The sequence below is a fragment of the Pithys albifrons genome, chromosome 4 (genome assembly GCF_047495875.1).
Source record: "Pithys albifrons albifrons isolate INPA30051 chromosome 4, PitAlb_v1, whole genome shotgun sequence".
Classification (NCBI taxonomy): Eukaryota; Metazoa; Chordata; class Aves; order Passeriformes; family Thamnophilidae; genus Pithys; species Pithys albifrons.
In genome coordinates, this window is record NC_092461.1 from 73,623,573 (window position 1) to 73,911,930 (window position 288,358).

Below are 288,358 nucleotides of genomic sequence, written 5' to 3' on the forward strand. Positions count from 1 at the left end.
GAAGGTCTTCTAAGCAAACATTTCATTTTGTTATTACTGTCATTTATTTGCATCACTACCTCACTGATTAACCAATCATTTTGTATTTCTACCTCTGATGTTAACATGTCAATGGACTTGAGCTTTTTATCTTTGATACAAAAATACTGATATGGAAGCCTACAGAGTGTTCAGTTTGCTTGTGCCTGAAGTGAAGGAAGTGATAAGGTTGTCCCCTCAGCCTAAATGATGAATCTTAAATGACCATGAGCTGTGCTGGGTGAACAAAATAATTTGTCTGTTATTACTGAAACAAGATGAGGAGCATGTAGTGATGGGACAAGGGGGAATGGCTTCAAACTGAAAGGGACAAGGTTTAAATCAGGTCAGAAAGAAATGTTTAATGTGAAGGTGGTGAGGCACCAGAATAGGTTGCCAGAGAAGCTGTGGATTCCTTGTTCCTGGCAGTGTTCAAGGTCAGGTTGGATGGGGCTCTGAGCAACCTGGTCTAGTGGAAGGTGCTTTTGCCCGTGGCAGGGGGGATGAACCTAGATGATATTTTAAGTCCCTTGCAAATCAAACCATTCCATGATTCTATGATGATTATTGAAACAAGATGAAGGTATTAGTAATATCTATTGCATAAAAACCATAATGCAAGTATAGTGACTGAGACAAAATTGTATTGGAGGGAGGGGGAAAATTCTGTATCTCCATTCTCTTTACCTTTTATCTGACTACTCCACAGAGATGAACAACACAGACCTGGATTCTTACACAACTGGATCCTGCTGCCATCTCAAGTGTACTCAGGCATGCCCTGGTCTGCTGCCAACCCCTTGGCACACGTCTTCCTATCTATGACAGCATTCTGGGAAGGAATGGAGCAATTACTGACTTGACCCTATCACCCAGCAACTTGTGGCAGCCAAGCTAGTTGCTGAAGCAAGAAAATGAGTTGTATATTGCCAACTTTTGTACGTGGAGTGTTTCTTATCTTTTTTGAGCAACGGGCTTAGGAGAGAACTGGTAATGGAGTGTGTAGATCATCATATTTGAATTCAGCAAGTCTGGAAGCACAAGTGTAAGCAAAAATTGAGGCAAAGCTTCCTAATCTGCTCTATGGAGAACTGTTGGGTCACGACATCACAGAATTGTTAGGGTTGGAAGGCACCTCTGGAGATCAACCAGTCCAAGTCCCCTGTCAAGGCAGGGTCACCTGGAGCAGGTTAAACAGGATCATGTCTAGCTGGGTTTTGAATGTCTCTGGAGAGAGACTCCACGACCTCTCTGGGCAGCTGTTCCAGTGCTCTGCCACCCTCCACGTAAAGATCTTCCTCATCCTGAGGTGCAACTACTTGTGTTTTAGTTTACGGCCAGTGCTGCTCGTCCTGTCGCTGGGCACCACTGAAGAGAGGCTGGCACCGTCCTCTTGGCATCCGCCCTTGAGATATTTAAATGCATTAATGAGACTCCCTTTCAGTCTTCTCCTCTAGACAGGCCCAGCTGCCTCACAAGAGGGATACTCTCAGCCCCGACTCCCCTTTCCAGAGCTCTGCACTAAATCCAGCTGCAAGTACGCCGAGAACGGCCCGTTCCCGCTGCCGGTACAGGAGCAGTGGCGGCTGGGAGGGGAGAGGAAAGGCAAGGCAAGGCAAGGCGGGCAGCAGCGCTGGGACCCGAGTACGGGCGGGCTATCCCGCGGCTGTGCGGAGCAGGGCCAGGGCCGGGGCCGGGGCCGGGGCCGGGGCCGGGGCAGGGGCAGGGGCAGGGGCACGCGCAGCGCGCGCACGGACCCGCGCCCGGCGGGGTCGCCTCGCCCCGCTCCCCCCACAACCCGCCCACACCGACGCTCGCGCGCGCCCCGGCCAATCGGCGGCCGCGGGCTCGCTTCGCCCCGGCCTCCCATTGGTGCGCGGCGGCGGCCCGGGCGCGCGCCCGCGGCCGCCGCAGTCCCGCAGTGCCGCCGCCGCCGCCGCGCTGGGGCTCGCGCGCGCGCGCCACAACCGCCGCAGCGGGCGCGGGGCTCGGCGGGGCGGCTCCGGCCGGGGCCGCGCCGGACGCAGGGGAGACGCTGCTCGCCCACAGCGGGGATGCTGCTGCTGCCGCCGCCGCCGCCGCTACAGCCGCCGCCGCCGCTAATAAGGGGACAGCAGGCGGGAGAGCGGGCGGCCGTGGCGCCCGGCGGTATGTGAGCAGCGGCAGCTCCCGAGCCCCGCGGCAGCGCTAGGGGGGCCCGTCCCCGCGGCGGCGGTTCCGCCTGCCCGGAGGCGCAGCGCGGGCATCGCCGCTCCCGCCGCCCGCCCGCGAGGGGACCGAGGAGCTGCCACAAAGCGCCGCCGCCCGCCCGCCTCCGCCCGCCGCGGCGCTGCCCCCGCCGGCGCTCCCGCTCCCAGCAGGGAGGGAGGGGGCGAGCGGAGCCCCCTTGTCACCTTCTCGGCACTTACCCATGGGAGGAGCGGGTCGCCTCCCTCGGGGAAGCGCCGCCGCGGCTCGCCGGGACTGAGCGGAGCGGCCGGCGGCCGGCGCGGCGGGAGGATGCCACTGCTGCGGAAGGCGCTTCGCGTCTCCAATCGTTCCATGCTCGCCTTCATCTTCTTCTTCTCCTTTTCCTCATCCTGCCTCTACTTCATCTATGTGGCCCCCGGGATCGGTGAGTCGGGGCCCGCCCCCCGGGGAGCGGGGGCGAGGGCAGCGGTGGGGTTGTCACCGGGGCCGGGAGGGCACGGGCGGCGCCGCGCCAGGGGCGGCTCGGGCGTCGGAGCGCGATCCCGCCCGCCCGGGGACCGGCGGGGCGGCGGCGGGAACGCGCGCTGATCCCGCATCTTTGTTCTGCTGGTTTCAAATGCTCTAGAAGGTTCATCTGCCTTCGCGAGGTAGGTGGATGCTGCACTTGCTTCACAGGCTGGAACAGTGAAGCACAAAAGCAGCTCACCGCTTCACCGTGTTATAATAGTAGGAACGAAGAAATAACTGCAGAACTGCTGGAATCACTGGAATGTATTCATCTGTCAGATTGTTAGTAACTGCATTAATAATAAAGCAAGTGTGAACAAAAATTAAGGACGAGTTTGAATATTTGTTGTTTACTTCTGTCAGTGGGATCTCCACAGGTTTTACAGTTTGTTAACTTCCACTTAGATAGGAGACAAACAGTTGATTTAGGCGAGGCTTCATAAAATAATTGTGCAAGTTTGTGTCAGACAAAAAATGTGCTGTTTTCCTTAGTTCACTCTGTTACTGGGAGACTGTCAGACTTGTTCTCGCTGGATCATCCTTTCAGAACTGGTTAGCGTTACCCCAGAGCTGAGATCAGTTGTATCCTGTATGATGCTCTGTGGGTTTTCAGTGTTGGGTGTCGTGACAAGACAATGTTTTCCATTTTTTTCCAGGGAACGTTGCCACATGTCCACTTTCTTCTGCATGTTTTTAGGCTTATCAGGTGCTACATAAATACCTGTAAAACCACCTCTCTCTTTGTCCTCACTGCTTGAAGCTCCTCTCTGCAGTCATTGGTTTGAAATGCCCACCTTCATTTGACCACTGAATCTCCAGGAATTGTTTCCTGTTGACGGTTGTCTCTGCTGTTTGGCTCCCTCCTGTTCACTATCTTCTGTTTAGCTTGTAAACACTTTCAAAGTGCACTTGCTTCTCCTATACTTCTGCAGTTTTATATAGTTCTGTAGTTCTATAGTTTTTCTATACTTCATGAAATATTGACAAGTCTGTCAATTACTATTCCAGTTCAAATAAATACAAAAAAGTCAGGGAATATATTATGGGTTGGAGTTCTGAACTTACTTGTCTGAAAGAGATGTGATGCAAGTGAAAATGATGCTGCTAGAGTTCATTTAGACTTCTTAGGTCTTTGACACACTAGTGAAGGATATATATATATATATATGGGTATATGTCAAGTAGACTTTAATTGGAAGTAGTTAATGTATTACTTAAATAGCAGAGTACAGTTTCCACATCTTTACAAGTGAAACTATTAACACCTTACATAATGTACGCAGCAGCAGTTCTACTTCATTATTTAAATGGTTCTTAATGGGTGTCTTCTTAGAAGGAGCATCTTACTCAACACAGGCTTGTGCAGTATCTTGTTCAGAATCAGAGCCTTTAGTGGTGACACTTTTCATTCCTGACTTCATCTTCCTGTTCAGCTGTTGGGAATTATGTGTTTCCTTTGTATCAGGAATGAAATTAAGTTAACAGTATGTACCATGTTCTTGGGGTAGGTTAATTAGGTCTGATTAACCTTGAGGAAAAAAAGTCATACCCAAACTGGTCTTCTATCTCAGACATATATGCTGTAGTTGGCCCTTTCAAGCTGTGGTTTAACAGTACAAAAATCTTGGGTAGTTCCATGAGTTTGTGAGATTACATCTTGTTCCAGCTACTCATAAATGCTGTGCTGCCCTAACTATGCTGTTGTGTTGTGAACTCATGCAGCTTAAATCAAACCCCTTCGATATTGAAGTTTTTGTTTGTGGCACTTCTTGAATCCAGCTTGAAATGCTGCCAAGGCTATGCTGGTTTGGGGAGCCCTGGGGGAAGGAATACAGCAAATGGTAAAGGAAAGGGCAGTAAGAAAGTTTTACAATGGTACATCTCAGCCTATCAGCTTACAAATGTGATGCTGATTTCCCAGGAATTTGGTCTTGAAAATGTTTCTGTGTGGAACAGAGAGAAAGAAGGTCAGATGTTACCTAAAACCCGACAAGCATCCTGGCAGTAGTCACGGGGAAAATGTAAGTTGCAAGAATGGAAGTTTTTCAAAAAACCTGGGAACACCTGAGTTTACAGGCAGATGATTCATCTAATAATCCTATGCTGTGTGCTCATGCCATTTGCATTATTGAGATGGAATAGAATATTTCACTATCGTTGCTGCTTTTCTCACTGAGTGTAGTGAAATAGACGTATCTAAGTCAAGACTGATTTTGAGTGTGTGGAAAGGAAAGCTATAAGATTGCTTATGGAAGCTCAGCCACCTTACCTGTGAGCAGCTTTTCATGAAATAATATTCTGCAACTAAGCCATAAATGGTTGGGATCTGCCATAATTTATGTGTACAGATATCTTTTACTGAGGATATTTTAGTTCATCAGCACACTACTCTTCAACAAGCTACAAGGCACAGTGTCAGTGAGGAAGAAAATTCTAATGGTGTTGCAGGGAACTGGAGCTGCTCCCTGACTGGCTTCCCTTGCTGGTGGTCAAAGGAACTGAAAAGAGAGGGAGAAGCTGGACTCACAAATGTTTTATGGACCAGCAGTGTACTGGAAGGTGGGAGGGGAAAAATGACCGGGTTATGTAGCAGAATGGTTTCTTGAGATGTCAAAGTGGGTTGAAAATTTGAATTCTTATGGGCTCATAGAGTGGGATACCCTCTTAGCAAGCAATCCATGGTGTATCAAGGGGAAGTCTGCACAAGTGATCCCTTAGCACTGGGAGAATTCTCAAAGAGGTCACTATTGCATTTCCCTCTGTCCTTCACTCTATTTAGAAAAAAGAGTTACTGCATTTTTATTTTAGCAAAACTGCAGATTTTGTGACAAATACAGTTTGGGTCAACTTGAAATACGGACAATTTGTTTAAAATCTTAATTACTTATAGAGTATTTAACTATTTCTGTCTAGTATTTCACCATTTTGATTTGCACAATAATTACAGATATTACAGTAACATCACTCCATCTTTTTTTTTTAAAGACCTTTCAGAATGGTAGTTCTCTGGGAAATAGAAGCTTTTATTATGTCATGTATTTCAGAATATGAGGGGAGGAAAGCATTTACATTGCATCTTTTCAGACACGGTTCTGTGTTTTGAGGCTAAGACATACAATATTCCAGATAATATGAAAAATACGGGGTTTAAATTATTGAGAAGAATTCATACATTGTGTTGGGATTGGTCATGTGCCTCCTTTCCCCTTTTCTGTAAACACAGACGACTGGATGAGGTAGAGATGGCTGCAACCCACCTCAGCACCCTGATGGTCTTTTGATGGTTAGAGGAGCTCAAACATGAGAGCAGATTGATTTCTAACTGCTAATTAGAGAATTGTTCTAATTTTCATTTTTCCTATTCAATTGACTGGATGTTTGGAGGCAAAACCTTGAGGGTGGGATGGCAAGATGGAATGGCTGAAAACAGTTCAAATGTTTAAAATCTAAAAACGTCACGTAAACATTTAATGATACTTTTATGTGATAGTCGCAAGTATTCGATGAAAGCAAACAGGCACTGCTTCTCCAGAAAGACCACTTTTCTGGCCAAACTTCATCTGATGCTCTTTCTCTGGATCATGAAATGAAAAGATAGAAGTTTCTGATTTTGAATTAGTCAATAAAGATAGCCTGTGATTCTGAAACTTCGCTGGAAGTTACAAGTATCCATATATTAGTTAAAGACTGAAGAAGTTAGCTGAAAGCAAGAATCTTTGGCACTCATACATTCTCCTTCAGTAGGTAACAGTAGTGATAAAAGGGACTCAGCTGTCAGGACCAAACATAAGAGTATCCATAATACATATATGTATATTCAAGTTGACATCTTGGAAAGGATCCAAAGATGAGGAGAGTAAGACAAATTAACAAGGCGATGGTGACCAAGACGGCATTTGCTGATCTTATTTCACTGCCAAGCCAGTCTGAGTATTGCAAGAGATACTGTTTCTTTTTTTTCCTGCTTTTCCCGTTTGCTAACAATGTCATACATGGAATGACATTGGACAGCATAACTGACCTCAGAAAATGATCTTTTACTTGTCTCTGGGTTATTCCTTTCTGTCCAATTCCAGCAGAGAACCTTTACCAGACTGGTGAAAGAGTACCTTAGAGCTCTCAATAGTGTAGCCAATTGCAGTCTAGTGTTTCACTTAGAGAGTGTTTGAGTACTGGAACAGGCTCCCCAAGGAAGTGTTCACAGCTCCAAGCCTGCTGAGTCCAGGAAGCATTTGGACAACACTCTCAGGCACATGGTGTGATTCTTGGGGTGTCCTGTGTAGAGGCAGGAGTTGGACTCAATGGTCCTGATGAGTCCCTTCCTACTCAGCATATTTGATGATTCTAACTTGTCCACCTTGGACATGATGACCTTTGTAGTTCTCATAAGAGCTGGTTATGAAACAATGTGAAGATCAAAGAAGATGCAGTCTGCTTTGGCATCAGTAACTTGAAATCCTGAATGGTGAAATAACACTGGGGAATTAAAAACAGCCACTGTTTTCTTTCCTGTGGTGGTCTGCTTCTTCTATTCAACCTTTGCTACTTCTCTGGCAATCCTAACTGAAGGGCAGCTGCGCAAGCTAATTGAAACTTTGAAACATCTCCACTGGTTTTAGCTTACAACGTTATAAAAATCCATTTTTTGTTCTGTTACTATGATGCCTATGGGGTTTTTGATTTTTCGTTTTTATAGATTTGAGAAGTATTTATAACTGTAGTAAAATGTAGTTTTAGTGTGTTAATACTTCTGGCAGCTTAAGTTCATTGTTTATGTATCTGAACCCCTACCACATATCAGTAGCTCAAATTCTTTTAGCTGTTTAAATGTCTTTTCAAGGTAGAAGGCTGAAAAATATCAGAATGCCTGCAGAACAAGACATAAACATAGGCCAACAACCTTGGGTCTAAGAACACTGAAAAACCTCCAAGAGCCCTATGTGTGCTGAGGAAGAAGAGAATGATGAAGAACAGAGGGTTCCACTGACCCCAGACTCAAATCCTGAGGGGGTAGAACATGGGTGGGACCAGGGGCAGGACGGGGCTGAACTGAGAGATGTGTAAACTGGGGATTGGGTGAACATTATTATAAAATCCATGGAAATCAGTGTTCACGTGGGCATGTCATCATGTATTCCTAGAAGCCCTAAGCCTAGACATTAAAGAATCTACTTTTTATCTTATTGCACACTACCTTGGTTCAGAGTACATTTTTTGGGGTCTCTCACGGCATCCCTAGGAAGTAGTTTCCCTAATAGGAGAGGATGATACTATTCCTTTTTGAACTTGTGCAGAAATGGAGGAGAGTGCTGAAAGTGCTATCAGCAAGATGTTTGTCAATGCTTCCATTGCTGAGCCCTTAAATGTGGGCACAGCCTTTGTGCTGATATTCTTTGTTGTCATGGGTCTCTTCCAAGTTTCTTGAGTGACTGAAACTTGTCTGTCCCATTGTTTCATGATTTCTGCAGGGAAGTGTCTGTACTACAGACCTGTTTAGGAGTTATTTTCAGCTACATTCCATTATTAAAGTTCACCTGTTACTGAAGGCTTCATTTGGAGGAAAGCGTACTTTCATTAGCTGCAGAGGTCATCTTGCTTGCATTGCAGTTTTTCACTTCAGTTTTATAAATTATAATCAAATCCATTAACTGAGAAATTTTAGTCACTTTTCTGATTAATTGGGTCTTTCCTCTTTCTCTTGCGCAAAGAGGAGAATGAGGTTTAAACATTGTCTGCTTGATGTCTGATGTCCAGTGATCAAATGTTCTCCAGCATTCTGACTAACAGCTTGAGCTCATTATGAATTCAGACAGGTAAGTTTTCTGCCTTATTCTGGGAGATGCAAAGATTTTTCCATTATGTTGGCTCTGTGCAGTCATTCCTAGCACCTGACACTGAATAAATTATTGTAGTTTGGTCATTCTTGACGTTTTTCACTTTTGCCAACTGATTAGCTTTGACTAAACATGCATGTTTCTTTCTGAGTCAGTTGTTTCGCATCTTTATCTGGTAGTTTTCCTAAAGTCCTTAGGTGTTATTAGTTATTAGTCAGGGAACTTGCCTGCATAAGATTTCAATGAGTACTCATATTGTGATGTTGCTCTTAGAAAAGGGAAAAAACTGAGGCACTTACTGTGTGCAGCTGATTTCACAAGGACAAAGTAATTAAGAGAGCTCATGTGAAATGAGTTTTCACTTAAGCCAGCCAGTTATTTGAATGTGTTCTTTTCATGAGTTGAGAAGGAGAGATTGTATTCCCTGGCAACATTTATTTGAACTGTGATGCTTTACAGACATGGCCAAAACTTTAACCGTTTCCACATTTGTGCAGGGTGAAAGGAAGCTTATCTACTTTTTCATTACTAAGGCTGTTTCTACAAGTGACTATCTCTGCTTGCTTTTCTACAGCTCTTAGTCTCTTTTAGGAAATCTTTTGTATTCAAATTATGCAATGATATTATGGGAAGCAGCATGCAATGATTTTGCATTGTGTGGGATCCAATGGTAGATTCTTGTGAACACAGTGTAGAGATTGGTTTCAGGACTGTAAGATAGAAAAGATGCTTTTTTTGCAAGGTATCAGTTCACTTTCTTAGATTTGCAGTTGTCCTTTCCTTCAGTTCTTTGAGCATTTATTGAACTATTTTCTGGATTGCAGTATAATCAACTAGTATCCTGAGAGGGCAGAATGGTATCAAATGTGTTAGAAATTATATTGAACATTGTATCTTTTATCATGCTTAAAAATACTGCCACGGAAAAAAAATTGATTTAATATTATTTTCACCCATAAATGGAGACTTGATCAATGAGATTCCCTCTTCCACTGTCTCCAGTGAAAGTGAACTGACATTTATTCAATTCCTCAGACTTGCAGTCAGAAGACTCATCCATTTGGCAGATATCCTTTGTGGCAGTGAGTATATGGAGATTGTCTGAAGTATTAAAAAAACAATTTGGAAGCCTCTGCGTTGCATCTGATACAGATTTGTCCATCTGCACCACATGAATGATCACTATTAGCCTCCAGAAATACTGGTAGCTTTTGGTTTTTTCAGTAGGTTGCGGTGATTGGTATCTTTCTAATATATTTTCTTATGAAGAGGTTTACACATGCAGATTCAAATGCAGTCTCACCATCCTTTTGAAATAACTTGGAATTTATTGTTAATTTACAAATAGTGCAAAACTGCTATTAAATATTCAACAACAAAACAAGTAAATATATTTCAAGGCATATGTTTTTTTGCTTTTTTTCTGAATGTTGCATCTGCTTTAAAAACAAATTCTGATGAACAACAAATGTGCAAAAATAAACAAAATCCTAAGGAAGTTTTATTTATTGATGTTCATTGTAAATTTTAGTTTGTGAATAGGAACCAGTTAACAACAGTCTTACAGTACTTTGGGGATCATCCTTAACTGCTGAATTGTTTAATGAATCAATTTTACAGACTAAAGTCACTATCTGGTAGTGGAAAATACTTCTAGATCCTACATGTTTTATAAGCAAAGCTTTTGCTGAGCTCTATTTACTGTAAATTTAGATTAATTGTAGAATTTAATCTTTAACACTTTTGTGATAATTTGCCATGCATGAACTCTGCCAATAGTGTATTTATATCTCTAGCATTGCTGAGAATAATATCACATAACCTTGAGATGAGAAGATATCCATGTGGGACATGGTCTAGAAATGTCCCCCTGAGATGATTCCCCATTTACAATTACTAGTGGAGAATTTTCTATTAACTCATTTGAATCCAATTTTTATGCATTATGTTGAATGTGCTTTTCACAAGTGCTGTGAAAACGGGTGTTGACTGTACATAAATAACTGTAGGGTAATGGTCATTTGGCAAGACCTATTTTCTGTATAGCTGTGTTTATTGCATTTGAATTTTGCAGCGTCCATGGATTCTGTGTGGTATCTCCTATCTGAGCTTTTCAGCAATTTTTTCCCTGGAAAGATCAGTGTATAATGTTGCTACAATTGCTCAGATGATCGATCATCTCCTTACTTTTTAAGGTTGTGTGGTGTTAACTTTTTGCTAATTGCATTGAAAGCATTCTTGAGATAAGGTTTTTCCATGTTTTTGTTTGGGTTTGTTTTAGTTTATTTGGTTGTTTTTTGTTTCTATGTTTTGGTTTTGGGTTTTTTTTCAGGATGAAAGCAACAAAATTTGTGATCTCCAACTTTGTTCATATTTTGTTTAGCATTTAAAAAATCATCCCTTGCAATCTAATTAATGCTTTTCTATATTGCTGAAGTAATGAGAGTTCTAACTTCCTGCTGTTGTTCAGAACTTCAGTCACTGATCCAGTTTCAGCTTCACTTGTTCTGTTGTATACGTTACTATGTTGGTTGCTTCTAAGTGTGTGGCATATTTTTTTGGCTTTGCTTTGGTGCATGTGTACAGCATGACAAGAAGTTTCTGTGTAAAACTGAGTCTTGTGCTTTTTCTGTGAAGCTGAGGGATGACAAACGAATGCAGTGTTGTGAGAAACACTTTAATATTTGGTGTACTGCTTGGAAGGAACTTGATTCCCGAAGAGAGAGTGATCTATGAATGAGTCCTTTTTCTTTAAAAAAGGTGTGAATATTCTTTGGGTGAATATTTAAATAACAGAAAGCTGCCTGATGTAAAACATTGAGCTATTTTAACAGATCTTTCTATACTTCAGGAATTAATACATTGCTGTGACACTACCTGCTCCAATGGTCTTGTTTTCACTCTTAACACTTAAAACTATTAATAACTAGTGAGCTATAAAAAAAATCAAGACAAAAAATGAGCCATCTGATATTTTCAATATGTCCTCTAAAATACAGGATGATCCCTTTAATGCCCTAGTGTGCTTTATCAGAGTAAGTTTTAAATCATGCCCTAAACCCAGGACTTCTTATGACTGATGTGTGGCTGTGTGTTCTGATTGCTGGTACACATCTGAATCAATTGATAGTAAAATTTCATATGAAGTATAAGCTCATGCTCACATTTCAGGTCCTTTAGGTGGAACATTGAGTGTATTATTGATTCCAAGGTGTCCTCTATGGGTGTGTTGTTTATTTCTCACTGCACTTCCCATTTGATTACCTTGTAAACTGTATGACAGTCTGTATTCTGTGTTTCTGGAGTCAGAAATTCTTATTTACTGTGGACCATGTGCAGTGAAATAAGGGGAATATGAATAAAACTGATTCTAAGTGGTTACATTGGTAGATGTTTTCCTGGGTTACATGTGAAATTTTGCTTTTCTGGTTTGTGCATTGCCTTGCACTGTGGCAGTGATGGTTGGTACAAATGCAGGAAGACAATAGTAGAAGAAAAATCACAGAATAATTGAATTGGAAGGGACCTCTGGAGGCCCTCTGATCCAACCTCCCTGCTCAGGCAGTGCCACCTGGAACCAGTTCCCCAGGACTGTGTCCAGAAGGCTTTAGAATATTTCTGAGGGTATTCTCTACAACCAATATGAGCAACCTGTGCCAGTGCTCTGTCCCCCTCATGTACAGAACTGTTTCCTGGTGTTCAAGTGGAACCTCCCTTCCTGTGTTTCAGTCTGTGTCCATTGCCTCTGGAATGTCACTGGGCACGACAGAAAAGAGCTTGGCTCTGTCTCTCTGCGCATTCCCGTCATATACATTGTGCATGTACACCTGTCCTGTGTATATATTAATGTGATCCCCCTGAGGCTTCAAGCTGACCAGTCCCAGTTCTTTGTCTTCTTCTTGGCCCATTGTTGGATGCTCTCCAGTTCTCTATTCAGCTGTGGAGCTCAGCATTGGACACAGGTCCTCCCCGTGTGGCTTCACCACTGCTGAGTGGAGGCTGGGAAGGATCACCTTGACCTGCTGGTAACATTCTTCCTAATGCTTCCCAGGATGCTGTTGGCCTTCTTTGCAGCACATTGCTAGATCAAGTTCCACTTGGTGTCCACAAGGTCTCTTCTGTCAAGCAACTTTCCAGCTGGGTGTCGCTGAGCATATATTGGTGCATGGCATTGTTCCTCCCTAGATGGAGAAATGAGAAATCTGCACTGCTTTGTGTGGAACCTCATGAAGTTTCTGTCAGAACATTTCTTCAGCCTACTGAGGGCACTCTGGATGGCAGCATGGCTCTCTATATCAGCTACTTTGTGTCATAAATAAACTTTCTGAAGGTATGCTCTGCCTGTCATCCAGATCCCTAATGAAAATATTTACATAGAATTGAACTAAGTATTGACCCCTGGGGTAACCACTGGTCACTGATGTTTTGGTCACAACCCTTTGGGCTTGGTCAGTCAGTCAACTTCTGATCTACTTCACTGTTTGCTTGACCAGTCTGTACATCAACTGTTTGTCTATGAGGATCTTATGGAATACACTGTGAAAGGCATTACTGAGGTCCTGGTAGGCAATGTCCACTGCCCTTTCCTTATCTGCCAGGCCAGTAATTTCATCTTAGAAGATTATCAGGTTGGTTGAGCATGACTTCCCCATGGTGAGGCCATGCTGACTATTCCTTATGATTTTCTTGTTCATGTACATGAAAAATGGTTTCCAGGATTAGCTGCTCCATCACCTTCCCAGGGATCAAGTTGAAGCCGATCATACTTCCCTGCGTCCTCCTTCTTGCCCTTTTTGAAAATAGGCGTAACATTTGCTTTCCTCAAAGGTTGTCAAGTGTGGCTGTGAAATGACACCTGCCAGCTCCCTCAGCACTTGGTACCTCCCATCAGGGCCCATGGACTTACCTGTGTCTGGTTTGCTTAAGTATTCCTTTATCTGATTGTCTTCCATGAAGGGCAAGGGCACAATTTCCTTGCTCCAACCTTTTCTCCTAGTCTCTGGGACTTGGGATTCCTGAAGACTGATTTTACTAGTAAAAACTAAGACAAAGGTGACATTCAGTATTGCAGACTTATCTATGCTTCTGTCTTGAGCAGTGGATTGACGTTGTCCTTAGTTTTCTACTTGTCACCTCTGTGACAAAAACCCTCCTTGTTGTCTTTTAACACTCCTGGCCAGATTCAGTTCCATTGGGCTTTAGCTTTCCTAACTGCATCCCTGGTGGATGGTAAGATATTTTTTCTGTATTCCTCCTGCATTTCCCGTCCTTGCTTGTACTCTTATTATTCTTGTGTTTAATTTTTTTTCCTTGTTCATCCATGCAGGCCTCCTGGCATTTTCACCTGTCTTCATATTTATTAAGATTAAGCTCTCTTTAAGTTTGGAGGAGAATATCCTTGAATATTACCCAACTTTCTTGCCCCTCTTTTCATTTGAGTGCCTTATCCCATGGGACTCTACTTGGTGAGTATGAGGTGTCTTGCAGGGCACCTTCCTCACTGACATCTCTATCACTTTGGTTGCCATCAGTGCATTCCAGGAACATCCTGGAGTTTTATCTGTCTTGTGCCTCCAGTAGATACTGGATTGTTGAAGACCCTAAGACTACTGGGGCCAGTGAGTGTGAGACTGTTTTTGTATCTGTCTGTAGAGGGCATGATACACTTACCATTTCCTGGCCAAGTGAACTATAGCACACACCCACTATAATGTCACTTTTAATCCTAACCTATAAACTCTTATTGGCTTCTCTTCCATCCCCAGGCAGGGCTCCATGCATACCAGCTGTTTTTTTCACATAAAGGGTGACTCCCCTTCCTCATCTTCCTTTCCTGTCCTCCCCTTGTATCTCTGTGTTGCAACACTGCAGTCATGGGAGCCATCCCACTCTGTCTCTGTGATTCCTGGTAAGAGTGTAGGCCTGGTACTGCACGGAGATCTCTTAAGTTAATTGCATGCAGTAGTATACAGACACTTGAGGGGCACTCCAGCTTGTTAAGGGTCATCTTCACATAGGCACAGTATCATCAAGGTTGGAAGAGACCTTCAAGATCAGCTAGCCCAGCCATCAACCTAGCATCACCATAATCACCCCTAAACCATATCCCCAAGTGCCAGATCTACACATCTTTTGAACACTACCAGGGACTCCACCACCTCCATGTGCAACTTACTCCAATGCCTAACCACTCTAATATCCAAGCTGAAACTCACCTTGTGCAACTTAAGGTCTTTTCCTCTCATCCTTTCACTTCAGACATGGCAGAAGAGACTGACTTGCACATCACTACAACCTTGTTTCAGGTAATTGTAGGGGGCAGTGAGTTCCCCCTGAGCCTTCTTCAGGCTAAGCAATCTCACTTCCCTCAGCTTCTGCTTGTAAGATATATTTTCTGGACTCTTCACCAGCTTTGTTGCCTGTCTTTGGACACTCTCCAGCACCAAAATGTTCCTTTTTATGTGAGTGGCCCAGAACTGGCTAAAATATTTGAGCTGTGGCCTAACCAGTGCTGAGTACAGGAGGACAGTCACTCCCTGATCCCGCTTGCCACACCTTTTTTGATACAGGCCAAGATGCCATTGGCCTTCTTTGCCACCTGAGCACACTGCTGGCTCATGTCCAGCCAGCTGTCAACCAGCACCCCCAAGTCCCTTTCTGCTGAGCAGCTCTCAGGCCACTCTTCCACCAGCCTGTAGTGCCATACAAGATTGTTTTGACCCAAGTGCACACACAACCCGGCACTTGGCCCTATTGAACCTCATGCAGTTGTCCTCAGAAACATGGCATGACAGCATACGTAAGGTTTGTGGAAACCTGGGCCAAGCTCAGCAAGTTGATGAGTTTTAAAGTACCAGATTGCTGTGGAAGTCATCAAACTCCAGCCCTTGGTATTCTGCTGTCAGTCTTCCCCCACCACACTAGCAGAAAAGATGTATTTCTCTGTTATGCTTCTGACCTGTGTGGATTAACTTGAATGCTTTGTTGCTGTTGTTGCTGGCTGATGTGACATTTGAACTGTGCTCTTTTTCATGGTCTTTGCCAAAAAACCTATGCCAATAGATGAGATTTATTTGTAGAACTAAATTATTATCTTTGATTTTTGCTTAATGCTTTTAGCTTCTGATGTAATTAATTGGCTGCTCAAGCATCTGCTGCTACCTAAGCAGCTGTTGAATGATAGTGGAATAAACTGATCAGATCTGTGCTCCTTGTAACCATGGTCATGCTGGAGACCAGGGAGCTGGGACAAAGACTGCACAGGAAGGAGGAGAATGTTTCATTGTGTATATGTATTTGGGTGGAGCTGGATAGTGAATTGACAAGCAGAAAGGAGGTCTTAGATTGGGGTAGACTACAAGAGTAACTTGGTAAAAACATGGCAAGGTTAGATCTTCCTGCTAGCAAGAACAACTTTTGAATACTTAAGGTGGCAGCAGACTTTACCTATTTTATTTTTCTTTTGCTTTATGTCTTTTCATGATGCCTACTTTTGAAATAAATGTCTTTTCTAGCTTTCTCTCTCACAAAGGTCTTGCATGTTCAACTTTTTGTCCTCGCTCAGCATTTGTCCTCCAGCAAAGGGGACATACAGATTCTCTTGCAGAAAATATGTTTTATCAGGGTTTATGTCCCATAAAAGACATCACATTTCCCATAAAAGCTGAGAACACTTACATGGTCCTCTTGACTTTGTTGTGAACTTGTTTGAAAGGCTTACTCTGAGTTCTGTGGTATATCAGGTTCCTAAGACCTTTGCCCTTCTGATTGTTTCCCCCATCTCACTGCAGGGGAGGGAGCAAGCAAGTAGATGAGGACTGAGCTGTTTACCAGATCAACTCGCCACACCTGGTATATGTGAATTAAGATTCTGTTTCTATAAACCTGCTGTTCTGCAGAGATAAAAACTCAAGTGACTTTGGCTTTGGTATCACATTAAAATGGAGAATATAGCACACAGTTTCCCGAGGTTATCTCTGAAGTCAGTATTTGTTAACTGATTTATATTAAAAATAACATTATTTTAGTGTTGGAATAGGAAGATACCAAAGAGGAGAGCTGTGGTTACGGGGAAAAAAAACATATATGGGGAGAAGAGAGGGGATGATACCCATTTGAAATGTGTTAAAGTTTGAAGAAAGTAATCCTTTGTTAATTGGGAAATTTTTGTTCTACTTGAAAGGCAAAAATCCATTTAGTTTTACTTTCAGGGAAACCTTGAATGTTGAAATAGTTTGTTTGAAGGTAAATAATTATTCGAGGATCAGATCAAGTTGCTTTTATGTTGATTCCTCGAGGAGAAGGTTTCTTGAGTAGGTAATTTGATATATGAACTCAAGAATCATACAGATTCCCTGAAATGCTTAGTACAGACATCCTAAAAAATCCCAGTATTTGAATGGAAAACTACCAATGTAACTGAATAGTTGGAACCCCAAAGTGTTACTTTACAATTAATTGGGTGAAAACATTGAGAATTTTGTGTGCACTAAAACAGAAACAAAACAAAAAAACTACAACCTTGGCCTGATGAGGGGGGTGTGGAGACAACTTCAGGATCTTAGTAGCTGAGTAACTTTTATACACATGTAAACTCTTGTTAACCAAAATACGTAGTAATGCTGGCCGAGGGTTTGTGAATTACATGCCATCCATAGCACCTGGGCTGTTGGGAGTATCTAATACTCCTTGTTTTAATAAGTTCTTTGAAATCCAGGAGAACCTCTCCATTCTTTAAAACCTCATTATTGTAGGGCTTGCAAGCAATATTCCTTGACAGATGATGTTGCTGTTTGTATCTCCATAGGTGTCAGAAGTATTGTTTGCTAATGTGGTGGAATTAATCAATGTATTTTCCTTTGGAAATGCCCCAGTCTTTTATATACAGTTGATCTCTTTGTGTTGGGCTGTGAGAAGTTATCAGTGTCATGCCACTGGTGCTGGGTCATCTGACAAAGTGGAGTTCCTGAGATAATTTTCTAACTTTTTTCTTCCCCCCTTCCCCACCTCAGTATGTTTAGTTCTTTCCTCCAAAGATTCTGAGCCAAATAACCCTCAGACAACTGGCTGCTTAACATGGTGAAGTGACAGATGGTTCATTTGACCCTCTTTGCTACCCAGTGTAAAAACTGTCCTGTGAAGGAAATTTGTCCTTCCCTTTGCAGTATTTTCTGGAACTCCGTGAGTCCCGGATAAACTTTTCTTACTCAGACACAAAGGCAACCTCCTTTCTACCTTACCCCTTTCTATTTAATACAAGAAATGTCTTGAGATTTGGGGCATTGGGTGCGTGGCTTACACAGAGGAATATTTCATACCACTGTTAGTGAGTCACTTAATTACTCAGAATGTTGATTTACTCACCCTTGATGCCTATAATAAATATTTAATGTATAATTTCTAGCATTAGTGCTTTGAGATTGGCAGTGATTTGTAGCAGTTGTGTAACAAAACAGCTGTTGAGAGTGAATGAATAGCAGTACATTTTGACTGAAAGTTGTGTTAACTAATGAGTAAAAAGGGGGACCATTACGTGGGAGTAAAAGATTTTCTAGTCTTTTTTTTGTCCTATATTTCATTCCTGTATATGAAGATGTATATATGAGGGATGTATCTACGTATGAAAACTTTTTTATTGGTAAATTAAATTGTTTCTTGTCACTTTTAGTTGGTTTTTGTAAGGTAAAAAGAAATGAAAGTGTCATATCAAGTGTCTATTGACATTTTGTAGTTTTGGGCTTTATATAGAGCTGTGGTTATGAATACATCTTACTCTTTCCTGTTGTTGCTGTTAAGTTTCACTCTATGAACCTTCGCCTTGAAGAATTAATGTTCAGCAACCATGGACTCAGACACAGTAACAATTGTTGAACCCATTATAAATGTATCTTAGAATATTTTGGAAATACTGTATTTTAATTCAAATTCCAAATCGCTTTTTGTTTTATCAGCAAACACGTATCTCTTTATGGTGCAAGCTCGTGGTATAATGTTGAGAGAAAATGTAAAAACAATAGGACACATGATCAGATTGTACACTAACAAAAATACTACACTGAATGGGACAGGTAAGAAGATCTTATTTAATTTCATTTTTAAAAGAGCTTTTTCTTAAAAAATCAAACAGTAATGGCATAGCTTGTTTATGAAAACTTGGACCTTATCAGTTCACTTTAGTCAGAAATATTTGTCACAGGTGTAGTAAAGGTACTGTCATTAATTATTTTCCTTTAGTGCAGTAATATGCTCTTTAATGCTGGTGTGAATTTGTTGCGTACAAAGTTAGTGCTCTCACCTGCTTGATGATATGTTACAAAGTCAGTGGATAACATAGATTTTTGCAAAAATCAACTCTTGTTTTTTTAGATTATCCTGAAGGAAACAATTCTAGTGACTGTGTTGCTCAAACAACGATGTATCTTCCAGAGAACTTCACCTACTCTCCTTACCAGCCTTGTCCAGAGAAGCTGCCTTATATGAGTAAGTTTTAAACTAGCCTTTATGTTTATATAGTAAATTGAATTGTACTTCAAACAAAATACAGTTATTTTAATATAAAATATAATTGCAAGGAGTCCAAATATATAACAGAAAAAAAATGAATAAAAAACATCCGATAATGGACAAATGATGCTTATCAGAGGTTTGCCTGTAACTAATCACAGAATGACCTGAGCTGGAAGGGAACCACAATGATCATTGAGTCCAGCTCAGTCCTGCACAGAACCATCCCCAAGAGTCACAACATGTGCTTTGTGTGACAGCTAGCATGTTTTAAATTTTATTTACAAGTCATTTTAGTTTCTACAAATTAAATAATAAATGTTTTTATTAATTCGTAAGAATACAGTAACTTCATAAAAAGTACTCATGCAGATTTGCATATTTTGAGAGATAGTTAAAAATTTCCTTTTTTGAAATGGTATTACTAACAGAGAGATTCATGACTCAGAAACCAATTCTCAAGTCTTTATCAGCTTATCAAAGCTACATGAATATGGAGGAAACTGAACAGGATGGTCTAGTGAAATGAGAATTAAGGGAGGTAAGAGTGCACCAAAGGCCTGCCAGAATGAGGAATAAGTACTTACATAACAAGTGAGAAGTTGTGATGCTCAGGAAATTTTAAAATAAGATTTTGAAATGCAGTTGTTTGAGATCCCAGGCTATTAAATAGGTGTAGTGGGTTGATCCTGGCTGGATGCCTGGTACCCACTGTAGCTACTTTGTCTGTCCCCTCTCCAGCTGGACAGAGGAGAGAAAATACAAGGAAGGATTCATAAGTTGAGATAAGGACTGGGAGAGATCACTTACTGATCACTCTCATGGGCAAAACAAACTTGAAATGAGGATATTAATTAAATTATTAGTAACAAAATTGGAGCAGGATAGTGAGAAGTAAAGGAAATCTGAAAAACTCCTCCCCCCCGCCCCTCCCTCCTTCCCAAGTTCTAACTTGTCCTCCCTGCAGTGGTGCAGGGAGACAGGGAATGTGGGTTATGGTCACTTCACCACAGGTTGTTTCTGATGCTGCTCAGAGAGAGGAGTCTTTCCCTGCTGTAATCAAAGAGTATCTTCGTTTGGGAATATCATGAAGAATTTGTGTTAAAAACTGTGAATTACCATGTGAATTCCTCTTTTCTGCAAACTTGGCGTTGTTCAGATTCAGACAAAATTCTGGGCATTGTTTGCTCTCCCTCAGCTTGTAGAGAAAGACGTCCTTAAAAAACAGGAAGGATTAGGTTGGAGACTTAACACCTATGAAATACTGACCTGTTTTGAACACTAAAAAGAAAGAGTCAAATCCATCCTGGTGGTGATTGCTTTACACTGACCTTCGCCACTGATTATTCTGATATTTCATCTCAATAAAATTGCAGTCCCTTGATTGAAACAAACTTCCTTCAAAGGAACAACTATTGAATTTTCATCTTTTTTCTCTGTTAGGAATTGTGAGATTATCAGAGTTGCTTGCTGTAGGAAGCAAAAGATGATTAATTTTTTTAGTGCTCTACATTTGGAAAAAATCAGAACTTGGGTCAGTAATTCATTGAATTACTTCACTTCAGCAAATGTTTTGTAGACAAGACAGTATTTTTGAGTGAAGAACTAATGGTAACATTAGTATGTATTTCTAAGATAATTACTTGAATGAAACTGTCTCATTTGATGTCAAAAAGGATCAACAACTCTCTGTAAATAAGTGTAACTATGTTACTAGAAGTGACTTTGTTAGTAACTGGCAGTATCTGTTACAATAATGTGTTTATTTTACTTGCAATATTTAAAATCAAATAATTACCTATTTGTAAGAGAGAAAAATTTAAATAGTTTCTGAAGTTATTTGTGATGCATTCCAAAATTCCAAACTCTTGTCTTTTAGACTAACAGATGACTTAATCTGTGAGCTGTCATTCACCATGAGCAAGTAATTATTTAATATAGGAGTTCAGATCCATATTGTACCAACAACACTGCTGACAGCCAAACTGAATTCTGATAAATTTTTCTTCAGAGAAAAATAGTGGATGTTATTAGGATATCTGGATTCCATTATAAGTTTTTTAAAAATCTCAACGGAGAAGTTTATCTCTTGAAGAATACAGAAACAGTGTGTTGTCTGTGTTTCTTTTGAATGCTGCCAGATTTTAAACTTTGTCCCCCAACACTGTAAATATACCAACATGCAGCCAAAAGTCTAGATCAGTTGTATAGAAGACTGTCTTAAGCCACATAATAACTAGCCCTATGATGTGATAATATCCTTATTTCAGCCTCTTTCCCTCCAGACAGAGGGTTTGACTTTCAAAATCACATTTTTATATAGTATTTCACATATAAAAAAATAAAACTAAATTATTTCAATAGTAAATACGCTACTTTGGGAAACAGATAAAAACTTCTGAAAATGTCAAATCTGGATAATCTGAGAAGCAAGAACAATGGTTATGGTGATGGAAAAATCCATATAAATTAGTATTTTTAATGGTACTTTCAAGGCATTGGGCAGTTGGAATTATGTCAGATTAGTTCAAAACTGTATTGGCTTTTGCTGCTTGTTCTATTTGTGTGTTAGTCTGCTGTCCAGGAGTGGAAGAATCAGACTAGTCAGAAGTCACTATGGTACCTTATAGGTCAGATTACTTATAGTGTGTTATCTTAAATCTTTGGTGCAAATTTGTTTGATTTGCCAGGTATTCAGAATTGCCAGAGTAGGGGTGCATTCTGCTCTGCCATCCTTGCTATGAACCATGTTTGCTATATGTAATTCTTCCAGAATTTCTCTATAGGTCTCCTTGTCACTGCCCTCTCTTTGCCATATTTTTTTTGTTAGTAATTGCTTTGCACTTATACTGCCCTGCTTAATGTAATAGAGAAATAGTAACTTTAATAGAAAATAATTCACTGGATAAGTTTCTGTCTAACAGAGGGCTATGTGTTTCACCCTTTGGTTTTCATGTATACCTTTTTAATCATCATCTCTGTTTTAATTATAATCTGCCTGAAGCTTCTATGAAGACCATGTAATGCAATGAAATCATAGAATCATAGAATCAATTGGGTTGGAAAAGACCTCCAAGATCATTGAGTCCAACCCTTGGTCCAACTCCAGTCCATTTACTAGATCATGGCACTCAGTGCCACGTCCAATCTGCGTTTAAAAATCTCTTGGGATGGTGAATCCACCGCCTCTCTGGGCAGCCCATTCCAATGCCTGATTACTCTCTCTGTAAAGAATTTTTTTCTGATATCCAACTTGAATTTCCCCTGGCAGAGCTTAAGCCCGTGCCCCCTTGTCCTATTGCTGAGTGCCTGGGAGAAGAGACCAGCCCCCACCTGGCTATAACTTCCCTTCAGGTAGTTATAGTCAGTGATGAGGTCACCTCTGAGCCTCCTCTTCTCCAGGCTAAACAACTCCAGCTCCCTCAGCCACTCCCCATAGGTCTTGTGCTCCACTCCCTTCACCAGCCTTGTTGCTCTTCTCTGGACTCGCTCCAGCACCTCAATATCCTTTCTGAACTGAGGGGCCCAGAACTGAACACAGTACTCAAGGTGTGGCCTCACCAACGCAGAGTACAGGGGAAGGATCACTGCCCTGGTCCTGCTGGCCACGCTATTTTTGATACAGGCGAGGATCCCATTGGCCTTCTTGGCCACCTGGGCACACTGTTGGCTCATGTTGAGCTTCCTGTCAATTAGTACTCCAAGGTCCCTTTCTGCCTGGCTGCTCTCCAGCCACTCTGTGCCCAGCCTGTAGTGCTGCAGGGGGTTGTTGTGGCCAAAGTGCAGGACCCGGCACCTGGCCTTATTGAACTTCATCCCATTGGAATCAGCCCATCTCTCAAGTCTATCCAGATCCCTCTGCAGAGCCCTCCTGCCTTCCAGCAGGTTGACACTTCCTCCCAACTTGGCGTCATCAGCAAATTTGAGTGGACTCAATCCCCTCATCTAAATCATCAATAAAGGTGTTAAACAGGACTGACCCAACACAGACCCCTGGGGAACACCACTAGTGACCGGCCGCCAGCTGAATGCAGCTCCGTTCACCAGCACTCTCTGGGCCCGACCCTCCAGCCAGCTCCTAATCCATGAGAGGGTACTGAGATAGCCAGGGAAGAAGGATTCTTGAATCATATATATTTTGACATGCTTAATAGTCTAAGTTTATTATAGAAGTCAAGTTCTCTTCTTCACATCAACATACCAGATTTGTATCATTAAAAGAGTATGCTAAAATCATGTTTTTTTCCCAAGTACATGTGCACTTAAAATAGGAACAGCTGTTGCCTTTTGTACGTGACTGAGTCTTTCAGGTTACACCCCACTGGTTGAGCATTGCTTTTGTAATTCATAAGCAAGACACCTCTACTGCAAGAAAGAAGCTGTATAAGAGTCAGTCTGTCTGTCTTTTCCTTTGCAGATAAACTGATAATTTAAATCTTTCTAAACTATGTAGTTTCTAAAGCTCTTGCCATTCTTGATATTTTTGTAGTGTAGACTACATGTAGTTGAATTTCTGTTTAAAGCATTGTAACTGACTAAAACACTGGTTACAAAAGAAACTGGTAATTACCTTCTCTGTCTTTCATATAATGCAGTTCACATATTCTAGGATGAGATTTGCTCTTTTTGTGCAGTTGCATCTCATTGCATTAGATCATATTAATAGGAAATCTATTATAAACCGTAAAAATATCTTTCTACATACTGCAGCATAGCCAGGTATTTCCTGTTTTTCTGTGTATCCTTCATTTCTCCTTCAGTGACAAGCCATACTTTTTAAAAATTAGTTTTACTCTATTGATTTCTGTATCCCTTTTGTTGTAATCATTTCGTTTTCTGATTCTCTTCTTCAAAATGCTTTTTGCTTCCTCAGCTTTCTTTTCATGTGGGTTGTATAGATATGTTTTATTGCAGCATACTGGACACTAATGGAAGTAGAGTATACTAAGCCCAGCAATTTTCAGAGATGCCTTCCCCTGACCCCCACCACTGACAGGAAAAGTGCTGATTTCTATTCACCCATTTCCCTTGTACTTCTGATAGTTAGTACCAATACTTCAGGTTTTACTAAAGCTTTTAAACAGTCTGGAAGGAATTCCATCATGTCACATGAAGTTAGATGTACCTGCCGTATCTAAATGCTGTTTTACCATTTGGTGTTGGTTTCTTTCTTTACTTTAAACTCTGTAAGCAGCTGATCACCTCCAACCTTTTCTTGGGAGACGAACACATCTGAGGTACATCATATTGTGTGTCATTTGCTTCCTTTTCTGGTGTAGTAATTGACCTTTATTTATCTTTATTTTCCTATTAGATTCTGTAAATAAACTGAAGGGCTCTTTTTGCCTCTCTGTATCTTGGCAGTTGAAATTAATTTATTGATTTTTAATTTTTTTATGTACTTTGTACGTCTTCATATGGTGGTCCTTCGTTGATTGAGCTTGATTTTTCATTTTGTAAGATTTCTTTTTTAGATTATTGAAGAGTTTCAGGCATGATCATCTAAGCTTCTTTTTTTTAATGATTATTTTTACTTTTACTTATTTTAAATTTCTATTTAAATTTCTTGAGGATTAGCTTGTTCTAGTGTATATTTATACAGGCTTTTTAATAACTGCCAGGTTTTCATTTTCTTCTAAAATAATTAAATACATGTAGGTTTTTTAAATCTGCTCTTGAAAGATCTCCATATTGAACTGTTTTTGATACTTTCCCCCTATAATTGTACTTAAAAAAATTACCTTTTTAATTTACAAATAGTACTATATTTAATCAAACCCAAAACCAAAACAGCTCATGCAGTATCTTCTGCCTTCTTCTAAAAACAATAGCTATTCCTAGTATGTTCCAAATTTACAAAATATATAGATAGCTAGTCAATTCAGTGACATGAAGCAGTCTTTTGGCACAAATAGGATCGTTTGGGTATAGTACAGGGGAGAAAATGGGACTCATTTCTTTGACTAACTTTAAACTTGACTAACCCTTACAAAAATATTTAAATTTTTAGACAGAAATAAGTAGAATACTTTTTAGTGCTTGTTGGATGGTTTTTGCAAGATTTTTCTTTGATGATCTAGAGCATAGTAGTTGCTGAAGAACACCCTGAGCTTCTGGTTAATGAGTGTTACACTACTCTCCCCAGATTTTCACGATTCCTTCTGCTTTGAGGGTATTTACTACAAATTATTTTTCCCAGTTTTGAAATTTTTGCACATACATAAACTAATGACTGACAACTTCAAGCTGTCAACTAAGTATGGTTTTTTTAAACCATATTGTGGTCTTTATTCAATAAGTTACTGAATGCCACTCTCATCAATAGCCTTTTGTGAATGCTTTTCCCATTGGGCTCATTAGTTCTACCCATGGTAATTTTCAAATCCAGCTGCCTGCTATGAATTAGTTTGAAGAAGACAGTGGGGAGTTGCTGGAAAAAGCCTGTACGTGAAATGTGCATAATAATCTAGAATTTAAATTGAGGAAGTTTGCTGAGTGTAGTGATGATGCATTTTCTTTTAATGTGGAAGTACAGTAGGAAGGCACACAGAATTTGACTAAAGGTTCAGTAGTGCAGACGATGTAGAATTGTTAATTGTGGTACTTGAAAGGCAACCCTAATTTTCTGTAATAGATACAGAATTCTAATTACTTTGCTTATTCTGTGTCCTCTGATGTGAGTATTTTGTTTATAGGTGTCGCGGAAGGAATGTTTAGATGGGAAACACTGAAATTTTTTCTGTAAAAAAGGAATTTTAAGAGGATACTATAACTTGCTTCATTTTTACTCAGTAGGCAGTGTAACTACAAATTTCTGATGCTATTTGTCTATGGTATAACATGTAGTGTCAGGCAGTTAAATGCCACCCTGACACCCGATCCTGTCAGATCTCAGAAGCTCAGCAGGGTCAGGCCTGGTTAGTACTTGGATAGGAGACCAGGGGTTGTAGGTTCTAGTCCTGAGAACTTCACTGTCACTGTCCAAGCTCACTTGGCCATGGCAGATGAACCTCAGGAGTTAAAGGGTGGGGCCAGTTCTGCACACGCTATACCTCACCTAAAGAAAAATCCACTGCACAGGCTGGAAGGGCACACCCACGTGGGGAGAGCCCTTCCCAAATCTGCGTTGGCGAAGCCTCGCCATACACACATACAACATGTAGTGCTACATCAGTTGTCTTACTTGAAATTAATAAATAATGGGGTTTTTTTCCCTTTCTTTAGGAGGCCTTATTGATGTCAATATGAGTGAAATTAGTTTTGATGAAATTCAGCAACTGTTTTCAAAAGATTTAGACATTGAACCAGGAGGACACTGGAAACCAAAAGACTGCAAGCCACGGTGGAAGGTGAGATGCTGATTTATGGTTTTGCTTTGTTTTTTTCTTCTTGGTACATAAGAATAGTTTACCATTGCAAGCACTCAGTCTTTTGCTGAGATATACATATTTATATAAAATATGTACTGTGTTAAAGTATTTGTATTATGTCATCTGTGCTCTAGAAGAAACTAAAGCTTGGAGAAAACCCTGACATGGATAATCAGGAACTTTTAAAGGTTTGTTAACTCTGATTACTAAACAATTCATCATATGGATGGATACCTTTCCTTTGTGTCTGTTGCTTGATGTATAACTGGAAGCAAGCAAACATAAAAGGAAAATCTTACTTATATTTTGCTTAAGTTTTTTTCTTAGTTGTTCGAGAAAATTTCTAACACATTTTGCTAGTTGGAACCGACAGGTAAAACACCAAGCCAATTTAAATGTAAAAGCTGAAAAGCTTGTCTAAGCCATGGGAAATTTGATCTGTATTGAAATATTAAAATTTTAAAATGCTGATATAATAGCTTAATTTTTTTTTGAAGGTGGCAATCCTTATTCCTTTTCGGAATCGCCATGAGCATCTTCCAATTTTTTTCCGTCATCTGATACCTATGTTGCAGAAGCAACGGCTGGAATTTGCCTTCTATGTTGTTGAACAGGTAACAGCATTTACTTGAAAGGTGACTTCTTGAGATTTTTCTTGCCAAGATTTGGATGAATCCAGAATTGAAATGAATTTAAATGAAAAAGGAAAGTTCAAGCAGTGGCCAGATACGTGTTGCTTTTCTTCCAATATGGGCTGATAGTTTATAGGTGATAACATGACCTCTTAGAATGTATTGTCATTGCAAGTTTTCAAGAGCCAAAAAGTAGGTCACCATCAGCATTCCTCAGGGCTCAATTCTGGGGACAGTTCTGTTCAGTGGATGCAGGAGCTGAATTTACCATTAGCAAGTTTGGTGATGATACGAAACTGGGGGGTGCTGTTGAATTTTGGGAGATGAGATGCCTTGCAGAGGGATGTAGATAAATTAGAGGATTGGGCAGTGATTAATGGGATGAACTTAAAAGGTAAAAATGCTGGATTCTTCAGCTATGGTGGAGTAAAGCCAGGCACAAGTTTAAGCTGGGGGAGGAGTGACTGGAGGGCAGACCTTCAGAAAGGGTAGGGGGGTGTGGTTTGACAGGAGACTCAACATAAGCCCAGCAGTGTGTGCCCTGGCAGCCAGGATGGCAAACCCCATCCTGGGGTGCATCAAACCCAGCACCACCAGCTGGTCAAAAGAGGCATATTTGTCAATACTTTTTTTTTGTGTCTGTGTGTATGTGGTAGATTATGTATTTCTCACAGTATTGAAATTTTGTATCTTCTTGATTTTTAGAGTGTCTCCTTTGTTTTCTGTTTGAAGACAGGTACACAACCTTTTAATCGTGCAATGCTCTTCAATGTTGGCTTCAAAGAGGCTATGAAGGATGCTGTCTGGGACTGCATAATATTTCATGATGTGGATCACTTACCTGAAAATGACAGAAATTATTATGGCTGTGGAGAAATGCCACGCCATTTTGCAGCAAAGCTGGACAAATACATGTATATGTGAGTAGTGTTTTATTCATGTTGTTTCTTAAATACTCAGAAATATTTCTAAAACGTGTGAATTTTTTGACAGTATATACAGTAGGTGAAAACAATAAAACGGCATCCTACCATGCTATTTACAGAATTTAGTTATTAAAAGAATGATTTAAGTTGAGCATCTCTATTTGATATCTTACTAATTAGAAGATACTGTTTATAATTTCGGGTGTTGAACTTTTAGCAGTGAGGTTGATCTTTAACAAAAACATAAAAGGCTTTGTGTGTCAATGGGGAAAAGCTTACCTAGCTTACTAAAACCTTTTCTGGCTACATAAGCCCTTGTGCCGGCTGTTACAAAAGATAAGCAGTTAATCTGCAGCAAAATACCACAGGAAAAATGCCTTTCTTAATTTTCTCATAAATGTGCTATTTATTTCTGCTTATACTGCCTTTTAAACAGAAGATTTTTTTACTGCTAGACCATTTTGTTTATTGTATTCCGTTTCTGTTGACATTTGATGAATGTAGGGGGACCTGCAGTTTTGTCAGCTCCTTTTCTTCTGCCGTTTTACATTATTGATGTATCGCTTGTTTTTTAACACTTTGCTATCTCATGGCATTCTTTGAATCACTTTGCATAAAGCTGTAGCTTATTGCTTGCTACTTGCAAGTATTTGCTATCCTGAACTTTATTTGTGAAGTTAATCAACTTGACAACCTGGTCAACTACACATCAAAAGCAGTGCTTTGAAAACATGTCTCTGTGCCTGGATTTCAGGTTGTCAGCCAATCAGCAGTCAAATGTTTAAAGATTTCATATGTGTTTAAAAATATATAAATGAGCACATATAAACATGATGAGATTTCATCTAGCTTCATAAGTATTTACAAAACACTTTATATATTTATATATGCATTTATAAAATGTCTAATAGGTAAGTATTTACAAAATTGATAAATGTATAAATAAATCCAGATTTATAAAATGCAAAAATAAATACATGTTTATGTATATATACAAAAATGTGCACATGTACTGCACACACATACATATGTATGAATAAAAACTTAAAACAGTCCCATTAACTGTCATACTCCAGTTAGTTTTGGATTTGGTCTGGTTTTGGGTTGGTGGTGCTTTCTTGTTGGTTGTTTTAGAGGTATATATAGGGTTTTTTTTCTGAGTGGTGGCTTAGAACACGTCTTTCTCTTTTCCCTTGTGTTCTGGAGTTATTTGTCCTTCAGTGTGGCAATTGTGTCCTAAGCAATGGTAAATCTTTTTGTGAAGGTCTTAACTCCTTGAAGGTTCCAGATTTGGAAGAGTCTCCTGAGAGACTTATTTTATGAAGTGGTGTGCTCCTTATGAAAGAGGAACACACTTTCCTGTAACAGCTTCTGAGTTAAGGATGCAAGTCAATATTGATGGAAGTAAATATAGATACTTAAATATTCTGTGGATTTTTAGATTGACAAAGTGTTTTGAAAACTGGAAATCACATTGCCTGAGGCATAGTATGTTGTATAGATACAGTGACTGTTCATGTTGGCCAATTGCTTATTACTTAACAATATATGCCAGCAATTACTCTTGCTTACTGACAGAAAAGCCTGTAGATTGCATTGATTCAAAAGTTTATCTTCTAAAAACTGGAAAATATTTTTAAATAAGTAGGTCATTCACAGTTTCTCTTAAGTTTTAGCAGTTCTGTCGCATATAACAGTGAATTAAAATTATCAAATTGTTACATTACTGACATGTAATTTTTCAGTTGATTAAAAAGGTTTTTTTTTCATTTGAATAATGTCAAAATGCAGTAGTTTGAGAGCTTCACGGTCTAAGCCATCTGAAATACGGATCGATTTGTTTTCATATGGTGATACTAATTTGAGCTCCAGTTTAAGAGCACCTTTTATGCAAATCAAACATTACTGCAAACCTTTTGTACAACTTGGTGTATGTGACTTTGAGCTGGCAATCTGTGAACCAGTTTCCCATAGTGAATACATTCAGCATCTGTTCATGTCCTTAGTTTGGGATTCTTGTTTTTTTGGAAAGGTATTGTTCAAAGACTGGGCTACCTATCAAAGTTCAGCCAATAACATAGAATTTGTCTTTTGTTTTTAGCCTTCCATACAATGAGTTCTTCGGTGGTGTAAGTGGCCTGACGGTGGAACAATTCAAGAAGATCAATGGTTTTCCAAATGCCTTTTGGGGATGGGGTGGAGAAGATGATGATCTTTGGAACAGGTGAGTGTTCAGGGCTTAGGTCTTTCTCTGGTATCCACCCTTTGAGAGTAATTATGTGCTTTTTTTTCTGTCATTTGTTACCCTTTTGTAATTTATTTAAATGAACAAATTTTAATTCCAAAGAGTTTGCTTCAGAAATATCAGAATATATCATTTGAAGGACTAAGTATGATGTTCTTTTTTCTTGGCTTGGGAGCAGGTATCAAGTTTTTAAGAGGTAGGTCTTGTAACAACACATATAACAACAGGTAACAATACTAAGCATATTAATCCCATTCCTTCTAGTGTTCTGTGTTTTGCCTTTAATGTACACCTCTCTGACTGCTAGTATTATGGAATACTATCCCACAGACATTAAGAGTAAGCATGAGTTTCATGTCTTCTCTTAAGAGCAGTGTTTGAGAGAGGTTAGTTTGTGAATATATTGGTAGTCCCAGATTGGACAATGGACAGCAATGCTCACGGCATCACTAACTGCTCACAGTGAGTAAGTCTAAAATGTTCCAACTGAGCTTTTGAAATGAACTGTCTGCATCAGTTTATATATAAGGAGGTACCTTTTAAAGGAAGAGTCTGCTTTTATTCTTTTTTCTTGCTATTTTCATGTTTTTATGCTGTTGAGTTTTAAGAACAAGCAGGAAATACTAAATATTGAATTACTATTATTTCACATTTTGTTTTATAGCATTTTAGTTATTGGGTTAGGAATGTTATGGTTTTTTGGGAAGAGAGTGTAACTGAACATGAAGACTTGACTCAAATATTTTGCACTTTTACTGTAACTTGTATGAAGAGTTTTAAAAAGATGTTTTTACAAATGTTTATGTATTATACTGCAGGGTTCACTATGCTGGATACAATGTTACAAGACCAGAGGGAGATTTAGGGAAGTACAAATCCATTCCTCATCATCACAGAGGTGAAGTTCAGTTTTTAGGACGGTAAGTAAAACAGAGAAATATTCAAATACTACAGGGAAATATTCAAACACTAAAGATGTGAATTTTTTTTCTTACATTCACACATATGAATAAGTAATCAGTGCTTATCAATATTATTTCCTCTTTGGTGCTAAACTGTATGCTTTTTTAAACACATTGTGTTTGCTGTTCAGATATTTTTTATTTAACCATGAGACTGAGTTTGTGTGTCAGAAGACATTGCCATCATAATTTTTGATGCTGAATGTTATTGTTCCATAATAGTTTGGTCATTAGTGCTGGCATGGCTCCATTAGTTGATTAATTTGGATATTTTGCAAAAGGAAAGAGTACAGCTGGGACAAATGACTCCTGCATGAAAACAGACTTTAAAACTCCTCAAGGATTGGTTTCTTCCATCATCTTTCATTATTTTCTAAGATATGGCTCTTCTCATTTCCTGCATATATTGACATAAACTTTTCCTTTTGGGATTCCTTTATTTTGCCACAAAAATGCAAAATACTTTAAGTGGTCAGTAGGTTTTGGCTGTCCTGGACTGGAATAGCAACCAGAATGCAGCCAAGAAGCTAAATGGAAAAATTAGAAGGTGAAACACAAAATATAGGGTTTATGATGTGTGTTTTCAGGTAATTAGAAGTATTGCTCAATTCTGTAATCAGTGGGAACATCTTTTTTCTGTTTTATTTATAATTTTTTAATGGATATGTACAGTAAACATGAGTAAATCTGTTACAGGAAACCAAAATGTATAAATTGGTAATCTGAAGGAGGGGAACTGGTTTTTTTAATCACTTCTAATTTAGTTGTTTGCAAATGCAGGAGTCTCAAGAATGAAATGAAAAACAGTTCAGACGTTTAAGTGCATAATGATGAACAGTGAAGGTTTCTAAATATTTCCCTGAGCTCCCCAGTTGAGTTTTATAGGAAAACAACTTGAAGAAATTGAAAAAATCTTTAAAAATGTGCTTAGTTTGGGACCATAAAAAGTGTACATATTAAATGCCTCCTTTGTTATTTAGTCTTAATATTAACTTATATATGTGACCATAAAATCTAACTTTATTAGAAATCTTTAAAAGCTTGCTTTTAAAGCTCAGGCAGGTAATTTGGTAATTTCAAGGGGCTGAAAGGCAGTTTCAGATTTTAAGATGTATTTCAAAATAAAATGACTGTCACAGTATCATGCCTAACATCAATTGAATTGTTTCTTGCAAATCTTTCTCATGTTTTCTTCCTCCAACTCCCTCTGCAGATACAAACTTCTGCGGTATTCCAGAGAACGTCAGTATGTTGATGGATTGAACAATTTAGTATATACTCCTAAAATACTTGTCAGTAGATTGTATAAAAATATAACTGTTAATCTCATACCAGAACTTGCTCCTGTAAGAGACTATTGATGGAAGTGGAATGACAAGCTACCTTACCTGAAAAAACTTTTATCACTGGAAGCTACTGATGGACACTGAAAACCAAACCAACCCAACAAACAGCAGCTTAGAATTAGAATTTTTTGACCATTTGATGATTCATATTTGGGATGAGAATTGAAGTGACTGTACATACCATACATTTTGTTCTGAAAGAAAAGCCAGCAGCTACCACTCAGATGTTTACAGCATGAGACTACTGTTCAAGCCTTCATTCTTCATATTCTCTATCTTAACCATTCAACTAAATACACTGCAGAAAACAGACTTGTAGCTTCTCTGGAAGTAAGGACAGAGGCCTCTTCCAGGAATTTTTATACTAAACTGTCTCTGTCTTGTATTTAAATTAATGCTTTTGTTTCTTTTTAAACTGTGTTTTGTAAATATGTGATGTAAATTAATGTGTGTATATTGCTTTTCAATTGTTTAATATTTTATGCTGCAGTATGTATTTGAATGTTCTCTTGTTTGAATTCTATAGGAATGTTTTCATTAGCATGAAAGAACAAGTGTAAAATGTAAGTATGCTTATAAAAAGGTTATACCTTATGTAAAATGAAGGAAATATTAATTGTTGGCCAGCTATGACTGTAAACTGTTATACTAGTTTTGAGCTCTAGGCCTTCTGCATATCTATATAGAAAAATCAATTTCATATATCAACTTGCTAGAAAAAAGGCTTTTAATTTTATTTATTGCCAGCAAAATTATATGATACCCTGCCTGCCATCTAAATCCTATTTATATGCATATTGCATGTGTATTACAGAAAATCTTGCGGTTATTGCATATTATGATCTACAGGAACTGTTTCCAAGTGTGCCAGTAAGTGTCAGTGTCAGGGATTTTAATGCCTAAAACAATGTGTCTGGGTGCGTACAGTATTTTGGTATTTTTCTTTGAAAAAAAAAATCCTAGTAAATAGCACTTTTATTCCTCCAAAATCAGAAGAGCCAAAAATGTGTCTTCATTGGAAGAATATTAAAGTTAGATTTTTAAGAGAATAATAAAACATAGTTCTAATAGTTTTGATGGTTGCAGTGTGGGATTTTCAGAACCATGGTGTTGGTCTCACTGTTCCGCTGATGAGGATGATGATGCCAAAAGCAGAACTGAAAGCAGGCCAATCCCAAGTGCTTTTTAAAATTCCACTCATAATATATTATTCAATATAGCTATTTGAGGGCCGATTCTGGTAGAGTGCTGAGTGCTTCTATGATGCACTAAGTATCCTCAAGTCAATGACTGTCAATGAGATTGAGGTTCCACAGTCCTGCTAAGGATTGGTCCTGCCTGTTTCTCTATTTTTGTGGTGTTATATGTATGAGTAACTAGCCTCTTTCTTAGTTTATAATGCAAATCATATCTTGTTATTTTCTCTTTGCTTGTAATGTTAGGCTACCTAAAAGTATCCCACTGCTAAGCATTATCCTTTCCTAATATTTTTTTACATCCCTTATTAAAGGAGCAGGTCATTTATTTTCTGTGTTAAGGCAAAGATATTGACCCAGATCCACTAAACTGTTTTGTTTGTTATAGTTATTTAACTCTTTAGGAACCAAAGACTGACTTCTGCTCCCAGGAAGAATGGAAAGCAGTATATATAGTAAGGATTATTTATCCACAGAGTGTTCTTCAAGAGTGTTGACAAAGAATACTAACTTTAAGTCATTACTATGTGTTGGTTTCCTGAATTGCTGCCACAGGTGTTGTGGTGCTTTGTGTCTTTTAAGTTTGCTGTAAACACTTTTTATTTCTTTGACTTCTCAGCTGCAAATTTTACCATACCCATTCTTCAGTAAAGGTATGAGCTTGGTTGTAGACATCCCAATTATTTAGTAGAAATGTAATTATTTAATTTAAGTAGTTGATAACAATTGTAAGAGATATTTTATACCGTATTGGAATGACCTTAAAATCTACCAGTTAATCTAATATGCTTTGGGAATGATGTAATACAGCAAAAATGTCTAAAAGCATGAAGTGAAGAAAACACCCTTTGAAAGCATGCTTAAGTGGTCCAATCACCTCCTAAGAGATTTTTTAATAACAGAGTATATAGAATATTCTGAAGCATATGGAGAAAGGGGAGATATACACTGTATGAACAATTATATCTTCAATATAAAATTAGTCTTATTTCATAACAGACTAATACAATTTCTTCAGAACAGTTGAATAATTTTTTAAATCCCTAATGTAATTTCAAAGTGATTTCTAGTTTTCGGTATAATCTCACCTTCAGTTTCACACCTGTGATTATGAAACATCCTTCTGTAATGTAGGTCTGTACTGTTTTCTGAAGCATGCTTTTGTACCCATTTGTTAGGCATTCTGTGAAATTTATGTGCAATTAAAAAAAAATCTAATGCATATATATGTATATATACTTACATATATACATACTATATTACACATATGCTATGTCTGAACTAATACAACTTTACAGCTTTAAGTGATTGATCATGTATGGTCCTAGAAAAATGTGATTTAAACCAATATGTGAATGAATTGTGACATATAGCTGAGTTCTTAAAAAGTTTACCTTTTGGTGCCCCAAAGTGATGGATGTTAAATTATGAATTGTTGACCAACACTTTAAACACCTTTTATCACTTTGTTGGGAAGTTTTAGAAGCTGCAATCTGAAATTACATCAAAATAGTGTTTGTATACTACCTGCTTGAACTCAGTACTCTTCTGTAGTGAATTTTAACATAGACAGTGCCTTCAAACAAAATAAATATAATGCAGAACTAAGAGTTGTGCACATTCCTTTTGATATTTTTATGATTCTTGTAAAATGTAGAAAGAAGCCAATCACATTGGCTTTTGTATTGCTGACTGCAAATTAAGGACTTCAAGGAGTGAACATGGAGAGAGAAGAAAAAGGGTGTATTTTACAAGATTCTGAAGGTCTTGCAAATTAACAATTGAAACCATTACAGAAGTATTATCAGTGGAATCTGGTTGATATGCTAAGATACTCTCAAGCCCATTTTCTGTATTTCAGATTTAAGTAGGAGAATATAAAACATAAAGTCCATTTTGCAATAGACAGTATATTGAAAAGCAAGTACAAAATGTCCTTTTCTTGCATCTTGACAGTCTATTTTTCTATCATTGTGTTTACTAATGACTGTGTTGTGGTGGGTTACTAATGAGCCAGTTATTTAAAAAAACTACAAAGATCCATTGCATATCAGCAAGAAGAAGTGTACTTAAGATTATTTTATTTGTAGAGATGTATAAGATAGGCTTAATGAAAAATGCACTGAAACAAATGCTGGGAATTTCCTGTGTGCTATCATAGTTTTGGTTTGGTTTTTTTTATTTTTTTTCTTTGTTGTTCATGAAAATGTTTGTACTTTTTTATCATTGTCTTTTATGAAATATAATGTTCTAAAAGTTGTGTTGGTTTGTTTATTCTGAAGTTCTGTGGAAAACATACCATCTTTATGTTTTGTTTGTAGATAAAAGTGCTCAGAATCCCAAAGTAACAGCAAAAGGAAGGGACACACCTGTCCAAAGACATCAAAGTTGGGCTGTGATGGGATCAAGCTTTAGGCTAACAAAGTGTTTTCCCTTTTTTTTGGGTATTCATATCCTTTCAGCTTTTGATTTTATTAGGCTAAATGACTCAACATTTTTGCATACTTTTCCAAGACAGGGTGGCTATTCTGTTAAGTGTCCTAATGTTTCTTCCTTGTATATGGATTACTAAAATGGGATAGAAGGATTCATTCATATTTCTCCTGACATTAAATAGGAAGCTGGTTTTCTCAGGAATCATCAGTTATCAGTTATCCTTATTTTTATTTGTATCTTACAGCTATTTATTAAAGTGTCTGATGGTTAGAGGTATGCAGGTAATTTTGGGGAGTACTTCAGCTGGGGACAAATACACTTGCAGAATTATCTGAAAATGCATGAATAAAATTCTTCAGGTATGTTTGATTGATATACTTTTCTGAAACACTGGCTATGGACTTTCCTTGAAAGTGTCACCAGCTGTGATATATTGAAAAACAGGAAAGAGGACGTTTTAGGTATGTGTAGCATGCTCAGCATCCTTAAATGCTATTCTACCTTGCTGTCACTTTTAAGCTGCTTTTACTTCTCCATCTCCGAAATCAGAATTGAGAGGTGAGTTTATCTGACAACAGTGTGGGGCCCTGAGTAAGTAATCTGGTGTGACTTCATTGTTTCAGGCTTCAGTAATAAAGTATAGGAGATGGTAGCAGTGGATTGTATTTTCTATGTGCTTACTTTTCATAAGACACCTTTCAGATGTGTTTTGTTCACTTCCTTTGCAAAAAGAAATGTAGTTTATGAACTTTATGAAAATCTTTGGTTTGTTCTCAGAGTCCCAGTAATGGAATTTCAATACATTTTTTCCTAAGCTTAATGTGTTTTTTCAGACCCTAAGCTTTTTTTCAGAAGGGCGTTACTGACAGAATACAGAAATACAGAATACTTTTATTCAGAAGAGTATTTAAAAACAAAGTCAATACACATTCTTCCTAAAGTTAACAAAGAGAATAAACAGCTTGACTTACTGTTAGTGATTTACTATGAAATCTAAAGGTGTTGATACAATCAGATACTAAGTTCTTATCATTTATGGAAATTTTAATTCACATATCTGAATTCTCATGCTTCAGCTTCTATTCCACTGGCTCACTAACTACTGCTGTAGTTGAGTAAGAAAAGGGACTAAGGACAACAGCAATGGAATAATGTCGATGACCAGCATCATTAGCTGGGAACACCACCTGGAAAATGAAAAAAACAAACACAAGACAAATGAGAAGTGATTTCTAGATACAAGACTAGATGGAGCCATTGTGATAATTTTATGTAACTTCACATGAAACCTAGATATAGTCTCACTCTGAAATACGACAATCTGTAACGCATAGTTTTCCCTCTGGTTAAATATTCTTTGTTAAAAATATAACCACCACATTATTTAAAATACATTTATGTATGTTAAAATCTATTATCCAAATTGTCTTTATTAAAAAAAACCCAAACCAAACTATAATGCCCATTCTTGCAAGTGTTTGAATATTTGTGTTGCTCTTATGAGGTCCTGAACTTTGAGAAACAGAATTAAACAGTGCAACAGTGACTATCATTAGACCAAAGTATGAAACAATGAGTTTCTTTAGTTCTACATCCAAATCTAGTAGTTAGAGAAGGACTGCATTAGTTCTTTGGCCACAGCATGAGAATAGCCTTACATATGAATGATTTACTACAGCACTATTAACATCTCCCCCATCAGCATATGCCCTGTCCTTTGATTTCTCTCTCTACATAGTACATTATTTTGTGTTGTGAGATGAGAGGTGTCAACTTTTAAAATAGACACAGTTTGATACAGTCTGTTACGCACAACTTGTGGTCCTTTCAACATTAATAGAAAAGATGCACATCAAAAAACCAGTGAATTGAACAAAACGTGATCCCTACTAAGGCTTATTTTTAAGAAAGAAGGCTCTTGGAGTCTAGATTAAATTAATTTCTAGTCTCACATATAGACTTAAACATCTAATATATATCAATTTACTTGCATGCTGTAAATCTTTCATCTTCCCTCTTTTATTTCAGTTATCACAGTAAGCAAGACTATTCTACATCAAGCTTCAATATTGCCTAGTATAAGAATGTCATCTTTCATCTGTTTCAGGAAGGCAGAAACAAAATTTAACCCAGGTGTTTGCCACCTTTTCTTCAAGGAGGTGAGGAATGGCTGAGCAGATCTGTTACAGTCCGTCAAACAACTAATTCAGAACTATTACTGAAAGGTGTGGTGGAGGGGAAGTGGACAGTCCCCAAGGAATCTCAAATCCTGCAGCAGGCCTTGCTACCTGGTTTGGACCACGTTCCTCTATCCAGTTTATTTTTCCCATGCAAATTAAAAAGGGCATTTTATACTTCTTTTTTTTCTGTTGTAAACTGAGGATCCAAACAGAACACAGTACATACTTCCATTATCTTTAAAAATCTAAATTATAAACTTTGTAGCTGTATAAATACCGGATCTAAAAGACAGAGAAATCCTTTTCCCAGGAGACTTTACAGAGTACTCTACCTGTTGTTCTCCGTCAAGTGTTTAGAATAGTCACAGGAAGAATCACAGGCTTATGTAGAAGTAGAAGCATGGGAAAGCATCTTTGTAAGTAATGCATCTAAGAGCTTTTTGAGAATAACAAAGTTCTGTCATGAGTATATTGTTACAAAACTTTGAGACTGTGGATTTAAAGAGTCAACATGAAAATATTTTAGAATGAAAATAAAGTTCAACGTGTGCACTTAGTAATTAAAGCATAGACATTTCAAGTATCTTTATTCTTTGCAACTGAAGTACGTGAGAAAATGGATACTCACATCAGCATGGTGATGGAAGGGATTCAAACCCAGACTCTTCCAATAAGAGGCTGTGTCTAACTCAAGCTTGTATATACCTGCTCCAAATTGTTCTTTAGTTGTAAGCTCAGGGAGACCTCCTTTGTCATTGGTTTGTCTGTGTGGTGGTAGAAAAGCACACTTTTATATTTTGGTTGAAAGCCTGAGAAAGATGCAGTTTTTAGCAACTGAGTGATGTGTAGCCTAAGTAATATGATGGATACTTCTATTGATCTGGAATGGCTTACATCCATCTGTATTATAGATGCTTCAGAGCATTTGCAATTTCCACAGTGACCACAGCAGGTGGCTGCCTGCCATGTCACTACTCTGCATGGTTTGGGGGTGAGCCAAAATCTGACGTTATTATTCAGAGACTCTTGGAAGAGTCTTGGAGTTAATGAAATGAACCCACTCAGAGGGAAAACTTTGCCACTGCTGTAAGCAGTGTGGCAGCTCTATGATGCCCTTAGTGTGCAACCAAGTAGGGTCAACTCTCCAGTGTTATCCGTAGTTTTCCTCCTTATCTAAATGTGTTGTTTTATAAATATTTCTTACAGCTGGCTATTAGGAATTGAGATCTGCTGTTTGAAATGACCATAGGCCAGCTAACAGTGTAGCCTTACGGAATGTGGTTTGTATTGGCCAGTTAGTTTTCCATCCTCAACAAACATGGCTTTGTTTTGTTTGAAGATGGTATTAGTGCTACCCAAAGCCCTAGTACTGGCTTGAAACTCTACATCTTCGAACACCAACCCATTTAGGACTCCAGAAGACAATACTGAATGCTGTCTCTCATTCATGTCTTGTGTTTGAAACCTATTTCTGTGAAACAAGTTTCATAATACTCGGGTAGGCTATCCACAAATAACAGAACTGCTAGCATCTGATTTTAGTAGCTACAGTCCCTGTTCTAGCTGCTAGATCTTTTTCTGAACAAATTTTATTCAAATTGCATGCAGAGCAAAAAAAAAGTAATTGTCCAGAGCATTACTTACCATTTGTTCTTTAATATATTTTATAACTGTGAAGTGATAGAACACCATTTGTATCTTCCAAGATGCTCTGTAGTCAGTTATCAGAACTTTTTTATCCATTCAGCTGTCACTATTTGTCATAGATCGATCATTGCTATATAACCAGTTACTTTTCTAATAAGCCTTCTCAGATAATACCAAACAAATCTTTAATCAAGAGCATTTATTTCAGAATCTTTTGCTAGCATTCAATTATTTACAAATTGTCAAGGCTGTAGAGGTTGATGTAGTGTTACCATGACTTACCTTACCTTGAGGTTAATTTGCACTTTATTTCAAACATTGTTTTTAAGGCTTCAGTCAACATCCAGCTGTTTTCATATGAAGTCTCAGCTCAGATTTGAAGATAAGTAAACTGAACAGTTTCTTACTGGAAAAATTCAAGCATTTCCAGTGACAGAATATGTGTGAAGTTGTCTTGTTATGTTAGGGGTGTGAGGCAATTTATGTAGGACAACGGGAATAGATTGTTTTACCCACCTTGTACAATTATGTGTGGCCTTCACTGTAGCTATATTTTTCAAGGATGCATATAAGAGCAATGTTGCTTCTGCCAGTCCACTGCTCCATGACACCACAGAACCACTTATGTACAGTTTCTTATGGAATTTCTAAAAATGCATCTGAGTCTGGGATCCTACTGTTAAAATTCCTGTTCTATGCCAGTTTTAGCCCTTAAGAGCCCTTTCTCTTTTTTAATTATCTTTTTTTTTCTTCTATCAAATAGACTGCAACTATCTTCAGGAGGTATTGCTTGTTGAATAAAGAATCCTCATTCTGTGTATCCCCTAAGAATTTTTCCACTTTCATTTCAGATTATACTTGAAATAAAAATTGCTTTTGAGTTTTTAAAGTGTTAATATACTTAAATTTGCAATTTAAAAAAATCTTTTGAAATTCTACAGGTTTTTTTTAAAGACACTGTTTAAATATGTGGAGATTCTTTTTGTTATTTGAGATGTGATTGCTTCCCTGTGGGGAAGGAGGTGAGAAAGCTTTATCCTAAAATTTTCTCCATTTGCCTGAAGTAAAGAAGACTATCAAATAATATGGGGAATATTCAAAACAGTTTCTTTTTAAAGCTGTGGTGTTGTATGAAGTGAAAATCGATTCAGAAAGAAGGAAAATAGCCAATAAAGGCAGGATTCTCAACAAGAATCGTGGTTGCAAACTGTAAAGAGTCTGTCTGATTTTTCTGGTAACAAAGCAGTTGTTCACTGCTGCGTACTAAAAAGTAATATAAACCTTTGTAATGAAATTGAAGAAGCTATGATTGAATTAAAGAATATTTTAAAATGCTTGTGATCATAGGAATTATAAAGCATTACAAAAACATTTTGGTAGTTGCAACTGTAGTACATTTAAAAGTCAGTCTGCAGCAAATTAATTCAAAAGTATGTTACCTTTCCTCTGAGCAAAAAAGACATCTCACTTTAGAGAATATGGAACAGGTCTTTCAACTATTTGTCCTGCTCCCAATGCCTTTCCCATCTTTCATTATTTTAGTATGACTTACTTTGAATTTAACAGTTCCCAAGATCCATCTGCAGCTTCTTTATATAACTTAACTGGAACATTTGGAGCTGGACTTCCTCGGACTGAATCCAGAACTCTTACGTAAAGGGGATGGTTGGAGTCAGGAGAGGCCTTCAATAGGAAGAGAGAATTTTTATGTTGCAAGAAAGGTATGTGATGGTGAATCATAAAATAGTATTATTCTTCAGATTTACAGTATAGACCATATTTTCCACAACAAGATCACTGTAAACTGTGGAAATGTAACCTGAATGTTCCTGAATAAGGTGCAGCCGGGGAGGAAGACATCAGCTGTGGGTCATGTAGCCGTGTACACCAGGGAGGCACTGCAGCTGGGAAACTCAGTTCTGGCTACACATCATCTCTAGCATGAAGTTGTAACTAAACTGTGAACTCAACAGGAAATCATAAAACCATCAAAGCTAATAGGAATGTTTAAAAATCTGCCAACTCTTCCTCTTATTTTGTAGTGGCAACTTGAGTACAGCTTTCTGGATTTGAGATATCTCTGATAACTTGTTGCCATAGAGTTATCTTAATTCTGCTGTAAACTTGATAAGCAACATATACAGACTCTTCCCTTACAGCATGTTGAATCAGATTTATTAGCCCTGGCAGCTACACAGGGATAGGAGGTGAAAACCTACTTTCAAAGATGGGATGGCTGTATTTTCACTCCCAACATGTTTATCACAAGTAGTGATTGCACCCTTATGTTTTACCTTTTCAAAGATAGAGTTGAATCAGGGCTTTGACCTTCCATTACCTGATTATGCAGATGAAAAGTGAGAAAATAGAGCTTTGTAGAAGGTGCTAATCAGGGATGATCTCAAAATAGCAGTCACTGATATCCATTTAATCATTGCAAAATGAATCACAATGTAGATGGTTAAAAACGAAGAGTCTTCTCTTTCATTCCCTCTTACAGTGTGGGATATACTGAACACCCCATGGGCCAGGAACCCTGCCCTGTATCCTATTAATGTATCAACATATATCTGTAATGCCTGTATGCCCAGATTCCTCACATTCCCTTTCTGGAATGCTGGGCTCATTAGTGTTTCTTGTGAGACTTTGGCAAGGAAGGCTGCACTACCACCACTGCTTTTCCTGACTTTTACACCCTGTGAGCTCAGTGAAAGTCTTAATTCCTCAACAAGGTTGGTCAGTCAGGTATTCATTTTCCCAAAGATCAGAGCTTAAGAGGAAAAACAAGTAGCTGATGAGAGAGACAGACAAGGCTGTTGTAAGAGAATTTCAGGCTGAGGCATCTGTGTTGTTAGCTTGGTTTGCTGGAGTAAATGAGCCCTCTGAAAGAAGGATCCTGACTTTGGCTCTGTTCTTTCCTTCCATCAGTGAGTGTTGCGATCCCTTCTTGCTTACTTGAGATTGAGCTGTAGTGGGTAAAGCAGTAAGGCAGAAGTCTAGAGAAGGCCTTTCTCCATCAAGAATATCACAAGAAATTAAATCCCTCGTGACACAGCTTGTTCATGATGAAGGCTATTAGTTACTTTTCAACATGATCAAGGTTTTTTGTGTAGTGAATATGATAGCTTTTCCTTTCTTACACTGTTTTTCATGTAGTTGCTGTGTCTTATGACAAGTGCTAGTTCTCTAACCATAAAGTCCTCATAATAATCACTAGAGAAGGGGAAAGAAGAGCCAGATAAAGCAGTCAACTACAGTCAATACATACTATGAAATAAAAATAATTGCAATAAAATAGATTTTTTTTGTTACACTAATTAAAATATATTGAAAGAAATAAAAAAGCTGGGACTGCATTAGTAGAAGGACCTCAGTGCTGAGACACTTACCAATGGTGTAGCTTCAGAGTAAAATGCCAGGCCAGTTAAGAAAACAAGAAATACAGAATAAAAAGCCATTTTGCTTGCCACTAGAAAGTCTCAGTGCCAGGAAGCAGACACTAGTGGGATCTGTGATTTTTATATCAAGGCCTCTAAAATGAAGCTACTTATCAGAAAAACCATATGACTTTCAACATGCAGATTCATACTGTTTACTTAGTAAACAATGAGAAAATAAGTAACCCATACAAACATGAACCTTGTCTCCAAAAATAAGTCTCTTCTACCCTTGCCTGTGGAAATACTGTGAATATTGCCTAGTTCAACTACAGTGATCAATTTTTTTGGAAACCATGACTGTTCTGTTATATTTATCTTTTTTTATTGAGGAATAGTGCTGTATTGATCTCATATAGTTGAGGGAAATGCAAATTTTCTGTCAACTTAGCCATTTCACAGAATCACCGAATATGCTGAGTTGGAAGGAACTCAAAAGCATCCTCAAGTCCAGCCCTTAGCTCTGCACAGGACCATCCCCAGGAGTTGCAGCATGTACCTGAGAGTATCATCCAAATGCTTCTTGTACTCTCAGGTTTGGTGCTGTAACCACTTCTCTGGGGAACCTGATCCAGCACACAACCACCCTTTGAGTGAAGAATCTTTTCCTGATATCCAACCTAAACCTCCCCTGACACAACTTCAGACTGTTCCCTCATATACTCTCCCTGGTCACCACAGAGAAAAGATCAGTGCCTGCCCCTCCTCTTCCCTCATGAGGAAGTTGTAACTGCCATGAGGTTTCCCCTCAGTCTCCTCCAGGCTGAACAGACCAAGTGACCTCAGCCATTCCTCATTCGGTTTCACCTCAAGGCCTTTCAGCATCCTTGTTGTCCTCCTTTGAACACTCTCTAATATCTTAATATCTTTCTTATATTGCAGAGCCCAAAACTGCACACAATATTCCAGGTGCAACTGCCCCAGTGCAGAGCAGAGCAGGAAAATCCCCTCCCTTGACCACCTGTTAATGCTTTGCCTGATGCTCCCCAGGACATAGTTGTCCCTCCTGGCTGCCAGGGCACTGCTGACTCATATTCAACTTGCCATCAACCAGGACCCCCAGGTCCCTTTTCATGGCACTGCTTTCCAGCATCTCATTCCCCAGTCTGTACGTACATCCAGGATTGCCCCATCCCAGGTGCAGAATCTGGCACTTGCCTCTCTTGAACTTCATAAGGTTGTTGATTGCCCAATCCTCCAGTATGTCAAGGTCTCTCTGTAGGGCATTCCTTCCTTTGAGAGGGTCAACAGCTCCTCCAAGTTTTGTGTCATCTGTAAACTTGCAGAGTATCCCTTCCAGTCCTGTGTCCAAGTAATTTGTGAAGATGCTGAAGAGCACAGGGCCTGACATGGAGGCCTGTGGAACACCAGTAGTGACAGGTCTCCAGTCTGATGTAACCCCATTCACTATTGCCCTCTGTTTCAGTGAGAAATTCTCTGTGGTTATGGCTTGGTTTAACTGAATCTCCCATGTTTGCCTATTAAGAGATTTCTTTCTGTAGTGGCCTTCTTCCCCCTCTAATAAAAGATAAGTAGATAATATCTGGGCTATCTTGTTATCTTATTCATCCCTGTGAAGGAAAAATGTGTTGGTTGGTTTCCAGTATGATGACCAGATACCCACACACCCATTTCTGAAGCGCAGTTAAACAATGTTTTAAGTCCCATCACTTGTTCCTTAGATCACTACAAGTTCAGGACTTTCACTGTACAACTGAAAGTCAGCTCCTAACCAGAAGTATCTGCTTCATTTTAAGGAAACATTACCTCTTGAAATTAAACTTTCTTTTTCTTTGATCTTTGGTTAGACACATGTACATACACTCTTTTACTAGGTTATCTTTTCATCAGATGGGATGGCTACACACAGAGTATTTTGTTTGTTTTGTTTTTTGATGACCACACCTATATGAACATATTTAGGTTTTATTTTGAGGGCTTGTCATAGCCCACTGCAATTCAAACCTACTGGTTTTCAAGCTCCAGGAACAGCAGGATCACATGAAATTTCCATGCTTTAAGATGTGTGCTGTTTTGAAACTATTTGAACTGTTTTACAAGAGTTGTGTAATTATAGTAGTGTCCAGAAGTCCAGGGAAAAAGTAACCAAATAGTGAAATGTTAAAGGCAAGCTTTTGTAACTTGTGAATTCACTTGGTATGCCAACATTCTAGCAAGCTCTGAGTGTAGAGATAAACTCCAAGGTCAGTTACAAATGAGTGATGACTGTGATTTCAGTATCTTTATAATTTTTGTAATGTAGTTAAACCCCAATTCCTCTGCTTCAGGATGTTTTAAATACAATAGGCCATGAGTCTACAGAAATCACTGCTAAAGCCCTCAAAGACTTTGTTCAGTTTATCGGCAACATTATTTGAATCACAGTCACTCTACAGCTTAACTCTTCCCATTTCTAAAAATATGAGGAGAATATTAAAATTATGCTTCTGTTTTAGGACTTCTGTTTAATGTTGGCTAGAGATTTGACTTATTAGAGATTTAATTGGAGTACACTGGAGTAGGGTAGCCAGCTGGGTTATATAAAATAATAATTTTAATATAAAAGTTGTTAGAAACAGTGCTAACTGAAATTACTTCAGAACTTCCTAGGTTGATTGAGCAGCAAAGTTCCTTTTGAAACATCAAAATGTTGAGGTTTACCTGAAGTTTTAATAAAAGTACATAGATTTTAACTCTTTCAGTTCTCTGGACATACATATTTAAACAGTTTCTGCATTGTTTTTTCTGCTGCTAGGTATTCAGAATTTCACCTACTTACCCTGTGACCTAGTAGAGAATGGGACCATCTCTTCCATGTGTAAACTAGGAGTAGCATGAATGACTTTCTTTTCTTGAGAACATGTATTTAGTAATATTTTTGTAAGGTAACACTACTCCCTAAGTTTCTTATTTTGAGCCAGTGCAATTGGTGAGACTTTTTAAGATGGTGGAGGAAGGTAACAACTAAAATCAGATGCCATCTTGTGTGTGTTTTTCAGAAGTCCTTTACACTTCAATGCAAATAAAAAAAAGTCATGATACCTTAGAACACAATAAAACTTCACCAACAGAGTCAAAACTGTTTTAAAGAAGTAATATTTTATTGACTTGTCTGAAGTTTGCAAGGTTAAAAAAAGGAAAAAACCCACAATCTAATGTAGCAAAAAAGTTATGTATTAGCAGTAGGAAAAACCTTCCTCCTAAAAGCCTATGATAGTTAGAGTGGAGGAGAGTTTTTGTGTAAGGACAGTACATGTTTATTCCTGGGGATCAGTGACAACAGCAGTGGTTGAATAGGAGAAAGGACTGAGGAGAGCGGCAATGGTGTAGTGGCGGTGACCAGAATCATTAGCAGTGAACACCACCTGGAAAAGAGAAAACTTGTGATCATGATCAACAACATATGTTCAAAACTACCATATTAAGAACTAAGAAGTACATGTCATTTTATCTGCAGAGTACTTAAGGGTAATGCTCCCCATAACTTTGTGATGCTTGCTGAGGACTGAGAAATTTGAGAGATTTGGACTGAGGTCCACAAAGAGCCTTAGTGCAGTGAAGCTAGGTGGAGCTAACTACACCTGAGCTGGGCAACTACTTTGTGATATGGAATGGGAGGATGAGGGGGAGGTATCTCAAATGACCAATAAGAAAGACAAGAGTGAAATTCCACCTAGTAAATTTAAATACCACTTCCATTTGAAGTGTTCAGACAAAGTACAAGTTGGAGCCCAAAGCTGCTTTCTGTACTTCAGTGCCCCCTCCTGTTTTTAACACCACTGGAGATGAGTCAGTTCTTGCATTAAGAACTGAGTGGTTGGACTTACCAGAATGAGGAGAAAACCCTTGCCCTAAGACAATTCTAATTTGCTGCTCTCCAAATCAGTCCCTTGGAGCTTGGAACACCCAGTTGCCAGAAAATGTTGTTAGCTGGGTTAAGCTCCAGCTTTCTTTGGCTCTTGTTAGCCTATTACTTGATTTATTTTTCTAAACTATAACATACTTTCTACAAGAGGACTAGAGAGTTCTCTCCTGCTTTCCAGTTCTGTCAAAGTCTAAGCTCTTGGGATGTGAGGACTTCAGTTACCTTTTACACAGACAGAGAGTCATTGAACTCTACTTACTTCCCAGGCTAGTTTGTTGGCCTGTAGGCTGTTACATCCAGGAAAAGCTTATTCAACAGCCTAGCTGGAACAGTCTCAACCAGGCACTTTTAAGCACCTTATGAGTTGAAGCCCTTACAACTTTCAGACACCCAAATGATTAGAGATTACTTTTGAGGTTTGTTTATTTGACCTAAATCACCCAAACTGCACCTCAGACTTTTATGGACTTGGGCTTCACTCATTTGTTTTAGTCTTCCACAGACCTTCATAAACTTGTGGTTTAAAATGTGCGAGAACACTACCAGAAGGCATTCCAGACTACTTAAACTGGGGACCCTCAAATTTAATGACTCATTAAGCCTGAAGAATTTAAACAGATTTTTGAAAGTGCTAAGTACATGTAGTAGAATAGAACACAAAATAGATCAGTATAGGCCTGAAAGCAAAAGGAGGGAGAGCACATGACTATATGGCTGGCCTACTCATGAAATATGAGTATCAATGAAATAGCCAATTTTTCCTTTCCCACTATGGTTATTTCTTGATATTTTTCTGCCTTCTTGTTTTAATTGCATATTTTAGTACTGAACACCATTTAAAAAAAGGCACACCAGAAAGTATTGGTTTTTCCTATAATTACAGATTTGCACCTTTTTCTTGTCTACTTTTGAAGAATGTAGCTCTTTTTGAACAAATATCCCTGCTGGTATGAATTGGTGAACGAGCACAGCTCCACTTTGGAAGAGCTGTGTCAGTATTTGCAGGGAAGTTGGCTACTTCCTTTGGCTTAGTTGGCTATTTACTGCCTTTATTTGCCCAATGTTATGTGGCAGTGAACCATTTCACTGAGTGATGCTGCTCCTTCAGTATTAAAGGACTGTAGTTGTTCTTTTCAGCTGATGCTACTACACAGGCAGTGTATAGAGATTATTAAGTATCTTTGCAACTACTTACATCAGCATATTCATGGAATGGAGAAAGCCCAAGCCCCTTCCAGTAAGAGCTGGTGTCAAACTTAACCATGTAGATTCCTTCTACAAACTGTTCTTCTGTTGTGAGCTCATGGATCTCCCCATACTCTGTGGTTTTCCTGTAACGATAAAATATCTGCATAAATATTTTATATGTTTATTTAGATGCTAATCAGAAACAGTCAGTGTGGCATATTAAATAGCAGAGGTGCCAAATTCTACATTGAGCAGTTTCGAATAATCTGAAATTATTCCCTCCTTCTGTGTAGTGTATGTTTCCAGATTGCAGAATCTGCTATTGCTACCAACTCACCCATATACATCACAAATCAAAAGTGGCTGGATTAAGGTCCCTCTTAGTATCATGTTTAAATTGTACCAAGTGCCCAGTAGAACCAAATGTTAGTGTCTTAGGGAAAGGACTGTCGTGATGAAAGGCAAGATGCCAAATCTCAAAATAAAATTAAGGAGACAAAAAAAATTTTAGTGGAAAATTATTTTGTTCTCTAGATATTGGCATTGAGACTATAGATTGTATGCCTATTCACTAATATGATTTTATGTGATCCTGAGTGGTAGTGTCTTGAAAGAGCAATTTAGCGTCATAAGATTTTATTAATGTGAATTACAATGCTTTGGTCAGAGATCAAAAGCCTCTTCCGCTGGGTACCATATAAATGAGGAACAGGAATTCCCAGCTCAGAGATTACGTACTTGTCTTGTAACTGTGATGGTTTTGCCCCCCCTTGGGGGAGGTTGGCAGTTAGCTAACTCAGACCAATTCAGTAACAAAACATTGTGGGTGAAGGAAGTCCAGAAGCAATGGGAAAGTATAGCTGACATTGCACCTTATTTGTTTGAAAAGGGAGATTTTCAAGCTTTGTATGACAGCTGTTTAAATATTTATATACTTAGCTCCTAAACACTGTGTATCTCTTTTCCCTCTTTCTGATTTTTTAACCTTTGTTTGTTGGTTTGTTTTGTTGTTGTATGTAGAAAATAAAAAAGCTTGAGGAGGAAGAGAGGAAGGGAAGAAAGCATTGCTTATCTGAGACAGAATCAGTTGTGCTATCAGTGCTTTTTTCCCAGTCACTGTCAGTTTATTTGTTATCTTTGGTTAATGGCGGTGAATGAAAAAGACTGAACGACAGGCCTTTTGCTTAAATTAACAGGTAGCAGAATTGAAAATGTCATGCTAATTTTCATGTTTTCTTATGTCAACACTGACAAAAGTCTCACTGGTCCAATACAAGTGTAATCAACTGTATCCAGAGCAGACTAAACCTGCAGAGAATCCAAGCCCTATTTGAAACATGTCTCACAGGTAATTTGTGAAGTGAACGCATCTGATTTCTTTTGGTATAATTGGTAATTCCTGGATTAATTGATATTGTTTTACTAAAAGGAGGAAGGACTCATTGGCAAGTGTCCATGAAACTGTGAAACAGAAGTGTTGAGATACTGCAGAAGTGTTCAGAGAACAAGTTAGCAGTCCACATACTTCTGCCTACAAGTTGGATAGTCTAGACACAAACCAATTAAACAGAAAAATGGTGTCTGTCTCGAAATCTTTATCCAGACAAAAAAGTTTTAATTTGAAAAAAATTTGAATGCAGCTAGAATGGTGCTTTCCCTAATGGGTGCTGACCCAGAGCTGCAGACATTAACCATCCAGAACAGCTGGGAAACTGGAAACAAGAGTTCATTTGAAAAGGCATGCCCACTACCAGCAGTTAATGGCACTTTCTTTATTTTTGTCATTAAGTGGTAGCCATTCAAGACAAGTGGTCTCACAAGGAAAGCCTTCAGCGTTACTGCTGCCTTGACTGCCAACAGGACAGTGTGTGATTCAGAGCCTGGAGGGGCTTAGCACAAGGCAAAGGATGCTCTACATTCAGTGGTGGTAGAAAAATGCTGCAAGTGATTCCTTCTGAACAGCACTTGTATTTCTGTCTGAGTGGGGTAATAAATACAATATGATTGCTTATTCTTAATAGGATGTGGACTGCCAGCATCAGTTGTAAGATGGACAGTTAAGTTAAAAAATCTGTGCTTTTCCAGCTTAGTTACTACAGCACCAGCCTAGACTGCAACCCTTATCCTCTTTTTCACTATCTGGACCTTAGTTATATATTGTGGCCAGGTTAAATCAACATTGTCTGTACAATGATGTTTATGAAATCCTAGGATACACACTGGACTGAGATAAACTATACTCTCAGATGCAGACTTTTGAGGAAATATCTTAGGAACATGAACTATTATTTTGGAGTTAAAAAAAAAGAGTGTTGGAAAACCACTTCAAATATGCTGCAGTCTTTTTTTTCATGATTTGCAACCTAGGCTGCATGAAAGCTGTGTTTGGTGACTGCAGCTCTTGAACTACATGATAAGACCTAAATTTCTAAAAACTTGTGAGGAGTGAAAAGGTCAAAGCTAGTCATGGGAGCAGCTCACATGGAATCCAAATCACATGCTTCCCAGGTCTCTGTGCCCTAAAGCCTTCCTCAATATGAATCCTTTCTTGCATATTTTTACCTAGTATCTCTTCTTGCATATTTTTAGCCAAAGTAATTTTTAAACAAGCCTCTTAATAAAGGTGGCTGTTGCTATGTGAACTCCCCCCACCCCTTAAATACCACTATTCCAAATTCAACAGTTGTTAGGTGTATTTGCTGAATTCCATAAAGAGGATGAGCAAAGTAAAAGCAAGCAAACAAAAAGGTAAAAAAACTCTTCTATAGATATTTGTACAAAGTGTAACTTTTCCATATGTATTTGATAGGTACTGTAACTTCAAAATATTATTCATCTGACAGGAGTATTCACAGATTGTGTTCCTGGACTGCATTCATATTTTCACCTGGTCTAACAGAGGGAAATGTGGCTTCCCCAAAGGAAGAAAATTGCAATCATAAATGAAAACCTGGTTCAGAGAAGTGTCATCAGCAAAAGTCAAGAGTATCACTGAAAGCAGCCTTGTTTAAGATGCAAGGCAAGGGAAAGGTCAAAATTTTTCTCAATTGCTTACCCTTGAAAATGGCTCCATAAGACCACACAACTTACCCAGTAGCAAAGTCCTGCCAGCTTCCATCCTCAGCCTGTTTAAAAACTTTAACAGCTACATTAGATGCAGGACTTCCTCTGACTGCATCCAGCACTTTCACCATAAGAGGGCATTTGGAATCAACAGAGCCATGGGAGACCTTGGGGAAAGGAGAAGTTGTATAGAAATTATTCACCAGCCCTTCAAAAACCTTTCAAAGAAAAGATGGATTCTAATTGCAGAATAACCACTCAATTAAAACGAATAACCACTCAATTAAAACAGAATTCTTTGCCAATTGCCATTCAAAGCTAGTTCCCAAACATCTATTTCTTAAGCCAAGTATCTTAGAGCTTTATACTGATAACCTTATTACATGTAGGCACACACAAAGTGCTTGATGAATATTTAGAGTTGCATATGGCCCTAGGAAAATTTTATAAAGTATACCTTTATAATGAGATCACAAATAAGAAAATAGAAAATTCTTACAAGTGTAGACAGAGTATGTTAGCCAGGGAAACCAAAAAAGAAATACTTATGACATCCTAAGGTTGAAAGAACATCCCTTTCTTAATATTCATTATACTATAACGAATCTTTAGTCATACTTCAAAAATATTTTTTAATGTTTTATAGCACTTGTTTGGTAAAGAAAGTAAAGCTGCCTCTTTGTTGAAGATGTGGGAGGTGAGTCATGAACAGACAAAAACAGCCAGAAAAAAGGTCACATCTGCTAGTTCCCCTACCCTTCCATAATAAATTAAAACAGATGGGCAAATGGCAAAAATAGTTGTAAGAATTCTGATGATGCTACTTAAAAAGACCCAAACAGTAGTAAAATAATATTGCAGCAAAGCCTGTTGGTTACAGAACTTCATGGATGAGGAGGATGCTAGTCATCTAGAAAATCTAGATTATCATTCTTGTAATGATTGGGTTTGAATACAAAAAAACTCACCAGTGGTGCAGCTTCAGAGAAAAATACCAGTCCAGCTAAGAAAACACAGAGCACAGAGTGAAAGGCCATTCTGTTTGCTGTTAGTGAGTCTTGGTGCCAGCAGCTAGGAGCTGAGGGGATTTGGGATTTTATAGCCAATCTGACAACAAAACAGGCTGCTTATTGGGTGCCCATATGACTCCAAAACTGCTGATTCTGATTATTTGCTTAGTAAATAGCCCAATCCTAGAGTCAGTCCATGAATAGCACTGCCATTGAAGTCAATGAAAGGACTGCAGGATCACTAGAGCAAAGAAAATAAGTAATGGACACAAACATGACCCTTGCCTGGGGAGATTAGACTCGTAGAAAGCCCTCCACAAAATAACGCAAATGACCTTTGTTTACCCAGAAATCCAACCAGTTCTAGGACATCTTCTTTACCTTGCCCTCAGATTGTGCATAATATCCCAATGGCTTCTCTGTGCCTGCCCCTTGTTTCTTCTCAATGTATTCAGTGCTTTCTGAAGATCAGATCTGATACACGAATGCAGACTCAGTATATGGGTGATGGAGACTGTTTGTTGTTTGGGTCAAGCAGTGCTAAGGGTCCTTGGTGGGAGACACATTCCCTAGCAGTTCCCCTGCTTGTTGGAAAGGAGCAATGTTTTTTTTTGAGACCTAATTTACAAAGGACCTGACAAAATCTGCCACTCACCAGAAGTTCCTAATGATTCATCTTGCCCAATCTTTAGGTAGACATTGACGTCTCCTCTTGGTCACTGGAATCTGTCCCCTTGGGAAGCTAAAGATATCAGAAAAGTGCCATGAGTCCTCTCATGCCTGAGGTACCCGAGAAGGAGCCAAGGCAGCTATCATAGGCTGGTAACTTATGTTAACATCTGGCTAACATTCTAGTTTTCAAACTCTTATTATGCTGGGAATGTTATTGTTATGCTCTGAAATGTACATTTCAGAGGTTTTTCAGTGGTGAACTTAAGCCACAGCCTAAGTTGGGAGAAGTCAGCTGGGGGAGTTGGCATGGTATACCTGGGTTTCTTCAGCTGCATCACATAAAAATTTCCATACTGTAGCTTGTGGTAGTTGAAAAACAATGAAACAGCCCTGTTTGACATTTCCTTCTCCCTGTGTCCTAAACAACCGTAGTCTATACTTCTCAGTAGCTGGCACACTTATTTTTTATTGATTTCATGGTATTCTAAGAAAAAGCACTTTTGCCCCCTAACTTGGATAAGACTATGATGAAGGTCTTAAAGAGAAATCATGGTAGGCATTGTCCAGTGACTTTCATGCCTTCAGGCTGCTTTATGCAGTTCTTCTTTCCAAATAAAGTTGGCTTTTGAAAAAAAAAATCTATAATACTCTGAGCTCCTGAACTGGGATCAAAATGCCCTTTGTCCTTACAGCAAAGCAGGCTGATACATAGGTAGCATTCTACACACACTTTGCCTGCATGGAAAAGTCAATGCAAGGTCTCCAAAATAACAAATCATGCTGCAATCTAACACTTGTGCATTGTATTCAGATCTTAGAAAATTAAATTCTGCTCTTAGATATGTGTACCAACTGTTTTGTCTGTTATTTTTCTCTTATTTGTAAATATTTCTTTGAAGCAATACAGCTTTGTATGTCTAGAAGAGAAGTTATCTGTATTCTAGTGCAAGTAGGCTATCTTGTGTTTTGCTATCAACTGTTCAGCAAAGAAATAATACCAAGGAGTTAATTATATTGGCAATTGTCCACATGAGAAATTGCTCTGCTATGGGAGAATTACTTTAAAACAAAATTATTTTCCCCTAGGTTTTCCTTCCAAGTAGCAGCTTCTGAAAAATTGGGTCTACAGGGATAGTACATTTCAGCTGTCCATATCTACTTTGCTTCCCTCTTTTATAATATTGACTTTTTGACAACTCTATTTTAAAGTGCATAAGGAACATGAAAAATTCTCACTCCAAAATGAATTTTTTTTCTTGTCCTTCATTTGCTGTTTTTTTCCAGCTCTCACCATTCCATACATCACCCAGACAGGGATAATATGACTATTAACAGCGGCACCAGTCTGAGTAGACATTATTATTTGTGTATGAGTGAATTGCCATGCATGCATTTTGCATGCAACTAGATTATTTCTGTAAGTTCTAAGACACAGGTGAACTCAGTGAGAAGGTAAAAAAAGTGTCTTTTATATCTCTGATCATGAAGAGTCTAGAATTTATACAGAATTCTATTAAAATCCCGTGTGGACCTAATGAAAGCAATGCTAGGTAGATTTTCCTTCTTCCATTGTTATCCTCAACTTAGTATCACAATATGGTAATATCTTCCATAAATTATATGAGAGGGCTCAGGAATTTGGAACAACTGGCTGAAAAAGATGATTCTCCCTCAATGGAAAATCAAAACATGATTGTGGGAGGGAAGAGAAGAAAGGGATAGGTAACTGCTGAGCATCCAACAAGTGCTGATTGACTGTTGTCTGTTGCTGTTAAACCTTTTCTCTGCAATGGGATTCTGAAGATTGTAAACTAAATAATTTATCCCAGATTAAAAAATATAAGAAGGTGAAATGAAAAGGGGCTGAGCCCTGAGATGTAAGTGGGGCTGAGAAACTAGGCCTTCGGAAGGGAGTAGGGAAGGTGCCATGAAGAGCAGGAAACAGGGCAGCTCCCAGACATTAACAGGATACTTGTTGCAAGGAAAGTGGTGCAACACAGAGTCTTAGCACAGAGCAGTAGCATAAAAGCCCTTTTGTATGAAAAGAATAAACAGAGTCAACTGACTGAAAACTCATCAGAAAGAGATATTTAGGAATTCTGGTGTGAAAGAAGCAGGAGGGTTACATAGCTAATACAGAGATAGCATAAGGCTATCTGGGGTCTAGGGTATATACAAAACCCAGGAGAAGGGTGCTCACCCAGAATACAGGGTGATTAAGGGACTGGAGAAGAGAATGGTAAAGAGTCCCTGGTGTGCACAGTAACCTCAGCTTTATGAAAGCCAAGAAGTATGAGACCCCCAGTTATGGAAAAAATTAGATAATCCTCAAATATGTGAATGCTTTAAGGCTTATCTGAATTCCAAATCAGTTGAAGTTCATCTCTGAAGAATTAGGATTAATGCCTATTTCTAATGAAAGCATGTTCCCTGTTTGGAAGCATTACAGTGTTCAGGTCAAGAGCAAACATGTCCCGCTAATACTCTTGTTTTTGTCAAGGATTTTCCCAGTGTGCTACAGTATTTTTCTCTCTCTTCCATGTAGTCTTACACACTTAGGCTTGTTTTACATAGATAAGCTCCTTATTCTCTGCTGAATTCCCTTCTATTTGACTTTATTTAGAAAGCCAACTGCTTCTAGATGACAAAATGCTCAGACAGGCTGGAATACCCAACTTTGACCATAAAATCTGTAAGCTTCTCCTGTGACATTGGAATGAAAGGGGCTGATAGATGGTAAGCCATTCAGTAATCTGGATAGAATTCCCTAGTACTGTTCAAAGAATTAATGAATGCCTGGGCTCTGAAAAAATCCTTTCTATAGTATAAAGATCTGAATGTGACACCTTCCTTTCACTTCTCTGGAGTAACATTCCATAGGGGCTTACAGGAAAAGACCTGAGATTTACATCTCAAAGAAGTTTGCCTGAATTTTCTGAACTAGAGTCAAGAATTCTTCGAGTTTTACTTCATGTGTCTGCCAGCTGAGTTGCTGTGGCAGAGCTCTGGCAGGTCAGTAGAGTGCTCAATGCGGTAACTGCTTGAAGCCAGTGAGAAATTTTCTGTTGCTTTCACTATTTGCTAATTATATAACATTTCCCCTCTCTGCAAAGCCAGGGATAATGCTTTTCTAATTAATAAATGTGCCCAAGGAGGTTCAAGTTTGAGCATGAACTTCAATTTGTAAAGAATGGCATTAAAAAATGGTGGCATTTCAGGTATGTGTGGTGTTTATATGTTTGTCAGCCTCCTGCTGCCATTTCATTTTCTCTGAGGAGTATGTCTGTATTTAGAGTTTTAATGATCATTCTCAGACTTCTTTTTTCACAGGACTAACAGTGTCTATTTTAATGGAAAGTAAGGATACACTACTGATCTTAAACAGAAAAGTAAGAATATCATCTTTATTTTTTATCCTAAATCAAAGCCAGTTAACTAAAAATTGAGGAATTGTATACTGTTAGGATATAAAAAATCACAGGTTTATCATTTCAAGGTTATGTCCAGGGAGCATCCTGGGACATAGCCCAGCGTAAAAGAAAACAAACCCATCTAAATAGATGACTGTTGCTTTAGGGCATTTGTAGTGTGTGAATTCACGTGGCAGCTGCTCATCTCAACAGGCGTTTGCTCTGAAGTGTTTAAACTCCAAGGTCACTGGGCACCGATCATTACTACTTCATTAGCTACCCGTACAGTCCCTGTGATCCCTCGGAAACAAACTTCTGTTATTCATCTTTAATATGTATTCATGTCTACATCCTAATTTATTAGTCTAGAAAAGTTATTGCAAAAAAAACCCCAAAAAACCCAAAACCCCACAACAATTCAGTTTACCCACAAAACTAACTGAATAGCCTCTTGCAAGCCCTGATGCCTTAACATTTCCTGTGGCTGAAAGATGCTTGAATCTTCCACGAGACCAATGTTTTTAAAGGTCAATCTATTCATTAGTAAAATGATTATGTGGTTTATATTATAAATTTCTTTTTTGAGCCCTTCTGTCAGTGAGACGTACGCAGTAAATCTACAACATGATGCAAATGTTTCTGATGGCAAAGAAAACATTAACAGAAGTCACTATTTTCATATTGTCTTGGCTAGACTCTTTTGGGAATGTATGACATTAATAAAGTGAATTCCCATAAATTGTCAATTTATTCTCAGTGGACTGCAGATGTCAAAAGATTAATTAGATCAGGTAAGAAAAATCTTCCTCTAGTTATAATGACCAAAAAAGGTTCTGTAGGGTTAAATTATAATCTTTTCTTAGATTATATATATTTGCTAAGCTATTGCAGCTCTGTACTTTGCTCAGCATCTTGCTGCTTAAGATTGCAAAATGGTGAGTCTAAGGCACTTCATTTTGGTACCTGAATAGAAATAAGTATGATGAAATGCCTGTTTTTCCATCATGCAGAGCCACCTGGGTAGTCTTCTCGAAAGCTTCTTCAAATTTGCACAAGGCCAAATTAGCAATTGTTTGATGGCTAATCATCCTATAATGTCATTTGGATTACTCCAATCTTTCTTTAGTGGAGATCAGTATAGATAGTAGATCACCACACAGACTCATCTGGATGCAGCTTCAGTGTGAATTGTTGCTGGTGTGTCCATAAGTGCCATTGTACTCTATCATGTCCTGGGCTAACCAGACCGTATTAATCTGCCCCAGCTTGGAATAAGATCCTCATCTGCCCTAGAATAAAATACCCTGGGCATGACGTTGAGCAGGAAGCTACCAAGTTACAGTGACAGTGACACGCTTATGCCTTTCTTTTTATTAATTGAACTGGTGACTGCTTCCTGCCAAAAGCTCAGAGGAAATGCTGTACTAATCATTTTATCTCATAAACAGCGTTCCTGTATCTACCACAGTCTTCACTGAACTTTTGTATCAGCTTCCAAGTACATTTACCAATGTCACTGGTCTGACAAAAACAAATGTCTACTGCATGAAAATGGATCTGACAGGAAATAATCTTGTATCTTTTCAGGGATAAAAAGAAATAGATATTTCAAAAGGGCAGGAACAGAGCAGATCATAACACTCATGTGTAGTACATTAATAACATCTGGATTTTCTTGTGGGTTTTGTTTCCTTTTTCTTTTTTGTCTTTTTGCTCTTCCTCAACTTTTATGAACAAGAATAAAATATACTGCAACATTTCAAGGACAAAACTTGAAGAAGGGCTAAACACTTCTATTCTGCAGAACCAGCAGTGTGATGCACAAGCAGAAGAGGAGTTAATAGCTCTTGTAGAACAACCATTGCTTTTACACTAGCTTCCCTGGGCTAAAAGATCTTGTTAGTTATCCATGTAGTAGATGTGAGAGCTAGCTTTGTGACCATGATAGGAAATACTTGGTGGAGGCATCCTATAAAGAATATGAGTATCTTAGAGATTCTTAGTGCTTCTCATCATATTGCACATAAATTGGGCTAGTTTTGTACTATGTGGGACAAAAATAATTTGTACACTTTGAAATTCAGTGGAATACATGAATCAACAGGAGATAACTGGCAGTAAGGAAAAATCTATCTTCTCTATGCTTTCATATATATAAATATACAAACTCTCCAACATGCTTTCTGCATGAACTGCTGCCAGCCTTACATAATTGCAAACACAGATTTTTGCTTTAAATGGTTGAACAAAGGCAACGTGTATACTTCTCGACGATTAACCTCTGTGGTTATATCCCCCTTTACCTATTGCCAGCCGAACTGAGGACTGAGTCTAATCATACAAAAGATACATGCTCAGTTTATAGAGTGCAAACTTGTGAATAGCTGAATGCAACACTTGCTGCAGAAAAAAATAGAAGTCTTTGCTCCCAGTCTCTGAACTAGGTTCAAAACACCTCCTGTAGCACAAAAATAAAATAAATATCAGCTGATCCTACAACTTAGCTGCATCTATGACTGTTGTGCGACTGTTTTAGATCTACAGTTGCAGCTATTACAAAGTCTTCTTTTGAATTTGAGGTGTGCATTCTATCTCTGCTCTGTGTCCACGTATGTTTTTTTCTGGGAAGCATAGAGCTTGTCTTTCTTGGTCTGCATAGTCCACTGGCCCACCACATACCATGCAGACTTTTTCTGCATCCAGGTATGCTTTATCAATAATGGTAAGAAAGCAGAGACCAGTTGTGTTTTTAGGACAAACTCAAGCAGAACGACAACCACCTTATCCAACAGACCCTCTATGTGTCATGCAGTATGTAGTGTCCAGGGGGTGAAAGAGCAGCTGGCTTACAGCAGCCAGTCAGGTCTCTGCTAGAGTTAGGAAAAATAACTAGTACCTGTATTCATGTCAAACAGGTAGGAAGTTGGACTTCCTGACGCCCAACAGCTTGTGTTACAAACCTGCAGTCCACATAGTGATTTGAAATATTTTATAAATATATTCCAAGTGGAGTGATCCACAGTGCTGGATGAGAATGGAGCCATTGAGGAATTTTTCTCACTGCTTATGAAAAAGAAATGTGGAAGTCAAGCAACTTTTCATGATAAATCATTATCCTTGCTTACACCAATTCCAGCTGGTAGCAGAGCTGTCCTAAGAATCCCTTGATGCTGGATGTTTGTCCACTGAATGCTACATATCAATGGCTTAGCTTCAATAGAAGTCCTTCATATTCATGCTATGAGTCCAAACTCTTCTTGCTTCACTCTAAAATCTATAAATTCTATAATGCAGATTATGCTGTAGAATGTCACAGTAAAACATTCCTAGGATGTATTTTACTTTTGGGACATTTTTCTCCCCACGGTTTGAGTTTGCGTTTTTCAAATCTCTGAGGAATTCATTGTTCTTTGACTAAAGTGATCCAAGAAAATCTGGAGTTCTTATAGTATGAACTACCATTGCTGTACTGGCCCTTCTAGCAGCAGTTCCCAGCTCAGAGTTCATGGACTTCTCCTGCTCCTCATCACCTCAGTGTTCATGCAAAGTTGATGTGGGGGTTGCATGAGGCCTTCTGCCCTAAAGGAGGCCAGGTGATGCCTTCCCTGTTTGTAGGACAGCACTATGGTCCCTTCACTACTACATGATGCAGTGCACAGCATCCCTGAAAGTGCATCACAGCCCATGATATTGGAGTTACTGGAAACCAGCTTAGGGAAATATGTACTGGTAAACTAAATTCATTTAATCCCCTTCATCTCTGTGATTTTCTCATCTAAGCATGATTCAAAAGAATTTTAATCCCTTTCATGTAGCCAGAAAAGGCATCGAGGCCAGCAGCTTGTCCACACCTAGCAGAACAGTTGCCAAATTTATGTTCATATTCTGTCTTAACAAACTCTCAAGTGTGGCCAAACAGACAAGTCCTTAGAAATTCTTGAATGCCTCAAAAGGCATCCTTTGAAATGTCAGATCAAAATCCTTACCCAGCCTTGCTAACTAGCATTCTCCCACAATAGAGAACAACATATTTATGCACTTGCAATGACTTTCTTTATTTTGCTTTCCTTCACACAATTTAAAAGATTCCTTCTGTCCTCAGTATTAGACTTCATTATTGGCTATTTCTTTGTCCTGATGATTTTCAGTGAGCTTGACATCATTAGTTATTGGACTCCTGGTGACAGGAAAAAGCAAATTTTATCTTTTTCTTTAAAGGTGATACTCAGCAAGTAGCTGCTTTAGTCTTTGAAAAATGGTGAAAGAAGCATAGCCTAAGGTCAGAAAAACCAGCAAATAACTCCAGCCTGCAACTATTATCTGGGAAATATTTGACTATAGACAGAATTGCAGATCTTTTATTGGTATCAGCTTGATGAGTCTATTGAAGTTCATCCACAAAGTACAAAAAGTCACATAAAAAGAGAAACACATATTAATTTTGCTCCTTCTTTGTACCATTATGTGAGGAAGGCTGTAAATAGCAGAAGTGTGTAACTGTTAGTCACACTCCTTTCTGTTGAGCAATTTGTCTTTTTTTTGCACTCAGAGCTGGCATGCAGAAGTTGGGAAAATCTCAGTGCATGAAAACACTGATCTATACGTAGCATAAGAGACTTTTTCCCCCCACTCTGGCTTCAGTGCTTGCACAACTGCACGCTGCATACACCCAACTGACTTGTGGATGGTGGGCCTATTTCCTTCAGAGTTCCATAAGTACTCTAGTAAAATCTACCAACACTGGTGTAATTCCTTTGTAAGTGCTTTGAGAAACCATCCCCTAGGGTCTTTTGAAAGCCAGAATTCCTCATCTGTTTCTTTCACCCAGCCACCCAAAATAGTAGAGAAGAGGTAGCCAAGTGCCCTATTTTGCCATTCCTCTTAGGCTGCCTATCAACACTTTCCTGAGGGGACCCTGTTCTGTGGCCCATAGCAGGGCACCCAGCAGTCCTGGAGTTCTGCAGCCCCCTTGGACAGACCCATGACACCATGGTTGGTTTGACCTTGGAATAAAGAGCTCCAACAATCTGGAGCAAAGTCATGTTGTGGTACAAACGGACTCTTAAACAGGGTTCACGTGTCTGGCATAGACAGGTCTTGGCTGCTCAGTTTCAGAGCAAAACATTACTGTAAAAACAAAACAAAACAAAAAGGTCACGTCCTTGGCTGAAGATAAACCCAGCAAAGCAAAGTTAATCCTTTTAAAATGTAAATATTAATTCAAACTCTCATTTTAACAGCACGCTTGGGTCTGTTGCCCTTTGGCTGGAATGCCTCCCCTCTCTCTGCTACTGGGCAGCACTACTGGGATGGGAGCCCATCCTTTCCACAGTACAGGCAACAAATTCCTCAAGGTGGGAGGAAGCTGTCATTGTTGGAGTCCTGTCTCTACAGATCATGACACATGCGAAGGAAAAGGCATCTGAATTGGACTGTGGGGAAGAATCTGCTGAATGTCAAGCAGGGCATGCAGTCTCATCAGCCATTCCAAGACATGGCTGAGCCTGACAGTTAAGCAGCTTATAGCATTTCTTTTAGCTGCCTCTGCCCCCAGACTCATAGCAACATTGCGAAAGATGGTATCTTATCTGACTGCTCAACTCTGTAGTCAAAAAAGCACAGGAAAAGAAAAAAGGTAAGAAGACATGGAAAAAAAAAAAGGTAAGAAGGTGATGGAAAGAAGAGAGGCACCTAAATCTAACACTTTATGTGATGTTTATGAAAATAGCTGAATCTAGGAGAAGGCTGAGGTAGGCTGGCATTCTGTTGGGTGTAGAGTGTCTCTTAAGGATGGAACAATGAGGGTCAATGACTCTGGGCAGGGACCACTGCAGTAGGATAGCAGCTTCCTGCACCACTCTTTGAACATCTCTGTGACACTGTGGATCCCCCAAAATTATGACTGCTGTTTGACCCAGTAGTAAAGAGTAATTTCCAGTGCAGCAGCTTTGGCCCATTTCAGTCCTTTCTTCCACATTCCCCCTTCTTATGATGTATGATTTTAATGGAGACTGTGGATGTGTGTGCTTGGATTAATCCTGAGTTTCTGTGAGTAAAATTTGCTATTTCTTATAAACAATTCTATTTCTCTACCTGAGCTGGACTTTGGGCAACTTGAAGTTCAGGTCTCTGCATAATAGTGCTGAAAGGCACAATATGACCAATACCTGGAAAACTTGCTGTGCCTGCCTGGATAAGGATCTTTTTTCATCTCTGCCCATCAAAGAGAGGAATTTTAAGTAAACCTGGCTTTCCATCCTCAGTTTGTAATTCTGTTGCTAAGTGGCAATGAAAGAAGATTATCGGATCACAGATTAACAGAAACATCTATTCAGTACTCTTGTGTAATTATACATTTCAGTTACTTATTGAGAACTGAGTTTTAGCTGCTGTTCTACCCCAGTCTCACCCCTCTATAGAGTTTTATCTTCAGGGGCTTGCCACTATCCTGATAAACTGGTCCTTCCTTTCCATGCTCAGCCTCTGCACCCTGGAATGGCTCTGCCTACTAGGGTACCCCAAGGGTCTCTGCTCTTAGGGGGTCTCAGAAGTGAAAGTCTACCCTAGTCCTTCTGAGCAATTTATTTTTGTGAGAAAGCAGGAAGAGTATATGAAGAGTTCAGATCTTTCAGAAGTCATACATTTGCTTTCTTCATTGATAGATTCCCTATTTCTTCTTCTATTTTCTCAGCTAATGTGTTCCACTCTCTCAGACAAAACTGCTCAAACAGCTTCTGAAAGTGGAGGAAGACACAAGCCTGAGTGGCCAAGATAATTATTAAATGTTGAGGATGAACCTCTGGGAGAAATGGCTTAGAGCGGGGTTGCAAAGGAACGCTGGAAAGGGCACAAAAATGAGGAAACAGCATAGCTGGCTGGTGTTGGGAATGCCTACAGAAAGGGAAGGAGAAGTCTGGGAAGGAGATGTAGTTAGCTGGGAGGAGAGAGGGTGGTAGTTCACGGCACGTACATTCACAGAAGCATGAGGAACAAAGGCCTCTTTATGTAGGGGAAAACAGTTTAGATTATTTTAAGTAGAAAAGCTGTACCAAGGAGAACCATGTAAGGAAGAGGAGACATAAAGAAGGGCACAGCTCTGTGGGGACCTATCCCTGGGATTTAGGGGAAGAAATGAACATGAGATGAGCATTTAACAGGAGATGGGAAGCCAGTGGGGAGAGGAATTGCCTGGCTAAAATGGAAGTAAAAGGGAGGACTGGCATGGAGGAAGGGGGAGAAACAAGAGCTGCAAAAGCAACAGAAGGGAAGGCTGAGTGGAGGCAGAGAGGATACACTTTCAGGAGGTGATAGACAGGAAACCAGTGTATAGAAAACCACATCTGTGTGGAGTTCAATATATCTGCTTTCTGGGGGACTGGTATTTTCAATGTGTTATGCTTAAAACTCCCAAGGTAGCAATAACTCCATTAAAAATAAGGCTGAAATAACATTTTCTGGGGCAGTCTCTGTTTTAAACTGTAGCTGACATTAAACATATGCTGCCCCTGTGCCTGCTCAAGGCTTTGCCTTTGCTGGACATCCTGCTTTACAGAGCACTTTGCAAAGGAGATATTGGGATTTTTTTTATTTTAAATTTCGGAAGGAATGGATACACATTATACTATTTTTTTTTCTGAAGAGCTTTGTTAATGCTTCTGTCACCCTTCTCTGCTGTAGCTTTGCATGTAATTTGCCTTTGGAAGTAACTGTGCTGTTTTCAAACTGGACACTGTGCTTGCCAAGATCGGTTTTAGCTCAGTGGCCACATCAGGGTAGCTAGTGCCCAGAACAGTGGATCCAAAAATGGAACTTCTCTTGCTGGGATGAATCAGCTCTTCAAATGTAAGGTAAACATTTACTTTGCAGTTCCTATCCCAGAACAAATTTTTCCCATGTATGTTATAGATCTCCTTCAGACTCAGAAAAGAGAATTGGCAAGCTGCAGGAGGTGTTTGCTGCCCTTGCTCTGTTCTCACACAGCACCATTGAGGAGGGCAGGATATTACTCCCTTTCTTTTCTCCTCATCTGAATCCATTAGGATCTGAGGCACAGTTTTCTTTGGGTTTCAGTCTGAACACATAGCATTGACTTCATCATGGCAGTGCCTAGGGAGCACTCCAGAAGCAAGGGCCTGGGAGAGCTTGCCATGTGGAGATGGTGGAAATCAGAGAAGTGAGCAGGCAGAGGGACCAGCATGTACTTCTGAGCAGTGATACACTCAGCCTCTACTTTTGATTGTTGACCTCACAAGCAGCCAGCTTTTAGAAAAACAAAGGTTTTGCCTAGATCGGGTAGGGCCTCTTCTTCTGTAGTCATTCTGGAAGGAATAAAAAATACTTTTCAAAAATAGAGAACATTTTCTTTTCAATTACATAGACATCCTACTGTTTTTGCAGTCTAAATTCCATCTTGGACCAGAATTCTGAGAAAATAAATTGCTTGCACCCATGAAAACTAAATTACTAGGACTATGGCAGCCTTGCTATTTGTCAGAATATTTAGTTATGATGTTCTGACTAATTTATCCCTTACATTGTAATTATGTACATTACCCTATATGACAGCTGTAATTCACAGAAGCTCCTGTTAAAACTACACTTGCCTCTTATCCCAGGCTGAGATCTGCTCAGAAGAAAAAGAAATTTTGGGACCCTCCTGTGGTGACCTTGCCTACATGCTGAGGAAACTACCAAGACAACCCTGATGAAGCAAACACAATAACTGCTTTCATGGTAAATAGGGTCTAGTGTTGACCTTAGGCCAGGTTTAATCTCCTCTTACAAATCTTCCAGAATAGTAAGATGGAAAGAGAAAGAAGCACTGATAAAAGAAAAATTGCTTTCTGTAGAAAACCTCTGAAGAAGAGAGAAAGAAAAAGGGTGGAAAACCATACTGTATTGCATGGCACATAGCCAGACTGTTCTCTTTCTGAGGGGATATCCTGTGTGGGTTTTTTGCAATACTTTTTTTCCCATCCCTTCTTAATTTTTGCCATTAAAAAAGTCAACATCCATAACAGGTCCCTTTCTAAAAGTGTCACTGATAGGTTGTTCCATTTGATTTATGGTAACAGCCATACAGAAACCACCACCCAGTGAACTGTGATGCTGGGATGACTTTTTTTCACTCCTCCTGTAGCTTGACTCATCACCTGTATAAACACAGTACGTGGGCAGAGCTGTCTCAGGTTAAAACTGCAAAGTTGAAAGGAAGGAAAGTGAAGAAAATGGGAATGGAGACATGCTGCTTTGCTCTGGTATTACTTGATAACAGCGATAAGGAAACATACTGCGCCCTCAGGGCACCTTTTGTTAGCTGTAGTTCTAGTAATCAGGTTTAGTATTGTTTCTCTTTCCATTACAGAATGTGTCAAACGTTCTAAAAGAAACATGCTGTAAGTGCTTCCTAAGGGATTCATATTTTGAGAGAAGGAAAGTGTTGGTATGTTCTGAGAACACCTCATTTAAGGGATCAATGACAAAACCTGAAAAATCTTTATTATTTGGAAAGGATTTATTACCTACAGAAAACAGAGCACTAGAAAACAGAGGCTCTATCGCAGTCCAGGACCTTGTCCTGTACTGCCATGGGCTCTTCTGAGCACTGGTTACGTTTTAATCCCACTAATGATGTCTTTCTAACCAAACCAAAAACCTTTCAGACGCAACGAGACTGGAAAGGCCTCATCGAGTGCTGCGTGGCTCTGCGAGGGGTCAGGGCGATTTTTTCACCCGCTCCGCTGCCCGTCCCTCGGAGAGGCGTCTGTGACACCGCGTTTCGGGTGTCTCCGTGTCGCCCTCCCGCACCGGCTCGGCTGCGCCTCTCGCATCCCTACGCCGATGGCAGCCAGCGGAGAGGAGCTGTCCCGGGCTGCCACCTGGTGGCCTTAGGCACCGCTCTCCTCCTTCTCCTCCCACCACTTGGGCGGTTTTGTCCAATTCTGGGAAAAATACCGGGTTTGTTCTTTTTTTAATTTTTTTTTCTGGTACATCTGGTCTGGTTTGGTTTCCGAGACTTTCCTACACAGAAGGAGGGCCCGTGGTATCCTGCGGTGCATCAGGGAGAGAGGGACCAGCAGGTCGAGGGAGGTGCTTCTTCCCCTCTATTTGGCTCTGGTGAGGTCACAGCTGGAGTATTGTGTCCAGTTCTTGGTTCCTCAGTACAAGAAAGGCAAGGCGCTACTTGAGAGGATCCAGTGGAGGTCCACAATGATAATCAAGGATCTAGAGCATTTCTCTCATTAGGAGAGACTAAAGGAGCTGGGTGCATTCAGTCTAGAGAAGACTGAGAAGGGATCTCATTCGTGCATTTAAATATCTCAAAGGCAGATGCCAAGACGATGGTGCCAGACTCTTTTCTGTGGTGCCCAGTGACAGGGTAGGCGGCAATGGCCAAAAACTAAAACATAAGAAGTTTCACCTCAATATGAAGAAGAACTTTACACTGAGGGTGGCAGAGCACTGGAACAGCTGCCCAGTGAGGTCGTGTATTCTCCCTCTCTGTAGACATTCAAAACTCATCTGTTTGTGATCCTGTATAACCTGCTTTAGGTGACCTGGCCCTGGTAGGGGGGTTGGACTGGATGATCTCAAGGTGTGCCTTTCAATCCTAACAATTCTGTGGTTCTTTGAAGGAAATATTTAATGGTTCTGCTTTGTGAAATGCATTACATCTTTGGTGCCTCCTGGGAAGCAGCTGGTTATCTGTTGGTAATAAAGATAACAAACCAATTCTCTTAGTCTCTTTCCAACAACATCAGGAAAAATGTCAGCCATTCTCTGTTGCTGTGATTCAGAAGCTTATCTGTGGTGGCAGACAGAGTCAGACATAAAAAAGAAACCCTTAAAAAATCCTTCTGTCACCAAAGTAAACAAACAAACAAAAATGCTGGAGGCAGATTTCCCTTCCCTTTGAACGCCTGGATTTCTTTTCTAATGCTTCACAGACAAACTTAATGCACTCAGATACATACTGTCAAACTCCAACTCCTCTAAACAAAAACCCACCCAGTTGCTGGATGAGTAGGTGGCACTGTGGAGTATTTCAATTCCTGTTGATCCTTTAATCTGGCTGTAGAGCACAGCAGGAAAAGGTAATGTGGGAGAGAAACAAAGAGGGGTTATCTGAGGGGCAGGGCTTTTCAAAGGAGGCTCTCTTTAAAATGAACTCCAGTGGTCCTAACTGCTAATTTACTTGTGGTACAAATTCCTTCCAGTGCAGAAAACATTCCTCACAGAGTATTTCTGCCTAACACACAGCAGATAATTTTGTAAACTCAGACTGAGTAATATGTTCAGCACATTCTCTTCCAGAAACAATTTTAAAAATAACAGCTACTCTCCTTCTTCCACACCATCACAGTTTCACATTGTCCTTGTCTGCTAATTCCAAGCTTCAGCTGATGCAATAAGAAAGCCTAAAATCATGTCTACAGCAGAACCTCACTACTTGGAAGCTTTCTGCCTTTATTTTCTTGCTTCTCATAGCCCATCAAGAATGTTTCTGTTCCATTCATGTTCTTCAAAAGCATTAATTTTTTTTCTTTTGTCATAGGACAGAATACTCTTCTCAGTGAAAAACCTGAATAGGCTATCTGAGAAATAAGTAAAGAGAATCTGGGACAGCACCATGTTCTGCCCTTCCCTTTGGATTTTGCACTGTGGATGTAGTGTCCCAGCACTGTCCTCTTGCAACTCCTTGCCCACCCCTACCCTACTTGCTGACAGAGCAATGTGAGAAGCAGAAAAGGCCTGAACACTTTGCAAGCACTGTTCAGCAATAACCACCTCATCCCTGTGTTAGCAATACTGCTCAGGTTGCAAAGGAAAAACGTAGCACCATGGGAGCTACTATGAAGAAAATTAACTCTATCCCAGCCAAAATTACTACAATGGAATGCCAGACTGCATTAGAAGTTATCAGTGGGCTTTGTAGGAAGGGGATCACAGTAAAATGGTGACATCTTTGGGAAATGATACACTGAAATACCTCTTATAAGTGGCTTAGTGGGTGTCTTGTAAGTTTAAGATTTTTTAGCAGAATGTTTGTTTAAATATCTCCTTCAAAAGACTTCCTTAACCTCTGAACATCTAACTATACTTTTATATTGACCTGGATTAATTTACAAGTCCAGTTTTACTGTAGTTACTTTCCTAGATCCTATTACTGTGCTATGCTCCACAAGTGGAAGGTACTTGTATCTTCTCTTAAACTGCTTTGCTGGAATTTTCTTGGATTTGAAAGGAGGAGAACACAATGGGAAGGAGTGAAGGTTTAAAGGCAGATAAGTTTTTCTTCTTTCAACTCTACCTTTTGAAAAAAAAAAATCTGTGTCTCATGAGTATTTTGAATTAATCTTATGAAGTAATATGAGCAGAGTAAGCCAGGAAATACAGAAGAATTTATAATGATGGTTGACTATTCAAGTTGTAAGGAAAATTTTCATGTGAGAGAAGACTTGTATTCAGACCCCTTTCTTTGATAAGAGCATCCTAACTAACATCTTCAAGGCTGCTCTAAGGTCACTCTGCTTGGACTTGCTTCACATGATATCAAATATTCAAATGCTCATCAATTCAAAGAACCAGGGTGTGAGAATGATCCTCCAATCCTTGTTCAATACATGTCCTTGAGATCTGTTGCAGCTTTTTTACCTGCTGTAGCCTGGGCTACAGCCATTTATCCCAAATGCAGTAAACTCAAGTACTAGCCAATTCCACTAACATCCCCTGGAAAAGAGTATTTGGGGCTTTTAGGAGACATCAACTCTTTTACCCATCTGACACTGAGTTTAATTTGCTAGTTGCTTCAAGAGATGCCTGAACAACCTCAGACAGAACTTTGACTGATACAGTTTGGTTTGGTTTGTTTGTGTTAGGGAAAAATATTTTATTCCAGTAAAGGCAGAGTGTAGGGAGTTCCAAGTTACCAGGATTATGAAAAATTAAAGATTTATATAGATCTGTTTTTCATATTTCCCACAAAACAAAGGTAGGATGGATGACAAGGAAGATTTTCTTTAACATATATTTTGACAGTACATCTCTGGGGTTCTGATTCAAAAAGAGTGTGAGAAGATTTCTGTCTTTCCTGCTTTTGCAGAAGCCAACCTTGCTGGTTACGGAGGTGTTAGGTGTAAAAGAGGATGATAAATGGCAAAATGGTGAGCCACCCTGCACACAGAGCAAATATGCCCCTGTCAGTACCAGCTGTGTGTTGTTGGGTGTGCATTTTATCAGGTGCAATGCATCATTCGGGAGATTGAATTTGGCTCCATCTAAAAGCTGATGCTGTAAGTACATAATTCCTTCTATTTGGAAGTTCTGCTTTTAGTTTTCTTTTCAAGAAAGGATGAAATAAGTAATTGGTAATACTTACAGATTAAAAAAAAAGAAAAATCTGCCTTACATTAGAGAGACAGTGCTGGGAGGTTTTCATGGGGGAAAGAAATCAAGGGAAGCAATGAAGACATCAGCTTAACCATAGTGGGTGGCAAGAGAATGTGGTGAAAGCACCCAGCTAGGCTGGAGGATGCCCATGGCTATTGCAGCCCTGCCCTTGGTATTCAGCCCAGGGCTTGTGCCCTCCTACTGGCCAGTGCCATGGCACTGCCGCTCAGCTGCTCTCAGCAGCTCAGTGTCTGCCACCATCCTGTGTACCACAGCTGCTCCCAGATGCCCCATCCTCAGCAGAAGGGTAGCTGGCTGATTCCAGAGGTTGGCTGATTCTAGAGGCTGGCATCAAGACCCATCAGCTGTTTTAGTGGTACCAGCACTGTCTGCTCAAACTCCTGCTCTCCCCCAGGGTTTAAACTTTAGCCACACTCCAGAGATCTTGGATAATAATTAGCCAGGGAATCAACGCGGTTTGTTGCTTAATCACTGTGAGGTGATATCTCTGAGTTCTGTTTGCTAGAGATAACAGATCTAAGAGAAATATTCTGATGAAACGTGGATCCTAGGTCAGAAACCAGCTGGGAGCTGAGGTGGGAGGGCTAGAAAACCTCCCACCCCACAGCACCCAGCAGAACAAACTGTCTGCTATTTAGTTTTTCCCCAGCACGTCCATAGCACCTTCTGGATGCATTCCCACCATGTGGCTGAAGACACTTTCTGTTGTGTATCTCAAGGAAATGACTTTCAGGGCAATCTTAAAACCAGTGCCACCACTTTGTACATGTGTCAGTATGCAATAGAAACTAACGAAGTAGAGCAAACATCTGCAAAGTGTGAATCCCTCTCTCCATGGGCTTTCCTAGCTAACACAAGGTAATGTTGGGACTTTCAGCATTTGGCATGTAAAAAATTTTGCTTAAAATTACACAAAAATGCCATTTTGAGCTGTGACTCTGACCCTCGTGCTTCCTTTCATTACAGCCTCAGTGGCTTCACGCATGGGGAACTGTAAAAATGACAGTAATTTCCCCACATGCCACTCCCACACAATACAGAACAGGTACTCATCTCTGCTTTGTCTAAAAATTCGAAGGCTTTTCCTACTTTGGTGTTTTTTCAGGCTGTGGAAATAAAGACGTGGTACAGTGAGGAGAATGGCATGGACCACTGATACCAAATACTGGTACAACTTGTTTTTTCCGTATCCTCTTGGCCTGCAAAACCCAAGACCCTCCAGCACTCGGTACTGCCCAGGGAATTGTCCTTCATGGCAGGCAGACAGCCAGGCCATGGTGATGCTCTATGTGGCAAATAAAGCACCCATTTTGGGTGCAGCATTCAGCATCTGTTCTGCATAGATGATACTGTCTCTCTCTTGAGATGATGGTCCTGAGTTTGATTTTCGGCTGATAGGGTGCTAAGCAGTATGATGTGCCAGGGAGCCTGAGGTGAGGCCTCTTGGAGAAACTGGGAGCTGGAGACTGAAACTGCTTTGTGTGGCTCAGGTGTCATAATGGCTACATTTGTGCTGTTGTTTCCTAGCAGTGACTCTCACTAGAGGGTTGGGGCACTGGACATGGCTTACTGGGCAATCAGGGCTCTGCCCTACATTGTTTTTTTATTCTCTGATGGCTCTCTCTGTAGGGAAAGCAAATACTCTGTTTCTACTCATTCAGTCACACTCCTAATCTGTCCTTTTGCCTCAGGTGAATGCTGCCCTGTTATCCCTTGACAGCAAGACTCTTTGGTCCTGCCAAGAGTTCTTGTTATCCAGTATCCCATCAGCAGCAGCCACCAAAGGAGGATGCCTATGGAAGAGGGTTTTCACACCAGGGCTCTGAGCTATCAGCTTTTCTCATGGCTGGAAGCCACTTCTCTGTGTTCAGTAACCCCCAATGCCCTTCTTTTCCATGCACTTGTGCCTTGAAACTGTGTAAACTCTATCATTTGCAGCTTTTCTCATGGAGTGTGAGCTTCAGCTGCAGGTGTGGTCTGTGGAGCAGGAGACGTGATGATCATTCTCACATGAAGCATCCTGGGCTGGGGGAGCAGTAGGTTCAAATTCCATCAGGAAAAGGCAAAACCCCCAAGTCCTTGGCTATGCTCTGATCCCCCTGAGCCCCAGCTATGGCACAGTGCACAGTGCTGTGTCCTGCACCAGGCCACAGTCCACGTTGGTCCCTCAGTTAGCTCCATGGACAGTCCCTGAGCCAGCGCCTCCATGAGCCCAGGTGGACAGAAGTCATTCTGCTTGTAATGCCAACAAAACCAGGTACTCCTGAGGGTCCGCCCTGCAGCTCAGGGCATGATGGCAAATTCTGCACAGGGTGCTGAGCACTGACAGAACCTCACACATCTTGGGGCTGACCTTCCTGGCTTGTGTGCTACAAGATGGGGTCAAAAACCACACACAGGTTGCACTCTGAGCCCCTGGCCAGCCTTGTGCACTCACATGCAAAAAGTTTGATTCCGCTCCCATCCTGATTTTCACCTAAGTTAGCTTGGCAGGAGGAATGCATATGAAAGCCTGCACTACCAGCAGACAGAGGCCATTCTTCCTGCCCATAAGGCAGGAAGAACACATGGCTGTCACTACTACTGCCCTTTTTGCTCATGGGAAGCTCAAAGGCCACCAGGAGGGAGAAGTGGCCAGCAGAGGAGAGAGCCAGTACCACTAGCTCTGCTACTGCAGCGCACGCTGAGGGAGTGATACATTTTTGAGATACCTCAAGGCCATAAATATTTACCATCACTCTCCAAGGGACAGCAGCTGATTTATTTATCTTTTTTGAAACTGATTTACTGCTGATAACCCTGACAAGCTTTAAGCCTTTCATGGGGCACTATGGTCAAATTCCTAGGAAAGAATGGAGCCTGGAAGAGATCACCTTGTCTTGTGAAGTCTAGCCTGGCTGCAAGTATACACTGAGGGATGACACAGGAAATACTTCCTTGTTGGGTATGCAGGACACATGCTGCGTCCTCGTTGTAGCAAGTAGTTCATACTCATGGAGTCTGACATGCTTAGCAACGATTTGCAGTTAACATAAATCACAGAACACCAGTGGATATAATGCCAATCATGCTGACAATAACTGTGCTCTATTATTCTTAGAAAATTATGGACCTTGTTTTTCCCTTTGAAGTCCCAACAAGACATCTTCAAAAAGGTAAGTTTTTACAGCTAGTCCCCCTCTAAGGGTTATCTGGTAGTCAGATGCTAACCAGGCACTTAGATTAATTTGGGTCTCCAGGTTCCTCCCACCAGTCACTATCATTTACAAAGTTCAGCTCCATTAGAAGTGATTTATTTAATGTGATGGATGTTCTGCCAGCATTAGCACATGCTGATAGTATCTGAAGCCTTGGTACATAACTTAGTCAAATAATGGAGACTCGGTCTTAATGAATCTGTTCAAAGAGACTCTTCACAGCACAAGCAGATCTGTGATAAAAGTTTATATATAAACAATACACAGGGAAGTCAGGATTTCTGTGACACAGTCCTGACTCTTACATCTTCCCCTGGATGTTAACAACTGCATGTTTTAACAACTATAAAACTGAGACAGTATTTTATGCCATGCTGTCTGGAAGCATAAACTGATCAGAAGAGTTTAATTCAGAGCCCAGTAATCTGTGCCTGCAATGCTGTTGTCTTGCATCAAGTTATTACAGAATTTAGTGCACTTAACCAGAAGGCAGAATTCACAGTTTTTTCCAGAATCTCTATGTTAGCAGGACACCAACTTGTTTTACATCTGCATCTTTCAGATATTCCTTCAGGCTGTTTGAGAAATCCCAGTCCTCATTCTATCTTTAAACTCTTTATTTGCAGTAGTAAAGTCAGTGTTTTCACTGGGGTAGCTGCCTGAATGAAGAACTGAAAAACACAGTAGAGTTCTTAATTTTAAGATTGCATAAACCCACAGAGAGACTCCATTAGAAAGTCAGAAAAGTGGTGACCACTTAGAACCGCAGACTTGCTTAAAAGTATATATACATATTTTTAAAATGAAGTGTATAATGTTAAATAAGCAACAGGTCCAGGCAAGCAAGTAGTTTGATTTGTTTGGAAATACTACTCCACTTAACATGATGGTCCATCTGTCATGTTGACTATAGCCATGGTTCTTAGTTTATATGTTTATATTTTTTAACGTACTTTTACATCATTATTAATAAAATCAAACACACTGAAAACAATTCTAGTCAAAGGCATAGCATATCAGTGGAAACATAACACTGCAGCTGCAGGAAAACTCCAGGAGACATGGAAACAACCTTAAAGCTCTACAGGTCCATGGGCTTTGCAGTACCATATGAGCAGCTTGCTGATTTCACAGGTATGAGATAAACACGGTACTAATACCTGATTGAAAATACTTCTACTCTGAGAAAACATGAGGAGTGTACGACAGTTTTTTCTTTAAAAAATTGACTATAAAATGTTCCAAATGGTCTATAAATATTTACATGTGCATATATACATACTGCCAAACAGTGAAGTACTGTCTTCTGCTTTTACCACATAAACTTCAAGGACAGAAAAGTAATCTCAAGTGTTGCAGACCTACAGGGAGCTTTCCCCTGTCTTGTCAGAGCCAAGGAAAGCTGCCATTACACAGCACTATTCAAGCCACCCCAGCTGTGTTAATGACCCAGTGGAACCTAACAAACACATGGCTGTGTTTCTGTATCTGTGAGTTCACAGAGTGACTGAATCCCTGATTCTAAAGCTAAGATAAACTTTGGCAGTTTCTCATATGTTAAATAAAGGACCAATTAGGAACCAGTGAAAAATGCACATGATGCAAATGCTTACTTGTCCATGCCAGTGTGGACCCACACCAAATAATGGAACTTTTACACTGAGGTGACAAAAAAATTGCAGTTCTAAGCTTTTTTGCTACTTGTTGTCTCTAACCCCTGTACTAATGTGCCAGTATTGATTGCTTAAGTTAAAAATGCTGATAACCTGAAGTTGTGACATCTGCTCAGGAGATCAACATGCCATTGTCCTGAAGATGTACTTGCTTCGGTGGCCTGGGTTTCTCAGGGACCAGAGATTTCTTAGCAAGTGACCGGAGAGCAGAGGGCTGCAGCTGCAGCTCAGGAGGAGCTGCCCTGGCCTGCAAGGTAGTCGACGGCAAACACAAAATGAGAAATTGTTTCCCCTCAGCGGAGGACTTCAGCAGATACACCCAAGAGTAGTTCAGAAACCTACCTCATACTTTGCCTGCTACTGTTCATTACTAGATTTGAGACTTTTTTCCCTGTAATTATGCAGCTCTGGTAATGTGGTATTATTACACTAACTGAATAATAAAAAGCAATTACAAAAATAACAAACAAACAAAAACAAAGTATTTCCCACATCTTTCCACTTCAAAAGCATCACTGTCAATGTTACATAACAGTAACAAGCAGATTTCCTTACTTGCTTCCTGGTCATATAATCCATATTTATGCAAACTAGTGCAAGTGAGTACATATCATTCTGAAAGATCCAGCAAATTCAGACCTCATGGAAAAGCCCAAGGCAAGCTGCATGTGGACACAAGGGTGCCAGACACTGTACCCCTGTAAGTAGCCAAGCTATGAACGAGTGTACTGCACCGTGCTGTACTTGGTGACCCTGGAAGACTTGCTCAGTGTGGCAGTGGCAGGAGGTGGCCCTTCTAAGTCAGAGCCCATCATATTAAGTGAAGAGTCTGTAATCAACACATGCTCTTGCCTTCCTGAGCTGGCACCTGCTGCCTGTTCAGCTCTGCTCTGCAGCCCCGAGGCTGCCATCACCCTTTCATTCACCACCATGCTGCGTTCCTCTGCCAGAGTGGGGAAGTTGAGCGAGCCCTGCTCTGCAGTGGGCACAAGCACTCTCTCTCGCTCCCTCACGACGATGTACTGGGAGTCGGGAAGATCCTGAACTGTCAGGGTTCCTGGCCCTGCACCCACCGACTTCACCATCCTCTCTGTAACCACTACATTACTTCCCTGTGGCAAATCAGGGATTTTCACCATACCCTGAATGCTTGATGCAGGTGCCAGCACTCTCTCTGTCACCACTACATTCTCCTTAAACTGGGGGTCTAGAAAGACAGCGGCTGAGTGGGCAGGAGCACCCACAGAATAGGATGTTTCTGTCACAGTGACATTGCTTTCCTTGTGGGCTGTGGGAAGTGGATGGGCATTGTGCTGCCCAGAATGAGATGAAAAGGTTGTTTCTGTGACCACTTCCTTGGACAGGGCTTCTTCTCCTGTGCCACTGCTTGCGTGCATTGCTGAAGTGGGTTGGAAATGATTACCCAAGGCCAAGGCTTGTTCAGAGCTGGAAGCATTTTGCTGACCTAAGAACTGTGACTTGGAGTCATTAAGACTGAAACCTGATTCATTCTTGGCACCACTATCTTTCATATTGATCTGTCTCCCTATGCATATTTCTGCTAGAGTCTTAAATTTGTCTCCTAAATCATCAAGGAAATGGTCATCAAGATCCCCCTCAATAAAGCTGCAGCAGCCGATGGAGCCATGAGGGGAGCCTGATTCTCCTTGGGAGTAAACCAGGAGACAATCTTTTGCAGCTTGTGCTTCATCTTCATCCGCAAAGGAGACAGCTTTCTACAGATAGAAAACAAAAGAAAGCAAAAGTTCGTTAATGCCAGCTCTAGACATAGCATTTTTGAAAAATCATGAATGCTTGCTTGAAAAGGTTGAAATAAAAATATAACTGAACCCATAGAAACTGTCAACCAAGTGAGGTCGTAACTTAAAGGGTTTTCTGCTTTTTAGAAGTTAGTCTGAATTTGACAGTACACTTGATGAGAAGAAAAATCTAAGATTAAACTGAAACCCTTGAATACTATCACCACCTGCGGCTGTTCCTTCCAGTAGTTGTGACATTTGTGATGCTACTCCATATTCACAAAGATTTTTTAAATTTTAGTTTGGTGAATGAACTTCACCACTTATTTATTAGGTGTTTGTGGAAGAATGCCAAAACCATACCTGAGAGTATCCTAACATTTGAACAAACATCTAATGAGTACATGCTGACATGTTATCACCTGCCATGGCCCTTTTCATTAGCACAGCCTGCAGGATTACACCTAAGATGTCCAACAGCAAACAAATCAATAAGTTAAATGGATTGGTGAGTATGGACACACGGTCCATCACATAAATTCTTAGACTCTTTGCAGGCCACTTGACAATGTGTTGGGCTCATGGGTTCTGACTACAGTACTTACAGGGTCAGCTCAATCTGAAAGCAGTGTCTGCAGTGGAGCTGCTGTGGTGCTAGCACAAATATCTGTGTATGTGCTTGCATCAGCAACAAATCCAGAACTGAAGACAGCCAAATCCTCTGAGCCTGTTGAACCAGCTATACCCAATATGGTTTTTGGTTTGTGCAGAACCACCTTTTTGCCACATTTTATGTTCTAGAGTGTATATTAGCTCAGGCATTTAGTGCATATTAGCTCAGGTATCTGTGTAATGTGGTATATATCCAGACCCAAATTGACTCTTTATCTGCATTTGATCCTGGAAGTAGGCACATCATCAAAGATTCTGCTACAAAGATCAGCACACATCTGAAACTATTTAGTTTGGTTACTTGTGTGTTTCCCCACCCCTATAATCTGAAACATTTTAGCATTACAGAAGTTGTATTGAGTATGATTTCCCTCTTGCAGGACTTCATCAGGCAGCTATGCTTAAAGTGTGTCTTAATATTAGGAAGCACAAAGAGTGGAAGGAAAGCATATTGCTGCTGTTGCATCTGTTCAGCCAGAAGACCAGTAGCTAGAGCAGTCTAAAACATACAAGTATCTAAAGCTCAAATCCTTCACTGGCCTGAGGTGGTGATTCAAATCTGAACAGCTACTCCCCTGCGAAACCACATCTGCAGCCAGCTGGAGGTGTTTGTACAGGTATGGGAGTGAAACTTTCAGTATAAGGAGCTCACCAGCCAAAATACTAATGATGTGCATTACACAAAGAGAAATAGTTGCAATGAGTAGGAATAGCCTATTGGCCAATGGCTAGGTCAGTAAATAAATTAAAAAAAGATAGAAAAGAGATTGCAACATGTGCCTCATAGGCTTTTGATGAGTGGCACTTTACCCAGGCTGTTGGGCAAACAGGCAAGTCAGCACCACTTACTTCATCAGGTGCTTTGAAAATGCAGACCCACCCTCTGGCGTATGACAACTTTAGCTTATCTTTTAAAAACCTGCTTCATGGTAAAGGTTGCAGATGTGACTCATGATGAGTCACAGGTGCCTCCCTACAGGCCAGCTTAACATGCTTAAGTCCCTGAGATTTAGATCACATAGTCTTTCTCATGGCTTTTTTCTGGACAAGGGGCTCCTTGGCCATTGCTGAATATTCTGGATCCTATTCCCAGGTACCTTCCTTGAGAGAAAAGTCTATTTGTGGGACACTTTGTAAGCACTCAGTGCTACAAGACTGAGTATTGCCATGCTGTAAGTCCTGCACCTGAAGCTAATCCAAAAATTCTTAATGCCCCCAAGTGCATATGCACACAACACTGGGCACTGTATCAGGACTGTTTACACATACATATCTACTCATCTGTGTTTGTAGTAACATGAACAAAATTTCACAATGCTAAGTGTAAATATCAAAATACTGTTATTTGCAGGTCATATGCTTACATCATTGAAGTAGTCTCTTAAAAATTCTTCGTTCATGGTTCCTGCTGTTCCCACTGCAAGTCCTCCTCCAGACACCACTGTCTTGCCTTCTATACCTGCCATGCCTTCAGCCGCTCCAGCTGCCATGGCTCCATACTCGGCACTAGAAAGAAGACGCCTTTGCTCTTCCCATCTTTCCTTGAGAGTAGTGTTGTGATGCTCTCCTAGGTGAGAGGCAGAGCTGCCTGCTCCTGTTACAGTTTCGCCTCCACTCATTCCTCCTGCTGCTGCTGTTGTTGCTCCTCCTGAGTTCCCCAGCGCAGTGGGTGGAATGAAGCTTAGCACTGGCTACATAAATAAGACAAATTACGATGTGACATGAAAGCTTCACTGTCTAGCACATGGAACTCACCAAACCAGAGTGGGGCTGGGTGGGACCTGGGAGGGTGCCGTCTTACGACTTGTTTGAATTTGCACTTCTACATGTTGTTGCAAAGACTAGAAGGGCTCCTGAAACAAAATGCAGCTTCCACAAATGTATTCCTAAGGAGGATCATGGATAGATCACCATTTTCTTGAAATTTAGAGAATCGAAAGTGCAAAAAAACCCTACACCAAAAACCAAAATCAAAACACAAAAAAAAAGCTTGAAAAACTCTTAAGGCACTCAGCTGTTCCAAGAAAAACTCTGCCCAGTTTTCCTTAGACACAAAGTGGGAAAGTCTGCATTGACTGCCACCTCTGTGGTGTTGCCTGGCCCTTTCATTTTTCCTAGCAGTTTGATTTCCCTGTTAGTTATTTTTTAACAAGAATTTGAAGTGAGCGTTGTGCCTAATCAGTTTTTTGCCTTTTGCTTCTTTGTTATTGTGCAAAAGTGTGTCATTGTCATGCCCCTTTTTGGAAAACTTAGTTTTGTAGCATAACAAAAGAGGGCAAACTTCTCTTGGCATTCACTGTTCATTCTGCAGATTTGCATTTTTTCTGCCTTTCCATTTTTTAATGAAGAATTTAATTAAGAATCTCCTCTGTTTAGAATAGAAAATACACAGGGAAGTAACTTTAAACTTTAAGCCAATGAAGAGAAGCTAAGCTTTATAACTCATACTTTTGCTGCTCTACCATGCTCCCAAAGGGGTGCAGAACATTCCAGACTTGCAAATGCAAATGTTTCACTCTCTATAGATTCAGTGCTTTTCCCACAGCCCTATCTTCTGCTCAGATACCATCAACATTTGCTTGGTTGCTTTTCCTATAATTTGGGATTGAAGTGCTACTGTTGCTTTTTCTACAGCTGCTGGTGGAATTGATCTTCCACACATCCTTTGCTGAGCCTCACAGGATTAATTTAAATTAGTGTTCATGTGTTGCTAAAATCTGCTGTAGAACTTTAAAACATCCACCTGTGATGTGGAAGAGCCATCAAGTGCCAAACTGAACACTGGGCTAGAAATCAAAGAGAAATGCTATCAGGGATACATGCCTTCTCCTCAGGAGCTGCTCCTTCACTGTTCCACTGACGCAACATCGCTTCACTGCAGTCCGGTATCGCAGCAAATGTCTTTGCTCCACCAACTCCCTTTGCTCCCAAGCCACAAGGGCACAACAGCAGTAACAGTGGAATAACTACAGTGAAACAAAAGGTTGCCATTAATCATGTGATTGTTAGGGCTTAAGCATACTAACAGCCAGTATGTCTGGCCAGTTCCCATATCACATTGTATCTTCAGTGAGTTACTGATCAGTATGAAGGCTGACAAGGGCTGAAGCCAGGTTCACAAATATTCAAGGCATTAACTAAAAACATATGCCAAGCCAGTTTCCTAGACAGTAAACCGACAACTTATACATCAGGGCCTGAATCCAGCAGATGACCACACATATATGCAGGTATACCTCTATCAAAGATCTCATATACCAAACCCAAGCCCTGAATATTAAAGTACAACATCAGCATTTCTAACTCCTCCTGTTCTTTTACTACTGCACAACAACATGGCATCATGTAAATTCCATCTCAACACTCCTTTAACATGCCTAGAACATTGCCTAGGGAACTCAAAATAAACCAGTTTCAGAAGCATATTATTCCTATGGCATGAACTTTATCACAGTTAGATTGTCACCAGCACAAGCAATAAACTGTTTCGAGTTTAAATGCAGCACTGCTACATATGGCCATACCCTGACTACAAGTATTCTCTTATCTGGAGCTTCTGTTTTGCCTCGCCAAAGAACAATGTCACATGCTGATCTGAGCAAGGCAGCCAACATGCAGTGACAGAGAAGAGAGTGGAGAATGCACTGTGGTTTGAGTAGGAAGAGTCAGGGCTCACCTGGGGACATGTGGGAACACCAAAAGGATTCCTCACTGTTTCCCCACCTGTTATTTACACTACCATAAACAAATATTAAAGTTGTTCTTATTAATTTTAAAATGCACAGCTTGAAATCCCTTGAGGCTGAAATGCTGATATTACCAAAATTTAGCTGGGGATCTGCCATGACTTCCGACAAGACTAGGAGTTTACACAGAATATATCAAGATGATAAAACCTGGGAGCTGGACTGTTTCTTTCCTGATGCTTTGCAGACCATATTTAGAGCGCTTCTGAGATAATATGAAACAATTACTTACGCAGCAAAAGTAAAAATGCCAAGATGATTAGTGCAACCGCTGCTGGTCCCAGACCCACTGACTTGGTGCCAATATACTTCTCTTGGCATACGCCGTCATCTGTACACTCACAAACAGTCAACTGCAGAGATTGTGGCACAGCACAGCTGAGCCCTTGGAAATCCTTTATTAGGATGGGAACTTCAGTTCTGCCTGGCTTCAGGTTTTGTGGTGCCAGCTGTATGCTAGTGCCTGAGGCAGAAGTGGCCGGGGCAGGGTGGTTAAAGAAAAAGACAAGAAACAGTGAAGAGAAAATTTAGTCCTGTAAACTAAGTAAAATAAAACCTTCACAGTCTCCCAGAAACCCCCCTCCAACCAATGCAATGGAATTAAGTTTAATTAGCTACTGACATAGTGTATGTGCTTTTTTTTTAATCCAGTAATTCATGCTGGCAACAAAGTAGCCATGCTCGCTTGCACCCTCACATAATTTTGAAGTTTCACACACTTGAGACTATGAGACCTATATAGCATCAACAATGTCATATGAACTGATAAAGGTTGAACTCGAAAAAAACCAGCTTCAATCTTTAGAAGATTAATCTGTTATAGGCCACAGGCAGAGAGCAGGGAGCCAACACAACACCTGGTCCTGTGGCTGTGTCATGTCAAGGCCCAACTAGGCAGGAGATGACAGAACCACAGAATAGTTCAGGTTCAAAGGGACCACAGCAGGTCGTGTGGTCCAACCTCCCTGCTCACACAGGGTCATCCCAGAGCACATTGCACAGAATTGTGTTCAGACAGTTCTTGACTACCTCCAGAGAGGGAGACTCCACAACCTCTCTGGGCAATCTGTTCCAGTGTTCGATCACCCAGACAGTAAAGAAGTTCTTCCTCATATTCAGGTGGAACTTCCTGTGCATCAGTTTCTGTCCATTGCCTCTTGTCCTAGTAGTTGGCACCACTGAGAAGATTCTGGCTCCACCCTCCTGACACCCTCCCTTCAAATACTTATGGACATTGATGAGGTCTCCTCTTGGTCATCTCTTCTTGGGGCTGAACAGGCCCAGCTTCCTTAGTCTTTCCTCCTAAGAGAGATGCTCCAGCAACCTTAATCAACTTTGTTGCTCTTTGTTGGACCAGAACTCTCCAGGAGCTATATGTCTCTCTTGCATTGAGCCCAGAACTGGACACAGCACTCCAGATGTGGCCTCACCAGGGCTGAGCAGAGGGGCAGGATCACCTCCCTGCTGGTAATGCACTTCCTAATGCACCCCCCTTCCTTCAAGGCCAATACAACTGGCCTTCTTGGCCACAAGGGCACACTGCTGGCTCACAGACAGCTTGTTGTCTATGCCCAGATGATGTTCCCAGCTGCCAATGCTACCCTAATTGGAAAAGCTGTGATCCCTACAATTACTGCTAGTCTGGCTGCAGGAAGGATGACCAAAACTGAGATTCTTTCTTGGTCCTAAATCTGGCCATTGGGATGGCTCTGCTGATTGCTCTGCAGTGTTGTGCTGTAGGATTACAGAAGGCAGAATAATGAGTTTGAGAAGAAGAAAAGTGTTTTCTGTAGCCTTCAATCTACCTGAAGCATTTCCTTTGAGCATTTTTCAGACTGATATGAATGGAAATACAAGAAAATACTCATATAATTTTGAAATACTCAAAATTATTTATGCTTTCTGACTTGCTTTTTGTTCCTACCATGCTGGACAATCTTTAGGCAGGTTACACTGTATTCTCCTTTTCAAGGCCCACTGTGCAGACAAAATTATGTATTTGTAAGTTAGAGCAACTGCAGCCACTAACACATCTCCAAGCTCAGTTTTAACAAAAAGCAGCCTCCATCACTGCATGCTTTCCATGAGTAGATGGAGATAGCTTGATCCCTGCATTACCCATGAAATCCTGGTTACTGCACATGAGGCATCAAGCCAGGCAAAGATGGTCCAGCTGAGGGAAGGCAACGCAACCCAGAGACCATGACGGTGCTTTTACAACCTTTAGAGAGAAAGGTGCAGAATGCGAGTGCCTGACTCCACACATAGTGGGGGTTTTTTTCGGTCTGAATTAGCCAAACTGTCAGTTTGACTGGAATTAAATTACAACACTAGGACTCTAAAGAACTGAAAGTAATGAACAATACATTTTCTTACCATTTCTGGATGCAATTATCCATTTTTTTGATGTCCCTTCTGGCTCATCAATGACAGTAAAGCTGAAGGGATCACTGTTTGGGTAACCATCCAAATCATTAGCTGTAACATCAACTAGTTTTGCATCTGAACACACAGTCTGCACGCGGTTCACAATAACTGGGCAGTTATCATTCTCATCTTGAACTTGAATGACAACTGTGCCAGTGGCTGTTTTCCTAGGAAAATCTGTCATTTGAAAACAAGAAAAATTGATTTGTGCAAAAAATTTAATCTTAAAATAAAAGCTTAATATTTTCCAAAACACCAATGTTGCTGAAGTAAGTTGAAAGAGCTCTCCATGGAGCTTATGAGAGCAGTATTTCATTCCCAATGTTAATAAACATATTGATAAAGTTCTTCTGAAGTGAAGCTGTTTTATTATTTTAGCTTTAAAAAATTTCATGTCTGATTACACAGTTAACATGCAGATTATAAATGGAGAATTCCAACTAGATATACAAGAAGTTCAGGGAGTCCTTCTTGCTTAGGATTCACGAAAACTTGAGATTATGAAGTCTACTGATTGGCATCCTGAGATATGGGCAATTTCCACCTCAAGAAGGGATGTTTCTATCAGAATTACCTTTGTAAAACTTACAAAATATTCACATTCATCTACTCGAAGAGGAGAAATAGGCACCTTGGGAACCCATTCCATGGTAATGAGTCGCCCATGTCTCCTCTGAGTATAGAGCCTATGGGAAACTGCACTCAGTGCCTAACTAAAGATAGGGAGGCTAAACCAACTATTGCTATACAAAGGCAAACAAACCAATTAATGTGAAAACAAAACCCTCTCAACTTACCAGTAGTTACACCCAACATGGTGATAGTGTAAGTGCCATTTACTACATAAGGTGATTCATAATCAAGTTTTTTAGCAAGTCGGATTTCACCTGTGATTGGGTCTATGGTGATCCAGTTTGCTGGATCTCTTTCTTTCATGTATCTGATCAAAATCACATATAAAAATATACACAGTTATAATGAGGAAAACAAACATCAGCAAAAAAAGCAGCTTCATAGCATATTTACTCTTCATTTAAAGCAGACATTAAATCCCTAGGTGTGAGGTCTGACACTCCTGTAACTGTAATTGGTTTCAGCTATAAACCTATGCTGAATGTTGACACCTGGTTTTCCCTCTAAAGCCAAGATTTAGGTGTAGAGACATCATAGAAAGTACACTCAGGGAGCAAGACTGGAAAAGGAGAGGGAGCTTCACTTCTGCTCACCATCTTCTTCTCCATCTCTGCTCTCAGCAAAAGCTGAACATCAGCCTCTCAACAGGCATGATGTACTATAGGCATGGGGGAGAGGGCTCCATCCCTGGCTATGCAACTCTGCTGTATACCATTTGTAAAAGCCATGATGGTGGTTCAATAACATTCCAGCTGAAGAGCTATGATTCAAATACAAGCATACACATGCAGACATATCTATGCCACACCCTTTCTGTCCAACTGATAGATGCTTCTGCATATTTTTCCCTAATGTTTCTGGAGACAATGAAATCAGATGGGTAAATACACCCTCAAAAGTAGGCAGGTATGACAAACACTGTGCAAGCATGTACAACTTCAGCCCAAACACTCATGTCTCGCCATGGACAAGAAAAGAAGTAGGATTTTCACATCATCTATTTTCCACATAATAGATGATAATGATGTTGCCTAAAGTGTGAATTATGCTTAGTAGAAAATCATCACCTTTGAAATTATTTTGGTTCAGCATGCACATTTTTACAATAAAATGCGACTTCTAACATACTCAGTTATGATGGCTATAAAAAAATTCTTACGTAATACGCTCTGCTATTTTTCCAGTGTCTTCATCATGGGCTTGGTACTGTCCAATAACCTGTTTCACCTGCAGTTTCTCACTTGCTCCAATAATTTTTGTGCCACCAGGGAACACAGGGCCTTCCTGCACATTAATCACCTTAATTTTGATTGGAATTGTTTGTGCTTTGTAACTGGGTTTAATTGACTTGTGGAACTCTGCTTTGTTTGTAACAACAATGCCCAAGTTTACGCTTTGCATTTTTTCATAATCCAACTCCTAGAGCAATAAAGAAAACAAACAAACAAAAAAAATCCCCAAAACTTGAAATTTATCAGAATATATTTAGACAACATGCATACATGTAATATTTAAATAATAATGCATCATCCTTATTTAAGTAATAAGGATGAAAGTATTGAAATAATATTTAAGCAATAAGCATCCTACACTGCAAAGAAGTTTTTAACTGGTTATTCTCACTCTTCTTATTTTTAATGGATGACATCATAAATATGGCTTTATATTATTGAATTAAAACTAATTTAAGGTACATGCAAGGACTCCTACCCATATGTTCTGCCTGTACTTTCAGTGAATCAGTGCTCAATTACTTGGCTCTTGCAATGCCATGGGGTTATTTTTTGAATGAATTAATTTACTTAACAATGTTCATCAATTTTCCTTTCACAATTACTAGTTTTTGGATACGGAAATCAAAGCAAAAAAGAAAAAAAGAGAAAGAAATTAGGGCACTATGCCTCTTCAATACTTGTGGACTAAGGAACAGTGAAATTTGTAAAATAGAGATTTCCATTTATGGAAAATATTTTCATCATTTCAACTTAAAAAAATTCATAAAACAATCTCTAGTCCATGGCTGATGGTACAGGTGTTGCCTGCAACATTATCTGTGGCCAGAGGACATAAAAAAACTGAGATCAGGAAGCAAAAATAAATGAAAGTTTACAGCATGTTAGCACTGTTGCCCAAAGGACAAGGGAGGTCTGGGAACTTCTGCCCTACTAGATATATTTGAGATAATACAGAATGAAAATGGAAAAGCTAGACAATGTTATTATTTTGCATAAAATTACTGAATACATAACAAAGAATATGACAAAGGAGGGTTGTTTACTATGAAAATGTACATTTTATATACTGATTGAATATATATAATTTGTTTGTCAACTCAGATGAACTAAATTATTCTAATATTTAAAGAAGAATGTCTAAAATCTATACTAACCTTCACAACAGTCAAAATTCCTTCATTTGTTTGGGTGTCTGTTACTATACGGAAAAACCCATCTTCGTTGCCAGAAACAAATGTAAAGTTTGCCAGCCAGTTATCAGAAAATTCTTCATCTTTGTCAAATACTTTTATTCGCATAATTTCCACATTTGCTCTGTTTTCTTCAATGCTTCCTTCAAACTGCAATCAAACAAACACTCTTGAAAAAGATGTCATTTATCCCATTTCACCAGTGCAAGACATTTTGCACAATGTCACATTAAGCAATGGGATACTGGCGGGTGTAGGAACATGCCAAAAATTGTGATAAATGTACTTACTGTATGACTTTCAACGACAGGTAGATTGTCATTGACATCCAAAATCTTGATTTCTAAAGAACATGTTGCAGCATTCCCACCTAATGCACCACCACGATCTTTTGCTTCCACCACCAAAGAATAGCTACTTTGTGCCTGTCATGGTAAGAAAAAGGGTTTACTCAAGGCTATCGCATTTTGGTAGTGTATCTCATGGTCAATTACAACCCCTCTCTAGCTAGACAAGTACTTTGACAGACTTTGCTGGAGTAGAAGTGAGGCTTTGAAAAGGATATGGGACTTTTGCATCTTCCCCACAAAGAGTTAGCCTGTACTTATGTGGCAAAAGGAAAAAAATTCAGTGGCCATAAACAGGGACAAGACCAGTGACATCTGCATGTGAGGACAGGGCTAGAGGCAGAGCTATGACCCTCAGCTACACAGCCAACACCCCCATCACCCTCTGCTGGCCAGGGAAAACATGTGCAAGCACAGGTGATGTCACTGGCAGTATGTGGCATTCAACGCTGTTTCACAGTAGCACCTGTCCTAACTCTTTGCACCTCGGTTTGCACAGCAGACTACAAAAATCCTGGTGCAATCAGCAGCTTTTCAGGTGATGGTCTGCCATATGGTCTCCAGCAGAAAGAAATGACCCTTTGCTTTGTGTAAGTGCTGCCCTGGCAGCACAGGAGGGACAGAAAGCAACAACCATCGGGCTGGTGCTGTGCTAGGTAGGTGATGGGGGGAATACAACCTTGATCCCATCAGCTCCTCCCCCAGTCCCTGAAAAACAAGTATCAGCCAGATAAGGCTTTAATCACAAGGGAGGTGGAGAATGAGAAGAGAACTGGCTCTTCACACTGCAGGCAGGGCTGAGGTGACACAAAGGGCACCAGAAGACCACTGCTCATAACATAAGAATAGGAGGGGATTTTTTACCTCTCTGTCAAGGTTTATTTTTGCTACTCGAACCTCGCCAGTATTCTTATCCATACTGAATGCAGCACTAGGGCTTTGGGAAACAATCCTGAAAGCAATTCTGGAATTTAGGTTATTTGGTTCATCTGCATCTGTTGCATTTATCCTCATTACAATTGTACCTGGAAAAAGCAGACAAAATATGGTACTTGTTTATACCACCATGCACTAGCAAATATCTTTATTGCAATGTCAAAAATACACAATTTTGTTAGATGCAGTGCACAATTGTCTGATGCTCTTGACTTTATTTAATGAATACAGCTGAAGAAGTGTTCCCAAAACCACAAGGCACATGTGTATCCTCTAGCCAAGAAAAAGATTGTATCCACACATCCGTAACTCATAGAATTCAATGCACCAATTAAACAACAGGTTGAATTTTCTCAATAACCCTGACAGCAAAATGTAGACACCACACAAAGCAGAAAGTGTAAGTTTTTGAACAATGAGCTACATCTCTCTTGTCCATTATTCTGTAGAGAGCACTAATAACTCCTTTACCTGAACATTATTAAAACAATTCCCCTGTATTGACACCCTCTAACAGCTTCACTTAAAACACATGGTGGTCCCCATGGAGCAATCCCCTTGTAACTCAGAGCACAGGGTTTTGCCTTTCAGAGAAGGGTGCATCCAACACCCAAGTTTTAACACTAGCTGGAACTCATTCAAAAAGCCACTATATATGGCTGCTACTGACTTGAAAAATTGCTGATGTTACTCAATATCTCACCCAAGTGGATGGTCAAGAATTTGTTTCTTCAGATTATCATGGCATTGAAATGGACACAATGTCAGGTATTTATTAGGTTGTTTTATTCCAGCTTTTCTTATCTTGGAAATAATCCATTGTTCTTATGTCTACTGTTGTCAATAGGAAAATGGGCACTAACTTGTTCTTTGATGGTTATGGCACAGCCATATGTGCTTAACAGCAAAGTACCTCACCAGCCCATGGATAAAGCAGGGCTTTGAATGAGCCGGGCAGAGTGAAGTCCCTCCCAAACAGGCCGTGACTGCTAAGCCAAAAGGCAGATTTTATTTCCTGTGCAATTCTTGCTGAAGGACTCTGGCTCCTGGATTTGTGGTAACTCTGACACAAAACCAAAGGTTCCCTGTTGCCTTTAGGTGGAAACTCTCTCTCAATCACACCACACAGTTTAGCCTTGAATAAAAACTCGATTTCAGACATGGATAACCTGGTTTATGGCAGCAAGAGAATGTACCTTATTACTGCAGATATACTACTGTGAAGTGCATATTCACTTGTGCCCTTGCATGTGTTGGGAAGAGCGAAGTGAAAAAAAAAATGAAGTTACCTGTTTCACTTAATTCTTCAATTGAACCAACAAAAACTTCATGTGAAAACACTGGAAAATTGTCATTTATATCCACAACTTTAATTGGGAGGTCTATTGGCTCTTCCAGTTTTGCCCCATTCTTATCTAGTGCATGGCCTCTGAGCTGATAAAAATACAGATAGAAACAGTAAGTGAACCCAATGAGTGACTGTAATATATATGAATACATACACAAAATAGAAATACATATGTCACACATAACAAAATCTAGACATGATATGAACATATTATACATGCTTAGAAATATAAACATGTATACACACACAAATACCCAGAAATATTAAAAATACTTCAAGCAAACACATTTGAAGAAAATAAAAAAACTGAACAGGGGGGCACCTATAAGGAAAAAACTAATTTTCAACTTACAAGTAGCATTGGAGTCTTTTCTCTGTCCACCCTTCCTGTTATGTTCAGGTCTCCAGTTTTTCCATTGATAACAAACAATCCATAAGGGGGTTCTGTTACTCCTTGACCAGATATAGTATAAGTTACCACTATCCCCGTATCTTCAAGATCTGAATGTATCTAGTGGAAATACAACAGATTAAATAGCACTCAGTAAATAAAAGCTTGTGTAAAAGTGCAACAAAAATATTTTTTGCTATTTCCTAATGAAAAACAAAAATAAATATTAAACATCATATATTAAATATTTCACTGCACTCCCTTGACTGCGGAGATGTTGAAATGAATGCAGAAAGAGCTGCATGTTCTGTTTGAGGATCTGGTGCGGGGAGATGACCTAGGAAATCAGACCTAAGCAAGCGAATATGACCAGAAGTGGAGAAGTGATAGGGTGGAGGAAGAAAGGTCAGACCTGGAGATGAACAGGTAGAAAAGGCTGCATGGACTAGAGATTACACACTTTCTCTGCTGTCAGCAAACACCCAAAACATCTGGAAAAGCACATGTGTATTGTGCCAGCATCACCATCAAGGGGCAGCCCAAGTAGCGGGTAACAGCCAGTTACTGCCTCCAGCCACTTTACATGCTGAAGTGACAGATGCAGTGAACCAAAATGCATATCACTCTTGCACAAAAGATGGCATCTTGGGTATTTTTACCTCTGTTTCCTAAAAGACTAGGCATACATAATCATGCTCTATGTGCACCCTTCTGCCCAATCGCCACCAGCAGATTTGGGATCCACTTGGCAAGTTCAGCCACAACTGAGCAGGGGTGGTGGAGTGAAAAAACTAAAAGACATTGCATTCCCAAAAGTTTAATGGAAACTGGGACTGGGAAAAGATGAGAGACTGAGCCAAAGTGACTCATCTGCTGAAAGAAAGAAAACTGAAGGAAATATGGCAATCTTCAACTGACATTAAAGAAATACTTGTGCATGTGTTTAGGACAGCCACACCCTTATTTTACATTTTCATCTGTATTTTTATGTGTACTCTGTATTTAACTCTTTTCTGGGCTTACTCTAGCAATTGGATTCTTATAGGAATTGTCCTCCTCCTCCCGTATGAAGGCTGGAGGGACTGTCCATTCTCGCTTCTGTCTGACTAGGCTGTTGGGATGAGACAACATGCCACTTCTCTCATTTCGATTATAAACCTGTGAAAAACAAGATTGAATGTCAGCATACATTTAGCCATTTCCGATAAGTTTTATTGCTACCGTAGCCCAGACTTCTGAATAGTTTTTGCTCTTTCAATAGCTACTAAGTTCAAAATCATGGTGCAGTATCAGCCTTTTGACTCATGATGTAAGAGCTATATGCTCCTCAAGTTATTTGAAGAAGAAAACTACATTAGTCTTTGCATCAAGACAGAATTAGGTAAGACAGCCTTTAAATATATAAGCAAGTTCCCATGACTGTGGGTTGGTGAAAATACATCTGTTCTGGAAGATTTAAACACTCATCATCAGATGTGGGAAAAAGTTTGGCACTAAGGCTATTCCGAACCACTATCTTTCCTTATCACTGTGTTTACCATCCCATCAATACTGCCTTGTACACAACCTTCTCTCTGAAACAGCATATGAGAAACAGCAGGCTTCAGTTCAATCCACCCAATGTATCTCATATCCTTGCCCACCTACCTCTCATTCTCACTCTGCATGACACCCTTCATCCTTCTGTCCAGCTTAGTCTCTACTGTCTCTGTTGACCTCCAGATTAACATCTGAAAATGTTTTAATTTACAGAGTTCATAGTAGTTATCTACAAACTTAGTATTTTAGGGTAAGTTTTCTCAAAGTTCAATGCTACTCAGTGTGATGGACGTAGGAATCTGTTCACTTAATGTTGGCTTCCTTTTCTTCATCTATTATGAAGCTTTCACATTTCAGAAAATGTAAAAATAGTAAAATTCAAAGTATTTATCAACTCAAGTAAGGCATCGCTTTGACACTGCTCAGAGAATCCTTCTTTAGGCAGTGATAAATAAGAAGTTTTCCATTGTATCTTACCTTCACGTAGAGTCCATTTCCAAAATTAAAACAGATCTGCAATGGAAATTATGATAACCATTAGTAATTCTGTATCACTTTAGCAGTACTACAACTTAACTGACATGACCTCCCTCACAGGAGCTGCAAAGCCATACGAAAAAGGCTTCTGACCTCTATAAATTAATATTTATTATTTACCCATAAGAGCTTCTGAAAAATTCCGCCTTAACCATTGACATTAAAAACATATACTATAATTATATTTATTGATTTTGTACTTTTCTTCCAGCACAGAACAGATTATAAGTAATAATATTTTTTCTGATAAATGCAAACTTTATAGTAATTTTTAAACATTCATTTTTTAATGCTAAATAATGCTGCATTATTCCAAACTGATGAGAATTTGCCACTGATTGAAGCAAGGGCTGGTTTACAGCAGCATTCTGGAGAAGCTCCCTCTTCTGGACAAACCATTGATTTGTGGCTGTGATGGGTTACCAATCACATTAGAGAACAAAATGGGATAAATAACATTTTAAGGAGAAGACTAACCAAAACAACTGCTCAGGTGTACATGACTTAGCACCTTGCTGGGAGGATAACTGGCATACACACATTGCTTATTTAAACAAGGCAGAGGCATGTGCATGCTAGTAAGAAAACCACGCCTGCTTTGACAAAACCTTACATGCCAACTTCCAGTATTGCAACTGCCCATCTCTTCAAGCATCAGGATAGCCCAGGAGAGCTATGCCATGCCCTTAAACACCTCAGTTCAGTATCAAAACCTAGCTGGAAGGAACTGGAGCCTCAGCCAAATTACCAGAGACCCCATGTTTATGTTCACTCCCCTGGCACCAAAGGCTCTGCCAGTAATAACACCCCTCAAACTGAAAAAAAAATGTAGACATTGGGAAATAATAAGTAGCCTATTACAGCATGTGAAACCTACAAATTGAGCTTTTGTCCTTTTTATAGGCAGAGAATACTGTTACCATTCTCAAAACTATTGCTACCTACATTTTGCAACTTAGGTGATTATTTTTTTACACACAGTACTGCCTAAGGAAAAGCAGGCTCAGAAAAGGTGATTTTCTACTCAAAGAAGTCAGGGAGTATTTCTTTATATTATCTTTGACTGATTTTGAGTCCTCTCTCTGACTCAGCCTTGATTACTGAATTGATGACAGATTTTTATTTTTTTTTTAAGATGTTATCTCTTTTCCACACAATGCAGTGGACTGCAATTCAGCAACGTAGCAGAATTCTGTTTCAACTGGCACAACAAAACTCTTTTTCAAATGGTAATTTTGTCAATGTATATATTCTGAAGACAAAAATTAGCAAGCAGCAGGTTCCCTAATGGATATGCATCATGAAGGCTACAGGATCTTACACCTTAGACTAAGCTGTTTTCATGAATATCCTTAGTCTTACTCGGTTTTATTAATTGTATGGATTTTCAAAATATATTTTTATGATGAGTGAAATTATACCAGCAAGAGTGACAGAATAATTTTGCTTTATAGTCAAAGTTTTCCAACACAAGCTGCAACTTTTCAGAAGCTCTGGTTGGATGCTGAAACCAGATCCCCAGAGAAATGGTAACAGCACCAAGCCTCACAGAGTTCAAGAAGCATTTGGACAATGCTCTCAAGCACATGGTGTGACTCTTAAGGATAGTGCTTTGCAGGACTAGGAGTTGGATTCAATGACCCCTGTGGGTCCCTTCCAACTCGGCATATTCTGTGAATCTGTGAATAATTTTCAAGATGTCACTGGAAACATCCTTGGTTGTTCTTACTGGTAAACTGAAGGAAAAAGTGTTCCTGTCTCAAAAATGAATGTAGATACGAGGGATGTGGTGAGAAGTTTGCTTGTATTGAAAATCTGATAATCCAGTATGAACAAAAGTGTCTGAAACTGAGATGCATATCAAGAAAGTGTAGAAAATTCCATTAGTCATTATAAATAGAAAATCTTTCATTCAGATAACTGAAAATCAATTTGCTTTTGTAGTAGCGAATGTGCCTCAAAACATGATAGTTTAATGCTAAGATAGTAAAAAATACTCCTGCTCTTGCATTTTTCAAGTACACCTTAGCCTTCTAGGGGACTTAGAAGACACCTACAAATAATGTTTAAAAACGGCAATTTTATTTATAAGATGCATAAATACATGTGGAACAAATTTATAAAGGGATACCACATTTTTATTGAAAACTTTTAACGGTTGCGACAATTTTAAAAAGAGGAAAAGTACTTTTCAGTAATATTTTCTTCAAGGACAAGTGAAATGTAATATATTCAACAGGTGTTAAATTCCAAAATTTCCCTCCCTTTTTTTTTAATATCCTACAGCTGCCTTCTGTTAAATGGCTTAGTAAGAGTAGGAAAGCTCTGTCATTTTTTGTGAATCACAGCCTTGGCACAAATCCCAGACATCTACTGATGACACCTGTTGATGACAGCTGAGAATGCATTGTCAGAAGAAAACTGGATGGTTACAAAAACCAAGGTGGAAAACCTGAGGCCTGAAGTAACAAAATTGGAATGAAATACTACAGGAAAGCAGCACTCATAGGCAAGAGGGCATGGGAAAGAAGGGAGTGACTGCTGTGTATAGGGAGTGCCAGGCTGCTCTTGCCCAAATCCCTGTTCATGTGTAGTCAAGGAAGTGACTAAAGGACAGATTTTCAACATACAGCTTAAACTGTAAAGATAAAAAGACTGAGTAACCAAGAAGGTATGTGTCTGTATATGCTATACCATGAAACAATAATTCCTAGAAATGTGGTCTTTGCCGTATGCTGGGTTGGGAGATTTAGAGTTTGCATCTCCTGAGAGTCAGTTTGGTGTTGAAGACGATGGGCAAGGGAAGATCCTAGAGAAGCAGCCAGGGGGAACCATCCAAAATTATCTACTGGTGTATCTCCTGGCCCTGTAGCAGGACAAACTTCACCCAAGTGCTTCCTGACAATTGTTTACCCTGTTCTTAAAAAAAGAGTGATGAAGGTCCCTCAGTCTCACTAACCTAAGGTGGTGCCTATATAGTCTTCCAGATGGAAAGCCTTCATTAATTTATCATCTTCATTTTATTTTCCTAATTTTTAGCTCTTTGCAAGTTGACCATATTGCTCTCAGTTTCAGAGCAAGGCACACAAATTTACATGTATAAATAAAAGCTAAGTGTCTACACTTCTGTTATAAGCAGCAGAAATACAGCTAATACTGACAAAGAGATCACAGCGTGGTTCAACTTGTCCCAAAACCAGCCCATATCTATTTCTCTCTGGGCTCTACTGATTGTATGTCTAATTTGTAAGCCCAATATGGGAGGATTTGTAGAGCAAAGTAGTTGATGCTGAGAACTCAACATTACACAACCCATTTTTTGACGGTTTTCCTTCAGACTACAATTAGCCTGGTCTCACAGACCAAACACGCATGAGCAGAATGATGTATCTTACAACATGGTTTCACCCAGAGGAGATACGATTCACACTCTGCAGATGAGCTTTGAAAGCACAATTTGATCCAACCAAACAGGTGCACTCAGCATCCACTGCATCTCCATTTACCATAACTGAAACTCAAACACACCTATACCGAGATGTTGACAATGCTCTCACCGTACAGTGCAATTCCCTTTTTCTTCACAATTACCCTTCATGTATCTGCAAACTTATCATCTTACTGTCTTTTCTCAGTTCCCAGTTCTTTAATTTCCCTTCAAAAATCATAAAACAGGATTTTGTGATTTCAGATTGCATTTTTTTGTTTTCCTCTTGTCCCTCCTGGACAGATTTACTTTATTCCAAAGTCTGGTATCAAAAATAACATACCACTTTAGTTCAATAGGACAGATATACTAGATCTTAGGTATTTCTCAGCTGCTTTCAGACCTCACCATAGCTGGTTTCCCTTTCTTTTGGAAATAATATTAAAATATTGAATCAAGGCACAGATGCTTGTAAATAGCTTTTTCCATGTTTCAACATGTTACTGGCAATAGAAGCTGGGCTGCTTTGAATTATCTCACCTTTGCTCCTTGTAAAACTATGCATTATGTTGTGGTATTTTTTATTTGTTTCCATGACTTCTGAAAATTAACTGCTACTGGGTCTGACATTACAGTACTGATCTAATGTGATCAGGCTTGAATTTCATCATTCTCAGCCTAAGTGCAATATCCCAAATATCAGTGAAGTACAATCTGAGGAAGATGTGCAGAGAAAAAGTAAATTTTGTCACTCCCATAGTAAGATTCATGTATCTCTGTCAACTCTTCTTTCACTCAAATGCAGGAAGTGTTTTAAGATTTTTCTCTTGAAGACATGATGTCCACACTCTTCAGAAATGATCAAGAAACTACCCAGTCCAATAATCCCTGATATCTGTGCCCGCCCAGGATGGCTCATGGCTCTGGGTGTGTGCCCTGGACATGCACCAAGTCATGCCCAACCCTATGGGTGCACTACCCGTTGGCACACCCCAATATCCCTGGAAAAGGGTCAGAGGCAGGGACCTGGGGAAATCTGCTGTGCCCTCTGTGAGGTACCCAGGGATGATGACACAGGGATGCAGCCTGCAGGCAGGGAGGAAACACTGAGAGATACTTTCAGGAAAAACTGTGAGAGGAAGAACTTAACCATTCTTGATGTGTCTAAGGTAGAAGATGCTTTGAGAACACCCTACTTTTAGACTAGCTTTGTTTTTCAGTATTTTTTAAGGTTCTTAAGAAATAAATGACAATAAACTGATATTCTCAAATAAGCAACTTGACTTTCTGCCACATGAATGGCTCTGCACAGATTAGGGGGAAAAAAGGCAAACCAAGAAACAAAACTACCAAACCCAGCAATGCCCCTCTCTTCTGACACCAACCAACTAAGGCAGCCTTATTTGCTCTGATCATCTATCTGATACTAAGGTTTTTTAGGCACCAAACTGAGCTGACTCTCAGTATACTATACCTGGCCCCAGCTTTATCTGAAACTGCGGATGATGAGGATTGAGAAAAATACTTTCCTTCAGGCAAAACTAACAGCAGCGTGAGCCAGTGCAATCTTATGACAAAGAATAGATGAAAACTTGTACAAGTAGCACGCTACATGTTTTCCATTGTCCTTCTGGACAAAATGAGGATAAACTCCCCGTCTGTTGCAAAAAACAGGGTTAACTGTTGCCAGCTGACTTGTGGGCAACCATATGTCTGTATCAACGTTATCAGGCAACAGGTCTCCAGATAACAAATCTGATTTTGCAGGATCTCAAGCTCAGGGAGCAGGGTCCCAATCCTCCACACCTTCCATCCTGACCATGCAATAAACCATTACTGATGCCTGCACAGCTGCTCGGCAGCTCCTGGCACAGCCCTGGGAACGGCTTCCACCCGCACCTTGGTCTGAGTAGTGGCGGCTCGACTTCCGCAGGCATTCTGCCAGGCTGGAAAGGTGAAAAGCAAAAGAGAAGGCCGCAAATAAGATAGAGAGCCTGACAGAAACCAGCTAGAAACACCTAGAAAGCAGAAGTCCAAGTCCAACAAACCAGGTATTTTGGTCTCCGTTTGTTATGAGACTGTCGTTGTTTTCAGCCTACAAAAGTATTTCACAGAATGGAAGGTCAAAAGGCTGATGGTTGAACAGCGAGGGCAAGGGAGGAGAAAGTGTCCTGGATTTTTAAGAATTTGATGTAATTTCTCTAAGGCAATACAGACTTCCATACTTTTTGATTCATATTCCCTCCTGGCACTATTCCCTGCGAAGAATACTACAATTTATTAGTATAGATAACATGTTGAAGACGGCAACGTGAACTCTCACTGCGTTCCTGTTCCTCCCGGCGCCTCGGCAACCCCACCCATTCCAGATACCGTGCCTGCTGGGATTTTCTACCTCCGCCTGCTTTCGAACAGTCAAACGGCGATGGCTTTAATATAATTCCCAAAGAAAGGGATAAAACGCGTTCCCAGCCGCAGGCAGCTGGTGGTGGGAAGGTTACCAAACCCCGACGGGATCACTTCTCCCCGGCGGCCGTAGACAAGCCCCCCGCGGCGGTCCGAGCCCCCGTGCCTCTCGTCCCGCCCCGGTACGGAGGGACCCCCCGCGCCAGCCCCGGACTCACCAGCAGCGCCAGCAGCCGCCCCAGGGCGGCGGGACCCCGCGACATCGGCACCGCGCTCTGCCCGGGACACGCGGGGTCACCTCCTCCAGCCGCCCACCACGGAAATGCCGGCGGCCCGTCGAGGGGCGCACAAGTATCCGCGGCTGGGCGGAGTGTGCCGGGCGGGAACCAGGCCGGGAGAGAGGACAAGTGGCGCCCGGCCCCGAACCCCGCCCGGCCTGTCCCGTCCCGCCCTCGGGGCGCCCGACTCGCGGCGGCGAGTCCCGTCCGCCGCCCCGCCGAGCTCCGCCCGCGAAGGCGGTGGAGGGACGCGGGGGTGCTGCCAGCGTAGCCCTCGGGAACCTGCGCCTGGGCGCCCCAAGCGCTTCCAAAGTTCGGGTTTTATTCCCCCGCTTCCGCCACGGGAAGCGAGCCGGAGCGTGCAGGGCAGCTGCGACAACAAACTGATACATTAACGAGCAACTGAGAGGGGGGAGCGCAGTCTCCTGGGAAAATAAAATTGTGAGCGTTTTTAGTTCTACCATTCCTGTAATCCTCATTTTTATGCGCTCCGAGCTATGTCGTTCCTATTCTTATCTGGCACAGATATTTCCTGGATACACCTGATTAACTGATGCTTACGAAGGCATAGCTGATTCTTCATGATGGCGAAACAATTAAATGTGCTTCCCGTTCATCCTCTCTTCTTGGAGCCAGTTACGTACTTAATCTTTCCAGCATCACAGTTGTGGTAAGTAATTTCCGAAGGTTGTGATACTCTGGGTGATACTGGTAGGGCTCGGAGAGAGGAACCAGCCATATGGCAGTCTTTCCAATCACGTTATGACCCTTTATTACATGTTGTAGCAGTGCACAATAAATAATTTCACATTGTATGTGATGTCAGTTGCAACAATTTCCATGAGCATCGTGAGGGCAACAGCTTTACAGCACAAGTTATTCTGAAGGTTATGTGTGTGTTTTTGTGTTATTTACTTAGAATATCACAACTTACAGAGTCAGCTGATGCCCCTTCATAAAAATAATTTTCTTAATTTGAAGAAAACAAAAGGCATGAACAAGCCTGTGACATTCACAGTATTGAGGGCCCTTCTATTCTTTCTTCGTTCAGTGACTAAATCATTGCACTGGACCAATCACTTAGTAACCAAACAGCACTGTGTACATTCACACAACTGTACACCTGAGATCCTCTGAGGATCTTATTCAGTGTGTCGAGGGCAGGTTTGTAGTTTGGTACAGGTTTAACAGCCAATGTAGCTACACAGCTAATGTTAGTAGTACTGTGAAGTTCTCTTTCAGTTATTCCTGTTTGAGATAAACGAGGCAGAGCAGGTCTCGAGAGTGTTCGTCTTACACCCCTTTTAATTTGGTGGTTTAGACTTGGATTCTGTTTTAGATGTATATTACATTTCCTAGAGTGATGGTTAAGTATTTCTTAACATCAAAAGGCTGTAAGAGATGAATCTTGATTTGGAACTTTCTCCTTAGTCTGCAAGTTGCTTAGTGAAATTCTGAAACAGATTTTCGTTGCCAATCCAGCACAGTGTTAATAAGGTGATAGCATATATATATATATATATTTACAACTATCTGACAACTTTTAATGTTGATATGATGGAGTAAGAAGTAAATTTAATTTCTTTTGAGAAATCTTAACATTGATTTTCCTTTGAAGTTGTCCATGTGTTTACAGGAGTGAATAGAATCATCTCTTCTTCCCAGACCTCAATGGCTACAGGAGACAAAAGCTCTTTTGCAAATTGTTTTGACAGAGCTTAGACGTCTGTTCCTATGTTGCTTATAAATTTAATGTGGGTCAGCTACGTCTTGCACATCGTACAAGAACATCAGTCATCATAAAAAGTTTAGGGCTCTTCTTTTTTATTTTTTTACTTAGTTGTCATGTATGAAAATCTTCTATTATTTATATTTTACAGAAATAATTTGCCAACTGTTATGAAATGAATGTCAAACATTATCGATTTGTTTTTAAAATAGTTAATAAGAGTATCAGCAGCCACTGAAGCTGAATTTAATTCTGTCTTTCCTTCACTTTAACCAGGCAGCAGCTAAATACTTCTCCTCCCACAACCAGGCCGCATTTCTGCCCCTACAATCAGTTTGCACGGGAGGATCCATTGAACATTAGATCTTTGTTTTCCCTCTGGAAACAGCAGCAGTTCAGAGTTCACTGACGCTGCAGAACAAAGAGACAGTTCATCTTTGCTTTTCAAACCATAAAAGCAGCTGAGCCATTCCTTGGTGCCTAATGAGGAGAGGGGTTTTCCAAGGTGTGAGGCATGCATCAGGTTACTCTTGTCTCAAAGTACAAACATCTGTCTAAATTCTCTTGATAAACTTTTACCAGCAAATATGTTATTGTATAAAACAACCTAACTTTTCTCAGGAGGAAGAGTGTTTGCTTTCAGGAATAATAGTTGTCAGCACAAGTATTCTAGTGAGTTATGATTGCACCCTGGTGTAGGAGGCAGTGGCTGGATCTTGGTGACTCCCCTGAAACCTTGCCTTGCCCCCAGCTCTGCCTGCCACTCCCTCTTCGTGCTGACTAATACTGCCTTACAGCAGTGCCAGGATACTGCTGGCTTCCCTGGGTTGGAGGACAAGGACATGCTTAGATCAGACCAGCAAACTCCACCTCTGTTTCTTACAAAAGCAACGGTAACTTTACTGCAGCTGTGTTTTTTGTTGGATTTTTTTTTGTTGTTGTTTCTAGAAAAGTGCAGTTTCTTCTTTTAGACAAGTGATTCAACCAAATGAGATAAGTGCATACCTAGCAAATGGTGTTAAGGTGGAAAATTACATGCATATTCTTAGTAATGAAATGTTGAAATTCATTTATGATTCACATGAAACTGTTATACAAATATTTTGCATTGTTTGAAATTATGTCTTTAATCTTTTCTGCATTGTTTAAAGATTCTTTACTGTACCGTGGCCCCAGATGCCAGTCATTTTTTTGGGAAAAGGTCCCAGTAGAAAGAAGTGTATCGGGAATGTGCATAAATATATCAAAATTGCATTTCATTATTCAAAATAGATAATGCATATTCTGTCAAAAATTATACACATCACAGAGAAGGTTTCTAACACCCAGACAGCTCTTGAGACTGGAGCTGTTGTATTAGGTGCAGTTACCAGCTTCAAAGTGCTTGCAGGAAGGACCATCTGTATTTTTTCAGAGGGGAGGAAGTGTACAGACTGAGGAAAGATGTACATTAGAAACAGGGTTTGATACTTAAAGCAAAGATGTGGCATTCTCAGAATGGAGTTATTGTTTTTTCTCTGTGCGTTGGCTATGTTTTTGATTCCTCATGCCTTTTGTCATGTTCCTTAAACAAATTTAAGCAGTTTAGTCCCTTATAACCACCAACAATAAGACCCACCTTTCTTTTGCTTTACCTCCTCTCTCACTCAGCTCTCTGCTTGTCTTTCTCTATTCAGTTCTTACCCCTATATCCACTCTCCTGTTTGCTGCCTGCCTGTTTTTATTTTCTGATGGGGCGGGGTTGTTCAGCTTGCCAGGTGCAGCAGTGGATATGAGTAAGACTGCTGAGCTGTGAGCTGTGGGATAGGTGGAGCCATAAAATAGCAAGACCAAATCCTTGCCCTGAACACAGGTCTTTTGTTACTGTCTGACAGGATGAAATATTGTCTTTTATGTGTATGAAACAAGGAGTGGCAGAGCAACCCTGTTGTTGCTTTCCTCTGCATAGCAACTGAGACTGTTCTTAAGTTGCCTGTAGACTTTTTTCAGGGTATTGTCACTCTCTTTCTGGGACACTTTACATGCCACAGAGCATTTAGGTGCATACAAATAAACCATTGCTCTCTCTGTGCAGCTGACAGAATAAAATAGAATGGTTCAGCTGGAAGGGTTCTACAAGGTCAGTCCAACTGCCTGACACCTTCTGGGCTGACCAAAAGTTACAGTGTGCTATTAAGGACATTGTTCAAGTGCCTCTTTGACAGATTTGGGGCAGCAACCACCTCTCTAGAAAGCCTGTTCCAGTGTTTGAGAACCCTCTCAGTGAAGAGATGTCCAGTCTGAAACTCCTCCGGTGCAGCTTCGAGGTGTTCTCATATGTTTATTGCTGGATACTAGGGAGTATCACAGCACCTCCCTCTCCACTTCCCCTTCTCAGACAGCTGTAGGGAGCAAGGAGGTCACCTCTCAGCCTCCTTTGCTCCAAACTAGAGTAACCCAAAGTCCTCAGCCACTCCTCACAGGACACCCCTTCCAGTCCTTTCACCAGCTTTGTTGCCCTTCTCTGGACACATTCAATGACCTGGAGTTTAGAACTGCACACAGCACTCCAGATGAGGCCACACCAACACAGAATACAGCGGGATAATTGCCTCATTTGACTGATTGGTCATGCTGTGTTTGATGTATTCCTGAATGGGGTTTGTCCTCTGGGCTGCCAGGATGCACACACTGCTGGCTCATGCTGAGCCTGCTGCCCACCAGAACCCCCAGATCTCTTTCTGCAGGGCTGCCCTCCAGCCACTCTTCTCTCAGTTTATACTTGTGTTTTGAATAAGTAGACATATTAACCCTTTTTTGATATTTGAATTTTAATCAGTGCTGGACAACTGAACTGTGTTCAATAGAAAGATAATTTTGAAAAGTTGTACCTTGGAAGCAATCTCTGCTGATTTTATTTATTCTGTCAAATCCAGTATTAGCTGTGATGGTACAATGTAAGGGTAAGTGTAAGTGTCAGTGTAAGTGTATCAGAGATTGTATATTTAGGAATGTAGCATTCCCAGTACCAGAAGAAGAGTATTCTGTTTTGGGTTTTTTTGTCACAATTGAGGTACAAGATACAATATACATACGGCTACTGTGTGTGCCTCTGCACTGTGTCAATAGGTAACCTTAGAAGGGGTTGGCTTAGCATAAAAAGAGGGCCCATTTTAATACTGAAGAACAACAAGTTATCAAATGATCTGAAGTTGAGGCTGGAAATTAGAAAAATGGTGAACTCTCAGTTGCGGGGGTTGGAGTATCTTGATTGGAAAATGCAGGGACAAGAATTCAGCTGGTTTTCTGGCAGACTTCAGTCAGCTCACAAAAGAGATTCTATAATGTGATTGTCAGTTATCTATGGACTGGTAGTCATAACAGAGAAAGTTCCTTCAGATTTTTATAGAATCACAGAATTGTTTGGGTTGGAAAGGACATCTAAAAGTCATCTAGTCCAATGCAATGGACAGGAACATCTTCAACTAGATCATAACGAGGGAGGTCATAATGAAACAGTAATATATTAATAAACATAGTTCTAAGTCAACTGAAAAAACCTCAAGACACAATCTGTATAAATATTCTTAAATTTTTTAAGTCTTTGTTTTATAAAGTGAGAAGGGCACACTCAGGAAGAGTCACATGATTCAAGCTAATAAAGTGGCCAATCTGAAGATAAAAGGAAAACCTTGGTTCCCATGTCCTCACATAGTCCGACAAACTTCAGTAAGGCAGGATGAAACACAAGCCCAGAGGGTTTAACTAGATAATCTTTGAAGAGCCCTTCCAAACCAACTCATTCTATGATTCCATGATTTTTAAAAGATACATTAAAAAGGACTTGCGTGCTATCTGCATTTAAAGAGGATGACAAACTGCAAAAATGAAGATTTAAGTTGGGGCTGTTTAAGTTGAGGCTGTTGAACCCTCTTTACTGGAAATTCTTAGGGTTAGGATGGCCATTTGTCAGGAAAGATAGCAGTAAAACTGATATTCTGTTGGGTCCATTATGTTTCTATTTGCATTAGGCAAATTTGAATAAAACACAAACAAGTTAGATGGGGCTGTGAATGCCAATCCTTTAAACCACTGGGCTTTTCTATTCAGTGTCTCCTGGTGAACTGAGAAGGACTGCTAATGAAGGGCTGTTCATTAGTGATCAGGGATGTAGAATGCTAGAATCTTATGATCTTAAGGGTCATCTAGTTTTGACCTCCCTGGATGGGATACCTTGCAGAGAGATGTAGATAGATTCGAGCATTTGGCAGTGATTAATGGGGTGAAATTTAACAGGTTGAAATGATGGATTCTGCACCTAGGACGGAGTAAGGCCCGACACAAGTATAAACTGGTAGAGAAATTACTGGAGGGCAGCCCTACAAATAGAGTCAGGGACACCTTCCACTAGACCAGGTTACTCAAAGCCCCATCCAGCCTGGCCTTGAACACTTCCAGGGCGGGGACACCTATCCAGAACTAACTTCTCTGGGCAACCTGTTGTAGCATCTCGCAGTGTACCCCTGCTGAATTTTTAGATTAATCTCTGAACTTAGGTGTAATACAATTTAAAGCACCCTCTGCATGACAGTGGAGCAAAACTGGTATGACAGAATACAAATGGGTGTATTTCTTTTCATTCTGTCTCTGAGATTGGCAATAGGATGTGCCATTTAGGAAACATGTTCCATCCTGGCCATTGTTTGCAGTCCATCTCCTAGTCCTCACTCAGCTGAGTCTATTTAGTTTGTATTTATCGACCTGTTACACATAAATTTCTCCTGTCCCTTTCTAAGGCTCTTGATGGTGCACTTACAGCCCAGCATGGTCATTTTATTCAGTAATATATTAGCTAAGAAAGTCAAGGAGATAAAAGTTAGATATATGTACATACAAAGAAGTAACACAAGAAAAGCATTACTTTCCTACTAGTATTAATACATTTTGCATATCCAGTAGCTGTTGCTTTCTATTTGTATATGAACATTTGATCTAGGGTGGATTTTACAGTCAAATGGCCTTCATTTTAATAGACATTCAACATCAAAGACTTGAGAAGTGTCCTCCGCATATGTACTACAGGGACATGTCTGGCAATGTATCCATAGGTATTACCAAGACACCATAAAACCTGAGCATCTTACAAACATTGATGTATTTATAATCATATTCCTAAGGGGAAAAGATTAAGTTGCCATTCTCCATTTAAAAAACAATTTAGTGAAAATTCAGAAAAAGTAAACAACTTACCAAGGTTCTGGGGATACTTTGTATCTTGAGTCCTGGTCTGGTGGCACAATTGACCTCCCTGACAACCTGAGCCTGCAGTGACTGGCACAGAGACAGACTCTCACCTTAGATCTTTGCTACTGGATCACTGTAAAAGCAAAGCCTTCAAGTACAAAGTTACTATTTATTTTACCTAGATTTTGCCTGGCTTGAAACATACCTTTATTGAAGGAGACGGAAAAAAAGCCTATAAGTAATGGGGGTTTTTTTTAGAGAATTAAACAAATAGATATGTAAATTTGCAGGTGGCCCCGCAGTGCATCATGAACATCAAAAGCAGAGTAAGCGATGGATATAAATTAAGCAGCTTTTGTTTCATAAACAGACATTTTGTGACTGTTCCATTTCATAACTTACTGTACTGCATCCACTGAATTACAAAATTTCAGTGCACTTGGAATATGAGATAACTTTGTCTATTGACCCATTTTTGACTTGTACATGTGCTCCCATAGATTTGAACTAAGGTTGCTTGAGCACAACAGCTGATGTTTTTTCACAGAATTTTCTTTACTTTCACTTAAGCAGGTTGCAAATACACCGAAGTCAAATGATAAATTATTTCTGCTGCATCGCAACTGGAGTATCATCAGACGAATAGCAATGTCATTGCCATTGAAGATGGACAAACCTTTTTCTGACTTAACTTCCTAAAAAGATACTTAAATCATTATCTGAAATACGTGTGAGTGCCAAAAATAATTTTGTATGAAACAATGAAGAAAAAAAGATGTCAAAATGTTAAGGCAAAATAAAATGTAGATTAGATGACCTTTACTTAATACATGATTCTTTTAAAAAAAGTATTAATTTACTGAGTTCAGATAACCCTTTCTTAAAAATCTCTGTGCAAAAATATTTATTATCATAAGCACTGCTCCTGGAACATTAGAAAGAAATTTGATTCAGAAAAATCAGAATGTTCAGTTTTTACTCTTAGAACTGATGCGCTTCTGCTCCATTCAACTCGTTTTGACCACTACTCACTGAATTGAATGTACCTGTGATGCCTGTGCTGACCAAATACTGTGTTTCTAGTGCCTTCTGCTCTCTTTCTTCTCTGTGGCTTGTGCTCTGGAATTAATCTATAGCTCCTCTGAAGCACAGTTTCAGTTGCAGAAAAGGCCACCTAAAGAAAGAGAACGACTCAGAGAATGGTGTGCCGAGGAAATAAAACTGTAATTCTTGTGAGACCTGACACAAATTTCTGCTTGACAACCTAAAACAAAGTATCTTAGTCAATTTGACACCTGAAATAGTTTTGTCTTGGGATCCCTGACTTGCTAAATCAACACTTATTGTGTTGGATGAGAATGAGATTTTTTTCTGAACAAACCATTAGTTTTAAGGAAACTACATTTCCTGCCAATAAATGGAAATAAATATCCTGAGCCACTCTACTTAAAACATAATGTTCCAAATGATCATTTATTGTATTTTTTCAGTGTCATTCAGAAATTATTACAAACAAATATCTAATATTTTTATTTATGATAACACAAAACCACTGTAATATTAATTATATTTAAAATAAAATTAAAATTATGCATTTGGTGACTCAATAGTGAGAATAATTTGAATTATGCAGTTATTTTAATTCAAGCAAAAGAGGAGACTTTTTTTATTGCTGCTTAAATTGTGTGGTCTTTTCATATTGCACATAGTGGGTGCTACTCACAACAGTTTAAAAGCGTTACTTATTACCACAAAATTAGGACAGAGTGAAAAGTATTGAAACTTGCAGTTCAAATTCAGACAGTATGCCCAAGATAGACATCTAATGAAACCCTCAGCTTTTGGCTCTGTTTCCTTCTATGGCAGTATATTTTTCATCATGCCAAGATGTCACTTACCCTGTTTAAAACTGTAGGATCCTGCTCCCAAGTAAACCCAAGTTAAAAAAATAAGAAAGTCATAGACTTGGTGTTGCAAGCTGCTTACACTTCACTAAGTTTTTTGCTTGACTGATTTAGAGCAGGACTGATATCAGTACTGTCTTTCTTTCCTTCAAACCATTTTTAAACAATATGATTAAAAGTAAGACAGCAAGCAGATTTCTAATTTACAACTAGAATAAAAGAAACGAAACTAATGTCTACTAGTCAGGATTAAACAATATGCTATTTTTTTAATAAAGGCAAAAATAGAATTTGCAAAGAATATTTAATGAACCGAGGATTTGTTCACATCTTTAGATAAATATTTTCTTCCACAACTTGTAGTAGCCTAAAACTATCCTCATTTCACTAAGAAAATAATTTTAAGAAAGTTTGTAAAAATTACACAGCAGTAGGAATTAACATTCAGAAGTGCAGTGGAAATGCACTGAGGGATAATGCATTTGCTGTTTGATGTGAGAAACCAATATTAAAAAATGCTAGAAATATTTCAAGAAATTGTCTTAAGAGTTGATAATTAAGAAGTTGGTAAAAAATAGTACTAGAAGTAGACAATCACTACATAACCAAGATCTGTCCTGTGAAACAATAATTTTTCTCTATTAATTCTTCCCCTTTCTATTTCTAGGCATGCAAGAGACTGCAGTTCAGACACTCATACTTCACACAACGTTGTTGTTCAAGGAATTCAGCTTGTGCTCCCAAAGACAGTTTCATTACTTTGAACACAATTAGGAAAAATATTTCTATTTGCATAAGGTGATTATGGAAATATTTACACTATTTTTTTTTTACATTAAGAAGTTTCTCTACTGGGCTTTGGCTATATTGCATGGGCTTTCGAAATATCCAGAAGGTAACATATTCAAATATTTGGGGTTTTTATGTAAACAGGTGGTTACTAAAATGAAAAGGAGCTTGTCAGCATTTTAGTGTATTTGCACACAAGTTCTCCAGATATGAAAGGATATAGCTTTATATATTAGTACCTATTTTTCTTCTCTAAAGAATGGTTCCAGGAACCATAACTACAATTGGTACTTAACTTGTAGGAGAGACTAATCCCTCTGAAGTCAATGCAATTTTGGTGATACTTGAGATAAGCAAGGCTACAGAAAGAAGCAAGACCAGCAATACTACAGATATGGGAAGAGCATTTAACATGCTCAGTTGCTTTACAAGATAACTTGAAGCTATGGAAGGAACCTTTCCTCAAGGTAGCCTTGGATTTGGTCATAATTTCTGGGTATTACTGGTGTTAATGCCAATGGCATTGACTTGAAGGGCACTGGAGGTTGTTGTTGACAGCAGATCTAGTCACATTTCAAAAAACATCTTTTAAAAAAACCCTTTCTTGATATCAGACTCAGAAACTTGTCATTCATTTCTTCTGAGATAAGTTAGTCTGGATACACAACTGAAAATTTCTTTTCCATTTTATAGACTGGGAGGTTCACACACAAACTTTTCACTAACCTGCCTGTCAGAGCTTAAAGAAGTAAAATTTGTGGGTAAACTACTGATTTGGTGGTCTAGCAATAAAAGCTATTCTCTCTGTATAACTATTTTATTTACACTGAAGTGATGTTGCATACACTATAGTTACTATACATATAATACAGAAGTAAAATGAGATAGAAACTGTATTTCAGTATTTTGCTCCTTCAGATTCTAAGCCATATTAATATATCACTAGAATAACAGAGTCCAGTAGAGCTATTTTTGTGGGAAAATAAAAGCCAGATTTAATTAAGATTATAGAATCATAAAGACTTTTTCAATTAATACATTCAAATAAACTTTCAAAATATCAATGTAAAATACATTGACATATGAAATAAAAATTCTCCACATTGCTTATTAGCAAATTTATGTTGCTTCCAAGTGTTTTTTTCTTTTCAAGAAGACTTCAGCTACCAGTGTCAGCGATGCAATACTTGCTATTGCCTCCTCACATCATAGAGCTTCTAAGGCTTTCTTTTCTTGTCAGTATTAGAAAGAGAACTGGCACAGTGTATTACAGCCCTCTTAATATAACCTGACATTGGAGATTTGAATGGTAGTCAAAGTCTGGCACAAAAATCTGACTAAGAGTTCCTGATTGTCGCTGAAGGCCTTTTATATTTAAGCAAAACCGTAATGGTAATAGAGAAAAGATGAAGCCAACATCTTCCTGCGTAACAGTGTCAATGGCAGCACGAGCTGTGACGAATTGTTGGTCACGCTTCTCACCATGAGAGTAACCGCATGGCAGGCTGTGGCAGAGTGTTTGTTATACTGAGAACTTCAGAAAGCAGTGAAAATGTATTATGTTCATATAATTATTATTTATAACTATTGCTGGTGATGGGAGAAATGGTTGAAAGTGCAGTTTTGTAGCGCTTCTTGAATTACATGCAAAATAAAATGATGCATTTGAAAGTGCTTATTTAGTCTTGAGTTGACTAATTATTAATTACATTCTTTTCCTTTCTTGCCAGTGAGGGGCTGTTAGCCCAAATCTGCTTATTGTGGGAGGTCACTCAGCAGCATATATTTTAACACTCTGTTGTATGATATCAATTCATGCTAGTACTGTGTGCACACAAGGATCCTCTCTCACTGCTCCACTTTGTAATCAGATCTCTCTCCGAAAAAATTAATGTCTGTTTGTACACTAGTAGTGCTAGGTGGAGAGAAAGAAATAAATTTAAGCTAACTTTTGCTTTCCCTTCACTGACAAAGTCTTGCATTTGACCTTGAAATGGGGCACCCTTCAGAGATCCTCACACAAGTAGGAATCCCTGAAATTTTAGCGCTATTTCTTAGTTATAAATAATAACAATATTCTTGTGGCAGCTAACGAGTGTCAGTGCAAACAGCAATTTCAGCAGGAAAGGATGCCAACAGAGGTCTTACTGACTGGAGTACTGTACGGTGCTGTACTTTGTCACTCGTCTCCGGGAGGTTCCTGGAGATGCTGTGCCCATTGCCTGGCTAAGGTGACTGTCGGCACTGAGCATCTGACCCGTGCTGCTCAGGCCCCCCAGATTTGCACCCCCAAGGCTTGTTCCTCCCAGGCTGCTCATACCGGACCCTGACACTACTCTCTCCGTGACCACCACATTGTGGGCATTTGATAACTCTGAGGGAATGTTTATCAGGCTGCCTGGCATGCCTGAGGCGGGCCTGAACACTCTTTCTGTCACTACCACATTTGACCCATCTACCAAATCGGGAATGCTCAGAGATGCTGGGAGCCGGGAGTTAGGCGCAATTACTCTTTCTGTGACGATAACATTGGACCCCTCCGTGAGATCAGGGATATCTAGCATGCTGCGCAAATCAGAGGCAGATGCAGGACCGACAACCCTTTCTGTTACGACGACGTTGGATGCACGCAGAGGGTCAACAGAAAGAGAGGGGGAGCCGGAGGTGTAGGTCTCTGTCACCATCATGTTGCCATGGAGCAAAGGATCCGGCATCGGCCTTGGGGGCTGTATGGTTGATCCAGATGTGTAGGTGTTTTCAGTAACAACCGTTGTAGTGCCAGCTGGAGGAGGCATAGGTGCACTTCCATTGACAACGATAGTTGTTCCAGGTGGTGGGAGGTTTAGATCACTTTCAGGATTGGGAAAGGTGACATTGATGCCTGGCCAGGGTGGGTTGACATCAGGGAAAGGTTCGATCTCTTTGCCCAGACAGATCTCTGCCAGGGTCCTAAATTTTGGTCCTAATGTATCCAAATAAGTTTCATCTGTATCTTCTCCAATAAAGCTGCAGCAACCCACAGAGCCAACAGGAGTACCGACTCCTTCATGATCATAGATTAATAGGCAGTCATTTGCTGGCCGACCTTCATCTTCATCTGCATACACGAATGCTTTCTGTAGTTTGCAAAAACAGAAAAGTGAAAGAAAACAAACCCAAAGAACAGAGTGACTTTTCATCAGACTTTTAACTGTGAATACTCAAACCTCAGTTTCGCTGACCACAGTAAGGCCCAGCTGACTAAAAAACAGGACATCAACAGGACAAATTATACCATTAATCTTTTTTAACCTTGAAATAAGTTTTATTCAAACATTACTGTGTTTTATTCTTATTTCTGCAAACATTTAGCATCTCAAATTTGATCTGCTGTCAGTTGGTCTGACTGTGGGCAAAAGGGATGGGTAGATGAATGTGCACTTTGGGCAGCAGTATGTGAACAAAGTGGTAGGAAGGGGAGTCAAGCAGGGTGTTGAGAGGAGCAGTGGAGAGGCCAGGATAGAAGAGATGGGATGGAGGACTGGCCGCAGTGGGAAAGACTTGGTGAGCGCAGGATGTTCATTTTGAACTGGAAGGAGATCACTGATTTAGGATGGTGTTGGGGATCCAGGAGTAGTTGCAGAAAGATTGATCAGGAAAGAGGAGAATTTAAAGTGATTGCATGGCGAGGTTGGAGGAAGCAGAAAACTATGGAAGGGGAGGTCTGGGAGGGAGAGTCAGGGGATTTTGGGATTGAGACGGTCAGTAGGAGGAGTAATCCATGGAGGCCCATAGCTGGCAGACAATTAATACTTAGTGCTCCCAGGCAAGACAGGGAGACTGTGATCTGGGAGAACTCCATGCTCAGGACATCAGGACTGCTCTGTCATCTTCTCCAGTGAACCTTGTTTGGATTTTGAAATGCAGGAATCGTTATATGTTCTTTGATATTTTGGTGACATACGGAATTATAACATTTATGCCTCACAGTTCATACCTATTCTGAAAATATATCCCATGAAGCCATGTGAATTCCATACTTTTTTTTTAATACAGTATGTAAAGGCTCATTCATGTGTTGCCAATTGCAAAACTGCATATTGGTGCCCCTGGCAGTTCATAAGCCTTTTAGGGAACAGAAATGGCAATAGAAATTTGGAAAAAAGTTTTTAAGGTTTTTTTTTTTTAAGGGTTACAGTTTTTCAAGAGTTAAAGTGACTTCAAGCTGTAAAGGAAGTAGGAGGGAACAACAAAGTTATTATCTATTTATACACTGAAAAAAGTGAAAAGTATATGAATTTTGTGGGGGGTTATGAAACTGAAATAATTTAGTTGCTTTCTACCCATACCTGCAGTGTGTCCATCAGTTTTACGAAAAACCTGTTGAGCAATCAAATTCACTCAAGCATCAGCTCAAAGCCAGCACTGTTATTAGTGTTGTAATTTTTCCTACCATCTGGTCAGCTTTGCTTTTACATCAGTCTTAAATGATAGAAATTTCAAATTAAGTGAAGTTAATTTGAATTCCTACCATGTAACCTGGGGAGAAGAATCTAACAATAAGTAGGCTCTCAAATGTAACTCAAACAATATCAAATAATTACCTCAGAGAAATAGTTGTCTAGGAAGGCCATGTTCACTCCTCCTTCTCGATACTCTTTTATTGTTCCTCCAATTGACCCTTTTACTTCCCCTGTTCCAGAAATTCCTCCAGCTGTTCCATAACCAGTACCAGTGCCATAGCCAACGCCTGTGGTTTCTTCAACACCAGAAGCTACTACTCCTCCTCCTCCATATGTGTTATTATATATCTCTGAAAACGGAAAAAGTTATCCTTCCCGTGCTCTATGAAAATTTACACAGAATTTGCCAGTTGTTTTTATAAATATTATAATGACACTCCTGAGTTTCTAAACACATTTTAGACCACTTTCAGTCACAGATACATACAATCCTTAAAACTGCAATAATAATTAAGTACATAGTAACAGACATCTAAGACCTTGATTTTATTCCTGAGGCTAGGCAGCATGTGCATATGCACTTTAGAAAATCAATTATTTACTTGCTTATTGACTGGAGAGATTCTTCTGCTGATGCACATATATGCTGTCATGGGGTTTGCATTAGGAAATCAGATAATGCTTATGGATGTTTATGCAAATTCATAAATGTATATTTATGATCACATCAGGGTTAAAATTATTTTGCCTGGTGCTCTTAGAAAAAAAAGAGCTTTGTTACTCCTGTTACATTTTCTAGTGGTCACATTTCTAGGGGGGATTAGAGAGAACAGTAATGGATCATAATCACTGATTTATAGTGCAGAATGAAAATTGTCTTTGCAGGATTTTATCTTCTCCATTTTTTTCACATATGATAACAAGGAAAGAGTGGTCTTAATGAGTTGCATTCAGTAGTCTCGACTGTGGTTACATTAAGAATCATAAGCTAAATTATATTTATTTTTTCATTTTTATGAAATGAAGATGTACAAGAACATTTTTATATAAGTAATAGCAGAGAAGTTATCTTGCAGAGTAACATTTCTTCCTGTCAGAAGCTAGTGAAAATGGATCTGTGCCAGCATCTTTCCTTCCTGTTGTCAGGTAAGGAATGGGTGACAAAGAGAAAGTGGCACTGAACAACTTGACTTATTCTGTATGGTCATCGAATTCCTGGGGGAACCTTATCTCAAAAACATAAATTTATTGTGCTATGTCCCAGCTTTCTATCTAGATTGATGCACAAATGGTCAGTAATTACATAGCTATTTGACATTCTGTCTTATGGGAAGCAGAGCCTAGAAACTGGGAAGAACTGAACCTTTCACCCTGAATTACAGAAGCAAATTTCCTTATTCTGGCTAAAGATTGATTTCTGCTAAAACTGGTGTCTTGAAATGACCCTTCATTCAGTAGCTGGAATGATAAAGAAAAGATTTAAAAGATTTAAAAGCCTTTGCAGATATTTCAAATTAAATGTAGTTTGAAGAAATGAATCTGCTCAAAAGCTCAACCCACAGATTCTTTATTCATACTGGAGGTTCTACTAGCATCAGTTTGACCATCTGCAGATGTAAGATTGGAAGGGTTGGGTTATAGCTCAGAAACCAAAGTGCTCCTTGATTCAGAAGGCATGAAGTTGTGAAAGATAGCTTTATGACAGGGTACACAGAAGATTTTGGGATCTGCTTACCAGAGGGTTCACCAAAATCACCTCCTGCAGCTGTTGTTGGAGCAAGAATGTGTGAGACATCCTGGAAAACAACATTTTGACTCCTTGAATGATGACCTTGCAATTCCCATATGAACACCAAGACTTTGTGAATCATGCTAAGGAGTTAGCAGTCCAAACTGTTAATTACTGAGTGCCAGAATATGCTGAGTTGGAGGGGACCCACAAGGATCATCGAGTCCAACTCCCTGGCCCTGCACAGGACCATACTCAAGAGTAACACTATGTGAGGGTATTGTCCAAATGCTTCTTGAATTCTGTCAGGCCTGGTGCCATGACCACCTCTCTGGGGAGCCTGCTCCATAGCTTTTATTTGTCATCCCCATTAAAGCCAAACCAAACCAAACCAAACCAAACCAAACCAAACCAAAGAGTACAAGTTTTTTCCATTGTCAACATGAACAGTGATCAGTGAAGGTGGTTTGTGTTACTTTGTCCTAAATTTGCACTGAAGAAGTTTGCTAGTTGTTGTGTTTTATTTGGGGACATAGTAACACCAAACTGTCATGCCAAGCTAGCAGAACACAAAGTACACAAACTGCATCTGAGAACGTTAATTAAGAGTCACCTTTCATATCTGTCTGGCAATTGTTAACAATGCCAGACTTTTTTTAGAAGACACAGGACTACAATCACTTTCTGTAGTCAAATGCGTGTTTTTTTCTGTAAATATGATTTACTTCTGATTTTAGAAACATGAGATGTACTGACCCTGTCTTCAGGCTGTGCGCCTTCTATTCCCCATGGATGAATTGCTCCTTCTGTGCATTCAGGTACAGGTTCAAATCCAGTTCCAACACCACCCACCGCACCACGTCCACAGCGACAACAGTCGCTCATTGACATCAAAATTGGAATCACTTAACAGAAAAGGAACAGGAAACGAGGATTTAGCATATCTCTTCGTCACAGAAACAGCTGCTTTTTCCAGAGGGCAGGTGCTCACAAACTTTGGAAAATATGTCTTTAAAATGTTTCAAACCAAGCAGCCTGCAAGTCTGTCTTTCAGAAGCATTAGCTGCTTTTGGAAATGTATATATTTAGAAATTCAGAATAATTTATACCTTTAGTTATAGCAGAGCAACACAGGGGTGAAGTAGGGCTGTTACTCCAAATTTATGCCTATAGTCCTGGAAAGAGACTTTGATCTATCTCTACTGAATCAATATAAGTTGCATACATATGAAAATTAAACAAACAGAACCAGTCTTGCTATGTATAGCATTCAGTGCTATTCATTCCTGATATGTAAGCATACATTTGTTTCTTGACATATTGTAATTGAAAATATAATATACATTAGTAATAATAGACGTTTGAGAATCAGTGTAGAGATATCCATCTGACTACAGTGATCTTTGGCTAAGGCTCCAGTTGCAATTTTCACATCACATGTACATAATGCTTGATTTGAAAAAACAACAGAGGCAAACCCCAAGCCCTGGTTTCAACAAATGTTTACATAGAGGGAGTCAGGTTTCCCAGGGTGCTGTATTATGCTTAGCTGTTTCAATAACTCAGTGTTGGAAGTTGCAGAATTCTGTAAATGCCAACATTGCAAATATTGCTCACTTTAGAAAGGCAATGCAATACTAATTCATAGACTCATAGGATAGTTTGGGTTGAAAGGGACCTTAAAGATCATGTAGTTCCAATCCCCCTGCATGGGCAGGGACACCCTCCATTGTCCATTTTGCTCAAAGCACCCTTCCAGGTTGGCTTTGAACACTTCCAGGGATAAGGTATGCACAAATTTTCTGGGCAACCTGGGTCTGTATCTTATCACTCTCACAGCCATGAAAGAAGGCTGATCATATCTGATTGTTGTGGTCTGATAAATAATTGCTTGCATGAATTCTAACTCAAGTCATTCTTATCTATGAAACTCATACATCTTCATAATACTAGAACATATGAATGAAGGCTCTGTTTTCATCCTGTTATCATAAATGCTACTTGTTTTTAATAGATATAATATTTGGAAGCAATAGTCAAAAGTTTCAAAATCTAAGATGATAGTATATATTGTTCTACTACACAAATCTGGCTTTGAGTTCAAAGAAATCTTGTTCTTTACATCTTTTCTCACCCAGCCTGGGACTGATACTTGTTCATTTCTTCTGGGATTGCAATGGAAGGACAAATTGCAAAATATAAGCTTTAAGTGAATAGTTTTGTCTGATGGTTTAAGAGCTAAATAACATCTCAGGAAAAAACACCAACCCTAAGTCTTGGGAAGAAAATAGTTATTTCTGAATGAAATGTGTATGTAAATGCATATAACATAAAATATATAGACTTTTTTTTAGTTTAAAAGAGGATGTTTTCTTGTCAAATGGCCCGTAGGAGCCAATAGATTAACAACCAGAAAAATCACCTTATTTTAGAATAATTAAAAAATACACTTTTTAGAAAGGTAATAAAATAGTTTTCTTAATTTTATACTTACAAACAAATATTAATCCACCAAGAAACATCAGGCCAATGGCAGCGCCGCTAAGTGTGGTAGGTGATTGGTAGTCTCTGCCATAATTTTCATTCCCACCGTAACCGTAATCAGTGGATGCAGTATATCCTTCCTCACCTTCACCGTATCCATCAGTATAAACCTGCCAGTCTGTGTGGTCCTCAATATCTCCTCCTCCAGGTCTAGTCTGACCATCACCACCACCTTGTTGTCCTCCATCCTCCCTGCCTCCTCCATCACCACCAGTATCAATGCCACCAGTGCCACCAGTGCCACCAGTGCCACCAGTACCGCCACCAGTACCACCACCACCAATGATAATTATTTTTGTGGCCCCATTGGTGCAGTAATTCCGACTATCACACTGACAAGCTTGCACAGGAATGATATGTGGTCTAGCGCAGCGTCGGCCTTGGCTGTCTCTTACAGTGATATAGATCCTATAAAGGTAAAAGTCGATGTTCTGACTAACTAGTTCTGCAGCAGAGGCTTTGGGGGGAAAAAAAAGAGAAAAATATTTAGATGAAGGTGTTGACTATAAATGCTCTACAAAGCTCTATTTTTTGTTAGTTATGATCATAGAACAGAATATGAAACTAAGAGCTCCCTTTCTAAGATCTTCAGTTGCTTATGCATCTACAGTACTTATTCAAAGCTGAAACTTATGATACTCATCTATGCTAGTTCTTTCTTTTGAAAACCTGTGCCCGATCAGTCTAGTTATCACTTTTAAGCTTGAGAAATGCAAAAGGGGCATATGTACTTTTTTATTTCTACTTCTACTTTTCCTGATTTTTATTGGCACAATAGTAAACATAAAAATTGCAAGTTTTATGCATTTCTTTTTCCTCTCAAAAGGAATTTACTTGTGTTTTTAAAAAAGTTTTTCAGTAGGTTAAAAAAAATAAAGTTACATGTTTGCATGTAACAAGCAGGAGACTCAAGAATAGTTGTAATTGTGATATTTACCATTTAATGTGGTCTTCAATGCATACAATAAGTTATGCAAATTCTGTCATTTAGTAATATATGAGATTTGATTAATTTATTAGTTTGTCATGTCCTATTGGAAGAAACTGGAAAAGCTCCACTGACGAAAACACTCTTTATAGAAACACAAGTCTACTCTGTACAATAAATTGCAAAAGCTGTAATCTGCCATTTTCATATGCCTCTCATAAAAGTATAGCTCTGCCAACTAAAAACTTTATATTTTATTACAAAGTTTTGAGAGTTTTGTCATATGCTTAGGATTTTTTAGATACTATAGAAATAACTAAGTATCCATTTACTCCTTTTGGTTTACCTCATTATATTTAGACATTAGAGGTTTTTGTCATAATTATACTCAAAGTGCAGTTTTGCCTCTCTGTTTTTTTAGTAAACTTTCAATTTCCTTTAAAAGATAACTAGTTAAAGCATATATAATGATTCTGATTCTCATTCTAATATGATTGTATATATTTATATGCAAATATGCAGCAACTTGAATTCATATGAGGATAAAATCATATTTAAGTGAGGTTAGGATAGATTCTAATAACTTGTTTGTTAGTAAAATATTATCCTACTCAGTTATATAAGAACTTATTACTCTACTTTATTCTGTTATAAAATGTAGGTTACTTTACCATTTATTGATCTGATAATCCATGTAGTTTGAGGTTCACCATGTATGCTGAATGTAAAGGGAGTAGCATATAGATCACCATCCCTATGCTTTGCTGTGATAATCACTGATGGGGAATGCATACATACTTTCCTTAATTCAGTATTAATAGTCGGGCAATTGGCATTGATGTCATCTATTGAAAGCACAATGGTGCCAGTAGCAGTATATCGAGGAACCCCTGTAAAAAGAAGAAATCTGTGGTGAGGAGAGAATATCGATACTGTTGATAATGCAGTTTGAGTTGGAAAACTAGAAACAGGAGTAAAACATTGACAGAAATCTGAAAGAAGAAGAGTTTTCTTTCAGAAAACTTAATCTCTTTTCTTACCTCTGGTGATAGCCCAAACCTCTGCTTTGTACTGCCCGTTGGTTACATAGATTGATTCTCTGTTAATGACTTTGTTCAGTGTGATTTCACCAGTGTTTTGATTGATTCTGAACCAGGCAGCTGGATCACGTCCTATACTATATCTGTGTTTGGTGAAGCAAAAATACTCAGCATTATATTATGAATATATGTATTAAATGTTTTAAAAGTTATTTTGCAAATAATATTTGGCACTTTGGAACATTTTTCTTTAGGCTGTGCTAGGTCCTATTGCATTTCAACCTGTTCAAGCAAAATTCATGTAGACTTCAAAAGATGTAAACCAGACAAGTGATTAGGAATAAAGTAAATGTGTAGAAGCCAATTGTATTTTGAAAGTGGCATCATAGTTAAAAAGCAAAATCTTCTGTAACCCTATACTAGAAGCCTTTCTGATATCAGTTGTTAAATCCACAGCTCTTCCTATAACATTCTACAGTTGTATTTGCTAATATATTTCTCTGTTTTATGATTTTTTCCAAACCTTTGTAAATAAACTGTATTTATTTTTATATACATTAAAAATAAAATTCTGGTCCCAGTTATTATCATTAATTTCAAGAGAAACAAGTGCCAAATAATCTTATTTTTTTTTCTATAGAATGAGCTGGTAATGACCTCTTCTATGCTGATGGGATAACATTGCCCATTATTGAGATTTTCTGCTTGCTCTTTCAGGGATGCTAACAAATTCCCTATTTGTAGCAAACGTTTCAAGAAAAGTTATTCTTAGATTGGGAAAGAAAAAAAGCCAAACCTGTTTTATTCAAGTTACAGCCTGTTAGAAAAATGATATTTTCTTTTTCTTATGTACAGGACTAAGGAAAGTAAGTCAGCAAAGAAAGTTATTACAGCACAAAAATGGGCTAATGATATACTATTCTATTGCTATGATTTTATTGCAGATCGATGAACATTAAGTTGTTTTTTAAAGCATCCCTTAAAATACCTATTTCTCATCCCGTTTAAATGATAATTATATAATTCTAAAGAATTATCCATCCAGGAAGTTAAGCAGAGCAGAGCTTACACAACGTTTGTTGCAATAGCTCTTGTATCCTCATCCATGGCTGTGTATGTTCCTATAACATGATTCACTCTTGTACTTTCTGAGAGAGTAAACACAACTGAAGATGGGTTAAACCTTGGTGGTTCAATCAAATTTTTTACTTCTATTGTGAGGGGTGTTCCATATATTTGATACTCCTGTGCAACAGAGTGATGGAAGGCAGCTACGTTCCTGACACCAATCATCAGTGAGTGGGTTCGGAGCTGTTCATAATCCAGTTCCTAAAAGACAAACCACAGAGAACTAGATAATACATTAACAGTTTAATTTAATTTAAATATTTTTTATTTTAAATGGTTGAGTGACCATGTTTTTACTGCCCACTTAATTTTGTTAATTAAAACTATTTAAAGATGATTATTTCAAGAGTTGAATCACAACATTTATCCATACCTTAATTACTCTAAGGATTCCTTGGTTTGTAGCTCGATCTGTAACAATTTCAAAACAGTTATCTTCATTACCGGATATAAAGAAAAACTCTGCTAACCAGTTGTCTGTAAACTCTTCATCAGCATCCAGAGCTTGTATTCGTAGCAGTTCTGAGCTGAGTGAATTTTCTGAAATACTTGCTGAAAACTGGAATGACAGATAAATACTTGTTAGCAAACAGTATTATATATAACACAAGGAAGATTCTTTTGAAGAATGCCCTATGCGCAGTCCATGCCTATTTAATAAAAACCCCATGTATTCTGGGTAAATTGTGATTCTAGTTGCAGATCTGAAGAGCTGTGTCACCTCAAGTGTTTGCAGGGGCAACTTAGAAGGAGATGATTTGTGCTTTCTGTAGGAAAAGATCTTAAAAAGACTAGGCTAGTATACATACTTTGGCCATGTTGCAGGGGTCTGACAGTATCAGGACTGACTTCTCTGAATACAATAATAATCTATGTGTATGTTACCAGAATTGGTGCACAAGCAATGGACTGTATTTTGAGCACCCTTCAAAGGAACAACCCTCTTAATCCAGTGGAATGTTCAAATATGAAAGTGCTCTATGGGTTAGTAAGGGCTCTGTTATCAACAGTTTGTTTGTTTTTTTTTAACAGGGTTTTAAAGCAGTTATGTTGCTTTTGGTATTGGAAACTTACAGAGCTTTGAGCAAGAGTTGGGAAGTTGTCATTGACATCAATAACTTTGACGTTACAGCTACAATGGGATGATATTCCATCTGCAGCTCCATCCCGGTCTGATGCCTTCACAACAAGAGTGTAACTACTGTGTTGCTGTCACAAAAAGAAAAATGAGTGTGTTACAATATCCCCTGTGCATCTTATAAATACTCATGTCTCGCTACTATTTCCTAATACAAGAATTTGCCTTAGACATTTTACTGTAACACACGGAAAACATGCATTTCTTAATTTTTTTTTGTAAAAAAATACAACCTTTCTCTCTCTTTTATTTTTTTGCACTCTTGTAACACATATGCACCACAACATCATGTTATTGTACTTTGGAAAGGGAAATGTTACCTCTCTGTCGAGATAATTTGCAAGATGGAGTTCTCCTGTATATTTATTCATAATGAACATGGGTGTTCCTGAAGGTTCCTGACTCTCTATCTTGAATGCAATTTTAGAATTCAAGTGATTAGGTTCATCTGCATCTGTTGCAATGATTTTCATCACCAGTGTGTCTAAGAATAACAAATAATTAAAAAAAATCAACAAACAGAAAATCTGTTGTGTTTCTGCAAACAACTCATCAAGACAATGCTAAAACTTGTTGTATGAAAATTATAGAAGGCTATCTATTCATTGATATTTACAAGGAAAGCCAAAAATTTAATTTTTTAGTACTGATTTGGACTGAATGTTAATGATTTTAAATTAATTGAAAATCAAGGTTAGGTGACATAATGCAGATTTTCACTGAACTTGAAAGCACCATAGGGAATATGTAGAGTAAGTACGGAGCTTGTAGATATTAATATAAGAAATTGCCACAGTTTAAAATGAGCATTTCTGTAAAGTAGAATATGAGTGTTATGCACCATTGCTTCAGTGCTATTTGCATGTCTAATGTTGATTTCTTTCAGTAAAAAGAACTATTTTAATGGTTTAATTAAGAGTTTGTTTAGTAATATTCTACTGCAACTGCAACACACAGCCTACAAATGCAAATATTTGAGAGAAAAATGGGAAAAATGTGTTTTACATACACTTAAAGGAAATAAGAGTAAGTGCAATGTTATTTTTATTTTAATGAGAAGCAATGAACTGATTTATTTTTCATTTTCACATCTGAAAGAATTTGCATAGTGGTTTGGTTAAAAACTGGAACATTCAGCATTCATATGTGGGAGGAAAGGGGGTAGGAAGCATTGCTGCTTAATTTATAGCAATGAGCTCAGGCCCTGGCTCAAACAGCACTTGGAGAAGCATCTGGTACTCCTTCCTCTGCAGTAGCCCTGGCCAATCTATGTAATTTCCTAAGAAAAGCAGAATGAGTACCCCAGGTTTATATTTACTTTGTTGTGGAAGCCTCACTAACTCTACTATAAAGGCATAGCATCATTACTTACTGTCCATACTGTTCTCTTCAATAGATCCTGTAAATACAGTTTGCGCAAATACAGGAGGGTTATCATTTATATCCAGAACTCTGACTCGAAGCTCAAGAGGTGGTTCCAAATCTACACCCGTCACTGAGTGTTTAGCAAAGCAACGTATCTAGATAAAGAGATTTACTCATTTTAAAACCAAAAGTAAGCAAAGTAGTAATCTGAAAGAAATGAATTTATCATCTGTCCCACCCTGGATCCATCACCATAAAGGTAAAAAGAAAGGGAGTACTTACAACAAATACTGGGGTTATTTCCCTATCCACTATTGATGTAATATTAATTTCTCCCGTTCTTGGGTTAATAACAAATATTCCAAAGGGCGCAGTATCAATTCCAACTCCAGAGATGCTGTATGTGATTGGATTGTCTTCTTCACAATCTGATCGGATCTATAGCAAAAGATAATAATTTATGGCAGTTTACTAAGGATACCTGCAGGGCTTTTCCTCCTATTCTTAGTTCCTGTAAAAAATTCTGTATAATTTCAGTCAACCACTTTTCACAAGGTTCAGTTGACAAAACCAGTGGAAGGTTCTTCTACTAAACAATTAACATAGAGATCCATCTCCCCTTAATTGCTGGATAGGCTTTCTCTAAAATCTGGCAGGGAAGTGGAGAGCTAAACCTCCAAGACTATCACACTGTGGCTGGACCTCAGTAAGTGAAAGGACAGGAAGATATTGTCTTTGCTCTAATTCCCACAAAAGTCATGCACAATACTTGAATTTCTGCTGAGGAGTTTATCAGGGTGAGAGAGAAAAAGTATTGTGATCTGGTATGCAAACGCTTCACACAAAGACACTGGTTGGAGCTGCCCAGGAGGTAGATTGATAGCAATGTTCTAGGAAGCTTCTGGTCACTCCTCAGCAGCCACATTGGTTCACCTTATGAGACTGTCTCAATAAAGCTGGAAATATCACATCATCTTTGTTTTATTCTACATTCCTTGCTTTGACTAGTCTAAGCAAATATCTTTTTAAATCTCTCCACTTTTATCACCCTGTCTTTGCAAAAAACTTCCTTGTCAGTGAAACATTTGTTTTTCTCTGTACTTACTCTGGCAATTGGATTCCTCTTAGAATTATCTTCTCCTTCTCTACAAGCTGCAGCAAATTTGATCCATTCACGTTTTTGTCTTCTGAAGGTTTTCCATCTTGCTGTTCCATTTTCATTCCATTCTTTCACCTTTGACACAGAGTTCCAGTATCATATGATGTCAATGCATTTTAAATTAATACAGACAATTAGAATTTTCAACAATAAGGAGAAAGGTTTTTGTAGATCATGTGGGTTTTTACGCCTGTATGTCCCAAACTCTAAGACTGTACATGTTTATTTTAAAATTATTCCTTTGCATGAGAGACTCATTTAGGTTTAGGAAAAGTTCTCTCAAGGGAGAGAGCAGGTTATTACCTGCAGCTGTTTAATATTTAAATATGTTTTCTATCTTCAGATTCAGAAGTGTTTTAGTTCAGTATTTTCCATTTGATTTTTTCATTGATCACGTTTCACTTGATCAGAAAAACAGTTTCTAAAGAATTATATATTACCTCTACATGAAATCCTGTGCTGAAATCCAACAGTACCTGCAAGAACAATAAAAAGATTGGCATGGAAAAATGCAAGGCAAAATGCAGTAAGCAAAACCCAATGCAAGACTGCTGTGCTGCAGGACTGGAGAAATACTTTTTCTCAAGTCTATTGCAACAGCTTATCTAGGCAGAAGCTGCAGGATTTCCACCAAAGACTGTGCAATTCAGTTTTTTCTATCTCCAGCACTTGAATTCCTTGACAGTTTAAACCTTCAAAATGAATTGTTTTTCAAGACAGAACTTTGTTTGAATGGATACACCATAGCAAATTTCAAGATATACCTACATCAAAATACAGCTTTTACACAGATTTTTATGTTTTAACGCCTCACCTGAAGAGTGTAGTGGTTGCAAGAGTTGTTATCAAAATGTCTAGGAAAGTAGAGAAGTATTTATCCTAAATAATTTATTGCTTATTCTTTATTTTTCCTTGTTCACAATAAACCTGGAGTACTTAACTATGTAGTTTAACCAAAAAGAATGAAAATATTTTCTCGAAACTTCCCAATGAGGGCAAAGAGATTCAGAGTAAGATGGAAGGAGAACTGCTGTCATCAGGCAAATTTCCATGAAGGGCAGTGGGCTGTGATTTGAGACCGAACTATGCAACCAGTCCTGAGTAAACAAGGGTGGCAGGATCAGATGCAATATGTAATTACTTAGAATTAAAATTTAAATGAGAGAAGCCTCAGTGTCTTGATTAGCACAATTTAAAAGAAGACGCAGTTTAATTAACCTTTTCCTAAATAAGGTGTGAAAATGAAGTTCACTTGGTGAATGTACCTCTTCAGAGCATCTTTTTTGGATTTAGGACCTGCTTCTCCTCTCTTCAGACATAAAGGGTGAAGAATATGGGATTTGCAGGGCTGGATGCTTGTTTCATTCATCATTGGGAGAAACAAAACAGCCAGGTGACTCAAAAAGTATTTCAGAGTTTCTCTTTTCTCAATAAATGTTGTTAACAGCTGCAGTTATGAATTTTCCACTTCCTTTGAAGTCAGTTATATTTGGATAAAATCTGTGACAATCTTTTATCCTATGGTAGCTTTACATCACGTGACTTTCCTTACTTCAAATTTACTGCATTGTTCTTGCAAGGTTGGAACATGGACACAGACTTTTTTCCACTTACTTCATGTTAAGACAACATCCTACACAGAACAGATTAATTAACAGCAGCTTCACCTTCCTTCCACTCTCTCTTTTCCAAATTTACCTTTATGCTGCAAGAAGGCCACCATCTGTCATTTACAAAATAATGTCTCCTATGATCTGGTCTAGTCTAGAACATTCCCTGAGACCTTGGCACATAATGGCTGCACTTATTTGCTTCTGAATGAGGGAGTTTGCCTGTGGACTTGCCTGTTTGATGTGCATACAGCTTGAAATTTATTGGACTATTCATAAAGTAAGGATGTTTTTTCCTTGTTTCTTTGAGCAAGTTATTGACAAAAAGGGTTAAAAAGGTACTCTTCAGGAAAATTGTAACATGTTCATGTTGTCCTAAAAGCATCAATACATCTTTGAGTTTGTGTCCTGATGACTATTTAAATCTTGAGCTTCAGAATAGCATTCAAATCCATGTGCAGCCATTACTCATCTTGGAGAAGGGACAATATCAGACCCCATTGGGAGCTCAGACCTTCCTTTTGTACCCCCCCTTGGGGCCTGGTGGAACATGGGAAAGTCAAAAGGGGCAGACTATACTGTCAGAGGGAACCTGAGTTATGAGATCTACCAGAAAGAGCACTGATTGATTGTCTCTTATCAATCAATCCCACTGGTTGAGCAGAGCCTCCTGTGGTGAGCATAATGAAGTACTCTCCACCCTTAGGCTGAAATCCCTTCTGGCATGCAAGCAATTGTCTTGACCCAGCAAAGTATGGGAATACACTTCCCAGTGCAATGTTAGTGAATCTTGTCTGCTGTCTGCATCATGTGGCCTGTTCTGTTACACAACAATGAGACTAGTAGCTCACACCCAGATACATCACTCTCATACTTGGCAGGCCTAACTGAAAAGCTATTTTGATTAACCCTGAAATAAGAATTATGCCCATAAAGAATTCTGTTGGTCAAGGACATAAATGCTCATAAAACAGTTGATTTCAACCTATAGGGAGTACCGTTTTCAAGCAGTGAAAAATATATATATTACACTGGAGTCTCATCCTTTGTTTTTGAGCACCAGTAATGGAAATGTCAGGAACTTTTCCATTGGTGATGCTGCAGATTGTAAATTTAGGCCCTGTATTTCCACACTTGTCCTCTACTAACTAAGGAAAACCCCATTCTGCTGCTTGTTGCTAATGGAAGATCTTGATTCCAGATTCCTTAGTACGGTTTGTGTTCTTATTAGAAAAGGCTGATCCAATGAACTTGATGTCTGTGTTTGGTATTGTCTCTCTCAGTTACTGTCATTATAGGAAGGAGGGCAGGCAGACACCAGACAAAGCTGTCTAGTTCACCAGATAAACCTCAACAATTTTGAATGATATTTATCCAACTTGATGCAGGGATGGAGGTTCCTCTGCCTCCCCAACTATTGCTTTCTGGTTATCTGCTATCACCAGTAGTTAGAAGTCTTCCCCAACCCAGTTTTCTATTTCTAATATTGATCTGGGATGCAACCTCTTTTTTTTGTTCGTGCTATTTCCAGCAGAGAAGTGCTTTTTCTCTTAGCAGCTAACTATCCTATTTCTAGGTAGTGAAAAAAAATCCTTTCTAAAGCAGTATCCAAGCACAGTACTTTCCATAGACACAGTGATTAGCATTAATTAAAGCAATAGGAGCTACTGGAATGTGTGGGATGCATCCTGAGGACCTTGGGGTAAGCAAGTTGATCAGAATGATGTCAAGATTAGCCGGTCTGTTAGTCACTGAGAGATTGTGAAAAAAAAAATGGAAACTGGACAGAAGTTAGAGTCTGGTTGCACAAGCTGTTTCTGTTTTGGGCCGGGAGACGTGCTCTCAGGGTGGAAGTTTATGGTAACTGTCATTTGCACAGTGTCCTGTCTGAAAGCTCGTCTATTATTGTAATGATACCTGTACTCTGTGTCCAGAATGACACCTTGGAGTCACACTGGAGTTATCCTGGATTTATTCTGATGTAACTGGGAACAGAATTAGGCCCATAGGATGTGTATGATTCTTTGCACCTTCAAAGTAATTTACAAACAAGACTTAACTAATCATTAATTGAGTGCCAAGCAATATTATATGCAATTATGGAATCCTCCCTCCTCCACCTACTCAAATCTAAATGACTGAACACGCCTTTAACATCTTCCCAGCATTATTCATATGGGACCTGCTTCTCTGTCTTTGAAGTCAACAGAAGTATTGTTATTGGCCTGGATGGGAGGAGTGCTGAGAACTCAAACGTACTGCATTAGTCATCAGGGTGCTGTGGTAGCTCTGGTACTGTCAGCGTTTTGGGATTTTTACGTCTTTCATACTCATTCAAAGCTCTGATTAGTAAAGGGTTGCAATAATGAACCCTTCCCTTTAATTCCAACTCTTTAAAAACTGATAAAACAGTGCACATGAAATAATAAGAAGCAGAGCTCAAACATAAGACAAAACCTTTTATTTTAAAAGATGCCATTTGATCGCTTTTTAAGTGAAACATGGTTCTATAATTTTCATTTTCATGGGTCACTAATTCATGTACTTTTTCCAAATCAAAGGGAAAGTTTTTCAGGATGATTTTCTGGCATTTTGTTTACTAATTCAGAGATCAGCTGGTTCCTGTGTTCGTAACTGACAATATTTTGCATTGCACCCAGGATCTGTTCCTATTTCAGCAGAATTATAACAATGATCATGTCAGGCAGAAGAATATATTCCAAAGTTTTGAGCACTGAGCACTTTGGGAGTTTCCACCACAGTTGTTTCTGTTCTGCGGAGTCATACAGATATAATGAATTTCCATACAGTAACTGAGCATAACCATTACAAAAATGAACAGAAAAGTAATTTCAATATAGGTTGTATGCCATTATCATTCAAATTTGAGTTTTTCAAATTAGTCATGCTAAGTGACCTCAATAAATCTCCTCAATAAAAGTTGAATTCTGATATGGCTTAGAGTGTTCTGGCTGCAAATGCATGTTTGCTTAATGGCCATTTTACTCAGGAATGTAAAACTGCAGGCATAAGAACCTTATCTTAGGTGATAATTCCTGAATGTGAAATTGCTCTAGTTCCTATTTCTACAACAAAATTATTTGGCAGAATATCCTGCAGGTTCCTGATTAAATCCTGTCAGATGTTTCATATGCATATGCTAGGGGAGGATTTAGCTCCTTAATATTTTTATATGCAACCAAGTTATGAGTAGGAGGTGTAACCATAGCCTAACAACGGGCGGGGGGGTGGGGTGGGGGGGGGGAGGAGGGAGGGGAGGGGAAAAAAAAAGCTTAGATAACACATGGGAAAATGTAGCCAGACAAAAGTGCATAAGAAATGTGGTGAATTTAAAATTATTGGCTGTCACATGATAGCTGGCAGGAGAAGAGTCATGCCTGATCAAACAGGTTATTTCCATAAAACGTGTCTGTGCTAGTATCACAAACAGAACTCCCTTACTCATGAGAATAATTCCTTTGAAGTCACGTGAGTGAGGGTTGCAGAATCAGTTCCACCAATGGTGAAATCCACGTAGAAAATTACCAGTTTCAGGACTGGTAAATTTTCTTTTTTGGAAATTGTAGTAGTGTACAAAAATACATATAACTCAATGGTAATTTTATTTGATGCAACTTTTTAATAATATACTAACCAGACACACCATTCAGACAGGTGATTTTCATGAAAGATTAATTAAGCTGAAAACCAAGACTCTTTCTCAGAATACACTAAAATTAGTTACATAAATTTATAGTTTATTTGATCTCTACAGTCTCACAGCTTTCTATAAAGCGCTGAAAGATGCTATTAGGCTGTATGGGCCATCATGAACATTGCTGTGCAGAAGAACGCATAATAAGAACAATTGTTTCCTCTGAGTAGTAAAAGCTCAAATATTTGACAGTCATCAAAACACAATGGTGGTTTTCACAGTTACTCTTTTTTTCTGACCCAACACATACCCTCCATCACTCACAATTGCAACAACAATGTAGTGAAAGAATGAAAATGTCTCCAGAGTTGACAAAAGCAGTAAAATCTCTTTTGAATGGACAGATTTTAGACAGAATACAGTCACAAGTTTTGAACTTCGACACATCAGGAGTATGCATCACCAGGTAACTAAGTAAAATGAATAGTCACTAGTGCTACATGACAATCCAGAAGTGTTAGTGCAAAGTGCAACAGGCCACTCTCAGAGACCTCTGTGCTGCCTTAAACAAGCAGAAACTTATCCCAACTGTAACTTGCTTTTGCCAAGTTTTGCTCTTGTTTGCTTGGCAGCTGCCCTGCATTAATTAGTTCTACTTTACTGATCACAGAGCTGTCACCTAAAATTAATGGATTATATTTTCAAATTAGTTTTAGGATTTCATATTCTATAACATGTGCTTTTTTCTTAGACTATAACATTTCTAGAGAGGTCAGTAATGAGGAGTTAAACATTTATGCTTACTAATACATAGTGTAAAATGTAAAATTGCATGAAACCCACAGAAAGACATAACTATAATAGAAATCCCACTCTTCTCAATCTTTGGGGCCTTAAACCTCTATCTAATTTCAAAAGAGTAGCATAGATGAGCAAAATTTATCCACACAAAAATCAGACTGCAGGAGCAGTAGGGCCTCCACTGTCCTTTCAAGTCCCTTCTGGGTAATTTCCGTGCTTTGATGAACACATTGTACAACTATGCCACTTGACCATACCCACAACTTTCCTCTTATAGTGTGAAAAACAAACCCAAAGAGAAGCACTTTCATCATGCATTCACTTGCTTAGCACATGGCGGCTCAGACACTAATGCACTACAACACAGGAATTCTTTTTAATATGAAATAATAGGCCAAGTTCTGATTTTTACTCAATCAAGGTCTTCACTTAGTTTTGTACTTTTTTCTCATGAACATAGGTGTAGAATTTGGTCAGCTCTGAAGTGATCTTGCTAATAAGTTTAATCAGTTTAGAAAAAGAGATTTGAATTTTTTAGAAAGATATATACCTTTGACTGATAAAAAAGTAAAGATATAGAACCAAATTATATCCAATCATAAACTTTTTTATAACTCTTCTATTAATAATAGTGACTCCTTAAATAGTATCCACAGACATTATTCTGAAAAGTCATACATTAAACAGAGAAAGTCATATCATGAACATCAAGAGGTTGCAGAAAGTAAAAATAAAAAGTAACATTTGTTTCATTCAGTATTCAATGAAAAACTAAATTAATTCCATAGAATGTTCAGAAGCACTGTTTAAAATGAACAGAGCTTTGGGTTTTTTGGTAAATTTCACAAGATATTTTTGGGGAGTAGTTTACAGTGTACAATGTAGTGGTCTCGAGGAAGACTCAACTGACATAGTTACAGAGTTTACAAATACTGTTTTAAAATCTGACTTACCGAAAAAAGGAACAGAAAAGCAGCCATTCGGTGAGGGAGCCAATCCATGGCATCTGACTTCTCAGATACAAGTCCAACTGAGTTATGGTTGCAAGCCTGTTCACGTTCCCCTCCCCCCTCAGCTGGAGTGACTATTTAAAAAGACACTCAGTATATGTCCTTATACTCAGCCCTTCTAAATGTCTCTGCCTCCCTCTGAGGGAAGCACTGAAGATGCTGTATAACAGAGAGTCTTTCCCCACCCCAAAATCCTGGGCTGGTCTCACCTGAAACGCTTGACAACATCATTATTGCTTGCAGGTAAAAGCTAAGACACACCTTAATTCTTATTGCACTGAAACTCTTTGTTGGATACGAAAGGGTACGTTTTAAAAACAGAAGGCAAGCTTTGCTGAGAAGATACCGAGTGATTTATAAATTACTCACAACATAAGGAATCATTAAAATGGTAACTTATCACTGCTTTGAATGCAACTACCAGTTTTCTTCTTGCACTCAGTCTAATAGAACTTAGTGAATATTACTATGAAGAATATGTACTATTAAGAAATTATTTGTTTGAATTAAAAGTCCATTTGTTTACTTCCAGGCACAAAAAAGTCAGTTCCATGCATGTTGTTCCCAGAAGGGACACACTCAGAGCAGAATGGGGTTGTTGTTAAAGAGGTAACATAATAATCTGGAGAAAAAGATAGTGTTTCATTCATGAGGCCACTAGAAAATCTAAAGCAGAGGAAGAAGACACTCTGCTTTCACCAACCGCAAAGCCTCCTCATGCCATACCATTCTCTTCCAATGGGTTGTGCTCTCGCTGGCACAGTGGAGAGGGAGATGCACATATGTCCTATCCCAGAGAAACTGGAGAACTGCTGAAAACAACAGGAAGTGGAGGAGAGGGAGGATGTGCCCACACAGCACGCTTCTGGCCTCATTTTGTATGGCAGGAGCATAGTTCCATGGGTGACAGAGAAATCAAAGAAGATTCCCCACTTTGCTCTGCAATAGGTTTCTCTGGTCTGCAGAAGAGATGTTGTAAGTCCCTCCTTGTGTTTCTGGGATACCTTAACCAACCTGAGATTGCAAGAAAAGAATTAAGAGTGACTCTCTGCTCTGGCACTGAAGCTGGGAGGAGGGTGCACACTTCATCCCACAAAATGCCATATTACTGGTGTGCAGGATCCATGCTGAGCCCTCCATGGAGCTCGGCATCTCCCAGGACTAGACTCAAGCTGGGAACAGAGGTCTCAGCACCTCTGGAGCTACTCAGCACCTGTCAGGATGACGTCCCATGTTCCTGCTGGGTAAGCAGCTTTGCAGCATGCTGTATCTGCATGCCAATAGCATGGATGCTTTCGTGTCTTGCAGCTGGCTGAGGCTACCAAAGCAAGCCATGCATATCCCCATTGTCATTCATCTCTTAACACTAAACTAAACATGCCAAGCAGTGAGTCAGTGAGGCAGATTGTAACAGGCAATGTTAAATGGATTGCATCTAGATTTTCCCTTTTCTGGGAAATTTTCAACAATCTAAAATTTGCTTTTAGATTAAGTAAAAAGTTATTTGTTACACATATAAAATATGCATATCCTTTTATGAACCAAAGTATCTTACTTTAGAACTTTTGCTTAGTCAGATATTCAAAAATAACAATTTAAAAATATTTTTCCTTCTAGATTTTTCAAATGTTTGGTTTGGAGTGTTATTTTTTTTGTTTTGTTTTGCAGAATTTTGACCTTTATTTTTGTATGTTTTTTACTGTTTTATACCAGACTGATATGATCATTGTTGCAGTAATGTATAAAATATCCATATTACTAATGCAATAGACAGTGTTTGAAGTGTTGGAAGCATAAAACAGTGAAGAAATGGGCTCAATACATGATGAAGCCCATGGTGCAGATATGCAGACTGGATGGAGGACTTGTACTTTGTGTTGTCATGGCATCAGGGAGGAGCTTGGAATGGAGTGGAAGTTGTGTGGTCTTGTTCTTCTATTTGATACCCAAATATGTTTTCTGCAAACCAAGTCCACCTCCTACCAACAAATATTCTGTATAGCATGAGTAAAAAGAATGGAACGTTTGATCACAGTCCCACCCTTGGCACTTTACACAGTAGTGGTAAATAAGGTATAAATAAGCCCGGGCTCCAGCAGCGCCTTGTGGGCGGCCCCGCCGGCAACCGCCCCCATAGCCGGGTCGGGCCAAGACAGGGGCTGTGACTCGGAGGGTTTTGTGGGAAGAGGAAACTTGGATAAGGAACGACTAAGGGAAAAATAACCAGGGTAGCCACACTAAGGGTATAACATTTAAACTGGGGAAGCATCCATCCGAAAGCCCCCATGGTCCTGATCCAGCCGCTGCATGCGCTCCCCAGGGTCCCGAACCGCTGCATCTTCGTCCACCCAACCAATCTCCTTGCAGTCCAAGTCAGTCCCCAGGAAGAAAAGGTCTGCAGTGTGTCCTGAAGCAGCTGTAAACCTCCCTCTCTCTCTCTCTCTCTCTGAAGCTCAGGGTGCCCAGAGATGAAGGGGGGAAGGCAAAGAGCAGAGCCAGAAAAGCTCTCACCAGCTAAGCAAGCAGTGACTCTTTTCCTGCAGCTGCCCAAAAACCTGACAGTCAAGCCAATATGTAGGAGAAAAACCTCTCCCACGCTCAGGTGCTGGGGTTCTGTTTCTCCCCTCCACCCCACCATTCAGTTGGAATCTGAAGTCATCAACGACTCCTTTGCCCTCAGTCCTGGGACTTCAATGCCCAAACCTTTGTGTTGGTAGGGTGAGAAAAATTCTCTGAGGGACTCCTTCCAGCACCACCTTCCTTTGTTTGAACCTTTAACACTATTCTGCAGTTAATGCTTTTATCACTGGCAATCCAAAGTTCAGTAAACTGTGCTATTTGTGAACCTGACTGGCTCTTTTGAATGTGACTGGACTCATAGTTAACAGACTTTTTGTTCATCTGATGTTAGGTCTATATAGTTGATTTTGTAACAGGGAGTGGACCAGTAGTCATAGAATAAGGGCAAACAGATCTTTAGAATGAGTAGTTCTCAAACTTCTCTACAGACTTTCAGACAGTTGAATCAGTAGACTATTTTTGGAATATTCTTGAAAGAAGATTGATAAAACATTGTGTTTAGTCTATCAAGAAGTCACTGCATGTGAAAACTATACTGGAGCCTTGATAAGAAACCAAGAAAGGCTGAAAGTGAGTATCAATCAAAACTGCTCCTAATGGTGTTGAATTTCCATTTTGACCCCTGGATAGAAGAAGTTATTTCTTGCCAATGCAAAATATGCATGTTCTTTTACAGAACAAAATAACCCATTTTTGTTGTGTCAAATTTTTTATTGTAACAGAAGGTAATTTGATATAAAAAAGACAGTAAAATGCCTCAAACCAATAGTAATAGCCCCAGAAGAAGTGAAAACAAAAGCCACAGCTGTTACACTATCTTTCTGTCTCATACTTCATTATGAAGAGTGCACATGGACTCATTGGAAAAGATAAATTAGTGCAATTCTTCAATGGGAAAATTTGTCGTGTATTTTTAAATAAGATTTCAAAAGAAATGTTCAAATTTTCAAAAATGTAATTTGCTCATTAACGATTTTTTAAAGAAATCAAAAATTTAAAAAATTTTGGAGTTTTCATTTAGGCTAAGTGAAAATGACTGAAAAATATATAGTAGTTTGATCCAGCTTGAAGAAGAAATCCTAATCCACTGTCTATTGCTCTCTGGGAATAATGGAGTTAATAAAATAGAATTAGTGGGATCCACTAATATTTTGGAACTTTTTTCTCCTTTATATTTTATATGTATGTTTTTATGTTTTTTTTTCCTCTTACTCTTGTTAGCACAAGAGCTGTATATTTAAAAATATAATTGGCATATAATGCAGTTAATTAAAAGATGACTTTTCATGAAAGATTTAAAATTGTTCTTTGGTACCTAAAAATTCAGCCAGTCACCTGCTGATATTACAGAACCAGCTATGAGTCCAGATCCTAGTGACTTCCATTTATGAGCGGTAACTAACACTTTTCAGTGATTCAAAAAGCACCCTTTATCTGTGGCAGTGATCTCATTACTTTTAAAACACTGTTCTTGAGTAATTTTTTTAAAATAGGCCTCCAAGACTGCATCATCAGCCCAAGCTCACAGCTGATTTCAAACTTGCTTCATCCATATTTGATTCAGTTTATTTTCACACAAATATCTCTATATATAGATATATAGATATATACACACATACATTTATATGACATTTCAGTCAACTTTCTGAGCATCTCACAGGAAAATATTTTGTCCTGCACCCCTCCTGGCACAGTCCCCTATATGACTCATGCCTGTTCCTGTTGTGAGATTTGGAGGGGAAGCCTTTGTTCCAGGTCATCAACTCATCAACGAGCAATTCCCCTGTAGAAGGTCTTGTATCTACATGAGATAATCACGAACACACCCACTAATACTGCAGTCCCAACTTAAGTCTTCCCATGTGGGAAGAGAAAAACCACAACAGAAACAACTAAACTTTTCTGCTGTAGCTTTACCTTCTTGATTAAAGAAAGCATGTTTACCCAGCAGTTACTTGGAGACTGTTTTACTTAACAAAGACCTCCATTCGGCCAGAGAAAGTCAGCCTAAGCCTTTTGTGAACTTTCTGTTTTCTGGTAGTCACTCAGGAATGTAGATTATAATTATTTTATCAATGCTATATTCAGACCTATATGAAAGGCTCAAAAAGAGATTTTCTGTAATGGCAAGACAAGGCAAATGGGAAATGGCCTGAGCTCTATCAAATGGGTGTGTGATGAAGCTGGCATGATTGGCCTTATTGTAATATGAGGACCCCCAGACACATCAAGATGAAGTGACTGGTCTGAAATACCTCAGCAAAGCAGGGACAGGACTCTGTCTCACCTGCTGCACTTGAAGATAACTTAAAGGTGGCATATGGAAATGCACTCACTTCTGCTATATCTTATTTTACTTTTATGGAGCTGAAGTGCCTGGGAATTTTTTGACAGTTAAGGCACACAGACCCACTTTACAATGCTTTTGATACACAGGTCTGTGTTTCATTGTATACTTTATGTTTTGATGTGTTTTGGAAATCTCAAATATCATCAGAATCCTTGTTGTTGCTGATAAAACTTGTATGCAGAATGGGCTTCTCCTGTCAAAGTTATTTCAGATTGCTAAGCATTCATTTCAGTACAAAAGAATTTCTCTTTATATTATCGACCCATCTGTCTGGATGTGAAGTTGAATGTTAGAACTTGATTTTGGCAGGATTATGCCAAAGGCAATTTTTCATTTTCTTCAGAATAGAGGGTTTTTACAACCTAGTCATTCAGCTTACTGCTGTTAGTGATTGTTGATAATAATAATCATGACGGTAACAATGTCATTTCTGAGTCGCTGAAAATGTAAAAATGTATGGGGCAAACCTAGGAACACCACTAGGAAGACAGCCTGGCAATAAAACTAGAAAAATTGAACATGATGCATGGAATGTATACAAGAAGAAGTAGGCTGAAATAAGAATGTTTAGAGCAATGCAATTGTAAAATTACTCACTTTGAGATGGTGTCTGTCTTTTCTTTCAAACATTTGAAGTCGACAGCAACAGAAAAATGCTCAGATTTATTAGTACCCTGGGTAGTAGTCACCTGCTACTTTTTGAAGTAGTTAACATCTCCCAGCTGCCTTCTTATTCTCGCAATTTGGGTTAAAATTTTCCTTTTATTTATAATGAACAGCCAGTGAATTTTGTCTTCTGATGAAGCCAAGTTCACTGACTCATTTTATATTTTCTTATCTCTAAAATAAAATATCTGTACATATTTGTTTTCAAACAGCTTTTAGCCATTATAGCCTATTAAACAAAAAATAACCTACAATTTATATTATATTGCAAATATTTCAATGTTATTATATCTTTAATTATTTGTTTCATTTTTTTTACATGTTACGTGAAAGATATTTAGTGTTGTCTGATTATATTTATGAAATTTAAATAATTCCAAAGGCTTATATCACAGAAACTAAAAAAACCCCAACAAAACAAGCAAAAAAATCCCATCCAACCCCCCCGCCCCCAAAAACCCAACCCCAAACCCAAAAAATCCAGTGAAGTCCATGCGAGGGAGGTTAAACTTAGGTTTTGAGAAGAGTAGAGTAGTTAAACCAATGTGGATAAATAAAACTCAGTAATAATGTTTGAAACATGGTCTATATTTTACTGTTTGGATGAAGTTTTTCAGTGCTTAAAGGGTATAACACTAAAATTAATTTGAAACATTTGATTTTACTGTGTATTTTTTAACTAAAAGAGCATTAAAAATCTCATGACCTATCCTACTTACAGATAATGAAGAGAACATCTGTGCTGGGGCAAAGAAGAATCATAATCCTAGATTTGATGGAGAAAGTGTCAAAGAAGCAAGAAAATAATAATCTAGGAGCTATAAGAGCAATATAGAGCTACCCAGGACCAATGCTGTGACAAGTGGAGGCTCAACTTCAAACAACATTTCTAAAAGCTCTTACCAAGACTTCACAGGCTTGTGAAGTCACATCCAAGCATCTAAGTGGCCTGATTTTGAAACATATCAAGGAGCACCAGATTAGTGCTGCTAAAATCAGGCCTGTGAATTAGCAAACCCTGTTAGATAACAGCATCATAGCATCTCTTCCAAGGAAGATGATTTTAGAAGTCTAATTTAGCAGCCAGTAAAAAAACCAAAGCAGCACAACAAACCAACAAGCAGAAAATCTTGGCTTAGAAACATAAAGCATGAGCCCCTACACTTATATCAGTTATAGGTTAATTTGATTTAGATAGTGCCAAGTAAGATATCACTTTAAGCAGGTTTGGCTTCAGATAAGCAAGTGGAAGAGAAGAAACTTGCCTGGGCAAAAAGGGCAAACCTATAAAACTATCTCTGGAGTCCTTCTTTACTCTTCCAGTATTCCTCTCTCAGCTGACTTGCTAATCCTTTTTTCTTGGGCTTTAGGAACACTTTCACTGACTTCCAGTGTTATGAAAATGGGGGGTACTTAGTACAGTTTTGCAGCTTGTTCTCTCAACTAAAATGAATAATCTATACTGACATTGAACATTTCTACAATGTGGATGTTAGAAAGACAAAGGTACGTGTGTTTGGCTTTTTGATAACAGTTTCAGCTAAAAATTCCCATCTAATTTCAAAAAAAGCCATTTTCTGAACGGTGGTGTTGCCTCACTGCAGAAGTTTTGTCTTAAGCAAAGGATGTGAAAGGACACATTTAATTTAAGAACTGGAAAAGTAAACAGCAAGGATAAAATCTGTGTATAAGCTTGAGAATCTCATCATTCATGACAGGATAATTTGGATTTCTTCAGGTCAGCATTCATATATCAATCCTTGTATGTGTAATTCAAGTCCATATTCAGGCCCTAAATAAGCCAGGAATGTATGTATAAACTCACACAAACAAATTCACCATCTCTAAATATATTGTACTAAAGCATCCATGGATTCGAAATCTTGAGCAATGTTATATTGTTATTCAGTCTTACTTCATTCAGTACCCAAAGACAAGTAATCCCTTGCAGCATAGTGCTCTCAACCTAGTTCTACTCTCAACTTTTCTCCACTCTTGCCAAGAGAACATGACTGAATGTCACATTCACCTTGATTCAAACAAAGTCCTGGTTTTCTGGATAACTGTGTTATCTCAGACTCCCTGATGTGTTTCCTTCCCCCTGAAAAATGCCCAGTAGGATGGGCAGATGAGAGACAGACAGACAAGGCTGCTCTTACTCCAGCTCTCACTGAAGTGGAGCTAGAGGAGACGTAGCAGGAATTTTTCTGCGTGACGCTCCTTACAATGCCTTCACATGTGGTGGGAGGAGAGTTAATCCTTCAACCACCCCTTCTTCCTGGGAAGAAAGGAGGGACAGATGAGAGAAAGGAAAGCGGGGCTTTTCTTTCTAGCCCTTAGAGCCTGTACTCTAATGGAGTATGCTTGAAGGTGGTTGCAGAGGCCCCAGTGCAGCCTTTGGGTAGCAATGGCTATTTCTAGATGCTGCTGCAGGGCATGGTCACCAATCTTCATCTGCTGCCTTTGCTGATGCTCAAGGAGCATTTGCACTTCCACAGCACTAACAAATCAGCTGTCATGGCACTACTGGGAGTGTGATTGCTTCTTTTTGACTGACTATATAATCCAAGTAAGTGAGTTGCACACAAAGCATGCAATTTCTTGTCTAATCTGACTACTCAGGCAGTGACTGCTGTGTGAATTGCATGACTAATAGCAAAAGATATTCTGAATCCAGCCTTATTCACACATGAACTGGGTCCCTGAAGAAGCAGCCATTTGCTTGGAGCTTTTTTTGCATCTTAGTCATCACTACATTGGTAATGACTTCAGGTGCTGCTCTGCCCCTCCAAATTATTTTGGTGCATGGATAACCTTGTCTTTTATTTTCAAGGCATACTTTTGTGGTGTAGCCTGCATCTTGGGGTTGAGGCACAATAAGAAAATGGAAATCATATGCTTCAGCAGTCGTTATTATAGAATCACCATTGGCAACAGTAATCAGTAGGTCAAAATCATCTCTCTAATACAGTGCTTTATTAAAATTTAACAGTTAGACATGAAAATCACTAAGTAAAATTAAAATTATTTTCTTTTTCCTTTGAAGAGAGGGAGCCGTGGTATTACAATACTCTATGACCAACAGAAAATATTGAATTACTAAGTAGTGATCCCTGTTCTCTCAATTTCAATGACCAGTTTTGATGAAATGATCACAAATTTCCACATTACCCACAAAAACGCTTTAAGATGTCAGGTTTTTAATTGTTTTCTTATTGAAGAAGCCACGCTCGGGCTTGAGCCTGAAATATGTGTCTTAGACATTTTCCATAATGTAGTACTTTTGTTTTACATTTTATTTACAAAACATATTACACATCAAATTCTGTAGTACAATGGGATTTTTATTTTCTGCTTTTATATGAGCACTAGTAATGTAGGCATCTGAATTGTTTTTATGTTTCTGGCAAAGCCTTTAAAGCATTATGTCTGGCAGAGGATCTTTGTATGTTCTGTGGTTGTACACTGAACTCGAGAAGATGTCTTAATAGAAATACTAAGTGGAGATAATGGCATAAAAAGGTATCACATCACTAGCTGTAGACATCAGACCAGAGTTCCCTCTAGCTTAACAGCTTGAGTTTGAGTGACCAACTGCAGTTGCTTAGTGTGGTAGCCAAGTTCAGAAAGGAGCTCATGGAAGAGAGTCATTGGTGGTCAGGAACTTCATGAGCTGGAAATTACATCCATATGGCTATGCCTAACAGTATTTGATGCACCTTTCTTCATGGATTTAACACTTTTATACCACCAAAACACCCTCTGGCAATGAGTTCCTCAGATTTAGTTAGGTGCAAAGAGAAAAAGTCCTTCCTTCTGTTGTTTTAAACATGAGAACTGATTATTTCACTGAATGCACTCTGTGATGAGAAGCAGCAAGTAGTTGTTCATTAGTCACCTTCTCCAGGTCATGTACTGGCATCTTACTGAATGATGGCTCCTTACACAACAAAATAAAGAGCATACCTTCTAAGAATGAATGCTAAACTTCTCTTTTAATCAAGAGTCAGCCTTCCCTTTAAATAACAGTCATTATGCACCATTAAGGATTAACATGGTGCATTGCTGGAAATAAAGATCAGCTTGTTTTATCTCTCCAGTTGTTCTGGATTGTCTTTCATCTCTGGGAAGTGACTGACCCAGAGATTATTGAATTAATGGAAAAGGATGTCTGAGTTCACTGAACTTTGGAATAGATCCCATGAGGGGAAATCTACTTCTGTAAGTGCAATGGGTTTCCCTAATTTATGTAATCACGTAGAGCAAGAAGTACCTCCACAGAAGGCAGGTATACAGATCCATGAACTCAGAGTCCTAAATTATGTGAATCATGTTTTTAATTTATTCTCCTGACCCACATGTGTTTGAACACCAGAAGACCTGAAATGGTCTCATTTCCTAGGCCTTGGAAATGCTTTGCTGAAAAGCAGATGGTAGAGATTTCTCACATCCCTCAGTCCAAGAAATAAATCCCCTAGAGCCTAAAGGGGATCACCAGAGACTGATCAGCATTTAGTAAGCTGTGTGTCTATTATTGTTTTCCTGTGCTCTGTGGATCAGCTTTCCTTTATATTCCTTGAAAGCCTAGGTTCATATCACTTGCCTAAAGTAAGCCTCACAAATAGATGTATAGTCAATAGAGTGTCACTGCTCAAGACAGCTCAAAGGTAAGCCCCCAGAGATGTCTCTTTCTGACTATACAGAAAGTTGCAGTGGCTGTACTTCTAACATGATCCTCTTTGGTCTTGTGTGGGGCAGGCACTTAGGCAGGTGGGATTTATCCATGCCTAAATTCTAAACTGTGTGTGAACTGAAGATGTGGCCAACACTTGTGCTGGCCGCTTGATGATGGACAGGCTCACAGTATGTTTTACTCCATTGTTCCTGTGTCAGCTTCTGTTGCAATCAGGCCCATGGACATCTCAGACAACTTGCTGAAGAACATCTAGACTGGGCTGGGTACCTATTACAAGTCTAATTAGAAGGAAGCAATTACTGAGATTACATGTATAACTGAGATTATGTGCAAGCAAAATATCCAGTTTGGCATTTATTGAAGCTTCTCTTTTACAATACTTCTTACAAAAATATTTGTCTATTAATTTCCATTCATTGTGTATACAATGTAGAGATTTAGAGTTGTTATGGAGTGCTGCATTTTATCCACAAGATCAACCTGTTTCTGTTTCTTCTTGAATCTCAAGAGACTAATTTTCTCATTTGGTCACTGTAACACAGAGGAAAGGCATTGACCCTCTGCAAAGTTTCAGATCCTAGTGCTCCCCAATTTAATTAATGCATCTTTTACTATACCTATGAAAACTTCCTGCTCTCTGTTGTCTACTCTCAGTTTTCACAGACACCATCCCCAAAGCAGCTGCAGCTCCCAATGTGCATGGTGATTAAAGCCTTGCCTCTGAGCATGGGGGGGAGCCAATAGGACTGCAAAAACTGAAGGCAGGTCCTCACTTCCTGTGTGTGATATCTAAAGGACACATGACAATTTTTAGGTCATGCTTGGTTTAAATAACTTGAACATATATCAGAAAATCTAGGGAAATAGGTATTCTCCATCTTGACTAATCTCAAGAGGTTTTATTTATTTATTTATTTTTAATTTTCTGTGTTATTTTCCCCCTTTTGGTGGTTTATGTGGGAAAATTACCTCTAGAAAATCTTTTTAAACCAGCATATATATATTTCTTTTCCCCCCAGTTTTGTTTGCATGGTATTTTGGCTAAAATGTTTCAAACCTGAGCCATGCAAATCTAAAAGTGACTATTTTTCATTGATGCCTGCTACAGAGGCCCAGTGGCAGGATGTACACAGGGACTAGTGCTGACCCCCGTAGCATCTTAGGGGGTATCAAAGGGACCTCCCACAGGGTGGACCTTGTCACTGTGGTAGATCCTTTCCTGGTACCCACAGTGGGGGATCTTCCTTCTCCAGACCTCTACAATGCTCCCCTCTTCCCCAGCTTTCCCTTCTGGTGTCATTTCTGAGAGCTGCCTTGATGCTATGGAAGACACAGCTTATTTCAGGTGCTAATTCTGATCAGTTGGTATATCTAATGCGTGTATGAAATATGACAGAAAGGTTGAACACACATTGAAAAATTAATGACTATGGTGGGAATATATAAATATTTTCCATCTCCCAAATGGTGTTGAGATACCTGTGCAACTTCAGATGATATTGTCTGCCATTTTGCTGAATTCACAGTCATTCCTTCCTTGCCTTTCCTCTACATCCGTTTCTCAGCTAGGGATGCACTGAACTTTGACCTTGAGAGAGAGCTGCCTCTTGTATTAAGTTTAGGAAAAAACCACATGCCACTGACCTACAGATTTCCATCACTGAGTTTCTAAGAAACTTTTAAACCATTTTGGTTTCTTTTAGACAAAGACAAAAGGTGAGAAGGTGAAGCCAACAACAAAAAATCCCCAAACAACACAGGTGTTAAGAACAAAGATAAATCCTCAATTATTGGATTTCACACTGGTGTTTTGTTCTGTAAAAAGTAAATCATTGGCAGCAGTTTATGCCTTTATGACTGTGATGCATAAAGGATGTTGTCAGAAGAAGCAAAGATTAAACATTAAAAATGTCTCAGTCCCTGCTAGACATAAAGCTGATGCCTCACAAACTGAATAAAAAAAGAGAGAGAAAAAGGAAGAGTTGTCATGATATTTGCAAGTTATCTATTTGGTTTCTCAAGAGTCTGACAGTGCACATATAATTAGACAGGGAATGAGGGAATAAGAGTGTTGAAAATGGAGAGGTGTGGCTTTATAGTGCACTGAGTACTGGCATACACCTAAGACAGCCAGTCACTCAGGAAGCTGATAAACAGTTTCTCTACACCACATCCAAAGTGATAAGCTGAACTCCAGCAAGGCAGGATGCTTCATCCACTGATTTAGCCAGGTACCTGAATAGTGCGGGTCTGCCAAACTAGTTTTGGAAATGTGTATGAAACCCAAGGGTATTTCAGCAAAGCACTGACTTCAAGTTGACTGGGAGAGTGCAGCTCCAGGAAGCAATGCAGAGGATTCTGTCTGTTAGGCAAGGATATGCCACTCTGCTAACAATATATATACTTTTTGCCCTCTCACCTTTGGACTATAATTGGACTAATAACTGTGTCTATTTTTTTTTGTTAGTTAATGGCAAGCCTCTTATCACAGAATTGAAAGGGTTCTTACAGATGATCTGGTTCCACCCCTTCTTGATATGGGACCTTCCATGAGACCAGGTAACTGAAATCCTCATCCAACTTGGCACTGTACACTTCTAAGGATGGGGCAGCCACAACCCCTCTGGGCAACCCGTTCCAGTGCCTTTCCACCCTCACAGTAAAGAATTTCTTATATAGTCAATCTAAACCTCCCCTCTTCTGGTTTAAAGCCATTCCCCTTTGTCCTATCAATGTATGTCCTTGTAAAACAGTCCCTCTTCATCATTCCAGTGCCTTTAGGTACTGGAAGGCTGCTATAAGGTGTTCCTTGGAGCCTTCTCTTCTCCAGGCAGAACAACCCCAAATCTCTCAGCCTGTCTTCACAGGAGAGGTGCTTCATCCCTCTGATCATCTTTGTGACCTCCTCTGGTCTTGCTCCAACATGTCCATGTCCTTCTTATGCTGAGGGCCCCAAAGGTGGATGTAGCACTCCAGGCTGAGGTCTGACAAGAGCAGAGCAGAGGGGCAGAATTGTTTCCTTTGACCTGCTGGTCACACTTCTTTTGATGCAGTCCAGGCTGTGGTTAGATTTCTGGGCAGCAAGTGTACATTGCCAGCTCATGTTGAACATCTCATCAACTAACAGCCTCATGTCCTCTTCAGACTGCTTTCAATCCATTCCCTGCCCTAACTGTGTTTGTGCTTGCCCAGACCCATGGTGCAGGACCTTGCACTTGCTTTGTCACACATGGTGAGGTTTGTACAGGCCCACCTCTCAATCCTGTCATAGTCCCTCTGACTAGCATCCCTTCTCTCCAGTGTGTCACCACAGTTTAGTGTCATCAACAAACTTGCTGAGGGTGCACTCAGTCCCACTGTCCATGCTGCCAACGAGAATTTTACACAGTGCTAGTCTCTTCCACTCCTGAGTAATGCCATTCATCACTGATCACACAGACATCAAGCTGTTGACCACAATTTTTTGATTTGTGACCATTCAGCCTATTCATTATTGACTAATTGACCACCCATCTAATCCATGTCTCTTCAGTTTAAAGACACGGATGTCATGCAGAACAATGTTGAATGCTTTACACAAGTCCAGGTAGATTACATCAGTTGCTCTTTCCTTATCCCAACCGAATGTTGTACTCCTGTCATAGAAGGCCACCAAATTTTTCGGGTATGGTTTACCCTTAGTGAAGCCATGTTGGCTGTTATCAATCATCTTCTTATTTTCCATTTGCCTCAGCATAGTTTCCAGGAGCAACTGGTCCATGATCTTGCCGGGCACTGAGGTAAGACTGACGGACCTGTAGTTCTTTGGGTCTTTCTTGTTTCCATTGTTTCTTTTTCCCATCAGTGGGAATTTCACTGGACTGCCACAGCCTTTCAAACATGATCGTTAGTGGCTTAGCCACTTCCTTGTTCAGTTCCCTTAGGACCTGCAGATGCATTTCAAGTCCCATAGATTTGTAGACCTTCAGGTTCCTTAGTTGTTCTTGTACTTGATCTTCTCCTACAGCTGGCAGTTCTTCATTCTCTCAGTTCTTGTCTTTGCCTTATGTGACTTGAGTGGTGCAGATGGAGCACTTGCTGATGAAGGCTGAGGCAAAAAATCCTTGAGCACCTTCTCCTCCTTCATATCTCAGGTAACCAGATCTCCCATTTCCTTCTGGAGAGGACCAACATTTTTGCTAGTCTTTCTTGTATTGCTGACTTACCTATAGAAACTTCTCTTATTGCCTTTAAGTCCCTGGCCAGATTTAATTCTCTCAGAGCTTCAGCTCTACTAGCCTGATCCTTGGCTGCTGGGACAATTTCTCTATATTTATCCCTGGTTACCTGTCCTTGTGTTCACCCTCTGTAGGCTTCCTTTTTGCGTTTGAGTTTGTCCAGGAAGTCCTTGTTCATCTACACAGGCCCCCTGGTGTTTTTGCTTGATTTCCTCTTCGCTGGGATGCATTGCTCCTGAACATGGAGGAGGTGATCCTTGAAGATAGGCCATCTTTCTTGGGCCTCTTTTCACTTCATTCCCTGGTACCCTACCAAGCACATGGCTGAAGAGGCCGAAGTCTGCTCTCCTGAAGTCCAGGCTAACGAGCTTGCTGTGCACTCTTCTCACTGCCCCAAGGATTTCAAATGGCACCATTTTGTGGTTACTGCAGCCAAACTTCCCCCAGAGCTTCACACTCCCCACCAGCCCCTTCTTGCTGGTGAGAATAAGGTCCAGCATAGCACGTCTCCTCATTGGCTCCTCTGTCAGAGAAGGAAGTTACCATCAGTGCATTTCAGAAACCTCATGGATGTCTGTGTTGTCCCTCCAACAGATATTCTGATGGCTGAAGTGCACCTATGAGGACCAGGGCTTGTGAACATGAGGCTGCTCATATCTGTCTAAAGAGACCCTCATCTTCTCAGTCTTCCTGGTCCTGTGGTCTGTAGAAGATGCCCACTATAAAGTCATCTGTCCATGCCCTCCTTTTAACCCTGATCCATAAGCTCTCATTCAGCTCCTAATCTGTCCCCAGGCAGAACTCCATACACTCCTGCTGGTCGCTGACTTAGAGGGCCACACTGCCTCCTTGCCTTCCCTATCTGTCCTTCCTAAAGAGCCTGGGTCCTTGCATTCCAACACTCAAGTCACAGAAGCTGTCTCACCTCTGTCTCTGTGATGCAAATAAGACCACAGCCTTCAGGCATGTGCGTGTCTTTAACTTCTCTTTTTCATTCTATGGGAAAGAGAATTTGGGTTTAGTCACATTCATAAAAATCACAGTGTTGTATACTTGTTTTGTTCATAAAAATCACAGTGTTATATACTTGTTTGATATTAGTGGCAATGGTATTAATAATAGTAACGCCAATGGGAAATCATAGAATAACAGCAACCTGAATTTATAGGGATCCACAAAGGTCATTGAGTCCAAGTCCTGGCCCTGGAAATAAGAAAACATTTGTGTGGTATAGGATATATATAAAAAATAGAATCTTTCTTTAAAATAAATATTTTTTTTATCCCTCCAAAAAATTGCTCAGGTATTTCAGAGCTGAAAACAACAGCAAAAACCCCCAACAACCCAGAAATGTAAAGAATCTAAAAACCCCCCAGCTATTAGAATAAAGGAATGATTAATGTTTTGGATAATGGGACTAGGTGTCTATAATATGCTTGTAGGACAACTTTGTATATTATGAATACTATTGGTTCCCTCTGTGTAAGATACATGATATTCTAAAATAACTTAATAGTATTTTGCTTAACAGTTGTCAAAACAGCTAAAAGAAAGGTAATTAGTCAACCTCACTCTACTGGTACAACTGGATTTAGGAAGCTGCTGAGAAAAGCAGTGACACAGTTGGTAGTCTGGTATGGAAATTGCTAAGAAAACAAAAAGCAGACTGTCATTCTCTTTAGTAAACACAGCTTTTTCCACTTACACCAAATCCATAGATTAGAGGTTGGGAACAGTTTTTCTAAGAATCCTGTTAAAATTCAATCACGATTTATGAATAAAAAGCCAGTACTACAAAAACAAACCTTAGCAAACCCAGGTCCCACTATGGACACTATTTCTGCTGTACTTTGCTGTTGATCACCAGAAATGGCTGGAAAATATTACCTGATGCATATATACCTCTTGCCACAATCTCAGAGTTTCTCATTTTTGGGAAAAAAATTAACATTTTACCATCAAGCTGAAAGGATTTGAGGAAAGGTCACCAAAACCTTCAAATTTTTCTAAATCACTTCAAATTTTATTCCTTGCCTCAAAAAGGTATACAGTGCAGGTTCAACCAGTTTTTGAATAGGAGGAATCTATCCATAAAAGTTTGAGGAATCTGCAAATAAGTAATTAGTGGTGGCTGCTGTGAGCTGAGTTTGCACTTTATACTTCTTCCTGGGGAATAAAGGTACCACCTTCATGAAAGGTGGCACTTGGATAGTGTCTGCACAGACATAGGAAGTAAAACTAGAGAGTTGGACCACCATCACCAATGGAAGAACATTCCTGAATCCTGGTTTCTCTGTGATTTCCCGGATGCTTCTCCTGGTCCTCCTGCCCCAGCTGCTGCAAATAGTGCTTGTACAGAGAGCAGTACCAATGAATCCTCTCCCTGTGTTTGTCACTGTTGCCTTTCATTAACCTACCACACCAATTTCCTCTCAAGCACCTTTCCTTTGGGGTGTGGTTTTAAGAGCAGTGGTTGGCACAGTAAACTCCCCCTCCCCTTGTCCTGCTGGGTTAGGTTGCTGCTCCAGAGGAAGCAGTTCATATGTTTTAAGGCTAGAGGGGACAATTAAAATAATTTTACTTGTCATGCATTAGAGACAGAGTACATAATTCAGAATATACCTGGTCCTGACTTAAGGCTTTTGCATACTGGAGATTCCATTGCTCCCCCTGGTTATTTGTTTAATATTTATTTTATTTCCATCAAAAATTTGGACTCCATTTACAACTTGTATTTCTCTAGTATACAGATTCAATATTTGGAGTCTTGCTTAGTTTACTGATGTTAAAGAGTACTCTAATGCCAAAATTTTCTACTCATGTACATAATTATGGCCCATGAAAATACCTGTGGATGTCTGTGCTCCCAGTCAGAAGTGATAACACCAGCACGAGGCACAACTCACTGCTCCTTCTAGAAGAAGTCACAGACTACAAGATGTTTTCCTCAGTCTCTGTTTACAAAAGCAGTCTCCATCTTTTAATCAAGAGCTCCCTATTCTCCTTCTCTTTGTGTCTAAAATATGCAATTAGATGTAAATACATAATACATCCTACCAACAACAGACTTTGAGAGGAGAGAAGAGAAAGAGGTGGGCAATTCAGTCAAAAACTTGTAACTAGCTGTCACTGCAACAGTGATTGATGAAGGGATGTTAGACTCTGTATCCAAACACTACTGTGCTATTGTGATTTTACCCACCATAAATCCCATGCACACCAGGCCACAGTCTGCTTGGCTCACCCTTCTCCTTTCATCATGCAATCATTCACTGGAAAAGCAATCCCTCAGAGAGACTCCTTTTCCCAGAAGGAAATAACTGGAAAGGCAATATGCGTATCTGAGGAGGAGAAGGGGTTTATATGTCTTCTTTCACCACCTAAACTGAATCCATCATTAAGGCTGGAAACTCCATCTATAGGAGCATAAGATTTATGGCTTAAGAGGAAAAGAGTGGTCCCAAATCACTCTTAAAATCGTTGGGGTAAAAGTGCAGTAGTGAATAATGATAAAAATAAACCTTACTATTTCTTTGAGGAAAGGATATTTTGCCCAGTCTATATATGCCTTTCTCACTCACAGAAGGGTATACACGTATTTTAAATACAAAATCTGTGTAACTTGCTTTCCAGGACAAAAAAAAGGAAACAAAGATGGAAGAAAACAGTGGGGTCCCCCTGGCTAGTGTGGAGGAATTTTGAGTTCATTTAACTTAATGCACCTAACTTGGGTAAATCAAATAGAAACACTATCTCCCTGTGCAGTCAGTGGAGAGGAAGTCACCTATAGAAGCTGAATCAGTGTCCAAGATCTCAATTACTTACTGGAGATACTTATCTCCTCCCAGTGACTACAAAGGGAGCGCACAGTGATGACATTTAGCAAGTCAGAGCATCAGCTGAAGCCCTACGGGGACCTGGCTTTCCATCCCTCCAAAGAAATATACTGTACAGAGATTTCTCCACTTATAGAAGTTATTCTGCATGGTGTGATGACAGAAACAGTTTTATGACTTAAGTGAGCTGGATAGCAGGTCCAATTCTAAACCTTGCCTTTTAGATTTTTAAATCAGTTCTTCAGCAGCTTTTGCAGTGACCTTGCAGCACTAGATTACCATTTTGGCTAAATTCAAAGCAAATACATAAACAAACTGCACTTAGTTGCCAGGTAGTTTGTAATATAGGCTGTTTACATGCCATATAAGCTGTAAATTGATTGCCATGTCATCCTCAGAATTTTTTAAGCACTTAAGCACAGAGGTAAAACTGACTCCTAAAAAGAGAAAAGGATGATTCTGTGGTTAGGATGTACTTGTGGCTCATTCCCTCTCCTGTCACCCTTCCTCTGTGACACAGGGTCAGGAATCTAGTCACAATTCAGCTTCATTAAATGGAAAATACTGTCATTTTCTAGAGCAGCTGTTAGAAATCACACTGGAGATGAGCACTATCACGGTGCAACTCGACCAGGTACAAGATCAATTGTTCATCCTTGAAAGTATTTTCACTCAAAGGTTTTGCTTGGGGAACTCAGGCCTCCAAGCAGTTTATATAACTGCAGAAGCTCTTTCTCCTTTGCAGCTTTTTTCATCTTTCACTTCATCACTTTATAGCTCTAATTCATCAAGCAGGACATATAAACTTCCAGAGATAAATGAATACCATACATTCCATCAGGCTCATGGTCTATGGTCATTTCAGTGCCTTAAACAAGTGATTGTGTCAAAGTTTTGACAACTGGCTAGAAAAGAAGCCTCAAGGCTTGTGCTCTATTTAGTTTGGTTACCAGCCCACTTTTGCATAGCTTGCAAAACGAGCTCTGGTGTCTATGTTGCAGCTGAATTTATGAGATTCTACAGAGGTATGAGAAGATAAAAGAAAATCTATCCTGTCATTTGCAGATTAGAAATTCAGCCAACAAGAAGGCATTCATGCCACAAACTTGGAAATTATTCATACAGTCCACACCAATGGCAGCTGAATGATTTTTGGTTTAGAAACCATATGTGAGTTGAAATATGCTGATTTTGAGCATGCTTTGAGACATGGACAAGAGAAAGATGAATCACTCTTGAGAGCTGGCATAATTCAAACTGCCTCAGCCAGTGTCAGTATTCACTGAGCCTGAGGGACAGCTGAGCTCCGCGGTGAGAGGAAAGGAGTCTGCATGGCAATTTTGCAGTGGTATGCAAGGCAAAGGAAGTTTGAAAGAGTTGTGCCTGCAATTCCTGCATGTCTGGTTGCCACAGCTACATGTCTTGCAAGGTTATGTCAGTAGTCTGCAGACACCCTGAAGATATACAGGTGACTGAGGGCATGGCATTGCACTGGAGTCCTCTGTTAGGAAGGTTACCTTCACTAGGTACTGCACAGCAGAATTCCTTTGGGTTGCATTGTGGTTTCATATGGCAAGAGTTAAAGCACTGATTCTCTCTACAAATCACAATCCTGCTTTTCCTCCTCATACGAGGAGTCCCATGGAGCCAGACGAACAAGTTGGGCTTGTTGGTTACATGTATATTGGTCTTTGAACTGAATTCTACCTTCAGTTACACTTATGAGTTAGAGTTAAGTCTTGTCCTTCCCTGAAACTAGCTGGGAAGATTGATTGCTGTTGCAGAGAAAAGATATGGCTTTTTTCACTCACTTCAGAGTTCCAAGAGAATTTTCCTAGTGCAACATCAAAGAGACAAGTGAAACAAGTTATTATTACTATAATAATTTAGTCATCCTTGCTTTCTGAAGACTAATCTATTAAAAAAGAAAAAATTCTAACACGACTTCTCTAATAAGGTATTCTTTGATAAGAATTGTGCTACAACTTTACGTAGCCCTGATGCATTCTATTCAGAAGTCTAAGGAAGCTTAAGAAGCATTTATCTGATTTACTGACTTTGTAATTTTAAATGTAAAGAAATAAAATGTGAACAGAACTTTTCCGCAAGAGATAGAGGAGGTTTTCTTCCAGTTGGGAGAAATTTAAATTAACAAGGCTAAGAAGACAGGCAAAGGAGTCTGCTGCAAACATTGTGATTTTGCTTGTTTTCCCTAAAGAAAAGACTTTTGTTAGTTTCTGAAATAAATGTTTGTGAAAAAATATTTGACAGAGAAAGCTACACTAGCAATAATTTTGTCTTACAAGAGCAGAGGAAATTTGTGAAGTAAGAAGCAACAGTTCATGTAGAAACTTAGTTTTAATAAGATCAAATTTTGCCCTGCCGTGTTTTGAAACTATCTGGAAGAGCCTGTTGCCTTCCACAAAGAACGAACACAGCTAAAATTACTAACGCAATGACTCTACTTAGCAAACAACTTAATACCTGCAGACTTTCTAACTGGGTGTGGAGGTGTAATTTGCTCTTCTGGATATTTCTGCTTGGATGGGTGCCAATGTAAACTCCCAAGCCAAGTCACTCTGATTTAAAAACCATTTTCTGAAGCTATTGGTTCCCATGAACGCCTAATATCTATTTAATAACTGGAGATTCAGATACAATTGAAGCACTTCATGTGGAGGTTTTCTCTGAGTAGAATTCATAAAAGCAGAAGAACACATAAATACCTTTGCTGTGCACCTTGGTCCTTTTAGGTTAATAAAGAGAAATATTTGAAAATATCTGTTTATATGTATTAGATCAAGTACAAACATCTGCCTTTTTTATTATGAAAGTTATATTCTACTTCTAATATCTTTTCTCAGGTGTTTTTTCTAATTTTAACTGGGGAAAATCTCTGTGATGAATTCCAGCCACTTTTACATTACCAGAAGAATATTGTGCATAATTTTTTGTACGTGCAGCAACCAGATTTAAAGCTAAAACTTTCTATTTTTGACTAAGAGAACAGGTACATTTCTCTTTACTATTTTTTAAAATACTCTTGAGTATCTTTAACCTGTGTGCTCTGAAAAGGCTGCATTGCACAATTGCAATTGCCTTTTTTCCCTAGACCAAATGAACTTCCACTCGTCAAATCCACATCACAATTCCAAAAACCAGCCCCATATTAGTTACCCTGAAGAAAACTAACTCCACTCCACTCAGCACAGTGGTATACTTTCATCTGTCATCAGGAACAGGTGAAATTTTAACTTAAAAATATGAGGATTTAAACCAGTCATTAGAAAAGCTTTTAAGCAGCAACTATTTAGACAAACTTGCTTATCACTCAGATAGATCTGAATGGTCTGTAAAGTATTTATGGCTTATCTAGTCATAGCTGAGGTAAAAGCTCAAGATAGAAATCAGGAAAACAGATTTCTGAAAGTTTTTCTCTTTAGAGAGAAGGGAGTAGAAGAAGGAGTAGAGAGCTGGGCTTCCCTCCTTTGTGTGACACTCCACAGAGATGAGTGGATATAGAGGTACGACACAGACAAGTTGCACCTGAAAAAGGGTGCACAGAAAGGACTATGTTCTAGTGATTGACTAGTGATTCCTTTGTCTGGCACAGTCCAGTTAATACACTCTGTTATACACTGTTACACTCAGGGTTATTCTACAAGTCTAGGCTGATTTCAGAAACAGAAGGAAGTCACAGGCCTCATATCCACTCAGTTAAATTTTGTCCTTTATTATACATTTTTTTTCTCCTTGATATATTTATTTTTATCCTACTGATCATTCAGAATGGCAGGTCACTAATACTTGCCATTAGCTGAGGGAATGCCACTCAGCTATTGCAGCTTTCTTTGAGATACACTCCAATATGTTTTCTTCACATCTCAGTCTACAAGCACGTCTGGAGGGCAAAGTGGCCAAGGTGAAAACAAAACCACAGCTATAATACTGACCACACCAGCAATGAACTAACTCTGCCTTGGCAGAGCTGGGGCCAGAGGTAATACAGTGGATTTCTGACAGATGCCTTTTTTGCCAGAGAGAACTGATAAAATTTTTTTTTGGAGTGAAATCCCATAGAAGCTGCATCAGAAACTCCCCAGCACAAATAACAGGCTGCCAGTACCAGTGTCATCTGTGCTAATATTGCAGATGTTATGGGAGCACAATACTCTCAGTAGCAACTATCCTGATTTTGCTGAAGTTATATGTGCATTGGTACAGAGTTGTTAGTTAGTCTTCCCAGCTTATCTGTTAACACAGGGAATGTTTGCTGTAGGAACTAAAAATAATGAGGGTAAATTCCAATACTAAAATTAAGCAGAAAAAAACTGTTTTGAAATGTTGCCCTCTGGGATTAGAATAGACTAGTTTGGCCAGGTTTGGGAAGCGTTACAAGATGGAGAATATGAAAATGTGGTGAATCTCAGTTCCAGTGTTAGAGAAAAGGCATTTTTCAGATCTCATCACTGAGAGATGTAACACTGAGCAAGACAGAGACAAACCCTCTAAAGGATTTCAATGTGGAAAAAAACGTGACAAGCAGGTAAGCAAAGGATTATTCAAGCTATTTCAATGGATTTAAGGCATGTATTCTCCGAACTGCCTTTTTTTTTTTCTAATTAAATAGTGTGTGCTTTGTGGTACTGGGTGGCTGCTGGGTGCTTCTGAGAGAGCAGCACATTGGGAGAGGTGCAGGAAAGCCAGGCCACTCTCTCCAGCTGAATGAAACCCAAATGCAGAACACTGGTCTGAAGGTTTCTGCTCCAGGAACCTGACAACCAGAGGCCTGTGCTATAGAGACAGTCCTGTTGGACTGGAAAATATGCTCTGCATATCAGAACATGGCAAAGGAAGAACGTAGGGCTAGTTTGCAACATTTAGGTATAGCCATTACTAAGGAGTGATGTAAATTCTTCCAAGAGGAAGCACAAGGGAACGTGCCTATACATTGCTTTACCTTGGCATAGCAATGCTACTGGTATGAGGTGGTTTGTCCTGCTTACCCAAGTGTGAGAGACTGGACTTGCCCTCTCTGAAAAGCCTGTTTTCTTTGAGTAGATGAGGATGAAGTAGAGCTTGGGTTCCTCTGGGGACAGAGTGAAATTCCCTCTGGCTGTCCCAGAGATTTTCAACAGCAACATGTAACTCTTTTTCTGACTTGAGTCTAGTCAAAGAAAAGGTTTATTCCCTGATTTTAGTATGATCTCAAGTGTTAGTTACCAAAGGCAGTTTGAAAAAATTTGCTTATGTAAAAATGGGTGATTCATGCCTCTGGATACATAGGAACATGGGTGGGTGAAACCCTTACCCCCTCCTTTTTTTTTTTTTTAACCAGCCAGTCTACACATGCATAGCTAGTAACTATGAAGAATAAAGTGGCAAAAAAATCAAACGAAAATCAAACAAAAAAACTTGTAGAAAAATAGGGAGTCCCTACAGTGTTCATTTCACATTATGAAGAGGGCTTTAAAGTCACATCTGTGTTATTTAAAATGCCCTTTTTGAAACAAAGAATCAAGAAAAAATGTTAAAAATTGACCATTTCTTGTATGTAATGCTCACAGTAGTTCATGAAGACCAGTAGTGTGAAATGCTAAAAGACTTTTAAAGGAAAAATACATCTCAAGAGAAAAACCCAGGAAATACTCAATGGGAAATACTTGAAATAACTACTAGTACAGAGCAGACTCCTAGTTATATATGTTAAAAGGTCATATATGGCATTAATGTTAAATTAACTCTTGTAATTGCATGGTCATGTTCTACGGTTTTGCATGCACTGAAGTCTGTATATAGGTTTGGTCAGGATGCTGCCATCTTCAGGATTTAAGTTTTATGTAAATTTAAGGTAACTGCAGTTTTGAGATTAAATAATTTGAGAGGTAATCTTAGTTTAACTAATTTGCTAGGAATGTAAACTCGATTCCATGTTCATCTGATAGTTCATCTCTGCATTTATCCTTCATAATCTAAGGGTAAGAAATTCTAGGACAACCTAAAGCTGGTTAATTAGTGTGGCAAGGGACTGGGTAAGGGTGTGCCATGTTAAGCAGATAGCAAAAAGCTATATGAATTTGTAAATTATAGTAAATCAAAACCACTTTAAAATTACTCCTACTCTGTGTATATATTCTACCAGATGGAGCAAAAGGGTTAGATGTTCAATTAAGACTTGGAGGCATACACTGGAGCAAAAAATGGTGTGGAACTGAAATGAACAAAGTTCATTTATTCCATCCCTTTGAACTGTAAGAAATTTTCAAATGAGTCCTGTGCGAGAATGAAAAGGGAATCTTTCAAAGTTTTAAATGCCATTCACATCAGAATAGTAACTGTGATAGCCCCGTAGTTGGTAGACTTTGATAGAATGTAAAATAAGATGATTTCATTCCTTGTTTTGAGTAATTGAGAACAATGATATGTCCCAAGGTCTTTCCTGTTTTATGAAAGTAACCTAATTGGTTGTCTGTTTAAACTGTGTCTTGATTGTGCTCTTGTATTAGTTCTGTTTGACATACAAGTGAATCTTACAAAAACATTGTTCACAGAAACACAGAATATGATGAGTTGGAAGGGGTCCACAAGGATCATCAAGTCCAACTTTTCTGTTCATAGTATCAAAAGACCAATATTCATTTATCTAACTTTTTGGTGTCTGAGCTGTAGATAGCTACATCTGAGCTACTCACACAGGTAACCTAGGATCACATAGTCACCACCTGTAGTCAGTGGAAGTAGAAAAAAAAATCAGTGCCACATAGGGCAATATTAATCTTTCCCAATGTAGATATTGAGTTTAGAATGAGATATATTCAACAACGACTGGCCAGATCTCTGCTGGCTATAAAGAAGCCCAAGGTCATACGTTTGTGTTGCTGTAGTAAAAATTAATTTAGTCAAATGAGTCTCACACAGTTCCCCACATTAACTAAATTTCAGGGATTGATTATGATTCTTACCTTGGGTGCTTAGGAACAAGGGTAAATGTTTCCTTAACCAATTTTCTCAAATCCTCCTAACCAAACAGAACTGGTCCATATTGTAAAGACAATTAAATATTTTTTGGTTATCAAGGCTGATTCTGTGTTCAATTTAATCTTTATAGGTTATAACTTCAGCTTGGGTTTGTAAGCAAGTATTAACCAAATTCTTTCGCTGTACCCTAAACCATGTTTCATCTGAAATAAAAATCACATATGTGTATTCAATTAGTTATTTTTCCTATAAATTTGCTCAGAAATTGGCACTTGCTTTCCTAAACCTGTGTACATCAGAAGAGAAAGCTTTCAGCTTATTAGAGGTAGTTTGTCTTTTATCAGAAGTAGAATTCATCCTTCCTTACTTTAAGTTTTTAAAAATTTAATGTAATGCAGTATTATGACTTCCATGTATCACAACGTCAAAGTTATTATAAGGGAAAAAATATAAATATAATGAAAACTATTGTTTGTTAACCATTCTCTATCTTATGTTCTCCATATTCCAGATAATAAACAGAAAGTTAATTATCTTGTATTAAAAAAAAGTCCCAACAACTTGTAATATCCTTGTGTACCCTACAGATTTCATCTGCTTCTAACATCTGATGATCACAGCTTTATAATTATATCTAGGTAGCTAAAATAAGACTTTTCTTTGAACTGCTGAGATGCAACATAAAAACCCCGCACTCTTCAAATAACTATTAAGTTGGCTTGCTATAGTATTGAAAGGTAGCAGGCAGCTAAATTACTTACGGGCCAGAGGGTTTATGTCATGCCAAAAAAAGCCTAAGAAAGCCCAATTTAACTTCTTCCTCAAGTCAAAGAGGTTCTTTCTTGTGACTTCAGTAGGAATTTGCCAGGATCCAGAAAAGATAGGATGCTATCAGGCATCAACTGCTTTGTCTTGATTGGAAACTGAGATTGGTATGTGTTTGGACAGTTACTCTCAACAGCAAAGGAAGAGCCTTGCTACATGATTACAGCCTCAAATACTTCCCCTTCTTAATCTGAAACAAATGGGTTGCACTGTAAGTTTTCAAATAATTGCCCTTTCCTTTATCATTTGACTGCAACTTCTGTTGTGGCAGAATTGCACCTCAGGGATTACAGAGGTTTTGTGAATGAAAATGGAAATGGCAAAGGAATACAGTCAGCTGTAAAACCTGGGGAATAATAATAACTTTCTTTTGAGTATCTTCTAATAGGAAGAAAAATTTTGTAGCTATTGTGTGATTTTTTTTAGTCTTCTCCAAAAACAAGAGATAATTTTGGATTATTGCATTTTTCTAAATCACTGCATTTTATACAAGAATTAATTCATGGAGAGAGAAATAAATAGAAATGAAGACAGAAAGAGAAAGCAATCCAGGAAAATTACAAACCCAAATGTTATGTGTATTTCTATTATTACATCTGTTTCTGTTTAGAATCTGAAAGTTGTGCTAAACAGATTAGGTGTGAGTTATTTCATGGAATATGGCCCTTTGGTTCACAGTTACGTGCAATCCTTGAAAATCATGAAACCTTTGAGGGCCTTCACATGGAGCCTGTTCAAAGCTCTTTGGAAATATATGTTTAATTCAGGGGCTGGAGGTGGCTGAGTGAGGCACAAGGGAAGGAAAGCAGTGGGAAGCTGTTACCATGTCAAGAGAGGCCAGTGCTGTGCTCAGAGAACTCTACCTCTCTGGCACTTAGGAAGGGATGGGAGCGATGGTCCAGCAGGGTGAAGGTAGAAAGAAAGAAAGCTAGGCAGGCATGCTGTTCATGTTGAGGGGCTGGCAGACCCTTATAATGTCATGGAAAAGGGTCTTCCTCTGTTTTGTCTCAGACCATCTTGCCTCGCTATAGAGATCCTCCCACACATCCTCTCATGGTTTTGCTTTTCTTGAAGTTACTTTTCTCTTCTACTCTCTTGCTGCAGCAGTTTTGAACAGATTATGATTCCTCCTCTGGGTCTCTTCTTTCGACTGAACAACACAAGTTCCATTAAACTTTTATCATAGGCCAAGTTTCCCAGGCCTTTGATCAACCTTGTATCTCTCTTGTAGACATCTTACAAAAGTTCCACATGAATAAAGCCTTATCAGAGATTAGGAGGTCAGAAAGTTGGGTTCTATGTCTTACAAACAGAGCTTCTTATCAGGAGAATATTAATTCTGTTGTTCCTACAGGCTATTTTTCTTCAGTAGTTGAAAACCTTGGATCTAATTCAGGTTGTGGTCCTCAAAAACTTAGAGCCTGTTCTGCATACTTGTTGCTTCAATACCCATTCTCCATCTCATAGTTGTAAAACTAAGTATTTCTATGCAGAAGCAGAATATTTTTGACATAACTTAACAGAGGTGGAATCATGGTCTTCCTTAAAATTTAAAAACTACATGTATTGCTGAATATGTTGAAGCCAAACTTACTGTTGTTGCATTGAAAAGAATTCATTCCCTTAGACACAAGTTTTCTAGTAGTAATCCTCAATGTTTTTTTTTTGTTTCCATGTGTTGGTGTGTGTTGAATGGAGTACCTAAGTATGTGGAAATCATGTCAATAAATCACTCCTAGCATTTGTACATCAGGATGCTTGTTGCAGCTTGGTTTTCAGGGCATTCCACTAGCATGGATCAGAGCATTCCTGGTTCTTTTCAGTACCTGTTACCCTCGATCAGAAGTACAACACATCTGAATATCTCTAAAAAAAAAAGAAAAGAGGAGGAAAGAAAAGAAGGCCTAAGCTGGTACTAAAGCTTTCAGTTACTCTCAACAGCAAAGGAAGAGCCTTGCTACATGGATACAGCCTCAAATACTTCCCCTGTTTCTAAAGGTGGAATAAATTTGCTGTTTAATGTTCTTTTACAGACTATTGCTTTCATTTGGATTTTTTACAAAAAAAGATAAATAAAGGTCAGCAAAAGTGTCTGGAAGTAAATTTGGACTATTAAATCATTCCTTCTGGATTTCATTTAACTGTACAAAGGACAACTGAGTGCTTCAGATGAGTCAGATTTTGTATGATCTATGGTGGAATAGTTATCATGAAAGTGTTACACACACAGGGAAAACATAAACAGTGAAAAGGATAACCTGTGTTCAGGTTTCATGTGGTTTGATATGATGTAAATATGGTAATCCTGAGGAAATGTATTGGCAAGCTCTGGAGAACTTCAGAGATTGTGCAGAAGCTTATGGCACACAGCCTTGAAATAGAGAACAAGATACTGCCTGTTTCTTAGCTTTGACTGAATAACACAGTTCAAGAAAACACATGAAAAATAGTCTCAACAAGTTACTCTCTACTTAACAGGCATGCAATCCAAAGAGTTCCATCATGCATATTAATATTTTTAAAGAATAGTGAGTAGGCTTGTTTCTCAGTTCACATCATTACTATCAGTGCCAAGATCTGTTTCAAAAAGATCAACAGTATTATGCAGATGTAAAAAGGTGCCATCAATTAGGAAACAAGGTCCGCTGTCTTTACAGTTGTTCACAGAAGGTGCCATTAAGTGGTTATTCTCTGCTCCATTACTGTCTCCTCCATCTTTCCTTGTACAGTCATTTATAAAGTGAAAAGTAGCAATTATATATTTCATATTACAAGTGTTTATAACTGTAATTATTTTCTGCACACTTTCTACAGGGAAAAATTACTACCTAAGCTACAGTGCTTGATTCTGAAGGTAATTTTGACTGAGTAAAGACTGTAGCATTTGAGTGTCAATCAAACTATTTTGGAACATTGCAAAGGGAGTTAAATTTTTCTGGAAACATCTTCCCTTTCATTCTTCAAAGCATTTCATGCCTGAAAGAGTACTATGACTAATTACATGCAACATGATCATGCTTATAAAGTAGGTGTGAACAACAGAGCTCTTGGTTGGCTCAAAATTGTTCATTATGGGTTATCCTGGAAGTAAGGTAAAAAATAGCTAGTATTATTCATATTATAGGTCTTACTGAAATCTTACTTGTAAATAACTCTTTTCTAAGAGTAATTTTTTGAATGGGAATAAACTATCCTTGTTAGTCATAATTAAAGGAAATATTAAACTTATGAGACAACACGTTAAGAGTTTATTGTCTCATAAGATAATGCTTAAAGCTCCACCAGGGAAGGTTCAGACAACATCAGTAAGCATTCTTTACCAAGAGGGTGCTCAAAGGCTGGAACAGGCTCCCTAGGGAAGTGGTTGATGCCCCAAGCCTGACAGTATTTTAGAGAAATTTGGACAATGACCGTAACAACATACTTTATCTTTTGGTCAGTCCTGTGGAGGTCAGGCAGCTGGACCGGATGATCATTGGAGGTCCCTTCCAACTGAACTAATCAATTCTATTCTAAACTCAGTCACCTCTTGAGAGGCCTCTTCTTTAATCATATTTGTGCTATCAGCCATTTTTGGCTTTAGTTTGTAGTGACTGTGCTGTCACGCTTTTGTTTAGTAGTATGACTGGAACTAAAACACAGCACCTCAAGCCTCAGAACTGTCCCAGGAGACTTAGCTGAGAAACAACTGTTCTTAAAGGCTAACAAAGAGTAATCAAACAACATGTGAGAACTGAAATATCATTGGATTGTAACCAGACAAACATTAAAATCAATTTTTGACAGACATCTTTATCTTTTGAATACCCGGAAGGAAGCAATTAATACACATAAAAGAAACTGACAGATTTCCTCCAGTAAATGCAGGCTTAATTGATTACTTTCAAGTTTTTGTATAAAAATGTTGACCACTAATCTCTAATACAACAAATAAATTGTTTTGATATGATTCTATGTATCAAAGCAAAAAACATATAATCTCAATTATTATTAGTATGGACTATACCATAAAAGTGTATGAAGCAGTGAGAATGCTACACTAAAGATTGCAACTGTGAGCTTGTTTTTATGTTCATTATCTATTTAGCAACAGAATGAGAATAAAATATTTCACCTGTGTTTTTATTGCCAACAGTAAATTTAAGTCATACTCCAATTGCTTTCAAGAAAAGCAGAGAGGATTTGATGGGCTTCCATGTCAGATATATTAAGAAAAAAACCTACACTTGTGAACAACATGCACAATCCAAAATGTAATAAAAAAGTTACAGCATCATAATTTTTGCATTTGTAGAAACACTGAATTTTTATTTGCTAGGTGAAGGGATATGATTATTTTTCATCTATATTACCCATTCTTTCAAATAGAACAACATACTTTGCTTATTGTTTCTGTGAACTTTAATTTTTACCAAAGGTGGTATCATACTGACAAGAGAAGCACCTCGGTGTGTTTTGCTGAGTGTTCTGTTTTTTATTAGCTCTCACTCCAGAGTTTCTACGTCTCTGTATATGTGATGTAGAGCTGTATTCCTCCTAGGACTAAACACCACCTGAGGTGCCAGAGCAAAGCTTGAGGTGCATTAGCTGCTCTGTCACCTAAGGTGGTGCTCTGACAAGCTCAGTGTTGCAAGGAGCTGGTCATGGATCTGTGCGCTTTGCTGGTGAAACATGGAGATTGAGTTTTACCCTGAGAAATGGAGTGGGAGGGGAGTTAGTAGACAATCTACTTATATTATCAGTCCTAAATAGCCCAATAAAATGGTATTAACAACAAAGAACTTTTGTTTGCCTAACTACATAGAAATATTTCCAGAAAAAATTATTCCTGTTCATGAAAAACAGCTTGAAATACTTTTGGAATAAATAATTCTTGCTCACTAACCCAAGATTTTTTTCAGACGGGCCTGTGTTTAACAATGCAGGAAATCTTTTACTTATAATAATATATGCGATTTTTATATTTATTCATATACTGCATTTATATTGCATAAAAATACAAATGTAAAAAACACATTTTCAAAGAAATACAAAAATATTTCATATTTTTACTAACTCAGGCAACCAGTGAGCTCTATTTACTGTTGAAAGGTGATAATCACCAAAGGAAATAAAACATCACATAATTCTAAAATATTTCATCTGCCAAGCTTGAATTGCTTCCACCATCACAGAGCTGAAACATGAGCCTCCTGTGAATGCTAAGGAGCCTGCATCTGCAACCATCAGCACAGCTCGGCAATCAGCTCTGCCTGCTTCTTTAAAGAGGTGATCACAACATTAAAGAAAAGAGCGTTTGTAAAGAAGACCCATGGAGTGTGGCCTAGCTAACCACAATGAGAGAGGTGCAACCTTGCTTGTCTAAAGACAATCTTATTTCTCACTCTTACAGACAAATCAGCTGGGACAAAGTAACAGCTTAACTTGTTTAACTGGTTCTGTTTTATTTAGAGTAAAGGGTAAAGTTTACATTGAAGCCTGCAACCATATCTCTTCCTATGTTTTCTCATTCCTAGTGTGCTCTCTAGCTTTTTGCCATTTTTAGAATTACAAGTGCCTTATGCTACAAAAAAATAATTACCTAGATATTTTAGAAGGATAGCACTAGGGATTCCTGCCCCAACTTTCTGCTTGTGTTTACCGTGCCAGGACACAAAAGTGGATGTGAACCTGTACCTCAAGCATGGCAGTTCACAGCCCAGAGTGTTAATGTCAGCCAAAGTGGAGGATGGCTAATACACCCAAGTGTGAATTAGAGCAGCCAAACACTGGCACAGTCTTGCTGACTCTGTGAGAAATCTGAGGGGGGGAAGAAATTCTTACACCTTACATCTTGTTCCTTATAGATTATAGAGGTTTCTCATCTGTTCCCACAAGGATTTTTTGCACTATCATCCTCAAACCCATAACAAAGCAGGAATTGTTTTCAGTATTCACACTGAGTGTCACATTAATGCAGAATGTTATAGGCCGGGATTTAGCAGACAGGGCAAATGAGGGAGAAGGAGCAACAGAAAGAAAAAACAATTCTTTAAGCATGCAAGTGAAAAGTTCATGTTGGAGTTGCAGCTTTTGAAACCATATTTGACAAACAGGGAAGCACATCACACCCTCAGCAGGACAGAAGACTCCAGGAAGAGCTGCATAGTGTGATTGGAAATAAAACTAATGAAGTGACCGGATCTCATGTACCTCTGGGATATACACTGGAAAAGTCACCTGGTCCTCCATTTCTGTTGCTATCATCCCTGTTAGCAAAACTTCTGTAGGGCTTGAATATATGAATCCCAAACTAAAATTCTAGCTGAAGTGAATTTTAGTCCTGCAACAGCTTACCAAAAGTATTTTGTGTGGGTCTTAAAAAGAAACCATGTACTGAACATTTTACTTGGTATCTCAGTATGAGAAAGCACACAGCCAAGAAAAGCCACATTCCCCTACTTTTCAAATATCTTAAAAATTTTATTGCCCATTAAGTATTTGTTTACTCAGCCTGTAGTTGAAACCACAGCACTGTAAACACTGTTAACCAATGTTATTTGAGGTTTTGACTGAAACCTCAGTCAGATGTGAGATTTGTTGGACTTAGAGAATCAGCCATGAGTCTGAGCACAAACCCAACCCTGGGTGATGACAGAATGTAAGCATCTTGCTAGTGGAACAGAAAAGCCATCTAGGCTTCTCTCTTGCAGAGAATGCTGGGGAGTGCTCCTCACCTGAGGTGTCTTGGCTCCACTTCTTCCAGGCAAATCCCAAACTAGGGACTCAGTGGTGGAGCCATCATTGCTAAGCAGAGGATGCAATAAAGTTTCACAACTTTTTTAAAGTTTAAAAATAGGGAAAGTCTTCTATTCAGAATCTCCTGGCATCCATGGGATCAGAAAATCAGTTTAGTTTGGTGGGTTTTTTTCTTGTTTGTTTGATTTGGTGTTTGTTTGGGGGTTTTTTGTTTGGTTTTTTTTGTTTGTATGTTTGGGAGATTTTTTGTTACTTTTTTTGGTTGTTGTTGTTGTAGTGTATTGTTTGTGGTTTTTTTAGACACAAAGAGATAGAAAAATTAAATTAATTTAGAAATGACCAGTTAAACAAAGGTGAAATTTAATGTCATTTACATTATTTTTTTAAATCACTTTTTAGATATTCAGTCCAAGCCTAATATCTAACGTGAAACTGCCTATAGTTGACATAACAGAATAAACCATGTTGTGTTTCTGGTACAGCTGCATGGAAGCTTAAGTGAAGAGAAATACATGCATATTCACGAATTATATGTGAAAATAAGAGCATGTGCCACTCTCAATGTTTTTGTAGGTGAGGAAAGATATGTGTATTTTCATCAGATATATTATGGTTATTACAAAATGCTTAGAAATTGTTACTAAAAGGCTATTTCTGCTGCCTATAAGGCACTTACTTCATTAAACTCCTGCAAAATATAGAAGAGAATGGCTATTTATTATTCTGAATTAATCTAGCTGATATTTTATTTTTAAAGTATTTTAATTTCAATAAAAACTCAGAATGTGTAACAAATGTTACTCCTTTAATATATCAGTATTGAAAGCAAAATGAAAATAAAATGCCCTTATCCTGAATTTTAATTTGGGTATACAAATTTGCCTGACTTCTTCAAGACTCTATAAAACATGAATGAATTACAATTCACAGGTACTCGCCCAGTGATTTTTCCACTAGTCAGCTGGTTACTTCTTAGTGGTATCAACCACATCAGTTCAGTAAATCTGAATACCTATAGGAGGAGTGTGACTGAAGCAAGTTCAACAGCTCAGCCATAGAGATACATGTTGATGCTATTGAAGAATTATAAATAGCAGAGTCAACACTCACAACCCTGTGCGGAGCCTAGTTTATTAACTGAATGCTAATTTTATTTTTTTTTTTTTTTTTAAATCAGAAGCATTTTTTTCTACACAGGGTAAAAGAAACAAAGTCTTATATTCTTGACAATTTTCATAACAAGGTAGGTATTTCCTATGTGCATTTGCAGAACCTAATGATAGAAGAGATGCACAACAGTAAACAAGAGTATATAATCTGAATTTTTCTAAATTACACATTCAGCAATTCATTCACTTGCGATATAACATTAGTTAGTATAAACAAGAGAAGAATGTAACTAACAATCTTCAAAATGGCAAACAAATAACCAGTTAATTCATTATTGTTATACTTCTTACTGCACATAGAGAGAGAATTTCAGGGATTTGCCCAAGGACACAGATAGAGTGGGAAGTGAATTAAGGATTAAGATGGAGCACAAATTGATTATCGTTGTGTTCACACTTTTTGTAGACTGCCTAATAAACACTATATTGTCCTAGTTAGAGAGGCTAGGACCAGTTTATTGCTGTGTGGGTGTAACCCAAGCTGTGTATTCTATACCTTCTGTACCATTTCTCATGTGATGTTAATAATGGATCATTGGCAGCAGCTGCCCAGGGCACACCTGACAACCCAGGCTACAGTCTGGATGAACTGCATGAGCTATGGAAAGAGTTCACATGACAGGCAAATGGGTCCATCTTGACCTGGCTGCTGCCAATCTGGGATGCTGCGTACAATGATACAATTCTAGATGGGAGTGAGGCAGGGCAGCTGGGATCCCTGTCTCAAGATGTGGTCATTGATGAGGGGATTGGAAAGAGGCAGGAAACTCTCAGCCTCTGGTGGACACTGCTGTCAAGTGTGAGAGAGACATATCTTTGTAAGGAGGACCTCCACACACAGCAAGAACAGTGGAACACCATGGAATAAGGTATCTGGTGCTTAAGGGAATTAGCCATACTGGAGATAATCTTTTCAGAGGGCGAAACGTTCCCTAGGAAAGTTGAGTGGTGTAATGGACTGCTGAAAACCATCTTGAAGGCACTGGCAGGAGAACTTTCAAACATTGGGAGCTGCATTTAACAAAGGCCACCAGATTGGTTAACACTCGAGGCTCCATCAATCGAGCTGGCCCTGCCTATTCAGAACCCTAACATACTGTAGACGAAGATGAAGTTCCCAAGGTGCATATGAGAGGTATGTTCTGAGACTGATTGGGTTAATCCCACCTCAAGCAAAGGCAAACCCATCCCAGGTCTTGTTTTTTCTCAAGGACCTGGTTTCATTGGTGGTTAATGCAAAAGGATGGGGAAATACAAGAGGACCTAATTTTGAGTGAGGATGGTCTGTAATATTTCATTGCACATATATATGTGTGTGTGTGTGTGTGTCTGTGTGTGTGTGTGTGTGTAGTTAAAAAAAGGGGTATTAATTGGGACATGACAAAGATGGCATAGAATAAGGGGTGGATAATGTCCTAGATACAGCAGCTGGGACCAGTTTATCACTGTGTAGGTGTAACCAAAACTGTGTATTTCACGTCCTCTATGTCATTTCTCTGTATCGTATTTATTGTAATCTTTTTAGTAAATTCTAACTCTGACTTATAATCTCTTTTGAGTTGGGTTCATTTCTCTGAACACATATGCAGCTAGATCAGACACATGAGACTATTTGACTCTTTCTGTCATTTAATAAAACTTGTCTAAAAAATGTATATTATGTGTAAAAAAAATAAATAAACATACATGTTGTAAATGATTATTTTACTTTACAACTTTTGACAAGTGTGCCTACTAAACAGGTCAGGTAAAGATTCTGCTCTGTCAGCACGCTGATTGTTGTACAGATTGTTCTGATGATATTAAGAAAGAATGTGTCATTGAGTTTCATCTTTTACATGAAAAAAAGAAAAAATAACAAATCTTAAAAGTGATTAAGGCACACCAGGATGAACAATCAAGAAACACAATTAAATGGTGAGCCTAACATCCATTTGTACAATATAAAAAAATACGTATATGTGATATACATATACGTGTATACATACACACAGAGGTATATTTGTTGCAGTATATATGCAAGAGTAAAGATTTTTATCACCTGCAACACCAAGATAATGCTTAAACTCTCTAACTTGGTTCTAGCAGTATAAAGACAGATCAAAGATTCAGCCCAGGTGTGGCCCTGGAGTTTCATTGCTCAAGGCTAATTATTCACAAAAAGTCCCCACCCTAGAGAGTTGTCTAGCAGGTTTACCTTTTGGCTGGTAGACATTTTAGAGAAGACACTACCTAAGCTCAGCTATTGTTTATGACACACTACAGCATCCAAGAAAAATTCATAGATTTTATGAAATATATGAGCAACAGCAGATTACAAGTGAATATAGTTTTCTCACCCAGAAGCACAGAGAAGTTTTCCAAGACCTTGAACTCATTCTGAGTTCTAGTTAAAGTGAATAGGCAAAAGCACAATACTGTAAAGGTGGCTGAAACTTTTACCTTCATAGTGATCAAACCTACTAAAAATATTTATTGTAAATGTGACCAAAATATGTGAAACATTATACTACATACAAGAAAATAGCTCATTTAAGAGTGCACCAACTATCATCAGTGTTTAAAAAAATCAGTTTTAGAGATCTTTTTTTGAGGATGGCCTCTACCTTTATTTGCTTATGAATCATCAACTGTGATCAAGACTACACCAGTCTGTCTCAAGAAAAAGCAGAAGACTTATTGCAATCATCTGTCCTTGTCATAGCTACATGAAGGATTAGCAAAGAAAAACAATAACATTTTTATAGAGACAATAACTCTGTCCTGGGCATCAGCTTAAAACTAGACAAACAGAGGTGATCCTGTTTCTTGTTGCAGTGCTCTGTTCAATGTTTTCTTATGGATTTCTTTTTATGGTACAGCTGGAAAATTCATGAGCCTCACTCAATTACTTGAGCAAGAACTGTATAGAGAACCTAAACTTTATTTCTCAGTACTAGCAGCCCATTTATTAATATGACTAGCAATATTTTATTTAAATAATTTTTTTTTCTCCTAGCAGTTGAAATTGTGAGGACACTGGTCTTTGCTGTCATTTGAAATAGAATTTTGTTTTCTTCTCTGCCCCTGTCTTTCTCTATCTAGCTGTTAGAAATATCTTGTTGGTACTGAAAAGTACCAGCATCTATCACATTTAGAGTTTTCAAGAGATAAGTAAGCTAAGCATGAATATTTGAATTCAGCAGTAAAAGCTGAGATTCTTACTCAGTGAAAATTCTCCTGGAAGACAATACAATTTCCACCTGACTTGTAAAAGTAACAATTTCACACAAGATCACATCTGAAGAACTTTTAATCTTTCATTGATATTATAAATGTCAACAAAGCAATAAAATATATTTGTAAGGAAGGTGTCATTATGTATGTTTTGGTATGCAGATACTGTATTAGAGGAAAGATAAATATATACAAGTGATTATGTGGGCTGTTACTGGGATCAGAAAGGCTGTGTTATTAATGTTGTCTTTAGTCCAATATATGGCACCTGTCATAAAACTATTATATCCACTTATTAAGGGCTATCCCTGCATGGAGAGAGACTGATTGGGTGACTGTACAGGATACTCTGGCATGACCACAAGCCACCAAGGACTGGTTTCTTCTATAAGGTAGGTAGTCAAGTATCCTCTTTCCCTCCATAAAAACAATATGCTAGTCAATTAACTTTATTAGGTGGCTATAAATCCCATGAATAGGAGAACAGAAACCATTTCTGTGTTTTGTGGTTTCACAGGATTCAGCCTTTCAGGAAGATAATATGTGTTGCAATGTCAATGCATTTAACACTTTTGAGACCAATGAGAAAGATTTTTATAATTATTTAGCAGAGTAAAAATAAAGTTGTAATAAATAACAGTTTTCCAGGTAATTCTGATTTCAGTCTTAATTCTGCCCTTTTTTCAGTTTGTGCATGATTTTGGCTATTGGTATCAAAATAGATGATCACAAGGATCCCTTCCTTCCTGTAAATCAGTGAATTAATTTCTTCCTCAGTTCTCATGTATGAGCTGCTGTCTTGGGTTGAGCTGGCAAAACACCAACTGCCCAACACAGAGGGTTAAAGCTTCTCTCCCCCTGCTGAGAAAAGGGAGAAAGGAAAAAAAACTGGAAAAATATTTAAACTAAAACTAACTCTCTATATATTTATACAGAAAAGAGAAAATTAAAAGCAAACTACAATAGCTGTGTAATTGGAAAAATATTGTATTACTATACTTTGGATGGCACTTCCTGAGCTGAAGAATGTATCTTTAAGTTCTTTTTTCTTTTTGCAGTTCAACAATATGATGTAGAAGAATTCAAATAATAATAGCATAATCTTTCTGCCACTTTAATGTGTTTATGTGCATGCTCTCCTCACTGTTACATCTGGGTTTTTGGCACAGTTTTTTTGAAGTCCTACAGAAAACAGTATGTTCAAGCAGATTTTTCATGATGTCATCAGAACAATTTCTGTAAGTGACTGCCGCTTGGAAGATGGAATAAAAGTTACCTGGAAACTCAGGAATGGATACATGACACTGGCTTGATCCATCAGACCAGGGGTTTGTCCTAACGCACATAGTCTTAGCATAGATGGAGAAATAATGTTATTTGAAATAAATAAGAAATTTAAATACTTTAAACTCTTGATTGTTACATCATTTACTCTATTTTGTGTCTTGTGTGTGATACAAGACTTGCAAATGATATGATGCTTAAGATAGTTTTAACCAGAGCAATCAGGAGGCCTTCTAGCAATCACAGAGGCTAATATGGATTTTCACGAACACCTGCAATCCCTAATTCTTAAAATGCAGTATCTTGTGAAGAAGGCATATGAATGACTATCACATTTGATCATAGACTATTAGTTATTCTATATTAACTATGAGTACTTTTCTGTTCAGGAAAATGGTGACACTGAAAAAAAGTGTATAGGAGTAGTTTCTGTCACTTGGATGTCATACCATTAATGAAGTTTGCTATTATCTAATAGCAAAGTGCTGGTGTAATTTGTAGCAAATGCTATGTGAAGAATTAAATATAAGCTACCTGACCTTGGGCTCAAAGACATGCCAACTATCATAGCTGGCATGCCCAGTAACTCCACTCAGATGGGTGGGGATTAAGTAAATACTAAATAAATAGTGTTTATAATAGCTTACACTTTATTTAGCATAAATAACTCTAAACAAATAGCATATAAAACAGCATAGCAAGGTGACACAATTTGCTAATTGTATTTTCCACAGCACATGTATTACTTCTTCCTCTAGGAACAGAGAAAGCAGGGAGTAGAAGAGGCAGCAGAGAGCTCCGTCAGGGACACTGTGCCTCCTGACGGTACCCAAAGGTGAGCTAGAGCTCACCGGACATGTCAGGTTCAGATATCTGACCTTAAATGGTTGTCATGCTACTATGGAAATAGCAGCAAGGTGCTGATGTTGTGCATGTGCATATATGGAATTGGAGAAAGAAAACTGGAATGTGAGGAATTTTGTAGACTAAGTGTGACTGGTGATTTTTAGTTTTCTTTTGAAGTTGTGTATTTTGGAGGGGAAAGGAGGGAAAAGAAGCACTGCAGAAAGAGAAACTGGGTTATATGAATAGTCAGTTGAGGAGTTTACAAGTATTTAAGAATTTAAATCTGCTAAAGAAGAACTAGAACTTCAATTTTTTTCATGAGCTTCTGCACATGACACACCTTATTTTAACTGATTATTATACAAATCATGAACTATGAAGATAATTGCTTCCCTGGCCAAATGACAAAGGAATTTTTATTTCCAGTATATGCCTTATTGAATGCTGAAGGCATTGTACATGCTAAGGCTAATACTCTGCTGTATAATAGACACCTACTGATTAGTAGTTCTCAAGCTTAATTTGGTTATGGTATGATAAATTAGGGAGTGTCTTTCTAAGTAAAACTGACATAATGCTTTTTTTTTCCACTGGAACAAAAATAAATCTGTGCTTCCAATACAGCATCTCTAGAAAAGTTAATTAGATTAAATTTGAAGCATCTTTTGCGTTGTGTGTATTTGATAATTTAAAAGAAAACATCCCATTCTTTTCACGCTAATGTTGTGCCTGTTTTCCAAAGTTGCATTAAGCAACATGACTACCAGGCTCATGTGTGGCTCCTTTGTCTATATTTCTCCTCAGTGGAAATGCTGGGGTTTTTTTCTTTACCTTCTATTAATGTTTTTATTGGTAAGAAGCCAAAGCAAACTGCCTTTACTGATTTGGCTTCTGCATGAGATATGTATGTTTCTCTAATTTGAAGTCTAGCAAAAGGGGCAAGCTAAATGCATTTACCTGGAGGAGGTTTCTGAGAAGACTGACACTGGAGAGTCAATGTGAAGGCAAGAGAAGGTGATCGTATTGATGGTGTCTCACTGGTAACTGAGGATGAGAGAGACCATAATGTCTGCTGCTGGAGTGAGAGTGAACTCTGTGTTTTGGGCAAAGTCTGTAACAGAGGGAGAGGGAAGTGCTTTTGTGTCTCTTGAACATAAGTGACTGTCCAGCAATCAGCTAAGACAGCAAAGCACAGGTAACTGGCTATCATTTTGTCTGGATTAGTGGCTATTTCTCATGCTTGATAGAGATTGATGACATTTTGAGTCCTTGCCAAAAATATGGCTGTGTGAATCAAATCAAGTTTGCCTTTGAAAAGATGAGCTATGTAGCTTGAAATCCATTGAGACTGAGGCTGTGAGAAAGAATAAGAATTTAGGAACTGGGTCAAGTTTAATCTGGTGAGTTTGGGCAGTCCCATACCCATAAATCTGCAGCAGGCAGGAGTCTGTGCCAAGTGGGTGACCACAGTAATGCCCTGATGTCTGCTCAGTCAGGTTGAGGCTGAGGAGCCCAGTGGACTCCTTAAGACTATGCACAGCAATTTGATATAAAGTGTTTTAAGATTAGTGGTTTTACACCTGTTTACCTGCCCTAAAAAAGCTCTGAATGTCTTCACTAAAGCATATGGATAAGAAGTCAAATTGCTAGCAAAATATGCTGAATGTATGCCAAAGCAAATGTATGAAACATTCAAAAAAATATTTGTGCAGGCAAATAAGGGACTTTGCATCAAATCAGTGGGAGGGAGAAACTTTACACCATCCTTTGTGATGTTTGGGCTGTGCTGCTCACGTGGGAGTAGTTACCAAAGATCAAAGGTCATATTTTCAACAGAGAAAAAGAATAATGTGTTCACACTAATTCATATAATTATTCCCAATTAGCAAGAAGATAAAAATAACTGTCATTTATATATTTTATGGATTCTGTTTTTATATTTGTAGGTCACACAATGAAACCCCACAGACATTCCATTGCAGACTCCACCTTAAATTTAATATCCCATGAGGACAATAAGACTTATATCAGGAGGAGAAGGTGACTCCTTGGTGTTCCTACCATTACTGACCCAGTACTGTAAGAATATCAAAATAAAATTGAGTCAGTAATTAAATCAGTGATATTCCTGTAATGGAAAATCATTGCCAAGAAATCATCCATGTAAGCAGCACATATGTCAATACATATTTCAGCTTGGCTTCTCTAGAGGACAGGTATTTTATGAGGGAAGATATAAAATAATTATTTCAATTTCATTTATAATAATTTTTAGGAGATTGCCTTACCAGACAACATTCAATCAGTCACCTACAGCACATTGCCCACAACCTAGTCTAATGCTAATTAATTTATAAGAAAGCATCCCTTACTATTGTCTCTATGATTCTATCTATTTCTCCATAAGATTGGATGTTACAGGTGGATGATAGGAAAGAAAGCATAATCTATCCTTTTCAAGTTCACAGCAAATACCAATTGTCATTCTTTCTAGATAAAGGTTTTTAACATGAAAATACTGTTACAAATGCTTAGGAAATGATCCAGATTTATCCGTCAGGCAGTAAGACACAAATTCTGCTGCTGACTTTTGAAAATTGTCATGGAGCTGAAGGTTACAGGACATGCATAATAAAATAAAGTCTGAGTAGCTGACAGGCAGAAGTCAAGATGTATCTCCCAGATGTCCACTGTTTCATTTTGGGCTGATATGGGTGTGCAGCTGAATTGAAAGATGACGCCAAAATCCCTGCTTACTTTCTTCCACCCAAATCATCATAATGCTGTAAGTCCATTTCTTAGGGGCCAGAAGTCAATGGAAGTCATCAAAGAATTGCAGTGATTTAAATATTTATTAGTGGTTGGAGAAGAAATGTACAGATCAGGAAAGGCTGCAACAAACAGAAAGGGCAGGAACAATTCATTGTTTAAAAAAGCCAAAAAACTTTGTGTAAAAAATCAAATTGACAAAACTTTTCTGCTCTATAACCCCCTTGAAACTGAAGCGCTCCTAGTTGGAGAGATCTGAGCTGGATAATCTGAGTTGGATGTAGGCTTATTGACAGACTGCAGTCCCTCAGTGGGGAGCCTAGTCTTTGAGCCACATGCAGCCCAGCCTATGAGCCACAGGCTTGTCACGGGTGTACCTGCTGCAGCATAGACTTACCCATAGCTGCCAACCCTTTGAAGTGCACCTGTTCCAGCAGGGTCCTCTGTGTGGGCTAATGCCTTCAGAGATAGACTTGTTCCAGCATGGTCTTAACCACAGCCACAGTCCCTTCAGAAGTAAACCTGTTGCAATATAGCCTCACCCATGGCTGCAGTCCCTCAGGGGAGTACCTGCTCTGTCACAGGCTTATCCATGGTCACACGCTTTGAGGTACTCCAGTATGATGTCATGCACAGCCACTGATGCTTCGAGGTGCACCTGCTGCAGCATGGACATGGACTCCGGATTCCAAATACGGTCAGGCGAGTGATACCCATGGCAAGCACAGCAGTCTGCCAATTACTAGCTAAACAGCAATAACAGCTATAAAATTGACCCAGCACATTTTAATAAAATCTGTTGTTATATTAAGACTTTTGAGCCCCATGTTGGATACCAAGAAAGCCTGTTGTAGTTTAACCCCAGCTAATAACCAAGTTCCACCCAGCTGCTCACTCCCTCCCCCACAGTGGGATGGGGAAGAGAATCAGAATGGTAAAAGTGAGAAAACTTGTGGGTTCCGATGAATACAGTTGAACAGGTAAGGCAAAAACTGTGCAGAAAAACAAGGCAAAACAAGAAATTGGTTCACCACTTCTCATGGGCAGGCAGGTGTTCAGTCATCTCCAGGAAAGCCAGGCTCCTTCACACATAAGATTGACTTGGGAAGACAAATGACAGGACTCCAAATGTCTTCTCCTCCCTTATTCCCAAACTTTATAAGAAAAAATTGAACATTTTTTTCAATTAGAAAAAATTTTGCTTCTCAGCATTCTCATTATGAGGTGATAAATTCATCATCTGTCACCAGAGAAAATTACATTTGTTTGCTATTGGTTTAAAGTATTCTGTACTTAGGTTATGGGATAATGAATCAGTCCTGATAGAAGTTAATATAGTGTTGTACTGGAATGTTCCACAAGGTGTTCAGCACAAGGATACTGTATTTTTTAAAATTTTAAAAACAAACCTACTTGATATGAGAGCTAACACGTGTTTATAGGCTCATAATAGCACCATGCTGAAACACTAGGTAAAGTTTTGAAACAGCATAACTGCTTTTCAGCTAATTAGTCTGAATGCAACATGCCACTATTGCAGCTAACAGTACTATCTCAGTAGTAGTCCAGGGATTTCTGCTCTGTTACACAGTCCAGAGTCCACTGTAATGTTATGCAGGTTACATTTTTTAAGGTGCTTTTACAAGTTTCCTGGTTATACATGCCATTTCATATATCTGCAGACTCACATTGAAAAATTGTAAAAAATAGATAACATATAAAACATCTGGAATATTTGCAAAATAAATTGGTTAATTCTAGGTGTTTCGTGGTCTAAGGAATATTGCTTGCAGACATCATGCTTTAGGATTGGGATCATGGCCCCAGAGAATTATTATTTTTTACCACTTCCTTCCCCCTTATTTGAAGGATGGATTCGGAGATGGAAGAAGTAAAAGAAAATAAATTACCTGTTTCCATTCATAGTTTGAGTGTTGATAGGCTCAGCATGGTCTCTCATGACTTGAAGTGGGTGCCTGGATATCAAACTTTACTTTCTCTAACCAGAGGTGACTTCAAGGCTCAGCAGGGACTCAAGCTCTGGTAGGCCTGGAAAACTGTCACAAACTGTGACAAACCCACAGTTTTTTGAACACACACATGAGAGTTGTGAAGGATCAGGGTGTTCTGACCAGCTGCTGACAGCGAGTGCAGTGATTTCCTGTGGACTACCTTACCCCATAAGCAGACAAACCAAGACCCAGTGTTCAGCTGGGCCCAAGGGGGAAGATGCCCCAGCAGCAGCAATTCTGTTACTTTTTGCTTTTGGGGACACAGGAACTTCCACAGCAACACCACTTTGCTGTAAGCCTTTTGGTGGAGCAACCTTGCCAATTGAACTCGAATACAATTAGAGAAGGGACAACCCTGAGACAGAATAGCCAAGATGAGTGGTAGTGTTTTCTGAAGTGGCATCACTGCACATCAGGGATGGAGAATTAAGCTGCAAAAGGGATGCTGACTATAAAACCATATCACTATGTGCTGGATGCTGGTTTTTACCAGGCTTTTCTCAGTAACCTAGCTAATGCACCAGCTGCCTGGCAAACTCTGCAGTGGGGTTTCTCCATGTGGCACTCTCCAAAAAGTAAGATTTAATGATTACTGCAGTATAAAGCACAGGTAAACCATTCATCTTGAGTTAATCTGGATCCAATATTTTAAGAAAGACAAGTCAGCTAATGATCAAAGGCTGTATTAGGACCCAGCTGATGCAAATAATTTTATGGGCCTTTTCAGAAGAATCTACATCCTTAGACTACTCACTTCACAGCTCCATATCTTGCTTTCCCTCCCTGTAGAATGTACTATAGACATTCCTGCCCCGGGACGTGTTTCAAAGAAGTTCCAGGAGAAGGATGCTATTTATGAACAAACAGCCACAAACCAGTAAGTAACCTCATATCGAGTTTAATGGCTGCCCATCAATCAGTGCCACAATTATCATCATGACTGTGTGCAGAAGATCCAGTAATATCTGTCCTTAGGACTGCTTTCACTCTCCTTTCATGACCACTCCATTAACCTCACAATTCTAATAATTCTTTCTTCGTTCAAAGCAGTTGCCCTCTTTATTTTGTTTGCTTAGGTGTAAAAATGAAATAAACAAACCAACCTGATCTAGTGATAATTCATTTGGGGTCTGGGAACAAACAAGTGAGAAAACATGCAGTGTTTTTTGATGTTTATCACCACTGGGCCCTCTGCCTCTTTTCCAATAAAACCTGCTGTGATATGCTTGCATCTCACCATGTCTGCACACATCTTCATTTCCCTATACTGTTCTATGCCTATCTGCCCCTCCTGTGTATACAGTTATTGTATAAATAACTATGAGTTAGTGACTTTTCTGTGATCTACTCACGAGATTTAACAATATGCTGTTCAAGTTCAAAAGAAACACACTGATATTAGAAACATTAATAAAACTCTCCCAAACCAGGAAAACACATTTAGTAAATGCTTGATCTTGACATGGTTGAAAAGTTCTTGTGTTCCCATGGTCCTGCAGATATTCCAATGGCAGTGGTGGTGCAAGCACAACACTATGGTCATCCAAGCTGGACAGAGATGGTCAAGAACAAAGGATGTGGCACTGATCTTTGTTTCCCTATAAAAACACAATAAAATTCAAATAAGCTATGGAAAGAACAGAAATAACAGATCATCTCATACAGATGCAAATGCTGACCATGACTCAGTGACCATGCAAATGCATTGACATTTCTGAGTGTTTAAGTGCATTGAAACAGGAGATAGAAGACTGCCTCATATGCTTCAGAGCCTTGTAAAAGATATAGTGGTTGGGAAAACTTAGCAAATTTACCCTGTTATACAACTGTGAAGATACTGCAAAGCATTAAATAGAAAAAGACATTTTAGAGAGTGTCCTTCTGTATTATCAGTAGTTACCAACCATAAAGAGACCAGTAAAATAATAAAGAGTATGCTCCTCAAAGACACACATAAGTATATAATGCACCAATGAACATACAGGAGTCTTCCAAGGTGATCTGATGTTGAAAACAGCAAGGGTGAGTAGAACAGAAAAAAGTGCAAAAATCATCTCTGTTGAATAAAAATGTTCACAGTAACAACTCATGGCAAAGGAATGAGATTAATTGGTATTGCTCCATTTAAAGATAACATTAGGACAGGCACATTGTTTTCTCATAAATACATTCAGAGGCCTACGTGGTTTGACTGTCAAGTAGATTGGCCCAAGGGAAGCTAATTGCAAATGAGACTAGTATCTGTAAGTCAGTGATATAATTTCTTTAACATATTGACTTCAACGATCCATTTTAATTTAACGTAATATATTATTTTATGTTAATAAGTTTAGTGAGTTCTCACTTCAGATTTTTTAAAAAAGCAAGATTTTATTCAATCCTACTGTAAAAGAAAGTATCACCTTTCTATGTAAGAAACAAATACAAGCTTATTCTCTATTAAAAGAATATTTATTAAAGTTATGTCTAGATATTATTATCGAGATCATGGTTGCCCTTTTCACTTTTTTGCTTGCAGAATAAACTTTTTCAAGGACATGATAATGTTTTCCCCAACTTTGAAAAAACAATAGTCTTCTGGAAATAAAGTTTCATTCACAATAGGGGGAATGCTAATATAAACCTTCAGCTAGTTTTGTAATTTATGTTACTCTAAATATTTATTCATGTACATACATACATTCAGAAGTATTTGTTTACCATAGGTAAGAATAAAAGACAAATGTTCTTTCATTTAAAATTAAATAGTTCAGAAAAGTCATAATAATATTTTTCTTTGAAAAATGGCAATATTAGTAAAAGATGTTTTTAAATGACCACACCATTGTTTGTTCTATATCAATGTATGCTATTTCTCAAGAGTTGCATTTATTAAAGGCACAAAAAAGAGATGGTTTTGTAGGACATATATGTTTAACATGAAAACTTACTTTCTTTGCATTATATGCAGAATATTCTAAGTAAAAACTGTGCAATATATTCTATATGATATAAGGTAAACCATTTGACAGTGAGTACATACAGTCTCGCTTTTGTACTGTTGAGTTATGTGAGAAACTAAAAACAAAGATTATTTCTGGCAGTGTGCTCTTTGCTTTACAAACATGCGGCTTTGTTTGCTTTCCAACTTACCTCCCTCTAGACCCATTTCTGTAAAGGGCAATTTTATTCAACATTGGTAATATTCAAAACCCCTTTGATCTCAACACTATGCTCAGCCTCCTCTCCATGTGGCAATGAGCTTGAAACCCACAAAAATCATTCAGCTGCTCTGTCTTTTGTCATCTCAGTTGCATGGTCAAGGCAGTGTTTCTTGTCTCACATATCAATGAATATTTCTGCCTGCTCCATCTTCTGTACCACGTCACATTGAACATTACCAGAATCTTGGCGTCCTGTTTGTATATCAAAAAGTACTCTAAAGGTAAAAAGATCCTACTACACAGTGAAAACACTTTCTTACAATTATGAGTTAACTGTAGAGCTTCTTCTACAATTGTTCTTACCATTCCTTTACAGGCCTTTTGCTCATTGCTGATACCTGCCATAAATGTCATCTGATTTTCTAATTCGTTTTTAATTGCTATCTCCTATTTCCCTATAGAGATGGAATTTTTTAATGTTTCTGATGTATCTGTGACTAACATGTTTTGATGGAGTCTTTATGTCTCTTTCTTACCCAGAGAAAAGCTAGAAAAGGATCCTGGAATTCAGGAGTGAACGCTTAATGGCTCGTGGGGAAAAGAGACAGACAGTTGCTCTCCTTTTGAGCTATCGTCAGGTCAGCTGAAGCAGCAACATCAAGTGTTCCAAACAAAAGCAGGGATAGGCCACTCAAGCCGTATCAGCTGCTGAAAAATCGGATGCCTTTCCCCTGGCACCCACGCAGAAGTGCCTCCACCAGCACTGTGACTAATTGGCAGCCTACTGACCTAGACAGTTTCCTGTTTTGCCTAAGCCTACAGCCATCCCCGGATCCACATTCCCAGCTTGGCAAACTAACACAGGAGGCACAGGTATGACAAAAGCCCAGTGGCATTAGAGGCAGTCCTCACGTCAGACTTGTAGGTGCCGATGCGTCTTTACTGGTGATAATGGAATGATGAAGGAATGCAGCTACTGCCAGTGAAGACTGCCAGTGACAGGCTTTGGAGATCCTGCCTATATACCGACACTATCAATTATTTTCCTACATCTGTAGCTGTAACTTGTCACAGTATCCAGGATGCAACTTTATCTAAAAGCTTTAATACTGAGCATGCTGATTCTAAATTCACTTAAATGAAAACTGACCATAAAAACACACTAAATAGTACTAAATATCTGTAGGTGTCTGAAATTTATTGATAAATACTTGATCAAGAAACAGAAATAAGAAATGACAGAAAATAAATTCTTCCTAAGAAATCACATATTTCATATGAGGGAAAAAGAAGTTTTGCAGATACTTTTGATCAATTCCCAAACACTGGCTTACTCTCTCTGTTAATAAAAAACATTGACTCCTCCCTCTCACTCTAATAACCATACAGTCTGAGCTTAAAAACATCAATGAATTTCAGTGTGCTCTTTTGTTCTGCAGGGTTCATAGGAGTTATTCCAAGAACATACCTAAAACATAAGAAATTCACCCTTAGCAGTCCATTGGTTTCTTTTCCTGACTTCTTCATTCCTTTCCCTTTTACACATACACCCACTTCTGCTTTCCATGAGGAGCAAAGTTGAGGAGAGGAGACTGCTTTCTAGATAAGACAGAGACAGGGAAAGGCAGCTCATGTGGCTTGGCCCAAGTGAAACCTGCCCTGCAGGATCAGTTCCAAGTTTCAAAGTAGACAAATCCATCCTTCTCATGGCATTCATTACACTGTGCACTGGAGGGCAAAAGGTTAAAGAGGCAAGTATTTCCATACATACATTTCTGTTTATATGAATTGCTAAGGTCAGGCCTGAGTTCTCCTGAAGGTGTGGAAAGAGACACTGGAAGAATCTTCTCTCCAAAGGAAGCTCCCTGGGGATTTGATAGCAATTTCAGAAGTCTTGTACTGTGTTGTAATTAACACATGGGCTGTAATCAGAGCAGACATTTCCTCTAGAGACAGGTCTAGATGCTCATAAAGACATGATGGAATACAGAACTAAAGAAGATTCAGAGATTTCAAATCTCTTAGAAATACTGGGTCACGCTAAGCTGTGCAATAGCAAGGACAATGACAGCAGGAGAACATTTTTATTGTTGATTTCTGTCATTGTCCTTCCCCTTGTCCTCTTGTTCACCATCTTCCACAAGTCCCAATGCACTAACTTGAACAGCAAAAAGAGCATAGCTGTGCTATTGGTTTCTTTTCTCCAAATTGTTTAGCCTTTCCAAGGTTTAGGTTACACTGTAAGTACTCCTGCTGAGGTCTGTGTTTATTCAGCAGTTTGTAAAGCAGCAGCAACAACACAAGAGCCTTGATAGCCACAGGGTGCTGAAAATAATTTTGTAAAAATAAATGATCATGTGTAGGTCAATATTTTTAAAGTATTCATTCTACAGGGTTTCAAATCCAACAATATATGTGATGAAAAGTTGTTTACACCCCCACCGTTGTTACTGGGGTTTGAGGAAAGCTAGTGTAGATATGGAAAGGGAACTTAGAAGCACAAGATCCATCCCTGAGAAATTCTGAGTCAGCTCTGTCAGTTCCTATTTGAGGTTTCTGTAAGAGATTTCTTGGTACACAAAACACAGATTTGGAGGAGGATTGGGTAGTCCCCATTTACAAGTAAACATTAAATTTGATATGTTGTGTTCTTTGGAAGGGGGATTCCAGGCTGAACCTCCCAACTCCCAGTCTAGTGGGAAAAGCAACAGGCACCTGAAACCTCTCTGCAGACAGTTATTACCTAATAGCCTTGGGCACTTCCACAAAAAGTACAGAAAAGAGGCAGAGGATGAATTTAAATACATGTGCCTCATAGTGTAAGTGCTACAGCCTGTATAGCACAGACAGCTGGATTATACCCTGACTTTCAATGTTTTATAAGAAAGAATTGGTTTAAACACCTAACCTGAACAGGAAACTCAAAGAGCAAATGGATGGTTTCTTAATTCTCTTTACAGCCATGGATTAACCTCTACATTTTCTTCCCAGTTACTGCTGAGTCAGTTTAGGTTGCTCCCTGTTTCTTCAGGATCCTCAAATAAGGTCTTATTTGTCCCTACATGCTGCAGGAAGATTTAGCATTGAATTTAAAGACTGTGAGGACCACTGCTGGCAAAGTCACATGAAATGAACATTAGAAACTTTTACACACCTTGTGTTACGCTTCTGGTGGTTAGGAACTGTTCCTAAGTCTGCTGGTCAGCAGTTGAATCCACACTGATGCCAGTGCTGCAGAGTCAAGTCCCAGTGTCATGCTGGCGAGAGATCTTCATTGATGGAGCATGTCCTGAGGTGCATGGAGATTTTGAACAGAAGAGTGAAACAAAAGGTTCAGGGACTTTGGAGTCTTGAGAATTTAGTGAACACAGATCACAAAGTAAAGAAAGAACAAATGGACTTCACTCATCAAGTGCTCCTTTCTAATGAGAGGCCTACTTGAGCCTCATTTGACTAAAAGCTTTATTACAGATTGTGGACATATCAATCTGAAGTCAGTCATATAAATCGCCATGACTGCTGACTACAGAAATCTTTGCTGTTGCCTAAAATGACCCTTTCTTGAGGAAGTAATAGAGTAAGACAGGTGCTCATCAATCACTATAGAGTAATAATTAGAGGAAAACCAAAAGAGGCACAATAAAGGTAGAAAATTTATGGAGAAAAATTTCAATTTTATAAATAAAATGAATCATTAAGTCTAGATGAAAAAAATCAGTTTCTCACATGTCAGCTTCATGGGGTAGAACAGTTTAAAGGGATGATTTGCTCTGGTTTACTTTCAGGAGACAATCATAATGTAGTCACCTCATCTGTGATGCAGAACCTGGGTCCATAAATGTGGGGGCTACACTGTTGGCTACAGACCTGTGAAGCCTTTTTATTGCCCCACTTCAGCTCATCTTTAATATTTTTCTGTCATGGTTCTGGCACTACCCATATTCTTGCTACTGGATGATCACAGATGGACTGCATCAGATGTGACTCTGGCATTGTTCCTGTGTGCAATTTGAGTATATAATATAATTATTGCTGTGCTGCTGTGCTACTCTGCTACAAATTTAATTCTAAATTTCTCATGGTCCTCATCCTGTGCCCAGCTGGGTAAGTTCAAGAGGTGTTCACTAGATGGTCATTCACTAGATAAAACTGGACTGGGGTTAGCCCTTTCCTGGGGCAAACTACAACTAATTGTTTGCAAGGAAAAGATGCATGATTTCAGTGTGGTACCTCCCATATGTTCATTATCACTTGCTCATTCCTTAACAAGGAAGTTATAGTTTTGAAGGATTCATCTACAAGTTGTCCAGACATGTACAGTCACATGTGCTGAGTAAAGGCTTGATCACCCTTCTGGTCCCCTCTCTGCTTGTCCCCTCCCGGTGACATCTCAGGTTTTGTAGCACGTAGAAGCGGCTTCTCTCATTGTTGACCCCATGTCACTGGCAGCTGGAGACTGTTATCAACATCTTTCCTGGGAACAATGCTCTGCAAAGGTCCTGTCTTATTACAAGCTTTTCCAGCACGATGCCCATGTCTTGGAAAATCTGCTTGCAACACTTTCAACAGCTCCTCTTACTGCAATAATATTCATGTTCCTCTAAAAAGATGAAACTTGTATGTGATTTGGGAAGTAAACATAATCCTGAGACCATTTACTCAAATTTCTGTCTGTCTTGGAATGGAGAAGCCAGACATACCTGAGAGGAGTATAATGTGACTACTGAACTCGGTACAACACTACTCCCATCCTCAAAGTGCCTGGGAAAAGTTCAGTACTCTTTGTGCTGATTCAGTGCAGAGAGTTTTCCATTGTTTCCTTACAAAGCAAGGTAGACTTGTATGATATATACTTACTAATTCAATCCTAGCTTATTTTTTCAACAATTCTTTTCATTGCTAATCTTTCATATATGAATGGGTGGAGCACTTGTGGTAACTGAAACCTGTCCAGCAAGAAAGAAGTCACTGCATAGAGAAGATGCACAAATCTCCATTACAGATTTAAAGTTGTAACTGACAATGTATTCCAGAATTTCAGAGGGATTTGAAGAGTCTTTCAGTAGTATCTTATTAAACTTTTATTTAGGGAAAACTTGTTAGATGTCATTAGAATTCTTTGAAGAACTGTGCTAATTTGGTAACATTTTATTCGGCACAGGATATGGTCTTTTATACTGAGATTGTTGTGTCTGGTTAATTCATAGTTCCAAACTAAGAAAATTTAAGCTCTTGTTCTATTGTTTAATTAATTTATTTCTTGCTGAATTCAGAGGTTGGGAGAAATATTTTTGTTGTCATGGCATCATGATAAGCACAGAATACTATGAATTATTCACATCATAAGAAATGTCAACCTCAAGCATCTTTACATTGCATTATTCAAATTTTCAGTCATAATGTTGAACTGACAATATTTTTTCTCATTGTTTTAATTTTCTAAGTAATGTGTAGAAATAAATGAATGTGCATTAAAATATATATTCACTTTGGACTCCCTGAATGAATTTTTAAGCTTGTTATGAAAATTTAAGTTATGCATAACCAAAAGCAAATAGTAAAAAAAAAAAAAAAGAAACCCTTGCCAGAGCATTAATTTTGCAAAACAATCCAATAAGAAAACCAGGAAATATGATAATGCTTGAAACAAAAAATATATGTTAGTAAAATAGAAGGACAATTTGTTTTTATTCAAGAAAGATGGGCCTATTTGTTAAAACTTCTCTGTCCTGAGTAAATCATATGATACCACGATCAGAAATAAATGGACTACATTGATTAATGTACCATGTTGAGAATAATCTGATTAAATATTCAATTTTAAAAGAATATTGTAACTTACAGGATAAATCTCTGATTCTTAAATGAGAAAGACTGAAAGAGAATTATACTTGTAGCACACACACAAAAAAGGTAAACTATGCCAGTAACTTATAATTCTAATGGAATTATACCAAGTGCAATAAAAAATAGATCCAGATTCTTCCATCATTTACATAAAGAACTGATTCAGGCTAGTTTAACCCCTGTCTACGTTCATAAATGGCCTGTGAGATATCTGGGATTATTTTTTTGAATAACTGTGCTAGAATATATGAAAGAGAGCTCTGGTGCTCTCTTTCAGGGCTCATTGTTTTGCCTTGCTCTTTTACACCATATGACAACGGGTCTCAGTGGGCTATCAAGAGAGCATTTAGGAAGAGACATCTTGCTAACATTGCTCCTTAGTACATTGGACTGCTCTAGACTACTAACTTCGATGCCTCAGTTGTTTCTATGCCCCTATTTAATTATTTAGTGAGCTGTAGTTGAACTGTTCTAGACAATCTCCATTGGCATGACTCATTATTATCTAAACATTTAAAGGTAGAACTGGATCTGCATTGTCTGGTTTCAGCATAGGCAAACCAGCATTGCAAACATATGCTAGCCTGGAGCTGTACCACTTAAAAACAAACTTGAATTTGCTATGCCAAAAGCAGTATTCATTAGTCAATCTTGAATTTAAAATCCTAACTTGTCATAGGAAATTGAGAGAAATAAGTGTTGTAATAAATGTAAACACTAAAATTGTTTGAGAAATATTGCTTCTGATTATCAAGGTGTTGCTTTGTCCTTAACATAATGAATGTTCCATGCAGCTCTGATACTCCCACCTCAAAAAAAGATATGGAAGAGCTGTAGCAGACACACACAGAGAAGGGCAATAAAGCTGATCAAAGGTATGAATGACTTCCAGAGGAGGAACAATTACACAGCATAGGAAACTTTAGCCTGGAAAAATGCAGCTGAGGGTATATATGATAAAGTCATAAAAAATGGGGAGTGGCATGGGGAGGGTGAATAGGCATTACTTGCTCATTATGTCTCTCAATAGCAGAAGTAGTGACATTAAAATAATCTATAGGTGGTTAGTTGAAAAGAAACAAAATGAGGTGTTTTTTTCATGCAGCAGGTATTAAGGTTCAGCACAACTTGTGAAAGGGTTGTTTGGAAATTAAAGGCTTGCACAGATAGAAGGATAAATTAGAGAAGTTCGTGGAAGAGAAATCCATAGGATCATGGAGTACGCAGTGCTCATGAACTTCCCACATTGCAAGTAATCAATCTGTTGCAATGCTTGGGAGAAATATCACTACTCATTTGCAGTGTTATTATTTTTCACTTGGTATTCTGTTGTATTCATCAGCTTGGCCCAGTCCAGCACACTTATGTTATTTGTTTATTAACTGATTATTGTGCATATTTATACAGCACATCTGTAGTTTTCAGTACATAACCAATAACTAGAAGTTTGTCTCTAAAAATTAGTTCCCAAAGAATGTTGCAGAAAATCTCTTTATATAAATAAAATCTGAAAGAATGTAATGTGATCTGCATTTAAAAATAAAAGAAAACTTTAAATACTAGGCTAAATATTTGTAGCTTAAATAGAAATTTATATTTTACCTAGTCCTCCATTATGGTATCAAAATCTAAGAGATTTTAACATTGTTATGAAAATACAGTATCTTTCACCGTCAATGAAATTAAGTGCCAAAATATATTTTTAAAAGTCATTATCTGCTTATAACCATACACTTACCTATTTAAAACTGAAAGCAAGTGTGCAAAGCATGTAATAAGGACTGGGAAAGCATAAAATTATTGGTTAAAGAATCTGACCTGTAATACAGGTAGTCTTTCAAATTTTTGTGTAAACTTTTACATTAATCACCTGCTTGAAAATCTATTGAAATATACTCTGCAATTTACCAGGATCTGAGTCATGAAATATGACAGTTTTTCACTTGAGAGCTTCATGACACAAAATTTAAAATTTGGGAATGCCACTGACAGACCTCAATGAGACATTGAATGGGGAGGTATTTATTGGCTTCTGATGGGTTTCCTTATTTATCTGGCTGATGAAAAGACTCTTCAGTTGAAAGCATAAAACTGAAGTGCTCACACAGACTGCATAACCAGTATTAGTTTTAAACTCATTGTTAAACTCAGCATTCTGGTCTGATTATTTCATATTTTTTAATGAGATTTGGGATGGAAAAGTGGACAGATATTGTGGACATTTAACACTGTCTCTGAGGAGGTGTGGGTTTGACGGATGGACTACTTAGTGAAATTGGCTGGATGGTTGCACTCAAAGAGTTGTGGTCAACAACTTGATGGCCAGTTGGAGACCAGTTGTGAGTGGTATTCCTCTGGTGTTGATATAGGAACCAAAACTGTTTCTCAGTGACATGGACAGTGGGACTGAGTGCTCTCTCAGCAAGTTTGATGACGACACCCAGCTGTGTGGTGTGGTCAACACACTGGAGGGAAGGGATGCCATCCAGAGGGACTGTTACAGGCTTGAGAGGTGACTTGTTCAAACCTCATGAAGTTCAACAAGGTCAATCGTAAAGTCCTGCACCTGGGTCAAGGCAATCCCAAGGGCAAACACAGGTCAGTCAGTGAATGAATTGAGAGCAGCCCTGTGAAAAATGATTTGGGAGTGTTGGTTGATGACAAGCTTAACATGAGCTGGCAACATGTGCTTGCAGCCCAGAAAGCAGATTGCATCCTGGGCTGCATGAAAAGAAGCATGACCAGCAGGTTGAATAAGGTGATTCTCTCCCTCTACTCTGCTCTTCTGAGATCCCCTGCTGAAGTACTGCACATAGCTTTGGGACCCTCAGCACAGGAAGGACATTTACTTGTTGGAGTGAAGCCAGAGGAGAGGCACAAAGATGCTCAGAGGGCTGGAGCACCTCTCATGTGAAGACAAGCTGAGTTGGGGTTGTTCTGACTGGGGAAGAGAAGGCTCCGGGGAAATCTTACAGCAGTCTTCTATTACCTAAATGAGGCATACAAGAGAGCTCGAAGGGACTTTTCACAAGGGCATGTAGTGATAGGGCAAGGGAGAACAGCTTCAAACTGAAAAAGCTGGTAGGCTTGGATTAGACATAAGGAAGACATTGTTTACTGTGAGGGCAGTGAGACACTGGAACAGGTTGCCCAGAGAAGCTGTGAATGCCCCATCCCTGGAAATCTTCAAGGCCAGGTTGGATGGGGCTTTGAGCAACCTAGTCTAGTGCGAGATGTCCCTGGCTGTGGCAGGATGGTTGTGTTGGAACTAGATGATCTTCAAGGTCTTTTCCAGCCCAAACCATTCTATGATTGTCTGATAATACATGTGGGTTAGATTGTGTTAGATGATAACACAAGTGGTGTGTTTTTAAACAAAATGTGAATCCAATGAGCAAAACACACACATATCAATGGGAAAGTTATGGCACTTTTGCTTAAGTGAAAGCAAAGGACTTACGCCTTCTTTGCTTATTTTCTTTGAGGAAGTATTTGTCTTGGTAATAGTGACTAAAAATCAACAGTAGCAAACAGACATCTGTTCAATAGTAATAGAATACAGGAAACTAAATGTCAACCTGTATTTCCAGCACTTTGCTATTTATTCAACAATTCCCTTCCTAGCACTTTTTCTGTCATCAGGCCATATAGGATGTGTCCCTGAATGACCTTAGTAGGAAGTGTCAAAGAAATTTGACTGTACTATTCAGAGACTCCTGACTGCTCTGCAGGGCAGTAAGTGAGACAAGATGGCGTATCAACCTCTTGGGGAAATGCTGGAGGGTAAGGACTGTTCACTACCCAAAGAAACACTTTAGACAGAGGCCCTACCCTAAAGTGCCTTTTCTTTTCAGTATTTTGCTCATACTATCCAACTATTAAGAAGATTTAGGAAGGGCTCTACCTATGCTTGCTACAAGTGTGCTAGTGGCTAAAAAGGCTGATGCAGGATAGGCAAGTCCAGTCACAAAAGGCAGAGTGGAAAGTCTCCTTTGGTGATATTGCTGAGGAACGGTTCTTTCAGAGTTGTCTTTTCTGACCTCATTGGGAGATACCAGTTGGCCACCATTTTCCAATCAGGTGTGGAGATGAGCTTTGGTTAGGCCACCTTTTCTAGGCCCCGCTCCATGTAGAGCAACTAGTGTTTGGGAATTGGTTTACAATATTTGGAATGGAGAAAATCTGGCCAGAAATGGATTTGTGAAGAAGATCAACAAGCCACTGATAATGCTTTAACAACTGATGTTTTTAATGTTGTTTGAATGTACAAAATGCCTGTTAAAATGTCCTTATGCAAAGTCACTACTTCTTCTTCCCAGAATACCCTGTCATCTCAGGGCTCTGGAGGAAGGTTGCGACATGCCTGTTACCTGAACCCCTCTGCTACTGAAAGTAAATCCCCTTGCTCCCATTGGCCCAGAGCCAAACCTCCTCTTATTTTCTATTAGTGGGTTTTGGTTCCCTCCAAGGCCCATAAAAACCCCTGAGTAGCAATAAACTCTCCTTCTCTCTCTCTGGTGGTCTCTGTGTGTCCTTTTCAGAGGCTTTCAGGGGCCACGTGGTCAGGGAAAGAGGGGAGCACAATTTCTCCTAGTAATGGAATAACCTCCAGGACCAGGAGAATCATCACACCATTGCAGATTGCATCCCTACAACAGACAGCACCAATGAGGCAGAAGGAACCTCCAAAGGGACAGTAGTGCTCTCCTTAGAAAAGGCTGCTTGGTCATTCAGGATACTGCCTCACGAGACTGTCATCTCTGGGGTCAAGTCTTGAATGACCAATATCCTGAACCGCCTGCATGCAGGGTTGGGTCTGTGGCTTTCAGCACTTCCTTACCTGCCGTTTCGACCCTCACTTGTTGCAACAGGACTTTGCAATGTGGGTGAACCCTTCAAGCCTGCGCAATGGATTTTTCATGTGAGGCACAGTGTGCATAGAACTGGCTCCACCCTTTACTCCTAAGGTTCATCTGCCATGGCCGAGTGAGCTTGGATGGTGACAGCGAATACCTCAGGACGTAGGTTTTGTTAGAGTATCCTTCTCTTAGATGGATAGTCTTACAGGGCTAAGTGAGCTCCATCTGCCTGGGTTTTGGAGTTAGAGTTGCCCTTCTCCTAGGATGGTTGCTGGAGGACTAGCGAGCCCATCCTGCCCATGGACACACTTTGTTTGAGCCTTCAGCTGAGACCTGTCTGGCATGGAAGACCCTGCCAGAGGCACATACCACCACCAGCATAGCACACAACTTCATGAGGGCATGCAAATTTCTCCCCTGTGACAAGGTGATGTCCCCAGGGAAGTTTAATATATATATTACCTCACCATTTTCCATGGTCTTTCATCATGTCAAAATTGAAGGAAATAAAACAATGGATCAGCTGTAATACAATGCAAATTGTCAAGCAGGAAAAACTGCTGGCATCAAAATAAAAGCCACAAACAATGGTCTTTTATTTTGTATTGAGTATATTAACCATCCTCCCAGCCGTCTCCCGCAAAAAAAAAATCTCCTGCTCAAAGTTATAAGCCAAAACCACTTTACCAATCAAGAAGGATATTTCATTATTCCAAAAAGGTCCCAAGGCAGTGACCAGTCAAAGCACTAGTTTATGATAAATTAGGGACTTTGGGGATAGGGGGAAAAGTGAAGGTGAAAGTCACCTGAAGTCAAAGATAGGCCTTTCTCTCTTCAGGAGAAAATTTGGTGGAAATGATTAAGAGATCATTCCAGTAACTGATGGCATGAAGAGATGAAGTAATAATCATTTAGACAACAGGTGATTAAGTGAAACAGAGAAAGTTGAAGGCAGAGAGGCCCTGCAGAGAGGTTTTGATAAATTAAAGGGCTGGGCAATCACCAACCATATTAACAAAGGCAAGTGCTGGATTCTGCACCTGGGATGGGGCAACCTTGGATATTAGAACAGACTGGGGAATGAGATGCTGAAAAGCAGTTCCTTGGAAAAGGACCTGGGGGTCCTCACTGATGGCAAATCAAATATGAGTGAGCAGTGCCCTGGCAGCCAGGAGGACCAGCCATGTCCTGGGAGGGATCAAGTAAAGCATTGCCAGCCTGAGGTAGGGGTCTGTCCCACTCTGCTCTGCACTGGGGTGACCTCACCTTGAATATTGTGCACAGTTTTGGGCACAGCAGTATAAGAAAGTTATTAAGCTGTTAGACACTGTCCAAAGGAGGGCAAACAAGATGGTGAAGGGCCTTGAGGGGAAGCTGTATGAGGAGCAGCTGAGATCACTTGGTCTGTTCAGCCTGGAGAAGAGGAGACTGAGGGGAGACCTCATTGCAGTCTACAACTTCCTCATGAGAGGAAGAGGAGGGGCAGGCACTGATCCCTTCTCTGTCATGACCCGAGACAAAACTTGAGGGAGTGGCCTGAAGTTGTGTCTGAGGAGGTTTAGGTTGGATATCAGAAAAAGTTTCTTTACTCAGATAATGGCTGGGCACTGGAACATGCTTCCCAGAGAAGAGGTCATGCTTCCCAGAGAAGAGGTCACAGCACCAAGCTTGCCAGAGTTCAAGAAACATTTGAACAACACTCTCAGGCACATGGTGTGACTCTTGGGGATGGTCCTGTGCAGGGTCAGGAGTTGTACTCAGTGATGCTTTTAGGTCCCTCCTAACTCAGAATATTCTGTGATCTGTGATTTTGTGAAGTGTGTGAAGGAAGTGTGATCTGGAAATCAAACCTCAAATGGATGGATGAGTCATGTTAGCACTGAAGGAGCATGATTTTAACACATTGTGGAAATGGGAACTATAACAAAAATATTGAGAGAAAGGAAAGCAGCAAGAATGATTCAGGACGAGGATTTTGGAAAGTAGAGAAGTAGTTGACCAAATCTTCCTGAAAGTTTGAAATAAGGAAAAACATGCAGGTGATTGTGCAAGAAGCTAAATGAGCATGAAAATTCCCCCTCCCTTTCAGTTTCAGGTAACACTGAGTAAAGGAAGAGAAAAATTCAAAATATAGTGGTAGTTACTGGAAGATAAGCAAGATCACTGAATTGCTATTTTAGAAAGATTCCTGAAGTAACTCCACATTATGGAAGCCAGACATGAAAAATCTTTGTCTCTGTCCTCTTGTGGTCACTTTGATGCACGTTTTAGTTTTCAGAGTTTGTCATTCCTAGCACATGGATGAATTCTATAGATCTGCTACTACAGGCCACTCAAGTTCTCAGGATATTATACACTTACCAAGACAGCCTCACTGAAATCAGAAACATGTATTTACTTAGGATTTTATGATTTCTTCAATTCAAACTTCTATTTACCCTCACAGTCAGAAATTGCAATTATAGAGGAAAATCAATTAGACAAACAAAAATTTCTTATACACCCTAAATCTTGCTTTTGCCTATTGTCAGCCCAGAAGTACTAAAATTCTTCAAGAACTATCATGCCTATCTGTGTAACAGAAATCCTCTGAGCAACACCTTCCTCTCACCTGGAAAGACAGTCTCCCTTGAAAGATCTCTGTTTTATATCTGGGTCAAGAACAGTTTTCTGGCTCTGTCTTGTAAAAAGGTTCAGTAATTTGCGAAGAAAGTATTTAGTATTGAGAATATGTTATGGGTTTAGCCAGGTGGGCCTCTTCCTCTTTTCTGGTTAACAAGTTTGTTTGTTTTTTTCCCTTTTTTTTTTCCTTTTTCCCTTTCCCCTGGGAGTGGGGTCTTACATGGTGTGTACACATTGTATATATGTGTTTGCAAATGTCAGGAAAATATAATTTCTTTTTAATTCAGTTCAGCTTCTTTTGGTTCTTCTCTTTTCATTTTTTTTTCAGTTTTTTTCCCCTTTGCCGGGAGGACTCTGGGGGGAGGGAAAGGGCAGTCCAGGGTTGGTAAAAAACTAGGCCAAATCTGAGACAGAATAAAGAAAATTATTTTGCCTTCTTCTTTGTATTTCTTTACAAAACTGTATTACAATGAATCAATATCCTATTACAAAAATTCTAATTGCTAGGCATACACCATTCCCACAAATTATGTCAGAAATCCTATGGTCTTGTAATAGACACTAGAATTACATCCTGTTAGAGTAAATATTAGAAGAGGTTTATTACAATAAGAGAAGAAGAGGAACCTGTGTATGTTCCACTCAAAGTGCATTATTTTTCCATGAATTAAAGCAACATAAACAAAGAAAGGCTCAGTATTCTGCAGTGTCACTCAGATTATAATTAAAGGACAGCAAACAACACATCTAATTACTAGGAGATGAGAACTTGATAACTTTGGAGAAAGGACACCTCTGACGTTTTGCTTACAACAACAAGGAGTTGGACTTAGTGAACCTGTAAAAGGCTTTTAAAACCTTGTATTATGAATGTCAGCTCTGGACTGATCGTTTTATCACCATTTAGTCAGACTGGAGACAATGAGGACAAAGACTTGTTTGAATGTGTCCGCCTTTTGAATGTCAAGCAAATTTTGACAGCTTATTAAAACCCTGCACTCTTTGGCTCTTACAAAAATAATTAAACAGTTTTATCAGATTATTTAAGCATTGAAAATATATCACTCTTATCCTGCCTTACCTTAAATTCACTATTTCATCATGGAGTCATACAATGGCTTGGCTGGGAAGGGATCTTATAGTTTATCTAGTTCCAACACTCATGGCCATGAGCGGGACATCTTTCACAAGACCAGGTTGTTCAAAGCCCCATCCAAACTAGCCTTGAATACTTCCAGGGACAAGGCATCCACAACTTTTCTGGGCCAGTGTTGTGCTTGTCATCAGCCAACAGCCTCCCAGTCCTTCACTTTCAATCTCTTCTCTGCCCAGCATATATTGGTGGTTGGGATTGCCCTGACTCAGGTGCAGAACCTTATGATTGACCTTGTTGAACTTCATGAGGTTTGCACAGGTCTACCTCTCAAGCCTGTCAAGGTCCCCCTGGATGGCATCCCTTCCCTCCAGTGTGTTGACCACACCACACAGCTTGGTGTTGCCATCAAACTTGCTGAAGAGTGCACTCAGTCCCACTGTCTATGTCACTGACAAAGACGCTAAACAGTGCTGGTCCCAATATCAACTCCCTGAGGAATGACACATATCACTGGTCTCGACATCTAGCAAAGCCCTGAATACATCATTGGATACACAGGTTGAATGTATATGATTGACACTGGTCAATGAATGTTTCTTCATAGAGTGAGACTAACTGAAAAGAATAGCATCACTGATGGAAGGAAAAAAAGTCCTCCATGAAGCGGTGGTTAATGCAGCCTTCTACAATTAATTTAAAAATCCTGATGCAATGAAGGAGGCAGATAGAGCATTTCTGTTGAGTTACAGCCCAGGCACAGCACCACTTACTTTGGAGACGTGTAGACAATAGATGCTAGCTGAAGAACTTTGATAGGGTGTGTTTGCCTTCTGTAGTCTATTGATGTACAGCATCAATGTAATGACTAGACAGAAATCAGCTCCTAGATTTCATTGTCAACAAAGGAAAAAGCTATAGGACCTTGTTTCTGCTTTCATAATCATATGAACTTCAGAGCTGAGAAGTCTGGTATACAGGGAGCCTCATCATGGCAGGTTTACATATCCTTTTCATTGTTGTTTCCCTCTACACCAGTTAATCTGTATGAACATGTACAGAATATTACTTGCTACTATTAGCTCTCTGTCTCTGTGAACTAAATGCAATTTTTTAAAAAAAATCTTTCTTTACCCCTGGCACCAAAGAGGTACTTTTAGCCCCAGTGGTATAGAACTTTTCCAGAGTTTGATTAAGAATAGCAATGTGTAATCTTTGGAGAATAAAAAATAAGACTTTGAAAGTAATAAAATTCCTGGTTGGAATAGTTACCTGAATACGTCTGGCAATCTTTGATTCCCATAAACAATATGTGTGGGTTTTTTGTATTACGGAAACACTAATAAGGCAGAAAATGTATTATGAAAACATAATACATCCACTGAAAAGCTCTGGATAATGTTTCTAAAGAAAGCGAAAGCAGTGAGATGGTCAGAGACAAATGTGCAGAGGCTCTTCAGAGTGTTATTTTCTCTGAAAAATATGCTTATTATGTCTAACAAGTAAAAGGCACAAATGACAGTGATAGGGAACATGTGAAAAATGTAGATCTCAGAGAGTTTCTGACTTTTACTGTTTGCTGCTCTGAAAAGGGAAAATGTAATTGAATCAAGTTTCATCTTGTACAGAAGATAAGGCCCTTCAAGCAATCACAAAGAGTAGGAGGTGTTGACAAGTGATATCTGCAAGAGTGCCACTGGGAGAACTTGTATTGCTATTTGATTTGGACAGTGATAAGGGAATGAATTTTATTAATTATTATTAATTAGACTAATTCAGAATATTAGTATTGACCAAATGTAATTGTTGCGATTGTTAACAATAATCATGCTCTCTTTTCTCAAATATTTTGGGTTTTTTTACGTGAGGAAGTCAAGTAAAAGGGAACCCCTTATGTTGCAACATCTCACATGTTAGTGTGCAAGCATTTAAGAAAAATATCAGACACAATATGTGCAAATGACGAACATCTAATTTGTATTGACAGTTATCACAATTATTTGCACAAAGTGAATAATGTCACATACATATGTATAATTAGAAACATTCAATAACCAATTTGTTCCCAGATTGAAGCGTGCATTTTCAATGTGCAATACGGCATCTCAACATTTTATTTCCCAGATAATTTAATGCTTTTGATATCAAAGATAAGCATTTTCTTTCCCCAAATAATACCTGGAGGTACATTTCTAAAGACAAACAGCTATTATTTTGTCCTGTCTATACATCACTTAGAGGAAAGTCATTGTGTTGTTCTCTCTTAGTATAATATATATATATAAAATTAGTATACTTAAAATTCTGTAAATCTTCCTTCTTTCACTCTACAGTTCAATCCCAGACACATATAGTTTTCCTCTTACAGTGGAAACAACATGCAATTAGGCTATGCCCAGAGTAATTCTTAAAAAGAATTTAAACTGATGATGGAAATTGATTTTTTTAAGAAACCATTATAGGTAGCATGGCAATAATATTGTGGATGTGAAAGAAACCACAGTAAATAAAGAGGAAGCACTGGGTGAAGTTGCAGCCACTCGCTGGATCAAAGTCATGCTTCTGTCTCACAGCTTTTGCCTCTGGCTGCAATCCAGGAGAAGGGCCAAAGGCAGCCAGTGCTCCATCCCAGGCCACGCCAGTTCCCTGGCGAGTCACGGCGTCTCTCCAAGCAGATGTGACATCACCTACAAAATCAGACTTGGCCTCACCCTGCCTGAAAGCAAGTCTCTGCCCAAGCTAGGAGTATCTAAGTTAACTTCTAAACTCAGTACCAAGCCCATTTTTAATTGGCAAGCTAATCGTGTGAAAATGCTGACTGAACGTCACTCATAAGTACCAACCTTTTAGTTAAGCACATTTGTAGGTGGGGCATAAAAAGGCCTCAGGATAAGCTGGAAATTGAGCTCTGGCAGTCACATTGTCCCCAGATTGCAGATCATAGGAGGTGTTTACCAAAGCTACAAAAACTTTGAAAACTCCACAGTCTGACAAATCCCAGGAAATACAGCACTAGAGAAACTCGGCTTTCTCTTGATATTTGCATGTTGAATTGACCTTTGTGCTTTCCATTGCATTTTGAACATCTTTATAGGACTGTAATTAGGTTGGATTTGAAGTAGAATAAAATGCTGAATTCTGAGTAGTTTCAAACTAAAATCTCAAATGAAGTCAATAAACCAAGTTCCCCATACCTTCACATTTAGATCATAGACAAGGCTTTGAATTCAATTGTGTTACAATCCTCTGAAACAGTGTTACTGGCCCATTTCTGATTTAAAATCCAGTTTTATGACATTCCATTCATTTCCATGATGTTTGCTTCTCATTTGCAGAGTAAGTGAGATTAAAATCAAATCTAGTGAGGTTTGTTGCAGAAGGTCAGATAAGACTGAAAAAGTACCTCCAGGCCTTTTTTCCTATGGAAACAAGTCCTCTAAATCTTGTTGGTTCCTGCAAAAGTATCAGGAATTATTATTAAACAGCAGTTGTTTTGTCCTAATTTTACTTGTTTGGTCTGCATCTTGTATGATAAGCTGAAGTCCTGCACAGACATCTAAGGTTGTAAAAGCAACTATACTGAATTCAACCACAGGTGGCCCAGTTCCTTCTTTGAGAGTGGCCAGTAATGGATCCATGGAAGTATATATGAACAAGGTAGGTATACAGTGTGTCAGGCACATTCCCAATGAGCTCATACAGCCTATAGCAATCTTTGGCACAGCTACTTCCTGAGGAAAAACGTGACATGCTTGTTTCTTATGGCAGAGTGCAAATCAAGAGTAATTGCATTGAAATTCTGTGGAGTTATGAGTATACAACCAACAACAGTAGCTGTAATGTTTTTTGTAGGTCCAGGCAAAAGGCTTGATTTAAATATCTTCCTGTCTTTGTGAAGTTCAAATTATGTTTAAAAATATGACATTTCTATGACAATCCCTCCTTACTTTATGGTAGTAGAAACACAACTAGAAAAATAAATAGTTTTGAATGATAAATGATAATTATACTGAAATCTGCTGTTCTTACACTTCAATTCAGCTTACTGATGTAAGAAGTAACATTAAAATATCTTTACTGTCAGTCATGTTTATGTTCCAACCACAACTTATATTGTAAACTTTAAAAGATGATTTTTAAATGAGTAAGCTGAACAGAGTTTTAAACTCATCTGTTATTCACTAAGAAGGTTCATGATCATTTACTGTCCATATATTGCCTCAGGTGCAGAGTGTGTGGATGATGCTTTACAAATACAAATTTAGACAAGGTTCCTGCCCTGAGAAATTTGGAGCTTATTTTGAAAAACTGCAAGACTAACCATTTAAGGATTAGGCACATCAGCAGATGTAAAGAGACAGAGGAGGTCAAAAAGGTTACCTATAGGAGGTGGGATTTAATAGGACATTAGAAGCTCAGTTAGAAAAAGAGATAAGAATTGATGTGCATATGAGCTGTTTATATCTAAAAATGATGACTTCCCATGACCTGGATTTCTTTCCTTCTTGCTCGCAAGTGGTCTGACAAATTAGTTCCTGAATTTATACCTTTTGCCTTGCTCCAGACTAGTAAGGATTGTATGATTAGAGTCTTAATTTGCTTTAATTCAACCATTTCTATTTACAACCTTCAGGCCAAGTTGAAGTAATTGCAGGAAACCCCACACTTTCCTAGAAACAAAAGACCAAAATTGCAGGGCAGTCCTGAACCAGCTCTTTCCTCTACGAACACATAACGAGGCTTGCACACTCCCTAGTCTTATTCTTTGCTCTTCTTGATGAATTCATCCTCTCTCCCTACTTAGGAGGGGTTGGCTGTGTCTGGTGGCCAGTACAGCACACTGGGGAGTGTACAGAACATACCCTCTGCCCATGATGCTTCAGGCATCAGTTGGGTTTTGTCATGGCTAATCTGCTTAACAGCTCAGATGTCGACTCTGCAAACCTTTATGTCCTCCCAAGGCCACCCACATGTGACATATGCAGCCTTGTGTTGTCTGCTGGGGCAGCTAGAATTTGATACTAAGCATTTAAATCATTGCTAGTTTACACAGCATCTAAAAATCACTTATTCACCTCAAAACATAATGTTGACCAATATTCCTGGTATTTGTGTCATGACATTTATGACTTCAGTGTTTTTGAACTTAATGCATTTTAAAAAAAGCTAAAGCTGTGATTTTTTTTTCTTGCTACAATCTTCTTCCTTCTCAGCATAAGCAATTGATTTTGATTTTGGTTTTTTTAGCTCATATACAAGACACCTGCAGTTAGCAGCAACAAACATGTCAGGTGTGACTGTGCCAAAAGTGTTGTGTAACATCAGAAAGAAAATTTATAACTTGCTAGTTTGACAGTATCATTTCACTTTTTGATTTTTTATTAGCAAGCTAATTTTACATGACAAAATGAGTCATTTAGGTTAGTTTTAAAGCTATACAGAGAAGAAAGGAAATACCCTGGTTAAGAGAAATGCTGAACTATAATAAACAATCTCCTGAAATGTATTTTGTTGGAATTGTATGAAAAACAGAACAAATGCAAGCAGAAGCACATGCCTATCATGTTAATGATGTACAAACTAGGTGAAAGGTATGCAATGCAGTACAGTATACCAGATACTTGCAATTTTTGCTTTTGCTTTTCAGTATTTTATTGCTGCCTTTAGATACTGTGAGAAAAATACAGCATGAAATTGCATAACTGTAAATCATAACTGAACCTTAATACAAAACTTAAGCCTTAGAAAAAGCTGTCATGACTGAAATGAAGTTAGTGTCATGAAAGCAAGTAGGAACCTGTTAAATTGTGCATTTTAGCAGAGCTGTCTTCAAAAAGACACAGATGAAAAGGATGCCAAAATTATACGTAAAACCAGAAAAAATGAGTAAAAACTGCAGACACTTTGTAAATTGTGCTTCTCTGGTGCCACCCAGACTGTGGGTGGAAAACTAAGATTTCAGCTAACAATTATAGAGATTTATCCTTTGTTACACTTTGGTATTCATATGAAAAACAAAACAACAAAAGTAATTTATAATGACCAACAGTACAGCACTCAGTATCTATACTTCAGAGGGTACACAAAGACTCACATGAAATGTGTTTACTTCACACTGCAGCCAATGAAAGAAAGAAAATATAACCTAATAAACATTTGCATTTCCCACAATATACTTTGTAGAAAAAGAAGTAACAGAGGAGTGGAAATCACTTTTTTTTTTTTAAGTCATATTTTCAAACACTGTGTTGGTATTTCAAATCAGATCAGAAAAACAAAAAACTAAGAAACAAAAAAAGAGGATGTAAAGTGAATAAGAAATGCTGAAAAAATACAGGATTCAACTAATGGCAGTGGAAATGAAGATGACTCATAACCACAGTGCCAAATGACAAGTACTGTTGCTCTGAGCAAACTGAAACAAGCCAAGGCAGCTCCAGAGCATAATCCTGTGAAGCTATGGACCTGGCAAAGGTGGTGCTTTGAACACAGAACTGAGGAGCAAGCACAGCTGCAGCATACGCCCCAGTTCTGAGAAGTGGCTTTAAACATCCTTTCTGCAGTCCAACCTAGCTTGGATCTCTCTCGTAAGAATTGAAGCTGTTTTTGCTAGTCTGTAGCAGAAAAGCAAGAACAAAGGGACTAATGTCATTCTCTCATTGACAAAGTAGCCATAAAAGCAGATAATCAAGTATTATCTGTGTTTCGTTAAACCACACAAACCATTTTTAAAACAGAGTTAAATGGGTTCAAACCTATTTCCCACGTATGAAATTAATAAAAAGAAAATGAACCAGTGGAAGCACCACCTTCTAAGCTGAGCTTAGCTGCCACGCCAAGACACACAAGGCTTGCCTGTGTGTTCAATTTCTCCCAGTCACTTTCTAACCCAGCCTGAATTCTGATTTTATACTTATATATAAAAAATGGGCTTCATGAGAACCTGCAAAACTCCTCTCTTAGTTTCCCAGGGCTGGAAGTGGGACTGTTCATTTGACAATGGAAATGCACCAAGTCTCCATAGTTCAGCTCTATCCCTACAGATGTGAATAAGCCCTGCAATAATGGGCTCTCTCCAGTAATGCAACAAGCTGAGCATGGTGAGCTCCCACATTCCTGGGATTTTCCCATATACCTGTGTTCTTCTCTTTCATTTTTCTCATGCTGAGCCTTTTTTTTTTCAACACACTCAAAAAGCAGGGAGAGAGATGCACAATTTCCATCACAGTGACCCAGGTATATCACAGGGATAACCGTCATAGAAGAAAGCCAGGAGATGGCATCACTTCCTGTCACTTATTTTCTGGCTCACTAGTGGAGAATATGATTCCAGTCAAAATGGGGATCTCAGGGTGAATTTCCAGGGGAGTTAGGGGTACGGAATACAGGGGGCCAAGGCAGTGGGTGAACACAAAACCCTGCAAGTTTGGAGGAAGATGGGGAATAGTAAGACAGTGGATTTTTGACAATGTTACAAAAAGAAACTTTGAGAACTCTCTTACTGTTTATTTTCACTGCGAAATCTTGTAATACTGTGGGAAAGCTGTTTCAGTTTAGAGGATGTGTGTGTGACTATGCCTGGAAAATGATGACCAAAGCAAAACATATATCACAAGTCTTTTTAAGGAGAATTGTCTTATTATTTCTTCTGAAAGATTATCTATGAAATACATTTAATTTCTATCTCTCTTTGAAGCTAACTGTGAAGCTTCCTCACAAAGCCAAAGGAATAAAGGCTTAGTAGATGTGGGATTAGGATTGTAATCTCCAACACTGAAAGTAGTAGGACAACAGGAGAGAGAAGCTAGCAAATACCTTAAAAATAAAGAAATTTTTTAATATTTATAAAATATTCCCTTGTTTCTCGTTGAAAATAACTAGAACTGTATGAACTGTAGAAAAGTTGTTTTCAAACTATTGAACTTCAATGTCCATGACTTAAAGATGGTTTAAGAGTCCTGCTTCAGTAAGAGAATGTATAATCAAGATTTTCAAAAAGAATTTCTGTCTTAAAGAACCTGTGTTGCCAGAAGGTAAGTTTTCTGGCAAAGAAGTTGTTTACACAGACTGTCTACCATGTTGTTTACTTCTCCTGATTAGTGAGTAGTGACTTCAGGGTTAACAACTATGAAATAAGACTGCTATTTAAATGGGAATTTCATGACAGTTTTCCAATACACTTATCTTTCTTGATCTCATGTATATATTGCAAAAACTTTGTAGTTGTTCCAAAATTGTTGGCCAATTAATAGAAAAACATATAATGGTAGTTCTGTATAAATAGGCCTAGGGAAACCCTGCTGATCTGTGAGTAGAATTGGATCTGTGAGAGATAAGTAGTATAACAGAGAGTCACTGGTCTTGGTTTTTCTGTTCTTCTTTTCTGTAAGAACACATGAGAATTTGCAGATCTATTATTTGAAACCATACAGTAGTTTACTAATTATTTTTCAGAATCTTGATATGAAATAAAGATATCAAAAGCTTTAAAGTACTAAACACAGTTAGGAAATACTACAACAGATGAAATTTCCTCATGAACCTGAAATATCTGATAAAATATTTCTGACATGTGCATACTACTATTACCATTTCAAAATCTGGTCTTACAGAAGTGAGAGACAAGGCAAGATTCTGTACAGTGACTACACCTACAATGAATAACTCAGTTGCAAGAGCACGTGAATCATGTTAAGATTTTACCTGACTGTCCGTTCCCTGGGTAAAGGTTTTAGCAGATGCACTGCTACAGAGAGGAAGGTGTGGCTGCTGTCTTCCTTTTTTACACAATGTTGAGTATTGATGTGGTCTGATTTGATCAATGAGCCTGGATATCTAGACCAGACCTTTGGTATGAAATTCCTTTGGGGGAACTGTACACAACTGTATTCTGAGATACCACAAGATCATCCCCCAATAGCTTATTTGAGCTATAATTAGTCTTCACTGAAAAATGTGGCACAAGTGCTTTCAGATGGTACACTGCTCTGGTCCTGCACTACGGAAGGTAGCTAGGGACAGAATGGTTGCAGAAGCAACATCCTGCTTCTACAGCAAAAGAAAAAATTACGACTGCTATTACACAGAAGGAGTGCTTGAACAGTCCTTCTCCTGACAAAGCCAAACTCTTCCTGATTAGAAAAAGAACAGCAATGAAGTTCAGCAAAGAGAGGAGCGGCTTCCTGCCAGCCAGCCTCTGAGAGATCTCCACAGAGCATCTCCTGGGCAAAGGACAGGACTGTCAACAGGTTCTGCACCTTGAAAAGCAACCTTTCCACACCAATTTAGGGGCACAAAATGTTTGTAAGAATAGTATTTATTAACCTTAAGATTCAAATATTATTTTTCTGGCAATCTGAGGTAATTGGAGTGAGTCCAGAGGAGGGTCATCAGCTCATTAGAGGGATCAAGCACCTTTCCTATGAGGAAAGGCTGAGAGAGTTGGTATTATTCAGCCTGGAAAAGAGAAGGCTTTGAGGTGATCTAATCATGGCCATCCAGTACTGAATGGAGCCTATAAGAAAGATGGAAAGAAACTTTTTACAAGGGCATGTAGAGACAGAACAAGAGGCAATGTCTTCAAATTGCAAAAGAATTCTTTACTATGAGGTTGATGAGGCCCCAGAACAGGTTGCCCGGAGAAGTTGTGTACCCCCATCCCTGAAAGCGTTCAGAGGCAGGTTGGATCGAGCTCTTAGCTGCCTGGTCTAGTGGAAGGTGTCCCTGTCCATGAAAGGGTGGTTGAAACGAGGCCTTTCAGGTCCTTTCTAACACAGGCCATTGAATGATTCTATGACATTACCCAAAACTTATTTAAAACCGTTGTGCACCTCTAATAAGCGTTTGTAGCACTTTGGATAAAATGGACATTCAGTAATTCTGGTAGATATGACAGAAACTACATTTGTATTTGAAAAGCCCTAATATTTGTGTTGATATATAATGTAACAGACATATCTTCATATACCAAATTTCTAAACCACTCTGTTGCATATGTGCTAGTAGGTTCAGTGTGCACAGGTATGTTGATGTGCATATGTGAGTGTTCACAAAAATGGACTGGTGCAGCCTTCTTTACTTTACAATGTTTTACTTGCCAAGATAAACACTCACAGTAGAAATATCCAGTAAAATTACTTAATTTTATGAGTGCCACAGAAGGAGTTTTCTGTTGTCTTCAAGGTTTTCTTTTACAAGTACAGGACACCTTTCTCAAAGGTGTTATTTTTAAACACAGCCAATTACAGAATCACAGAATGGTTGAGGTTGGGTGGGACCACCATGGTTCATCTGGTCCAGTCTCCCTGCTCAAGCAGGATCATCCCAGAAAACATGGAACAGGATTGCATCCAGACAGTGCTTGAATATCTGCACTGAGGGAGACTCCACAGCCTCTCTGGGCAACCTGTTCCAGTGCTAGGTTGCCTGAACGGTAGAAAGGTTCCTCATGTTCAGGTGGAACTTCCCGTGCATCAGTTTCTGCCCATTGGCTCTTGTCCTATTGCTTGACACAGTTTCTGTACATCTGCTGAGACTGAGAATAATATGAGCTTGAAATACAGTTGACAACTCACAATACGAAAACATACATTTAAATGTTGAATATGGAGTAATTGCTTAATAAGAGATGCGAAATAACTTCTTCATCATTGTTAAAGGCAGAGTAAAATTGACGTTTTCCTAGGGGAAAAGGTAGGTATTACTGCGAAGCTCTATTTCATGCCTGGGATAACCTTGTCCCCAAAACTGTTATCCCAAAACTTCCATCATACTCTGTATTTTCCTCATTTTAATATTGAACACTTACATTTTTTTCACTTTGAATGAGTAAATCCACCACTTTCACTGGTGACTGAGTAAATCAAAAGCCATTATTTCTTCCTGTCATGCAGATATCAGGGAGTGTGTGGGACTACTTTTGTATAAGAATACATCATTTTAGGAATAAGGTATACATTTAAATATTAATAACTGCTTACTTACAACTAAGTATATAAGCAGGTATATAAGTATATAAGTAGGTAAATGTTACAAAGATCAAGAATATAACTGTAACCTGATTTTAGTTCCTGAACTCCAGTTCTCCAACCAAATGCAATGTAAATGTGGATGAGTAAGGTAAACAGATAATTTTCCAATTAAACCTTAAATAAAAGGAAGCTCTAAGTCTTGTGCTGTACATAGTATCTCCAGTGACTTAGTTTTCATTAACAGCAAAACTATTAGCTTAGTTTACAATACTCAGTTGATGTGACACCAGTTAAGACAGGTAAATTATTGATCAAATACTCCTTTCAGTATTACATTAAAAGTGTAACCACTTGCCCATTTTTTACTTGAAAATCTGTTCTAGCCTGTAATTTCTAGTTTATAAGTAACCATAGCATGGCAGATACCTCTTCACATATCCACATTTCTCCAATGGTGAGAAAAGAAAGATTTTCTAGAATTGTGCATGTCTGATTTCAAGGCACTGCAGAACATTTCTCATTCCTTTTCTTATTACCAGTCAAAAGGTGATATATTTATATCTAGACATGTATTCATTGCATAGCCAGAAACTTTAGCTATGGCTTGTTATGAATGTTTTGAACTGGTGACTGTGCCCAATAATAGGAATTTATCATTTTGTTTTTAGGAAATACTGAATATCTTCAGACTATTAAAAGTATTTACAGACATAAATGAAAGCTATTTGGAGGAAATTTATACTGAACTACATATTAATAGACTAAAAAATAAATTAGAAGCATGGATTAAGTGTTGAAATAGTATAAACTCACATACTTTTCCTCATCTGCCCCATAAACATGCATTATTATAGAACACATATTTCTGTAAAGGTATGTAGTCTTTAATACCATGTTTATACCATAAACAATTTAAAATTATGTAGATCTCATAAGAGAAAATAGGAACAATAATAATATCTTTTCTTTGTTTTGGGAGAAAAACTTACCAAATGCATTATTACTCTGCTGACAGGATAAATGTGCTGTTTTAAAACTGAACAATTCCAAATTACTACATTTTTCCTAAGGAATAGTTCTTTTGTGCACAGTTCTTTTTTGGAGAAAGTAAACCTTATATATTTTGTCAGTTAGGAGAACTTTTTGAAACTTTTGTTGCAATGGAAAGCTATTCAGTGACAAAGAGTTGACAAGAACAAAGATGATGAAGGAAGAGATGGTGGTTGAAAGGCAAACGATTGTGGTATATCTGATGTAATTATGTATTTTCCATTCAGTATCAGATTTTAATTGTTCCATTTCTATACATGTGCTAACATGGAGATGTAATTTTCCTTTCACTGAAATGTATTTTATAATTTAATGGAAGAAGAAACCATATATTTCAGACTAAGTGTCAAAGGGCACATGAATACTATCATAATTAATGGAACATAAATACATACTGAAGATAAAAGACTTCATCCAAAAACCTGTGCTGGAAGGACTAGACTTTGCACTGGAGCATATTACTGCCAGGCAACTGCTTAGCAGGAACACTTTAAAACAATGGCACTGGTGGAAAAAAGAAATAAATAACAAAAGAAAATAAAACAAGAGTTGTTTCCAAACAACACTCTTGTTATAATTCTGATCTTTTAACGTTTGCATTCACTTTTTTTTTCTGTGAATATTAATCTCATAGAAACAGTCTATTATTTTGAAGTGACTTTTGATCTTTTTCTGCATAACTGTAGTCAACTAATTGTGGTTTTATCTAATCAATGGAAAACAATGATACTAGATATTGCTCATGTTAGGAAGGCCTTGAAATGAACCTATATCAAGTAGTTCCACATTTCATAGGAACAGGTTTATTTTAAGTCTTAAGGAATGTGTCTTACAATATATTACAAATATATGAAATTCATTTTCAGACAGATATGTCAGAATGTTAGATTTGACATAGAAAACATGAAAGCAAGAATGATGACTCTGAGATGTGAAAGATGACTCAAAGAAGGGAAAGTTAAGAGTTTTATAAATTAACTATGCATTGAGCCAGGTTTTTTTAATTCTGTCTACTCAACTATAGAAGCCAAAATAATAACTGCTTTGCTCTTATTTTTCTTATTACTATTGCTTGAATACTTTGTTGATGTTGACCTGTAAATATTTCACTTATGTACCTACATGATTGCCCTGGCAGAAAACCAAATATATTACAGGTGTTTAGGACTTTCCCACAAAAATTCTAGCTGTGCCTTGAAGGAAGGACTAAACAGGTCATAGTAGGTAATCACTCAATTGAACTGATTAATCACTGGAAATCAGGCAGCCCCCAAAGATATGCTTTTGCCATATTACTCTGCATTTCCAGGAAGTCTCTGCTAAAAGTTACTTCTAAGTGCCATAAATACCTGGCCAGACATTTCATCTTTTTTCCTGAAGCACTACTTTACCACCACACTGCATCAGAGTCAGCCTTGAAAACAGGGAAACTTGGCAGCTTTCTCTTCTTACTGCTTTTTTAGGAGGCTACCTCATAAAACTGTTAGATGCAGATTGTGTTTACATGCAAGCCAGATGTCTTGTAAGCAGTTGGTGCTGTTCTTGCACCAGAATAGTGTTTGCTTCCATTGCCACAACCTGTGCTGGCCCTACCTCCACTGCCACACGAGAGGCAGGGCGAGCCAGCCTCTCTGGAGAGGAAGAGCAACGCCCAGCCCCTCTTTTACACCCATGCAAAGATTGGACATGTTTCATGTACACAGAAATTACTTGTTTGGGTAAAAAAAACTCAACAAACCCACAACATTTAAACTAACTTTAAGTAGATTGTTTTTTCATCCATACCAAGTATTTTTCTGTTTTGGCTACAATGCTTGCCCACATTCAAACGTAATTGCTCATGATGCTTTGAGGTTCCAGTGCAAAATCTCACAGCAGGGTGAGGTTCAGCTTTCTCACCAAGCTGGCATGACTGAGCTTGCCTTGCTGAACTCATCAGAAATGATATCACTTGCTGCAACTCTCTTAAATTTGTTCAAAACATCTTTTCACTGATTGAATGCATTTGTTTTAACATTATACATTTCTGATTTAATTAGAATCAATAATACTGTACACTTATCTTGTCAAGGTACTCTGCTGGGAAAGGGTGGAATATTCAGAAGTAATCTAGCCAAGGAAGATAAGCTGATGGAAACCACCTATATATTTGCCCAGTTCTAGTAAGTATGAGATGACAGATTCACTTGCATCCACATGCCTAAGGTATGTGGGGAGTTTGACGCTCTTATGTGACTAAACAGTGTTCACATGAAGATCAAGCAAAAAATCCCATGAGAAACCCCACATGGTATCGTCTTTTTTTGTTGTTGTTGTCTGTTTATTTGTTTTGGTGGAGTTTTTTGTTTTGTTTTTGTTTTTGTTTTGTTTTTGTGTTGTTGCTGGTTTTTTGTTGTGTTTTTTTTTTTTTTTTTTTTTTTTTTTTTTTTTTTTTACCCAACCAAAGCCATAACAATATATGCATGTACTAGATGAGGGTACAGACCATTGAATTTGCCTTCTGTAGACAAGACAACAAGTCTAACCTGAACTTTGTTTTCTTCTCATTCTACTTACCTGCTTGCAGACTGGAAACTGCTTAAAGTAAATCAGTTGGACTGCTGAATAATGTACAGTCACTGTGTTGGCCTAATTCTGCAGTACCCCATCAGAAAACAGAGCAAAAAGGCAGTCACTACCATGAGGACAGCAGTGTTTTACCAGCTGAAAACAGCATAGCTGATGAAGAAAACTGGGCCTTCATCTCATTTACAGCAGCACTCCAGGAGTCAATGTTAAAGACACACAGGAGGGAAGTGCTGAGAGCTTTCTGAGCTCTACCACAACTAAGCCATCTTTTTATTATTCTGTTTAGAAGGGGCGGGGAGGGGGGCACAAGTTTTGATATGGAGATGCCCACCCCTTCTCTTCACTGTGCATGTGCTGGGATCCTCCTGGAGTCTTCTTCCAGTCTGTGAATACCAGTCCTGAAATGGGAAGAGGTGCTGGCTACCAGGTGAGCTGAAGTATTCCTGTCTGCCCTGAGGCTGAGACTCTATTAGGCAAACACTCCCTGCTCAGGGAGTGACAGCTCATTACTAAGGAGAGAAGGCAGAACAAACATTAAAAAGGCCTTCGCTAATCCTCTTCTAATTTCCATTTTAGCTTCTTTTTCCCCCTTTGCAACTTTCCTCCTTGCTTTCATATCTCTGTTTTTGTGAATCATGTCCCTAGCTTATGCCATGAAGTTTCTCAGAGCAGTATTTATTTCTTCTGCAACACTGAAATGAATTTTTTTAAGTTGGCTTTTCAATGTAGCTTTAATTTTCTTTGGTTCATTTGGTTTTGTCTTCCTAATTTCTTTCATGTTTTCATATTTCCAGATTTTTGAATTATTTCATTATTTTACTTTGCTTCTTGTCCAATCTTGTTACCTTACTCCCTCTATTCATTCATCCCTTTTCCCTCTTTTCTGAATTTCTTCCCCATATGTCCATTCAGCTCTTCTCTCATGTTCCTCTTTCACTTTTGTTAACCGTCCTCTAATTCCTTTGTAGTTATTTTCTTCATAATTTTCAGGTAGTGTCCTGTATGGCTTGCTCAGCCTTTCAAGACTTGGGGATGGGAAGGGAGAGGACTGGGAGGAGAGAAAATTAGGAAGGAGGTTGACTTGAACACACAGTTGTTCTACGGGAAAAAAAAAAATGCTATCTTTGCAAAGTCCATAAACACAGTTTGACTGACTCACTGTACGCCATACTGAGTAGCAACCTCCTTTCCTAGGATAATGAGAGCCTTGGAGGGATGGTGGTTCCCTGAAGTATGAAAACATGAAAGAGGACTTCCCCAAAGCCATTGGGTGGAGCACAAAGGATGTGGAAAGACTGGAGGGCTGGAGAGTAAAGATGATGATAGATAAAGCTAAGGAATTCAAGCACCATGAATATCAACAATTGAATAAGCTGGCACTATAAAAGTTTTGGTCTCCATTGAGGCTGGTGAGGCTGGGGGAATCCACTCTTTTGTACCTATGAGTCTGAATAAGTCTAGCTAAAAATTCTATAATGAATGTCAAAATCAATATACAATAGCCAAGCAAAAGTTGAGTATATAAAAAACTCAGTTCATAAAAGCTTTAATGGAAAAAAGACTTCTTTATTCTTAAATGTTTGACAGATAAATTTTACTGCAGGCTTAGTACAGGTGGATAAGTGCTACTATATAAAATACCTCAATAATACTGATCTCTACTTGTGTGTTTGAACACCACCATTTATGTCAGTAATGTCTGACTTCTGCATTCATAATTTTTCTTTCTTTTTGCCTTTTCTAATACCAGTTCTATGGGTGGTTTAATAAATCCAGCTGGATGTTATTGATCATCCACCCATATTTTCTTCATTTCTTCCTTAATGCATTCTGTTTAGCACATTTTCATTGCACCACTCTGTTCTGGAAAATTATGAAAAAATGTGTCTCCCTTTAAAAACTGTTTGCTATTTTTTGATGGGAAAGAAATGTGTGACAAGATTGTACTCTTCAGTAACCATCTTCATGTTTTAACTTAGTCTTCTAAAACGTGAGGACAAAGTCAAAAAATGTGAAAGTCTAATTTTACTTTGCAAAGACTTTAATTTCTATTGAAAGCTCCAAGAAGCAGTGTCAGGCCCACAGAGAGTACTGTCAGAAGCACGTTTCTGCTTCTGAATTTCAGGTTTATGATATCTCCCAAAATCTGAAGGACCAACCCTTTATTATAATGTTTGGATTAATTCTTCATAGAAAAACTCAGGAACAATTTTCAGGGTGGAAAACACATGAAGGTTTGCCCTGTAATGGACAGCTCATGCTGCCTATACAGTTGTGCATCCTCATAATGCAGGGCTTTGCCTGCTGGATCTGCACAAGTCAATGAGAGATATATTTGCTGGCAGTATTATAGATTGTATATGACATTCTTGTAAACTTTGGTCTGCTTAATTTTAGCACAATTAGCTAAGGCTGTTTTATTTGTGATCGTCAACAATGTAGTGATGTACAAAAGACAAAAGCTTCTAAATGTCTCGCTCATAGCAACACAATGAAGGAAATTAAAACTGTTTAATTTTATTTTTTTAAATAAGAGACAAAAGATAAATAAACAAAACTGATTACAACACAGGGTATACTATGCAAGAAAGGGTATATAATATATATTAATTAGCCTGGAAAGTATTTTGGTTTTGCAGCCACCTTTCTTTATAATCTCAAAAAACATCTAAAATAATAAATGTTAAACATGTGCCGAAACTAATGCACGTGTATCAACTTGTCTATGCTTACAAATAGAATAATTTAAACAGAACATGGCAAAGGAATTAGAGAAATAAAGAAACAACCACACCCATCCTTGTAAAGCATGTAAAACTGAATAACATGAAAGAGCATGAGTGAGTGAAAGAAAATTGTATGTGTGTGTGTATAAGCTACTTAAGGTGATGATATTAAATTAATGTATCGCTAATGCAGGGTGGATGAGGTGGACCTGGTCAGCTTCCTCTTTCCATGACAAAATAAGATCTGATCAACACATTAATTAAACAAGCATTTCATCTGTTAATGACTCTGTTATTGTCAGAGTTTTGACATTTCTTGTGAATGCAAGACACAATGCTGAGATTCTCCAGGAAAAATCCTTATGACATTAAACTGCTAAAATTTCAGGATTTCAATATTGAGTTCAGTTAGGATGAAGGAACTCTAAGGGAACACTTTTGGGCTTATAAATTTATCCAAAATGTACTCTTTTGTGGTTTCTGTAGCCACCAAAGTGGAACATCATAACACAATTCTGTAGAACTTGAACATGGTCACAGTAGGAACAGTGTATCTTCATCAATGCAAAAACATCAAGTAGAGACTGAGATCTAATTCCAAATTCATAGTTTTGCCCTTGTAATGCAAAGCAACACTAATTTTTTTTTAAATTTGACACATTTGCAGATGTTTTTGAGCATTATAAAGTAAATGGAAAAAAAAAAGACCAAATGTAAACTATCTGGAAGTAATATTCAAAGTGAAATAGCTGAAATTATCGGCAAGTATATACTTATTATACATTTTGAAAACAGCTTTTGCAGTCTAACAACTCATGTAATGAACTTAGAAGTGCTCTAACATCAAACAGAGAATGAAGCAGAGAACCCCAACCACATCCTGATGGAAAAAAATATCATCCCACCTTCCCATCATGTCTTCTCCTCTCTGTGCTGATTTCCACTGGTGGGAACTTGTGCATGTGGACAGCCCTTTGTATGACAGTACAGTGCTATATATTTCTTTTGGGTAAGTACAGGGGTAAGATTGCAGGAAGCACTGTGGACACCGAAGTCCACCAGTTAAATCATGGAGTCATAGAATGGCTTGGGTTGAAAGGGACCTTAAAGATCATTTAATTCCAACCTTCCTGCCGTCAACAGGGACACCTTTCACTACACCAGGTTGCTCAGAGCTCCATCCAACCCTGCTTTGAACACTCCAAGGAATGGGACATCCACAGCTTCTCTGGGCAACTTGTTCCAGTGCCTCATCAACCTCACAGTAAAGAATTTCTTCCTAATATCTAGCCTAAACCTACTCTCTTTTGGTTTAAAACCATTCCCCCTTGTCCTGTCACTACCCTTGTAAAAAGTCTCCTTCCATATTTCTTCTAGGCTCCCTTCAGATACTGTAGAGCCACAATTAGATCACCCCAAAGCCTCCTCTTTTTCAGGCTGAACAAACCCAATTCTCTCTGCCTTCCCTTTTTAAGAGAGGTACTCCATCCTCCTAATTAACTTGGTGGCCCTCCTCTGGACTTGTTCCAACAGGTCAATGCCTTTCCTGGGCTAGGCACCCCAGAAGTGGATGCAGTACACAAAGTGGGGTCTCACCAGCCTTAAATGTCACCAATGCAGCCATAAGGGTTACCAATATAGAGAATGTGCTGCTGTCTAAAACTAGAATTATGTCAAGTATAAAAGTGTTTCTTCTTTCTTCAATTGTCATTAAAAGATTCCATTCAGGTCTGTTTCTTTGGTGTCATATAGTATACAGAATGTAACAGTCAACCTCCATTCAAAACTATGAGAACTTAAAGAGAAAGAATTTTGCAGTATCTGATTGTTTGACATTTCCTATATTACAGGTCAACTCCTCTACCAACAGTCTCAGTAATTTTGCTTGAGTAATACCTAGGCATCATTTTGGGCTTAAGAAGTAATTATTCAGAAAAGTCTCTGGTTTTGTTTTAAGATCTTCAGCAATCTGAGTCCCCAGCTCCTCTACTCCTCTTTTTCTAACATGCTGAGCATTTACAACTTCTCATTGTGTAGAGTATCTATAAATTTTAAAATCCTAAGTGCAGGTCTTTTTCTGTTGCCTTTAAAATCTTTACTATAAAAATTAGGTACTTCATTCTGGTACTGTTCTCACCAGTGCTGGACATAGCTGTATATTTTCCGGATTTTTTCCCAGTCTCCATATATCTGAGAGTCATATTAACTCTGCTTTGTTGACTCCTAAAATTGGAAACTTGTGGTCAATTGCTGCTTCTCTAAATTCCTCTACAACAACATGAAGAAGGCCAAGGTACTCCACACTTTCTTTGCCATTGTTTTTGTTGGTAAGACCTGCCTTCAGCAATCCCATATCCCTGAGGCCAAAGGGAAAGTCTGGAGACAGGAACACTTATCCTCAGTGGTCAAGGAACATTTAAAGACACAAAATATATAAAGATCCATAGGACTCAGTGTTGAGGGAGCTAGCTGATGTCATTGCAAAGCCACTCTTGATAATCTTGGAAAATTGTGGGTATTGCGGGAGGTTTGCAAGGCTTGGAAGAAAGCAAATGTTACTCCTATTTTCAAGAAGATCAAGCAGGATGACCCAGGCTATTAGAGGCTGGTCAGACTCACCTCAATCCCAGGGTAGCTGATTGACCATGTAATCCTGGAAGGCATTTCCAAACATATTAAGGATAAGAATGTGACTGGGAGTAGTCAGCATGGATTTATGAGAGACATCCTGTCTGACCAACCTGATGAAGTGACTATCTTGCTGGACAAGGAAGAAAAAAGCAGTGGATGTTGTTTGCTTTGACTTTAGCAAGGCTTTTGACAGTTTGCAATAACATCCTTAGATAAAATACTTAAGCATGAGAATACCTCAGTATTGGCACTGAGGGATTTGATACTTCCTAACATATTCACTACTGACCTGGATGATGGGATAGAGTAATGGGTAGGACAGAATGTGTATCCTCAGAAAGTTTGCAGATGACATAAAACAGAGGAGTAACTGACACACAGAAGGGTTGTGCTACCATCCAGATAGGATAGGCCAAGGTGCAAAGGGTCCAGCAAAGGGCTACAAAAGTTAGGATCATCTGACTCTAATATGAAATCAGAAGTGAGAAAGTTGTGACTTCTGAATCCAGAGAAGTCTCAGAGGGAGTCTTGTCAATGTGTATAAATACATGATGGAAGGAACAAAGAAAGTGGACCGAGGTCACTCCCCATGATACAAGGGATAATGAGAAAATTAAACACAGGAAATTTCACTTAAATGAAAGAGAAAACTTTTTTACTACGGGAGTAGTCAAGCACTGGCAGAGGTTACCCAGATTGCTGGTAGAGTCTCCATTGTTGGAGACATTCAAAATTCCACTGGACACAGTCCTGAGCAACCTGCTCCAGCTGGCCCTGCTCTGAATACAGAGTTTGGACAAAATGATTCCAGATATGTCTTCTAACCTCAGTCATTCCATGGTTCTGTAAGTTATCACTTGACAGGGTATAGTATTACATTGTTAGGTGCAGCTTAACTGTGTTCTTTCAACAAATAGGCACCTTTTATTTTAATGCAATTTATTTTTTTATTATTAAAATATGTCACAAGTAGAAGAGAACTGCAGGGGTAATTTCCCTAATCTTTATTAATTGGCAATTCCCTTCAGACACCACAACTAAATTTTATAATGGTATTCCAGCCCTGGAAAAATCATTAAAGAAATGCATGAAACAATGTAAATTGATCATTGTTAGGGTCAGAACAAATAATAGAAGAGTGATAGAGACAGAAGTAGAAGTCTGAAACAGCTTTAAAGCTGGGTAAAAGATGTAAAGTGACTGGAAAAGTAAGAGTGATAAGGTATTAAAAAAGGAATAATAAAAGTTTATACTTTTATTTTTTGACAGTGTATCATTTTATATACTCTTTTTTCCCCCAGATTATCAAAGACAGAATTGTCTGGTTTTACACCATCTAATATAGGACAATAAGCTGAGATCCCTAGACAAGTAGTGACTAGGAGTACAGAGGAGCATCTCCCAAAGGTGAATCCCATCACCACCAAACTTTTTTGCAGGTGGACGATCTTGCCCTCCAGAGGAGTGAGGGGAACTTGGGAGTCCATGTTCACCACTTACTGTGAATTCAGTAACTAAAGCGCAGAAAAAAGACTTTTTGAAAGTCTTTCAAAGCAACATGCACCAGAGTTAAAAGCTTCTAGTAATTTCAGGTGACTGGGAACAAAATAAATGATTCATAGTTCTATGAATGCTGTTTTGAGATAATTATTTATCTGAGTTATGGTAGGATAAAGATTGGGTAGCAACATGTTTCTGGGCATGTATATCTCAAAACTAATCTCAGAACTGGCTTGAGGCACCTCGACAATGTAGGCAAAACTAGATGGTGGCAAAGGGTATTTCCCATGAGAGTGAGCTGGGGCAGGCAAAACTGCAAGCTGGATTAGACACTGAGTATCTGGTGGGGTAGGAAGGCTCAGAGGGCTTCAAGAAACACCGATGCATAATGGGTTACTCAGGAAACATCATAAGAGGGAATAGGAAATGCCTATGTGGATTCTGGGGGCTGGGAGATCTCAGTGACTCTCTGGCCTATGAAGCTGGGAGAGGCCTGGGAACGGACATGGAGGTTTCAGAAGGCTGTAGAATGTCAAAAAGTTCTAGAAACTTCTTTTTCTCTTCCCACTTTAGTCCTTGAAAAATCCCTCATTTACAAGCTGTTTTGATTTAAAAATCACAGCCAACAGCCAACTTAACCTCCCATACAGAGTTATATGGTAGGGTTATATACATTATCCTTCTTAACTGGGTGCCGTGTTGTGCACTGGATGGGTCTGCTCCTGCCATGGGGAAGAGGAAAGGGCAAGGCTGGGCTGGGGGCCCAGGGACAGAAGAGGGCTGCTGACCTTCAAACAAAGCCTGATATATGAGCAGAAAAAGATGCAATGGCTGTTAAAAGAAGGAACCAGATCCATCTGCTGACTACTGGTTTGGACTGACTCTGGAGACAGCTGTGCAGCCACCAAGTTCACTGTGGGTACACAGGGCTGTACACACTGCCAAACTGATGCCGTGAATGACCCTTCCCCCCAAAAACAGGACTTCGAGCCACGTTAGTGTAGGGTAAGATAAAAAGTAAAGGTCCTTTAATAACACAGGGCCTACAGCCCACAGGAATACAGGATGACATGCATGTGTCTCAGTTCTTGTTTCCATGGCTTTTATAATAAGATCCCTCCAATCATTGCTTTACACATTTCTCAGTCCAGCCCCAGTCCTACCCCTGGTCCAACCTCCTGGAATTGGGTCTGGGGTCATCAGGACCCTCTGTCTTCATCAGCTCTTCTTCCTCAGGCACACAAAAGTCTCTTGGGGCTCATCCAATTCTGGCTTTTGGGTTACTCTGACCTATGTTTATGTTTCATTCTGTAGGCCTTCTGATATCCTTCAGTCCTTTACCTTGGAAAGGAGTCTAAACAAGATTAATTAACTAAAGGAATTTGAGCTCCCTGTTCTGGGACAGGGGTAGTGATAGAAAGGCATTAAATTTAAACTGTTAGAAATATTAACCCTCTAAAAATCTACAACTACTGTGTTCCTAAAATCTACAAAATGTGAAAATCAGAACAAAAACCCTTTCGGCATCAAGTCCCCCCTTTAGAAACAGACAAAACTCAAAAATTTTGTCTGGGTTCTACTACTTAACCTTAGCATTACACTAAAAGATAAAGAAAAACTACAGTATTAAATTTTACAGCTAGTTATAATGCAAAACACTAATGATAAACATAACTAAAGAGTTGGTTAGGTTCAGTAACCATGAAGTAGGTTTGTGGAAACTTTCCAAGAGTTACTTGATTTGTAGTACCACATGAGACAAACTCTGGACTTTTCTGAAGTTGCAATAGCATCTGAGATCTGATTTTGGATAATTTCAATGACAGTGTTTTTTCAATTGACTTACTTTTAGAGATGGAATCTCCAGGTCTCTGGAATTCCATAGGATTTTCCTAAGTTTGTTTCATTCATCAAAATGCCAATTAGGGCCAATTGCTTTCCATCTTCAATTGCTGGTATCTGAGTACAAATCCAGCAGTCAGTTTTTGAAGGATTTTAGATATGTGACTAGGGTCACATGCAAGTTTTGATTTCAAATTTCAGCTAAATTCATAATGCAAATTTAGCAATTTTTTTGGTGTTTCGGCTAAAGCCAAATGCAATTACAAATTTTAGTTCCTAACCTAATTCATGGTTAGTAGCAATGCAAACAATACATACAAAAAGTAATTTAAGAAAGTAATAGTCTCTATTGCCCTTGTTCTAGGGGCAGAGGACTTCTGTCCTGCAGTAAGTCCAGGAAACCTGCTATGCAAAGAAAGCAGTCTATTTTGTCTTTTAGGATGACATCAGGTTGTTAATCTTTGAAGGGGTCCTGGAGTCACAGGGGTACAGTTCTGTCTTTGACTGTGGTGTAGTTAGTTGACAGTACTTGAGATGACTTTCTCTAGTCAGCATGCAGATGTCAGGGTCCCATCTTTCAACAGTTCTCAATCTGGAACAGGAACGTCCAATTTCATGGGCTTCTGGAGTTTCTGCAAAGTAAAAGGAAATCTAGACCATTTAATAATTTTGCAAACCAAATTTTCTTATGTGAATACGAGGAATTAATGAAACTGTTGTTTCTCTGCCTTAGCTATAGGCAAGGCTGGGGTATGTAAGGTGTCTTATGTCTCTCATATCTCTTCAAATTTTGCTAATTTGAGTTTTAGGAGTGTGCAATTTTGCAAGTCTCAGGCAATTTTCAAAGGAATCTCGAATTTCAGAATTCTTGCATTTTGACAATACAAAAAGCAGATTCAGCTTTTATAACGTGAAGGGGTTGACTGCTAGCCATGAATGCACGGGCCCATCAGGAGCTTTCCACTAGCAAGGTGTGTCTGGAGTTTCTGCAACACCAAACATCATCTTGGCAGTACTAATTGCTCCTCACAGAGTGCTTGCATCCTCTGAGTATATTTCAGGCCCTATCCATTTCCTGTCGCTTTCAAAGGCTGTCTAACATTGTAACAGAAGCTTGCCCACTCTATGTACCTCCTTATTTTGCCCTCTCCTAAAGGCAGATGTGCAAATAAGCATTTGTAAAACTTAGGAATAGTTGCAATTTAAAAAGAAAACCAGAAGAATAGCAAATATGCTAAATGTATTCCTATGCATAGCAAAATTTGGCAGGGGATCAATATCCCCGAAACACTGGTGAGGTCACTCATAGTGTTTAAGAGATATGCATAAGAATAAAGAATTTCACATTTCAATACAATTCAATGAAGCAGCTTTCATTTGCATTATTCTCCTGAAGGATGATCCTTATGGGTCCTGATCAACATAGTAGCTGGCCTTTGCAAAATGGGTGGTATATGGAAGGCATATATCCGTTTTATTTTTTTTTTCAGACTAGTGTTGGACTAGTGTTGATCACCTATACATGACTAGTATCAATTCTGGCAAATTCTATTTTGTAGTGCTGAAATCAACCAAAGAGTCAGGTAAAAATATGGAGAAAAAAAGGTTAAAGTAAAACAAGTTCTAAAAATACAGATTTTACTGGTTATATCCAACACCAAACCATTCAAGTCAAGATTAAGAACTGGAAAATTATATACTATCTGTTTGTCTTTCTTAAATCAATAATGCAAAGAGTTTCTTTCATTTGAAATGAAGCAATCTCTCTAAATATTTTAATTGCTTTTATTCCTTACTAGCCACAGAAAACTGAGAAGAATACAAATGTAAACAATCTAAACAGGAAATTTTAATTTAGAAACATCAGCAGGTCAGGTATGCAATTTCTCTGTATCTCATGGACGTTGTAGTAGCCCCAGTGAGATCACAGACAATAAACTTTCTCTTAAAATGTTAATTCAAGAACAAAAATTGAAACTTCACATAGTACAGATAAAAGAAGGTATTATTTAAAATTTTGTGGCATTAAATCCAGAAGGCAATATATAAAAACTTTCTTAAACACTTTCCCCTAAAACTGTCTCAGCAACATATGAGAATTTGAAATATTTAGTGAAACAGCAACTGTTTTGCAAATTTTTCTATGATTTTTTGGTAGCAATTCTAGATGCATACAGAATACCAATAATAAGAAAGCCAAAACACTGGCAATATTTTAACCTGCCACCTGTATTTGTACCATTCTGTCATTCAGTTGTACTCACAGAAGCTCCAGCTGTCATTCGATCAAAATAAATTTGCCATTGGCATTTCATCTACATTCCTATTTATACTAACTGGATAGGAATGACTAACACACCAAAAGAAGTTCATATGAGCTAAAATTAAAAATAGTTAGAAAGCAAGGAATATTTTGCAATAAGTCCAAATTGTGTTTGTAGAATGAAAGTTCACAACTTTATTTTCGGTTCCAGTAGCACAATATTAGAAATAAGTGAGTAAGCCCTTGGAGTTTACATTGTTCCCAATAAAAGGGCACATTCAAGGACACTTTGAAGATATGTCCTAGGAAACTTTTATATGCAAACATTTGTGTGAGAGAAAAATGAAGAAGTAAGTTAGAGCTGTACAGATTTCTATGTCAAGAGAAACAATAGGAACATTGGGACTTACCTCTTTTCTTCTAACAATAGATAAAATGCTGTAAAACAATTCCCTGCCAACATCTCCATTTGCTACCTTCACCTATATACAAGAAAGCAGGACTCAACAATTAGTGAAAGAGAATGAAAATAGAATGAAAATGTCTATGCACAGCCATCAAAGAAAGGCCTTTTTGGGATTCCAACGCAAATGACTACTTCAGAGTCCCAAGGCTAGTTAAATGTATTTCATCATTAGCTGAAGCTTTTATATTTCTATATACATTTTTCATTTTCTTTATACTATTTGCATACTTCTCTCTAACATAGTATAGACACCCTTCCCTAGGATATTTGTATTCAGCAGACCAAGAAGCAGACCAAGAAAGCAGACTAGATGTAGCAGTACTAGATGTAGCAGCAGAAGATGTAGTAATAGAATTACAAAACAATTAAGCTACAAAACTAGTACCAGCTGTACTAATATTTTCAAAATCTGTTTGGTCATTCTACTTTCTCCCTTGTGTCTGTAATAATATTTAATTTTTTTTCTAACATACCATTTTGTATAAATACCACCAAAGACTGTTTTTTCTTCAGTATTAAATTCATATTTAATTCTTGATTATAAGAAACCTAAGGTTTGAAGACATATTTACTTCTTCAAATTCATAGTTCCATTTGTTAAAATAAATATTTGATTTTTTCCTTAATTAATCAGATGAACTTAAATAATAAATTTACAGAGAAAAAGAAATGAGAGAAAAACATTCTTAGGCAATTCTGTGTTTACACATAGAATCCCAAATAGTTGGACTCATTTTTTTCCTGGCTTTCATTCTCATTGGCGATTCCTTAGTTTTTCCTTATATTACTGATGTACATAAAAATACTGAAAGCTGTTGTAGAGAACTACCTTTTCAGAAAGGTTCATCTTCCAGAAAAGGTTTTCATCTGATACTGTAGCAAAGAGAACAGGGGTACATGTCTATAGTTCAATGTCATGCACATAGATTATAGGTCTGTCTTCAACAGAAGCCTGTGTGAATGACAGACTAATGCATCAGGAACTTAGACAAATTTTTTACCAGAAAAAAAGTAACATGTAACTTTGAGCTGGAGTCCTTCATTTGCCAGAACTAATTGTATGTGATTCATTAATTGGAGCTAATAGCTGTTCTGAACAGCTTTTAATATCAGAAATCACTTTTGTCTTTTGCTGTGCTCCAGCAAGATTTTTTTTATTACTTCTATAACAATTACACATATTCTGATCAGAATTCTGTATCATTAAAATAGATGTAGTGATATAGATCCTTGATGTTTAATTCTCTTACCCTTTGTTCTACCCTGTCCACATCACAATACTGCTACGCTATTATCTTCCTTTTATATCTACTGCATCAGTTACTGCATTGCTACAAATAATATAAGATCACAGAAAGGCAGTATAAAAATGATAGGGAATAAATATTTTTTTGCTAAAAATGATGCCCCAATATTTACTGTTATGCTTCAATTGGAATTTTTTCTATGATAATCTGCATTCTAAAAGCATCCTTAATAACATACTGTTAATTACATATTTAAGGTCTAATAAATATTTCCCCAATGTTTGATAAGCTTAAAGAAAAATTTAAATGTTTATATGTGAAAATATATATAGATTAACTCCTAAAAAGAATTTTGAACTTTGTTTTTGCAGAACTGAGAACCAAAGAAACTTAGGTCAGATTTTCCTCTTAAATCTCCTGTTTTCACCAGTGGAAAAACTAAGGTGTAGGAAATCGCACCAGGCTAAATGATAGAGGAATACAGTCCTTATTTTTTTATGCTGTGTAATTTTAAGCAAAGTTGAGAATTCATATAGTGCCATGAATGCAAGAAAAATAAATCTTGCCATATTAGTGAGTTGAGAGGACACACTGCCTGATGTAGTGCCATCAGCAAATCAGAAAGAATATGAAGGCAAAGAGGGAGGAAATCAGAGTGAAAGAAAGAACATAAGGAGTCAGATTTAGTCAGTAAAGAGTATTTATTAAGGACAACCAGCAGTATCATTGCCCAGTGTAGCATAGCAGTGCTTCTATCACAGTGGTAGTATTACATTCATACTGTTTCAGTCCCCTGTTTCAGTTGTCTTCTAAACGTGGCCCAGTAAAGCTTGACTTTCTGCGGCTTTGGGAGCTAAGGAAACTCTCAGTCTCTCTGCCATATCACTGTGTTTTCCAAGTGAATGCTACATTTTAAGTACAGGAGTGAAGTCCTGGAAATTTTGCCTTTGACTTCATCAGGTACAAGTTTTCATGTCTGAGGCTATGCAGAGTCCTAAACACTGAGACCTGTGCAGCTGGATTTCAAAGCACAGAGAGCTTAGGGAGCCATTCCTTCACTTTGTGTCACTGAGCATCACTAAAAAGAGCATGGTTTTGTCCTCGTTGCCCCTTTCCTTTAGGTGTTTATACGCACTGATGAGGTACCCCACAGCCTTCTCTTGTACAAGATGAGAAGTCCCAGCTCTCTTGACTTTTCCTTGTATGTGAGGTGCTCCAGTCTCTTTGTCACCCTTCAGGCTCTTTGCTGAACTCTTTCCAGTATGTCCATGTCTCTCTTCTGATCCACTGCGCAGGCTCGAAGGGCACACCCCCACGTGGGGAGAGCCCTTCCCAAATCTTTGTTCGCGAAGTTTGGCCATACATACATACATACATGTCTCTCTTGCACTGGGTAGCCCAGAAATGAACAGAGAACTCCAGGTGCTGTGCCTCACCAGAGCTGAGTAGACAGAAAGGATCAACTCCCTCATCCTGCTGGCAATGCTCCACCTAACTCAGCCAAGGACACCATTCACCCTTTTTTGCAGCAGTAGCACTGCTGGCCCACGTTCAACCTGGTGTTTGCCAGGACTCCCAGGTCTTTTTCTGTCAGGTTGCTGTCCTGCTGGGGGGATGCCCAGCATGGGCTGTTGCATGGGGCTGTTCTTTCTCAGATGCGGGACTCTGCCCTGCCTCTTGCTGACTTTCATGATGTTCCTGTCAGCACATTTCTCCAGTCTGTAAATATCTCAGTGGCATCACTGCCTTCTGGCACATTAACCACTTCTCTCTGTGAATGATGACATTTTCAAGACCCTGAAACTGTATATTAAAGGGGAAATGACATAAATATCAGATGTCATACAGATAAAATATTGTTATAATTATTTGAGATACTTAATGCATATTTGGTCAACTCAGTAAAAAATCAGGCAAATTCTCTCTTTGGTGTTCAAAGCCAAGCTTCAGGTTCTTTAAAGATGTTTTCTTCTCTATGTGTAACCCTTCAGAAAACATTCACTTGCTTCTTCATGACTGAGAGTAGCAGATGGTTTCAATGGAGTCTTTTATTTTAATAGCAAGGTGGTTTTCCTTGCTGTCACTATTTTCACATGCTCAAAAAATTTCAGTAACAGAAGCCAGCAACATCAACATTTGCTATTTACTGGGGTTTTTTTTCTCTGCTCAGATGTGTTGGTTTCTTTTTCACTCGACTTTCTTTAAAAGTTATAGCACATTTATTTTGATCTTAATTTAGTCATAAAAGAGGAAATTGGCAATTGTTTTTTCATTATGAATGAAAATGTAACTACATGATCTTAAACGCTGTCACAGTAAAAATTGCTTAGCAAATATCTGGGAATCCCAAAATTACTTCTACTAAAGTTAACTTTAAAAAACAATATTCATGAGGAATTTTCAGTATAGAATTGCAGAGACTCATTTCTGTTATAAACTCTAGCTAGCTCTCCAGTATCACAGTACAGAATGGTATCACAATCTGTAATCAATGATAATTGCAAAAGAATCCATTAAAAAATTGCAGTTAATCTACCTGATCTTATATACCCACTGGAACACATTATGTTGACTTCTTGGCATTTGTTACAAGAGGTTTAGATTTTTAGTAAAAAGTTATGTCATGGGGCATGCTCTCTCTATGCAGAGAGAGAAGGAATGTTGCTTTGGTGTCTGACACAAGAAGGATTCAGACCATGAAACATTTTAAACTACCTGGTCCAAAGAAATATACTATCAGACATTCTGGAAAAAGATGCTAAAACAAAGGAGAAATTCCAAGAGAATGGCTTACGTTACTATTATCTGAGAGGAAATTACTTTCTGATTGTAAGTCAGTGATTAATGATATCTTATGCTCTCTTTGATACTTCCAAAACTTGGAAGAAAGGGAACCAAAATTCTCATTGATCCTATGCTGTGTATCAAAACTTGTAAAAATTCCTTCCTGTCTCATGTGCAAATTAAGTGAATCTGTGATCCATGGGATAAGCTGAATCCCATAAAAGACACCACAACAAATATTGTCAGCATACTAAAAGCAAATATGAGTCTGTAAAACACTTCATAAACTTCACGAGCGTCATATTTAAACAATGAGGGTTTCTTTCCTATTTCCCTTCATTTGAAATATACACATGGAGTTTTGCTCTTTTAATAGTTACTGACTTTATACATCCAATGCCTTTTATATGATCATTATGCCTAAAAATATCTGCATCTTTAATGATTATCCAGGTGAATTAAAAGAATAATTATATCTCCTCTAAAACTTCAACTTTGATAGCCTAAATAGCCTTTTAAACTTACTAAAATACCTTATTCTATTATTATATTTGCCTTCTCTATTTCCATTCAAATTCATACCATTTTATAAGCATGGATGATAAAAACTGAAATGACATTTTAAAGAACAACTGGCCAATACTATGGACTGTGATGGTAAAATTCTTTAGTTTTTACTGAAAATTATTTTTGTGATCTTAAAATGACTCCCTTTCATTCTAAACAGCATTGTTCTCCAGTGATCTCCCAGTAAACCCAGATGCTTCTCTTGAAGTGCCAACTCCTGTTGACAATTCAGAGTAAAAATTCTGGATTTAGTCCCAATATGCTTTACTTTCTACTATGATATTTTATCCTATAATTGTAATTCCAGTTCACAATGTGTGACCCACCTCTTCCTATGAACACTGGTTGTATTTTTCAAGTGTTGTATTATCCATACTATGGATTATTAATGCAAACATTAAACTAAATTTTTTATGCAGTGTCATGAGTAAAATTAAGCAGAATTTATTCCAAGACTTGCTCTTGGAAAATATAAATTCTAGCCTCTATCCACCTGGATGAGTCTATCACTGTAGACTTCCCTTCAACTATCGTGCTAATCATTCCATAGTCCTGGTTTTAATTTCAACTTCAATTTCCTTTCCTTTGATATCAATTTTAATTCCATTGAATCACTGCTTAATTTAAAACCACATTATTGTCTTCATTGATCCCATCTGAAGGCTATAAAAGAAAGATATATTATAACATGACAATCTATTTTTGCCAAAAAATATTAAATTTATCTTATTTAAACTTCATATTCTTGGTTACCCTTCCTTACAAAATCTGCTGTAGCACATTGTATTAAGGATAAATGAAGAATTCTTTTGGGTATTCCACTTATCCTTTTCAAATACACGTGTATCACTTTGCCTTCTCTAACGGGAAGTAATAAACTATCACTCCTCAAAATGCAGTTTCTTTAAAAATAACTGTTAACTGGACATTATTTAGGCTGTTCAGATTTCACACAATAAATACTTATTTTTCTATTCACCATGGAAGTGAACATTTCAATTTCCTATCCCTGTTGGATAATCTTCCCTTAATTGCATATATAATATTTTTCTATTAAAAAATATCTGTGGCATCCAGTGTTCCCTAATCTCCACCTGCTCCTTACAATATGACCCCACTTGTCACCTTCACATTATCACTATAGTACTGTGGTTAGAAATCTTCCTACAATTTCCTTAGTTTCTTTGAAGGGTGTAGGTCAGATAGATTTTTGCCCTTCTCACTGTAACTTTTTTCTTTCTGACCTACAGATTGATAGATAACCTCATTTCAGTAAATTGCCTGATTAGCTACAATGTCCTGCATGAGGTGTCTAGTGGTCCGGACAGGTCCATAATTCTTCCTTATCTACATACTTCTGCTTGAAACTCAGCCCAGATTATTGAATTCTTATATTCATAGGATTCCATGTCTCATTGCTATTTTAGTCCATAGATGCCTCTTAGTTGCTTTATGGCCTCAAAATTTCAATCTGAATCTTTATGACCAACCTGTTTGTATACCCTGTACATGAACATAACTGTGGGAGTTTTGAACCTACGCTCGCTCATTCCAAGAACACTGTCTCAAATTGCTTTTCTTTCTGCTCAGTCTCTGCTCTTTAATTAAGATTCATTACTTTTAAAGTAAATATAACATGACAGTTGCATTTTCATGCTTAGTAAAGAAACCTGTATGGGATTGTCTGCAAGAACACCTAAGCTGCTATCATGGTATGATTATTATTGTAACCTATTAGACCTTTTCTTGGCAAAATCATGCCCAGGAAAATGAAAATGACCCATAAGTCAGAATACAATGTTTTTTTTCACACTTTAAAAGAGTCTTCTAACCCATACACAACTCTGTTTTGAAAATTATAGAAGGCCTCAAACGTGTTAGGGAGTGCTGTTGGATTTTTTAAAAAATAACATCTTCTTTGAGTTCTTTCTCCCTAATTGTTCTCTTACATGCAAGGAATATGAATATAGGAAGTTTCAGTTTTGATACCTGACATGAGTAAAAAGGAGTCATAGGATTAGTAAAGATAGTACATGAAAAAATTGTTTGATGAGTAATACTCAAGCAACTCCCATATCAACCCCTCCTATGCAATTTTATTATGCATCTTTGATGTAAGACAAAATAAAGCTGTGCAGAAGAAATGCTTCCTGTTTTAAAATATTTGACAACTATGTTCATTCTGTTTTCCATTTAGATATATATAACTAGGAAAATAGAGATCAAAGCATAATACAGAACTTAATCTAGACTTTAAATGTACCCAATGTGCTCTTTCAAAAGCAAGAAACCATTTGTCTCATAATGCTTAACATGCTCACCTCTACTAGATCTCTAGTAAAATTCAGTAGAGACTTTATGAGAGAAAAATACAATTAAACTGCTTTACCATATCCTATTGAAAGTCCATTATATTCATACTATCTCTCATAGCAAATAGCAATTTATTTTTAGGCAGGAAATATAAGAAGCGAAACATGTGTGGCATGGTCTTTTCCCTGTATACTCTCCAACTCTGTCAGTCAGCTTTTAGGGGACTTTCAAAGCATTCAGAGCCGTTTCTCTTGCAACTGCTGATGAGCACACATCATATTATTTTTTTATTATACTTTTTCATTACATATTTATGCTTCTTTCTTCCATAATATGACAGTACTGAGCGGCACCACTTCATTATTTACTGTACAAATAAAAATGTTGGGTTTCATTTGTTTTATCTTGCCTGCACCAGCATTTTCCTTGATACCTTCTTAATTCTGAGCTTGCAAGAAACTGTGACTAAATGTTACCTATTTTTTTCTATATGTCATTTATATTTATTATGTTACACATCTCTGTCACAGTCCTTTTCCTCACGTATCTGACCTACTCCCCACTGCCTTCCATTGTTGGTACTAGATTTAGTTTCATTATATGAAAACAATTCATTTTCATTTCCATTCTTGATAGCTTCTCTGCCTCCTGTAGGTGCTTTCTGAGATGACTTGACCAGCATGCAGTATTTTCACAGTGTAAACCCATGGATTCACATAGTGGCATGATTGTGTTTTCGATTTTGCATCCTCTCTTCCTTTCCTAATAATTTTAAAGATTCACTTGCTTTTCAAAAGTCCCTGAGTTATGACTTGAGTTTTTGTGAGAAACAAAAAGTCACTTTTACTGTGACTACTGATTCTACTTTTTCCGGTAACTCAGGGATGAGAGCGTACACTTATAGAAAACAAATATATATATTTGCGTAATAGTTAAGATCAAATGATTAAACACTTGTTAAACACAGAAAAAAAAAAGTTTTACTAGTTTCCTGCTTACAAGACATATTTTGATTCCTACTGCTGAATTCTTTCATTATGTTAGTTTATGGCACTTCATCACCAATCACCTCCTTTTAAATTACTTTCATTTGGACAAAATTTTTGATGTAATTTTGGAAAAACTACTTTTAATTTGAGCTCTTCCCTTCCTTTTACTCTTGGTTTTGGCCTGAACATGGCAAAATCTCCCAAATTTAATATTTCCTTCCTTGTCACTTAGAGGTAGAAAATTATGGATCCTCACTTCCAAATAAACTGAACAAATAAACTGATACTGCAGCCACTATTTTCCTTTTTTTTTAACTTAAAGAGACAATTTTTAAATCAAATTAATTATATCTATGAAATATTAAAAAGATTATTTAAATTTAATTAAAATATTAATTATCTCTATATAAATTATTTAATGGAAAAATGTCTAATTTCTTAAAAAGGTCTTTTTATGCAAAGATCTGGAGGTATGCATATTTAATTGGAAAAGAGGGAAATTATTCAGCATTTGTTTGAAATTGCACAATCAAATATCTGATTATTTCCCCATTCAAAAAAAGCACATGAAAATCAAGATCTTCTGTAACAACAGGTACACTAAGATCATAAAAAGTGCACCTTTTGTTAGGCAAATAGTGGGTTTTATATAATAATAATAATGAGAATTACTAAGTGCAAACAAGTAAAGCTCACTTAAATACAGAAGGTGCATTTTATTATTCTGTGATGTAAAACTGATATAAATTTAAATTTGGTTAAACATTTAAATGAAAACAATTTTAAAATTGGAGATTTAATCTAAAATTTGAGAGCATTCTTTCATTTTATGGTGAGAAAAAGGGAAGTGCAAAAGCATGAGTCTATAGACTTCAGAGCCTCATTCCATCTAACCTCCTCTGGGAATGAGTAATGTGTAAAGCTTCAGACCACTGATAATAATTATTCTCTAAATTAAAGATGAGCTTTAACCCATCTTCTTTGATGATTAAGAAAGCCAAATTTTCAAAGCTAATTAGTTTCTCAGTAAGGGTCATTGTTGTTTATTGTTCAGGCACTCTTAAGGTAATTAGAATGCCTGACCTAAATTAAGCATATTTTGCACATTTTATTAACAATGCAGAGTAACAGAAATCCTTGACCGAAATACACACTGCGCCTCTGTCTTCTGAGGTGGCCTACCAAGGAAGCATGTTTCACATCCAAGGATGCTTCCAACAAAAACATCTAGCTCCAGGTTCTTCCTTACTTGACTAGCAAAGGTTGCACCATCCTGCTGCATGGGGAAAAGTGGCTTCCATGTTTTCCAAATACTTTTTTGCAACCAAGTATATTGCTTCATATGCTATGAGGAACTGAACACAGCCAGATAGAAAAGTAAGCAGTAAGTAGTAAGGACTGGTTTGCTCTTCTACCTCAATAGTTCACTGCTGCAGCAGTAGAAAGTAGCTGATTTTTGCAGAAAACCAGTAGAAACCATAAATTATTGAATGGTCCTTCCTATCAATAAATATATATATATATATATATATATATATATATATATATATATATATATATATATATCCTTCTAGCTTTCAGTTCCTACTTTAGAACTTTCTGAACCAAATGTGGAACTGCTTTTAATATCCATGGTCTAATTATTCTGGTATTTAGATTATGAGAAACAGTAGTTATTCCCAGCTCACCTTCTCTGTGTTGTTACCAATTGTGTAACCATACCCCTTCTTTTTTTTGAGCTCAGGAATTCTGCTCAGTTTAATCCTCATAACTACAATCTTCTTGTGTTGCTTGTTTGTTCGTTTGTTTGTTTGTTTGTTTGGGTTTTTTTGGTACTGTGGTACCTGTGGTAACAGGGACTATATAAAATTTACCATGAAGAGGTTTTTCTTGTTTCTTTCAAAATAATTACTGATGGTTTATTTCCCTTTGCTTGACACTGATCCCTGAAGTCAAGATATTTGCAGAGAAATATCCCAAATCTATTCTCACTGAGGTAACAGCAAGGCTAGAGTCTGCCATTCTATTCTTATCACTTTAGTTAATCTTTCCATTATTATATTAAAATTTTAGCTATCTGTGGTAAAATTCTTGTGTAACTTTGGGCAGTCAGCCTCAGATATGGCTGTCATGAATATGATTAATTCTTCATTGTTACTGTGTTACTGTTAATCTCCTTTCCCTCATCTTCTATGAACAGATGGTCAGGTTCCAGCTGTCAACCTTCCTACAACACAACTTCCATAATTTTCCTTTTCTCCATTTAAAACCACCTATGATCACAGCAAACCCTCTCCTTCTATTGCAGTTTTAATTTAGGATATTTTTGGTGATAGGCTTGATCAAACATTTGAAATTCTCCTGTACTAAATAGGTGATACTTAGCAACTATGCTTATTGAGTCCAGCATTACACTATGGTTGATTTTTGAAATATAACTTCCCTCTAAAAAGTCATACTAAGTCTTCTCCAATATTTCACATGTATTCATGTGCTCACTGAGCCTACCATTTAATAACCCTAGTGGGCTCCAAAATAATAAAATTATTTGTAAGCTTTTTATGGTTAGATTCCACCCCCCACCTCATACCCCCCCCCGCCCCCCCCGAACTATCATGCATATCAATGCTATAAAAGCTTTACTTAAAACTACTGGAGGATTCATTCTGCAATTATGAGACACTTGTGGAAATTTGTAGGGTCTCTGTGCCAAAAGTAGCATGAAACAAAGGAATGCTTTCCCACCATTACATTCATATTTCTTGGCTCTAGACCGAAGCATGTGCTTAAGGGAACTTAAAATATAAGCATATCCATGCCAAAAGCAAGGGAAGAAAGTTAATTCAGAGCTCCAGCTATGAGAGGTTCCTCATGATCAAACAGAAGCATTGAAATCTCTCTGTGAGCTCATGGATACACAGCATATAGGGCAGGGATTTACTGCAGTTACACAACTTAACTCTTCAGATGGTCATGCCAGCCCATTTTCAAATATCTCTCTGCAGTACAAATGCTTCCTGGTGACGAAGAAGGCGTTAACGACTCTAAAAAGTCCTGCAACAAAAAGGCATTTACTCACTCAGGTGGAATTTTCAACTGGATTTTTGAACAGCAGAGTAACTTTGGTGCAACTGAAATTAAGGAAGGCTCAAGATGTTTTGGGAGAACCTCATGGTAGCACAAGAACACATGAGAGACGAAACATGTTGTGTCAGAGGCAATGGCCTATACAGTGCAGTGTGCTTTCTCCAGCTGTGGCTGTAAGCCAACAACTGGGAAAAGTCAGGCTGCCACCTGACATTGCCAACAGCCTTGGGCTGTGTAGACCATGATCCCATCTCATTACTATTCCTGCTTATATGTCCCCTTCCAGTATTTGCCCTGTATCCCCTGGAACTCCTGCAGTCTTCTCACAACCACAGCAGCAGCATCATGTTCAGTATAGGGGTCCAATGTGTTACTGCAAATACCGATCAGCATGTAGGAGGAGGAAAACATGAGCGGTACGAAGCCAGGCTAGAATTTTAAGATTAATTAGGGCTTTGAAAGAGACAGTCTGGGTCAACCCACTCTAGGCATTTATTCTGACAGATGTGGGTTTGTCCCACAGTGACACTAAATAAAGACTTAAAAAGTTTAAAAATGAAGTTTTGACCACAAGGTTAGTGTTCTGAGTTATTAAGTTTGGATGGAAATTATTGCAGATCCAGACAATTCATTCTCTTTGTATGTCCACAGTTGCTTGAACAGAGCAAAATGAATTAAAATAGTTAGAAATTAGGCCCTGTGTTTCCCACCAGTCTGTGAACCCCACTATGGCAAAGTGAAGGTGATGCAGCTTCAGGGGGCTGCAGGGTCTTACTGTGTGCTTATGTGAACACCTGGAGTGGGACGAGTCAGGTGAAGGCAACTGACAGCCAAGAATGTGAGGTTGCTTCTCAAGTCAAGTCAGGCTTTACCAGTTCAAACAAACAAACAAACAAACAAACAAACAAAGAGGCGCATTGGAGCCTCTTTTCTTCTGGTCCCACTGAGGCTGTATAATGGCCTTCAGTGCAATGTTACGTTTATGGTGTAACCATCAGCAGATCCAGCCTAAAACACCAAATGTCATGGGGTTCTGCAGCACACAGTTGTGAATGTTATCATAGGTCATCATAGGTTGCCACAGGTTATCACAGTGTGCCCAGAATGCACTCATGTGTAATCAATCCATTGGACACACATCTCTATGGATTGCCCACATGACTAGAGTGGAGGCATGGCCATGATTTTAGACATTGCAGCATTCTTAGGCCCACACAAATGTGTATGAGTCCCCCTACAACAGCCTGATGGTTTCATGTCTCCCTTTCTTGCCACCTATTGTAAATTGAAATTGTAAGAAACAGGAAGGACTTTTTTGGAATTTTTGCTTCATTGTGCATTTGAATGTAAACACACGTAAACAAATATTGCAATGTAGCTACCAATCCACTTGGATTTCCCTTTCGGAGTGCTTTGTGACTGGCTGATAAAAAAGCTACAAATCAGTAATAATTGTTTCTGAAGCAAAGCATGGAATAAAATGTAGCCTGCCATAGAAACACTATTCTTCGCTTCGGGCTGAAAGGTCTTTGTGTGCAGACTGTTCCCATGGGAAGCCCACCTCCTGTGTGTGCAACCCGTGTCCCTGCCTTTGTTATTGTTACTTCGAACTTGATTCACCTGAGCTATTCCGAAACCCAGGAGCCACAGGTGACGAGCACCCACAGCTTCAAACACATCAGCACAACCGTCCCAAGAAAATCGGCCTAAAAGCCGAAACTTTCGCTCGCGGTAACTACCCGGCCGTGCCTGCGCCATGGCGGCCGCCACCTGGCACAGTCCCGACGGGACGGGACGGGAGCTGCCCGCGCGGAACCTGCGCCCCGCGGAGCACGGCCAGGAGGGGAAGAGAAGGGGGAAGGGAAAGGAGAAGGGAGGGGAGGGTGCCGCTCCCGGGAGCGGCATGCCGAAGCGGAGGGCAGAGCTTTCCCGGGCGCGGCCCTGCTCCACTCTGCGCGCAGGCGGGGCGGGGTGCGAGGGAAGGGGACGGGCAGCTCCTCTCCGCGGAGGTGGGCGGCGGGCGGGCGGGGTGTCGCAGTGCCGAGGCCGTGACGGGCATTACCCAAAAGGCGGAAAAAAAAGGAGTAATTAAAGTCGCCGCTGCCGCGCGCGGTCCCACCCTCCCCACCGCCCGGCTCCTCTGGCAGACGGGAGGGAACAGCAGAGACAGGCTGCCGCGGAGACGCGCCGCCACCTCCACCTCCCGCAGGCACTTCGCACTCGCTCCCTCGCCCGCCGTGGCAGCACCGACGGCGGCGGATCCCCCCTTCGCGAGCAGTCCCGCGCACCATGGGCCCCGCAGGCCCCCGCCTCGTCCTCGGCCTCCTGGTGAGTGAAAGGAGAGGGTGGGTGGGCGCCGGGGCAACGCAGCGCTCCGGCGGGTGCCGCACCTGGCCGCGCCGCCGCGCCTTTCCTCCGTGCTCTGCTCCCCCGCGGGTGCGCAGCGCAGGGAAGAGACTTTTGAGTTGCTGATCTCTGTCGAGCTCTACATTCCAAAGCAGCTTTCTACTTGGCGGGGTCCTTGCGAGGGGCGCGGAGCAGCGCCGGGGCTGCGCGGCCACGGACGCGCCTCGGGTGTCTTCGGCGCAGGGAGGAAACGAGCGGGTTGCGCCGTTCGCGTTGGGATGGGTGGTCGGGTGGCTTTTGGACGAGCAGGTTACGCGTCGGGCACACGCTCAGTTCCCTGCTACTGCTGATGATTCACAGAAAAAATTAAACCGCTGTTACTTTTGTTTAAATCTCCCCCTTCTGCCTCTTCCCACCCGCTTGTCGTTTTTGCGTGTTGGGCTCCTTGGGAAGAATTAGCTGTGCATCGGACAGTTTCAGTGGTTTCCCGTGCCTTCAATTTATTGTATTTGTGCATAATTACCAGCTCTGGAAAGGCCATTGCCGGGGAAAGTTCTCTGTCTTCTTTTCTTTTTTTTTTTTTTCTTTTTTTTCTCTCTCTTTTTTTTTTTTTTTTACATTTACGGTGGATGAGTAAAACTGATTTGTCCTTTGTTTCTTACCCCCTTTCGTCTCATTAATGCGTCCACAAAAAGAGGGCAGATCATCGTTTGAGCCTGTAAAATAAAAATAATCGATAGTGTTGAAGCACTGAATTTATTAGTTTTATATTAATTACTTATGTGTATTTTAATGAAAATCTTACTGTTCGAGACACTATGCATGCCTGCCTTTGCAAGAATATTAATAGCAAAACCCAAAGAAATGCAGGCAACTTTACTCATACAGTTAATTAAAAAAAAAAAAGAAAGAAAAAAATTCTCCTGCCAAGAGGAAAAAACCAAAAAACACCCAAAGAAAAAATCCTGAGGTGTCTTCTTTGCGTAAAGTGAAATGACATCACAGCTTCTTTTTACCTGATATTTCTGTATGTCTTTATGTTCACGAATAACTACCGTTTACTTTTGTTTAACCCCTCAGCAGTTCTTAGTGCTGACATCAGACTAAGCCTGGCATTACTATTTCAAAAGTAGATGTCATTGATTCTTACAATATTTTAGAACAGTGTGATAAGATGCGATTTCAATAACTTAAAAATCAGTGCAATGGCTTCCAGGAGACAGTGTTTTATTAAGTGTCTGTTAATAAGGAAAGTGTCTACTAATATATGAGGAGGGATGTTTAAATTATTTGTATATATGCATATTTTTATATCTGCATGTGTGTATATATATATATATATATATATAAACTGTATGAAGAGCTTTTATTGTGCAGGTACAGCATATATTGTTTTTAGCTGATCATTTTTTTTCTAAAGGTTCCTAATGTTCTTAATGTGTTTAAAGTATTTTTATTTAAATATTTTCTTCATAAGCATCAAAAATAATTTTTAGAAGTTCCATTAGCCTTATACTTCTTTATACTTCTTTATAGTTTTCCTTTTTCTGGTAGACTTTCATCCTGAAAGAATAACTGCACTTAAAAGGGTAGATAGATTTATTTACATTTCTCTATTTCTTTGTTTAATTGGCTGTGGGATTTTTGGATTACAATTTTAAACATAAGGATAGAAACTAGGCAAAATATACACACATATAATCTGAGATCAGGACTCGCTCTGTGCTAAGGAAGATCTTTGTACCTCTGTGTGGTTCTTTTTAGAAAAAGTCTGGTTATCTACTACTCATTTGAATTTTGAGGAGGACCCCACTTTGTAACTGGTTATATGGGAGTGGACGGCTGTGATACTCAACGTTTTGTGTATGTCATATCTAATTGCTGAAGCTAGATTTAATTAGTTTGTTGAGAATGTACTTTGAAGATGCAAAATGATACGTAAGTGCAAGTGTCATCATATAGTTTTAATAAGACACTTGTCCCTTTAATGTTCAGCATCCCCACACTTCTACCAAACTGAGTGTTGATGGATTAAGCCTTACTCCTTAGAGACCTTGGATCTAAATTGGCCAGGAATGCTGTTGGAGGGACTGCATGGCGACGATGTATTTTATCTTTCCTCTACTAAAGTAATAGCATTGGCGAAATCTTCTAGTCAAAAGGAGCTCTTGGTATTACTGTTGGTGCTGCAGTGATTTTATAAAAAAATGAACACAAGCCATAGAAAAATCCAGGAACAGTAAGATTTTGTTTCTAGTTTGAAAGTTTATATGCTATGATGCATAGTAAATGAATTTTTAGCGAGGAGCGCTTTCTGTGCTGTTTCGCTTGCTTGTCTTAACAAACAAACAAACCAGTGTCTAGTTATTATTCAAAATATCATGTAATTATGTTTTTTCCCCCCTGATTTCTTAATTTGTTTTCCAGGTGCTGAGTTTGTGCTGTGAAGCTTGCAAGAAAGTAACTTTTCGTGTTCCTTCTGAACTAGAGGCTGACACATTAGTTGGCAGAGGTGAGAAACTGTGAGATGCCCATCTTAACAACACAACATGGCTGGAGATGCTGTTAACAGTGGAGGAGACTTTTTTTTTAATGGAATGAATGGATGACTGGACAGCCATTTAAACAGCTGGATCAGCCTTTTTAAGAAGGATACGCCCTGTGTTGTTATGGATTTGAATACTGGCTCTATGCATCCATTTGACTTTTGTGTAAACAGCTATTGTCAGGTTACAGTATTTATTCTAAGAATAGAATGCCAGAGTTTAATGTTTGCAAAATTTGGTATCTAAGGCTTAGTAGTGAACAAGTGGCTTAATATTTCAAAGTGCACCCCTTGCCCACAGTCACACGAAGAAGACAGTAAGTCATTTGGACAATGGAAAAGATAAAAAAAGAAGACAAAACTCACATAACCGTGCATCAAGAAGCTGCTGTTCTGTGAATCATGGATGTGACTGGTCAGCAGTGCTGGAGCATTCAGGGCATACAAAGGTTGCAGAGATGTCCTGCATGCACATTTGCTTGGAGAGTGCTCCTGTCTGACTGGATGGTCCGTCTCGATTTAGAGCAGTGTGCAGGTGACTGAAAGGAATGTGAGAGACCAGAAAACACCCCGCTCCTTCACTCCTTCTTTTTTTTTTTTTCAGACCAGTTTTTGAAAGGCAGCTTTAAAAGGTGTGGCATGGCAATTGCTACAAGGTTCTGTGCTGCCTGAGTCTGAATTTGATGATTCAGAGGTGCTCCTCATGAGTCCTACAACAGTAGAGGAATATGCTCCAACTCGGCAATCCTAATCCACATTCCTACATAAGGAACAAATAATGTGGATTGGTAGTTCATCACAGTACAAGTGCTCAGAAAATCTAGCTGCATAATGCAAATCCATTGACCTTTTAAATTTCAAAATGAAGAAGCTTGCTACAGCTGTGTGAGTTCTCATAGACATCAGCATTTCTCTATGTAAATAAACTTGATTTATATAAAAATAAAACTTCATGTTATTGCAGTGCTTTGAAATAAATTGCATAACATTGAACTTAATTTTTTTCCCCCAAACATTTAACAAAACCATTACAGCTCAAATGACACTACTTAAATGTTTATTGGGAAGTGTTTTGCATTGATCATGTCCATATCTTGACATTGAAATTACTCAGGATTTTCCTGGTTGTTATAAGTAGCTTTTTTTTTAATATATATTTTTGACTTAGACCAGAGTCTTTAAAGAAAAAAATCTCACAAACTTAAAGCTAACTGAACATAGCCATATAACCATCAGAAACAAAGTCTCCAGTCTGATATTTCTGAAAATCCCATGCTGTAATATGCAATAGTATGAGACACATTTAAGTGAGGCAGTGCTATTCTTTTCCATACAGAATTTCCTCTGTACAGATGAAAAGGGACAGAGGTCACTGCTGCACTACCATAGAAAGTCTAGCAAATATTTATTGGGGCAGTTCAAGGTTTGGAAGGCATCACAGCATGTTTAAAATGATGCTTCCCATCTGTTGCGATTTTGAAAGAAATGAAATCTAGTTTACTGAAGATATCATCTACATATATGGGATGAAATTCTGTTTCTGCTTTGGGAATTTTGCAATTAGCTTTGATAAAGCAGTGTCCCACACACTTTGATGTCATTGAAGGAGTATTGAAATGTTTTGATTTTGAGAACATGACACTGACACCTCTTGTACTCTGCAGGGATCATTTGTGTGGAGTTTTGGTCTCTGGCTTTCATCTTTTTCAGGGTGCCACATTATTCTTGCTTAGTGCTGTGGTCCTATTGCAATTCATCGCGAGTATCCTGATTTTATTCCAGCTGTAGTGCTGAGTTACTTGCTGGTGAATCAAGTTTATTGAAATGCATAAGAATTTATTTTAGCCACAAGTGATAGCAAATGCAGTGAAAACATACCTGGGAAGTATGCTGAAATTACCTGGTACTTTCTGTAAACACGGGATTCTGTCACATACATATTAAAAAATTGCTAATTGTTTGTTTTAAAGTTGGCCTTTATCTCTCCCATCTGTCTGCCTCATAATTTACAGGCCTTTGACCTCCCAAGACTATTAAATCACATAGTACTAGTAAGTGCTTTTCTCCTGAGGGCAAAACTTCCAAGATGTAACATCTCCATTGGGTATTTGCATTAATTAATCGTAGGGCATGGAGAACAAGGCAAATGTAATAGCTACTGTTCCAATAATGGGCATGTCTATAATGTTTTTTGCATTGAAGTATATTAATTCATCTCTGATGCTTCAATACTTTTACCAGTGTAATAGTGTTTTGTTGAGACATATCTTTGAAGCACCCATGTCTTTTAATAAACACTTACGAACACAAGGGTGGAAATTAATGTAAACTTGGTCAAATCTGAGTGCTAACATGGGTTCTAGAATCTGTATGTGTCATGCTTAAATAATGTCTGAACAAATATTTGAAGGCTCAGCAAATGTAATTTTTACTTGGTGGATGTTTTCTTATTTTATGAGGGATGCTATTTTTTTGCTGTTTGAGTTATTGTCTATTTTTCTTACAGTTGATTTGAAAGAATGTCTTCAGTCTGCAGAGGTTATCAGTTCCAGTGATGGAAACTTCAAGATTCTAGAGGATGGTTCTGTGTACACAACATCTGCTTTGTCTTTGTCTGCTGAGAAAAAGACTTTTACCATATTACTTAAAGACATTCAAGAACAAGTTCAAAAGAAAATACATGTTAGCTTGGTGGAAGAAGAAAATAAGGTGAGCTTCTAATTTTTAAGATACCTTACTTATTTGAAATTTGGTTTCACAGAGTACAGCTTCAAGCTGAGTAACTGTAGTTCACTTTTGGAATTCAAATAATAAGGCAAAATACTGCTGCAGAGTGTAATTTTATTTAGCAGCTGTTGATTACTGGGTTGCTTAAATCAGCAGATTGCCTTTCTCAAAGGGGAGATGCTAGCAAGTAGCTTAATCAGGAATGTCAAGAACCTTAAAAGTTATGTTTGAGCATGCAAAATATTGCAACAAATGAAAAAACTTGGAATACTATCACAGGTATAATCAGAAATTAAGTCCTGTGTTAAAAAAAAAAGATCAGTAGGAGGACTGGAATGGAGAGGAAAAAGATGGAAATGCAGGACAGCAGTTAAACAGAAATATACATGCTTAAGAACATATGTATGTATTCTTATCTGTCTATTTCCCTTCCAGACCCAGGCACAGAAGACCAGGCATGCTAGAGATACAGTTCTCAAGCGAACCAAAAGAAGATGGGGGCCTATTCCATCTGTCATGATAGAGAACTCACTGGGACCTTTTCCACTACAAATACAGCAGGTACATTTTATACAAACCCTAATTTTATGACCCAAGCTAGGTTTGTATATGGCTTTTATTCCTCATTGATGACATTACTGCTATTACTCCTCTGTTTTGTTCTGTCCTGTTCATTGTATATCTCATGATTTGTAGCTGAAATAACTTGTGATCATAGTTGGAGTGAACTGGAATTGTGCAAAAAAGAGTGGCTTACTATCAAAGAGAGCTCTATTTGCCCGAAATCAGTGAAGTGTGTAATTACAAAAGAAAACCCCAAAACCCAACACAAACAACCCTCCACTAAACATTGCCTAGAAAAAGGTTTTGTAAACACAGGCTAGGGTAAATTTTATCTGCATGTCTACATCCTTTCTGGACCTTGAGGTCTAATGCCTTCAGCCTTGAAGACTGAATATGGTCTGTGTTATTTGGGAAAGTACTTACTGGAAGAAAACAAGTAGGCGTGAAAGAGAAATGCAAGAACTAAAGTTATCATAGATCCATCTAGCCTTCTCTAGATTACAGAGTTGGTGGTAGCAGATGTGTAGAGACAAGTCTAATAACAGAGTCTGTGCAGAGCAATCATTCTTCTTCTAATCTTACCTTCCTAACTTCTGGCATTCAGTAGGTAAGGAAAGTATTTTGGGATAAGAGTATTTATAATTAGATAACTCTGTTACCTCCTTGGTGCTTGTAACGAGATGCAGAGAAGCATCTGAATTGGCGTATGTCTGGATGATACTCTAAGTTGTCGTCCTTCCTCCGGTTCTTCCTCTCCTTCCTCCGCTTTTTCTTCTCTAGTTGCAATCCACATTCTCAGTGAATGCACTAAAACCTCATGATCAGGGACAGAATTAAGCCATTTGTATCTGAATGTGCCTTATGTATGCAGTAGTCTAGAGAGATAAGATTTCAAAATTTTTTTTTTGCATACTGTCATTTCTTTAATTGTTTGATAGTTCTAAGCATTTATGAGTTTGAATTAACTTCCCTTCTTGTGTGCACACATTATAAAGGAAGGCAGTTACATGGTAGGCTGTTCTCCTATTCTGTGAAGTTTAAGCTGATACAAAAGTAAACATGTTTGGGGTTTTTTTTGTGCTAAATATGATAATGAAAACAGGGAAAATGTATTAAAATGATGCTGCTGTTTTTTCTTGGTCTTAAAATGTCTTTTTATAGGTCCAATCAGACACAGCTCAAAACTACACAATTTATTATTCTGCAAGGGGACCAGGAATTGATCAAGATCCAAAGGGTTTATTTTATATAGAAAGAGAAACTGGAAATATCTTTGCTACTCGTGCAGTAGATCGGGAACAGTATCCAAGCTTTCAGGTACAGGCCTAAATTGTGTAACTATAATTAATTTTTCTTTTCTTTCTGTCATGCATATATTGGACAGTTGGGTTACAGGGGAAACTGACAGCAGACAACATCTGGAATTGGCTCTCTGTTTTGAGTAATATCCTTGGTGCTGAAGAGATGAAATCAGTGACCAAAATAGCCAGTCATCTAGATCTTGAGAATAGTTTTGCTTTTCACTGTTTACAATAATTACAGCATAAATATAGCGAGCTGTTGGATTTGCGTCACTTCTAGGAAGAGTTTTTAAGGGACGGTTGAAAGGGTCTGCAGAAAAACAAAATAATGATGAACTCTAGACAGCTTTTTGAGTGTCTCTCAAACTATTCAGTTCTGTTATTTTGTTAACAAGGTACACTGCTCTCTCTACTGGCTGAGAAGTGTAAGAAGGCAATTACTAGAAACACCTTCTAGTTAAGTAACTTTCAGTATCTCTCATTGCATTTGATTAGATTATGTTATAATGGGCAAATAGTTTTTCTGTCATTCTTGATTTTTTCTAAATAGCAATATTTACATATAGATTTGGATAACACTGCAATTGCCTCATAAACACGTGGAAAAAATGTGTTCAAGAGACTCGGAAAAGATATTTGATAGAGTCGGTGAGGGGTCAGGGAGAAAGTGGTTCAAATACTTTTAGTGTGAGGAATGGAAAGGGGAGAGATTAGAAAGCATTCAATGGTTTTGTGTTGCTGACACCAGTTGCTTTCCCTTCCATGTGGCTGAAGAGCCTGGTCTTGGGAAGGGTATGCTTAGCACACTGTATTTTATTTTATTGACTCCTTCATTGAAGTAAAAATGTAATAATACTGCCTGTTGCTTAAGCACTGAATTTATGTCTTACAGATAATTTGCTTTGCAACCACTCCAGATGGTTATTCACCAGAGATGCCACTTGTACATACAATCAGGATAGAAGATGATAATGACAATGCTCCATATTTCACACAAGACCTGTTTGAGTTTTGTGTCCCTGAAAATTCCAAACCTGGTAAGAATTGTTTTAAATCATTGAACACACATGCCACTCCTCGGCTCAGTCACATACCAGTATGACAGGGTGTAATCCTCCCTTTTAATCAATTTCAGTGTGATTTCTTGAGGAGTATTTTTTTACAGAAAAGGCTGACTTTGCAAATAGCAGCTCAAGATTTCTTAATTATTAGAAATTGCAAAATGTCATCTCAGTCACAGTAAAAGTATTGTTAAAAGACATTTTTAAAAACTGAGGTGATTCAGTGTTCCTGATATGGCGTAAATTTCAGAATGTTACTATTTTCATTTTATTAAAAAAATCTGTTTCTGTAAAATATTTTTAGAATTTTCCTAAACAACTGAAAAGGTGATGTTCTAAGGTGTAAAATGCCTTTGGTTAAGCTTGCATTGTTTGTCCAAGCAGATGAACTAAGGTGGGAGTTCTCCTGAGAGAGGGTGGGGGTGGAGAAAGTCTTTCTTCTGCCTGTAGTCGTGAAAGGCTGGGATTTGCCCATTACTGACTTCATGTGGCTGTATAACAGACAACAAAAGCAGGGAGAAAAAAGGGGGACTCCAGACAATGAAGAATGCAAAAGCCATGATTTGCCATTCTTTGCTCATTTCCTAGGGTAGGGCTATAGGGTGGGGAAAGTCCTTTCACAAAAAAGGAAACTGTCTTCCCTTTCACCTCCAAAAAAGCCCCACTTACATTTCACTCTCTGAGCTGCTCTACTCCTTGCTGTGTGAATTACTAATTTAAAGGGAAGTTCCAAAACCACTGGGGCTACGGGCAGGAGGTATAGCAGTGCTCTCTGTGAGGCGGGAGTGGAGTTTGAGCCAAGTCAGAAAGCTCTGAACCTCCTCATCCACCCCCCTGGCAACACCTTTTCAGCTGTTTGATATGCTCAATGACAAGTCACCGTCAAAAACACTAACTGAAACCTAAAATTCCATTGTTTCTTTTGATTATTCTTTCTGACAGCTGCAATAATCACAACTTTGTCTAAGAAGGAAAAAAAATACCCAGAGGATTAAAATAGATTATTTTACACTATTATTGTATTTTTACTGCTCTTATTATTGTATTTTTGATTAGTTTAATTTAGAGCTAAATGACCAAATAGCTATTTTCATGTGTTTAAAACAGAAATACGTGTTCAAGTAATTTTCTTTTTTATATGCAGATTTTTCGGGAACTAAAAACTGCTATATTGTGTTTACAGGTGTTGTTGTTGGGAAAGTGACTGCAGAGGACAGAGACGAGCCTTACACTCTGCATACTACATTGAAATACCGCATTGTGTCACAAAATCCACCAATTACCCCAGCGTTTTCTTTACATGGGGACACCGGTGTCGTTTCTGTATTACTACCACAGCTGGACAGAGAGGTGATCTTTCCTGAAGCATCTTTAGCTGTCATCTGATGCTTCTTAATCACCCTCTGCTCTGCCCTTGTGAGACTTCACCTGGAGTATTGCATCCAGCTCTGGGGTCCTCAGCCCAGGAAAGACAGGGACCTGTTAGAGTAGGTCCAGGGAATGACCTTGAAGACGTTTGGAGAGCTGGAGTACCTCTTCTGTGAAGACAGGCAGAGAGAGCTCAAGTTGTTCAACCTGGGGAAGGGAAGGCAGGGGAGATGTCATTGCATCCTTTTAGTACTTAAAAGGAGGCTTATGAAAAAGGAAAGTGACTTTTTGCATGGGCAGACAGTGATAGGACAAGGGGAAATAGTTTTAAAGTAAAAAAGGATAGAATTAGGTTAGATGTTAGATTTTAGTGGGTGGAATCCCGTGGCATGGACAGATTGGAATTAGATGGATGATCTTAGGGGTCCCTTCCAGGCCTGCCCTTTCTATGATTCTATGAATTGCTGGCCTGAGAATCACCAGATACAGCTTCTGTTGCCCATTTTTTGTTATCTTCTCTAAGGAACTTCTGAAGCTTTTCAAGGACCTGTAATTAATCCAGGGAGTTTCTACATAGTGTACCATATTCTAGCTAACCCTGGGAGGGTAATTCCTGCTACTCTGCTACTTGACCTATGGATTTTCACTCTTTGTGTTCATGAGTCCTGTGAGCCACTATTTTCTCCTATTTAAGTTCCATTTGCAGTGCTTCTTACTTCTTTAAAGAGATGAAGCATTTTCTCTGAAAGTAGTCAGTCATCCTATATTCAACAGAAAAATCTCTAATATTTGAAACCTAAACAGTACTATAAGATTTCCTAAAATTAAAGTGCCAGCCATTTATTCTTATCAGCTAGCTTTTGAACAAATAAGATACATGATTTCTTTTTTTTTTCCTTTGTAATTGAATGTAATTGTTTCCACTACAAAAAACGAACAGGCATGTGTAATTCAAAATAATATTTCTAACATAAAACTAATTCTAGAAAAAAACATTGCTACAAGCACCTCTTTTTTGAAGATATTTATATTGCTTCATGGCTAAAAATCCACATAAACAACATGTTGCAAAATTTGCACCTGCAGGTATAGTATTCAACTTTTATAGCAAGAGAAAAATGCAATGGTTATGAGCATTATTGTTTACTACTAAGGAAGCTGCCACAGTGACTATGTGAGGGAAGGAAGGATTAAAAAATTAGTCCACTATGTATCTTTTAAAGATAAACCTATGAAGTAGAGCAGGAGAGTTCTTTCATGCACCAAAGAAACTGAATGCTACTTCCAGGCATTCAGAACCAGAGTTACTGTCTTGATTTACAAACTCCTTTCTTTTGTGTCTAATCTGTCTTACTGTGTTGTGTTCTGTCCCCTGCTCCTCTGCCTGCACCATTTTCCCTCCCCAGTCACCCTTTCCTAGGTTGTTCAGGTATTAGTAAGGCTAAAAAAAAAGCTTTCTGCTGTTGTGACTCAAGTCAGCGATTTAAGTGGGCTGCTTATCAGAGAGCCCTTTGGAACTGATAAGGACACTGACTCCTTCAATGCCAGACCCTGCCAAATGGCAGGCGTTGTCTTATTTATGGCCCAAACAGAGGCTTGATTGCAGCATAGTTTTCATTCATCCTTAGTGAAATAAGAGATATGCATTGAGACACTTTACCTGCTGGCAACCTAAGGAATACTCTGTTGCTCCAAAAGGGAGACATATATAGCAGATGAAGGTGCATCATCTGTATTAATAATGTGACATTGTGAGAAGTCTGATTTGATACAGGATATAGCATGTGTGTTACCAGTGGATGCTGGTGTTGCTTAGCCACTGAAAAGTATTTTGCTGCTTTTCCTTTTGGAACTATATGGGAGAAAGCCCCAAAGCTAATTGCCTCATTTTGTTGTGGAGCACTGAATTAAGAGCAGAGTTGTGCAGTAGGGGTAAAATATTTAGTTCTACTTTTGTAGGTAACTATGTGATTAAAAAAGTGAGTATGTCAAACTTCTGTATGCTTTTATTCTTCTTTTCAGCTTGTTCCCAGTTACACTTTGTTAGTTGAAGTGAGAGATATGGCAGGTCAGCCCTTTGGTTTGTGCTCCACAGGAACAGTTGTCGTCAAAATTGAAGATACAAATGACAATGCACCATCCTTTAAACAGATACAAGTAAGTACATAAATGAAATGTCTGTATAAAGGTTAAAATAAAGACTATTTTCATCCCCATTCTAATTTCCTGATGGACTTTTCCTCAAAAATGAGGCCTACATGCCCTAAGCCAAATAATGCCAATAGAGATGTTTGAAAATGCCTTGTTTGATGTTGTGCTGTTTGGTAATTGGACCTATTGCTATATTAGTTGTTTCAAGTCATTTGCCTCATGCCCATTGGTAGAAAGGAGATGTGACTCATTCATTCACTTCTCTTGCAATGCATAGTGTTAGAAATCCCATAATTTAATAATTTTTCAGTGGGAGAAAAACAGATTCACTCTTAAGCATTGTCACAACTGCATTACCATTTGACTGGCTTTTGGCCACTTCTGTGTTGCAAAGGAAAATGTTTGTGTCAATGAAATAGATGCAAGGATTTTCATTGAGATTCCTGTGCTTTTCCAGCATTTTTTTTCTTCTACAGAGGTATTTAAACCTCTTCATGTTCACCAATAGCTATAACTCAGCCTTATGGCTTTGCTTAATCCAGCCATCTGCATGATTCAGGACAGAAAGTATGCCTCAAAAACCATGTACACAGCTTAAATACTACAGGAGATTTTTAACATGAAATTAATGTAAAATAATTCATTTTTTCCTGAGGAATACATGTACTTTACCCTTTCCATTCACTACTGTAGGATATCATCCATAATATTACTTGAGAATCACTTTCATTTGCTCTTCTTGAGCTTGTAGAGAATTACACAGTTCTTTAAAAAGATAATGAGAAAAATCCCTTTATCCTTTGGCATCCAAGTAGAGATGTATTTCGTCCTTCTTGACTTTTCTTCAAATTCTTGTGGTTTGTTTATACATATATATATATATATATACATATGCATGTATTTTAATTTGCTCAATGCTTTTTCTAATTCTCAGCTTGATCATGTTTTATGCAAATTAGAATCTATAGCTGATGTAACTGAGGGGAACTAAGCTAATTTACCTTTTCTGGAAGAAGAATTCAAAAATTAATTATGTCAATGATAGTTAAGTGTATGAAGAAGCTGAGATTTCACCTCTACAGACAGAAAAAGTTTACTGTACATAGGGTGTAAAGAGGAGTGGGAAAGATATGCTAATGCATGAAAACAAATCATTACAGCAGCTTGATAAATTGACGCCTTGGGTTTAAGTAGTCTTATTTAAATATGATGGTCTTCAGTCCTGCATCGTGTAACAGTATTCTTTGATTTAAATTGATTTTTTTTTTTGTTACTCCAAGTATGAAACACGAGTGGAGGAAAACAGAGTGCAAGTAGAAATACTGAGAGTCTCTGTTGTTGATCTTGATGAACCTGGTTCGCCTGGCTCAGGAGCAGTGTATGAAATTATAAGAGGAAATGATGATCAGGCCTTTGAAATTACAACAGACAAAAACACAAATGAAGGAATACTGTGTGTTGTTAAGGTAAGTAAAAATCAAACTGCTAGAGGAAAATTTATATCTCTTCAGGTCTTGCTTTTAAAACTAATAATCTGGGAATAATTTCTATTCAAAGAATATCTGTAACTTTGAAGCTCAACAGACTTTCTTATGCACAGTGATTGAGGCTCATGTATGGTATATAACCCAGAAAGCTCACCTTCCAGACTGCTCCTCAGTTTTGCGTGCTCAGAATCCAAGAAGTTCTCTTTGGTTTATCATTTCAGAAGAGCTTAGTGCTTTTGCCTAATTCTTCAGTTGTTTAGACTTAGGGGTGCAATTTGAGGAATGCCTTGTGTCTGGGTTTTTAAACAGAAATAGGAGAGGGGCAAAGCAGGGAAAGGTTGAGCACCTACTCCAGTCTTGTTCTCTCTGGAACTTGATTAAACCTATAAAACTCTCCATGTTTTATTTTGCAATGTAATGACTTCTAGTTTGCTTTTCCAGGGTGTGAGGAAGTACACATAGACTAGTTTGTGTTAGTTTAGTTACTTGTTCTACCCAGTACTTTTAAGATGTGAGGTAAAAGATCCACTGCATCTGCACTCTAATACATCACTTTGTCTCTTCATGCTTCTTTTTTATCATCTGTTAAAACTGCCATAAGAGGTAACTTCTAAGCAACAGAGAAGATTAATATTAACATTTGAAGATGCAATTTATAGAGCTGGAGATGCCAGTAATTTTTTAATTATTATTTATTATGGTTAGTAATCATTAGGACTTTTTCTAGAGCTCTCTTCCTGGTATATGATCACAATTGAAATGTCTTGTATTTATTGTGTGCTGCAGTAGACTGGAGAGTATTGTGATTCAGGATAAAATTACCTCTGTTAAAGGCATATGATGACCTTGGAGTATAAATGGTAACTACTTACTGTCAACCCTATAAAAGGTACCAGAAAGTGCCAGAAAGAAGTGTGATTGACTAGGGCTGGAAAGAAAATATATGTAAACTAAAATAAAGGCCACCTAGCTATGGAAGAGGAGAATACCCCAGCACAAGTAACTGTTTTCTCAACTCTACTAGTAATTCACTATCAGAATATTCATATAAAATTTTGCAGTGGTGCTACTTGTCTTATTAGGGTCATTTCCTCAGGCTCTTTTCTTTGAGCCTAACTTAGAACTTAACTTTTTTTTTTAATCATGTGCCTTTACTGTGTGTCAAGATGGAAGTTCAAGAAGGATAGTTGGCTTGTGTTCTAAATAAGTGTGGTACAGTTTTGTCTATTTAAAAATTCAATAGTGAAAACAATACCAAGCTTTGTATTGGTTTGAAGGAAAAAAACTCAACATCCTTCCTTTTTCACAGGGACTGGACTATGAAAGTGCCAAGCAAAGGATCCTTGTGATTGGAGTCAACAATGAGGCACCCTACTTGCTGGCACCCCATTCACAACAACTTTCACAGAGCACCTGCTCTGTTACAGTGCATGTCCTGGACGTAGATGAGGGCCCGGTGTTTAAACCCTGTCTGTTACGCTTAGATGTTAAAGAATGCGAAGATATTGGGACGGCTATTGGGAGATATGTAGCAGAGGATCCAGAAACTGGAAATAGTGAAGGCATAAGGTATGAACAAACCTTATCTACTAGGGTTTTTTTGAAGTACAGCATGGGTGGGATACAGGAAAGCGGAAAAAGTTGATGCTGTATATGTATATATATGTGTGTGTGCACCTGCACACCAGTGAGTGTATATGAACACTTAAATATGTATGTGTGTACTTCTGCATGTACGTGTATGTTTTGGATCTTTAACAAGACAAATTATTCTTGACAGATACCGGATACCACCTGGGCAGTGTAATTGGATCAACATAGATGACAAATCTGGTGAAGTCAGAACTGTTAAAGTCTTGGACCGAGACATAGGAGAAATGAGAAGAGGTCAATGCAATATCACAGTTCTTGCAATAGACAGAAGTGAGTACAAAATGTTGTTGATGTTCTTTGTGGTCTGTAACAGTTGTTTATGTGCCAATTTAGTGTGGGGACAACTGTAGTGGTTCAGACCAGTGGCCCACCAAGTCCATTGCCTTGATTTTGGAATTGATCTCTCAAATGCTTAGGGAATATTATGTGGCAGAGAAAGCCTTTAGAATAGGGCAAATTCACAGTGTTTTGAAGTTATCTGCCCCTATTTAAAATCCTCCAGTAATTTTGAATTGATAGATTTTTCTGTGGATTTTATTATTTTATTTTTAGACTTGTTTTTCAAGTACTCACCTGGCAGCTGTGAATTTGTCAGCAGAAAAAGTAGAGAAAACTTTCTGAAAAAAAATTGTCGATGTTGCAGCTAAAAATTCTATGTCCAAGCTTGCATTTAAAATTAAATGTAAATAATATGAATTTAAATTGTTTAGAACATCTTTTGTGGATAAAGTAAACATGCTTGCATCTGCAATCAACTGTTTCTAGAGAAAGGATTAAAAAGTAGTCTTGATGCAATTTCACTGCAACGCATATACATGCATTGCCCATTTGTGTATTGGAAAAACTGTAATTAGGAGGAAGAGCTCATTCCCTTCTTGCATGTAGACTTTGGTGACATAGTATGTGCCACTGATGACTCCTGCTACTTCATGGTAACTTACAGGGTAGAGGACAGAAAGATGCCCCGCTGTTTCTTAAAGTGTTTGTGTTCCCAGGGAAGGTGAGGGTAGTGAAAGTGCAATTTATTTTCTCCTTCCAGAAGTTAAAAGGCTCTTTTAACTCTCTTCTTAACTCTCTTTTACCTCTGATTGTCTTAGTGTCCTTTGCTCCTGGTTTCTGGACCCTTCCTTCTCTCATCCCCCTGTTAGATCAGAATATGTTCCCACACAGATATGTACAGTCAACAAAATACATTGTCTCAACATACAGAATATGGAGATTTTGGAGCTGTTGATTTGTCTGCAACCAGCCACGTAAAGAGAAGCAGCCAAGACAGAGCTGTGAGAATTCCCCCTCTCCATCTAAATCAGCAGTTGCTTTCCACCTTACTTCGAAATATTTCATTGTGAAAGTTTGGAGTAGAAATTAATATGTGAATGTTAGATGTAAGTGCTAAGACTAGTTATTTTTATCTCATAGATGGTAAAACAGGCACTGGAACAATTCAGGTTTGCATTGTGCCTGGGAACAAGAATTTCCCACGAATCGCTCAAACGGACTATATAATGTGCAGAGACAGAAAACCCATCTGCCTTACTGCACAGGATGGTGATGAGGCTCCTTACAGCACACCTTTTGTATATCGCATAACTGACCGTAACTTGGCTTCCATGTGGAAGATAACTCAACACAACGGTATGTTAAGCCTTCCTTCTCCTCATTTAGCTGTAGATTAAAAGATGCTGAAAGTATAAATCCTTCCATGATGTAGTTTTTCGTCAACACATTTTATCTAATTTTAAACTAATGTGGATCTGATGGCAGTATGGCAGCAACAGAAGGGAAGATTGTGATTGATTGCATTTGTGACAACCAAGTTGCAGGTATTGTTGACACTAGAACTGTTTTTGTCTTTTTCTTACAGATAATTCTGTGTATCTTTCACCAAAGGGTGATATTCCATTTGGAGTTTATGATATTCCTGTAAGTGTGATGGATAATGGAGGAAAGGTAGGAGAGAACAACGTAAGAGTTAACCTCTGTGATTGTGTTACTCCAACTGAATGCGACGGCACAACCCGTCAACTTGGTGGCGGAAATGTTACTCTTGGTCTCTGGGCCATCCTTGCAATGATCTTAGGATCACTGTTATTGCTGCGTAAGTACACTTTATTTTTTTAACACAGATGCAAACTGCTTAATTTTAAAATCAGCTGAGATAACCTGATTAAAATTCATTTCAAACATTTTTTTTTTATTTTGGCAGCTGTATAGCTCTCATCACTAACTTAATGTACCTGCTCTATTTGTATCACTATCACAGGCTTCCTTCTCTCATCTTCTGCTGTAGTTACTCTGAGTGGATTTTTCTTTATTTGTTTAAGTATATTTTGTGTAAGATGATCTGCATGTTCATGCTAACAAGGCCAAAAAAAACTGCATTCAGCACTTGAACCAAAAGACCATGGTATTATAGTGCTTATCAGCTCAAGCAAAATTTGTGAGTTCTAGAAACATTTCCAGTTGCTAGTGACCTCTTCGCTGGGGAGCCTATTCCAGTGCTCAACCACCCTTTGGTTGAAAAACATTTTCCTGATATCCAGCCTAAACCTCCCCTGCCTCAGCTTCGTGCTGTTTCCCTGAGTCCTGTCACTGGTCACAAGAGCAAAGAGATCTGTACCTGCCCCTCCACTTCCCCTCATGAGGATGTTGAAGACTGCAGTGAGGTCTCTCCTCAGTCTCTTCTTTTCCAAGCTGAAAAGACCAAGTGACCTCAGCCGCTCCTAACAAAGCTTCTCCTCAAGGCCCTTCACCATCCCAGTGGCCCTTCTTTGGATGCACTCTAATGTCTTTACATCTTTCTTATACTGTGGCACCCAAAACTGCACACAATATTCAAGGCGAGGCCACACCAGTGCAGAGTAGCACAGGACAATCCCCTCCCTTGACACCAGCTAGTGATGCTTTGCCTGATGCTCCCCAGGACATGGTTGGGCCTCCTGGCTGCGAGGGCACTGCTGTCTCATACTCAACTTGCCACTGACCAGGACCTCCAGGTCGCTTTCCATGGCACTGCTTTCCAGCATCTCATTCCCCAGTCTGTACAAACATCTGGGGGTTGTCCTGTCCCAGGTGCAAGAAATGTTGAAGGACAGGTTGAATACTTCCACAACAGACTAAAACCTTAAACAGATGTTGTGCTACTAGAGTTGGCCAAAACTTAAGATTCTGAAAAGGCTAATACTTCTGTTAACCAGTGAGATGGTGACAGTGATATGTAAAAGGCAAACCATATCTTATTTTTCACCAGAATCGGATATATCTGACTAATAACATCTTTAAAAATCACAGAGAACATGCTACAGTAACTAGTATTTCAGAGTTTGCATAGGTTTTCTTTTTTTTTCTTTTTTTTTCTTTTTAATGTCTTACTTTTTTTTTTTTTTTGGTAATAATTAAACTGTCTGGCTTGTGTTGAGTTTCAACTGGCTGTTCTTACTTGGATAGATAGAAGACTGGTACCTGAACATGTTTTGAAGGCTAGATAGATCAGTATTTTATCTCAACAGTTCAGGTAACTAAATTTGTGATATAGCCTGATGGTGGAATTTTCAGATGTGTGAACCTCATTTGAGGAACTGTGTGAAATGTCAGCTATGTTTTTGTCACTACCTCTTGACTGCATCCCTTGCAAATAGATCCTTGCAGTGAAATGAGGCACAGACTCCTTTTGTGATTGACAGAAATCACTTTAATGCTAATTGACTGGGGTTATATAGTATAGTTTCAGCTGGGAGTGGTTAAGCAATTAATACAGAATACAGCTGCAGGTCACACATTCACACACACACAGAGGGCGGCCGCCACAGACACACTATACACGCAGACCTTGGAGTTTCAAGTTGCCCCTATCACACCCACACAACTGCAAAGAGCTTAGCTTCATCCTTGTCAGTAAATCACAGCTTTAGATAAAACAATACAAGGTTATCTAGACATTTTGCAGCCTTCTGTTTTTCTTTCTTGTTCCCACGCTTGGTTCCCGACATATCCTTTGTTTTATTATGGCTAGATTTTACTCTATGTATTCTCTACTCAATGCTGTCATGGGTGTCTTCTTCCCACCTGTCAGTATCAGTAAGCAATCTGTTGGAATCACTGATGCAGATCTCACTGACAGCTGATGTTATAGAAGCTAAATTAGCTTGAAAGTGGCTCTTGGCCAGTTTTCACAGAAATGTGTATTTTCAGAGATCAGACTGCTCAGTGGACAGTTAGGCAGAACTGTTCTGTTCCTTGTGGACTTTAAGCTAAAAATTTGAAAAGTGAATCAAAAAGAACTGTTCTCTGATTTAAAGGTATTAGTTTTACATGATTCTTTTATGCAGTGTCAGTTCTGGGTGAGCCTTCATGACAATGAAAGGTAGCATTGTAGGAGGAAGAAAAAGAATACAAGGAATTAAATAAGATTGTTCTGTAACATAATGCTGGAAGTCCTCCAGGGTTCTGCTGACCTTTTATATGAAACAGAAGTTTCTGGTGTTGGGACCTTTAGCTTGCGTATAAGTTCCTTATGATATAATTTGACACCTGCATATTCATAGATGAAAATTATCTTGTGTGCAACCTTGTTGTAGGCATAAAACATGAATTTTCACCTGGATTTGGTCTAAATTTTTCATTACAATGAATTTATGCAGTGATAGTGCTTTCATAAAGGATGATTGTATTTCTTTTGGAAAAAAACAAGATGTGTTTTAGAAAAAGTAGTTCAACAACAGTTCAATGATGCAGTGAAAACTCCATATATTATTTGAAAGAAAAATGTGTATATATACAGCTTTTGTGTATGGCCATTTTTGGATTTTTTTTTTTAAACCATACTTGATGCTTAGGCAGTTCAAATTCACTATCCAATGAAAGTAGATAACATTATGAAGTAAAGTTCATAGTATTATTTCCTTTTCATAGTAATCCTGATCACAATTTGTGGCTGCTGTGGCCGTGGGGTAATGCACAGGCAGGTGACTGATGACTGTGCCAATCACAATTTAATAATTTCAAACACAGAAGCTCCAGGAGAAGAAGTGATGGTAAGTTGTCTGCTTCAATGTAGAAACTTGTAATTAAGATGTCCATAGGATTGCAGTTTAAGAACAGGACCACCCTAAAGTAAGTGATTTGGTAAAGGAAATAAGCAATCAGTGCAGGGATCATTAGATGTGGTTTGCTGTTTAACTAGAATTTGAAAATTCTTACTTTAGACAGAGTTGGTAGTACTGTATACATTTAAATAAGCCTTGTAGTTGTTAGCCTGACTACTTGTAATTATTCTAGATTTTAAATGTTTGGTTGGAAGTTTCAGGCAACCCTTTTGATAACTTCAGTAATATTCCATAATGAGGTTAGATGGAAACTTACTATATTGCTTGTGTTGAGTATGTGTTTATGGCAAAACATGATTGTTTTTCCTTGGGGAAGGATTTTTAAATATAGAAGATAACTTGTAAATTGCAGGTGTAATTTCTGCCCTTCCACTGAAAAATAACCCCAAATACAGTTGCTTTCATTCATGTACAGTCCATGTTCATGAAATTTGTTCTTGTTTTTGGCATCTAAACTTCTTTCAGTCTACCATGAACGTCATTCAGTTCAGGACTGCATTCATACACAAGAACATAGCTCTTCAGACTCTACCTATTTTCTATTGTTCTCCAACCCCTGACATTGTCCTCCCCAAGAAAAGGAGACAAGTTTAAAAATGGTAGTTTACTTCATGCTGAAACCAAAGAAACCCAAATAGCAACAAATATCAATTTTCCTGTTGCCTAGGAAGCGTAATGTAGTGCCATTATAAATTAGTATAGAGATTATAGCACATTTCACTGGGATAAAAAGTCAGTTTTTGGATCTCATATCATATTTATATGCAGATTTCCCCTCTTCCCCCTTGTCTTTTTATCCTTTCCAAATACCAGTTACTGATCATTATACACTAAGTACTAAGGATGGCCTTTTATTAAAACTATCAGAGTGCAAAGATGGAGACTTCTTAATTTTCAGTTATGACTGTTTCAGATTGCTGTTTTGTTTTTGAATTGAAAAAAAAAAGGAGGAAAAAGGTATCCCCACTAATGCATCCTTTTTTTTTTCCTTTGTTAGGATCACAATATTATTCCTCTACAAAATACATGTGATCAAGGAGGGTATGGAGTCAAAACAGGAGATCAACAAACATTTGAAATGGTAAAAGGAAGAGGGCATACCTTGGAATCAGTGAAGGGAGGTGGACATCAGACTCTGGGATCAGTTAAAGAAGGAGGAGGACAGCCTATGATGGATACATGTAGATACTCCTATTCAGAATGGCATAATTTCACACATCCTCGTTTAGGTGAAGTAAGTATTTTGAAAGCGATTTTTTGGTTTTTTTTAAGTGTAGGTTACGGTCAATATATACAGACTTTTCAAGGAAGACATGTTCTAGAAAGGTGGCTTTCTGGTTTCACTTCATTTTTCCTCTCCTTTGCTCCTCTGCATCCCCTTTAGAATACTGCCCTTTCAAGAAGGCATCCTTGACATATTTCAGACATTAGTGTAAAATACTTTCTTTTCTTGGCTTAAACTATGACAGTGTGTTATTTTTCATTTTGAATATTTAATAATTTAGAATAATTACTGGAGCTTTTTTGAGTTTTGGTGGGTTTTTTTGTTGGTTTTTTTTTGTTTTTTTTTTTTTTTTAGTATGTCTGTTTGCTTTTATTCTAACTGCTTGCCTTCTACTAATTTCAACCTCATGCTTACCTTAGCAATGGAGCAAGAGTGAATGTACAGCATTAGAAACATAGTCACTCCATGCCTTGGAGATCAAAACACTCTCACTAGTTGCCTAACTAGTGATGTGTAAATCAGTCTTTTAATTTTGAGTGGATTTTAGTGGCTGACAGGTTGTTTAAACAGGTTCTTCCTCTTTTATTGTTACATACATGATTAGTAGAAATTATTTCTTTATTAAATACTTATATTTTGTAGTCTTAATGATATAGACCAATCATGTGCATTTTTTGTATGTAGGAATCCATTAGAGGACACACTCTGATTAAAAATTAATCAATGAAAGGTAAATCCAAAAGAAATTATTTTTATGCAATACATTTAGGATAACAATTTAAGAAAATAATAAGGTATGTTCTCTTCCTATCCAGAAGGTGCACCTATGCAGACAGGATGAAGAACAGAAGCATTCTGAAGATTATCTCCTTTCATATAACTATGAAGGAAAAGGATCATTGGCTGGCTCTGTAGGCTGTTGCAGTGATCAGCATGAAGAAGAGGCACTTGACTTCTTAGATCAGTTGGAACCCAAGTTTAGGACATTAGCAGAAACATGCATAAAAAGATAAATGTGCCTTTCGCAGTGCTAAAAACCCCCCTGTAAATAAGTGACTGTTGTACTTTCATGATATTAGGTATTTTGGAAATGATGGGGGAAGAGTTTAATAAAAATTAATATAGACTGGTTAGAGTGTAAGTAACTCTTGCCTTTAAATTTACATTTTCTTATGCTGGACACATTCTATCAAAAAAAAGGGATTCAAAGTATTTTGTCTTTAGACTAGGTAAATATAGTAATGCTAGTTTCTACTTAGATTATTTTTTGCATTCTTTGTGATTACTTAAAATGCAAAACATGGTGTTCTTTAATTAGTCAGCTTCAAAATTTTATTGTATTTGGCTTTGGAGAAGGAAAGCTTTTTAACTCACTGTTTCTTGGTTTTCTTTTAATTTATATAAATGAAACAAAAAACATTGTTAGATATCAAAAATCCTGTTAATTTTTAACTTATATGAACTGAGATACAAAATATTTTTTCGTCTTGGATGTAAGGATACTCATGAATATATTAGAAAACTTGACATTTTGATTGAAAAACTAAATATATATATATACTGTATATATGTAAAATAATATTAAAAAATATATTTTTCTCCTAATGGGTTACCACCCATCAAACTTGCTATCCTAAGGGATTTATAGCATCACCACATAGGGTATCAGCATTGTATGCAAGTATGTATTTTTCTTTTAAGGAAATAAAAGATGGAAAAGAAATTTGCAAAACAGAGGTAACTATCATATTTCGAATGAACACAAGACAAATCTCATGTTTACTTTGCATAAATTGGTACCTCAGTTTCCTGTGAGTTTTGACAGTATCGTTGCAAAAATTTTGGCCATTGACGAGTTTTGTCCAGTGTAGCTATGACTGCCTTTTCTACTTGCACTGTTACAGACTCCATTAACTGTTTCTTTTTGTAAGTAGAGCTTAACAGAAGATACAGCTCAAATGGATTGAGAATATTCTGCATGAATAATGTGTTTTAGAATATCTTTTTGTTGATACAAAATTACACTTGGATAAACTGTCTGCTTTGAGTGTAATGTGGTAGTTATAGAGGTAAACATTTACACACATCTCTGGCAGAAATCATCTGACTCCCATTTTTTATTTTACTGGATTAAGCATACATATACACTATATATATATACACACACACACATAAAAGTCTGAAATACTTTTGGCAGATGACAGAAGTGGGACCCGAATGCTGCCATAAGCAGCAAGTGGAATTTCACCTCTGCTTCCCAGGTTTTAAATGTTTTTTAATATTTGCACTCCTGGGTAAGTAATCTATCCTCTGCACTCTGGGAATTCACTTGTGCCTTAAGAGAACTTCTCAGTGACTATGAGAAACTTGTGCAATTACTTATTTCTGTCGCTCTAAATCTGCTTTTAGGATTTGCTCTGTAAACATATGCCTTAGGGATATTTGAAAATATTTACTATAGCTAATGATCTGTAAAAGGAATAATTACTAACAACCAAGAGTCATGCTGCTCTGATTTTTAGTTGCTGCTGAGTTCCAGTGGTTGCAGTTCATTCCACACAAATTATGGTCAGTGAAAACCCATAACAGTATGAAAAGTTATCAACATTGTAAAATAGTATCTTTAAAACCTTAGGTTTAACACTGGAAATGGGCTTCAGAATATTTCTGGTAGGAACTAGCTCTGGTTGAGAACTCGATAGACCAATGTTCAATGTATTTTTGTGTATCATTTGAAAGTGGTAATGAAGTAATCCTGAACTAGATACACTGGCAGTGGCAAGGGTGACGGTCATCAGCAGCAAAATACTAGTAGATGAGAACCAAGTTATTCCGAACTCACTTTATTTAAAATGGTCTGCTAATGCTACTCTTCTCAACACTGCTCTTCTTTAACACTAACATAAACCAATTTTTCTGTACATGGACAGTCAGATCTGACTGATGTAAGTTGGGATTGCTCTGCTGATGCAATGCTGACTTTATGCCAGGTGAAGATCTGTCCCCTGGTGATCTTACTGCTTTATGTCTTGCATCTTTACGTTTAGTTATTGGCTATACACTTTTTAAGGTAATATTAATGTCTCCCCCTCCCTCGCTTAATGTTTGGTGGTGTTTTTGTTTGGTTTTTTTTTTAAATTATATAAAAATCTTGTGGTTCAGAATGACCTAGGATAAATAACAGACTGCACTCTTTTGACAATTACCTGGAGGCTTGTGTAGAGAGGCCTCTGAGAGTACGGCTTCTTATGAAATATAATAGTAATACTGTTCTAAAAGAATAGACTGAGTCCTTATGAACTTGAATTGAATTGGCATTGGCTGTTTTAAGTAGATGATTGCCAACTTACCAACCTGGAGGTAAAATAAAATTATTTAAATCAAAGTAATGTTATTCTAGTCTAATTTACTTTAAAAATGTTTATGGTTTGGCCTTTTTATTTTTTTTTTACATTTCAACCAACGTAGATAATTAGTTATTCTAATTTTTTGTTCATTTTTAAAATAAGTAGAAATCTGGAATAATTTCTACTCTTTTGACTCTTTTAAAAATTAAAGTTCTGAATTGAACCAGCTATTTCTATAAAACAAAGAGTAGAAATGAGATGTTTTAAAAAATTAACTATAAAATATTATTTTTTCTGTATCTTCTAAATATGTGAATGGAAACTTTGTATAAATCATTAAAGTTTACAGATACCAAGTACCAGATAACATTTGTGTAAAGTGTATAAATTGAATATTTCAAAATGTATAATTCACTTGTTGTTACTGTCTTGAATGCCTTAAAAATTGTGAAGATTTCTTCTCTTCAACTAGGTAATTTGTGAACCACCTAGCTGTGTCAAAATTATCTTAACATCATATTTTTAGGTATATTTTGTACAACAGTGAGTAATAAATTTTTTTCAAAATAAAAGAATCTTCTACAAAAACTGTTCATTTCTTGTACATGAAGCAGTTTATGAAGATAAGCATGGCTATTTTTTTAGCAGATTGGATTTTTAAATTTTAATTCAAGTGGGTTTGGGACATTATACTGCTGTAATGCTAGTAGTGCTTACCCTTGCAGCATAAGCAGTGGTGGGTTCAGGCTGGAGTTTTATAGCACAGGCTGGTCAGCTGTCTGGGTCTTTACCAGTGCTTTTAAAATGTTAACAGAAAAATTGATGAATTCAAGATCTTGAAAGTACAAAGCGTTACTCTGTCATCTCACTCCTAAGTTGTAAAACATACACAGTGCCTATTTTCAAAACCTCATAAGGAAAACCAGTGGCAGCAGATAACTCAAATTTTCATGTTTGGAACATAAAGCTGCAGAAAATCAGTATGGTGGGGACCAATGGAATATCAGGTTAGGTTACCTGGCTTCAAGGAAAGAGGGAAATTCACAGATTAGCTGAGGTTGGAAGGGGTCCAGGGTGGGTCCAACTTCTCTGCTCAAGCATGGCTGCTTGTAGGTGTCTGTCCTGGAACATGTGGATTTTGAATATCTCCAAGGATGGAGACTACAGCCTCTTTGGGAAACCTGTTCCAGTGCTCAGTTACTTTAGAAGTAAAAATGTGTTTTCTGGTCTTCAGATAGCGCCTCCTGTGTTCTGGCACTGCTGAAAAGAGCTGGCTCTGCCGTCTATGCACCTTCCTTTCAGGTATTTATGTACATTAGTATGATTCCCCCCGTGAACCTTCTCTTCAGGCTGAACAGTTCACATGCCTCAGCCTTTCCTCAAAGTAGGGATGTTCCAGTCCTTTCATTGTTTTGTGGCCCGTCATTGGCCTGTCTCCAGTACATCCATGTTTCTCTTGTATCGAGGAACCCAGAACTAGACAGGAGTCCAGGTGTGGCTTCACCAGTGCTGATTAGAAGGGAAGGATCACTTCCTTTGACCAGGTGGCAGCACTTTAAATGCGGCCCAGGATGTCATTGGCCTCTTTTCTGTCAAAGGCACCTTGTTGACTCATGCTCAACATAGTGTCCACCAGCACCCACAGGTCCTGTTCTTCCAAGCTGTGCTTTCCAAGCAGCCAAGCTGCTCTTGTGCCCTTCTAGCAGGCATGAGGTGGTTAAAATGCCCCATGAAGATCAGGGTCTGCAGATGTGATGCTGCTTCTAGCTGCCCATAGAAGGCCTCATGGTCAGGGGACTCATAGCACACACCACCTTGCCACTCTTTAATCCTCACCCAAAAATTCTCAGTGGGCAAGCAGCCAACTTGTCTGAAGAGCAGGCTGGGTTGGCAGCTGGGTGTATCTGGCTCCTGAAGTGGGGAGTGACCCAGTGCTGTCACCCACTGGCTGCTGCCTCCTGGTGCTTCTGCATGGCTCATGCTCAGCTGGCACAGGTGCTACTCTTGAGAGCACACCTTAGCTTGGAGGGCAGTGCACCTGCTTCAATATTCACTCCTTCCAATATTCAGGCCACTGATGTTTTTCAGCTGATATAAAGGATGCCCCTCCTTCTAGACCTGTGTTATCTGGTGCTGCAAGACTGTGAGGGGAAGAAGAGTGTGATCACACAGGCAGCACAGAGGTGGGCTGTGGCACTCCATGCTGTCTCATCAAGCAGTCAGTATCAGAGGGCTGAGCTCAGCATTTATGTGCTGGCCATGCTTATGAGATGGAGGGTGGTTAAATCAACTTTTCTGAGTGCTAGGCTGACTAAGCTGTGGAGAAACTGGTGGGAGGGGAAAGAAAAAAGGGCCTGAAACCAAGCTGACTCACCTCAACTTCAGTCTGCTCAAGCTGGAGCTATACTTAAGCACTAGAATGAATATGGTATTCAAAGTCTCCCACTGATCATGCATTTTTCCTGTTTTTTTGTATCTTCCCAAGCAAGCAAAGCATTCATTATGAGAAGGCTGTTATACTAGGCACTGTTCTTGCTCTTTTAATCCCAACGAGAGCCTTCTGAATAAATCTAAGGCAAGTTTTTAGGTTAAAAAGACTATGTTATTAGAACAGAAATGTACTTGAGATGAGAAGGGCATCAGCCTGTCTAACAGAATTACTTTTAGTGAAAATAGACTACCATAAAATCTATCATTTGCCATGGTTTTTGTTTCGGCCTTACAACTTTAATGGTTAATCTTTTTTTTTTTTTAGTTTTTTTTTTTTTTTAGGGACAGTGTGTGTGTTCCTATGAAGCATTGTTGATTTCCGCTGAAATATTTACTGATTATTATCCTTCAGTATATATTCAAGTGGAAAAATGTGAATATTCATTCAAATTTCTGTAATATCATCAGATAAATCTGTGACATTAAAAAAAGGGTTATGTATAAAAATCAGATTTACTGGATTAAAAATTGCACAGGTAATATTGATGATCTGCAAATCTAAGCAAGGAGATCTACAATAGTAATGCATTGTTTTGAACAGATGTTAAAAATCTAGCATCTTATTTTGGCTAAAGCACATTGAAAACTCTGTATGCAATGCTTTCCACCAGCAAGCACCTTGAAGAAATCTATGACCCCGAAGTAGTAGCTTCATATGTTATGGAGAACCAACATTATTTATATTCAAGCAACTCCCCAAGCAATTTTTTCTGTTCTCTGATCTCAGCCTCCTCATACTATTTTAGGACTTGTCCTCTTTAGCTGTAGCCTTCAGATCTCTCTCTAACCCTAGTTTCTCTCTTACCCTTTGCTTTATTTGTTCTCAGCCTTGGCCTCAGGACATAGGTGAATACTGGTATCATCTCCTACCTCCCAAAAGATCTGTTCTCTCTCTTTTTTTTTTTCTTCTCATATGTCAAACATCTTTTTTGCAATTTACCTTTTCTTCTAGTCTAGCTCTGTGTCACCTGAGTGGGATGTCTGCACACCAGGAGAGGTAGTACTGGGTATGTGAGGAAAAGGCAAATAACTTAGCAAAAGCATCTAAAAACGTAGACATCTACAAATGACTTCATCATCTTGCAGTAAATTTGTAGTTAGCAGAGATTTGGACAATGGAGTTTTGGATCACAATTCATTTAATCTGAACACAAAGGTCTCTATTTGGTCAAATGACCTTTGTATCTAATTTCAGTTACAAGGCCTATGGTTACAGTGACAAATGAAAGGAAAAATGGTCAGTTTCATAGGTTCTTAGGCAAAGCACACTTCAGAAAGGTCATTCTTTACATATGGACGGACATTCCTAAGTTGTCTGCAAAGTGCAAATCAGACTCATGATTTAATCAAGTGTGACAGGCATGATACCAATACACATATACCTGGCAGCAAAATAATCCCTGGGAAACAGTCAAACTTTTATTTAAAAAGCTAGAGACACTGAAAATTTTTAACTGGAAGGTTGTGTGTGTGCATGTGAATTTTTTTCCCCCCACTTACTAAGAAAGCATTAGATTCTTGGGCTAAAGTTAAATATGCTGTTGGAAAAAAAGTCAGCCTCCACCTCATCTCAAACAACTTATGTTTTCAATGCAAATGATCTTTGTCTGTTGAAATTATTATGAGTGACTGAAAGTAGTCTTGGGCAAACAAGGAAGCATTATGCAACTTTTTAAATACAGGTAACTTTGTTGGATCAACCTATAATCACACCATCCCATAACTACAACCAAAGCATGACAAACTTACCACATAAATGCTATAACAGATCAAATTGGCCTATAAAATCCCATATTTTTTCTTCCACTTTAAGGAGGCTTTAATTTGACCAGATCAAAAAGTATATGTAAGATTTTATGATCCACCTGTGCTCTAGAACACAAAAGCAATTGGCACCTTTTTCTTGTCTCCCTAACACATGGCTTTAAGATCATCTGATATCTTGGGGTTTGTTTTGTACACAGTTTAATCAGTCACTACATCAGCAACAAAACTAAAGGGAAGAAGTTAAACATATAACAGTTACATAAAGGAAATACAGGACAACTCATATAATAATCAAAGGATGTATGATTTTCTCACACTACTGCTAAATTGTGTAGTAACATGAAAGAGCCTTCACTGATGCCCAGTGGCAATCTGTGTTACTGAAGGTAAAGTTTTAGTTGTTTTCTCTCAGTTTGAATTAACCACATAGTATCTAGAACTTCAGACTCACAGTGCTGTTAACAGCCAGCAAATATTTACAAAACAAATAGTCTTTTACGAATAAAAATTTTGAAGAAAATAACAAAATCAAAATGAAAATTCAAAGATCACACCATTATGTGAAGTAGCACTACAGACAATCATAATCTCTGCAGTGTTAGCTTTGTTAATTTTTATCTATCTTACAGAAATTGTGTGGGGAAGAGAATTGTTTGACTAAATATTAAACCTAGTAGGCAGTGTAGATTCAAGACAGGAAACCTAAAACTTTTTCTCTAACTAGTGATGTTTTGTGTAATGAATTTGTTTCCTAGGATAGCTCTCTCATTTGTTTGTGTACTGGTGACAGTGTGCCATGGATCACGCTGGTCCATAACATGATTATAAGGAAAAAAGAAAATGTGGTTCACTCTCTCCAGAAAAATGGTGGCCGGAAGATGTTAGGAATGGTTGTATCCTCTTTGTTCACTGTAAGGCTCACTTTGAATGAAATCAGATATAAACACTGACTGATGAAAATCTATTTCACTCATCATCATAATTATAATTATTTCATTTTTCCAAAATCTGTCCTGGTTTCTCTTAGATATTTGCATTGGCACCCTATTTCAGTACTGCAGTTTCATGTATTAGAGTAAGGTATAATACACAGTGTGAAGATTCTGAGACAGTTTTTGGAGGAGTATGCATTTCTTTCTAAGTACCCCACAGATTGCTTAGAGGAACATGTCTTCTGCTCTCAGCACTCCTTTCACAGTATTCACCCATTCATTTAGGAAGCATGTGAGAGGACAGGCCAACTGAAACGCTTACTTAAGTATGACCTATTGGTAGGATTGAGAGCTCATGGCAGCAATATCTACCTTTTTTCTTTCATTATTCCCTGTAGCAAGGGTGCATGTCTCTACACTGTTCCCAGCCTGTGCCCTTGCTGCTAAGCCACAGGCAGGTGTGAAGAGAGATGCCAAGCCTGGGAGAACAGGCCAGCTCTGCTCTGCATCATATTTCTGGAAATGGATTTTTAGGGAAGGGCAGAGTCCAGCCAGCAATGTAACACATGCCTACCAAGAATGCAGCACTATAAATTTTCTGAAATTTGATACAGTTACAGAAAGGCCAGATCTCCTAATGTTTCCTGTGACAGTTTGCTGGAGTAAATTGCAGGCCGCTCTTCAGGGAAATAAAAAGTTTGGAACTCATTTTCTAGACCATTAAATGCTTTATATCTTTTTTTCTGGGGACGTATATGTGCACACAATAATATATACATAAAAGAAGAGGAAAATATGTAGATGGGATGAAGAACACCCTTGATGTGATTTTAACAGAGAGGATGAACCTTGCAATCTCTTGGGCAGCTGGGAAGTTCCAAGGTAGTTACTTCTTGTTAAAAGATATGGTTTAATTGGTCAAAGCAGGGTAGCTGTTGTAATAAAATAAACTACTGTTTGTTGTTATTGCAGTTGAAAATCACTGTTTCGTTTAAGCAGGAGATAATCTGTGCAATCAGCTGGTCCTGGGAACAGCAGTTATATTTTCAACTGCAGACATGTAACAAGGTGTGGGACAGTGGCTATTCGTTTCACACAGAGTTATGTACATAAAAATATGTGAGTGTAGAGACTGACAGATGTGCCTGATGGAATGCTCCCTTTCCTGACATTTGTGAATGAAGCAAATAGTGCTGTGCTCTTTACTGTTAACAAGAACCACAGCTACAACTGAAAGTTGTTTTCAGTAATGATAGGAAGAGGATTAGTGTAAAAACAAGAACTGCAAAAGACAGTCAACATGAACAGGAGCGTAATATCATTCAGCTATTGGTATGACAGAAAATAATTGTACTGTGATGCATGTAAATTCAGACATTAAATAACAGACCGACAGCACATCCATCCTAGGATATGTAGAGTATATATTTCCTCTCTGTGGCCCATGCTGGGATGGGCATTGCAACAAGATATAGGCAAATCGTTCAACATTTATGCCTTAATAAGCATCTACATACAATCTGTTTTAGAAAGAATGAATCAAAGAAAACATTGATCAATAAGTGCCATGAGAACAGATCTGAATGTGAAACCATGATTTAATTTACTTAAACTGAAACATTTTTGTGCAAGTAAAACATGGAATGAGATAAACCCTTTAAGACAAGACTGCAATGGTGTAAAATAAAATTTGGAAATTATTTGTCCTTTGTGTAGATCTGTTCGGTTACAAGGGAGCAATCAATCCCTTTTAAAATATTGTTTAAAATCCAACAACTGGGCCATTGCAAGGCAGTGCTGAAAATTGCTAGCATAAGGAGGGTTTTCCTGAACCTCTCTGTGCATTCCATGAAAGAGTGACCAGAGCTTCAGAGACAGATCCAGCAGAGGATATGAGAGTCTCAGACTACTTTTACATTACCAAACAATCTGTCACACCAACACTAGATCAGAAGGTGAAAGTGCTTGGCACCAAGGCTCTACTTATACATCAAAGACAACTGGGGCAATTTCAGATGGTCTCAGCCAAGATTTAGCCTGGTTTCCTAAGCGGAACATCCTCCTCCTGTGATTAAAGGCACTTTGAGGGCTGTTCACTGGTTGGAGCTTTACGTCTTTGTTAGGAGGGATGAGTGTATTTGATGTATGCACAGAGCAGAGATTTTGGTTGAGTTTCCTGCTAAGCAAGTCTAGTTCACTGGTACCAGAACTGATCTGAGAACTGCACCAGTATGCAGTAAGTGGGAGTGACAGGGACAATAATGTCAAAATGCTCTAGAGAAAATGGCAATGTAGACACTGCTCCAATGATTGGCACAATCTTGTGCAATGCAAACATTGTATGAGCCAGTAATTTATCAAAAGAATATGAGGTCTGGCATCTGCTGTAAATTTCTCTTCTGTCTGACACAGTAAGAATCCATCCCTAAATTAATATTGCATGAGGTTCTTCAAAGAAATTCTTATTTCACTGAGTTTAGAGATATATAAGGATATCATATTTTTCTAGTTGCATTCAGCAACTGATACTATAATTATCTGTGACATTCCACATGGAATAACAGGTTCATTCCAATAAAAGCAGAAAGGAGACTGGTTTAATATTTTAAAAACATCAAGTCACAGATTTTTTTATAATTTAAATTTAGATCATATTTACCCCAGGCTGTGAAACTCAAATGCACAAGGAAAACAGAATTTGTTTGTCTGGATCAACTAGTGATTCTGTAGCTGCACAGGAACTGGTAAACATCTTGCTAGTGAAGCACAGAAAACTTTCAATGACATAATAGTTGCAGAATCTGGGACAACTGATAGCATCATACTAAGAATGAAGAGAATATTAAAAGTAGTTAAGATCAAGACAGAAGTCACATATCTCATTGAGTTAGCTCAAATGTAGATAACAGCCTTGTAAATATGAGTTGTTCAAAACAATTTTCATGCCAAGTTTAGAAAACGGTGAAGTGTTGCACCAACTATGCCTTTGAGCTTATATATATGAAAAAATCATTACAGTTTTAATGAACTGAGAAAGTAATGAATCATATTTACAGAAGAAATACTTCCTTCTTCTCTTGGCATTCTGAAATGAACATTTTCTATTTCTCAAAATGGTTTTTCCTATTTATTTGTCTTTGCAATTTACATAAAATACTCATTTCCCTTCCAGGTAAACAGAGGAAAGATAAAAGCTACGCCAGTAAATGAGCAGAGACAACGTATTCCAGAAAACCCTTCAAAATGCTAAAATTACTAGTTGCTCAATGAACAAAATTTCTGAAGACAAGACAGAAGGAACAAGTGAAATAAGCAGTGAGAAAGGGGAGAGAAAATCATTTAAAAGTATTGCTTTCACTTATACATCCAGCAGATGGAAAAATATCCAGTTTACATCAATTTGCTTCATAGCCTCTATTTTTGTCATTCAATGGCTTTAAAAAGCAAGCTGAAATTCCTATATCTGTTCTTGAGGTTTGCTACTTGATGTGATTTGACGTTGTTACTGAGTACTGTTCTGCTGCTACAAGGCAGTTTCCTTTCACTGTCCAAACATGTCTTACCAACACGATTTAATTGGTTCTCAACAAAATTACTATAATAATAAAAATTCTCAAAGAATGATTGCAAAATTTTCCACAACAATGACTCAGTCATGAACAAGATCAAACATAAATGCAATAGAAGAGAGATGTTGAGCAACTAAAGATGACTCCTGCCACATGAGACACCCTGTAAAGTTAATTTTGCCAGAAGACATAAGACTCTTGCATTTACTCTTCTGCAAAGTAACATTAAAATACATTGTCCTGTGTGGCAACCGGGCAAACACAACTGAAAATCATATATGAAAATATTAAACTCTAAGGAAGATTAAACTCTTCAAAGTGAATAGCTGATTGCAGAACACCAAACTACAAATGTGATCACTGAATGCCTGGAAGCAAGTTTTCAGAATCTGAGGGGTGGATCTTTAGTTTAGCTTGCTTAGGTACACGTCACCAACATAATCTCTGTTTCTTGCTTGTCAAAGTTTTTTGTTTCTTCATTTTATCTTCTTTATCATTGTCCTAGTTTTGACTGTCACCTTGAAGAGTGAAACACACAGGAACACACCACTTGTGGGATCAGAATAGCCATAGTTGAGTATGAAATCCCCTGAAACTGCAGTGTGGACACTGCTCATAAAAACTAGGCAGTGTTCTTTACAGATCTGTTCCTATTTGCCTGAACTGTGTTATGTAGACAGAACTGCTTCATTGTTTTTTTTCCACAGTGGTTCATATCAAGGGCATTCCCAAATGCTTTATAATGTTCATGTGTAAAATAATATTGTGATATAGTAGCTATCAGAGGAAATGCAAATTAAAAGTAAAAGAAATTATGGCCAAAATCCCTCTTAATGACAAGTAGTAACTCTTGAGTTTCACAGGAAAAGTGAACCAGGATGGAAAGCATACACTTCATTACTATCTAATACAAATGCAGGGAAGAGAGAGTTGGCAGTACTCTGAGTTTTGTGCTCTTTCAGCCTTACAGTATTCATTTCTTGGGCTGATTCCCAGTAAACCTGAATCAGTTAGAACAGCAGTCACTGGGACAACCTCTTTAGCCAAGGTATTAGTCTAAACTATTCCAGTTGCATGAAAAAATTAGGAAAGGAACTCACACCACTAAAATGAAGGCTGGGAGTAAAAAAGTATAATGCTGTTACATGCTGGAGAAACAGTGTTTATCTCTTTGTATTGCAGCAGATAATTTTCTTTGTCTCAATTGTTTATTCTTGTAAGAGGGCTGGTAGCAGCTTGGTAGCCAAAGACTTCAGCATCTTAAATTACTCCATCTAATAGCAAGACTCATAGATCAGAGTTTCACTGTGCTTAACCTGTACAAGGAGAAAGCAAACAAGAAGAGCCCACATTGTAGTGTATACTCTAAAGAAGTTGTATTGGTGTTGGCTGGAGTATAGTATCTTGTGGTACTATGACTAGGGCTTGGGATGAAATCAGGATTGGTAAGTTTGGGCTGTTTTTGTTATTGCTGAGTAGCACTTAAACAGAATCAAGGTCTTTTCTGCTCCTCATCCTACTCTACCGGTGAGGATGTTGGGGGTGCACAAGATGTTGGGAGGGGAGACAGCTGGGATAGCTGACCCCAAATGATCAGAGCTGGGTGAAGAAAAAGGAAGGAGAGACATTTGGGGTTATGGAGTCTGTCTTCCGAAGTAACTGTAATATATGATGGAGCCTGGCTTTCTTGAAGATGGCTGAACACCTGCCTGCAAATGAGAAGTGGTCAATTAATTCCTTATTTTGTTTTCCCTGTGTGCACAACCTTTGTTTTCCCTGTTAAACTGTCCTTATCTCAACCCATGAGTTTTTGCACTTTTGCCCTTATTTTCTCCCCTACCCCTCTGCAGGAGAGTAAGCAAGCAGCTGTGTTAGCTGCCTATGGAGCTTAAACCATGACAGAAGTGAACCAAGGAAGCATTTGATTGAAAGGTGAAACACAGCATTATCAGATGTACAACACTGACTAATATGATTGGTTGCTTCTCTGGTCAACAGATGTAGCAACATCTCACTATTGCAGTTGATTTTTATAATTGATGCTACTTTTTAAGTTATTTCCCTTGAGTACTTATAGGAGTATAAATTCATCCTACAATGGAAAACATGACTTTTTTTCTCAAAATGATAATTATCGTTTATGTAAAACACTTATTCACATACTTCATGTTTCTTAATTTATTTCATATTACTGAAAAGCATCAGAACTGTTCTCTATTTCTGTTGAGTTAATATGTGCTTCTCCTCTTTTTCTAATATTCATAAATGTCCTAGTTCAGCAGGAGGGACCAGCTAACCCTGTGTGGGGGTGATCAAAGCTGTGTATTCTACCCCCTCTATTCATTCCCCAAGGTCAATGGGCCATTAGCAGCAGCTGCCCAGGGAGCCATTATCACCTTCACACCCAGCCTGAGGGGGGCGGAGCTGCTAATGGGCCATCAACAGCTCAACACCCCCTGGCTCCCAGAGTTAATCACCCATTGTGTGAGTCCCCACCCAGGGGGAGGGGCTGAGAGCTCCCTGAGGGTACATAAGGGGTGGATAAGAAGACCTCGGGAACTTCTCGTCGGATCCAGAGCAGCAGCAGGACCTCGACAGCAGGAGATCACCGCTCTCGCCCAGACCACAGCCCTCGCCTGCACCAACAGGTTTTTCTTTTCCTTTTGCTCTGGACTTGGGGGAACCACAGGGGTCTCAGCACAAGGGCAAACAAACCCCCTTGGGTTTGTGCCCCAGGACACTGGGTTATACTGCTGGGGTATTGTGAGTTGAAAGCAATTTCCCTTGTGTGTCAGTGTTGTTATTGTAATATTATTATTAAATTTTAGCTCTGACTTATAATCTCTCTTGTGGTGAGTTCATTTCCCCTGCTGGTTCACCTTCAAACCAGCACAATAAATGATAACTGAGTGTCTCTACTGCATTGATTTTCATAATTATGCAAGTTTCAACAATCCACTATTTTTATTTCACAAATTTGTTACTAGCTGTTTTTCTCCATGCTCGCTTCTCAATTTACTACCTGAGATATCTTCTATAGGCAAGAATTGGATCATATCACAAATTTGCTTTAAAGAAAAAAATTAATGCAAATTTACCTGCATCTACTTACAGATATAAAAAAATACTCATACCAATTCATGTCTAAAGAGGACGTAGTATTTCCAGGGCTGACTTTCATTGGATTCATCCCTTCAAGTTTTCCCAAAGAAACTCCTGTATTTAATGCATTTGTGTTTGTAGAAGTGCTAAAAAGGGCATCGAGGTACAGGTTCTATGTATTCTTGGTTTAATTTACAATAGGATAAAGATACTGAAGCAGTTTTACAGCTCAACATACTCCATAACAGTAAGCACAGAGAGCTTGAAAGTTTTCTTTCTCCTATCCTACAACTTTCTACTCCTACACTACCCCTGTATAGCTGTCAGACCTCTAGAAAGAAGTTAGCTGGGGTTTTTTCAGTGTTTCTTGAGGATCCTGATGGCAGTTATATTAATTGAAAGAGGACATGGAAAACATGGATCCTCCTGTAGAAAGGGCATGTTCTGAAGCCCCATGCTGTGCTTCTTGTCAGTAGAGTTCCATTGATCCACTGATCTTAAATATGAAAACATTTAAAATTAAATACTGCAGTAGGGCACATGAAGACAGGCTCTCTCTTATGCAGTTAGTTCTAAAGCATTTAATGTTGTATACAAAGAAGAAAACACTAGTTACATTAGGGAGGATGGCAGAAAGTTAAAAGATGTCACATTTCAGATTATTAGACCAACAGTAGCTGAACATAAGCAATTTCATTTCTAACGAAGAATTTAATGCTTCATCATTTAAAATGTCTGAAATTGATTTTAGAAACACAATACAGGATTACATCAACTACTAATCCACAGGACTCAGTGAATATTTTGACACTCATTCTTCCTGTCAGGCCAAAGTAGAGGATCTCTCTGACACACAGGAATCCACAGTTGAACAGAGGAGGAAATGTCACCTTGCACCCAATCTTTTTACGCATTCTGTCTTGGTGAGATGTAGCAGAAACTTGTGGGACTTACTTGTTAAGGAAACTTCCCGGTCTGACCATTCACGAGTCTCTCTTGGCAGTCACACTCCCAAGGCTTTCACCTCTGATGCCAAAGCCCCTTCACATTGGGTGACTCCAGTGAGCCCACAGGTGCCCTGCTTGACTCCTCTCACACACCACTCACACAGTCAGACCATGTTTCCTTACTGGTCTAAACCTGGGTTTCCCATGGCAGAACCTCAGATGTCTCCTTCCATGAAGCCATTTATTCACAGTGGAGCAACACAGAAGCAGCCCATGATGGTGTCTCTGAGGAGCACCCCTAGCAAAGGAACTCCTGGAGTTTTATACTCACAGTCTCCCTGCATGCAACTCTTGCTCTTCCTCCCTGGTCTTCAGCTCCTGCCCCCCTCTCCATGTCCATCCACCTTCTTGGCATCACTGGTCTTCATCTCCCTTGCTATCCAAAAGGTCTGCAATTCCTTGCTCTTGGTGTGTCTCCCAGTGTCCATTCACCTGCCTGGTGTCACCCATCTTCATGCTCCTTGTTATCCCAAAAGCTGGCTGTTCATGGCCTCTTTTCTCAGGTTCCCACCAGAGTTCAATGTCCATTTCATTCTGCATCTTGAACTTCAGCTTGCAAGCCCAGCTACCTGGACCAGATGTATTCTTCAACACATTAGGGGAATTCTTCATTGCCTTCCTCTTAGAAACAAGGGGATTAAAAAATAAATTAAAAAAAGGACAAAAGCAGGTGCAGAAATGAGTACCTAGGTGAACATTTCCACAAAAAATAAGTGGTATACTAAGTTCAGCTTTCTCCATGACTCAGTGAAAGAAGAAGAAGATCTTGCCTGTGGATTCACAAAGGACAGGACCTAGTTTTCTTCCTTAGGAAAGAACCTAAGGAAAGTTTCTTAATAGGTCAGTAAAGTATTTAAGTTTTTTGACTAATCTGAAAATATGTCTTCTGTGCACCCCCACTCTCAAGCCCTCTCACTATTTTATCACTTACCTTTAGTATCAGGTTTCATTTTGCTTTTTTTTTCTCATGATCAAAACATACTCTAGGAATAGTGTGCAGCCATGAAGGCAACATACCCATCCCTTCAAATTCTAAGACAGCATTTGGGACTCAAAGATAACAGGTTATAGGTTATACACCACTTAAAGACAGATAATCTATGATCCAAAAAAGGGAAAGAATGTATCAGGCAGATTTATATTCATCAAGTGAAAAAGTACAGCAAATTAAACTTCTGTTGTAAGAATAGTAATTTACAGGGTTTCAAAAAACCACAAAACAAACCAAACCAAACACCAAACAAAAAAACAAACCAAAACTACAAGAGAACCTTGATTGCTTATTAAAAGGGAAATTTAATTTACTCGTTTGGAATGAAAATAAAAAATTATCTTGAGCTGCCTCTGAAACTGCCATCTTTCTAAATAGGCTCAGACTGTGATCTGGAATCGTATCTCAGCAGGCAGGGACAGGATAGGCAGCATTTCTGCATTCCGGCACAGCCAGGCAGCAGCGCGCGCAGCTCCAGGCACTGCAGGAACTGGCCTCAGGATGGCAGCATGCGATGGCAGAAAAGCGACAGCTTCTAATAACCAGTTCCAACCCCAAAGTGCATCTGTAAACAAGTGAAGTGCAGACTAAATACTGCCATTACAAACTGCAAAAATCTTCCTCAAATCATTTTAGGATGAAATAGAATTAAAAGGTACCATAATCCTATATCCAGAAAAAGTGTTGCATCCAGTTTTGTTTCTAGACTGCTATTTCATTTTGTAAGCCTATGGTTTTCATATTTTTATTTGCTGTGTATTTGTCTACAATATACCTCTTAATCGTTGACAGATGAAAAGGAGCACAAAGTCGGATGGCCATTATCAAGCTTGGACTGAATGGAAGTTAAAAAAAACAAAGGGGAAGTTTAAAAGGCAGCAGAGAAGGGCACCTTGCTCAGCTTTCAAACTCATTCCTTCTCCATCACAGCTCCCAAGCCCGCCTTAAATCAGGTTCAAACTTGCAGCCTGTTTTCCTTCCTGATGCTCATTTTGCTTTTCCTTTTGAAACCTGAAGTCTTTGAAATGGTGCCAGAGACAACTGTATGTGGAAAGTACACATTTCTGCTAGAACTATCTCTGACTTCAAGGATGTCCTGTCCTGCTAAGCCATAACCTTCACCTTGTGCGGGTGAAGCAGGTCACAGAGTGCAGTAGTGCATCTTGAGCTGAAGGCATTACTGTTTATAGAAAGCACAGAAAATTTGGGGCAGTAGGATGTCACTAGAGATGTCAAACTCCTAATAATTCTGAGAAGAAACACCTATACAATCTCAAGAAGATGGTCTTTACTGGAAAAGTGATCACTATGTACATGACTTGTGACTTGTGTACAGGAAAAGCTTGCTTTGCAGCCACCTGTGTTCAGCAATACCCTATCCGTCAGAAGCATTTACAAGACACGAGTTTCAATGTTAAATGTTTTTGTCATAGTTATTGTATACAGCAACTCCTTTGCATTTTACAGCCTGTGCTGCCATCCTGTGGCACGTTAGGAGTTCAGTCAATGAAAATTACAAAGCAAAAGCAAAAGCGAAAGCAAAAGCGAAAGCATTTCTATTGTTTCCTTCTTTCTCTTCCATTTGCTGCTGGCCTGACACTGCCTGTCAGGAGAGAGATTGAAGACTTGAATCCCCTGGAGCACCCTGGAGTTTTCTTCTGTTCCTTTCCTAGTTTTATCCTTTGTTCAAAAAAGCAGCAGAAAATCCAGCCTGTCATGATGATCAACACTTGCCAACCTGTAAAAGTCACAGAGGCTGCTGAGCCTTTGAAATTGTGGGTCTTTTTCAGCTTCACTGGAAAGTCTTACATACTAGCAACCAGATGGTAGTGAAATGTTGTCTTCTCCGTAGTCATATGTTTTTTTCCACCTGGATAAAGGGAAATTATGTCTTTATTTGGTAATGAGATTCACTTTCTGTCTCAGTTTACATAGACAGTATGTTCTTTCTTTTCAATACTATCATGGAAGAAATCGGAAAGAAGTCCTCTCTTGACCCCCTCCCCCCACGCTCAAACCATAAAAGAGAATTGCCTGCAGTGTTCTGTCTTGTGCCCCAGTAGAACCAAAATGAGTGGACTTCATATTTGTTGAAAAATAGTCACCTAAGAAAATAATTTTTACAGAATTTTCGTAATTTATTCCTCCTCTGACACATCTCCATCATGTGTTTTCTATCCTACCATGTTCCATGCATATTGCTAAGTGCATAATTTAATGGAAATCCTACTAAATGCAAGGAGAAGATCAAATAAATTACAGTAAGCTTTGGATCATATCTCCTGTGGTCAGGCAGTTACTTTGCTTGTTAGAGAGTAGCAGTTGTTAAAATTAATTGCTTAAGTGAAAAAAAAAGAGAACCCAAGCCATATGTGGAGCACAGACTGTGATCAAAATGCCAAAGTCATATCAACAAACAGCTTTTGCTCTTCTACTGAAGCAATAATTAAAGAGCCTAACATTGTTCATTAAACTCACCAAATTTCTAAGCAACACTGACTATCAAACTACAGAACAAAACTCTGCTTTATTTTGTGCAGTTTTATAAATATGATGACATGTGGTTCCACTTTACATATAGGGCCTGCAGAGCCTTCTAAGTGCTCAGCAAACTGGCACTTCTGGGATTCTGGTTAGAAATATGTAGTATGTTCACTCATACATTTCCCTTTTACCTAACACTGATGAAAGAACATTTGTTTTCCAGTGAAGGAAAGAAAATTTAACAAACCAAAACAAAAATCCTACTGCCCTTGGAGAAACAGTTAAAAGACACTGTTGTGTTGATATTTTCCATTTTTATTTTTCCTTCTTGGCTGTCCATAATTAGGTAAGTGATGTTTGGCTACAGTAAACTGTCCCTCCAGGCAAACTGTTTTTTGCTATCAGTAAGACTACTGAATTATACCAGCTGCTACTTCACCTAAAACCACTTTCATGCCATGTTTCAATTAAAATTAATTTTATCAGCTAAGGATTAGCTTCAGTAAAGAACTAAGACTCCTTTGAAAGTAGAAATTACAATGAGCTGAGCTTCTATTTGCCTTATTTACAGAATAGGGTCAGAATCCATCCTGCTCCTTGCATAAATGTCTACCTTCTCCAGAAACCTGGTTGATGCATGAAGGAATAGCAGAGAATGCTGCCCTGGGGAACAGGAGAGCCCTCATTGATTCAACTCACATCTTCCACTGACAAGTGTCCTACTGAATGGTTCCTTGGCTCATGCTTTCCTTCTGCTGAAACCAATCTGCAATGAACCTGAAGGAAAAGGAGCTGCATGCCTAAGGAAAAAATTCTGTGCAGCATTTTTGTTGACTTGGACTGGCTTGCAAATTTGGTCCCTCATAATAGGGTGTTTTATTTACATACCACAACAGTTGGGATGGATGCTGGAACCATCCATGGGTTCATGGATGTATACAGAAACCTCACAACAGCTTATTCTTCTGAGATTTAGGACAGGACATTATTTCATAGGAATTGACACTCAGTGTTCTCCTTCCCTTTCTTTCCATGATGATCTTATTTCCATGTTAAGGAAACTGACCCATGGCACATGTGAAAGTTGTAGAATACTTTGCCCAAAATCTGATCTCAGTAAGTAACAGATCAAGACCTTAATTGGTCTCTTATTTTGCATGATAGGAGCCAAAATGTGTGCACTGCAATGTCTCACCTGCCTTGGATTTAGTTTTCCAGCAATTCCATAGGCTTAAAACTTGTATGAGGGAAAGGCAGTTGGACTGCAACTCTTACTACCTAACTATTTTAGGGACTTTGTCTTAAACATGTTTAGCTCTGCGTAAAACTTTAGGTCCATTGGAATAAAATTTCTGTCTGTAGTTGTCAAGAAATGAGAAAATAAAAGAAAAAAATACCCAAAACGTTTTCTAGGTAATGCCTTTATTGTCTTAATATTAAGGTCTTATGGGAAATTCTCATATATTTATTAATGGACCTCATCAAGAAGAAAATATGGCTCCAGAAGTTATCTTCTACATTTTAGAAAGGTTCAGCTGAGCAGAAGTGACTATTTGTGTTGTACACTGGAACTGTTAAATTTGCTCTTCCAAAAAGTCTTTCCTGACTTCACATATTATCACTTGACAAATTTTCTCATCTTTGCAATAGATGCTGAATATAGTAAACATCATGTTAACAGCTTGAGTGTAAAACAGTGGTGACCCTATCAATTGTAAATACTTCATTATGATCATCATTTCAAAGTGTGTTTAATTTTCTTCTGCATGAAAAATATACTATCTGTGTAACAAAATCTATGTGAAATGAAAGGAGTAAACAACAGCTTGCAAAATAAATATCATGAAGCAATTCCCCACCAAAGCTTCAGTAATTACTCCATGGAGTAGGCTGCCTTGAATAAAACAATTAATTAATTTTTCCAAATGAATTATGCAAGCCAATATTTTTTCTTCATTAATGTTTTGTTGGAGTCATTAAGTTCCATTAATAAATAACAAAGAAGCAATTGGAATTTTATTCTAGCTGATGTGTGCTAATGTGCTTAACTTGAACTAAATGTATTTCCAGTATGTAATCAAATTTGAATCAATCAAATCAATTTACAACTGAAAGTCCTTTTGGAGCTGCAGCTGTTTTATATGGATGTCTCTTCTCAGAGAAGAATGCAGACAAACCCCAAAAGACTACATGGCTCTGAAATGTATAACATTGTAATTAGGAACCAATCTGTCTTATTTTTGTTATGAGGGTGCTGTTTCCCCACTTCAAGCTTCATTATAAGTCAAAGTGACTAAATTATTTCCTAGGAATAAATTATCTAATGAATTTAGATTTCATAAAACTTTATGAATTCTAGCTGATTTCTTGCTTTTTTAAAAAATATTTTTCACAAAACAGAGGGAATAAATCGGCTCTTGAAATAATAGGAAATTATGGAGCCTATATATTTTTGTCTACATACTATTTTTTTCAAGGATGGCCAATTAATTTAAAAATTAATTAACAATGAGCAGTGCATGCTATTTCCATTAATGCCTTTCTTCATACAGTTCTAAGAAAGGATATTATAATTACCTAATCAGAGGATAGAAACAAGAGGTTTCCAGACTTTTACTGGAGGCCTATAGTGATAAAACAAGATGTAATGGACACAAACTATAAAACAGGAGATGATGATTATGATTATTAATGACAAAAATGTTATAATAATAATAGAATTATAATAAGTTATTATTATTATTAACAACAACAACAACAACAACAACAGCATACAACCACCCCAACCAACAAACCATCTCATGAATGTGGTCAAACATGAGAGTGTCCAGAGCGGCTGGGAATCTTAGAGATGCTTAAGGTGCAAGAGGACATCACACTAAGCAACCTGACCTGATTTGACCAGCTTTGAATAACCCCTGTTGAAACAGATGGCCTTCAGACATCCCTTCTAACTTAATTATTCAATGATTACAAAACTTTTCTAAGCAAACAGGTATTCACCAGCAAGCAATCTCATGCAAACAAGGTAGAACTGATAATATTGATACTACAGTCTTGTCTTAAAAATAAGCTATTTTGATAACTCTACAGACCAGAAGTTGCAAAAGTATAGACGTATCTGAACTTTAGATCATTATCTCTTCTGAGTTACCTTAGATTTACCAAAGGGACACCTATAAATAAAATAGGAATATGACATTTGCAAGACATCTCCGAAGAAACAGTGAAAAATCTTCTCAAAATCTGTGAGAGTGCATTTTTTACTTGTGGACATCCTTATAACAACAACTGCAGTTCACATTTTCTTTGTATTTTTTTGTGACCGAGTTTCATAATAGGAGTCTATCTGAGGTCTTCAGTCATGCCTCCAAAACTTATTTTCAAAGAAAAACTCTGTAGCTATCAAACATTATTTCAATCAGTTTGTCACAGTCACACTGGTTCTGTAAAAAGGTTTCCAACAGATCTTGTTAAAGGGTACACTGTACTGTAAGTACAGGACAAGGGGACATAGCCCCAAGCTGTGCCAGAGGAAGTTCACATAGGACATCAGGAAGAATTTCTTCCCTGAAAAGATGGTCAGACATTGGAATAGACTGCCCCGGAAGGTCACTGCCCTGGAAGGTGTTCAGGAAATCACTGGACATGGCACTTAGTATCATGGTCGAGTTGACATGGTGGTGCTCGGTCAAGGTAGGAGTGTTCTTAGGGTGTTTTCCAGCTTAATGATTCTGTGATTCTATATGTATTTTTACTTACAAAACATATAAACCCATGCTAAATGCACTTGATAAATAATCGATTAGAAAATTGCCTTTTAAAAAAGATCTTTCCATTTAAAAAAGATCTTTTCTAAATAAAACTCGTCATGACATCTTCCTGTCTTGTTTGGTAAGAAAGATTACAATAAATCTCAAACTCCACTCCCCCAGTGTTAATCCCAAATATTGTCAAATAGTATGTGAGTGTAAAATATTAATGTTAATTGTGTATACCAATTCTTCACTGTCTGTGTTGAACAGTTATGGAAAACTGAGACAAAGGTCATTGCACACATCTCTTAAAACGGATTGTGGAGAGACCTTGCACAACCCTTTGGAAATATGTATGAAGACAGAAAGAGAAAATCCTGTTTCAGAATTGCTGAAATGCTTCAGAGCACTGTTACTGTTTGCAGGCTTTTAGAGAGACATATGAAGAGAACAAAACATTGTCAAACACTTAGCTTAATCAGGTTAAAAGGAAAGACTAGGGAAAAAATAAAAATTAAAGTTATAGAATGTACTTTTTCAATTCTTTTCTATGCTTAAAACTACTGGTGTTGTCTTTTTCACTATCAGATGCTATTTATGACACTCAGGAGGATAAAGTATCAAATTTCTTTCCCCAGGAGATATGAGCAGAACCTAAATGATTGTATCTATGTCTTGACAGGGAGAAAGCAGTTATATAGAGCAGTGCTGTACAGATTCATGGCACACCGGCAAATGAGAAAAGAAAAAAATAACCAAGAACAGAAATAGCTGTGTCAGACCACTGTAAATAACATCCCTTGTTGCTGAATTTGCCTGATGTTATATAACTGTTTTAGCATTGTATGCTAATAAAAGACTTAATATTAAGAAAATGGTTTATATTTTCAGGTCACTTAGGTGACTCTGCCTTAACCCAAGCTTGTGTTAATAAGCATTTTCCAGTTACTTCACTTAGTTTTGACTACTCTGGCAGTGTTATCGCATTTATTGTTGCATAAATGTGACTATAAATGCCAGATATTCTACAGTATCTTTTGGTAATAGTTATATATCAGAGTTTAAAATTAGTTCAAATCCTAAAGCAGTGATAAGGAAAATTAGGTTTTATAATAAATTAGCCTTTGGCATATGTTTGTGAATGATTAATAGCCAGAGATCATAATAGATTGCATCAGTGCTATAATCTGAAATTTAGATTACAGTTGGAGATAGAATTTGAGCAACCAAGGTCCATCAACTTAAGTGGACTTTCAAGATAGTCTAGATTGTTCAAGGTCTCCCAAACCTGCCAGTGTAGAACTAGAGAAAAGCCTCCATTCTTCCTGCTGATCCACCTGCTGGAATACATTCAAGCATTAACAAAAGCTTTGGGGAGCCTTGGATGAAATACGGTGAATGAAGAGAGTGTAAAGTACAATCTCACCACATGCAAAGTTAGTTGAAGTTCTAAGAAAAAAATTTCTGCCCCAGTTCAGTCCTGTGTGCTAGCATATAACACTTGAGTATAGTTTTCATGTTCAAATAGCAATACTTTCTAGTCCTTAGGGGGCAAAGTATCCCTCTGAGATATAAAGTGGTTTGAATTCCCTTCCTCTGACAGCAGGAACTCCATTACTGAACCTCTAGGCTGAGTTCCCTTCAATGTCTGCAGTTTGCCCACTGTCAGCAAGCTCTAGAGCAAGCTGAGTATATTTTCTTTTCTTTTTGCCTGTCTCAAGTATCTTTTGTGGACATTTCTTTCATTCATGTTCCTCAGACACAAGTCAAAAGATGCCATATTTAAGCACTCTTTGCTAAATTCTACGACTTTAGTTCTCTCATCCTAGCGGAAGAGTAATCAGTATTATGTAAGGGTATTCTGTTTGCAACTGTGAACAGAGACCTTCAACTCATTAGTGCACCGGAATGAAACAGTGGTTAGTCACTCATATGTTACTCTGCTGTTGCTGCAAGATAGGGAAGAGTAGATCAAATGTGTAAGACAGCGAGAATAATTCCCAGCTTTATCCATTGTCTATCTCTACCTGAGGCAAATGTGCATCAAATCTGACAAGTGATCACTTTGCTATTCAAACTGAAAGAAGAACTATATTCAAAACTCTTTAGAGATTTACTGATATCTAGAAAATCTCCCTTCATGGGAAGGTAATGGTGCAGGAAAAAAGAAAGGAATTAAAGTTTATTTAGATTTGCATTGCAGCTATGATGATGGCAAACAAGAATATTTGTATGCTTGTGAAAGCAATGCTTGGGGGTAGAGAATAAAGAAAGGCTTCTTATGTGCTTCTCAAACCAACAGTTCATGAAGCAATGTGAACAGTTCTTCCAAAACCCAGTGAATCAATGTAGGTCCCAGGAAGAGGTTAGTCATGAAAATATCTAATAATGAGAAAAATATAATTTGAAGTCAAAGTAGTTACTGTTTCTTCATGATATGTGTGTGTGTGTGTGTGTGTGTGTGTGTGTGTGTGTGTGTATCATCTACAACAAATGAAGCATAGAAAGTATAGAGGGATTGCAAGTAAACAAAAAACATTACCTTATTGCATCAAATACCAATTACTTTGTGAACCTCCTTTTAGAGATGTTGCAAAAGAACAGAGGAAATCACAATAATTTCTCAGGCTTTCCAAAGCAATCTTTGTCATTCCACCTTGATGTGAATCTCTCAGTTTGCAGCCAGTTTGGACATCACTTCATATATGAGGGAAAAGTTTGTACAAGAACAAAGTCACATTAGGAGCTGCAGTACCTGTTTCAAAGTTGACTAAGAGAATGCTTTGTTAAAGCAAGAAAAATACAAACAAGAAAGATTTTTTAATTGAATGTTTCCACTTAACAGTTATGGAAATGCTTCAAAGCCAATAGAGCAGGGAAGCTTTATTTTAACAATTAGAAACATCAAAAAACTCCAAACAATGAAGGATGATTTTGCAGGAGAAAAAACATTCCTTCTACTGAGTTCAAGTTAGCAACTCACTACTTGTAAAGGGACTATATAGTCTTTGTAGTACTAGGCCACATTATTTGCATTACCCAGATAAATCAGAAGGCAACAGTTAGACACTGACAACATGCATAAAGTTGGCTATGAATATGTGACCTCCTGGATGGTAAGATTACTCAGGCATTTGGGATTCTGATTTGACACCAGTTTGTGGCCTGAGAGGCATTCACACTTTTGACTCTGGCCTATATTTGGAAATTAGTCTTCTACTCAATAGAGACAGAGAGTTCCGGAGAATAACTCAGAGCAGGCTTTGAACTTTGGTACTCTGCAAAAGCCCCTCTTTTCATGGAGAAAATAAGAGCTCAGGTCAACTTCAGATACATGTAGTTTTTCCTGTGAGTACTGCTACCTTTTCTTGTAACCTACACTGAGCTATGCAGGAGCACATCAAGGAAAGAAGACTGAGGGATGAGTGAGAGCCTAAACACAGCGTGTAACAGTTTTGAGCTGTGTCCTGCATTTTACTCCTGTATTTTAAAGCTGCAGTTGATCAAAACCCTCAAGAATCTTGTGAATACAATGAACTGATTCCTCAGGACCATGGGAGAAACAAAGAAAAAAAATTCTTACATGACTCTTCTTCACTGTCTTGCCAGGATGTACTTTGAATTATCTTTAGAATGAGCAACCTGATGTAACCTAAAAGTTGCCCCTGGTTTGACTGAAAGCCCTTTCCAACCTAATTTTTCTGTGATTTCAATAAGAGTGTTATTTTCATGGTACTTCCCTGTTTTATCACATACTATTAACATTGAATCCTGTGGCACACTCACTTTCAGAGTTTCCACTTCCATTAAACAAATGGCCACATAGACCTCTCTCCAACTGCTCTGTTTAAAAATATACCATTATTAACAATGCATTTAAGAAGACTGGCTTAATTAAAGAACAAGGGGCTGAGTGGAAACCAGCACCAATCTTCAGGAAGTCTGAAGTCTCCAGCACTTCATTTACTGACCAGAGTCCGTATATGGACTCAAGATGTGATGAGGCATTGAGCCAGTTTTGGTGATGACAAATATTTCAAGTGCTGCAAACTCACTGTGGTACTCCCATTTACTACCAGGAATTTACTTGATCTCTTTGCTCTTTATAGAGCAAAGTAAATCACAGTGAAGGATAACCCCATTTTTTAAGCTTTTAACACATTGAGAATATAGAAACTTGTTGAGTCACTCAAAAACCTCTGCATTCTGCTGTGTAACTGAAAAGATATATCACACATTCATCCTTCAGTTATCCACCTGACACAGAATGCATAGGATTCTCTGTACTTCTCTGTTTTGCAGCTCCTGTCCCACTGCTGCTGATGGAGTTAAATAACAGCAATAACAGCACTAGAAAATAACAAAGCCTTGTCTCAAAAAGCATTTGAAATATGTGGTACTTTTTATGGCCAGCCTTTTCTTCTACTTTCTCAAACAAAGAACAAAATCCTCTACCATGCCCTACTTTTCAATAGAATTTTACTGCTGTCTGGCAGCACCTCATCTGGGTAAGGTTTGTGGGTTACTCCAAGAAATACTTCCCAGAAAAATAGAATTTCTAGAGTATTTCTTTACTGGTTTCCATTGTAAGGGCATTTACAGATTTAAAAAGCAAACTCAGAAAATATTCATTATACTGATAGACTTAAGAAAGATATTGTATTCCTATGTAGTCTCACAGCACAAGGAAGTATTTAATCTTGCCTCTCTTTAGCTGAAGGGTTGCAAAGTGCTTTGAGAAAACAGTATCTGGGACAGTAGATTGTTCTATAAAGTTTTCAGAAGTCAAGGGATTGCATTTTGTGGCATCTAGAGAATTTGAAGGGAGCCAGTCTGGGTATATGCAACTTCTGAAAAATCTCCTGAGAGTTGAAGACAATCCTAGAAGGGGCAACTGGATGCATGACTTGTTTTAAAGGCACGCCTCAGGTTCACTTCAAAGTTGAAAACTAAATAACTATGTGATTAAAACATTGGCAAGCATAACCTTAAAAGTTTCAGATCCCCTTGTGCCAGAGACTTGTCTTAAAAACACCACCACAGAGAATTTCGTGGGTGAAGGAAGAAGAACTAAAACAGATGCTCTTCACATCCTCTGGAGTGCAGAGAACTTTTTCAGTGAACAGGTGTTTACGTTTTAAGATTCAAAGGGTCTCATTTTTTGCACCATGTATTGTGACATCTTGGAAAGAATGATAAATGTTGTGGTTTAGGAATAGTATTCCCGTTTGGTGCTGCTACCAAAACTGTGCCAGCACTTGCTTCCCCAGTTGAAAGCACAAAAGACAAAGATCACTGGTTGGGATAAGAAGAATTTACTGGAAATAGCAATGAGATTCAAAACCAAACAGTAACAGCAACAATAACATTGCTCCTGGCAATGATGTAAGATGGTATTGAAAAACATCAGAGTCTTGGCCATGGCCACATGGCTCCAGGTTCCACCCCCTCATGGCTACTGCTAAAAATGAACCCTGTCTTTGGACAAAACCAGGACAATAAAATAGAGCAGTAAAAGAATATCACAAAAATTCAATGTTAGATCCTTGATCCATATCCAGCTTACATACTATTTATTGAATAAGGTAGTGAAAAATCACCATTCTTTGGGGAGATTACACACTAGTCCTCAGGGATAAGATTTATTCTCTCCTCTGGGTGAATTCAGTGGTCTGTCCTTATTTTACAATGCACAGAATAGCTCCAGTCTAAGAAACTTTTCTGGAAGGCATAGGCTGCAGAAACTCCATGGACAGTTTTTGCACTGTCTCTTCTGTTGTCCTATTGAACTTGTTTTATTTCCTATTGCCCAATAAGGTGGCTGTTGTGAAATAGTACGATGGATTTTCTGCTCTCCATACATGCAGGTAAGATCCTTAAGATAAAAATACCAAAACACCTCGCTAGTCATGATTGTGTGTGGAGGTTTTTTTAGTGTTGATTTTGCTTTTTTTTTTTTTTTTAGGTAATAGGCAAAACATCTCCTGCTGCACGCATGCCTTGGTTGACTATTTTTCTATCAGGCTGTAATGGTCATTCCCAAGAAGTAACCCTATAATGTCACAGCGAGACCAAGAGCAGCACTAAACTCTGTTCAGCATTGCAGAAAACCTATCTCAGAGGTTATTTGATACAAGTATGGAGAGGCCTCCTCTTAACAGAGCATAGTCAGCCTCTCTCATGGTTCAGGAACCAAACAGACTAAGACCACGGATTTTATTTTGCAGGGTTTATGCAGCGTTCTAACATAATGCATGCTGACTTTAAAGGCCTGCCTGAACTGCAGGGTTGTTCCCCTTGAGTCCTTAGTTAATTTGCTGAAGTTGAGAACTTCTTGAGAAAAGTTCTCACTTTACTCATGTAAACACATAATTAGGAAAAGAAAATAAAATGAAAATAAACAAATACTTCTATTATCACAATACCTTACTTTGTAAGGTAGAACCTTGAAATCCTTTTAGTTCATTGTCATGAAACCCAGATAACTCTTAAGCCTATTCTCTTTACAACTCTTCCTTGAGATATGTGAACACAGAACAGAAAGCTAGATAATAACTGAAAAATTAACAGTCTTATTTATTCATTTTAGTAAAGTTCAAGTAAACTAAATAAACTATTGATCACATAAGCATTAATGACTCGTTCACAGAATAATAGATAAATAATACAAGCATTGTATATAATCTTTATTCATGTACTTCCATTTTTCCATTGTCTCATTTCCCTTGCTCTTCACTGTAAAGTACATGGTACACATTTTTAAAAAATAAATTCCCTCCACACACTCTCTGAATGTTACATAGTCACTTATAAAAAACTAAAAATTCAATTTAAAATGCAGTATTCTTTAGATGTTTGCTATTTTATGGGCAGCCAAATATTGATTCTATATATAATTTAACAGTAGACATTCATATTAGTAGTCTATTACAAGTCAGCTGAAAACTAGAAGCATAGAATCATATATAAAGGAACATAGTGTTGGTTTTCCATGACCCCAGGAAACAGGGCTTAAAGTTCTGTAGGAATAATATTCAACTTCAATGGTGGCTGCATTTTACAGCAGGCATCAGTTACACACACCAAAGAAGCACTGCCTACCTGCAATTTAGCATGATTGAAATGCCTCTTCAGGAAAAGCACAGACTTCATGTTCCCTCCAGAAACAAGGACACTGTTGGTGGAAATGTTTAAAGAAACTCATAGGAAAAATAGCTGCATGATACCTAACCTGCTATTAAAACTGAAAGCTGAAGCTCACATGAGTGAATGCAATTCATTGTGCTACATCATTAATCTTTATGAGAAAAATTATTGCAAAATTCTATGGGGAGAGGAAAGCAATTATTTAATGATATATAAAAATATTCCAATAGATGTTTCAGAAAGCACTGCACATAAAGCTGTCTGCATAAAGCTCGTGGATGTTACAAATAGGCCAGCCCACGGCATACTTGTAAGCTGTAGGAGTTATTTTTTAATTTTTAACTCAGTCCCAGTAACTGTTTAACATTCCACTTTCATGTACTATCTACATTGTTAAATTATCCACAACTCCAGAGCAGTCACGCAGTACTCATATTAAGCCAAAGTAATTAGTTTTCAATCACTGAATATTCACAGCTCAATTAAACTATTTACAGAGATGTAGACAATCCTGCAGCAAAGACAAACATTTCTACTGATGCTCCCCCAAAATGTAAAATAAATATAGCCTGTTATGAAAACAAAACAGAACTTCTACAAAGAAGTTTTTTCTGCCTTTCATATTTCACTTCAGAGGTCAGTTCTCTGTAAATTTTGTTATGCCTACTCATACCTTTACAATAAAAGGGTCTTTGTTAGGGTGGTGAGATGAAAGGAGGAACTACCAAAAACCCTCCTGAACTGTCCATGCCTTTAAAGAGGAATTTTCTTTTTTTTTCAGTCTGTCATTTTATTACTTGTTAAAAAATTTTGGTAGCAAAAACAGAAAGCCCATCACACATTTATGATTGGAAGAACCAAACAGTGTGATTCAGTATAATCTTCTGAACAAGACAGAGGATAAAGCAATATTGCTCCACTGGACAGAAAAAACTTCTATTTGATTGCATTGCCCAAACTCAAAGTAAAATCAGAAAAAAATATATTTTTGGCAAAAGAACAATACTAAGGTCAATGCACACATGTTATTCTCCAAGTTGTGGATGCTGAAAAGTACTAGGACACAGATATGTGAGGTATTCAGAGCTAGTAGTATTTAAAGCAGTACTGAAAGAAGAAATCTATGTGAATTTTTTTCTGAGACCAGCAAAAATATTCACTTCAGACAAATAAGAAAGGGTAGGCAACAGATGAATCATCCTTATTCCAGCTCCAGTTCACTAGTGGTAATGGAGTTAAGTTTAAATAAAGTAGGAAGTCTGTTATGTTTTAGTTTTCATTTTCATGTTTTGTGGACTTATATACTGTTGCCAGAGATCTGTCCTCATTAGAGAATGACAATCACAGTTCAGTTCTTGAGTTTCATGGCAGCTATTAGCTGTATCAGTACATGTGATACTTTGCAAAGGGTTACAGTGTAAAGATACCCAAATAAGCAGGGTCCTAAGCCCATTCGTCCACAAGGCAGTGCACATGTAAGAATAGAAGTGGCATTTCTCCAGCTGAACTGTCCAGACCAGTAAGTCAGGATTTGTGTCCCCTGATCACTGAGTGCCTGGTGTCATGCAGCAGCCCAAGGGAGAAATTCCTTGTTGCACAGGTAATAGTTTTAATACAGGAATAGTTTTAAAACCACACACCATGTAGGTACTGACACTGAGCAGTTATGAAGGAGGACACAAACCCACCCAAAATGAAGCAACATTCATGAGGGTTTCTAGAGCCCTGGACTATCTGAGTGGACCCCCCAGGGAAAGGAAGAAACCCCATTATACACCAAAGAGTTCAGGCACTTAGATGGAAAGTGCACAGAGCAAATGATGGCAAATAATTGCTTTCTGAAAATATCCAAGCTGTTCTAAGAACACTTTGAACTGATTTATTTTAGTGTCAGGTTATGAGCAATGTGGGAACTGGATGAATGATAGCAATTCCTCTCTATTCTTTGTTTGTGTGTTAAATAAAACTCCCTTGTATATTAGAAACGTGGATTCTCAAAGTCTGACAGACTGAAATTCAATTGTTCTGTTTCTTGATAAGAAACAAAATACCTCAGAAAATCATGTAATTTCAGACATCTGACTATATCAGGTCAGACCTCACTAAGAACAATTACCTGGAGACAACACACAGCCAAAAAATACTCCCAAAACAAAAGACCAGTTCTGCAGGCATACGTCACAGTACAACATAAAATATATTGCTTTACACAGTTTAACATTTAGTCTTAAAATTCTGGTTGCTGCTGAATCACAGAATATGCCAAGCTGGAAGGGACCCACAAGGATCATCGAGTCCAACTCTTAGCCCTGCACAGGACCATCCCCAAGATGGTCCACTAAAGGTCTAAGAGTGTTATTCAAATGCTACTTGAACTCAGACAGTGTTGGTGATGTGACCACTTCTGTAGGTGACCTGTTCCAGTGCTAACCACCCTCTGGGTGAAGAACCTTTTTCTAATACCCAACCTAAACTTTCCCTGACACAACTTCAGGCCATTCCCTTGGATTCTGTCACTGGTCACCACAGAGACAAGACCAGTGTCTGCCCCTCTGTTGTAGACTGTAATGAGGTCTCCTCTCAGTCTCCTCTTCTCCAGGCTGAATAGACCAAGTGACCTCAGCCTCTCCTCATACTGTCCTTTGTCTTGGGTTAAGCAGAGTCAAAGCCTCCCTCCCCCCGCCGAGAAAAGGGAGAAAGGAAAAAACCCTCAAACTAGGTTTATACTTAAACTAATTATATAGATATTAATACAGAAAAGAGAAAATTAAAAGAAACTACAATATAACACACACTTACATAAGTTAGATATTATCTAACAACAATTTTCTACCTCCCACCAAAACCAGATTTCATTACTCTAGATTTCATAAAGCACTTCAAAAGACACCCAGGAAAACAAAAGAAAGAAAATGACAACAAAATGTTTCTAGTTCCCTGAACTAAAATAAAATGTGAAGTTGTGGTGGCAGCAGCAAGGCCCAGCACAGCAGGACAGCTGTAGTGTGTCGTGCCTCTATTGCAACCATGATGCCAACTGAGAGAACACTCCTACTCTACTGTATTTATATCTCAGGTTTGCATCATCTGGTATGAAATATTTCTTTGGTTACTTAGATCAGGTGATACCTGTCTCTCCTAATCTATGTAGATTATCTGAACCTGCTAGATTGAAGCCTAGCTAAAACTAAAGCCAAAACTACCACACCCTCAAGGCTCTTTGCCATCTTTGTTGCCCTCCTTTGGATGCTCTCTAATAGCTTAATATCTTTTTCATTTTGTGGTGCCCAAAAGTGCAAACAGCATTTAAGATGAGGAGGTGATGAACAAAGTTAGTGGGAGTTTTGTGTTGTTGAGTAAGGAATGATTATCTGAGCACTCACTCATTATTAAAAACCAAATGGTAGCCAGAAATACAGAAAACAAATGCCCAAATAATAGCATGCATGTATGCCTATACACACATAATAAAGAAGTAAGATAATAATGAGACTAACAATTATTATAGACTAAAGTTTACTTTGAAGTCTTTTATTCGAAATACATATCAGAGCATTTAATAAATTAAGAGTCATAGAACAAATATGGCCATCACTCTGCTCAAGTTAAAAGCAGATAGTCCCTGAAATCAGAATCTATTTTATAGAAAGTATGGGTAGACTTATGGCAATGATATTAGATTTGCTTCTTTCAGAAAGCACTCCAAGATCTGACTTTTGGTGGAAGGAGAGAGGGAGAGAAAAAGGATCAGACCCTATGCACTGCATTAAAGACAGTGCTCCTTTCCAGCCCTTGTCCTACTACAAGGTATGTGCTAGATCCAGAATCTCCAAGGGGAACTTTTAGTGGATGTCCTTTCATCCCTAAGGCATTTAGCAATACTTACTACCTAACTGTACTCTTCTGTAGCTAGAGTGTCTTGCTGTCATAGTTTATTGACTCTACCAAGGCTATTTGTAACCTGCTAGTCAAAGCACAGCAGCTCATCTACCAGCAACACAACTGTTTTAGTGATATGTGTGTCAATGGCAGAAATGACATCTCTTGAAGACTAAAAGCCATGTTCTGCTTCTTGCTCCCTTAGATTAAGCTAAAACCCCCCATATTTTCTCTTTCTTATAATGAGACTGATAATTTATTTACAGAGAAAATGAAATGTAGCAGGTAACACAACAAAACTACAGATTTTGGGAATTAAAGCACTATTGTGCTTTCAGGCTGGACCAGGGAAACAAATTTTTTACAGTATCCACCATTTGGTCTTATAAAGAATTTAAAAGTGTGGGTATAAGTTGTCCCTTTTCCAGCTACAGTGAAAATAATGTGCATCATATTGATGACTCACATTTACACCATTACATACTTTGAAGACCAAAAAATGCTTCTGAAGCTCAATTTGCTTTTTTCCATTTATTTGCTTTTTTCTATTTCACAAGATGTGGTTAAAATTCAAGACTAAGAAACACAAGCTATTTCTGTAATTTAATGGATGAAGACAGGATCATTTACTGTGGGACTCAGTGGGCACATTAGTGTATGTAAGGCATATTTTGCTGTTAATTAACCTCAAGGAGAGTTGAGAGAAAATTACCCAGCAGCACAGATTTGACTTTTACTTATTTTTGTCTCGGTACATTCCCTCACTTGTGTTTTCTCTCCCTTGCCCACCACCATATGCTGCCATTTTTCACTACCATTTCATTGTACACAGCTAACCAAAGCAAATGAGGAAAGGGGAATGGAAAGATAGTAGTTAGCACCTCTCAGGGAATAATTATAGGCCTGTTATTTCTGCCCTTATTCCGATTAAAACCCCACAAAACAAACAACACCCTACTTCACTTGCTTCAGGGGGAAAAGGGAAGACTCCCTGCTCCTCCAGCCACAGTTTCTTGTGACTGGCAATGCTGTTGCTTTAATTATCACTAATGCAGGTCAAGATACTGGAACACTCAAATAGCTCAGGTTTCATTTAAATGAAATAATTTAAGCAGATCTAAAAAAAAAAAAGATATTAGGTGTTTTCATAAATAAACATTGAAGAATTCATAAGTAATTAAACATAAGCACAGATATGACCAAGACAACACATCTACAGGCAGCTGATAAGCAAGAACTAGCTTAAGAGGCAACTTCCAATAGGTGAACATCTTTGCCCTTCAAAGCGCCTGAAGATTTCTGTTCTTTTTTTATTGTTGTCTGTCCCTTATTGAGTATGCATCTCAGAGCAAAAATTGTATTCCCAAGGAAAGAAAATAATCATTCTGAAAACAGTACTTCAGGGAATAAAGCAAAATGTGAACTAAGGCAAGTGGATAGAACCTTTTAATTTGCAAAAAAGTAAGTGCACATTACTTATTTTCAAAGCTCAGTGAAGGAAAACAGTTATCAAGCTTTTTTTGTTTATTTGTATTGAATTCCTGCTGTTTTGCCTATTAACACTCCTACCATTTTCTAGAATACTGTATTTGTTAGAAAGAAGAAAAGAAAAGAAAGAAAAGAA

General features: G+C 38.5%; 6 protein-coding genes and 1 long non-coding RNA gene across 11 annotated transcripts; 3 read left to right on the forward strand and 4 right to left on the reverse strand.

Annotated features, from left to right (window-relative positions):
- The first annotated feature begins 1,940 nt into the window (after nt 1-1,940).
- Nucleotides 1,941-35,989, forward strand: B4GALT6 (beta-1,4-galactosyltransferase 6). Its single transcript, XM_071554614.1, has 9 exons — nt 1,941-2,632; nt 18,500-18,616; nt 18,915-19,028; nt 26,277-26,401; nt 26,920-27,036; nt 27,787-27,974; nt 30,082-30,204; nt 31,044-31,145; nt 32,401-35,989. Exons 1-9 carry the CDS (start codon nt 2,518-2,520, stop codon nt 32,546-32,548), a joined length of 1,149 nt encoding a protein of 382 aa, XP_071410715.1. The 5' UTR covers nt 1,941-2,517; the 3' UTR covers nt 32,549-35,989.
- A 1,047-nt stretch (nt 35,990-37,036) lies between these two features.
- Nucleotides 37,037-43,524, reverse strand: LOC139671567 (transthyretin-like). Its single transcript, XM_071554615.1, has 4 exons — nt 43,382-43,524; nt 41,545-41,675; nt 38,974-39,109; nt 37,037-37,352 (listed from the first exon to the last, which is right to left on the reverse strand). The coding sequence occupies exons 1-4, from the start codon at nt 43,448-43,450 to the stop codon at nt 37,245-37,247; spliced, it is 444 nt and encodes a 147-aa protein (XP_071410716.1). The 5' UTR covers nt 43,451-43,524; the 3' UTR covers nt 37,037-37,244.
- Nucleotides 43,525-46,509: 2,985 nt separating this feature from the next.
- Nucleotides 46,510-52,626, reverse strand: LOC139670965 (transthyretin). Its single transcript, XM_071553122.1, has 4 exons — nt 52,514-52,626; nt 51,573-51,712; nt 48,490-48,625; nt 46,510-46,794 (listed from the first exon to the last, which is right to left on the reverse strand). Exons 1-4 carry the CDS (start codon nt 52,580-52,582, stop codon nt 46,687-46,689), a joined length of 453 nt encoding a protein of 150 aa, XP_071409223.1. The 5' UTR covers nt 52,583-52,626; the 3' UTR covers nt 46,510-46,686.
- Nucleotides 52,627-73,476: 20,850 nt separating this feature from the next.
- On the reverse strand, nt 73,477-98,022 carry LOC139671569 (desmoglein-2-like). Of its 2 annotated transcripts, none has more exons than XM_071554617.1 (15): nt 97,730-98,022; nt 91,619-91,654; nt 90,626-90,760; nt 89,564-89,722; nt 89,153-89,297; nt 87,825-87,952; nt 86,871-87,005; nt 86,545-86,730; nt 85,315-85,574; nt 84,320-84,462; nt 83,472-83,699; nt 81,328-81,558; nt 80,173-80,315; nt 78,714-79,040; nt 73,477-76,653 (listed from the first exon to the last, which is right to left on the reverse strand). In XM_071554617.1, exons 1-15 carry the CDS (start codon nt 97,772-97,774, stop codon nt 75,631-75,633), a joined length of 3,324 nt encoding a protein of 1,107 aa, XP_071410718.1. In that variant the 5' UTR covers nt 97,775-98,022; the 3' UTR covers nt 73,477-75,630. The 2 variants fall into 2 exon arrangements, with proteins under 2 accessions (XP_071410718.1, XP_071410719.1); XM_071554618.1 differs by having other exon boundaries at nt 87,792-87,952; nt 97,730-98,017.
- An 8,173-nt stretch (nt 98,023-106,195) lies between these two features.
- On the reverse strand, nt 106,196-130,143 carry LOC139671568 (desmoglein-4-like). Its single transcript, XM_071554616.1, has 16 exons — nt 129,927-130,143; nt 123,348-123,383; nt 122,854-122,982; nt 122,031-122,186; nt 121,756-121,903; nt 120,704-120,867; nt 120,320-120,454; nt 119,619-119,804; nt 119,187-119,446; nt 118,118-118,260; nt 117,749-117,967; nt 116,100-116,606; nt 114,362-114,510; nt 113,612-113,672; nt 112,018-112,226; nt 106,196-110,550 (listed from the first exon to the last, which is right to left on the reverse strand). The coding sequence occupies exons 1-16, from the start codon at nt 129,972-129,974 to the stop codon at nt 109,579-109,581; spliced, it is 3,522 nt and encodes a 1,173-aa protein (XP_071410717.1). The 5' UTR covers nt 129,975-130,143; the 3' UTR covers nt 106,196-109,578.
- Nucleotides 130,144-130,790: 647 nt separating this feature from the next.
- LOC139671571 (uncharacterized) lies at nt 130,791-178,488 on the forward strand. The gene is made up of 4 exons (XR_011697752.1): nt 130,791-130,958; nt 167,555-167,646; nt 174,955-175,042; nt 177,849-178,488. It is a non-coding gene; the product is annotated as an uncharacterized lncRNA (long non-coding RNA).
- Nucleotides 178,489-230,779: 52,291 nt separating this feature from the next.
- LOC139671572 (desmocollin-1-like) lies at nt 230,780-256,205 on the forward strand. Of its 4 annotated transcripts, XM_071554624.1 has the most exons (17): nt 230,780-231,060; nt 233,506-233,590; nt 236,130-236,332; nt 236,786-236,911; nt 238,076-238,231; nt 239,108-239,252; nt 240,460-240,626; nt 242,667-242,801; nt 244,076-244,261; nt 245,592-245,851; nt 246,063-246,205; nt 247,355-247,570; nt 247,800-248,033; nt 250,847-250,968; nt 252,038-252,274; nt 252,950-252,995; nt 253,081-253,169. In XM_071554624.1, exons 1-16 carry the CDS (start codon nt 231,022-231,024, stop codon nt 252,983-252,985), a joined length of 2,490 nt encoding a protein of 829 aa, XP_071410725.1. In that variant the 5' UTR covers nt 230,780-231,021; the 3' UTR covers nt 252,986-252,995; nt 253,081-253,169. The 4 variants fall into 4 exon arrangements, with proteins under 4 accessions (XP_071410725.1, XP_071410722.1, XP_071410724.1 ...); XM_071554621.1 differs by lacking the exon at nt 252,950-252,995 and having other exon boundaries at nt 253,081-256,205; XM_071554623.1 differs by lacking the exon at nt 230,780-231,060 and having other exon boundaries at nt 233,519-234,158.
- The last annotated feature ends 32,153 nt before the right edge of the window (nt 256,206-288,358 follow it).

Bases quoted from the DNA above. Each gene is read 5' to 3' on its own strand.
- B4GALT6 (XM_071554614.1), top strand. From the start codon at position 2,518: ATGCCACTGCTGCGGAAGGCGCTTCGCGTCTCCAATCGTTCCATGCTC. The intron at 18,617-18,914 runs GTAAGAAGATCT...TTGTTTTTTTAG, and splicing joins TACTACACTGAATGGGACAG to ATTATCCTGAAGGAAACAAT. The intron at 31,146-32,400 runs GTAAGTAAAACA...CTCCCTCTGCAG, and splicing joins GAAGTTCAGTTTTTAGGACG to ATACAAACTTCTGCGGTATT.
- LOC139671567 (XM_071554615.1), bottom strand. From the start codon at position 43,450: ATGGCTTTTTATTCTGTATTTCTTGTTTTCTTAACTGGCCTGGCATTT. The intron at 41,676-43,381 runs GTAAGTGTCTCA...TTCCTATTGAAG, and splicing joins ACTCTGAAGCTACACCATTG to GCCTCTCCTGACTCCAACCA. The intron at 39,110-41,544 runs GTAAGTCATACT...ACCACCACACAG, and splicing joins TGGGAACTGTTAAATTCAAA to ACAAACCAATGACAAAGGAG.
- LOC139670965 (XM_071553122.1), bottom strand. From the start codon at position 52,582: ATGGCCTTTCACTCTGTGCTCTGTGTTTTCTTAGCTGGACTGGTATTT. The intron at 48,626-51,572 runs GTAAGTTGTGTG...TTATCGTTACAG, and splicing joins TGGCAGGACTTTGCTACTGG to GAAAACCACAGAGTATGGGG. The intron at 46,795-48,489 runs GTAAGTAGTTGC...TCTCTTTTCCAG, and splicing joins CATTCCATGAATATGCTGAT to GTGGTGTTCACTGCTAATGA.
- LOC139671569 (XM_071554618.1), bottom strand. From the start codon at position 97,774: ATGTCGCGGGGTCCCGCCGCCCTGGGGCGGCTGCTGGCGCTGCTG. The intron at 90,761-91,618 runs GTAAGATACAAT...TGTTTTTCACAG, and splicing joins GAAATGGACTCTACGTGAAG to GTTTATAATCGAAATGAGAG. The intron at 79,041-80,172 runs GCATGTATCCCT...TTATTTATGTAG, and splicing joins GAGCAGCTCCTGAGGAGAAG to CCAGTGCTAAGCTTCATTCC.
- LOC139671568 (XM_071554616.1), bottom strand. From the start codon at position 129,974: ATGGATTGGCTCCCTCACCGAATGGCTGCTTTTCTGTTCCTTTTTTCG. The intron at 122,187-122,853 runs GTAAGTACAGAG...CTTTTGCTATAG, and splicing joins AGAGGAATCCAATTGCCAGA to ATCCGATCAGATTGTGAAGA. The intron at 120,868-121,755 runs GTAAGTAATGAT...TGTTATTCTTAG, and splicing joins TGAAGAGAACAGTATGGACA to ACACACTGGTGATGAAAATC.
- LOC139671572 (XM_071554620.1), top strand. From the start codon at position 234,026: ATGGATGTGACTGGTCAGCAGTGCTGGAGCATTCAGGGCATACAAAGG. The intron at 242,802-244,075 runs GTAAGTACATAA...TGTTACTCCAAG, and splicing joins CATCCTTTAAACAGATACAA to TATGAAACACGAGTGGAGGA. The intron at 248,034-250,846 runs GTAAGTACACTT...TCCTTTTCATAG, and splicing joins AGGATCACTGTTATTGCTGC to TAATCCTGATCACAATTTGT.